The following is a 288,358-nucleotide window of genomic DNA, read 5'->3' as shown; positions in this document are numbered from 1 at the left end:
AGTGCAGAGCTGAGGGCTCAATTATCACTGCTCCTGCCTGGCAGACGTGAAGGATATAAACAGCTTGTGGTAATATTAGGGCCCTATCTAATGCTAGTAAAAGATCTCCCTCTCCGCAGACCTAGGAAATTGCCCGGGAGAATTGTGGACGGTTTTCAGTTACCTTAAAAACATCCCGTATAGGCCCTTCTTGTATGTGGACAAGCAGACTGTATGGATCATTTGTCTTTCCGTGTATGCTTATTCCCACCCTACACCACCTGTACAAGCAACCCTAGCCTCAATGTGAATATCTTCAATCATTATACCCTTTTCCTCAGTCACTTCCTTGATTTTATAGCAAGTTTTGCCCCATTTTTCCCCTTTAGATGTTCTGGGGGCTTGGATAGGAATTTGAATCAATTCTTCTGGGCTATTTTCTGAGACCTATTCTGTGTGGGGCCTTTGAGCTATGGTCGGTGTGGGAGGTGATTCTGAGGGGATGGAAGCCCCCTTGGCCCTCACACTCCCGGGTCACATAGAGGGAGGCGGTTGCGGCAGAGAGCACTGTTTTACACATATTAAGTGCCTCTGTGCGCTGAGTCCTGTAGAGAACCAGCCCTCAACTTCCGCCTGAAACAAGGGCGCACAGACTGCAGCTGGTGGGGGGTTAAGGAAGGCCGTTTATCTGGGGGGCCTAGCACCGGGGGTAGCCCTGTCTCTATGGCTCTGAGGAGACCGCCTTGAGGCTGCCAAGTGCTACCCGGCTCTCTTTAGGACAGGGTCAATGTTAGCGAGCTGGAAGTCATGCAGAAGAAAAGCAGCAGAGAAGAAGAAGGTTCAGGGGGAGCGCCATGACGGGGCAGGGCAAGAGGGGACCGGCCTCTCCTCCTTGGCTCAGTAACAACCAGTGGGGCATGCAGGCCCCTCGCCAGGATCTGCTGAGCTTCGGCTCTGAAGAGCCAGGCCTTACCCAAGAAAAGCGTTGAGCACAGGATGCAACCCACAAGAAGAAAACTTCCCAACCTTAAATGTGGCCTCGCGCATCTGTCATGAATAAACAGCCGTGGAGTCTTCAAGGAGGGGTTGGATCTCCACCTTTTGAAGAAAACCCGATGGCTCCCCATGTTAATAGTTGGTCAGTGGCTGGGACACAAGGCTTTCTGTTGCTGTTGTACATCTTGCTGTCTTCTTTTCTCTCCTCCTTAGCATTCATAGTCCCAGCAAAGATCAAGAAGGGACTAGTAACCTGCTTTTCAGGTGCTGGGAGACAGGGACAAGCCAGGTTGTTGTCATAGCTCTGTCTTCCAGGCCCAGCGGGGAGCCGGCCTACATAGTGGAAAGGATGGTCGAGCTGACCTAATAAATATTTTCCATCCCTAACCTCAGTAATTATTTTCATGTGTCACAGCTCAGCAAGGAATGATGAAAAATAACGTTTCCCTGATTAGACGAGACCCGCGGATCACTGGGAGTCGAATCTGAAACTCTTCTCCGGGTTGCCCAAGAAGTGGCTCCCCGCGTTCTTCAGGGCACCGGCATCTCCACTCCACCTCTGCTCAGTTACAGGAAGTAAGTGGATTTGTTTCTTTCCTGATTACACTTCTGTCCTTCTTTGTCATCTACCCCTGCCCCACTCAAAAATCTATAGGACTGAGATTTTGCTCTGCTCCTTTCTCCCTCCCAGATGTGAAAATGTACCTACTTCAATCTGAGAATCTCAGCTCTAATTCCGCTTGCAGCCACAATGCTTCTCTGTGGGGTGGGAAATGTGGTCGGATGAGTGGTAGGAAAATGCCTTTTGGAAAATTGTTTGATTTGCTACACTCTATTGAGTCCTAGTGGGAAGTCAGCATCCCTTTGCTATTTTGGAAAATTTCTCGGAAATGATACGCAAAAAAAAATCTCAGCAAAACATTTTCCATCCTAATAACTTTTCTAGGTTGTCTCAAGGTAAGAGAAGGGCTGGGTAAGAGATCTGATGAACCAGGCCTCTCTCCTCTCCCACGCAGGGCTTGGGGACATGCAGTTCCCAAGCAGCGATCCCAGTTTAGGAAAGCTTTTGGCCCAGTGAAGGCTATGGTTAGCATAAGAAATAAAACATCATTTAAACTATCTGCATTTGATTTCTCTTCAGACCTTCTCATTAGATTTAGTTGCCAAGGGAAGGTTGATAACCCCAGTTTACTGGGAGGTCAGATGCAGCAGGCAATCAAAACTCCAAATGTTGCCTTTGGCAGCTTCAAGAGCATGACCCCCACTCAGAACAACCTACTAAGGCCTTTAGGTTGATAGCTTCAACTCTAATTCTTGCTTTAACCCTTCTCACTTCTATTAGGATTAAGGATAAATTCTCTTTAGACAATTATTGCTTAATGAAACCCAACATTGACAGGATACAGGCTACCAGAGAAAAAATCCTTTTCTCCAGATCTATTCTACTGTAGTTTTCCATCAGACTGCCCAAGAAGCTATTTGAGGAAGAAGAAACTGTAGAAACTGGGATCTCCCGTTATCCAGTCTAGGCAAGCAACACGTTTGGTGGTAAAGGGTGCCAGTTCTAAGGTCACTCTGCTTTCATTAGGGCCAAGAGAAATCTTGGGGACCCCTCTAGTGACAGCCTCTCTCTCTTTCAAAAGATGAAAATGAAGGCAGGAGAGGAACAGTGATTTGTTCAAATGCTTTGATGGAACACAGATCTGCTGACCTTGCTTCTAATGTTCTTACTCAGAAAACTGGCAGAATTAGCAAAGCACCTCTCCAAACCATAGTCTACTTTTTTAGTCTTTGTACAAGAGACTGTTCTGTTTTGTTATATAAATTTTATTGAAATATAACGTAGAGATACACAAAAGTGCACAAATCCTAGGTGTTCACTTGATGCATTTTCACAAAGGGTGACCTCCACATAACCCATATAACCAAACACCCAGGTCATGAAACAAAATGTTACCAAGCCCTCTTCTGCCTTGTGTCCCCTTTCCAGTCATTATTACACCAAGAGAGGCCACTCTTCTGGCTTCTGATGCCATAAATTCGTTTTGCCTGGTTTTGAACTTTAAGTAAGATGTATCACACAGTCTGTGTTCTTTGGTGTCTGACTTCTTTCACTCAATGTTACATTCATGAAATTCATCTGTTGTGTTGTGTGGTATGTAGCAATACATTTTTTTTGGCATGTAGTAGTTTATTGTATGAACACCACAATTTATTCTACTGTTGACCAACATTTGAGTTTCCATTTTTATTTGTTATGCATAAAGGTAACATTTTGTTACATGTTTTTGGTGGGCATATGTGTACCTTAATGTTGGGGTAGAATTTCTGAGTCATAGCGTATGTGCAGTCTAGCTTTAGCAGAAACTGCTCAATGATTTTCCCAAGTGTACCTCTACCACAAGTAAATGAGAGTTCCAGTTGCTCTACATCCTTTTCAACAGGTGCCACTAATAATGCCTTTCTTAAGAAATGAATTTAGGGAGTTCCCTTCATGGCTCAGTGGTTAACGAACATGACTAGGATCCATGAGGTTGAGAGTTCGATCCCTGGCCTCGCTCAGTGGGTTAAGGATCCGATGTTGCTGTGAGCCATGGTATATATATAGGTTGCAGACATGGCTCGGATCCCGTGTTGCTTTGACTATGGCTCCGATTCAACCTCTAGCCTGGGAATTTCCATGTGCCACAGGTGTGGTCCTAAAAAGCAAAAAGCAAAAAAAAAAAAAAGAAAAAAGAAAGAAAGAAAAAGAAAAGAAAAATAAAAAAAAGAAATGAATTTAGTTACTTTTTTTCCATTTGTAGAAAAGATAGAGGGAGAGGAAGGAAGAGTGGTTTTGTCCCCTATTTCTTTTATATTTTTAATTGCTCCTGAGACTTCTTAGGCCCTACCTCCTACAGATTTTCCATTTGCCTCAGTGTTGCCAGCCCTAGGTAGATGACTATAGTAGCATAATTTAGGGTCCTAAGAAGGCAGTTCCTAGATGATTCCCTGACCACACACTTAACTAGAATGTTGCAGTTGGAGATGACTTCCATTGCCTGCTGAAATCTTTGGCTCTTCAGGAGGGTTCTATTGAGAAGCAAAGATTTATTGTCAGCTCACACCATAGCTGGAAGTTCTGGGATGACTTGATGGTTGAGAACTTGAGAGGATGTCAGAAGTAGGGATAAAAAACACCATCACCTCACCTGTGGGCCAACTGCCAATCTATGGCCTCAATATTTTATACCTTATTTTTTCCTTGAACATTTACTTTGCCTGTCACAGTATGGTAAGATCAGAAAGAAGGTAAACTGTTAGAGAACTTAACCTTGAAATTGGTATTTTTAAAATGGAGTGAATTTTCTTGAAATCAAAGCCTCTAACTGCCAAGGTCCAAAATTAAAGTTATACCTAAGACAGAAATGGAGTTGAAGATACAGAGAACAAACAGGTGGTTTCCAGAAGGGAAGGAAGTGAGGGGAGGAAAGGAATAGGTGAGGGAGATTAAGAGGTACAAACTTTGAATTGCAAAATAAATGAATCACGGATATAAAATGTGAGTGTGGAAAATATAGTCAAAATTCTGTAATATCTTTGTATGGTAGCATATTGTAACTAGACTTATCATGATGATCAGTTTGAAGAATATAAAATATCAAATCTCTATGTTGTCTATCAGGAATGAACATAGTAGTGTAGGTCAATCATACTTCAAAAACAAATAAACAGACTCGTAGAAAAATAGATCATATTTGTGGTTACCACAGGCAGAGAGTAGGGGACGTGGGAATTGGAAAAAGGCAGTCAAAAGGTACAGACTTCTAGTTGTAAGATAAATAAATACCAGGGATGCTCTGCACAACATGATAAATATAATTACCACTGCTGTACGTTACACATGAAAGCTGTTCAGAGTAAATTCCAAGAGGTCTCATCACAAGAACATTTTTTCTATTTGTTTAATTTCATATCTGTATGAGATAATAGATGTTCACTAAACTTACTGTGATAATTACGTCCTAAATATGTAAATCAAATCATTATCCTGTACACCTTACCTTATACCGAGCTGTGTGTCATTTATATCTCAATAAAACTGGTAGAAAAAAAATTAAGGTTATACCCCAGATAGAAACCAACATTTTAATGCTACATTAGCAGTACAATCTGGTGAGCTACATCTCTGATCCTACAAAAATCAGTAATATTGGGGCCAACACGCTATAAAAATAATTTAATTTACATCTCCAATATCTGGAATAGATATAAACTCAGTTAACTTTTATTTAACATTTTAGAATTAATTCATCGGGACCTTACACCATGTCAACATCAGGTGTAAAATAATCTCCTTATATACATTACCTATATGGTCTTGATGATATCCCCCCAGGAGAGTGGCATTGTCCCCATTTTATGCATCAGAAAATGGAAGTGTAGAGACGTTAAAGACCTTGTCCTTCTATACGTTGCAGAATAGGGATTCAAGGAAAAAATCTGTTGGACTGATATTAACCACTGCACTTGACTGGATCCTGCAATAAACTAGAGCAGCACTTCAAGTTGGAAAGACCCTGAAGTTGTAATATCGGTCCTATGTTTATCCCTGTTTCTCTCTCTCTGTCTGTACCCCATCTCCCTCTGTCTCTTTCTGTCTGTACCCCATCTCTGTCTCTGTCTCTCTCTCTCTCCGTGTGTCTCTCTGTCTCCGTGTATATGTGTCTCTCTCTCCCTCTCTCAGGACCCATCTACTTTCTTGCATGGAAGGTGTGCCTTGTGCATTTGCTTCTCCTGATGAATCTCAACAGAGAAGGCCTCACAAACACGTTTCTGTTTGAGCAGACTGCTGAGCACCATCTGCCAGCCCGATAAAGACAATCCTCCTTTAATTAGGAATGTTGAAATGTTGGAAATTCAGGCCAACTTCTAGCATTACAGAGAAAACTCAGGGCATGGAATCCTCAGAGGAGCAAACTGAGAGTTGGGCCCAGATTTTTCAGGGAAAATGCACGAGTTGCCTGATTTCAGGAGAAATGGGGCCTTGTGCCCTGTCCTCGGGAGGCCTCCCTGTGCCCTCCAAAGTCACCTCTGTGGTCACAGCGCCAGGCGCCGGATGCACGGGGAAAGCTTTTCGGTTGTGTTCATGTGTTTCTAAGCTTATTTCTTTCCTTACATAGGTGGAGGGTGTTTTTTTCATAATAAGGCCCTGGTCAAGATTAAGATTCCTCTTTTTTGATATGCAGACATTGAGCAGATACTAGATATTTCTACAGCTCTCCCACTAAACTTAAATATTCCAGAAATGCACTTTTCCCTGAAGACAGTTTTACTTCAGATATGGGATATATTCTTTCTAAAAAGTAAAAATCAAAATTGGCTAAACCTGAGAATGATCGCATGTATGGCATATAAATATTTTAAATATTTTAATTTGGTATCCATTATGGAGTTAAGACAATGTCATCTTTAATCATTAAAAGAGAGTATTTATGTGAATGCAGTATTTTTACTATAGCCAAACTGGGATTTTTTTTTCCTGTTGTGTTAAATAAATTTCAATATAAGCAGGCCTTATTGAGGAGAAAACAGTTTGGTACGTTGTTAGTATAATAGATGCACTTTATTCAGCTTTTAATATTCTTTCATGGTTAAGTATTTTTTGTTCTTGTTGCTGTTGCTCCTAAATTTTAGCCATCTTTAATTAATTTAGGGAATAATGTTATCTATTATTATAACCATTTTGTAGATGCAATGTCTATTTTTTAAGAAAAGTTTTTATAACATGATCTGATAGTAAATGTTACTCAAGTCTAAACAGATGTATGTTTTGGAATTTAAGATAAGGCAATATTCAGTATTTTAACAGTCAGAAGAGTAAATACATGCAAGTTTTACCTTAGGGAAGCTATGTAATATCTTAGAACAATTTTGCGAAAGAAAATCTGACGAGAACCTGAATGTTTCAGCATTGTTAGGGACATTATTGCTTAATGTAAGATGTGGTCATTCATGTCTCTTTAGCTAAAATCACTGAAGAGCTAGAAATAAGTGAAACAAACAAAATTAATTTTACTTTGACTATAATGGACAATGTCACAAACACACACACTCTCTCCTAGGTGGGCTCAAATATAGGCGGAATGAGGACATAGTTCTTAACAGGTATAATACAGGTAGTATTAAGTTTAACTAGTCAGAATGCTGAGATCGAATTTTTGATTTTTTTTTTTTATTCTCTGCATGCTTCAGCCACAAGTACAAATATCAGATCCTAATCTGAAAGGATTCAATATCAAACTAAAAATAAACCACAGTGAAAGAAAACCCCTTAACGGCATGTCTTCTTAAATCTAAGTCAAGGCTGACATTCTTGTTTTTATGAAAAGTGCTATATTATACGTAATGATCATCTAAGACCTTTGACCCTAATTACTTCTTCCTAATAACAGTATTCTGTTGTACTTGGTGGAACCCACACTTCCCTGATTTGTCAATGGCAGGTTTTCATGCGAAACATGTTAAGTCAAAAGGACAGTTTTAGTCAACAGCACTGTACCTCCATTACCAGTTTAATATTCTTGTTATCAAAATTAATCTAGGAGTTCCCACTGTGGCACAGTGGGTTAAGAATCCAACTCAGTGGCTCAGGTTGCTACAGAAGCCTGGGTTCAATCCCCAGCCAGCACAGTGGGTTAAAGAATCCAGCACTGCCACAGCTGTGGCACAGGTCACAGCTGCAGCTCATATTCAGTCCCTGGCCAGGGAACTTCCACATGCCACAAGTGCGGCCATAAAAAGAAAACAAAAATTAATCTAGCTTAAAAAAAAATCATTTGTAGTTCCCATCGTGGCACAGTGGTTAACGAATCCAACTAGGAACCATAGGTTGCAGGTTTGATCCCTGGCCTCGCTCAGTGGGTTAAGGATCCAGCATTGCCGTGAGCTGTGGTGTGGATTACAGACGCGGCTCGGATCCCGCGTTGCTGTGGCTCTGGCGTAGTCTGGTGGCTACAGCTCCTATTCGACCCCTAGCCTGGGAACCCCCATATGCCGCGGGAAGTGGCCCAAGAAATGGCAAAAAGACCAAAAAAAAAAAAAAACATTTCATAGGTTCAAGTGATAGCAACATGAAACATTTTTCACATAAATAAATCATAAAATCTTACTATATATGTACTTCACAGCAGAAATTTTGGGGAAAATATTATCTAATAATCCATACCATAGGAGTCAGATTTTTATATGTCTCTGGATTATTAGCCCAAGTTATAACTTGTTTGTAGGAATGACATTGGATTTTTGCATGCCCTGTCAAAAACGAAATTTATTTTAATTCTTCCATCATCCTTTTAATTTTAGTTATCACTAACCCCTGTCCATTCTACCACCTACCTTTTCTCTCTGAAATCTCTTCTATTCAGCTCCTTTATCTCTGCTTTACTTATGTTGCCTTTGCCACTGTGTCCAAACCTATCTTCTATATGTCTTCCTTATACCCTCCTCTAAGTGACTACTCCTTTTTCTAAACCACTGATCTGCTCATGCTGTACTCCTTTAATGACCCTTGTCCAAGCAGTAATGTTCACACATTCACTTTTCATTTTCTAGAAATAAACTGTTAGTACCTGATGGAAGAGTCTAGAGTGATAGCGATTACAGGTTAAATACTGAAACACTATAGACAAAACTTAGGCTCCATTTCATGGAATGAGAGCATGTCCCAGAGTGGCCGGGAGAGGGGATATGGGACTCTGTTCTTCCTTCACTTGAGAGCTTCTTCCTGCCTTTCATGGGACAGACATCTCACCACACCCAGTGGGATAACAATGTTTAAATATATGTATATCTTATACAATAGGAATTAAAAATATAAATCTTTTTTGTTTTCATGTGGTACTCAATAGGACAAACAACCTTCTCCATGAATTTATGGATTTTATGTCTAGGATGAATTTTTTGACAGATGGCCCAGGGACACCAATATGGCTCCAACATAAAAAGCTTCAAGGATAATGAAATCTGTTGAGATGGTTGCCTTGCTCTCTGGCTTTCAGCTTTAACCACTTGACTTTGAGCTAAACTGAGATTCTCTTGCAACGCTTCTGAGTTCCCTCCTCTTGCTATTCTCTCCGCAACATTCACCGTCTAGCCTTTGTGAACTATTTAGTGCCCTGCGTGCATGCTCTTTTCACATTTCTGTTTGAGTCTATCTACTTCTGGCATGAAGTAGATGTTTAATAAACACGTGACAGTGTAGAGAAAACCAATTTTAGCTCTAGTACTATGTCAGTAATTTTTATTTAGCATCATGATCATTATATGCATGTGCACTTGGAACTAAAAAATCACTCATTTGGCACCAAAGCATGACTAATATAATTTTGCAGGCAACGCCCTTAATTTCTCCAGTACCATGTGGAGGCCTTATGGGCCCAGGGTCCCTGACTGGTCTGAAGGACAGCTGTGAGCCAAAGGGAAATCTGTTATGGGGGCTTACCAGGCTCTCTTTACCAGGTACAAATGAGATTTCTCTGACTCTGTCCTTTGCAGTGAAGTGGCTTTTGCAGCGTTAAGATGAGCAGAAGCATCTCCATTTCGGAAATGCAAGGGCAAACAAACAATCTATCCGCATAGCATTCTGTTAAAGTCAGATGAGTTTATTTAAAGCATGGTAGCCCTGGGAGAGGGATGTAGACTGGCCAACCCTACCACAGAGCCTGCAGGAACCCAGTGGCCTGGCTAACTTTCCACCAAAGTTTGTGTCAAGGTTTGTTGGGGTGGGGTAGAGTTTCATACCAAATAACTCAGACAGAGGATTAAACACATTTCTATGCAACTGTGGCAGATTTGGGTTTTATTTTTACCCTACAGCCCTTAAATTACAATACCTCTTTTGATGTGGCATATGCACATTGTGTATTCTTAACTGCTTATTTAGATACATTTGAGATTTTCAGAAGCCTTTTTTTTTCCCCCTTGTTGTAGATCCCAATAAGTATGTCTTTAGGGGGAAAGAAATAAACTGTACTTTTATATTCCTGGTTTGGGGATTCTAATAAGGTTTTTAAAATTTATAACCTAATAATAAGCCATGTCTACCACTGCATCATATGTAACGATTTTTATTTTCCTTAGAAGGAATGATGCAGGATTGTTTAGTCTGAAAATGACCTCCTATAGTTTCTCATCTGGAAATTCTAACTACCTTCATTGTTGGCATTTCCCTATAATCTCTGAAAATTACAAGTATGGATAAGCTCCATTGAATGAGAGCAAAAGATTCCTGGTTAAAGTACTTTCCTTTTTCACTGTTAGTTACCTTCATCCTAACACCACTACGTATTTGTTCTTTCTGACTCTTGCAGGTACAGTATGGTATTTCCTGTTTGACATTGTAGGCATTAGTGATGTTTCAGCCATCACAATAATTCCTGAAAAGGCTCTATCATGAGTGAATAAGAAACAAGAGCCAGAAAGGATGAGGAAGCCTCCACAATGAAGCATGGTACACGTGACTTAGGACAGTGGGCTCATCCTGGATAGGAGATTAGGGAGGGATAGAGCTCAGGAGATCCTGGAATCCATTAAGCCCAAGCAATGGGGCCTGACCTCCCTGGCTTCAGATTAGGAACCCCGAGCTCTGAAAGCCTACATCTTAATCATGTCTGCATCCACAGGGACTGTAAGAGAACATAAACAAATGGATAGGGTGACTGATGCTTAATGCCAGCCAGTGACCAAGGTCCCATCAGCTTTGAAGTTCAAATTGCTGACCTTCAACTTTATTGCCTAGTGTGTCCAATTCCTTGTTCATTTGGATTCTTACTGTTGTGGAGGCCATTTAAGTTAATCGGTGACACTTTGATGACGTGGCATATTTTTAGCCTCTGGAGTTTTGTGTGTGGGGGCAGAGGAGGGAGATTGGGATTGTGGTTGGGCCTCACTGCCAAGCATAGCATTGTGTGTTACCCTGACCTTTTTCTGGAGTTCTTGAGACCCTAATTGAGTAATCCTATTAGTGGTGTCTTTTAAGAGAAAATATAGTAGAGGAAAGAATAAATACTATTCCATAATCATATAGAGTAAACTTAATATTATAATAACCTATTGTCAATCATCATGCCAAAATGATATATCTTATTGACTTGGAAGACAAATCATTTGAAAGCTTTATTCTTTTTATTTTTGCTATTTGGAATTTTTTTTTTTTACTGTGCCTGTGGCCTTGCAGAAGTTCCTGGGCCAGGGGTCAAGCCTGTGTCACAGCAGTGACAAAGCTGGATCCTTAACCCACTGTGCCACAAGGGAACTCCTAGAATTTTCTACTGAATGAATTTTAGTCATCCTTTGGATCATTTCAGAGTTGAGCTATCTTATTAAAGAAATGATTTTGTCTTTTTTTAAAAAACTGATTTTCTACGTTCTTTGAACTTTTAGAGGAAAGATAGTAGTCACAAGAAGGAGACATTTGTTCAGCTCTTACTTGATTCTGCTAATTAGTTATGAATAAGAGTTAATTTCTATTGATCATGTTAGGGAAACATTTTACCCTTTGTTCAAAACTTTCGCATTTTCAGACAAGTTATGTCTGCATCCTGGGATAAGTAGAAATTTCAGAAAAATAAAAAATAAGCAAGTATATGGATTTATGGAGACAGGAGAATGCAATTTCTTAATTAACATTTGAGTACATCAAATTCCAGAGAAGGAAGTCTACTTTGAATATTATTGTGTAGACAGAATGATCATATGTAAATTGCTTGCTATATTTCTCTGTTTATATGCATGTGTGTGTATGGAATCTGTGGGCTTTTTTGTGTGGGTGGATATGTGGTCAAATTATGTGGATGGGCTTATTTGTTGGGAAGTATGGGGTGTATACAGGAAATTAGGAATTAGAAGCCCTTATGGTTTTACTTTAACAGAGGTAAGGATGGATTGGAGTGGCTTTCATTTTTCATATGAAATCATTTAAGCTGGCATTATTCTCATAATATACATCAAACATGAATTCAAAACAGTTTTAAGAAATGAAATTCTCACAAAGAAGGTAAGCCTACAAAACTACAAAATTAGTGGGCATATTTTTTTAATTGGAACTACTCTGAGTCAGCATGTAATAGTTTGATGCCCATAAAACTGACTCCCGGGTCATTGAAGAACAACTCTTCTGCACCTTGAGCTGTTGAAAACCAGTCTGAATAATTTAGCTTATTTCAAACAAATAGTTATATAGCCATCTGCCTAGATACGCTTTAACCCTAAGCCAATGAGTGTGGTAACAGTGGAGAGCTCCAAAAAGAGTGCAGTCTGCATGTAGTGTAGAACTGAAAAAGGACACCAGCATCCACAGATGGATTTGCCTACCACATTGAAATCAACATGGCAAAGAGGAGAGGAAATGAAAAGTGTTTATTTCCTTAGGAAATCACATATATTCATTCTGATGGGAACACATCCATTCAACAAACATTTAGTGAGAGCCTACTATGTGCCAGACCCTGTTCTGTGTGCCAGAGAAGATTCCTAAGAGAGCCCCTCCGGGTCTCTAAGGCTCGCTGTGTACCTGGTACAAGTTATGACAGAGTCTGGGCGGAGCTTGATTGCACCTCCTCAGAGAAAGTGAACCTCCCCAGGGAGAGTGACATTTGGGCTGGGTCCTGAAGGATGAATAGGAGTTTCCAGGTGGAGACTGAAGAGGGCATTCCTGACAGCTGGATTAATGTTAAAGAGGGATACGAAGCTCGGGGCATGTTTGGGGAATGGCAAGACCTGCAGTGTGTGTGGAGCCCAAGGGTAGGTGGATAACAAATACTTTCTGGCTCTTACCAAAGAGGTCACAGTCTTAGCTGGCAGACTTTTTTTTTTTTTTCTTTTTGGCCCACATAGTGTTTTAAAAATATTTTGAATTAGTTGCCAAGATTTGAAAATTGGAAGATTTCTCATAAAATTCCAGATTTCTGGCTTCTCTTGAAAAAAAAAATTAGAAGATCTGGCAACACTGGGCCCACATTCCCACATGGCAACAAATGACTGGAGCCGAGTAGCAGCTCCTCTGCCGCCTCCCTCTGTGAAAGAGGCATGTGCTCGCTGGTTCACCCCCCTGCTCCCTGCTCCACCCCGCCTCTCCTCTCCTTCCTGTTATGGCCTGGCCACCTCTGAACTTGTTGGTCACTAGGGTAGCATGGTGAACAAAATGGTCATGATTCTTGTTTGCATGGAGCACAGACAATAGAAGACTTCCTGGAGAAAGTGAGAAGAAGAAAGGCTTTGTCTATCTTTCTAGTAATTAGGGTTTCATCCCATAAGCCCACAGGGAGACACTAAATATTCTTAAAACAGTGATGTGATTAAGTCTGTCCGTCAAAATTCTAATAGTAGAATGCAAGATGACATGGACAGAGAGAGTCCAGGGCAAGGAAAGAAGTAACAGGCCATCATAGCAGCCAAGAGAAATCCAAACCAGGCAATGATATCCTACTTATGATCCTAAACAAGCCATAATCAAACTTTGGACCATTAAAGCATTCTCCAAAGAGAGATCTCATAAAACTTCAAATACAGTAAAATGTCAATGGGCATATTTTAAATGTTGACATGTAAAAAGGAAAAAAAAAAAAAAAAAGACAACTTCACCCAGAGTAACATAGCAAAGAAATGCCAATCTTTGAAGCTTTGTAATGAGTAGAAAATGTAAGCCTCAGGCCTTCATATTGGCTCCACTAAACAGTTTCTAGGTAGCCCTACAGGTCTGTTTTGTTCAGTTCATAATTCACAGTATATCATGATCTAGCCCTGCATGGAGGGATTTATATGTTAGGCCAGATTGACCCAATTGCAAAGGAAAGTTTTAAAATGATAGACATCTTCCTTGCCCTTTTTCTAGGTTTCGCTCTACAAGAGAATACATACTCTTTCAATTAGCCGCTTATTTAGAGGCCAGTATTCTCTTTGCCTCAGAAACTCTTTAGGACACGACTAATTTAAATCCCTGCAAAATGTGCTCGATTTCACTCATGTTCTGTGGATGAAGATTTTGCTTCTTAGGGCTCCATCCGTTTACCTTTACCTGGAGTTTGTCATTTTCTCATTCTCTTTGTCATATCCTTTTCCTCAAGCTTCTCTGTAGTAGGAAAGGGGAAGAAGGAAGTTAGGAAGGAGCAAGAAAAGATTATGATGCCAGTGGATTTCCTGCTTTGAAAACTGTGAAGTTTTATGCAAATATACAGTTGTGTGGTTAAAAGGAAAAACAGACTACTGGAGGTCTTTCGTGTAATAACTAAAAATTCTTCACATCCCTAATGCCTGTACCCCAAGGGATTCATTGTCAAACAAAGCAGCTCATAAATGCCTAAATCCTTCATCCATTCTGCCAAGCATTTCCATCCTTTAAGCATCATGAAGCATATTTTTTGTTGTTGTTTACCATCAATATTATTCAGAGAGATAAGTTCCATGTCTCCTATACAGATACATGGATCCATCTTGAATGAGTGACGTCTCAGAATACATGAATGAGCGAGCTGCCCTGAGGAGAGGAGCAAAAATACCTTCTAAGACGTCTTGTGACATTGTCAACACTGTTCTTTTAATAAGATAGTGAAGCCTTAGAATGTTTTATTACCAAATGGGTATTAGATCAACAGTCCTTGATGTTACATCAACATGATGCCCTAACAGGATATAATGCAGATTAGTCCAGATTCTTCTTCTAAACTCTTGTGTGCAAAGGAGTTATATGAGGCTCTTCAGAGTCAAAGCCTAGAGCACCATAATATTAAATGCTTACTCTGAACCAGGCACTGACCTCAGTGATACACGTGTATCAGTTACTTAAACCTCACAACCCTATCAGGTGGGGGTGATTAATATCATGATCTCTCTTAGCAGATGAGAAAACTGACGCACAAGATGTTTTAAACAGTTTCCCCAGAGTCTCATAGCTGGGAGATCTGGGGTTTGAATCCATGCAGTTTGGCATTCAAGTTTGGGCTCTTACCACTATACTTCACTTCCATGCTATATAGATGTTCCTGTTTAAACATCTAAAGTTGTTGATGATGTACAAATGCAAACCCCACCAAGCTCCCATAACTCATCATTTTGGTTAATCTGGAGATAATTTCAAGGTCCCTAACATCTGTCATATTAAGCTAAGATGCCAAACACAGGAAATTTTCTTATAAAAATACAACCTAAAAAATATTCCTCTGGGAGTTCCCATCGTGGCTCAGCGCTAACAAACCCGGCTAGTATCCATGAGGATGTGGGTTCAATCCTTGGCTTCATTCAGTGGATTAAGGATCCATCTTGCTGTAAACTGTGGTGTAGGTCACAGACAGGTTCTGATCTAACGTTGCTGTGGCTGTGGCATAGACTGGCAGCTGCAGTTCCAATTCGACCCGTAGCCTGGGAACTTCCATGTGCTGTGGGTTTATGTGGCATTGCTGCATCTCGTACAATGGGAAATAGCTTTGCCATTAGTTTTACTTAACATAAAAGATCATGAAAGATAATCATTTCACTGTGCAAAATAAGTACCTATTAAGTATTTGCTGAATTTTATCCAGAGTCAGGAAATTCAGGAGATTACCTTAACCTAGAACAAAATTTATTGTCTCTCACAGAGAGCTCTATTATCCTACACAAAAACTCAGTGGCATTGTCACCTAATCATTTGTTTTTATTTGTCTTCCCCCACCTCCAAAACCAGCATGTATTTTCCTTATTCTATATAGTGTCTTAAAATTTATTGGAGTTCCGTCGTGGCACAGTGGTTAACGAATCCGACTAGGAACCATGAGGTTGTGGGTTCGGTCCCTGGCCTCGCTCAGTGGGTTAAAGATCCGGTGTTGCTGTGAGCTGTGCTATAGGTTGAAGATGCGGCTCGGATCCCGCGTTGTTGTGGCTGTGAGCTGTGCTATAGGTTGAAGATGCGGCTCGGATCCCGCGTTGTTGTGGCTCACGGCTACAGCTCCGATTAGACCCCTAGCCTGGGAACCTCCATATGCCATGGGAGCAGCCCTAGAAAAGACAAAAAAAAAATTATATATTCAATTTTACAATTTTATTCAGAATTAAAATACTTTCTTTTTAACTTAAGGTATTCAAATACAACTTTGGTAAATCAATTAAAATAAAACTTGACACTCAATGAGATTCCACAGTAATAAGTATTCATTAGTGAAAAGAAAAATGCTATTGAAAATAAGAACAGATGGTTGGAGTTCCTGTTGTGGCTCAGCGGGTGAAGGACCTGACACTGTCTCTGCAGGATATGAGTTTGATCACTGGCCTGACTCAATGGGTTAAAGATTCAGCATTGCATGGATGTTGTGTAGTCTGCAACTGTAGTCCCAGGAATTTCCCCTAGCCCAGGAACTTCCATACTCCACAAGTGCGGCTGTTAAAAAGAAGAAGAAGAGCACATGGTATTTAACTTTTATCTCTAATAAATGGTAATACCTTTTAATATATGAATAAATATACTTTCTTCAAAGAGAAATCTGAAATGAGATGATATAAGTGCCCAGATTATTCAATTTTGATGGGATTAAGGCTATCAGTGATTCAGATAGATGACTTTGTGGAAGCAGCAAAGTATACTGTAAAAGCAAGGGTTTAGAAATTCAGATCCATAATCAATTGCTCAGTTCTTTCATATGATAAATAGGAATAACAATGCTTACCTTATAGTCAGAGTGTGGGACTAAAGACACCGAAATGTACTAGAAAGCCACTAAGTAGGGTTTATTATTATTATTATCTTTTGATCTATCTGAGAGATGTTTCATTTTATTTCTAGTATGAAGTCACTAACTGTATTAAACTATTCACTAAAAGTGAGTGTTTTGTCTCTGGCAACCCACTGGGATCATCTAGGAAGCTTCGAAACACACTACTGCCAGTGTCCCACACTCAGAAAATCTAAATTACTTGGTCTGGCATTTTGCAGTTTTGAAATCTCCTCAGACAGTTCTCATATGCAATCAACACTGAGAACCAACACTCTAAAATAATTTAGCTCAAAATAAACATGTAGAAATCAGTTGCAGGAGTTCCCTGGTGGTCTAGTAGTTAGGACTTGATTCAAGTGTAGCCTGGATTCAATCTGTGTCTGGGACTTGAGATTCCACATCAAGCCACTATAATCCATGGCAAAAAAAAAAAAAGAGAAAAAAAAAGAAAAAAGAAAAGTTGGAATTTACAATAGTGAAGACACACAAACTAAATGTCCATCAACTGATGAATGGATAAAGAAGATGTAATGTACATATATATACACCTTATATATAGTTGAGTAGTAGTCCATCATATATATTTGTGTATGCACACTACATATGATGGACTACTACTCAACCATTAAAAAGAACAAAATAATTCCATCCGAAGCAACATGATGGACCTAGAGATTATCATACTAAGTGGAGTAATCAGAAAGAGAAAGACAAACATCATATAATATAACTAATATATGGAATCTAAAATATGATGCAGGAGTTCCTGTGGTGGCGCAGTGGTAAACGAATCCAACCAGGAACCATGAGGTTGCGGGTTTGATCCCTGGCCTTGTTCAGTGGGTTAAGGATCCGGCGTTGCAATGAGCTGTGGTGTAGGTCGAAGATGCAGTTCAGATCCCGCATTGTTGTGGCTGTGGTGTAGGCTGGTGGCTACAGCTCTGATTAGACCCCTAGCCTGGGAACCTCCATACGCTGCAGGAGTGGCCCTAGAAAAGGCAAAAAAGACAAAAAAAATGATACAGATGAACTTATTTGCAAAATAGAAACAGATGCACAGACATGGAAAACAAACTTATGGTTACCAAAGGGGAAGAGGAAGGAGAGATAAATTAGGATTTGGGGGTTAGCAGATATGAATTACTGTGTATAAAATAGATAACTAACACAATCCTACTGTATAGCATAGGGGACTATATTCAATATCCTGTAATAAGCCATAATGGAAAAGAGAATAAAAAATAGATATATAGCTGAATCACTTTGCTCTACACCAGAAACTAATACAACATTTTAAATCAATTAGACTTCAATAAAAAAAGGGAAATCAGTTGCATTTCTATACAAAAACTGAATCTCTGAAAAAGAAATAAAGAAAACAATTCTATTTACAATAATGCCGAAAACAAAATATTCAGGAATAAATTCAGATGTCCATACTACCCAAGGCCATCTATGGACTCAATGCAATCCATATCAATAGTTCATTGACATTTTTCACAGAAATAGGAAAACAATCTAAATTTGTATTGGACAAAAAAAGACCCCAAAAAGCCAAAGCAACTCTGAGAAAGAAGAACAAATCTGGAAATAGCACACATCTTGATTTCAAAATTGGAGTTCCCTATCTTGGCTAAGTGGTTAATGAACCTGACTAGTATCCATGAGGACACAGGTTTGATCTCTGACTTCATTTGGTGGGTTAAGGATCTGGCATTGCTGTGCATGCTTAGATACAGCTTGGATCTGGTGTTGCTGTGGCTGTGGAGTAGGCCAGCAGCTGCAGCTCCTACAACCCCTAGCCTGAGAACCTCCATATGCCATGCGTGCAGCCCTAAAAAGATAAAAATATTACAAAGCTATAATAATCAGAACAGTATGGCACTGTGATCAAAATAGAAACATAGACCAATGGAACAGAATCAAGAGCCCACACGTATATAATAACTAGTGTTTGACAAGGGAGCCAGGAATACTCAATGAGGAAAGGATATTCTCGTCAATAAATGGTATTGGGGAAACTGGATAACCATATGCAGAAAAATGAAGTTGAAACCCTACCTTCCACCACACACAAAAATAAACTAAAAGTGGATTAAAGACTTAAACATAAGACCTGAAGCTGTAAAACTCCTAGAAGAAAACAGAAAAAGAACTCCTTGACATTGAACTTGGCAGTGATGTCCTGCATAGGACACTAAAAATAATAGCAACAAAAGCAAAAATAAGTAAGTGGGACTACATCAAACTAAAAAGCTTCTGCACGGAAAAAGAAGTGGTCAACAAAATGAAAAGCAATCTATGGACTGGAAGAAAATATTTGTAAGTCGTTTATCTAATAAGGGGTTAATATCTAATAAGGAACTCATAGAATGCAATAGCAAAAATAGTTAAAAATTTAAAAATGGGTCAAAAAAAAAAGGGAAAAGGAGTTCCTATCGTGACGCAGTGGTTAATGAATCTGACTAGGAACCATGAGGTTTTGGGTTCGATCCCTTGCCTCGCTTGGTGGGTTAAGGATCCAGCATTTCCGTGAGCTGTGGTGTAGGTTGCAGAAGTGGCTCGGATCCCACATTGCTGTGGCTCTGGCATAGGCTGGAAGCTACAGCTCCGATTAGACCCCTAGCCTGGGAATCTCCATATGCCGTGGGTGAGGCCCTATAAAGACAAAAAGACAAAAAAAAATTAAAAGGGCAGAGGACCTGAATAGACATTTTTCTAAGAAAGACCTACAAATGGCCAACAGGTGCATGAAAAGGTGCTCAACATCACTAATCATCAGGGAAATGTAAATCAAAGATACAATGAGATATCACCCACCTCACACCTGTTAGAATGGCTGTTATCAAAAAGGCAAAAGATAGCATGTTGGGGAGGATGTGGAGAAAAGGGAAAAGTTGTGCACTGTTGGTGGGAATGTAAGTTGGTACAACTACTATGGAAAAAAGTAAAAATGTTTCTGAAAGTATTAAAAATCATATTATCCAGCAGTCCCACTTTTGGGCATATATCCAAAGAAATAAAATCAAGATCTCAAAAAGGTATATGTACCCCCTTGTTCATTGCAACATTATTCCCTGTAGCCAGGATATGCAGAAAACCTACATGTTCACACAAACACACACACACACACACACACACAAGTAATGTTATTCAGCCATGAGAAAGAAGGAAAGCCTGCCATTTGAGACAGTGTGGATGGACCTTTCTGGCACTTTACTAAGTGAAATAAATCATACAGAAAAAGACATATACTATGTGATCTCACCTTTATGTGGAATCTAAAAAAGCCAAACTCATAGAAACAGAAAGTAGAATGGTGGTTTCCCAAGGCTGAGGGGTAGGGGAAATGGAGAGATGTTTGTTAAAGGATACCCGTTGCCGGAGTTCCTGTCACAGCTCAGCTGTTAACGAATCTGACTAGCATCCATGAGGACGCAGGTTCAATCCCTGGCTTCGCTCAGTGGGTTAAGGATCTGGCATTGCTGTGAATTGGTGTGAGGTGTGGTCGCAGATGCGGCTAGGATCCTGGGTTGCTGTGGCTGTGGCGTAGGCCGGCAGCTACAGCTCCAATTGGACCCGTAGCCTGGGAACCTCCATATGCCCTGAGTGCGGCCCTAAGAAAAACAAAAAGAAAAAGAAAAAAATATACACAATTTGTTATAAGGTGAATAAGTTCTGGAGATAGAAGGTATAGCATGGTAACTATAGTGAACCATGCTGTATTACATGCTTGAAAGTTGTTATTAGAGTAGATCTTAAATGTTGTCACCACACACAAAAAATGATAATTATGTGAGGTGATGGAAGTGTTAAGTAACCCTATTGTGGTAATCACTTCATCATAATATATTATGGTAAATATATATATATATAAAATATACAATATGTATTATAGTATATATGTAATAAATCTTCATGTTAGATACCTTAAACTTACACAATGTTACATGTCAGTGTATCTCAATAAAGCTGGAAAAAATAAAATAACTCAGCAATAGACATGCTTGGAGTTCCCGTCATGGCTCAGGGGAACGAATCTGATTAGCATCCATGAGGATACAGATTTGATCCCTGGCCTCGCTCAGTGGGTTAAGGATGCAGCGTTGCTGTGAGCTGTGGTATGGGTTGCAGACGCAGCTCTGATCTGGCGTTGCTGTTACTGTGGTGTAGGCCAGTAGCTCCAGCTCCCGATTCAGCCCCTAGCCTGGGAACCTCTATATGCCATGGTTTGGCCCTAAAATAAAAGACAAAAAAAAGATATTCTTATATACCATAAACATCGTAATCAATATTCTAGTGAAATTGGGACTTCTGATTTAAGATGGTGGCAACCTAAGCAGCCTCTGGTTCACAGTCCATCAACTGTTCATCTAAAATACCTGTTACTGGATTAAGAAGATGTGGTACATATATACAATGGAATGCTAGTCAGCCATAGAAAAGAACAAAATAATGCCATTTAATATAGATGCAACTAGAGATTCTCATATAAGTGAAATAAGTCAGGAAGAGAAAGGCAGATACCATATGATATCACTTATATGTGGAATCTAAAATATAACACAAATGATTCTAACTACAAAACAGAAACAGATCACAGGTATGGAGAGCAGACTTATGGTTGCCAGGTGGGGGGGAGGGAGGAGCAAATGGGAAGGGTGGGGAGTTTAGGGTTGGTAGATACAAACTATTACATTTCGAATGGATAAGCAAAGAGGTCCTACTGTACAGCACAAGGGTAGAACATGATGGAAGATACTATGAGAAAAAGAATGTATATATGTATATGACTTGGCCACTGTGCCATACAGCAGAAATTGACACAACACTATAATTCAACAATATCCTAATAAAAAAGTTTTTCACAAATACCTGTTAGGACATCTACAATTATGAAAGCTTATGTTACAAAGAACTCAAAAGGTTACCACATGCCAGAATCTTCAAGGAATTTCCACAAATCTATGGGACAGAATTCACAAACATGGTAGACTTTCCACTCTGTCCCACTTTTGAGTTAGAATACCATGTTTGGCGAATGAAGAAGTAGAAGAATATTATTGTTAATCTCTCTTCAGTGGTACAAAATATAGTTCTTTCAGGGAAAAAAAAAAGGGCAGGAACTACTTCCCTACAACCAAAACATTTAAAAGACCAAAGCTAAGTTTTACTTCCCTCCCATGTCAGTGACCATTACATCCATTCAGAGACCTTTAGATGGTTTTTATAAAAACAGGACATGATTATGGTGCATTACTCTCTGAGAATAATGTTCCTTTAGATGACATGTACCAACAGGGTCAAGGAATGGTGTGTGCTATAAGACTACAACAGCCAATGTGGTGACCTCTAGTCACATGCGACCATTTACATTTAATTTTAATGAAAAGTATACAAAGTTAAAACTTTAGCTTCTGAGTCATACTAGGTATATTTCCAGTACCCAATGGTTGCATGTGATGGGTAGCTATTGTGCTCACAGTGCATATTCCATCATCAGAGGAAATTCTATTAGACAGTACCACTCTAAGATAAAAAATCTTCAATAAAATTTGAAATAAGGAATATTAATAATATCAATTTTATAAGATTTTTAAAGCCCACCAAGCAGGGACCACCAGGAATACATCTGAAGCCAATGTCCGTTAAGATTTGTGCATAAGGAATAAGGTACTTCAGAGGAACTCAGGGACCTTTCAACAGGGAGTAGTGAAAGAAGGGTACTTGCAGCATATGGTGGCTTGGATTAGTCAAAGAGCAGCCTTGACAGGGTAAGTTTCTGGAACAGTCTATGGGCTTCGAACACATGAGTCTGTGCAGAGACTGATAGATCACTTTGTCCATGATCTTATCTCAGAACATATGGGTTTGAATGAGCTCGTGTCAAAAACATTTGCACCTAGATACTCCGTGGTGCACATGGTGCTTTGGTGCAGTTTGTTTTGCAGTTTTAAAAGTTGTCTCAGTTCTCAGAATCTCCTTCCTCCACTCCAGCTTAGTTACCAGTAAGGGCATTTTTCACTTTCTTGAGGAAAGATCATTTTCTTTGGGGAATATGATCAATTTAGTTCTGACCTATGTTGAAAGTGTAGTCCCTAGCAGGAGTTCCCGCCATGGCTCAGTGGTTAACTAATCTGACTAGCATCCATGAGGATGCAGGTTCGATCCCCAGCCTTGCTCAGTGGGTTAAGGGTCTGGCGTTGCCATGAACTGTGGTGTAGGTCGAAGATGCAACTTTGATCCTGCTTTTCTGTGGCTGGCTGTGGTGCAGGCCAGAGGCTACGGCTCCAGTTCAACCCCTAGCCTGGGAACCATCATATGCTGCTGGTGTGGCCCTTAAAAAAAGCAAAAAAAAAAAAGTATAGTCCCTAACGAACTTTTAGTTAAAAGATGAATGAGGTTTGAGGATCTAATGTACAGCATGGTGACTCTAGTTTATAACACTGTATAGTATATTTGAAATTTGCTAAGAAAATCAACTATATTTCAAAAGAAAAAAAAGAAGGAAAGAAATTTGCTAAAAGACTAAGAGGGCAGGGAGATCTCAAGTGTTCTCACCAAGAAACAAAGACAAAAACAAAACCATGTGAGGTGGTAAGTGTGTTAATTAACTTCATTGTGGTAATCATTTCACTCTGATATATGTATATGTACAGTGGTGTATGTACATCATATCATTACATTGTACAGTTTAAAGATGCACAATTTTGTCAGTTATGTCTCAATTTTTATTTAAAAAAATTTTGTGTGTGTGTGCTTTTTTTAGGGACGTACCTGAGGCATATGAAAGTTCCCAGGCTAGGGGTCTAATCGAAGATGCAGCTGCTGGCCTATACCACAGCCACAGCTGCACAGGATCCTAGCTGCATCTGTGACCTACACCACAGCTCATGGCAACGCCAGGTCCTTAACCCACTGAAGGAGGCCAGCGGCTCATATCCACATCCTCATAGATCCTAGCTGGGATTGTTAACTGCTGAGCCACAAAGAGAACTCCTATGTCTCAATTTTTAAAAAAGATAAGTATAACAAAAAATAATTAAAATAAAATAATAAAAAAGAAAGGTTCTAAATCTATTAAAAAGAATTGAACATTTGTAATGGTAGTTGTTTTGATAACTGTAGGCATTATACCTTCTAGCTATTTATGCTGAATAATTATTTATTGAAACATTTAGTATGACAGTGACTGTGCAGCAGTGTTCAAGACTCTGGAGATTATGCACTTGGCAACCATAACAGATATGGATACAAGGATTATTATTACTGGTTGAAACATGTCCCAAATGTCCCACAAACTATTTAGGTCTTCCTTAGATGATCAAGTGTTTTTTTCTCTTTAATTTGGATGTGAGTTGTTTAGCTTTGCCAGAAACTAAAGAAGTGGTCCAGTATCTGGAAACTATCAAGGGTAAGGGTGCTGGCATGAATGAGGGAGTAGCACCAGCAAGGGAGAATGAGAGAGCTTAGAGGATAGAGAACAAACGTATAAAGAAGCATAAGACTAGTGGTTTCTGGCCCTTGGTTTGGTGGGGAGGGATGGTTTTGAACCAAATCTGTCTACTTTATGCAGCTATATGCTTATTCCAAGGATCCTGAGCTTGCTAGCTATTCCCACGAACCATCTGCTTCTGGAGATTCTTCAGCTGAATGTTTCCATTAAGTGTAGCTTAAAAAAATTTTAATGCTGGAGAATGGATGATATTTTATCTGGAAGACGTATCATTGGAATCTTACTGCTATGTTAGATGTTAATGGTACATGATAAGTTCTTTTCTAATGAGGTTTAAGTGAAATCTTTATCTGATGGTATTTCCAAAATACTAATCACCTGGTGTGATATGTTGAAGCTGATTATGTAGCTGGCAAGGAAGGCTGTCATAACTTTTGGTGATGAGAATGAATATTTCATGATAATTTATTATATTACACCACAGTATTTGAATGGAAGAGAGTAGAATTCTCTCTTGAGGTATCACAAAAAAATTAACCTATAGAGATTGTCTACTTCCAAGGAAGAGGAACATCTAAATAGTGAGGACAGTGATAAATATCAAGCGTTTTAATTTATCCAAGAATATGTACTATGAAAATCACTGATTGACATTTGATATGTAAAATGATGAAATCTCTGTGTAGGTTGCTGTTGTATCTGCATATATCTATAGATATACACATCTACATCATATCTGTATGTTTTCTATAATATGAAGAGTACACAATAATCAATACATATTGAAACATATCTTATTTATATATAATTAAAACAGAAATGCTGGGGAGTTCCCGTCGTGGCGCAGTGGTTAATGAATCCGACTAGGAACCATGAGGTTGCAGGTTCGATCCCTGGCCTTGCTCAGTGGGTAACGATCCGGCGTTGCCCTGAGCTGTGGTGTAGGTTGCAGATGCGGCTCAGATCCCGCGTTGCTGTGGCTCTGGCGTAGGCTGGTGGCTACAGCTCCAATTCGACCCCTAGCCTGGGAACTTCCATATGCCGCGGGAGCGGCCCTAGAAATGGCAAAAAGACAAAAAAAAAAAAAAGAAAGAAAGAAAGAAATGCTGGACTTCTCTGAATTTATCTGCTTAAAAGAATTTATCCTAACTTTAATAAAAACATTCTCACAATAATTTTGAGTTAATTTAATTAAAATTGGCAAACAAATGGATTCATTCCTATTACCCTTCCTTTTATAAGGTAAAGGAGAAAATCTTCATGTTACCTGTATCTATTTAGGAAATGCAAAGATATTTCAGGAGTAAAGGCTATTATAACACTATTATTATTCTAAATTTGGTGACCTCATTTAAAGATAAAATCAGAAAGAGTTGTCATAGGAGACAAGATATGCTTAAGTCAGGAAATAGTTGCAGGTAATAAGAAGTTTAAAACAGCAATTAATAAAGGTCATCATTAAGAACTTTAGCTTTTTCAAAAGTGAAGAGCTTTTCAAAATTATTTAAAATATGTGAAAAGCAAAGAAAGAATAATTTACTTTATTAAATAATTTAATTATCTAGAAACAGAATAATTTAGACATTTTTAACAGAAAGAAAATCCATCTAGTTCACGCTTTTAAAAATATCATCCATGAACAATTTGCAGATAAAGATCTGTAAGTCTTTTTCTTTTTTGAATAAACCAATCAGTTTAAACAGCTTGGTCAAAATTTTTAGCACAGTTTTTCCAACTGCTTATTTATAGATATTCTAATCCCAAGCTAATAAAGTTTACTCTTCAGGAGAGATTTTCTGCACTTTTAAAATATGCTAAAAATCTGTCTTTTATTGTTTTTTTACTCTGACATAACCAGATATTTTTTTACTTTGGAATTTTTTACTTTAAATTAGTCCTCTTTAAAAAAATTAGTAAACCAAAATATGTCCATTACTGTTGTCCTTCACCATCACATATTTTTATTTTAGAAAGAAAACATGTTAAATTGAATATATTTGTACATTTTTTTAATCTCTTAATTGAAGACTACTCTACAATGTATTAAATGATAGCAAAGATACATTAAAATTATGTGCTCAAGTATCCAAAGATTATTTCTTGGTAAACTCAAAATAGTATTATTTAAGATTTTAAACTGAGGGTCTTGACAAATCTTATGATTTATAGCTTTATATAAATTTATCTTTCATAAAGCCTCTACCTATTGTGATACAATATGCTTAAATATATAATTTTCATTTTTATAATCTTAAAGGATTAACTAGCGAAACCAATAAAGGAAATTTAGGAAATCAAATTAGGTTTTTTATGAAAAATAAAGTCTGGTATAAACTAGAATAATGGTGGTAAAATCAGGGGGAAAACATAGTTTATAAACTTGATATATTTAAATCAGCTATTTGCCTAGGGAATCATTTTGATAGGACTATTACATGAAATTTTTTAAAATATAATTTTAAAATTTGTATACTTCTAAGCCAAAAATTTAAATATTATATATCGTATTTAAAAGCATTTCATTTTCCTTCTTATCCTGTTACCCAGAAACTAAGGCCACATAATTTGAGGTTTTTTTCAAGACTTAAATATATCAATGTTGTTTTAAAAAGTCATCTGAAGGAGTTCCCATCGTGGCTCAGTGGAAACAAATCTGACTGCTATCCCTGAGGTTGCTGGTTCAATCCCTGGCCTCGCTCAGTGGGTTGAGGATCTGGTGTTGCTGTAAGCTGTGGTGTAGGTCGAAGGCAAGGCTTGGATCTGGCATTGCTGTGGCTATGGTGTAGGCTGGCAGCTACAGCTCCGATTTGACCCCTAGCCTGGGAACTTCCATAAGCCGTGGGTGCAACCCTAAAAAAAAAAAAAGTCAACTGGAGGAGTTCCCTCATAACTCAGTGGATTAAGGATCTAGCCTTGTCACTGCTATGGTTTGGCTGTGGTGTGGGTTTTGACCTCTGGCCTGAGAACTTCTGCATATTGTGGGCACAGCCAAAAAAAAAAAAAAATTACTCAACTGGAACAAGAATGTGTTCCATTAAACCTAATTTCTTTTTTTTTCCCCCTTGAGAATTTATTTCAAATACAATCCAAAATTTTGGGGGGTCACCCCTGTGGCATGTGGATTTCCCAGGTCAGGGATCAGGATTTCCCATCTTGGCGCAGCAGAAATGAATCCGACTAGGAACCGTGAGGTTGAAAGTTTGACCCCTGGCCTCACTCAGTGGATTAAGGATCCAGCATTGCCGTGAACCCTGTTGTAGGTCGCCGATGCGGCTCAGATCTGGCGTTGCTGTGGCTGTGGCTGTGGCTGGCAGCTGTAGGTCTGATTCGACCCCTAGCCTGGGAATCTCCATATGCTGTGGATGCAGCCCTAGAAAAAGACAAAAAGACAAAAAAAAAAAACAAAAAACAAAAACAAAACAAAACAAAACAAAAAAAAACAGGCCAGGGATCAAACTCTCGCCACAGCAGTGACCCAAGCAGCTGCAGTGACAAAGCCAGATCCTTAACCCACTGTGCCACAAGAGAACGCCATTAAACCAAATTTCTAACGTCTTTCCCTTTTGGTTAGCTCTATCCGAACTAAATATTCCTAGAGTGACACATAATGACAACTTTTTCAAATAATTAGTTTTTAAAGTTTCCAAGGAGATGGGACAAAATTAAATGAGAGAAAGCTGCTACAGACAAATATGGAAGAAGTCATAGTTACAGATTGGGTGAGAGAGAGAATCTGAAGGCTTTAAAACCCCAATCACTTAAGCATTCTTACAAGTCCAAGATGTAAGTGTAGACATGGTGATAGGACTTCTAGTTGAAAGTACAGTACCTGAATCTGCTATGAAGCTTTATTCTGCCCTCCTATCATTAGAGATAATTCTCCTTGCTGGTTTAAGAGATTCACTGAAAATTGAGTGGTGAAGTCTTGGTTGAAGCCCCTTCATTTTCCCACAGAAGCTTCAAGTTCCTTTTTCTTTTTGGTAAAATGCAGGGCAGCCTGAAGAATAAGCCCATGATAAGTCTAAACTTTTAAATAAACTTTCCTCTAAAATCCTGGCGATTGGCAAATCTTTTAGGGAGACAATTTTAGAATCCTAATTGCATTTGGAAATTTCCCTATGTCAATTTAAAAAATAAAGACCAGTAGATAGTTAAGATATTGTTTCCTTTTCTGTTCATATCCCAAGTTCCCCAAAGTGGCCGCTGTAATTACAAATTGTCTTTGATTAGATTATGTCATTTTGAAAGATGTACTTGAGTTAAAAGTATAATTCAAAAAATATTAAGAAATGAGATGCTGGAGTTCCCGTCATGGTGCAGCAGAAACAAATCAGACTAGGAACCATGACGTTTCAGGTTCGATCCCTGGCCTTGCTCAGTGGGTTAAGGATCCAGTGTTGCTGTGAGCTGTGGTGAAGTCACAGATGCGGCTAGAATCTGGCATTGCTGTGGCTGTGGTGTAGGCCGGCAGCTGTAGCTCCGATTAGACCCTTAGCCTGGGAACCTCCATATGCCTTGGGTGAGGCCCTAAAAAGCAAAAAAAAAAAAAAAAAAGAAAAAAGAAAAGAAAAAGAAAAAGAAAAAGAAAAGAAAAGAAATGAGATGTTTAACCCCTAAAGACCAATGACTTAGATTGAGACCACCCCATGTGCACTGCAAGAGTCAGTAAGAATAGTGTTTCTACAATCTCAGGTTTCTGAAATGTAAACACAGGCCAGCCACCAGTAGTGGTAAGACTGACAAACCCGTAACTCTGGGCAGATGAAACTGAATAAAATAGTTCTCAGGGGGCACAAAGACAAGACTGAAGAAATCTTTATAAAGGTTTTGAAGGATGACTCAAGGCAAAGTTTGTCCAAAGGATACCAATCTGATGACAGCTTGAACTCCTCAGAAGCCCTTGGAGCCATCTCAAATATGAATCCATTGGCCCTATGTCTGTCGTGGCTTCTGAGCCTTATTTGACTGATCCAATTCTAATAAATCAAAGACCTTTCTTCCTGGATAGCTAGAAAAGATCCATTCAGGAAAAAGTAGAGACAAAGATCAAATTTCTGCTCAAGCATATTGACATTGGAGATTTGCCACATAGGTTTGTGCTCTAAATGTCCAATATTTGGATTGCAGTGTGACAGAGGAGAAATCCATTTGGTCCAGGAGTAAATTATGTCCATAAGTGGATGTAAAAATCAGGGTCCCCACATTCTGCTTTCCCGTCTACCTGAATATCAGTTACTGTGTCCTCTTGTTTTGAATTTGTCTTGGGTGGTATAAGATTCACCATATTTGACATAAGTGGAGGGAAGAATTGGGTAAATCTTAGTACCTCAACCTAAATAGTTGTGGAGTAATTATTTTTAGAGTCTGAGTACTATTGAAATTTACTCTTGAAAGAGCTGTTTTCACATGCCTGTGATCTACTTGGACCCTGGGTCACATGGACTTGCCTCTGACTTACATGGGGAGTGAGGTCAGACATCTCCGGATTTTCAAGGTAAAAATGAGAAAGTAAACTACTCGCCTAACAGCATACAGATATCAGCAACTGCCTGAACCAGTTACATGTTGGATGTCTGAGCTGGCTGACTTTCAGAGCGGAGTTTTTGGCATCCTTGACCGATCCATTCCAGATGGCTCAATGGTTAACGTTACCTCTACACTGCTGCACTGAGGGTCAGACTAGGGGATTCCAGTCCTATTTCCTCTTCACTTCCTGTGACTTTGAAGTTATTAAGCCTGGGGGGAAGAATGGAGGATTTGAGAGCCAGAGCTTGTTGCGGTGATATAAAATGTTTTCTAATTATAGGAAGGCATTTTCAAGGATGAATCTATGCAACATGAAGCAAAGTAGAAAAAGGATCATTTATTTGGTCACCATAATGAGCTGCATCAGTTATTTCAAGCGCTCCTACTTGTCTACCTGATATCCTTTTTTCCTCCCTTCCTCCTTGTCAATGGAGAGTTGATTTTATTGGGGGAAGCAAAATACCGAACAAAAAGGAAGTTGATTTTTCAAGCTACCCTTTCAACTAGCAGTGGTCTATGTGAGACAGTTCTGGCCATTCAGATATAAGCAGAATTCTACTGGCAGAGCTTCTAGGGACACTATGTTTTCCTTGTTAAAAAGGGACACTCTCAGCTGGCATGCACTTCTTCTTCCAGCTAAAACCACAGATATGATGCCAAGAGATGGACCATTGCCTTGTAATCATGGAAATCAAACACCATGGAAGGTGGAGCAGAAAACTAGGAGCCTCAATCTTTGTTGATTTCTTCAATGCCTGCAGTGCTTCCTTCTGGACTTCTAATATGTTTGAGAAACAAAACTTCATTGTTTACGCCACTGTTAGTGGGTTTCCGTTAAATTTAGCCAAATGCAACTCTAATTGGATTAATTATCTTCAAAATTTTCAGTTCTATGAAAGTTAATCCATTGTCAGTGTTGAAATGCTATCAAGGACAAAGCGTAGGATCTTGACCTTGCTTTGTGTGGTGTAGACAGTAGAGTTAAGATCAGGATAGTACCGGATTGATCAATGCAATGGTTCAGGTCCTCTTACTCTTCATCAGCTCATTAGCTGCAGTTTCGAGAAGGGCATTTATTTATTATGATGGAATTTGGCCCATTAAGGAGCCTGGTTGGCTAAACACAATCCAGGATTTACATGTTTAATATAAATGGTTTCAAAAAAACTTGGGGGGAAAGTAGAAAATTTTGGTGCTCAGAATTAGTCCATTGCCCCAAGGGTGTTCCCACATCTTGCTGTTATCTATGAGTTAACCATTTCATATAAAAGAAAACATTTTTTAAAGTTTTAATTACCCATTCCTTTTTCTCTACTCAGCTTTATAAACAAATTCTATTGAAACCATGTTTATGATGAGTAATTCTTTAAAAATTTTCTCTTTAAAGCCTTTTGCCATTAATATTTCAGTTTATTAAAAATGCATTATGCTTTAATCCTTTGTTAAATGTACAACAGAATGAAACAGCATATAATATTGAAGTTGGAAGTTTTTGGAATTGGATGGTTGGGCTTACAATTGATGGTTTATTAATGTAAACCTAGTAGGGGGTAAGCCAACAAACATTTCATGTTCTGATGTTTGCAAAAGAGATCAAATTTACAAGGGCATTATTTTTTTCCTACTGAATTCCTAAACGTTACTATTAAAAGACATAGAATATGTGTAATACAAACATGTGTATCCCAAGGGACAGTTCAAAAAGATTGCTAAACATGGAAAGTTTATGGAAGAATCCAAAATCAAATTAATATCCCAGAGCTTGGATACTAACTTGGATTTTTGGAAATGTTTTCCCAGATTAAAAAGGAGTTTTGGTGTGGGGCCCCATATGGAAAACATGCATAATTTATTTAAAAGACCAAAGCAAAAGTGAATTCACAGTTTGAAATCTGGTAATTATGCTATAATTAAAGGACTAGTTTGTTTTTTGTTTTAAAATTATTGTCTTCGGAGTTTCCACCCACCCCTCTTCCCGCTATTCAGGGATTCAAAAGTTTAGGCAGAATTTTCTTCATAGAACTGAAAGTTTTTATCTCTTCAATTCAGTACAGTAAGGAAAATCTTTCTCTCCCTTCCTTCATTTTGACTCTCCACTTTATAGATTGTATTTAAATAAGGCCACAAAAATTGAAGAAACAGGTTTGGTTGGCTTCTTGAGTAAATGAATCAGTTCATTACTTGATCATTATTTGAAATCATTCATTCAGAAATATTTCCTGTACTACTTTTGTATGTTGGCTCCAAGTGTTTATGCACTGAGGATCCAATCCTTGACTCCAGGAGCTTTATAGTCGTGGGTCTATAAAGATTCCAAAATACTTCATCAATCATACAACCCATCTGAAGCAGCAAATAGATCTTCAGCAAAGACTAAACCCTCAGCTTATCTTCTCCCTCACATTTTATTAAATTACAAGCAAACAAAAATGCAGTTATGTGAAGGAGGAATAGGAAAATTTTTCCCAATATCTAAAAATTCTGTGTAATAGATTCCAATGATTAAACACATATTTTAAAATTCTTCCACAACCATAAAGAAATGGAAGCAATTATATATTCAAATGTAAAAACTAGTTTTGGGGATAAATATCCAAGACTGAAGAAAGATTAGATCATATACAGTTGTGGTAGTGACTGAATTTGGGTTTCCACCCTCCTTTTTCTCTCTCTCTTCTGTACGTGTACTCAAATCATACAGAGATTCTTTATCTATGAGAGTAGGTATTCTTTAAATGTCCACACAAGTAAATTATACCTAGTTTATATACTTTATATATTCATTCTTTTGACATAAATCCTGAAAGAATTTCTTTTCAGAAAACCAAACCAAGAATATATTTTTCTGTGGTCACTGTTCCCAAAATCTATTTGATGGAAGGCACTGTGAATGAACGTCCCCTCTAATTGTTCAAAGTTGAGTACAAAAGCACAGTGCATGAGGAAAAATTCTGATTATTAAGCATAGGATAGTACAGTTGAGCGATCAAGCAAAATATAACATATAAACAATTTTAGTCTGCTACATATTTTGCATAATCATCTTTGTACTGCATACTAGTTAGACTTAAATGTATAAACAGTTCATGTAAAGGACCAGTAGTTAGTATTTAAAAAAGCCAAACCTAGCATTTGGTGGGTTAGCTGAGACTATGGAGGAAGACCAGGACGTAGGTGATGGATTTTGGAGACTACCCTGAGGTTCCTATGGGGACCTCTAGGCTTGGTCTCCCCGTGGAGTGTACATTCCCTCTTCTTTGGCTGAGAGCTTGGAGGGAGCTGATGTTTCCATGGCTGCTAGTTGGAAGGTTCCACCAAACTGGTTACATTGGGCTGAGGGGGAGGCAACCCCATTCTCCTTCTCTTTCAAACAGAGAGAGTCTGACAACTGCTCTAGGACAGCACAGTTTTCCTGTATGGCCCCTAATGGCTCAGTTCAGAGTGAGCACTTGAAACATTTTTGCTGAAGATTTGAATGACTGCAGAATTGCTTCTTTTCATGGAGTAGCAAATTATCCTGAGCAGCCCAGTCTCAAGGTGCAGACAGGAACCTAAGGAGAAAAGGGAAATGAAGCAATTATCCATCTGGCCTCAGCCACAAGACAGAGCCTGAGTGCTAAAACTTTTATTTCTTTGTGCCCCTTCACCGTACCCATGTGGAGTTGAAAAGGTTGTCTGTCAAATTGCTTCCTCCTAGACTACCCCAAAGTCCTCTCCCTGAAGGAACAGACTACCTATCTATATCCAAACAAGGGAAAAGGATTCCTGGGGGAAGGTGGGGGTCAGGACTTGAGATGAGAGCCCAGGGTTAGGCTGGGATTGTACTGAGGATCAGGTGAGGGCTCTGCCAAAAAAAAACACTTAAGTTGAGAGGAGGCCAGAGGGGAGATAAGGGACATAGCAAACGAAGAAGGGAACAAAGGGAAGATGAAGGAGAATTTAACAGATCAAGAAAAAAAAAAGGACGTTACTGTTGTGGCTTAGCGGTAACAAACCCAACTAGTATCTACAAAGATTTGGGTTCGATACCTGACCTTGCTCAGTGGGTTGGGGATCCAGCATTCCCACGAGCTGTGGTGTAGGTGGAAGATGTAGCTCAGATCCAGTGTTGGTGTGGCTATGGTGTAGGCCAGCAGCTGCAGCTCCAATTCGACCCCTAGGCTGGGAACTTACACGTGCCACGGGTGAGGCCCTTAAAAAAAAAAAGAAAGAAAGAAGAAGAAGAAACAAGAAAACAAAAAGTGCAGCAAGAGACAAAAGCAAGGAGTGAGGGAATGGATGTGGGGAAGGCATGGACAAAGGAGATGAGAAATAGGAAAGGGAGGAAAACAGGAGATTCTGAAACAGGTCAGTCCTAGCTTATGAGTAGCAAGAGAAGGTGTCCTCAGAGTCTATGCTGTAGGTATCTGTTCGAATGAAATTATTATTGCATTTGACCTTGCCCTCTTCATATGACTACACTTTGCTCTCATTATATTACTTTAATAATATAAAAATAGGAGTTCCCATCGTGGCGCAGTGGTTAACGAATCCTACTAGGAACCATGAGGTTGCAGGTTCCATCCCTGGCCTTGCTCAGTGGGTAACGATCTGGCGTTGCCCTGAGCTGTGGTGTAGGTCGCAGACGCGGCTCGGATCCCGAGTTGCTGTGGCTTTGGCGTAGGCCGGTGGCTACAGCTCCGATTTGACCCCTAGCCTGGGAACCTCCATATGCCGTGGGAGCGGCCCAAAGAAATAGCAAAAAGACAAAAAATAATAATAATAATAATTAAAAATAATTGGAACTTAAATCATTTTTAAAGCTTTTTTTTTTTTGGTCTTTTTTGCCTTTTTCTAGGGCCACTTCTGCGGCATTTGGAGGTTCCCAGGCTAGGGATCTAATCAGAGCTGTAGCCACCAGCCTACGCCACAGCCACAGCAACGCGGGATCCGAGCCGCGTCTGCGACCTACACCACAGCTCAGGGCAACGCCGGATCGTTAACCCACTGAGCAAGGCCAGGGAGGGAACCTGCAACCTCATGGTTCCTCATCAGATTCGTTAACCACAGAGCCACGATGGGAATTCCAAAGCTGATTTTTAGCTCTCCTACATTTTCTGAATGGTGTTGCTTTCCTGTCAGTTGCAGATTAGATTTTAAAAGCTATGTAAAGCAACCGTTTAGGTCCTGCTGAAGCTTTAAAAAAAAAAAGAAACAAAAAAACTAAACTAAAATACCCTACAAAAATATTTCCCACATCTGGTGGATCCAATTACATTTCTAGGTGCAGAAATATAAATATTTTATAAGCACATGTTGACAGTCTTTGCCATTTATCAAGCGTTTTTTAAAAAACAACACTGGTGATATTGTACTATAATGTTTATATTATAAATGGGGCATTAACAAAGATTCCAAGTTGAAATTAAGAGCCCTTTCAGACAGAAACTAGAAAGGATCAAATTGTAAAAGATGAGCTGAGTCATTGATAACACAGACCCAAAAGAAGTCAGTAAATATGTGGTTAAAGAGCCTGCAAGATGTTTCTAGGTGGCTCGTCGGGTTAAGGATCCAGTGTTGTCTCTGCTGTGGCTTGGGTTGCTGCTGTGGAACAGGTTTGATCCCTTGATTCCTGGCCCCAGGAATTTCTGCATGCCAACAAAAAAGCGGAATCATCTTTCAATTTCTTTGGAGTCCCCTTGTGGCACAGTGGGTTGAGGATCTGGCATTGTCACTGCAGCAGCTTGGGTTTGATCCCTGGCCTGGGAACTTCTACATGCTGGGGTGGGGATGGCAAAAAATAATAATAATAATGATAAAAGCATGCAAAACACAATCAAAGTGACCCAAGAAGGCAGGATTAAGTGTGATTACAATCAAGAAAGCTTAAGTCAAAATAATTTCATTGTATTTCATCTGAGTATGAATAAGTTAACATGGCATATTAATGCACTGAATCTTGCAAATTTGTATGTCCTAATAAAGATGAAGTTCCTATAGAGCCCTCCCAGGAGGTTCCTCTGGTTCCTCTCAGTTCTCTCAGGCATATTCAGAAATAATTTTTGTTTGAAATATACGTTCACAGGCACCCTTTCGGTTCGAAATTTAAAAGAGTCTCAGGATGGAGATCAGGACCTAGGTTCCAGGCCTGTGGGCAAAGACAGGCTCTTTATGCATTCTGGACTTTATTTCCCCATCTGTAGAATGGACATGTGGATCTAAAATCACAAAGACACCTTCCAGAACTAATGATTCTCCCTCCTTCCTTTTTCTTTTCTGGACTTTTGGAGCTATTTCCCTTTCCTTACTGCCAACTTTTCTTTTATCCTATTATCTGCCTGTTATGAATGTATCTCATTAATTCAAAACAGAAGTGGCTGTTGAATATTAGATGAGTACTTGCAATGTGCCAAGGAGCACTTTGTCTACTCTATTTTATTTAGTCTTCCCAGTAGATCAGTTTCATTGTTTCATAGCTATAAATATTCATTTAAATCATTTCCTATACAACAATATTCCATATTCTTAAATGTCTAAATGTTGCTAATTAATCTGTTTCCACTATTATAATATTAGATGGATAAATATTGGCATTGTATGTGTGTTTATATATGTGTGTATATATAAACAATGTTGCAATAAATATATGTGTGTGTGTGTGTATACATATATATATATATATGTATTTTTTTCATTCGACAAATGTTTGTGAACTGCCCGCTCTGTGCCAGGCATTAAGGTTATGGTGATGGTAAAAAAAATCCTATTTCTTGGCTTCAAGTACCTTACAGTGTATTGGAAAATATAAGTAAGTACACAGATATCACATGACAGAGTGAATATGTAATTTGGGTACAAAAGAGGAGTGACCAGGAAACGCTACCTGGAGTGGAGCCCTGAAAGATGAGAGACTACTGATAGAGATGTGTGGCAGAAGATTCCTGGAGAGGAGAAACAAAAGGTTTTACAGAAGCTGAAAGATCTATAGTAGGGCTAATATGTTTTACCAAGGGCTATTTGCAACCCACTAGTTATAAAATCAGTTCTTTTGGTTGTGGCCAGTGTTTTGTGGTAAATGAGATAGAATAAAACAGAATGGAAAATACCAGAGTGTATCACTGTAAGAAGGCTAAATCTTGCTTTAAAACTTTTGTTTCAATACATGTATGAATCAAGTCAAAAATACTTGATAAACACTGAGCTAGAATGTTAAAAATGTGCAGGGGAGAGAGCTTAGGGAATGTCAAAGATGAGATCTGAGGTGAATCTTCCTATATTCTGAAGACAGTGGGAGCCATTAAAGAGCAATTCAGGGATACTGTGATCATATCTGTGTTTTGGAAAGCTCTCTCTAGAGAAAAGATAAAAGAAGAGCCGGGAGACTGCCCAGGTGGCTATTGCAATGAAGCACAAGAGATCAGGTTGGGCTGGACTAGGAGAGTGGCAATGGGGATGTAGAAAGAGCCTACTTAAGGTTGGCCCTCAATACACGGAGATTCCAGTCTGTACTCTTGTGTAATTTCCTCCTGCTGTAAACAGTGGGTGATATGTATGGCAGAAAAGACAGAATGATAGAACTGCACTTGCGATGTTGACCGATAAGAAGGATGAAATGATACTGGGACTTGGAACTCTTGAGAGAGAGATGGACGTGATAGACCTGACATCTAATCTCAGTTTCAAAAGAATTAAATCCGGAAGCTGACTTAAATTAAAAAATAGTGAGAACAAGATACCTAACAGAATAGCTTAAATGAAAAAGACTGGTATCGGTAAAGACTGATGAAGGTGTAGAACAAGTGAAGGTATCATAGTCTGCTGGTAGAAACAAAAGTTGGCACAATCAGTTTGCAAACTTGGTTGGCAGTATCTACTAAAGCTTATCATATGCAAATCTTTGCTATTCTTCTCCTTGATCCTCCTCTTCCCCAAAGAGAAAAGCATGTATTTGTCTTCAAGGACACGGATAAGAATTTTCAAAGCAGCCTCATTCATAATAATAAAAAAACTGAGAGCAAGTTGAAATTCATCAATAGTAGAATGAAAAAATTATATGTTTATACATTAAAATATACTACCTCTCTTCCCATTAATCGTAATTTTTCAAAGATCAACTGACCACATGGAGTTCCTGTCATGGCTCAGTGGTTAACAAATCCGACTAGGAACCATGAGGTTTTGGGTTTGATCCCTGGCCTTGCTCAGTGGGTTAAGGATCTGGCGTTGCCGTGAGCTGTGGTGAAGTCACAGACATGGCTCGAATCTGGCATTGCTGTGGCTGTGGTGTAGGCCGGCGGCTGTAGCTCCGATCAGACCCTTAGCCTGGGAACCTCCATATGCCGCAGGTGTAGTCCTGGAAAAGGCAAAAAGAAAAAAAAAAAGATCAACTGACCACAGTACAACAACCTGTGGTGCCTTTTAGCATGGAACAGCAAAGTGTTACATTTTCTTTAATATCAAGGCTACAGGATTACTCTTCCATTTCTTTTGATGAGCTAATTTTGCCATAAAAAAGTCATTTTATTGTGGTTCCTTATCAGTGTACACTTTTTGTTGGAAGAGAGCCTGCAATTCAGTGAAGCAAGGTGAGGATTAGAGGGTTGTTCACACAAGCAGAAGAAGAGGCTCCATTTAAATAGAAGAGATAGGGCTGTGCCTTTGCTGAGCCTGAAACTATGGTCCTGAGCAGAAAAGGCTTTTAAGACAAACATTTTAAATATGTATTCTCGTTGCATGCATTAAAGGCCTCAGTCAGGGTAGATGCTCTCATTGAATCAAGTAGGTTTTGAAAACAAATCTCTGGGGGAAAAAGCATGAACTTGTTCTTTGTTCTTTCTTTACTGTAAATATTAATTGGTTTCACTCTTCATCTGTAAAACAACAGAGTAATGTGGCATCTTCAACCAGATCGAGGTCACATATGTAGTCTGTGTTGAAATAAGCCTGGTTTACAGGTTACTTGTAATGTTCTCACTTTGTGCCACAAGTTCTTTGAGTCTAAAGGCAATGTCTTGTCTTTGTTTTTAATGATTTATTTATTTTTTTTTGTCTTTTGTCTTTTTAGGGCCGCACCCTCAGCATATGGAGGTTCCCAGGCTAGGGGTCTAATCGGAGCTGTAGCCACCAGCCTATGCCACAGCAACGCCAGATCCTTAACCCACTGAGCAAGGCCAGGGATCGAACCTGCAACCTCATGGTTCCTAGTTGGATTTGTTTCCGCTGCACCATGACAGGAACTCCTTTAATTTTTTATTTTTTGGGTGTACTTGCAGCATGTGGAATTTCCCAGAACAGTGATCAAACTGGTACCATAGCTGCTACCCTTGCCACTGCATTGACAACTCTGCATCCTTAACCTGCTACGCCACAAGAGGACTCTGGGGCTATGTCTTGTCTTTGTAACACCCCATGGTCTTTTACAGAATGTCTAGCATAGTTTCATTAACTGCAGGCACTAAAGCTGTCACATTAACCAATAAAGAAATACTTGCATTTTCAAGATTCCAAGGTAATTTTTTTAATTGGCTCTTATACAACTGTCTAGGTTTTAGTGACAATGTAAGAACTGTTTGTAATTGATCTGTTAGGTGTCCAAAAGCACACTGACATATCTAAGAACCTTTGGAAAGTTTCTCGACCATTTTAAACATACTCAAATAAATCCAGCTTACACAGTCAAAGAAATGTTATACTGGAGTTCCCGTCGTGGTTCGGGGGTTAACAAATCCGACTAGAAACCATGGGGTTGTGGGTTCGATTCCCTGGCCTTGCTCAGTGGGTTGAGGATCCGGCGTTGCCATGAGCTGTGGTGTAGGTCACAGACATGGCTTGGATCCCGTGTTGCTGTGGCTGTGGTGTAGGCCGGTGGCTACAGCTCTGATTGGATCCCTGGCCTGGGAACCTCCATATGCCATGGGTGTGGCCCTGGAAAAAGACAAAAAAAAAATGTTATACTGTCTCTTGCAAAAACAAGGGTTAATCTTTTTTTGTTTGTTTTTTGTTTTTTATTTTTTAATTTATTTTATGTTTTTTATTACTCAATGAATTTATTACATTTATAGTTGTACAATGATCATCACAATCCAGTTTTACAGTATTTCATTCCCACACCCCCAGCGCATCCCTCCACCCCCTAACCTCTCTTCTTAGGAAACCATAAGTTTTTCAAAGTCTGTGAGTCAGTATCCGTTCTGCAAAGAAGTTCCTTGTGCCTTTTTTGCAGATTCCACATGTAAGTGAACAAGGGTTAATCTTACAACCATAATAGAGAATGAAAGAAGCAGGCACAAAGATGATACCTTTTACAGGAAGGCCGAATGGATAAAACTAATCTGTGGTATGGGAGATCAGAATAGTGGTTACCTTTGATGGATGCCAGTAATGGGTCAAAAATGTCCTAGGAGTTGAAAATGTTCTATTTCTTGATCCAGGAGGTGATTACATGAGCGTGTTCACTGTGTGAAAAATCATTAGGCTTTAGATTTGTGATTTTGAATTGTGAAATATGTTTTACTTCAGTTTTTTTACAAAGTAGGAAGTCAACAAAGATTGATTGTTGTCATAGAATAAATTCTAGCAGAAATACAATTTCTGGTTCCATAGACAGGCACCTCAACTGCCCTGAGTTGAGTTTTTCCTACACTTCAGTGGCTTAGTATCCAGGCAAAACATCTCATATTTTATTTCATATTATTTTTATTCTCTTTATCCCTCATCTTCCCTCCCAGGTACCCATCCTAATGCATTTAATACCCTTTAAATTCACTGTCTACTCTTTTATGTAGAAATATGATCAACTGTATTTTAATAACAAAAATTTTCAAATCAAAAAATATTTGTATCTAAGAGTTCTCTGGTGGCACAGTGGGTTAAGGATCTGGTATTGTCACTGATGTGGTTTGATTCTTGACCTGGGAACTTCCACATGCCACAGGTATAGGCAAAAAAAAAAAGAAAAAAAAAAGAAATATATGTATCTCTGAAGAATTCATAGTGATGTTACATAGATGTATATGCACTTTTAAGATATACAAGTGATGCTGTGCTAAAAATCTCATTTTGTTTCTTACATGTTAGATTGAAATACTCTGAATTTGAGATAAATCATGTTATGTGAAAATATAGCTGATTTGTTATAATTCCTACATAGCACTCTACTGTATGCATGCATTTTATTCATTACCCTAATAACGGGCCTATATGTTGCCACCCACTCCTCACAACCACAGATTGCACAGGTTTCCTCATGGATCTGTGTGTGAGTTAATAAAACGCATTGTACAGGCTTTTCACCTTTATCATCAATCCCCCCCGCCCCCAGCGGGGATTCAATCACATTCCCATCAGGTTTTATAATTCTTTTTGTTTTTTTCTCCAATCTTATAAGAAATAAAATGTCATTACATCTTAATTTGTACTTAAAAATAACTAAAGGAGTTCCCTGATGGCTCATTGGGTTAAGGATTTGATGTTGTCACAACATCATCATGATGTTACCATGATGCTGTGGCTCAGGTAACTACTGTGGTTCAGATTTAATCTCTGACCTGAGAACTTCTGCATGCTGTGGGTACAGCCATAAATAAATAAAGGTTAGAAAAACAACTGATAATGAGTATTCTTCATATGTTTTTTGTTCATTTGTATTCTTCTTTGTCAGCTGCTTGTTCATGCTTTTATTTTTTTATTTTTATATCTGAACCTGCAGCAAATGGAAGTTCCTGGGTCAGGGATCAAACCAGAGCTACAGCTGCGGCCTACGCCATAGCCACTGCAACACCAGATCCAAGCTTCATTTGCAACCTAGCTGCAGCTTGCAGCAGCACCTGATCCTTAACCCGCTGAGGGAGGCCAGGAATTGAACCTGCATCCTCATAGAGACAATGTCAGATCCTTAACCCACTGAGCCACAACGGGAACTTGTAATTCATTTTCTTCTGGGATTTTGTTTGTTTCTTCTTATTAACTGTTAGGAAATAGTCATATATTAACAAAATTGACCTATGTTCATATATTGAAGATATTTTCCTCATGTTATTTTGTCTTTTAACTTATTTATTATGGTGCTGCTGGTGGTAATAGGGGAGTTTGTTTTGGTATTTTGCTTGTTGTTTGGTTTGGTTTGGTTTTGGGCTTGTAACTGCCCTTTTATGGTTTTTGGTTTGGAGGTAATAAGAAGAGCAAAAAAAATCTTCTAATTCAATTATATGTTAAGAGGTAAGGGAAATACTAGAGAGGACAACTGGGGTTAAGAGGAACATTAATCCTATCAAGGGACATCAGGGAAGAAAGTAAACAACCAAACCAAAGGGAATTGTATTTGCAAAACAAGTTTTTGATGCTAGAACCTACTTGGAATGTTTAAGATTAACCAAAATAGTGCTTGCTTCGGCAGCATCAGAACTAAAATTGGAACGATACAGAGAAGATTAGCATGGCCCCTGTTCAAAGATGATGTGCAACTTCGTGAAGTGTTCCATATTTTAGGGGGAAAAACGTTATTTGGACCACAGTATGAATTCAATAAATAGCAACAGTTGTTAAGACAAAAAAGAAGAAAAGATAAACCAAAATATACCCAAGATGTTGTTTTGATTGCGTATACCATCTACTCACCTCTTCCATGTCATGGTCTTGTTTGGCACTTTAGCCAGGGTGGGGTCCAGCTATTGTGACTTAGATCATGGGGCCTTTGTCATGTAGTGTCAAGAAAGCAGATGTGGCAGCCTGTTGGCCATTATTGACTGCCTAGCATTGGTGGGAATTTCAGACCACCAGGCTGCTAGCTTCTGCCATATGTCACATGGTAAAGAAAGCAGTGGTTCTTCTCTAGTCAGCGTAACAGCTGAAGAGGTACAGTCACTTCTTTTTCTAGACACCTTATTTAGAAATTCAAACCAAGCCTTATTCTAAAAGGGGATTCGAGATTGCTTAAATGCAACTTAAAGTGCAAGATTAAAAGAGTAGATGAAGAAATTATGGAAAAGGAAAAATTAGAGTAGGACAAATAAGATGAAACCAGCAACAGCATTATTACATAAAATGCACACTTAAAAGTTTAATACAGGTTGTGAAATAAGGCAGGAATTCAAGCTGCCTGGCATCAAAAGCAAAAAAGAGTGAAACCTTTTCATGAAAGTTGTTCATGAAAATTACGATCACTGCTGATACTGAGTTCTGAGAGAAATTTCTCCACTGAGTAACCATAAAAAAGAATAATGCCCCATAACCTAGTTTCTGAGTCCCTCAGCAACATATAAACAGTGAGCAATGTAAGCCTTCCATGTGGGCAGTTAAGGGGAGTACTTGATATTTTTATACCCTTAATTCTCATACAAAAAGAATAGAAAATGTCAACCCTTTCTTGATTGCAAATTCTATTAGATAAAAAAGAAAGATGTTATGAATGTTCATCACATCGGGTTCAAAAATCCACAAGGGGGAGTTCCCTTCGTGGCTCAGAGGAAACCCATCTGACTAGCATCCATGAGGACACAGGTTCAATCCCTGGCCTTGCTCAGTGGGTTAAGTATCCAGCGATGCTGTGAGCTGTGCTGTAGCTGTGAGCTTCGGTGTAGGTCAGAGACGTGGCTCAAATCCCAAGTTGCTGTGGCTGTGGTGTAGGCCAGCAGCTGCAGCTCTGACTCAACCCCTAGCCTGGGAACATCCATATGCTGCCAGTATGGCCATAAAAAGACAAAAAAAAAAAAAAGAGAGAGAGAGGGAAATTTTGTTTCCTTTGAATTCCTGTAGTCAATTTTTCAATGTTGCAGGGCAGGCTTGGATAGGAATTTTGTAGCAAAAAAAAAGGGACTTTCTCGCATTGAACCGTAATTTCTTGCTGGCTTTTTATTCCTAACCAATACAAACTATCCTTTTATAACTCTGCAGGGTACTTAATAAACAATATTTTATTGTAATAATGATTTGAACTACTCAGTTGATTTTTCCTCCCACATGACCGCTTTTCTCTTCCTTCTATTAAGAGTGGTTTTGTATGTGTTTTCAAATAAGATAATTGAGCATTAAGAGTGATGAAGAGGGTAGCTTAGAGGAAAAAAGTTATTAACAGGAACTAAAGGGAGGAGGCGGCACCCATTTTTATGGCATCTTATTTTTTGTGCTGGTGCTCTTATAGAGAGAAGTGAAGCAAATGCACACTTTATGGAACACAATCGGCCTGGGCAAAGACTGTCCTGTATTTGGAATGAGTCTTGGAAGCAGAACAGAGGTGTGTTTTTCATTATGCCACATTGGATTTTCGCATTCGAGAGTATAATTACCAAACCCAGCCCTCAAACCACTGCAAAAACATCACATGCTTCTTACACACATTTTTTCCCTTCAAACTAGCACTCAAGCGCCCACCAAGGGCCCTGCCCACAGTAGGGTTCGTTTAAAATTCTTTTCAAACACAGTTGTAACATGGCTCTCATCCACAAAACAAGTATTATCAGCAGTTAAATCATAGGATTATTCTTACATTACAGATAACTAGGTACATTTAATGTATAAAAATTATTACATTAAGATCTGGGGCCAGACTCTCTCTGTGTATAAAAGTGCCCTCCAGGAGTCAGGCTCTCAGCAATGCACCAGTATCTCTTTCAGGCTTATAATGAATCTGGGCTATAAACTTGAAGTTTAAAAGGTCAGTTCAGTTTGGAGTTTAACTTCAGTTTAATTTAAAGTTTAGAAGCAGTGCTAAGGAGAAACTGAAGACAGAAGGAAATAGACCTTTTTTGCTTCTTTTTTTCCCCTGAGAGCTCATTTGGGGTCAGTGAGACATTCTAAGTACCAGGCTCTCTTAGGGTCCCCCTTCCTCCTTGTACATTGTATACCCATGATTCTCCTCCTCACCCCCGCAGGCTAGGGCACAGCGTTACTGAGGTTCCTGGGAAGGAGCAGTTTCTAACTGAACTGTGTTCTAGCAGCTTGAAAATTTTAATGAGGTGTTCCTGTTGTGGCTGAGCAGGTTAAGAACCCGACATGGTGTCTGTGAGGATTCAGGTTTGCTGCCTGCCTCACTCAGTGGGTTAAAGGATCCGTTGTTGCTACAAGCTGCAATGTAGGCTGAAGGTGTGGCTCTGACCCAGTGTTGCCCTGGCTGTGGCATAGGCCTGAAGCTGCAGCTCTGATTCTATGCCTAGCCCGTATCCTTCAGGTATGACTGTGTTAAAAAAAACAAAAAACAAAAAACTTAATTCAGCTTTTTGAAAAATCTCAGTCAAGAGGAGTAGTGTGGGATTTAAAAAAAAAAAAAAGAGGAGTAGTGTGGGAAAGGGAGTAATTTATCACCTGGATTAGTGTGGCATATACACTGATATAATGCAAAATGATTTTTAGGTGATCCCTTAGCAAATATTTCTCATCTTAATAGACATTCTAAGGCACAGAAAGATCAAATGATTTGTCCCTGATTGTTTGGAAAGTTACAGGTAGAGCTTGGATCTGAACCTATATAATCTAGTTCCAGTATCTATGCAGTTAAGCCCTCTTTAGCTCTTCTCCACAAAATTGCATGGAGAAAATCAAACCCTAGAGGTCTAGGGCATCCTTTGTGTGTAATGAATCACCTTCTCACCTGTGCACCTGGAGTAGTAATAGCTGTGGACGATCCGTGAGTGCATAGTGTATAACTAGTGACTTTAGAAAAATAGTCACTCAAATAATTTTCTGCTAATTCTCTCACCTAAATCCCATTGCAAAAGGCCATTTAGTTATACTATAGAACATATACTAGAGAAATATATAATTAGGTGTATTAATTATTGCTGTGGCCTGAATGGTGCTTCCCCTTCATATATTGAAACCTAATTCCTAATGTGATAGTATTTGGAGTTGGGGCTATGGAAGGTAATTAGTTTGGGTGCGATCATGGGGATGGAGCCCTCTTAATGGTTTTGGTGCCCTTATAATGAAAGGAAGAGCCCAGAGCTCTCTCTCTTTCTCTCCATCTCTGCCATGGGAGGACCTAGCAAGAAGATGGCCATCTGTGAAAGAGGGAGTGGCCCTCACCAGATATCAAATCTGCTGGCATCTTGATCTCAGACTTCTCAGCCTCCAAACTGTGAGAAAAAAATTTGTTTTTTAAGCCACCTAGTCTATAGTATTTTTGCTATAGCCGCCCAAACGGACAAAGACAATGATCCATTATTGTGTAAAAAATTATTCCAAAACTTAGTGGCCAAAACAACAAACATTTATTATCTCATAATTTATATGGAACAGAAATGAAAACATATTCACACAGAAACTCATACACAGATGTTCCAAAAAGTGGAAATAACTGAAATGTTCTTCACCAGGTGAATAGTTAAACAAATTGTGGTAAAGCCATACCATTGAATACTACTCATCAACAAAAAGGAGCTAACTATTGATACATGCACCGACTTGGGTGGATATCAAGGGAATTATGCTAAGTAAAATACACACACACACACACACACAAAGCCCAATCTCAAATGGTTACATGACTTCACTTACATAACAGTCTCAAAATGACAAAATTACAGAAATATAGAATACATTAGTGGTTGTCAACGTTTGGGGAAGGTGGAGGAGAGTGGTGGCCATGGCTTTAGAAAGGTAGCATGAGAGGGAGTTCCTGTTGTGGTGCAGAGGCTCAGGTTGCTGCAGAGGCAAAGGTTCAATCCCAGGCCCCGTGCAATGGGTTAAATGATTGGGCATTGCCTCAGCTGTGGTGTAGGTCACAGCTGTGGCTCAGATTCAATCCCTGGCCTGGGAACATCCATATGCCATGGATATGGCCATTAAAAAAAAAAAAAGTATCATGAGAGATCTGTGATGGAACTATTCTGCTTCTGCTGCTTCTTTTTTTTTGGGGGGGGCTCACCCATGACATATGGAGGGGCCAAGGATCAAACCCATGTCCTCATGGATACTAGTCTAGCTCGTTATTTTTGAGCCACAATGGGAACTCCTATTATTATTCTCAATATGATGGTAGTCATCTACATCTATATATGTGATTAAAACTACACAGAATTAAATACACACAAAAACAGGCACATGGAAATATGGTGGATGATATCAATGTCAATTTCCTGTTTGTAATATTCTACAGTTACACAAAATATTATCATTGGGAAAAACTGAAGAAATATAGCATTTCTCTGTATCATTTCTCTTTTTTTCATTTTAAGTTTGTTTGTTCGTTTGTTGCTTTCTACAGCCGCATCTTCGACACATGGAGGTTCCCAGGCTAGGGGTCCAATGAGCTACACCACAGCCACAGCAACATCAAATCCGAGCTGTGTCTGTGACCTACACCACAGCTCACAGAAACGCCAGATCGTTAACCCACTGAGCAAGGCCAGGGATCGAACGTGCCACCTCATGGTTCCTAGTCAGATTCGTTTCCGCTGTGCCACGATGGGAACTCCTCATTTTAAGTTTTTAATGAAGTTCTATACAAGATTATTTTGTTCCTGCATATTTTCAATTGTTTCTCCCTTATATTTGCCCTTTTCTTTTCCTACTTATCAATATTTAGCTTTACATTCAAGGATCTTCTTGTGGTCTTTGTCCAGTGTTAGTCTAGCGATAACCACCTTGCTGGGGTGAATGCCCACATGGGCAGTCATGCCATTTGCCTTCTCCCACTGCACTCTTTCAGTGTAGATGACATATTTCTTCATGTAAATCTGAACTACTTTGCCAGTCTGCTGCCCTTTGTATTGTCTTTGTACAACCTGAATTTCATCATCCTTTCGGATGAGCATGGATCAAACATTGTACTTCTGTCTCAGCTCTTTGGAAAGGGGGAAAGATATAATCTTCCTGCAAATGCAGGAAGGTTCATTCAAATGCATTTTATGGTTCTTGATTCCGTCAGAAGTTACAAGGTATTGAACTTCATTTTGGCCTCTGGCGCTTCAGCAATGGCTGCAAAAGGGAAGAGCCGTATTATTTCTTAAAACTGCAGGTATGGAGTCCCTGTCGTGGCGCAGTGGTTAACGAATATGACTAGGAACCATGAGATTGTGGGTTCGATCCCTGGCCTTGCTCAGTGTGTTAAGGATTGGTTGCAGACGCGGCTTGGATCCCACATTGCTGTGGCTCTGGTGTAGGTCGGCGGCTACAGCTCCAATTAGATTCCTAGCCTGGGACCCTCCATATGCTACAGGAGTGGCCCTAGAAAAGGCAAAAAGACAAACAAAAAGATATGCTTTTATATTTTATAGACCGTGTAGGACTTAAAACAATGAAAATAATATGCATATCAATCACAACAATGTGAAGTTTTAGAACACTAGACAGAGAAAATTCTAAGTCACAAACAATGGACAGGGACTAAGAATGTTACCAGATTTGTTTAAATTTATTTATTTATTTATTCTTTTTAGGACTGTACCTGTGGCATATGAAGTTTCCCAGGCTACGGGTCGAATTGGAGCTGTAGCTGCTGGCCTATGCCACAGCCACAGCAACACTCGATCTGAGCCACGTCTTCGACCTACACCACAGCTCATGGCAATGCAGGATCCTTAACCCACTGAGCAAAGCCAGGGATTGAACCTGCGCCCTGCGTCCTCATGGATGCTAGTCAGATTCATTTCTGCTGAGCCACAATGGGAACTCCTAAATTTATTTTTTAAATTTACGCACAGTAAAGGTTGTTCCTTTTGGTGTATAGTTCAGTGAGTATTGACAAAGGCAGAGTCATGTAACTACCACCACAAATGAGATACAGTTCTATTACCTCAAAAATTTCCTTGTGCTACCCTATTTTAGTCATACCTTCTTTCACCAGTAACCTCTGACAATTGCTGATCTGTTCTCCATTATTGTAGTTTTGCCTTTTCCAGAGTGTTATATAAATGGAATCATGCAGTATGTAGCCTTTTGAGATTCAGCCATGATGTTGCATGTACCAATAGTTCATTCCTTTTTGTGGCTGAGTAGTATTCCATTATATAGATGTACCACAGTTTTCTTATCTAATTACCACATAAAGGATATTTTTTACAGTTTTGGCTAGTATGAGTAAAGTTAATAAAACATTCACATATGGGCTTTTATGAAAACATAAGTTTTAATTTCTCTTGAATGAATGTCTAGGACTGGAATTACTGGGTCCTATGAAAAGTGATTGCTTATAAAAGACTGATAAACTGTTTTCCAAAGTGGTATTATGCAGTATTATGTGGTATTTCCGCTAATGACATAAAAGAGTTCTAGTTGTTTTGTATCACCTCCATCATTTGGTTTCTCTCTTTGTTTTATTTTGTTAAATTAAGTCATTCTAATTGTTTCTCCATGTCATTTTGATTTGCATTTCCCTAATGACTATTGATGATGAGCATCTTCTTTGAGGAAATGCCTCTGCAAATGTTGCCCATTTTTTACTGAGTTGTTTGTTTTTTATGGCTGAGTGGTTTTTTTATATATATTTGTATGAGTCACATTTTTATTTTATTTTTTTAAAGGTTAAAAAACATTTTTTTTATTACTCAAATGAATTTATCACGTCTGTAGTTGTATAATGATCATTCCCAGGATTTCCATCCCATAACCCATGCACATCCCTCCACCCCCCAAACTGTCTCCTCTGGAGACCATAAGTTTTTCAATGTCTGTTGAGTCAGCATCTGTTCTGCAAAGAAGTTCAGTCTGTCCTTTTTTCAGATTCCACATGTCAGTGAAAGCATTTGATGTTGGTGTCTCGTTGTATGGTATGGCTGAGTGTTGAGTGTTTTTTACATTCTGGGCACAAATTTTTCTATCACATATATGATTTGCAAATATTTTATTCCAGTCAGGGAGTTATCTTTTCATTCTTTTCTATATTGTGTGAGATAAAGATGTGTTTGTTTTGTGTCTGGGTATTCAATGGTATCTGCTCAATATATTGAAAAGATTATCCTTTCCCCATTCCATTGTTTTGGCATGTTTGTTGAAAATCAACTGATTGTAATTATAAGCATTTATTTCTGGACCTTTTATTCCTTTTGATTGGTCTATATTGTTATCCTTATGCACTGTCTTGAATATATAGCTCTGTATATACACACATAGTATACCTTTTCCAACTTTATTCTTTTTCAAAATGGCTTTGGTTATTTTCAGCACTTTGCAATTCATGTAAATTATAGGATTAGCTTGCCAATTTCTTTTTTTAAAAAAGCCTGCTGGGATATTTTTTTTGGGGAATTGTATTGAATCACATACATCAATTTGGGAAAAATTGACGCCTTAATATTTCATGAACATGGAATATCTTTCCAATTATTTAAATCTTTTTTCATTTCTCTTATCAAAGTTTTGTAGTTTACAGTATACAGTTCTTGCATTTTGTTAATTTTATTCCTTAGCATTCTATTCTTTTTGATGCTATTGTGAATGAAACTTCCTTATTTTTACTTTCAGATTGTTTGTTGCTAGCATATAAACAATTGAATATTTATATTAATCTTGCATACGGTGACCTTATTAATCTTATTTATTATACTTATAATCTTGTTTTTTATTATTATCTTCTAATTGTTTTTGTAGATTCTCTAAGATTTTCTACACAAAAGATAGTATTTGTAAATGAAGATGGTTTTCTTTCTTTCTTTTCATCTTCATGCCTTTAGCTTTTTCTTCCCTTATTACAGTGGCTAGGACCTCTAATATGATATTTAATTGAAGCAGTGAGAATGGAAATCCCTACCTTGTTATTGCTATCAAGTGAAAGCATGGGGTCTTTCACCAGTAAATATAATGTTAAATGTAGGTTTGTCATGGATGCTTTTTATCTGGCTGAGGAAGTTTTCTTCTATTCCTTGTTTGCCTATAATTAAAAGAGGGCACACTGTTTATCTATGGGAGCTCTTCTCTCTCTCTTCTGGATTCAATAGATTTTTTTCTTCCTACTGTCGTTTACCCACAGTTATTCATGAGAATTCAACCTGAAATGCAAAATCCAAAGAGATGGTCAAGACATTTTTAGCCCCTTTACTGTGAACAACATGGGCTTCTAAAGCCTATTTTTCTTTAACAAAAACTAGCTCCTGTGCTATTAGTAATTAGGATAAAGATATCAAGGTAATGCAGAAGTTGTACTCACTTAAATGTGATTTTTCTTAGAATTTTAGCATTTTGTGCCAACAAGTAACAGCAACTGAAAGTAAAACCCTTAATACAACTGAAGACAGCAAAGCCATGGTTGTGGGTACAACCCCCCCCCCCTCCAGGTCTTACCTGATTGGCTGCTTCTCCCATCACTGTGTATTTTGTATTTTTTGCCGTAGTTCGGCAACCTCAACACTTCCTCTTAGCTATGTTTCATTTATCTTCTGTTGCATAACAATCCATGCCAAAACTTAGCACTTAAAACCATAAGTGTTTGATTTACCGTTGTTCTGGCAATTTTGGTGAAGCTTGGAAGAAACATCTCCTTTTTGCATCATAGTATCTGGGGCCTCAGTTAGGATGACTGAATTAGGGGCTGGAAGAGGCTGTTCTCTATTTTGGGGGGCTGTGTTTCTCTATTTTTCTCTTTTTCTCTCTAGCTCCCCGCTTCATATGAATAGCTCAGGTTTCCTCATAACATATGGATCTCAGGATGGTTGGACTTCCTACAGAGCAATTGACTTCTTCCAAAAGCATCATTCCCAAAGCCTATCATGGAAGCTTTTTCTTATGCTTCAACCTCGGAAGTACTAGAATATCACTTTTGCTACATTCTATTGGTCAAACAAGTCACCAGAACCAGCTCAGATTCAGAGGGAACTAAATTCTACTTAATAGCATCTTTTATCTATCTAAAGCTTCTTTCATCAAAATAACTTGACCCAGAGTTCCTGTGGTGGCGCATCCGTAACAAACCTGACTTGAGGACGTGGGTTTGATCCCTGGCCTTGCTCAGTGGGTTAAGGATCCAGTGTTGCCATGAGCTGTGCTGTAGGTCTCAGACACAGCTCAGATCCCATGTTGCCATGACTGTGGCATAGGCTGTCAGCTACAGCTCCAATTCAACCCCTAACCTGAGACCTTCCATATCCCTCAGGTATAGTACCCGCCCCCCCCAAAAAAAAACCTTGACCTTTTTTTTTGGCCACAGGCCAGAGGTAGAACTGTACCACAGCAGTGAAAATGCTGGATGCTTAACCAACCACTATGCCACTAGGGAACTCCCAATTTGACCTTTCTTAAAGTTTAAGTCCTATATATACTATAGTACTTTTTATTAGAAATTTATCGTATCTTTTAAAATTAGGCTAGTGTATTCATTTTAAATTGTGCTAGTTATTTATTTAAGTGGTACTCCAATTATCAAATTCCATAGGTTTTTTTTTTTTTTTTTTGGTCCTTTTTAGGGCCACACCTGTGGCAAATGGAGGTTCCCAGGCTAGGGGTCAAATGTGAGCTGTAGCCGCCAGTCTACACCACAGCCACAGCAACGCAGGATCTGAGCCATGTCTGTGCCCTACACCACAGCTCATGGCAACGCTGGATACTTAACCCACTGAGCGAGGCCAGGGATCAAATCCGAAACCTCATCGTTCCTAGTCAGATTCGTTTCCTCTACGCCACAGATGGGAACTCCTCAAATTCCATAGATTTTGAATGGTTCATGCCAACTATATTTTGTCCACAAACTTTGTTTTTTTGGGTTTTTTTTTTTTTTTGAGTGCAAGATTTCACAGAAGTCAACATTTTCAGGAATACATATATCATATACACCCCATTATAGCAGAAATACCTGACATGCTTAGGTCTTCAGTGGGTGATTCAGACCTGTTTAGACCCAACATTTCTCAAGAAACCCTAATTTTTTATTTTATCCTTTAATCCCAAAGTAGAAGTAAATTGTTACATCAAACAACACTCATTCTTCAAGTAGAAACTGACACAAAGAGGTGGTAATAAAACTGATCCTTTGTGATGAAGATGGAGGTTCAAGGCAAAATTGGGAAAGTGACTTTTCAGATCATTGTTGCTTCTGTTTTAGTCATTTAGCACATTGTTACACATGTGGCATGACAGAGAATCACATGCAAGTTTAGCTGAAGACGTGAAGGCATTAGGTTGGCATAATGCCCAGAGGAATTTGTGTGTGGGGTGTGTGTGTGTGTGTGTGTGTGAGAGAGAGAGAGAGAGAGAGAGAGAGACATGTGACGGGGTGAGGGGGAGAGCTGATCTGTCATTCAGAAGCCCTGATCAAATCTTTCTCTGCCTTCTTGCCTCCTCATCACCCTTTTGTTAAGTATTTTTCAAAACACAGGACCACTGTAACCATTTACAACTCAAGCTAAGGTATTGACTTTTCTTCCGGCTACATTCTCTTTAGAAATAAAACCATACCCATATGCATGCATATGTGTGCACGTGCGCACGCACCCCCCCCCACACACACACACAGCTTACTGCTCAGAACTTGATGAAGGGTGGGTCCTAGCACCAGATTTCTGACATAAAATGCCATATCAAAATAAGAGTGTTCATAAAAATTCTATATAAGGTTGACCATATTAGTAGCACTATTGAGATGAAAGTCATGACATCCTATAGTCACAGACAAAATTTCAACAAAAATTTCTTGACAACCTGCTGTATATTAAGCACCATATGAGGAGGATGTATGAAAAGAAATAAGATAATTCATTTCCTATTACTCAGTTGCTGGGGCCAAAAACCTACACTTTCCTTTGGCTTCTCTCTTTTCAAAAACCTCAGAAAATGCTGTGGAATTTACTGTTCTGAATATATCTAATCCTCATCCGGATGCTCTCCTGTGTTGCCTTCCTAGCCCAAGCCACCACCTTCTCTTCCATGGACTGCGGCGGGAGCTCCTAATTGTTCCTTCTTCCACCTCGCTCCTACCCCGTACTGTCTATTCTTCACACAACAGCCAGAATGTCCTTCTTAAACACCAAATTGGAAAGCTCTGCCCACACTCAGAATAAAATCCCAATTCCTTATCATGGCCTTTCTCCTACCTCATCTTTTATACTTTGTTCCTGGTTCATTGCAGCTCACTGTACTTTGAACACACCTAATTCATGTTCAGTTCAGGTCTTTTGCTTTAGCTATTTGTTCCACTTGGAATTCCCCACCCCCCACCCCCTGCCTCCACCCACCCCTGCTCTCTGCCTCCAGACATTCACTTGACTTGGGTCTCTCTTCAAATGTCAATTCCTCAGAGAGGCCTTCGCTGACCTAAAATTTCATAGCTAAACTAGGAGAAAAGTTCCTGCTGTGGCTCAGTGGTAATGAACCCGACTAGCATCCATGAAGATGCAGGTTGAATCCTTGGCCTCGCTCGGTGGGTTAAGGATCCAGCATTGCCGTGAGCTGTGGTGTAGGTCACAGATGTGGCTCAGATCCCAAGTTGCCATGACTGTGGCATAGGCTGGCAACTGCAGCTCTGATTCATCCCCTAGCCTGGGAACTTCCATATGTCATGGGTGTAGCCATAAAAAGACAAAGAAAAAAAATACATAAACTAGGAGACATTCCCAACTCCTCACTCTGTCCCCTTACCCTGAATTTTTTTGTCTTTCTAGCCTTTCATGTTAAATATTTATCTTTGTTTTTGTTTCTCTTCCCCACTGAAATGAAACTCCGAGAGCTTTGTTCTTCTTACCTGTTATCATCAGTGCCTAGAACGTGCCTGCCATGTAGTGGATACTTAATAAATTTTTGTTGTATGAAAGCATCCACGAATGAAAACCTATCCTGGCAGAGAGCTGACCCTCTGTTGGAAGGCAAGCTTGGAAACAGCCATGGTCATACGATGTGACTGTGCTATGACAGATCCATTTGCAAGGTGTTTGGGGAGCACAGAGGACTGAGTCACTGGCTGCTTAGAGAGGGAAAGGCCAGTGTTTTTTCACCTGGACTTTGAAGGATGAGTAAGGGTTCACCAGATGGAGAAGTCTGCAGAGGACACTCCAAGCAGAAGAAACAGTGATGCAGAGGCCTGGATGTAAAAACATAGCACGGGAGGAAGCTTGTCACTTCATTGTGCCTGGAAAGCAGGATGTGCAAACATGCCACAGAGGGAGATGAGAGATGAGTGTAGCAGAGGTGAGCCAATCAGTTCGGAGCCAGAAATGACTTTCCAAGGAACTTGAAAGAGTCATGGGATTTGAGGAAGGTAAAGTAATCTTCAGTGTTTCAGAAAGAATTTACTGCCCACTGTGTGGTGGATAGTGTGAGGCAGGAAGGCTTTGCTCTCCTCCTGGCTGGGACAGTCATTGTGGGGGGAGTGGAGAGAAAGTAATAGATGGGAGGTGCGTCTTGAGAGTGCATGGAGGGGGCTTGGTGACCTAGACATGGGGAGGGGGGCAATGGAAAGGGAGGAACAGGCCAGCAGAATTTTAAACTTGGGTGACTTGAGGACATTTATCCTGGTAAGGAACCCAGAAAGAGACCTAGGATTGGGGAACCAGAAAGAGAAATAGTTGTTGCCCACATCTGCCCAGTGTTCCTGCTCTCCAAGCCCCTGGGTAGCCGTTTGCTACTTTCCAGCCATCAGGGGGAGAGCTCACCTGCCCTTGTTCCACAGAAAAGCACACGGGACTGGACTCACACTTGCTCCTCCCTTCTACCCACTGAGCCTTGGTTATTTGGTCACATGTGTGTGCCTGCCTCTCTCTTCCCTGGGGACAAAACCTCTCCCAGGTGGCTCTTGTTGAAAATAGATTCCTAGCAACTCCTAGCAATTCCATGCCTGCTTGGACATGCTCAGACACACACAGTCCCAATGGGGGTAAGACTTAGCTCGAGCCCATACCCACCCAAATGGCATGTATAATATCACGAAACTTTTGTTATCATGTTATATGATTTTTTATATTATACAACTGGTACATGAATGCTTTTCCATTATAAAAATGGCAAATATGCAGAAGTACCCAAAGATTTGAGAGTTCCTTTCATGGTTCCCCCCTTTGGAAAATAAAAGTGTATTCCCCCTCCTAAGAGTAAGATGTGTCTCTTTTCAGGTCTTCATTACACACACACACACACACACACACACACACACACACACAGAAGAGAAACCTGTGGTTTTATACATTATCTTTGACCTCAGATTATTTTGAAAATTTTTTTATTTTCAGAATAATTATTTTCAAAATTTTTAAATGTTTGACTTTAAAGATTTCTACATCAGTAAATATAAATCTATTTCTTTCTTTTCAAACTACTGAATAGTATTTCATGGCAGAGATGTATATATTTTTCATTGAATCACTCCCCTTTTCATGGATACTTGGATTGCTTCCAAGTTTGCAAGATTATAAACAGTGCTACAGTGAATATCTTTGTACACTCTATTTTGTATACGTTTGCAAATGTTTCTCTAATGTGGGTCCCTGGAAGTAGAATTGGTAGGCAGTCCTAAAGGTATTCCATTTTCATTTTGCTAGAGGCTGCCAGTTTTTCTATTCCTTCTTAAGTGCTTCCAGATGTACTAAAACAAGAAAATTTCCTGAAATTGTAATGTCAGTTATATCTTGACTGGATCCTTACTAGGCTAACATCAGTCTAGGGACAGACCCAACACTCATGCTGATAGTTGTGCAGTATCCCAAAAAGCTAGGAATGCTGGGTCACAGACACCGTCTTTGGGCTTTCTAGCTTTTCCTGGGCCTGCTGAACAGTTTGAGATCTGAAAAAAACTTGTTTGCTTCAGAATATAAAAAGAAACATAGAACATGGAGATGAATACAGATTTATTAAGTAATTATAAAAAGTAGCTTGACTTCATTGATATTAGGTTTGGTAGTCATAAATGTTTCCTTCTTGTGCAATCTGGAATTCTCCTGAATTCTTTCCCTGATCTGCTCTACTTCCTAGGTTGAGGAACCAACACCAGTCCTCTTGGCTTGTCTTTCTCACGTTCAGGGAAAAACTCACCTAGAAAATAATATCAGGGTTTCCTTTTTCCCTTTCCTAGTTTGGGGAAATTGTTCTGTTTCTCTTTGGGAAGGAGGCAGGTTTAACTTGGGATAGAGCAGTTGAGGAGAGAGCTCCCTTTCCAGGAGGGGGCAGTATTAGGGAAGGAACAACATTTGTTTAAGTCTTAATCAGCGGAGGAGGGGTTCTTCTGTCATGGGGAGGGGAGGAGGTGAAAGGCAGTGGGTGAGGGGGGCAGGATCTCTCAGTCACAGACTCTGCTGTGGGGGTGAGGAGGCAGGTAATAGTTGGGCTCTCTCTCTGACCTCAGCTTTTATTCTCAGTATCAAGCTCTTTTTCAGTGAATTTATTTTCCTGGAGGGCTTAATTCCCAGTGTGGCAGTGACATTGCATCTTACTGTCTTTCATCATTAAAATATCATTTCAGCAGCATTGTGGGCCAAACAGTCCTTGCAGGATAAGCTGGGGACCTATTCAATTATAATGCTTCTATGGGAAGATGCTTTGGGGTTTCCCACAGAGAATTTACAGAGGAACCTCTGGAGTAAATCCATTCCTGACTGAGCAGTGTTCACGTGGACCACACGTTTCTGTTTTCCAAGGAGGTTCCAATTTGTGATTCCCTGGGAAATGTCCCAGGTTAGGGAGTGTTTTTTGTTCCAGGTTGCTCTGTAATAAGCTACATAGTTCTATGGATGTGAGATGCCTCATGGATTGACCTGGCTAAGGTTTATTGTTCTTTTAAACTGGTGGCTTTGTAGTTACAAAATGAAATTTGGCAGCTTGCAAGGATTGAATGGTCAAGATGCATTTCTAAGAGTGCAAACATTCCCTTTGGCCACTTGGACTATAAAACCCAACTGGTTTTATAGCTCAAGTGGTTGGTAGTTTTCTTTTTCTACTTTTTTCTTACTCCCTTTTCCCTGCAGCCCAGCCTGAAGCTCTGCTTGAAGTCTTTAAAGATGCAGTGAATTAACTTCTGTTGAAATCCTAGCAATTGTCTGATTACTCACCCACCCTCCCCATGCCTGCCCTTCCCCCGCCCCCAAGAAAATGACCTGATTATAAAAATCTTTTTATAGATACATTCAAGGTCTGGTGACCTCAGTTCCCTCCCTTGTTAGACACCAGAAATTGAGTTATGGTCTTCACCGTGGAATTCCCTCCCATACACACCCAAGAGAGCACCACAGACATGAAGGGTCCGCTAATGAATTTCATGTTTGAGAAAGCCTCCCAAATGTTTAGTTATCTGAAATAAAGCTGAACAGGAAAATGAAAACATCAAATGTCTTTTGCTTTTGGCTGAAATTGTGTAAACTCACCAGTTGAGACATTGACCATACGGAGATGAGGAAGAGATGGTCCTATTTTCAGAGTTTTCACTGTCTAGCAGGATACTTGGTAAGTACTCAACACATGCTTGTTGAATTAAACTGAGAGCCAAGAAACACTGGAGGTGATCACATTCACTCACTCTGTCATCCTGAATTTCCCAGAACCCTCAGTTATCCCTTGTCTTGGCTCCTGCACTCAAAAGAAGGAAGGGAGCTGCCCATACCTTTTGTTCTGAGGAGCCTTACAAGAGCCTCTCATACTCCCAGCCCATCTGCCACTATCTCTCCACAGCTTGAAATTCCCACCTTAATACCACTTTGAGGGTTAAGCTACTATTCCTATTCAAATGCCTGCACTCCTGGGAGGAGACGGAGGAACCTATGTGTGTGCGTGTGCGCGTGTGTGTGTGATGGATGGTGGGATGTCTGCTGGCTATTAAGCGAAAAGGAAGAGTAGAGAGGCTGGATGCCTCTAATTCCCTCTTAGTACCACTGAGCCACACACCGTTTCTGTCAGGTTATCTCATTAGCACTTTGGAAGCCTTGGAAATTTGGCTTTGAGGATAAAGAAAATGAAAATCGATGCTGCACTATTGTACTACACACTGCAATCCAGTAGCCACCAGCCACATGTGGCCCTTGAACCCTTGGAATTCTGGTCCAAATTGAGATGTGCTGTAAATATAAAATACCAGTTTTCAAAGACCTAGCGTGGGGAAAAAAAACCCCATAAAATAGCTCATTAGTAATTTCTTTTGGCTGCATCCTTGGCATGTGGAAGTTGTTGTGCCAGGGATCAAATCTGCACACAGTTGCAACCTGTGCCACAGGAGTGGTAATACCAGATCCTTAACCTACTGCATCACAAGGGAACTTCCCTCATTAGTCATTTTTAATATTGATTACATATTTAAATGAAAATTTGTGGCTACATTTGCCAAACAAAATTTATTATCAAAATTAATTCTACTTGTTTCTTTTTATTTTTTTAAAGTTGGCTACTAGAGGAGCTCCTGTCATGGCTCAGTGGTTAATGAACCTGACTAGTATCCATGAGGATATGGTTCAATCCCTAGCCTTGCTTAGTGGGTTAAGGATCCGGCATTGCCATGAGCTGTGGTCACAGAGGTGGCTCGGATTCTGCGTTCTGTGGCATAGGCTGGCAGCTACAACTCCAATTCAACCCCTAGCCTGGGAATCTTCATACGCTGCGGGTGTGGCCCTAAATAGACAAAATAAAATAAAATAAAGATGGCCACTAGAAAAGTTTAAATTATGGGGAGTTCCTGTTGTGGTTCATCAGGTTAAGAACCTTACATAGTGTCAATGAGGATTCGGAGTTCAACCCTGGCCTTGCTCAGTGGGTTAAGGATCTGGCATTGCCTCAAACTGTGGCATAGGTCACAGATGCAACTCAGATCTGGCATTGCTGTGGCTGTGGCATAGGCCTGCAGCTGCGGCTCTGACTTGACGGCTAGCACAGTAACTTCTATATGCTGCAGGTGCAGCCCTGAAAAGAAAAGGAAATTTTAAATTATGTATGTGGCATTCTATTGCTATTGAACAGTATCGTTCCAGTGGCTCGCAGGAAAGATCCCATCCTAGGGGGTGCTGAAATCCAGTGTGTGAAATGAGCCTGCAAAGGCAGAAATGTCACTAGGGGAAAAGGGTGGCCTGAACACAGGAGGAGTGACAAAGACTCCCCTGTGTGTCTGGTTGGCAGCCTGGTTAAACACACAGGGACTCCCACCATCCATTCCCATCCCAAGGTCTTTAAATCAGTAGGCTGATGTCCCTCGTATTGATGCCTATGACAGGGGAAGGGAGTGGGGAGGTGGGGCATACCCCAATGGTTCTAAGATTTGGTTTAAGATTAGCTTCTGGGGTGATCCTTGCACCTTCTGGTCCCAGGGTCTACATGTAGAATTATGTCATAGGTTACTGAAATATAAGTTATGAGCTCGATATCCCAGTCAGGCTTGGGAAGACCAGTAATTCTATTAATATGGCTGATTTTAAAAATTCAGATAATATTTTTTAATTGTAGGAACTTGTCTTACAATTTTCCTAAACTGATGTTGCGGATCAGTGCATAGACATTGATATCAAAGCAGGAATAACTGGATTTTTTCATAGTGGTTTACAGTTTTGAATGTCCTTTTCAGCAAATTATCACTTTTTATTGTCACAACATCTTGTTGAGGCAGGCAAGGCATGTATAGATTTTTATCCATATGTTATAGCTAAGAAACCAAAAAAAAAAAAAAAAAGGTTGCCTTGACCAGCATTTGAAAGCTGTTAAGTGACAGAATTAGGAAAGGCTCATGGATGATCTCATTGGAGACCTTGGCATCTGGTCTTTGGTGGCTTCTTCTGGATCACTGAGGTGGGCCAGGGCATGAGTTGTCAATAGCTTCCTGAATTCAAGCAATCCCACCCCCTTAAGATCAGGAAAGTAATTTTCAGGGTCTGCACGTCAAGATTTGGAAAGATGCCATTTGGGAATCCAGGGAAGAAACTTAATTGGAGCACCGCCTTCCACTCAGCAGGAATGCCTTTGAAGTCATGCCTCTGTTTAATTCCCAAAGGCGACCTCCCTCCCAGTCGCAGCAGCACTTGGAAAGGCCAGCCGGTGCCTCCGCAGTCAGGTTCTGAGCTGCAGGCAGAGCCCAGCAGAGGGTGCTGAGAGTCTACTACTTCAGGGTGAGGCGGGGGCAAAAACTGCTTTGTAGAGATGGACGCTGGAAGAGGAGGAAGCAATGGTTATAAGAGCTTTCCTATCGGGTAGAGCGGTGACAATGCTACTGATGAGGATGTTAAGATATGTGGTGGCCAGGATTCACCTGGTGGGTGTGGTGTGATTTGGAAATGTTAGAGGGTCTGGAAGCAGTACTCAGTTTCCTCCATGTGCTTAAGTTAAGCCACCTAGTTCTGAGTTAGCAGCCAGTGACCAGCAGGAGATGTGAGACAGAGAAGTTAGGGAATCAGAGGGCTGAGGGGGAATAGCAGGAATTATCTCTGAGTCAATGCTACAGGTAATGTCATTGGTCTTGACTGTACCTTTGTGATGCTTTTAGAGAGCCGTAGTCCATGTTGGTAAAATAGTTTCAGCTACTTGTCTAGACTCTCGCAAATCATTGATTGGGTAACCAAACTTAGAACCACAGTTATTCAACAGTGATGGATCAAACAGGACCCAAGTGATGTCCAGTGCTTTCATTTTATAATGAAAAAAAATGAGATCCATAGGTGGGACATAATTTGTCAAAGGTCACATAGCTGGTGGTGAACTAGAGAGAGTGATGTATCAACATCACGGTTTGGAATACAGGCTATGGAATCAGATCTGGCTTCAGATCTGGGCTCTGACAATTATTTGTTCTGTAATTGAGGCAAGTTATGTAACTTTTCTGATCTTAGTTTTCTCATCTGTACAATAAGGATTTTTTTAAAAAGTACCTCAAGGGAATTAAGTAGGGTAATAAATGTGCAGTATTTACATAGTATATGCTAAGTGCAAGCATTCAGTAAATGGTAACTGATGTTATTATTAGAATTCAGTTTTTCTGACTTCCAGGCCAGAATTCCTTCTTTATGAGGCAGCCTCCTCCAGTCATCCTCAAGTCTTTGGCATGCTTATACAGTCTGTTTATTAGTTCCACTGTGATATCTTCATGGAAGTTTGTATGAATGATATTAAGGAAGTTATATGACTTCTCAATTCCCTTACATATAAAGGAGGAGAAAACTATTTGGGCTCAAGTTAGCTGATACAACAAAAAGACTCCTGGAAAATTCTCATTGTGGCTTATCGGAAATGAACCTGACTAGTATCCATGAAGATGTGGGTTCGATCCCTGGCCCCGCTCAGTGGGTTTAGGATCTGGCATTGCTGCAAGCTGTGGTGTAGTTTGCAGATGCAGCTCAGATCTGGCATTGCTGTGGCTGTAGTGTAAGCTAGCAGCTTAATTCTCCTATTAACCAGAATAGGAGCTTGTTTCTTTTTTATTTAGCAGTGCAGAGGTAGGCAATACAGGACTGGTAGGACAACCTACCATCCTCAACACTTGAATCTTATCTTTAGCTTCCAAGTGACCTCTCCAGTTTGTGTATTTTCTCAGGCTTGATCCTTTCGAAATAAAGACCAAGGGTAGCACCCATCACTTCTCTCATTTTTTAAAATTGAAGTATGTTTTATTTACAATATTATATTAGTTTCAGGTATACAATATAGTGATTCAGTATTTTTACAGCTTCTGCTCTATTAAAAATTATTGCAAGATAATAGTTGTATTTCCCTGTGCTTATACAATGTATCTTTGTTTCTTACCTGTTTTATACACAGTGATTTGTATTTGCTAATCCCCAATCCCTACCTTGCCCCTCCCCCCTTCCCTCTCTTCCCTGGTAACCATTAATTTGTTCTCTATGTCTATGAGTCTGCTTCTGTTTTGCTTTATGCATTCATTTGTATTTTTTTTAGATTGTACATATAAGTGATATCATACAGTATTTGTCTTTCTCTGATTTATTTCACTAAACATAATATTCTCCAAGTTCATCCATGTTGCTGCAAATGACAAAATTTCATTCTTCTTTATGGCTGGGTAATATTCCATTGTATGTATATGTGTGTGTGTATATATGTGTGTATATATGTGTGTGTGTGTGTGTGTGTGTGTGTGTGTGTATACATATATGCCACATTCTTTATCCATTTGTCTGTTGGTGGACATGGGTTTCTCCCATATCTTGGCTATTGTAAATAATGCTGCTATGAACAATCGGGTGCATGTGCCTTTTTGTATTACTGTTTTCATTTTTTTTTTTTTTCAGATTTGAATTCAGGGGATGGAATTACTGGGTTGTATGGCAGTCCTATTTTTAGTTTTCTGAGGAACCTCTATACTCTTTTCCATAGTGGCTGCACCAATTTATACTCTCAACAACAGTATGCAAGGGCTTCCTTTTTTCCATATCCTACCAGCATTTCACTTCTCTCATTTAAATGCTCCAAACTTAGTCATATGGTCACACCTAGTGACAAGGGGAGCTGGGAAATGTAGAATTCAGCTAGGCAGTCATGTGACAGGAAAAAACAAATGGTATTAGATGAAAACCTGAAGTTTGTCACAGGGTCCTTTCTACTGTAGTCACGGGAATTGCTGCTAATATAAGTGCCGATGTTTCTGAGGATCTCTCCACCGCACTTTTCACAGAAGAGCCTAGAAAAGTCTCTCTTCTCAAGACCTTTTGATTCTTGGCTTGTGATTCAAAAGTGATTTAGGGGCAACGTGGTTGCTGCTGGTTATAGAAAGAGTGATAAAGGATTACTAATATAAAACAGAGCTGAAAGAGGGGTGGGAAAGCCGCGAAGCAACTGAGAAGGGTGCTTTTCTGATGGAGAGGGAGCGAACAAACAAGGAAGTGCTGCGCTGCGTTATGAAATACAGATGGTCCTTTGACCGTGTGGGGGTTTTATTCCCTTCGGGGAAGGAGATGCCTGTCCAGCATGTAGCCGACCCAGAGACCCTCTACATCTGTTCAGTCTGGAGAAGGCTTTTGGAGGCCAATTCAAGAGTCTGGATCCATGAAAATATTTCTGAAAAGCTGGAAAATAGTTTCCGGTATCTCTCTCACGCAGATAATAATTTCTTGAACTTTAGCACCCTTTTGACCTACTTTGGGGCCACCGCACCAGGATCAGACCAGTTTGCGAGATGCTTGGTGATCCAGGCTCTGCAAGAAAATGACTGGGATGGGAAAATCCAGGCAAGGATTCCAGAGGCTGTGCCCTGAGGCAGGGACTCCAGAAGGCTGGGGGACTTGCCGTGCCATTTCAGTTATCAGAAGAATGCCTGATGGTGACCTCTCCTGGAAGGTCTCCCAGATTCAGCCTTTCCTCCCCATTCCCACTGCCACTGCTCTAGGCTTGGCCCTCAGGATTCTGTGACAGGCTTGTTTTCCTGTCTAACTTGTCTCCTTGCTACTTGCCTTTTATTCCTCAAAACCAAGCCTGCATATGGTTGCCATGATAAGTCTTCCAAAATCCTTTTCATTATGAGCCTTTTTTTTAACCTCAGGATTTACCAAATGAAGTTATTAGGGTTGTTTCATATTTCTCTCTGGTTTTGTTTTCTGTTTGTTTGTTTTTGTTTTGTTTTTGGAGTTTTTCTTATGTGTACTTTTAAAAGCCTCTGCAATAAACATGTATGATTTTTGTAATAATGAAAAGACAAAGTCAGCTTAAAATGCCTCAAAAGTTGGGAGGTGGACAGTTGGGAGCTACTGTGGCTCTTGTTTCTTCTCCATCAAGTCTGTGTCCTTTGAGGCACTATTCGAGGTCTCCAAAAATTGTTCTACTCCAGCTACAAGCATACTCTCTCTTAGTTCTTCAATCCAGGCTGTTGTACTTTCCTCATGGCCCCCAGCTTCTGCTCCTGTCAAACCCTGTCTTCTTAGCACATTGAAGTTTAAGTCATCTTCCCAGAGCTAGTGCAAATTTCACCTTCCTGGGCCATTTTAATTCTAAAATTATCTATCACTTCAATGACATCTTATTTATGTCTGCACCACACCCCTTAGAAAAAAAGATGATGCCCTTTCAGCTGCTGCCAACTATTTTACCTGCATGAATCTGTCTTCTATATGAATTCCAAGTTCTTTGAGGACAAGGGTAAGCTCTTGTAAATTCCTTGCTCTCCTCACACCCTCTGGCATAGTTCTAAATACATAATAGGTAATCCATTGATAATTATATTTTAAGAACTTTATTCACCTCTTAACTAAATGATTTAACACATGTCAGACCACTTCCTACAAAATATTTGAAAGAGGATTCATAAGGATTGTGAATACAAAGGAATACAAAGGTGATGGGGGGATTTGGGGTATCAGTAACAACCTGACTGTGTGGCCTTGGAAAACATCACCTTTGCCCTGACTTGCCAGCCAGTCAGTCCCCACGTGACTCTTGTTGGCTGTTCTGACCACTGCCCCGGTGAGACCGTTTATGTCCTTCGCAGACGGTGAACTTCACTGTCTACACCAAGTTCCTGCCCCCCACCACTGTGGACAGCACTGTTCATTTCTCCAAGAGGCAGGCTCTAAATGCCATCAGTGATCACGCCCTGAAGCCCGGATTTTCAAATAGTCTACCCTTCTGCAGGTGTCACTCAAAAACAGGAACTTGTGTCATAGTATATTTGGCTCTAAAGTCTGTTGGCTCCCCCATGTGTTTGTCCATCCTCTGCAGGGTCCAGCAAGATATGGTTCTATTAGTAGTTGGTCTTAGATTGCCAGTTCTTAGAGGGTACCCATGATGTATTTTCAAACATGCCTACGGGATTTCCTAGCCTGAAAACACCCTTTCAAATAATTGATAAATGTTGCCTTTGAAAAAGGTCACCTGCATAAAAACTCATCTCTGACTTCTCAGGGTTAGTCTGATGACAGAAATAGAAAATCTAAGTAGCTCAGATCTACTCGTTAAATCCCACTCCTCATTAGCAGTGTGACCTTGTGCCAAATTATGTAAACTCTTCTTTACTCACTTTTGAAAGAAAATGCAGATGATAATAGTACCTATCTCCCAGTACTGTTTTAAGGATTAAATGAGATAATGCATGTAAAGTGCCTAGTAACATCCATAGTTATTATTTTTGTAATTGTGTCGATGATTCCTTAAGACAGAAGACAGCTGAGCAATGGAATGTACAAACCAGTAGCTTCTCAGTGTACGGTTGAACTGAAACGGTCCTGAGTCCTACATTTTAAAGTCCCCATTGTCAGCAGAGGCCTGAACCTTTGAGCCAATCCAATTTGGTGGCTATTATCCAGCTCCATCCTGTTTTGCTTCTCCTTCTCTGTTCTCCAAGACTGAAAATATAAACAATAAAGAAGCAATAAAAATAAATGGCTGTTATGCAGAAGGGGAGGGGAAGAGTGAGAGCTGCTCCCTCAGGCTCCATAGTTGGGCGTTAGTTTATAACGACCCAACCTACCCCAAAGAGCCTGAGGGTTTTCATCCTGGGACAAGGGTTCCCAGTGTGTTAGTCTTCTCTTCCTCAAGCTGCAGTAGAGAATTGATTGGTAAAAAGCAATCAATTTGTGTTTGGTTTGTGGGAGTGAACACCGTCTGGAAGGTCATTGAAATTTTATTGTATGAATGTTTCAAACTGATGTAAATATCTAAGCAGAGCTCACAAAAGACAAAATATTGAATCAAAAAGGGAACTAGACAGAATAGCGTCTTGGGTATTTCCTTTCCAAAAGTCTCTTTCTGGGCCTCACGACTCCGCGTTTTAACACCTATAACTCAAGTCAAAGGCAATGGTAGGCCAGGTGTCTAACCAGCCTGCCGCCAGCTGATCTACTGGTTTCGCGTATAGACTTTGAAAATCCTCAAGAAAAGAGACACAAAGCCGTGGGAGGAAGGGCATGGGTCTGTGGTGGTGACTCCTGCAGTCTGCTCTGCTTTCATGAAAGGCTGGAGAGGCCGCTCCTGGGAGGCGTGAAGTATGGCCTCCACTGTTTTCTACTTGAATTTCCAGGTAAGTGAAGAGAATGACTTGGCCTTGCTGCTTCTGAATGTTCTGCTTTGTGTCTGTCCTCTTCTGGGGTTGCTGGTGGTCTCCGTGTAGCTAGAAGAATGCAACCCAGAGGAAAACCTGGCCATGGTGAGAACAGCATAGGAATTCATAAACTGGATGGAGGACACTGTCTAACCCAACAAGGTAGAGCCATTTGCTTCCCTAAAAGCTGATGACCATAATGGAGAGTAAACGGGCAATATTTTATTTCCTTGTCGACATCAAACTAAGCGATACTGATCCCCGGGCAAATTTAATGTGGAAGGGTAAGAGTGTTGTTTCTCAGAGTAACCTAGGTCTTCTCACCATGTGGTATCACACCCTGGGTCCCTGTCGCAAGAACCAAAGGCATGGTCTCTTGTGTTTCTTTTTCTGTACCCTGAACCAATAAACTGTCACGTCTCTGGGACCATGTGAGGAAAAGTTCTATCTGTCTGAGCATAGTCCTCCATGGAAGGCTTTGAAATGATCTCTCGGCAGACAGTCCTGCTAATCTCTGCCCGTCTTGCCCAGCTGAGGGGCCTCTGGTGTAGGAGAGGAACGAGTGCAGAATAGCCGAGGCAAAGGTTCTAGACAGACACTTAGTGGAATTCAGAAAAACCTCACTGGCGACAAAATGATATAAGGTCCTTTGCATTATTTTTGTCTTAAAGAAGTGGATCTAAGAGAACAATGTGATTCAACTTTCAACTCTTTGTTCACTCACCTTCAGTAATTTTTCAGTATGAATTAAGAGAAAAAAGAGAGAGAAGGCTAATTGGATTAGCAGTTCCCACACCATAGTAAAATAGTGAACATTTTCAAAGTTTTCACTATGTTCCAAAACCCGTTTTAAACAACTTACATGTAGTATTTCATTTAATCCTCTCAATTGTATGTGATAGCTGTTGGTATCATGCCCATTTAACAGATATGAAAAATGAGGCTCAGGGGGGTTCCCGTCATAGCTCAGTAGTTAACGAACCTGGCTAGTATCCATGAGGACATGGATTTGATCCTTGGCTTTGCTCAGAGAGTCAGGGATCAGGCATTGCTGTGAGCTGTGGGTGTAGGTCGCAGACGCAGCTCTGTCCCGAGTTGCTGTGGCTGTGGAGTAGGCTGGCAGCGACACTTCCGATTCGACACTTGGCCTGGAACCTCCATACACCACGAGTTTGGCCCTAAAAAGACAAAAAAAAAAAAAAAAGAGCCTCAGAGAGGTAAGTTCACCTCCCTAGGTTTATACTGCTAGTTAAGTGGCAACCACAGAATTGATGTACACTGTAGGTTTAAAACACTGAAGCACAATGCTTCAATATTTACATTAATTTTAAGAATTTTTAATAGTCATTAAAGTTATCATTGCAGGAAGATGGATACTATTAAATACATTTCATCTTTTTAAAAAGAGACTTGTTTCTGGCACCAACTCCCAGCACACACTGGCATAACCTCCTTAAGAGAGGTCAGAGTTCTGCTTTCCTTTCCATCATAATCCCTACCCAGCATCTTATTCACCACCAGTCTTCCCAGTGAGGAGAGGGGTGTAGGCAGGGTTCCAGATACTTCTTCGTGGGCATCCCCATCCAATTTCTCTTGGAGAAGAGAATACCTAGAGTCCAGCCTCAAGGAGTGAGGATCAGGCATGACTGGGGTAAAATGAACCACCTGTTCTGGATGCACACCCCTCTGCTGGGGGGGGGGGGAGGAAGAAACTCTCTTCAGCATAGCCTTCTGCCCACTCCTGCAGACACAGGCGGGGGAAAGTGGCCTCGCCTGAGTGAGTAGGGATCTCTTAGATCACAGTGCTAAATCCAGAGGATTGAGCTGAATGAAGAGAAACTCTGAAAGGCAAAGAGGTTCCATTCTTCTTGGAGCAAAGGGATGGAAGAGGAAAAACAAAGTAGCTAATATGCAGTTGCATTTCGAATGCGTTATAGTAAATCTTCCCTGTTATTCAATGCAGCTAACCCATACGGAGTGCCAAGGGAGAGGAAGTCTGAGGTTTGTTTTTATTCATATATTTTCAGCTTCGCTGTAGATACTGTTGTGTGTGGTAATTCCTAGGCAGATGTTACAATGTGGAGTTTCTCCAGGCGGTTTAGTTGGCATTTTTTAACAGAACTCGGATTAAAAGTCTTTCTCCTCAAAAACCAGTTCAGTGATTGAGGCTGAAAGGAGCCTGGCTTTGAAATCCTCTCCTAGAAAACCAAAGACAATCAGAGTAGCCTTATTTTCTGTATTGCCATGAGTCTGCTGTGAACCATCACAGGTTTAGGCCACAGGAAACTCTCAGACCCCCCAGGTGGGAAGTCACTTCAGCCCACAGATCATGGAGACCCCTTGTGAGATCCACAGCAAGTGCCAATCTTCAGGGGTACAATGGAGCTTACAGGGCCCTAGAGCAGGACTAACAGGGTTGTGTGTTCGAAAGCAAACATGTTTATTCTGTTTCTTTCACAGCGAATCTCCTCTTTTTCTCTCGCTACCATTGTTGTATATAGGCTAACTGAAAACTTGGTGCTCTTTGACTTCTAAAAGGTTTAAATTGGAGAGGCAAAATAAAATAAGAGGATGGGAGAGAAGTCGGTTGATGAGTTGAGTGGCCTCAATGTCATTCTGTTATGAATTTCTGTAAGCAATGCTTCTAAATTGTCAATTTTTTCAGCCAAATATAATTCTTGTGTGTGTATGATAGAATAAGTATTGCACATCTCAGCCAACCCATGCTTTTCCTTCTTCTCCTCAATTCCCAAAGGACTTTGAAGAAGGGAAGTCAATAAATCAATTGGTACCTTGTCCAATACCCATTTCAATGACATCACAGCGCCATTTGCTAAAGATCAGACATTAGTTACGGAAAGAGACTGAGACATTTCCATCTGATAATGTATCTCTTTGCCTTTGCGAAGGAGACACAAAAAGGAACAGTGGAGTGTCCTTATAAATAATAATTTTTTTGTGCTGATCTTATAAAAAATTAATAAGAGGGTAATTATGGAAAGAATGATAAAATAGCATTGATATCTTGGTTTATTACGAAAATAGCTGGGAGTGTTTTCTCTGCTTATCTGGTAATATTTCATTCAAGAAATATCCCTACTGTGGCTAAATCAACTTTTTAGAAATTAGATTTTTTTTTTCAAATCTGATTTTAGAAATGCATATATGCTTTCCTCCTGGTCTTTAAAAATTACACCAGAATTTAACGTTTAAAAACGTATAAACAAACACTTAAATGCACTAAATTAGCTCTGATTTTTTGGAGAAAAACTATACAACTTGAAAGAATGCCTTTATAATAACAACAGCCCCACTTTTTTTTGTTCTGTTTTGTACACTCAGACATATAGTTGCACATATCCAATGTTCTTATAAAATTAGGATAAAACAACACAACTATTTTTGTTTAGTGTTTTCCCCAAATGCTTCAGTTCTAAAATTCAGCCTCCTTTTGAGCCAATACTCTTTTCACATATATCATGCAGATTTTGTTATTACAATATTATTAAAGGAGTAGGCCTTACTAAGAACCCTAACATATATGGGAACATAATAATTACAAGGATAATGACAGCAGTAAAATGCATATCTAGTGCCGTGTAGTCCAAACTGTACCGGATGGAGGGTCCAGTTGCCGCTGGGCATTCATTCGATCTTTCTCACCTAGCGTGTGATTCTTTGCCTGTATTCAGCTCAAGTTCCTCCCCAGTAAGCTGCAATGGTCAGAATAACCAAGTTTCCTTCCAAGTATGAAATACTTTGTTTTTTGTGATTCCCCGAAGAGACTTTGATGACTTGGCGTTAGGAGAGCTCTTATGAGTTGTGGGTTCCTGTGGGAAGGATGGACTTTGTGTTAAGGAGAGCCGGTAGGCTTTTATCTGTGGGAGTATTGACCAGGAAACCTCTGGCCCCTCAGCACTGGTGAGCAGCCACACTGGGCACAGTGGGGTGGTCTGTGGGTTCACAGTCCAGCCAACTGCTTTCCTCTTGACCCTGGATTAGGGTTGTACTCTAAACATTGGTCATTTCTTAAAATGAAAGCTTCCAAACCCTTACTTAAGCATATGGAGTCAGAAAGAAAATCTGTTGTGATGTTACTACAGCAAAGCCAGTGGGTCTCACTGAGTTCCTAGATTGCTGGGAGCCACATAAATCTCTTGGAAATAAAGGACTTGGAAACACAGTGAGATGGGATTAGATAACCTAAATTTTTTAAAATAAGGCTCAAAATTTGTGGAACCAAGGCGATCCTTAACCACTGGGGTTGGTGGAGGTGGTGGAATATATATGTTGAATGTATTTTCCATTGAATATGGGCAAATGTGGTGATCTGCTTACGAACGTACAGAATTCCTTAACTATATCTGAGCCTAAAGAATATACTTCGGCCTGGCCTATGTTCTTTGCTGTGCAGCAACCAGTGGGTTTAGCTTTGTGACCCCTTCTCTGCTGGCAGAGCGCACCTGGAGGGCAGGTGTGGAGGCCAGGAGCTCTCAGCGCTCCGTTTGTCGCTGGCGACAGGGCCTGCCGGAGGCCTGGACCAAAGCTGGCCTGGCGCCCGCGGCGGCTCCCCCTACCGGGAAGCAGGAGCAGCGCGGGTGGCCGGGCTCAGGGTGGCAATAGCCACCTCGCAGAGGCCGGTAACTTCGTGGCTTCGCGTGTGGGATCAGCGAGCTTTCGCCGGCAGGGTCGGTCTGCGCAGGGCGGAAGCATTCGGCCCGGGTAACGAACATTTTCCTGCCTAAGCAATTAGCTGAGAATAAACATCTGAAACGACGGCTCTGTAAATCGAGTGCCTGCCGCGCGCTTCTAACTGGTGTGTCTCCGGTGGGGCGGGGGCTGGTGGGCTGGGCGCGCGGGGGTAGGGCAGGAGTTTGGAGGGAAAGATGTGAGGCCCGGGAGGGAGGTGTGCGTGTGCGTGTGCGTGTGTTTAGGGAGGTGCCCCATCTCGCGATCTCCAAGTTCACAGGCGCTTCTTAAGTTATTAACAAAGTCAGGGCCGATCCTTGGAGAGGTAACCCACCGCCCGGTTACACCGCGCCCTTTTCTCCAGCCTGGGATCGGCGCGGACTTGCAGGTAGTCAACACAACCCACTTGAACTTCAGATGTACCCAGAGACCCGGACCCCAGGATCGAGGGCCTCCGCCGCCGCCGCCGGGGCGCAGCCACTTTGCACCCGTCGGCCCTGTTGCAAGCGATAGTTAATTGGGGCCTTCGAATATTTCAAGTCCAGGTGAGCAGAGGAGTCCCTAAGCTCGGCCCTCGCCTTCGGAACTTCTCTTCTGGGTCTTGGGTTCTAGGAGCGCCCAGAAGGCAAAGCATTTTGCAGTGAAAGAGGAGAGGGCTAATTCGTTTCAAAGTTGGATAATGCTTGCACGTGCTTGGGGACTTCAGCTCGATAAGGAGTGCACGGTGCTGGAGCTCCGGCTAGAGTGCATTTAGGGCGGACGGATGTGAGCGAGGCGCACTCCGTTGGACCAGAAGAGCCTTAAATTCCTCTCAAATGGAAGCTGCCCTGGGTATCCACGGCAAAGGTGGGTGGATAGAGAACAGAATCTCTTTTGCCAAATGTGCAAAGCCTGGCTCAATCTTTGGGGCATTTTATGTAGGATAAGCCGCTGGAATATAGTAGTCATGTGCCTATCTAAGAAAAGCTAGAAGCTTGAATAAAAAAAAATGATAGGAAATAAAAGGATGAAGGTCTGACCCACCACAGGGCGTCTTGCCCTTGCCTCCTTACCGTCAGGCAGAGGGCTGCCATGGAGGAAGCGCGAGGCGCAGTGGATGGTCACTAGTCCGCACCCACAGGGCTCAGGTCCCCACCCCTGTCCTCCCAGCCCCACAGTCAAGAACCGGCAGTCTTGGCCTCCATACCCCACCTAGGCATCCCCTGCGGAGGCGGAGCCTAATCCAAGAGCCCGGGGTGGGTGTCTGGAGCCAAGCTCCAAAGAGTCTGCAGAAAGGAAATCCAAGCTCCGGGTGTTGCTGGCCGCTCCTTGGAAAGGCATGGGCTTCGACCTGTGAGTGGAGAAGTCGCCTCCACTGTCTTATCTGCTGGGGCTTTCATGGGCAGGGGCTCCTCAGAAGACTGTAACAGCCTTCTCCAGCCGCCGGGGCTTTCTTTCCCACCTGGGGCAGAGCCAGAGCAGGGAGAGTGATGGCTTCCCCCAGCACACTCTTGGCTCTCAGCTCAGGGGGCCTAGGATGAGGGCGCTGGGAGGGAGTTGGCTGGGAGGAGGAAGAGATTCGTTTCCCGCCTGCTTCTCTTTTCTCCCTTCCTTTTCAGAATAAGCCAGTGTTTAGGCTGTTGGGCTGTTACAGAAACAGAATTTCTAAACTCCCCTCCCCTCCCAGTTTTTCTTAAAGGTGTTGCAATATCCACCACTGCCCCAAAACACACACACACACACACACACACACAGACCCCTTGCTGTAACCTGCCCCTCATTACACTTTTGCTCAAAATGTGAGTAATATGTGTGAAAGGCAGCTCCACTCAGTGTCTGCAGCAGAGCCACAAACTAAGTGCTTGGGGAGAGGGCATCACTGAAGAGTTTGGGGTTTCTTGCTAAAGTTGCTGATACACCCTTTGCAAAGGAACTCTGCTTGTTGGCAAGTAAAACTCGAGCCCCAGCTTGGTTTGGGTGGGGTGGGTGGCTGTGCACCTCTCCAGAGCAGTCTGGCCTCTGGACTCCAGTCCTTGGGCCCCTAGGCTCGGCCAGGGGCCAGGATCAGGTTCCTAAGGTAGCAGATGAATCAGACAAGTAATCTCGCTCCTTTATCCTACCCCGCCTCCCCAGCCCCACCACTTTTCTTTTTTCTTTTTGTAGACGGGCTGCGCAATAGGCAGGTAGCCTGGAGCTGCGATGTAGGAGTGGTGAGCGATCCTGGGGCTGGCATTGCCCTCCTGGATTTAGGAACCGTCTGGGGGAGGAGGAGGGTCAAAGGAACATCCGCTTCTTTTGGAGAGGACGCCTTTTACTTCCCCCTGACAGCGTGCATGGGGAAGAGCTCTCTGGGATGGCTCTCTGAGCAGGTAAATCTCCGGCGGGGTCGAGAACAGGTGACTGACACTCTGGGTGATGGCGGCCAGGCCGGGCAGCGCCCTTCCGGTTATCAAGATGATTAACCTCCGGGCCTCGCCTCTGGTGGGATCCCGGCTTCTCCCTCACAGGGATTAGGGGGCGCTCCTTTCAAAGGAGGACCCGAGGGTCGCGGCCTGGGCCCTTCATCCGCGTGGCCTCTCCTCAGAGCGGGGCTGGGAGCAGACGGGGCGGCCCGCAGGCCCGTCCTCTCTCATTGCCCACCTAGCCCAGTAGGGTTCACCCGGCAGATCTCCCGCGGTCCCCCGGGTCACCTCCCCCCGCAACCACTTGTCTGAAACTTACCAGATTCCAACCTTTAGGCAGGAAAAAAAGTGTTTCATATACAAACCGATCAGGGTATTTGCAGATAATTGCGAATGTCAAATACTCGGGCGTGATGACAAAGTGCAGAGATTGCCGGGCCGAGCTCCGCCTGGGGGGCGGGGGCTGCTGGCTGGGCTCCCGGGCCACCTCACGCCTGCTCAAAGGAGGGGAGGGGGGCAGACGGCCGCGGCTGCCCGCAGCCCATTTAACCAAGACGGCTGTTCCTTCGACCCCTCTGCTGTGGAGCTGTTTCACGAATTCATTCACGGCGTCCATACGTGAGCCCCCCGCGAGAAGGCAGTGCGAGGCTGGGTACCAAACCTGCCCAGCTCCCCCACACACCCACCCACAGGAGCGCAGAAACACCCCAGGCAGGACGCACACACGAGCAGGGCTGCTGGGCCTCAGTTGGACGCGAGGCCCAATGCCCTGCCAGGCTGCTTCCCAGAGCTATTGCCAGACTGTCACCCCCCTGCTGCCTGACACACGGAGGAGGGAGCGAGTCTCCGGCTACGTTGGGGCCAAGTGCTGCACCCTTCTAATGCCAGGACTAGTCCTCCATAGAAATAAAGACAAATTTTTAACACAACAAAAGACTCCCCCCCGCCCCAGCAGTTCGATTCTCCAACGCAATCCTCCTACGCGGGCTCCCAGAGGCAGCGAGAGGGTTGCTTCAGAGCCACAGCACATGCAGCGAATGCTGCAGCCCGACACAGCTCATCCTGTCAAGCACAGGTGGCTGCTCCCAGCAGCTTTCAGGACAAACCTCTGAGACCTCTCGCAGGCATACTCAGAATGTTTCAAGTGCCCCAAATGCTAAAATAAAAGATGTTTACCCTTGTTAAATTCCAAATCTATTGAAAACCAAGAGGATCCACTGTAAATGGTATGGTGAAGTTAGTGGTGGGTCTGCAGCTTCCCGGGGGGTCAGAACAGCAGGGAAGGTGAGGATGTGGGCGCTGGCCCTGCCGGCTGGAGGACGAGAGGAGCAGCAGCAGTGCGCACCCAGCATAAGGCATCATAAAGCGCACTTCAGGCTGAGTGGCTCTGGCCCTGGAGTTCCAGGTTCCAGGCAGGGGAGGAGGCTGAACAACCTTGATGCAACCAGTCCCTTTCCTTTCTGAGGGCTGAAGAACTGGCGGAGATTCTTCCAAGGGCCGGGTAGAGGGGAGGGAAGGGTGGGTGAGTACCTGTATGTGTGCTGCTGGGCTGCAGAGGGAGAAAAGTCCAGGAGAGCATGTTGGGACATCTGTCTTGGGGATCCCTGTCCCCAACCCTCACCTCACCATCACCCCTTCCATTGAGCGCCTGAAGTCAGAAAATCCCTGGAAGCCCTTGAAGTGTTACACTACAGTTGTCTGAGGTTTCCAGTGATGACAAATTAGAAAAAGGCTTCGGCTGCAGCCCAGCACCTCAGTCTGAGAGTTGTGGGGAAGGAACCTTACTAGATGCAGAACTGGGGAAGAGGAGAGACTTGCTTCTTCAGCTTTCTCTGCCCCTAAAACTTCAGGGTTGGGGCAAGGGAGAGCAAAGGGCTAAGGCCTGGGGCTGAGGAAGCACTTTGGTAGCCAGGAAGCCAGATCTGCAGAAGGTGGGCACCTGGCTTTTTAGCCAAGGGCTACTAGACGTGCTCTGGGTGTTCATCGTTTCACGCCCTTACCAGGAAGGCCTCGATCTGCCCCAAGACCCGACTGGAGGTCACCAGAGACAAATAGGGTGTCAAGCTTTGCGGGGGATTCATCCAGATTCAGTGAGGGTGGTGTAGACAGACAACACGTCTGTCCCCCAGCCTTGGAAGTCACTTGGGGCCCCGCGAGTGTAAGATGTGATTCTATTTGACTTTCCAAATCAAAACGCATTGATTGGGGCCCAAAGAGTTCATGGCACATAACTATCTTAATTAAACCTGCTATAAACAGACAAATCACTTCTCCTTTTGCACAGAGAGCTCTGGGAGGTTGCACGGGGTCTGGCAGAAGCAAGGCTTGGGGGATGCTCTTTAAAAGAACAACAATAACAAAAACAGAGTGTGAATGAGTCAAAGAGAAAAAGAATAAAAGTGGAGTTTCCATGGCCTCAGAAAACAACTTAACTGAAACCAAAACACAAGAGAGGGAGGTAATGGGGGGGGGGGGAATAAAAGCCCAGGGACAACTTGAGTTCACAGAACAGCTCTGTCACACTTAAGACCAGGGTGGGACCTGAGTAGAAGGGCAGGGAGGGAAGGGGAGGCCCAGGTTTTGGGGAAGGCTGAGGTACCCATTACTGAGACTCTTAGTTACCCTACTCAGCCCTGCTCTTTCCTTCCCAATCCTTCCATCTTACCTGCCCTGTTTTTTTTACTTCTTGTCCCTTGGAGAACCGCACCAAGAGGACACCTCCTTCCTTGACATGACTAGCTAGGGGGACAAGGGGCTGCCCTTGAGTGCCCTAGGCACTTGGCCACTGCAGCTGGGAGCCTGGAGTTGGCTACACTGGGGAGGATGGATGGGAACAGAGACCCCGTCCAGAGCAGATGGTAAGAAAAGTTGTCTGTAACCCTCTGGGAAAGAGGGGAAAGGGATGTGTACACCCACAGCTGAAGGTTCGCTCCCTCGCAGCCAAGCGCTGATACCCTGGCATGATCTGGGGTCAGGTGCTCCGGTGCCCTAGCCCGCAGGTGCGGAGGAGAGGTTGGGGAAGTGGTGGTTCTTAGAAGGGTCAGTCCTTCTCTGCTGGGAAGGTTCGAAGGGCTGTGTCTACCTCCAAATAACTCTGGGCCTCAAGAAGTTACCTGGCAGAAGGCAACTCTCTCAGCTGACTTTGGGTCTCACAGGCTAAGGCAAGCTGAGCTAAGGAAAGCTCATCAATCTTTAAACTGAAAGTAGGAAGGAAAATTCTCTACAGTATATAAACACGGAAGATATGAGCACACAAGTTTGGGTGTATTCTTGGGAACTTCAGGGACCGGTTTCCCCCTCCTCCCATACTGGTTTGCAAACTTGCATTCCTATCACTTTTTACTGACTAGATTCTGACCTCAACAATAATTTGCTTCAGAAATACTCTTCATTTCGTTTAGGCTGATGTTGGCAGGCACCAGCTATGTTGTATCTGGTAAGGAATTTAAGTTCAGGTAAATTTTAGCATAAAACTTTTCTTAAAAGTACTTTAAAATATTTTTTACCTCCATACAATAGAGATTAAAAAATATATTGCTAAGATTGTAGAGAAACATGCTTAGATTGCCTTTAGATTTCTGAGATTTTGTGTAGGCGCCAACAACTCTGTGGACACTAACGAATGGGCTATTTGCAGTTATTCATGAAAGGTCTTTTATATTTTTAATTTGAGGCATGGTTCCCAGGTGGAAAAATTCCTTACGACTAAGAACATGCTTTCAAAAAGATTAGAAAATGAAAACAAAATATTAGAAGGCATTGGAGTATAGAAGTCTTTACTGAAAACAACAGATATCATTACAATCTAGGAGTTGAAGTTAAAATGTAGTGAGACTTAATTAAAATGCAAACTATTAGGAAAGCATTTTAATGTCTTTGCCATATCCAAAGGGAAAAAATCTTAAGGACCCTCACCCTCCTTATATTATTCTTATATTGTAAGACTGGAATTGTTAACGTTTTCCCCCTAAGAAGTAACAACTGTTCACCTTTCAAAACTCTTCACCAACAAGCGAAAATGATTGTTCTCCAGGCAAAGGACTTTTGAAACAAACAACTTCTTTCACACACTTGCACACCCGACACAAATGCACCCACAGTTGCTTTTTTTTTTTTTTTTTTTTTAACGTTGCTTCTGAAAGAGAGAGAGGGAGAGAGAGGAAGAGAGAGAGAGGGAGAGAGAGAAAGAGACTGGGAACTCGTGCTTAGGTAACCAACAAACCCAATTACTAGGCTTTATTGATACTAAAAGGAAAAGTTCCCCTCGTAAAATTTCTCTGAGCTTATTAGTTATTTAAATCAGCCCCAGGGCTGGACGAGCGACGCCGCAGGCACCCGCTGTCGGCTCCTGGAGGAGAGCAGACAGCGTCCGCGCCCTGACCCACCGCCCCTCGCTCGGCCCTTGGCACCGGGCGCAAAAGGCAGGCGCCGCGAGCAGAGGTGAGCCACTTGGTGCCGGACATGGCCCTCTCGGAGACAGCTCCGCGTGGCCTATGGGGATTAGAATTAAGAAATCAGAATTTAGAGACAGGTCGCAGCCCATGGTAAAGCATGGATGAGCAGGCCAGGCATACGCCCAGCGCCTGAACCAGCCGGCCGGCCACGCCGCTCCCCTCCTGCACCGTTGGGCACCGGCTGGGGCATCGCGCGAGCTGGAGCAGCTGGCTGGGCGCCCTGCGAGAGTGCGGCTGCTGGCCGCCGGGCAAGCGGCCGCTCGGACGTCCAGGGCTTGCTCCTGTTTGTACTGGGGTGGGCACCAGGTGAATTCCACCTTTCTGCGTCGTTGTTCCTTTCCATAGCTGACATTCCCAAAATGTGTGTGTGTTCGTGTGTGTGCGCGCGCGCGGGGACAGGTTGAATTTGTTTCAAATAAGCCACAACCTATCCACTGAAGTCCTCTAAGCCGGACATGGTGGTTTTCTAGTCCTGACGTAGCGCCGGGGCAGCCCCAAGTGATGCCCAGTGCAGCGGCCTTGGCCGCTGGTCTCGGAGGCAAGGCACCGCGGCGTGCGGAGGAACTGAACCCCAGGACACTGAGTCAGTGCTCCCTGGGCCGTAGCCCGAGGGTCAATCCTTGACGGACTGAGAGGGTGTGCGTTGGGATTCGTGAAACCAAGAGAACAGGCGAGTCGCCAGCCCAGAAAGCCCTCCAGGTTCCAAGCCACTCTGGACCGCTTTGGACCGCCAGATAGACCGACACCCGCTTGGTCCTTGGTCCCAGTAAGTGCCTGGGACTTTGGGTCCCACAGCAAGCGGTCTTGCTTTCTCAGGCGCGGTTTGGGACTAGCATGGACCAGGAGCCTCAAAACGCTCCGGGCGCCGCTGGGGCTTGGGCCGCCTCGGATCCGGCGTCTTGATCTCGTTTGCTCCTGCTTGGGGTGGGTGCGGATTTCACGAGGCCTGTCTGGAGTTTGGGGTTTCGGGTGGGGCGCCGTGGCCTGGATTTTCCAGGTGTACTTTTCATTACAAGAGGTTGCGGCAAACTGCGGGCGCCGAAATTTTGTGTGTGGGTAGTTCGGTTTTCCCCGGGCCGGGGACTTCCCCCTCCCCCGCCGCATCCTGAACCCCAGGACCTGGGGAAATGCGGAAGGCCGGCTCTGGGACGCGGGCTGAACTAGCGCCGTTTGTTCGGGCCGCAGCCCACGCGGTGGCGCTGTCGGAAGAGGACGCCTCAGCTCCGGTCTGGGACACGGGCCGTGACCCGGGCTCGGGGGTGACGGGGCCGTGAAGACTAGTCGAGGCCGCCTGTTTCTTCGCTGCCATCTTGACCTGGGGTTTGGAGATGGGACCGACCACCTACTTCCTGGCTCGGTGTTTCCCGACAGAAAACGCAGCGGGTCCGGAACGCGACTTTGGGCTCCCATCCCAGCCGTCCCAGGATGGGGGCAGGGAAGTAGCGGCGACTCCTTTGGCGTTTCGGTTTCTTTCCCCCTTTGCCTTGTTACCCCGCGGTTGAAAGTCGATTTCTGTTTTAGAAAACTAGATTAGCAGGGCAGTCGTTCTCTCACATTGCGCGGCTGCAGGAGATCCAGCTATTAAGCTCTTGACTCTGAAAAAGAATGAAGGGATCCCGGAGCCCTGGGGGCGTTGTCCTGTGTCGCTGGAGTAGTGCTGGGTGCCCGAGGGCTCTCCACCCTCCGGGGTCTCCCAGCCTGTGGCCGTGGCGAAATCACACCCACACCTTCCACCCAACGACTCCCCTTGGCTTCAAAACCTGTTCGTTCGATTTCCTTGCTCCGGGCAGTCAGTGCCCACCCCCGACGCCCTCGCCCATCCCCTACATCTGGGACCCTGGTGCCAAAGGCTCCCGGTCTTCGCTCGAGGCAGCTCCGGGGCCGCCTTTTCGCACGTCCGCTCCCATCCTCCGCACTGTCTATTCCTCTGACTCCAGACCCTCTGGCATTTTGGGTCCTCAGTGCGGACCAGTCGCCCATCACCTTTCCCCAACCAGCGCTCTCCCTGGGACGCATCTCAGTCCAGGCCTCAGGGGCTCGTTCTTTTGAGGATAGGAGCTGGACCTCCACTGCTCCAGCCTTAGGCGGTTCGATGCTTCCTCCCCGCTCCGCCCCCGCCCAGGCCCCTGGAGCTGCTGTGGGAGCCAGGAGGAATTTATCTTTGCCTGGCGCGGGTTAGGATTTGTCCCGCTCTGATGCCAACAAGGAAGGCATGCGGATATCGAAGTAAGTGTCCCCTGCCCCTGTGCTCCGGCCAGTCCCCCGACGCCCCGGGGCAGCCTGGGAATGGACCGGAGCCCACGCCGGTCGTTCGGTCCTTTTAGGCGCTTTTACCACGGGGCGTTCTGGCCCCGGGCCCTTGTCCCCTCGGCGCATCCAGTTTTCAATCTAAGCCCCGCGCAGTTATGCGGTCCGCGAAAATGTTGGTCACCCAACTCTCCTCGGACAGTCTGAGGCGGAAATTGGTTTCAGAACCAGTGTGGGTTTCATGCGAAAAGAACGATTCCCTCCCGCCTCCTCTCGCCCCCAGCAGAGCACGCCCGGGGCGGGGGAGTGGGGGAGAGGCCGGCCCGCGTGGGTTCCTAGGAGCCGTCGAAGGCTTTTGACGCTGATAATTCCCATAGAATTTTCCCTGTGCCTGAGGGAGTGGAGGCAAAACGCGCCACCGCTTTCCCGTGTTCTTTTAGATGCAGCGCACGGCGGGAGGGGCTCTTTGCTTGGGTGACCAGACCTGAAATCCTGGGAGCCTGGTGATGGACCCTGGGCCTTCAAAGGCCACGGTGGCCCAGCCAAGAGCCAGAATCCCAAGTCCGGCACCCGGTCCCCTGCGTCGGGGCGGTCAGGCCTAGGCCGTCCCGCGCAGGCATTAGGGAAGGAAGGTTGGTCAGAATGGAGAGCTAGCATGCCACAAACCTCAGTGTCCAGAGACAGAAATCAAGAAATGTTGTCACTGAAAGTGCAGGCCATAAAGGAAAGAAGAAAGGCCTGAAGAAATAGAAGAAGGGAGAACATAGAAACAAGGAAAAAAACATGCATATTTAAGCCCAGCATATAAAGACTCGTTGATTTTTAAAATAACAAATCTCAATGTGATTATGAAAGACAGGCGACCTTTGACTAAATGGCATATGAAAAAAATTGGGAGTGGGGGAGGAAGGGGGGAAAGTCTGAGTAGATTCCCGAAAAAAACGTCAGTGAGAAGCAATATGAGGGATAAAAATGCTCCCCAATGTGAACTTATGCTTTGAACACTGGAGGAAGCTATCACGCAATGTGCAAAAATGCGTTTTGGATAAAATTATTTTTTTTAAAAAGTAATTAAAACCAATTATTTTCCTGAGTGTGATTTTGTTTTAAAACTGTTTGGAAACAAACCACTTGAGGAATATAAAACAAAACCAAACAAAATTTTTGAATCATCATAATTTATTTACTGTTTTAAAAAGTAGAATATCCTAGCAAAAGGTAAAAATATTAAGATTTCTTATTGTCAAAATTAAACATGCTGGAAATAATCGCTTACTTCAGTTGAAATAAGGTCAATTCAAAAATTGTGCAGTAAAAAGCTTATGTAATTTGAAACAGAAAAGGCCTTTATTAGGGACAAAACTCAAGGGAAAAGAAAAGAAATTCGGGCATATATCACAAAACTCCCTAGAATTCTTTTTTAAATCGAAAGAAATTTGTAAATTTCCTAAACATGAATCTACAACAATTCAAAATAAATTTCTAGTAATAACTCATAGTATTTGACATTTTCTCCTATGTTAAATGTAATTTAAATTTTTGAATTCTTTTGCCCAAAATGATTTGTTTACTATCAAAAATGGTCAAGAGTAAACTCCAATAAAGAGAAAAATCAATGAATTAAAAAGAGTGCAGAATCTGAAACAAACTGGCCACAATGTACATTTAATTGCACTTAATCGTAAACTTTATTTAAATCGCCCTTCTCAAGGGTTTAATAATTTAGAATCAATAGTTCCTTTAAAAACATAATAAAATATTTACACTTTATAAAATATTAACCGATTAACAATACGGCTATGTTGTTTGTAAGAGTGTAACTGAAGTCCAGTAATCATGCTGTTGACATAAGCCTGTGTGAGGTTAGCGAAATGATCCTTCGAAAAATGTAAATGAAGATCTTCAGACAGTTGTGTTTATAAAATAGCTCATTAATGACTTAAGATTGAATCGCTCCAACCATTCGCATCACCAGATATAATAATAGTGACGAATCAGACAGGAAAGATCCTGGCTAAACCATTTGCATTTTTTTTTTTCCAGAAGTACTGAAGTCCTAATATCACCAATTCTTCTAAGTTCCTGGGCATTGATCGGGAGTAGGATTCTGCAGTTCAACACCAAGGTAAGGAAAGAAACAGCATCATTATTATCGTTGTTAAGGTATTAATAAGAAATGCGCCTTTCCCCATTTTGAAAACGGGCTCAAACTTGGACAGTGGTAGTAAGTTGGTATTTACAACACCCCCTTCCCATTCCGAATTGATATTAGATTTTTTAAAAAAGTTTGTCGATCGAACTTACAGTTTGTTTCTCTGCAGCCCCAAACCTTTTAGCTACCACCACGAGTTGATTTACTTGAGCCACTTTGTTCTCACAGACATCGAATTGTGCGTTTTCTCTAACCCGTTCACTTGGGGAGGTGGGAAGGGATGAGGGTTGGAGGGGGGGTGGGGGTGGGGAGAAAAACGGAGAAAAGAAAACGCCGCCAAAAAACTTCCAGGGTGGCTCCCCTAAGGTTTACTATCTCTCCTTTCTCCGCTCGGCTCCGATCACCTCCCGGGTCGCCTTGGGCTCCCCTGGAACTTGGTGGGCGGCGCCTGGGTACAGGATTCTCTGGGATCTAGGCTCTGAGAGTTAGGCCGGGGGCAGGTTTCGCTTTGGGGACCCTTTCTCTTCCAGAGGCTCCCCCGCCTCCCGGTCTCCCGCTTTTGAAAGGGTGGCCACGCACACGCCTCCCGCCGGTTGGTTGAGGCGAGTGGACCGCGGCCTGGTCGGGGGTACACGAGACTGAGGCGGCTTTCTGCTGCGGGTGCAAAGGATCAGGATTTTCCATAATTGCCCCCCGAACGCGATTCTCGAAACCGAATTTAGTTTGACCCTCTGGCGCCGCCGTAGAGTCAGCGCTTCTTAAGGGGGAACCGGTGGCTCTGGGGGCGAGGTGGTGAGAAGTCCTCGGATCCTGGGGATTAGGAAGGAGAACCTAGGTGTGCGGCCGGGACAAAAGGTGCTGCCAGCTGAGGGGACTTCACTGGCGTCAAGACAGGCGGGGACGCGTCCACATTTTCCCGCCGCAGGTCGGGACCACGGGTGTTAGCCGGTGCCCCAGGCGTCTCGCAGGGGCCGCGGCCCCTGCCCACGTGCTTTCTTTAAGGAGGTCCTGTGTCCAAGTGGGATTCTAGGAACAAAAGCACGGCCAGAGCCCAGCTTGCTTGGCTAGTGCCAGCGCCACCTTAAATGAGCACCGCGGCCGGAGCCGGGCTACTGGAGGCTGCGGCCGCGGGAGTCGGCAAAAGTTTGTGGCTCAGTTACGCCTTCGCTGGACCTGCTGGGGACGCCCCCGCACGGCCTCCCCCGGGATGGGGAGGCCGGGTCCTCCTCGCACAGCTCTGCCCGTGCTCTCGGCATAGGGCTGGAGCAGCTTGCGGTCCCAGGAGTCCCAGCCCTGCAGCCAGAGGACAGGCAGCCCCACCGCCCTCGTTGCCACCGCTTCACGGCCTGCAGGCGGCCCGGGCTGCGCTGCTTGAGATGTCGCCGGCGCAGCGAGCGCTCCAGGGACGTCATCCAGGGATGCCCCCCGCCCTGCGCCCCTCCTGCAGCTCCTTTTTCTGGGCCACCCGCAATCCGGCGGGCAGTGCTGGTTCTCCTGCCATTCGGGATACCCGGGCTATTGTTCTGGACCCACGGCCGTGCCGGCTCTGAGGGAGAGGCGGCCTTCCCCGCGCGTGTGGCCGCGCGCCGGGCCCGGACGGCCGGCTCCGCTCGGAGGGGGAGCTCGCAGGCATCGGGAAAAGTTGTTCGGAGGGGCGGAGGCGGTGGATGGTGGGCGGAGGCGGTGGGTGGGGGAGGCGATAGCCCTCCTATCTCCAAAGTCGAAAGTACTCCGCGCAGTTGGCAGAACCCCGAGCCGAGGCAGCCGTGGTTGCCTCCTGCGAGTGGGTCTCTACCTTCTCGGGGAGACGAGGCAAGCAGCGCCCGCCTTGTCGCCGCCGCCTCCGCGCTGGGACTAGTGCGCCTCTGGGTTGGGCGAGGCGGCTGCCCCCAGAACCCGTCGCGAGGAGGAGGACGAGACCCCAGGCCCCAGCGCCTGGGCGCACCCACATATCAGCCGCGGCCACCGCCTCGCGCGGCACTCGGTTCCCTGCCATCCGTCCTCCGTCGCCCCGCGCGCGCAGTCCTCGGTCCTCGCCACACGGCTCTCCCACCGCCGACTCTCTCCTTCCTTCTCCCTTCTCCCTGCTTCCCACCCGCCCCTCTCCTGTCCCTCTCAGCCTTCTCTGCAGCCCCGCCGCCGTTGGGTCGCCGGGCTCACAGCGATTGATTGATTGATGTTTAATTTCCTGCCAGGCGAGGTCCCCCTCCCCCAGCAACCTCCCCAGCCCTCTTCCCCGCCCCCCACTCTCCTCCTTCAATGCGGTGGACCAGTCTGGCTCGGGTTTAGATCTTTCCCCCCCAACCCCCATCCCGAAATAACCCAGAGACTTCCCCTACCCCCACCCCAAATTATTATTTTGAAGGCGCTAGATCTGGGGACGGAAAGGGGGAGGGGGAGAAATCGGAAACCGAGGACAACCCAAAAGGACTCACTTTGCCTGATGACTCAACGCAACTAATAATCATCTCCCTCTCACTGTGTGTCTCTCTGCGGCTTGTCAGTGAGTCCGGCTCCGGCTGCTGGCGGCGGCGGCCGAGAGGGGAGAGCCTGAAGGTGACAGCTTGGGCAGCCGCTGCTTTTCCTCCCGCGTGCGGTCCCAGGTCCCTGCGCCTTCTCGACTCTCGGTGGCACCGGCCCTAAGGCTCTGGCCGCGCCTCCTCGCGAGCTAGCTGCCCTGCGAAGCCGCAGCCCCGACCCGCCTCCGCCGCCTCCCAGTTCTCAGCCCTTTCTCTCCAGAACGGGTCTCCTTCCCGAAGGTGTGAAAAGGCTTTTTCAGCCTCCTTCTCTCTTCTCCCCTCCTCCGTTGCCTCCTCCCCCGCTCGCTCGGGTGCCCCTTTGGAGGAGCCCTCCTTTCCCTCTCCTCCTCCTCCCCTTACTCCCCCCCCCCCCATCATCACCATCATAACAACCATCGCCGCACTAAGAAGACACCCTGACCCAGGACCTTAAACGTTAGGACCTGGGGAAGAGGAAAGGGAAAGGAGTAAAGAGAAAGGAAGACTAGGAGAACACTACAAGGCAAATCACCAGAAACTTTCCACCCTGGATTCTCTACTTTTGCTCCATGGACAGAGCCCCAGCCAGCCAAGTTACAGACAGACCGTGAGCAGTAAGTACTCAGGGCGAAGGCGCCTGCACCAAGCTTGGGAGTTCGGGGATGCCCCGGGTCCAGCTAAGTTCACTCCCTGTTGCTCTCCCTCTCTCGGACCGCGCAGCCGAGGGAGTGCGGGCAGAACCTTTGCCCTCAGCCCTCCCGCTCCGTCCGGCATCTATCGCATCTCTCCTCTCACCTCCGCTCTGCCACCCCCACCTTGTCTCTTTGAGCCGGGGCGACGCGGCTTCTCCCACGGCGAGAGTGCCCACGAGGATTCCTAGCGCACTTTGTTGTGCCGGGTTCCTGCTTCTCGAAGATGTCAGTGACAATGTGAGTGCCGTTTCGTCAGGTGTTTTCCCCTCCTCCAACGCCCCCCAAAAACCCAGGGCTGCCGAGATATGCGGGTTCCCTGAATAGCGCGCTGCCAGCCAAGTGACCCAGAGGAAAACTTTTTGGAGAGATTATCAAATTGGGGTTGACGCAGGCCGCTCCTGCACCTAATAATTTAAATGCTTTTTGCTTTTGCGTTTTATGCTGAAGAGTTTTTTTTTTTTAAATCACTTAGGATCGGATGAAGATAAAAACATTACAAAATAATAACGATTGTAGCCCCCGTCCTTGCGATGAAGGTTATTCTGATGAATACCTCTAACTGTTGGGGATGCTTATTCATGTGGAAATAGGGTTGATTGTGAGCAAGGTGTGTCTGTGTCCCAAGACATGCTCGGTAAAGGTACAGCGCGGGGACTCAAGGGGTCTTTTTGCCAGGCCTTTGCCTACTGCCCCGAGATTCTCAGCGCATCCATCATGTGTTGTTTAATTTGGTCTCTTATGTATTTGTGTGCACCCCCGCCCCCTCGGGAGTGGGTGAGATGTCTTTATGAGGTTCACTTTTCCGGAAACCCTGACCCCCCGACAGCGAGGGCCATCGCACCCGAGAACGGTTTGTCCCAATGAATGGACTACTGGGCGCCCCTATGCGAGGGCCGGACTTCGTAATCCAGAGCTAACTTGTGGGGAGCAGCGACTGGGACAAGTCACGGCACCCCCAAGTTCTGGGCTTCCTTTGGGCCGCCCAGGGTAAAATTGGGACCCGCTTCCCGGTTCGGGCCCCTTGGGCAGCGTGGGAGGAAGTTTGTGTGGCTTTGGTGCAGCGCTCTGCCAGTGGCCTGAACGTCTATCACGTGTGTGAGCGGTTTTCCCTCTTTTTTTCCCTCCCCCTTCCCTCCCCCCGCCCCCTCCCTAGGTCCCTGCGCGTTTTATTGCGACCTGCCGGTGGGAACTTTGTCTCCGAGTCGGAGCAGCATGGAGCGGCGGAGCGAGAGCCCGTGTCTGCGGGACAGCCCCGACCGGCGGAGCGGCAGCCCGGACGTCAAGGGGCCTCCCCCAGTGAAGGTGGCCCGGCTGGAGCAGAACGGCAGCCCCATGGGAGCCCGCGGGAGGCCCAACGGCGCTGTGGCCAAGGCCGTGGGAGGTAACAACCCGGAGCCGGGAGGCGCGCGCAGCCCGCGGCCCGGTGATAAAGGCCCGGGTGTCAGGGTTCAGGTTGATTAGGCGCTGTCGCGGTGTAGAATTACAGGAAGTGAATTCCAGGTTGCCAAATAATGCCCCCGTCGCCTCTCATCTGCAACGGGTAGCTTCATCTTGAGTTAAAACACGAAAGTGGTTTACCCGGAGGGTGGCATTTTTTGGGCACTTTGCCACTGTGTGCTGAGGTGTTGGCAGGTTTATGTCACAGCCAGCTAACTGTTTCTAGATTTTCCTAGAGAGCTTTTTAGTGCTTTAACTCGTTTGCCTTGCCACAGGGTATCTCTTGTAGGGACGAAATTTAGGTGCGCTCGCTTTTTTGTGGACTGATCTTTAAGACGCAGGCTAGTACAGAAGCAAAAATATTGGTGTGACTTTGTATTTAGGACAGTGCTTCGAGACAAATGATGAGACAAATGATTAACAGTTGGAAATATTTCCAGCCACATTTCAAGTGGGAAGTAAAGAATCACCACACATCTGTCAGGCCCTTAGAGAATTTGATGCTACCTTTTTTTTTTTTTTTAAATAAAGTTTAAAGTCATATGCATTTCTAACTTTGCTATGCATTATAGCACAACAGGTAAAAACAGCATAGTAGTGTTATTGGCTACTTGCTCTTTTCCTTTCTAGGAATTTAATATTACTTAAAGAAAATCTTTGGTAGTTTTATCACTTAAACAGTCATTTTCTTTTAAAGTGGTTAGGAAAAAAATAATTTTATAAAATAAAGACATGCAAAAGTTTAAACATTATTTAAATATTTCGAGGTTTATATGCCATTTGCTTAGTTGTCTTTTACGTATAAAATGCACAGTTCTACATGGCATGCAGTTTTTTTGTGTATTTGAGATAAATTATTAGTTTAATTTTTTTTTGCTTCTAAAGCCTTTTTCCCCCCTAATAATTTCAGTAGTAGCCTACTTAATAAGATTCTTGTATTAGCCTCTCTGAAATGAAACAGAACCCTGGCAAAAGTTAGTGATAAATTCCAATCCCATGTTCTAAATAGCCATAGTATGTATTTCCAAGTAAAGACTTAACTTGATATATCTACTTCCTTTTAAAGATATTTTACAAAAGAATAGATTTTTATTTTTACTGTTTTTTCATGGTAGATATTTAGGATGACGTGCCTTAGTTCTTATATTAATCATCTCCCTTGAGAAGCACTCATTCTCTCGATTTTTAGAGCTTTAATAAAATTATTTGGCCATAGATTGTGACTTATGTGGCTTTCATTTTAGAGACTTGAAGATAGACTTTAATGAAGCAAAAGAAAACTTGTTAGTTCTGTGACCCACTTTTTTAGAAATAGTGTCTATTAATGTGTTGTTTTGACACAGAGGTGATAACTTTTCATATCATTTTTTAGTATATGCATATAAGAAAGGAAAATGTATAGTAAATATGGTGGAACCAAATGTTAGATGATATGATAGGTACTGGTGATGTTGGACTGAAAAACTTTTGGAAATCTTTGGAAAGGATATGTTCTCAAAGTGACTTTATACATAAAGAAAAAAATGTGGACTAAAATTTCAGTTTCTTTCTAAATTCACTAAATTGAAAGGAGTCTCTAAGCATTTTAGAATGTAATAGTTAACAATTGTGCTTCCCTAAAACAAGTTTTTTGTTCATCCCCATATCATGTTGAACTATGAAAGAAACTGCCTGATTTTGTTGACCAAGGATATCCTTAGCATAAAATAGTGATTGGTTTTCATATTTTCTGAGATAGTAATTCACATTTGATCATTTAATATACCTTCGATACAGACAAATATTATTAAGTCTTGGTGAAGAATAATACATTTGTTTCAACCAGCTGGTTTAGTCACTTTTTATGAGCTTTAATTTAATTTAGTAATATCAAAGGTCTTCTTAGCTGTTTCTCAAACTGAAAATAAAGATGACATTATTTTTGTCTCAATAAGTACCATTTGTAATACTTAATGGTAGTTAAAATAATTTACATATGGTGGATTTTTAAAGATTTTTTAAAAGAAAGTTTATTCTATAGAACATAGTAGATTAGAAAGAATTTAAAACAACTTTAAAATATAACAACTTAGAACATAAAATTTTGATAGTACAAAGTTTTCTTCCTGAATGTTAATGACTATTTTGTGGGATTAAGTTTATATAGTTTGCAAATGTACATTGAGATGTTGATAATTTTATTTCTTTATAACTTTAAATTATGTATATAGATTAGAGAAAAGCAAAACCTTTTAAAAATGCACACCCTAAATTTTAAAAATGTTTAAAATATATTTATGTTTAGTAGTTCTTCTATAATTGAAAGAATTTTTTGGAACTTATAAGAATATTTCACCATTCTATCTTTTGTTTAAATTTTCTTTATGAAGCAATATAGTAAACATAGATAACTACAAAAATATTTACAGCTCTGGATCACGTGTTACCATTTTCAGATATGTCACAGTCTTATCAATGTTGTAAAGATGGCTATAATAATATATATTTCAAAAATAGAGGTCAAAATTCGAGAGGATGTATTTCTCAAGCTTTTGTGGCTCTCTTAAATGATCTCCCCCTAAAAATAAGGGAAATCATTAAGTTAATTGGTTGCCCAATAAAACGGCAGTTTATCTTACTGCTTCTGATAAATAGCCAGGTGAATAAATGTTTCTGAATGCATTGGTTACAGTAGTAAATTCTGTTGCTGTAATTCCACTTTATTAGGGAGAGAGAGTTTGCTATGATTTTTTGGTGGGAACTAAATATTCATTTTAAAAAAGAGAGAGACATTTTCGTGTCTAGATTTAACTAGTTGAGGTGGTAGGAGAACTTTCATGGTCTTCAGAGTTGTGGTTTAATAGGGGACTTAAAAGTTAGTGTATTGTTTACAATGTGGTTAGATTTAGAAGACTATTAGAAAGTAGATAACTTTTGCTTTGTATTTCCAATACTTTCTAGAATATATTTGCTCTTATCTAAGCAGTGTGTTTTAAAGCATGTATGTAATAAAATATAAGTGCTCAGACATGTATGACAGTCAGCTTTTATAGAAGGTCCGGGGGTGGGGGGCTGGGGTGGGGGAGGCTAATATCTCTTTAAAAAACATATGAAGACTGGGAGAGTTTAGAGCAAGCAAGAGCACCGTGGTGTTGACAGCTTTATATCCCTGCTGGGTAACATTCACTTACTAGAATTGGCGTCCCCTCTCAGCTAGTAATTCACTCCATAAGGATTTTGAAAAAGGATGATTAATGGTGGGGAAATTTATATTTGTGAAATTGTTGATTAAAAATTACAGATCTATTTGGAGATTTAGAAAAAGAAAAGATTATTAAGGATGATGAAAATAAGAATCAGATGATCCTTTTACCACCATTAGCATAAGTACCTAAAATGTTCTGCTGTATGTTATGCTTCAGCCACGCAACCTACAGCATAAAATGAAAGTGATGCCAATCAAGTTTCTAGAGGAAGCAAGGCATTCTGCTTTCCTCGTGGACTGCTGAAAGGCGCTGGCCAGTTGTGCCTTAATAGCAATAAATTACTATGCTTCATTCATTGTTAACACAAGCATTTTCATTTTTTAATGTTTGGCTTAAAGAGGAACCTTCAGACAGCTTTATTTAAACTGAATGAACAGCGCTTGAGTATACCAGATGGTGTATTTGCTGATAGGAGGCATTAAACATCAGAAATCTTTTTGATATTTTTCATTTTCCTATGAATTTTGATGATTTTTTTTTTTTGGTGTTAAATGTTCTAGAGTTCAGGGGAAAATGTTTAAACACTGGGAATGTCTTGTCTTTTTTGAAAAAAATTAGCTATTTTGGGGGACAATACACTGTTTAAAATAACTTAATCTTGTTGAAGAATTGCTTATTGAAGTTATGACTAGTTGACCTGGAGAAGACCTATCCTTCTTGCTACCAGGTAGCTCTTTCAGGAACATAACTGTCTTGTAAGAGGGAAAAATCATTCTGCAGTACACACTGATGCACTAAAATAGGGAAGCAAATGTGATCCTGATTGTTGGGCAAGGCCTCATCTAAAGCTGAACTTGTCTGCATGTGGAACATATCCTTTTATAATAAAAGAAATGCAGTTCAGGTCAGGTGTAGCCACCATATCAGCAGTTGCAAAGGGATGTTTTACTTTTTGAAAGGAGTGCAGACATGAAAGAGTGTAGATGTTGACCTATTGGAGTGTAGAAAATACTTAGGAATTTGAAACGTTGTCAACATGGGCAAAATGGAGAAAACTCATTAAATTCGTTTTAGCCAAGGATGTTCACCATTATGCTGATAGGGAAGACCCAAGTTATAACTCGAAGAGAGAAAAGATTGTATTTCCTATTCTATCCCACTCTTTTTCTTTTTCTTTTTTTTTTTTTAAGGATTTAAGATCTTTTAAATAGAATGAACTTAGGCTTTGGGGTCATCCAACAATCTAGTATGTCCTCTGTAGTTTTGCTGAGGTAGAAAAATAGCCCTCTCTAAAGTGTTTTCAGTCCTTGGCCTGTTATTAAAATAAAGATATACTTGGTTAAAAAAAAATATACGCATTGGAACATACACATTAAACAGAACATAGGGTATCCGCCCCTCAAAGTCCTGAGCATAATTTGATGTTTTGAGTAATTTTGGAAGCCTTATATTCCATCAGCAGAAACCCACTGACCATTATATATTCAGGATCATCTGCAGTGAATATGTGTAAGTGTGTGTGTTGGAACTACATAGATGTCCCTTAAGGCATCTGTTTTTTAACCCCTGCAGAAAATAAGTAATATCATATTTTTCCAGGAAGTTGTGACTCACAGTACCAGTCTGTACATCTTAGATATCCTGTGTTAATTCTTCTCTGCTTGTGTAAATGTGTGTACACATTTTGCCCATCTATCTCTGTAAGGAGGGAAACAGACTAATTTATAATTTATTAGATATCTAAGAATATCAATTTGTCATTTTAAGAATATAGAAATCAGTTTTATACCAGGCCAGATACGGTACTTATTTGGTATATCTGGTAAACAGTCAAGCTTGGTGGTACTACTTTGATGATTTAAAACTCTTATTTTTATAGAGAGTTTATATGATATATAAAAAAAGACAAATTGACAGGATGAATTTCAAATTGTATTATTTTCTTTGGTGGGTTTTTAGAATTTTTAGGTTTCTATTGAGATAAAAATGACAATTTCTCACCATTAAAAAAGGTTTTTTAATAACTAATAATTTCCCATTAGGTGCATAAAATAAGTACATAGTTTGTTTTATTTCAGGAAGCCAAACTTGTAAATAAATAAATAAGTAGCATGTAAATAGATTAAAAGGTTATTTATACTCTTTACTAGGTAAGCTTTTTTTTTTTTTTAACCTATGTAACTAATGTGTGGTAACATAAGTAGTTTTTACTATCTTCCTTACATGAATGCTGAGATACAATGGCATTTTGGAACATATTTAAGGATAAAGCATTTGACAAAAGTTGTATGTGTAACAGTTTGTCAGTGAAAAGTGACAAGTGGGAAATGACAAATGAAATGTTGGCATCATCACTCTTTATTTTGATAAAAATGTCTCAATTTGCAGTGATATAATACTGTTTCATATTATTTCATGAGTTGTGTGAGATGCATAAGGGGAATTTAGATTTTGTGAACGGAAAATTAGCAGCCCAAACTCTCTTTTCTGATGCTTTGGCAGCAAGTTCCCCCTCCCCCCCAACTCCCCAAGAATAAGAACAGCAGTGAAATGTTGGATCTAACCCATACATTTTAACTCACTATTTTTCGGAAAAAAAGGAAGGAAGAAAGGAAGGAAGGGAGGGAGGGAGACAAACAAAGGAAGGAAAAGAAGAAGGAAGGAAGAGGGAAGGAACTGAAAATGGTTTCAAATAGGAGATCTTTATGCTTAGCTCAAAAAACGAAGAAGAGAATTTGTCTTTTTGTTTCCATTCTTTTCTTTATGGCAATTTTAAAATGAGTAATTTCCTTTTGCTGACTTTGATTGTATCAGGCCTTTCTCACTTCCAATCACCGCTGTTCTCCAGCATTAATTTAGGGTGTCAGTGTGGAGAGCTGTGAATTCCTTTTATTTCAAAGTGCAATAGAGGTTTGGAAGTGTCCATGTGTTAAAAATGGATTTTTATATACAAAGGATTCATCATCCTACTACTTACGGGTAATGTGATAGATATTTCAAAGTCAAAGTAGACGGCCCTGAGTGGAATTGAGATATGAGTTAAAACCAGAGCCAGTTGAAGACTTACAGATTTCCAAAAAAGTACAGGTGTGCCCTCTGTAGTGTCTTAGTTTCTATATTTTCTGAAGTCGGTAATCACTCAAACATTTATTTTCTTCTTTTATGTGAAATAAGCCCCACAAGGACTTCGTATTACACAGTGTTAATGCAAAAATGTTCTGTGGTAGAGTTTTCAAAATCATGGAACTCCATCTACACATTTTTGTTTGTTTGTTTTCAATTAACAGAATTGTTTTGCTGTTTAATAGCAAGTGATTTAAAAATTGTGGTAAAATCAGTATAATTAAGAAGCAGTGAAAGACGGCATCAGACATTGTCTTCTACAGCTGTGTCTTTGCTTCTCATTTGCAAAGTTTTACTTATTCCAGATTTTTTACTAAGTAGGTAAAAATGACCTAATATGGAGTAAATTCCCTTAGATATGTAGTATATTTTTTCCATTATTAGTTGATGTGTATGCCTTTGAAATTAAAAGAAAAATAAACTAGTGAATATTATAGTTAATAGTTTGACACTGCTTCTTCGGCCCTTTGGCTAAGATCAATTGTAGTATCTGTTCTTATCAGTTTAATATAGTTACTGGTTTGACAAATGCTTGAAATGGAGAAAAAAAGCATTAATAGAAATTTTAAGAATTTGAACCCTGCAATAACCTTGCAATGTGAGCAAATTATGGCAGTATTATATTGTACTAAGAATATCCTTTATTTGTATTTATGACATATTAGGATAGTAAAACTCTCTGTGGGATGTATATTTCAGTTTTAATTGCTCCCAGTATTATTACTGTTTGCTTGTGTTGAAGTGGATTAGGTTCTGCCCTGAACTAGTTGCTTTATCATTGGAATAGAGTTCTATCTTAGCACAGTGAGCTATTAAACTGTAGTATAACATAACAAAAAAGATAAAATTTAAAGTTAAGAGGAAACACGGTAAGGTATCATTTATGAAAAGGGGCGCATTTCACACTGGAGTAACTGTTTGGTGCCTGCTGATGGTTGTACACTTACTAAAACCTGCATAGTAGCTTAGTGACTTTCTTTGTTGTGTTGAAGTCTTGCACAGATATGAACAAAATTAACAGAGACCCTAGCTAGAAAAAAAATGTTTTCCAAAGCACTAAGATCTGATGGAGGTGATTTGCATTTTTCATAGAAATAATTTGAATTTCATAACGTTAAGCACAGATATCTTTTATTTCTTTTAAAAGTATTTTTTACTTTAAAAAAATTTTTGGCTAGAAAGCAAGTGTATCTGCTGTTTTATAAGAGTTAAGATTGATTTTCAAATTTCCTGATTCCTATTAAGATTGCATGTTTTTATTGCATTTGTTCCGATTATTTATATATACATAAAAGAAGAGGGAAAATTGATAGCTTATTAGGAAAATGCATTTATATTAAAACTCTTCAAATAGCAGTGGGTTTTCAAAACATTGTTTATTTTGGTTAACAGAACAAGAACTTTCTTCAGTCATAACCCAAAGATGCTAATAGAGCAGCATGATAAATGTCTCTTTAAGTGTTGTAGTAAAAGAAAATGACTTGTCTTCTGAGGCAGTGGAGAGTTTATGTTGTTTTGGACCCATTTCCCAAGCAGTGATCGAAAACAGATTACAATAACAATTATACAGTCAGAAGATGCAATATCCATTTCTGCTTTAATTGAGTGAAAGAATAATAAAAACATCATTAAGAAAAATGAGGTGGACCTGTCACACAATGTATGAGTTTTTAGTCTTGGAGAAGATGCAGAATAACTGAAATGGTTCTCACTTACTTTGTCGTGTTTATTAGCTAAAATGTGTTTGGGGGAGAGACCGTTTGGTTCTTGCTCCTCCCTGGGAAGTTCAGAGGAGCCCTTGGGAGGTGGTTGCTCAGGAGACATGAAGAGGGCTCAGTGATTTGTCTTTATATGCAGTTAGTTTAAGAAGGAAATCACATTTTCTTATATTCTACCTGAGGTGTAACTGCCTTCTCTCTCTGTCTCTCTCTTTTTTTTTCCCCCCACTGGTGTAAATGGAAGTCGAAAGTAATGAATGTTCCTCTTGTTACAAAACCCTGCCAAGTAAGGGTTAGATGTGGTCCCGGGCCTGCTGTTCTTCCTCCTCTGGCTGAAGGGGAGGGAGAAAGTTGAAGGTGAATAATGAGCACCCTTATTTTTTCTCAGCACACGTGGGATTGTGGGGGACCCCAAGTTTCCACATGGACACATCACCTTAGGTGACATTCATATAGATGACATAGACTGTCACCTGAGATGCACAGGCTCTGGCCTCCATCTGCAGTCACTGGGGCCATTGAATCGATAATCCTTCACTGTTAAGCCTCCAGCCCTCATTCCCCAGGGTCAAGCTTTCAGCAACTTGGAGCGAGCCGGCTGGCAGGGGCTAGTGTTCTTGCAGTCTAGGCTGTATTTCTTACTCTATTCATAGAATTGTGTGCTCCTGGAAACTTGGGTGATGACAGTGGAGCTAGCCCAGACAGTGGAGTTAACTCCTGATCGTTGTGGGGTTACTAAAACCACAGATAATGTTGGCCATCAGAGCAGCTAGGGCCCAAGGTTGGATTCAGTTGACAGAGTTAGAGGAGACTATTTGGTCTATGGTTAAAAGTTTTCTTGAAGTCAATATTTAAAAACCTTTCTAAAAAAGAAAAAAATACAACCAATCAAACAAAAACACAAAACCTTTCTGAGAGTGGCAAAATGAAAGGAATACGATAGGCAGTAAACTTCCTGGTGGAGGTCTCATAATCCTGCAACTGTCCCAAGCATAATCCCTTTCAGACAGAAATTTATGTCATATGGGCTCAAAAGGCTTTAAAAAAAAAGCACCAAAACTCAGTTTAGAGAGTCAGTTAATAGTGCCTTCATTAAAATACTTTTGTCAGCAAAGGGTTTTTCAGTTTTAGCATTTACATAACCTAACATCATTGACGAATGCTATGCACTTTAAGGGTCTATTAGTGGTTCCATTTTTTTTTTTTTCTGGGCTTTATAATTTAAACCTAAACATTAATTCTGGGTGGAACTTGGCATAATGTCTTTTTGCCCTGGAGGGAATTTTTGTTGTACAAAGGTTTTTTTTTTTTTTTTCATACAGTCACCTTCCTCATGTCTCCCCTCCCCTAAGTAAATAGCAGTTAAATAGTAAAAGTTTTAAAAGGGCTTATTTAATTCAAAAAAAGAAGTGATTATTTTAGGTGAATTTAACAATTTTCCATTAGTTCACATTGTAAACTAGTGCTTTTGATATTAACAAAAAAAGATCTGTGAGACTGATAATGCAATGAAAATATTTTTCTTCTCTCTCTCATACTAAAGTCATGTGGCAATTTTTAAAAACAAAATCATATTTGAGGACCCTTGAAACTTATAAATCATTTATTTGTCTTTTTTATTAGAAGCTGAGAGACATAATAGTTTTTTATTTTATGTCACCTAAAATTGTAAGATTGACTAGAAGGAAAGAAGTTGGGATCTTGCTGTTAAGTAATAAAGGGACTAAATTCCCCAATATTAGTTATTCTGGAAAATGTACTTAAAACTAGCATTCTCAAAGTGATCTTTTCAATATATTAATACTGCGTTAGAGTTCTTAGAGTGAGAAGCTCTGTGATGATCAGTCATCATGATCTGCAAACCAGAAGATGTTCGGGACGCTATGAGGGTGCCTGCCTGAAGTCGATCAAAGAGGAAAGTGAGGCTAAGCTAGGATTCTTGCAAAGCTTTTCTGGCTTTTATCTTACCAGGCTCCATTCAGATAAGATTTTGTCCTGTAGATTTATTTGGCAGATGTGGTATTAGATGACCAAACACCCTTCATTATTGGGGGAGTATAAGAGGAGCGAATTGTTCACTGAAAGCAAGTTATTACTCCTTTAAGACCCAAGCAGAGGCACTTTACGAGGGTAAACAAGGTGATCCTGATTTTTTTTTACCCCTTCACAATGAATTTCCAGGTAACATTTAGCACAACTCAGTCTATTTACAGGCCCCTTCATATAGTAAGTTTGAGCCTTCAGCACATTTTTACAGCTAACTTAAAACCCCCCACCCCTAAAACTGGAACTTACCATGGAAAGCCTGCCAACGCTGTCACAAATGGTCATTAGTTCCTGAGAGACTTGGAGGAAAAAAAGAACTGGAGGAAAATGCCGTAAGAACATTTAGTAGGAATTTAGTTAAGAACCATTTTGTTGCACATGTTTTGTTTCCCCCCCCCCCACTACCATGGCAAAACTGTCTGGGGGCCGACCTTCTTCATATTTGGATTGATACTGCACAGTGTCCCATGGAAATGTATAGAATTCCAATTAGCCAGGGTCAGAGTATAAATGTACCTCTTTTCACACTATTCCAAGTGGTTAGTGGAAAACAAGCAGCAAAGTAATTCCCTCAGCCCCCCAATAAAAAGATTTATAGCAAAATAATTCTCAGCCCCATAATGGGACTGTTGTAGGTTTTTGTTTGATATTTATAAGACTGAAATACAGTCCATGTACCTAAACTAAGCATTTATTGTAAACAAGTTAACTGCTGAGAGCTTATATTCTGTCAAACATAATTATATTGAAGATTGATGTATAGCTTGAAAGGGAGTTTGAGAGAGACAGTTCTTTTTAACCAAGAAAAGCCTGTGAGATGCAGTTCTTTGCTTCCTTTGATATGACTCAATGAAGTCATCTTTCTCACAGCCAGCCTCTCATATGTAACAAACACAGGCTTGCTCTCTGAAATCATCTCTGTTTGTCGTCGATCCTTCTTCTGTTAGGAAAATAACGAAATGAATTTATGTTCCTGGAAACTGTTAGGTATAGTTTCTTTTATCGTCTTTATCTAGATCTGGGCAGCGAAGTTGCTAAGATAAAATAGTCCTCTCAGTATGGCAGGCAGGCAAGTCCTCCTTGGGCACCTGGAGTTCACCGAGAAGCTTAAACCTATACCTCTTAGTTAACTTCCCTAAGAACCTCTTTCTCTTTTAATACAAATTGTTGAAAAAGAGCCTTTGACTTGTCTTTGTGTTATCTTGTGTTAAGCTTGTGAGATTAGAACTATTTTGAAACTGTGGTCTCTCGGAGTACAGGGAGAAACTACCGTAATATGCTTCATTTTCTGGCTCAGAAATTATTCTAGAGTTAAGGAACTTAGGAATCCAGGGAATCTAGAGAGAATGAAATCTTTCTGAGGTTGAGATATTCCGTATCTGAGATTACCCCCAAAATGAAAAGGGTGCATCACTCTTCCAGCATTTTTTGTGCTTTAAGGAAGATAGAGGCTTATATTTTCTTTAGGATTAAGATTTATCACTTTTTTTTCAGCAGACAAATCTCTTTGGGCTTTTGTGACGCTTTTCAAAGATAGTTCAAAGTGGAATAACGTTCCTCCTTTGGATAACACCGAGAATGAGAATAAGAGTTTTGGTGGATTTACATGCAGTGACTAAAATGATCACTTGTGTTTTTTAATATCACTTTTAATTCTGTCTTTTGAGGTGATACACATTATAAAGGGGATGTCTTAGTATCACAAAGTGAAAAAAAAATTCTTGTTTTCTCTGTTGTTTTTCTTAAGTAATTGCTATAAATTATGGAGCATATATATATATGCTTAAAATACCTTGTCTGGGAAGTATTCCATCAGTGGGGACCCGAGTTTCCCCAGTCTGTGTGCTGAGTTTTATTAACTTCATCTCTGTCACAATAATAATATCCCATGTATTGCAACCCAGAGATCTGTGGCCCCTTAGGGAACTGCAGAATACACAGTATGATTTTGACTTTCTTGCCCTCTCCTCCTGTTTTTTTCTTTTTCTCCTCCCCAAAGTTAGCCATTTCAAGAACCTGGTTGCTATTACATCTCGGTGGAGGCATTTGTTGGGTACACGAATGAGAGTGGTTTTTAGTGGTTGGGAAAGGATGGTAATGGCTGCCTGTCTGTCTAAGCTCGGCTTTGTGAAATCTGCATTCATTTCACAGTCATGATCTTTATACATCTATTAAATATCCATATATGTTTTGCTGTTTGAGACATAGACAGTGGGATTTCCTCTGGTAAGGGAGAAAGCCTTTTATTTTTCACTATAAAAACTTTACCTTTTCAGGTTTTTATTTGATAAAAATCTCTCCACTCTAGTATGATTTCCTTTGGGGCTTTGCACCAGTGTTTGATCTCAATTTTTAATAATTTTGGTGAGTTAAACTCCCCAAAGAAACCGTGCTTGTGCTCTGAAATATTCCCACTAGAAATCTGGGTAGTCTTGTCTTATTGAGATCTGAGTGCTTGATTCCTTTATTAATTCCTTGCTAGAGAACCTCAGTACCATTAACCTTTCCTTAACACTGCACTGGAGAAATTAATCAAGGTCTTTTTTAAAAATTTTAATTGTTAAAATAGATAAAATAACATTTAGGCAGAACTCAAAACCTGAAATGACAAAGCAAATGTTAGTATAAAAATAATTTTTATTGACTCCTTTTTTGACTCCTGGGGCTTGAATTGCAAATAGCTTTTCCAGAGAGGATAATAAGAATGAAGGGAGCGAGCGGCTAATACGTCTCTAGTTAAATATTATTTAAAAATTTATCCTCCCAGAAACCTCCAGAATAAGATTTTGCTTAATGGAGAACAGAAATCCTGATGTTAATAAATTATGGTATAGTCATTTTCACATGCCACTGAGTCTCAAGCCTTACTAATATATGCATTTCTAACTCAGTGTGAGAACCTCAAGAATTTAGTTTTGAACCGGGGGATACTTACACAATATGCCATATGTTTGAACTCTTCTGTGATACACAAACTTGCATATTCTACTTACAAAAAATTTTTTTTTTTTTAAATTCCAAATCAGTTAACATTTTGTCTCTCTGTAGTTGCTGCATTTAGAAAAGATGCTGCAGTCCTTCAGTACAGGCTGTGGGTAGGACTGCAGATGAGATGCCCAGGACTGTAGGGTGTGTGCAGTCACAGAGCACAGTGCTGCTGGCCGCTTGAGTCCTACTCAACTCTGATGCCTTCATGGTGATGTACTAACAATTTCTGTCGATGGGTGGTCATGCAGGGCCCTGTGTCTTGTGTGCTCCACCCCCTTCCCCATCCTGAGAACGTGGGGTAGCTCCTGAATCCACTGGTGCGGATCCTTTCCTAGAAAGCTTTCCTTGTCTGCCTCTGCTGAATGCGGTGCAGTAGAGCCAATGTAATGTGGACAAGTTAGGCAGCTGGGGAGTCACCTATTCATGTCTAGGTGGAGCGAGCATTTTGTTAAAATGAACACACATGTCTTTGGGGCTTGTGGCAGGTCAGCCTGCGGGATCGGGAGAGGAAGGAGCAGTGGGAAAATGAAGACTCATCTAAGTCCAGTCCTTTTTGGAGAAGGAAGAGTCCAGCCTCTCCTTCACTCTAACTGGACATTGCTGGCACCTGGGAATTTAGTTCCTTGGGTTAGGCTTTCTGTGGCTGAGTTCCCAGGTGTAGCTCGGGGTTTTTTGTTTAGATAAGTAGCCACACTGTGCCTCCTGTGTGTCTGTGAAATCCTGTTTTGCAGACTGCCAGGCCAACACCATCCTGCTACTGCATTTCTGTAACTGAAGAGTATTGAGAGACTTGGAGTTTATCCTTCAGCCTTGAGATCTGACTTCAGGTTGAATTGTGGCCTCTCAGTTTGGGGACAGGCCTGGAGTCAGAGGTCTGGAAGACCAGAACCCATCTCCCTCCCTACTAATTTAAACCCAATTTGAGCCTTTGAGGTGATTAGTGAGAGAGGACCAAAGTTTACTGGGCCATCCCTACCCCTGACCTATTTTTGGTTCTTATCTTCTAAAGTTAAGATCTGCCCCAGGGGCTGCAAAGTGGTGTCTGGTTTTACTAGAGAGAATTCTGAAAAGAAAATATTTCTTGATCTCCTTACCCTCTCCCACCTCCTCATAGAGGGAGTGGCATCAAGCTTTACTTGGAGGTCTAATTCTGAATTCTAAACAACCGGATCATGGACGAACATGAAATAGAATGTCTGCATGTGTATGTGGCTTAGAGTTTGCCGTTAGAGTAATTATTAAGCACATTTTGCCTTCCCCTTGATTGTAGGATTAACTGGTTCTCCACCAAGAAGATCGGCCCAGAACTTTCACCTGTCCCACCTCTATCTCAGCTCCTACTTCCTCCTCCCAGAAGAGTTCACAACAAAACCCACAACAAAAACAAATGCATTAATCCTTTTGAGAATCTGTAGTTCACAGGCAAAGGAGAGAAAGGAACTTTGGGAAGTGGAGCAGTTTAGGGGAGTCTGGGGGACCTCTGGGCCACCTATGGCTCCCTTGTCCCCCGACTGGTGAAAACATGTTTTTCTTTGTTGCAGTACCTAAGATTCTTTCCAGTAGAAGTTATTGTGGGATACAATGAAAATATATCTGAAGAGATTAAGGGGCTACCAAACCATTCAAACAGCCAAGTGTAGCATCTTTTTATCTATTAATCTCTTTGGAATTTTAGCCCCTGGGGGAGTGGGAGGCTGGGTTGGAATGTGGAGCCTGGGGCTGCCAGAGCTGGGACTAGACAGCCGGGTGGGAAAGAGGAGAGTAGGGAAGACACACCTGATCCATTTTGAAATTTTACCTGGGACTCCAAGGAGGGGAGGGACACTATTCATTCTTTCTGGTTGCAATTCTTGGTGTTCAGACTTGCCTTTATTGATTTAGGGTGGGAGGAGGCATTTAGAGGTTAAGACGTGCAGGTTACTTCTCTTCTTATCTGTGACTCAGGGAGTGTGTGTGTGAATGTGAGTGTGTACCTGTGCATGTGTGTGAGAGAGACAGGAGAGAGAGGGTATGAGGCTATAGAGCAAGTAAATGGTTGTTTTTCTAACGTAAATTTGCAGTAAAAAAGATAGTTGCCACTCCTCACTGCGTTCTCTCCCAGTCCTCTGAAAGACCCTGTGTTATTCACTGTTTCCGGTAGAATTTGTTTCAGTGTTTCTAAGGTTCTACTACGATTTATCGATTGTGGTGGTCGCTGAGCATGATGCTTTACTCCAGGTTCAGTTTTATACAAAGAACAGATACATAAGAGGCTCTGCCCTAGAGCCTTTGTAATCTTCAATTAACCCAGAGACCTTCCTGGGTAATACAACGAGGTCTACTGCTGGCCCCAGGGAAGGGAGTAGGCCCTATGGCTACCTTTTTTTCTGGAAACAGTTGGTTGCAGGAACCCTTTGAAAGAGAGGAGGAGACAAGCTGGCTGGCCTCTTGCCGTTCAGGGGGGCAGGTCTAGAAATGAGGGTGGACCCAGGAGGCAGAGGGGCTGGGGATGGGGCTGGAGCCCAGCCATACTGAAGAAGGACCTGTCCTTTGAGGCGTGCTTTGTGAGTGACGGACGGCAGGGTCTGTGTTTGGTTTCTCCTCCATGCCCACTGCAGTGCCTGACCTGTTGTGGTAGGCCATCGAAAGGTGACATCACCTTTCTCACAGTCACCCAGTGGACACAGCAAGTGGTGAAGGGTCATTTTCTAAAGAGCCCAACCCTTAGGTTTCTGTGGGTGTGGGTGTTTGGAGTGTTTTTTTCCGACCCCCAAGAAAGCTGTGTGCTTGGGATTTAAAGCTGGCTAACCTGAGCTGCTCTTCTCTGGCCTCTCTTGGTTTCTTTGGACATCTCATTTTCCTATAATGAGAATTATAGGAAATGAGAATAATAATAACCCTCCCACAGAGTAAATGTGGGGAGAAAACAAAGGTGAGGATGTATGTGAGACTACATGATGCGTGAGGAGGCTCAGGGCAAACAAGAGGGTTGTGTCCCAACTTTTGCAGAAGGTGTAGCATCTTGTCATCTGGACCTCCTACCTCTGGACCTTCTTTCATCTTTCACTGTCAGGTTAGAGCCAGCATATTAAAGAGTCACATTCATGCCAGTGTTTTGTCATTTCCTAAACACTGTAATTGTTCTCTAAAATGAAAGGAAGGGGGAGAAAAAGCCTTTCTTTTATTAAAGAAGTTGGATTTATATAGTTAAGAATAAAACAATGGCCTACAATTTGCTCAGTGATGCAGGCACGATATCACAGATATTGGAGTTTAACCAAGAATACATCTGTCCTCAAGTCTCCTAAGATCTGGAACACAGAGGAGGAAGATAAGCGAGGGGCATCAAAACAATGGCACGATTGTCCTGCTTATCAGTGTGTGGCGGATTTATCCTGGTTCTGAAAAACCATTGTATATATTGGTATTTGGCAGATTGCTCAGAGCAGCTTTGTCTGATAGAAATGTAATAGCAGAAGCATTTAATTTTCTTATAGCTTCGTTTAAAAAAGGTAAAGAAACAGGTGAAATTAATTTTAATACATTTTATTTAACTCAGCATATTCAAATTATTATTTCTACATGCAGTTAATAAAAACATGTTTTTTAAAAACATTTTTGGAATTAAATCATGGAAATTAAGTGTGTATGTTACACAGCACCTCTCAGCTCAGGATTAGTCAACATTCAAGTGCTCAGTCACTCCTTGTGGCTAGTGGCTACTGTATTGGACAGGTGATTTTAGAATATGATGTACAGTGTTTTTCATCCTTTGACCCTTTTGCTGTGGAACACGTTGAACATTTTAGGTCTTTGTTATTTGCATTTTAAGTAATTAGGCCATTCAGTGATTATTAGCATAATTTTTATTCTGAAGAAATGCTTTATAGTAAGTATTGTGAGCATTGATGGTGGACCCTGAAAAAAAAATTATTGGGTCTCTTTTTTTCCTTTGTAAAATGGTATTAATACTGATTTTGAAAAAAAGGAAACCAAAGAGATGTCATTGCTTGGGGGCTGTCAGACAGTTTAAGGACATTACATTGTTTAATCCTTACAACCACTCTAGGATGTAGATATTATTATTTACGTTTTAGCTGGGAGGAATTTGAGCCTCAGAGAGGTCAAGTAAATTACCCAAGGTCACTCCCACAGGTTAGTAATAACAGTGCCAGGACTTCATCTAAGAGTTACTTGCCTCCTGACGCAGAGCTAGTCACCCCTGCTTTAACCACCTCCCCACCCATCTCTGTTCGTCTCTGTTGGAGTAGCTGTGGCGGTGAAGATCAGGTTAACTCTTTATAACTATGCACACTTCCTCAGAAATCATGTCATAATGAAAATGACAATTTGAACATCATAACTAATGACGGTTGGGAAAATGCATTTTTCTGGTAGAGAGAGTCCCGTGGCTTATTTCACCTCTGTGACAGCGGAATTAACCATTTATCCCAATTGTCAGAACAGCTCTTAATTTTTAGCAAATGCTAGGGCTGTGTGCCTGTCCTGCAGATTACCTCCCGCAATTGTAAAAGGCTTAGCGAGGCTTATAATCAAAAGGTTCAAAGTTCTCCACTTGATCATCTGGAGATGGGTCTGTGCTACAATAAAAGAAAAATAATGCCATAAGCTCTAGATATGGGGCTAGGACACAGTGTCTTTCTTTTTTCTTTTTGATTGTGTCTAAATTTTCTTATAAATCCATTTTAGTTTTACATTGCTATTCATTTATTGGAACTTATCTTTTAATTCCTCCCATCCATCCTTTATTTTTTCAAGTGCCTTCCACACACTCTCCCTGTCCTTTCATTCATTGTCACTTTTTTCTTTTTTCAGTCTTTTTTTAATCCTCTTTTGCCTGGAAAGAATGGGGAGACCAAATAGATTACTCTTTTTTTTTCTTCTTTCTTTCTTTTGGAATGTACATTTCTACTTGCCTTTTTGTGGTTCCTTTCCCCCCCTAGGGATTTGCTATTTTTAAAGGCTTTTAAAATCTACACCTTAATTTTCTCTTCCTTACACTTGACCTCAATTTTACTGTTTTACTAGTTTTCATTTCTCTTGTCATTGTCACTAGTAACTGCATCAGTTTTTCCTGCCTTTGTTTTCTTTTGTAAAAACTGCATTTCATTATAAAGATTTCATCATTGGTTTGATCGAATTTTAGTAAAAAAGATACCTTTTTCTAGTGGTTAAAAAAATCTGTTTGTGATAGTTTTTGGTATCATATATATATGTGCTTTCGGAAGAGATTCTGTTATCATACACTTATACTTAATACTAAATGACCTCAAAGTCCTTTTTCTCTTTCTTTCTTTTTTTGAAAGTAAGCGATGCTTATGAGGGCCGAGTGCTTTTTGAGTATGAGGAGTTATTGCTGTCATGTCAGATAAAACCTGCTTCCTTTAATCACTGAACTAAAATGTTTAGGAAATGCTTTGGTCATTGACATTTTCAAAACACAAATTCCAGATGCTATAGACCCTGTGCTTGTAGTATTGTATTTTATCTCTAACTCATGAACTGTTAATATTATTAAAAAAATTAACAAGGTCTTAAGTTTTTTCAGTTGACCATAGACTTGAAGAAGATTTATGGCTCCTAAGTAATGGATACATGATAGCTTATGGAGCAACTGGATTCATTTAAAGGTCTTATCTGTGATTCCCAGATGTGTGACACTCAGATGTTGACATTAGGAACCACACATGGATTTTCAGCATTGAAACTTATGTACACACAGGTATTAGTGGTGAAGTAGCTTATGGCACCACGGACTACATGGCCCCGTGTGTGTTAAATCATTAAAAATAGAAATCAGCTTGCTTCCTTGGACAAAGATCATATACCAGTATGTAAGAGTTAAAAGGTCTAAATGGAGGCTATTCCCTGCTGCTAAGGACTTTCATGAATGGGTCCTATAAAATGCCATTATGCTTGCTTAGCAAGATTTTATAACACTTTTCACCTGCATCAGGGCAGGAGCCCTGTCAGACTTGTTTTCACTTGTATCACTGGAGCCAGGGGGTTTGCCTGGCACACAGTAGGCAGGAGGTATTCAGGGACTAAACGTTGGATAAATGAATGACCACAGAGATGATTGGGAGGAAATCTAATTTGTATTGTTCATTACATGTCTTACATGCAATTGGGAATAAACTGGGCATTTTATTTATAAAATAAATAAGCTTTGGCTATGCCAGTGCTGGTCACAATTAAAAAATGTATTTTGTAAGGCACCGGTGTCTAGGCTAAATTCTCTTTGTCTAAAACAAATCAGTCTGCCCTACCCTTATTTCCCAAGTTCCATGGAGCTATACTATGGATAGTGTATGGGCAATGGACAATAATGCTGTTTTGTTGTTCTTACAAGTGAACTCTCAGATAATAGTTGTCCCAGGTATGGAATGGTGTGACTTGTTAGTCTGTAATGCAGGTTTAATAATAATTACTATGATCTTTAATGATAACAATTCTTAATGAGTATTATTATTGTTAATAATGATTGTATTTAATAATTACACCTAATACTTATTATCCTTAATAATAATAATTAGCACGTGGGAACCAGTTATACCATTGTATTATCTTTAGCACAAAAATCTAAATCTGTGACCTGGTAGTTTGCAGAGTATCTGCTCCCACTCTCTGCTTTCCGGGCAACAGGGAGAGGCTTCTAGAAAAACTCCTATGCATTCTGTGTGTCAGAGGCCATACTCATGGATGTCATTTTACACAGAGGTCTTATTTTTATCATGAAGTGCTATCACCACGACCAGCTAATCTTCCACCTTCCCTATCTCTTTGCCTGCCCACCTTTCCTTCATAACTTTTGATTTTCCTACACAAAGAGAAGACCCAGAGCAGATCCTTATTCCATAACTTACTAATTTGTGTGAATTACATATGTGTTTATTACTTGTAAAACTTTGATCTTCTTTGGCCGTGGCTATGTTTAGATTTAAATGCCTGTGTGACTTTAAGAAAAAATAAAAAACAGTTGATAGAAAAACCTTTGGCGAATTAAACATTTTTTAGCTTTTCACACGTTGATACAAAGCAGAGAAATATTTCAGTGACAACAGATTTCAGCAGATTTTCAACTGTACTAATTTGCTTTATTCTTTAGGGTAGTTTACTTCTTTTTTTCTGAAAACACAAGCAGAGATATTCCTTTCTAGTGGAAGTGGGTGTTAATACATAAAACAATTTTTAAAAAGACAAAGTTTCCTATTTGTATGTTTATCTTGACATAAATTAAAGTCATTTAAGGCTTTAGTGAGCCGGGTCTTTTCAGGTTGATTGATGGCCTATTTACCAGGATTTAGAAAAATAAAAGATACAAGAGGGGCTTCTTTTAAATTCCTATTGAATTTCTTGTACATATTCACGTAATCGCTTAGGCCCTCAAATCAAATATGCCTCCCTACCAGGTATCTTACGACATTTCTAGATGAAAACAGATCTGCTCTGAAAATAATAGTCCTGATGAATAGTTAATGATAAACCCATAGACTACAAGGATGCGTGGGTCTAGAAGGTCACCTTGATCTCCCCTCTGTGCTGGCTGTTAGCTCGAGGTCTCTCTGGACACCAATGATTGGTGCACAGCACTTTTTAGGGACTGGAATCTGAGGGCTTCTGCCACTGCTCAGGGCAATTCTGCTGCAGTCTGATAGTAATCATGGAAGGGGAAAAAAAAATCCACTGCTTTCCCATTAGGCCCATCCGACTAAGAGGCTTGTTTAATCCAAACCACTGGCAATCACAGATGAGCGACTTTTATAACTGTCTCTTCCCTTCTCCTCATGGTGACTGAGATTTGCTTTGTAATGTTTGTGTTTTGCTCTTGAATTTTGTCCCCGCAGGTTTGATGATTCCTGTCTTTTGTGTGGTGGAGCAGTTGGACGGCTCTCTCGAATATGACAACAGGGAAGAACACGCCGAATTTGTCCTGGTTCGAAAAGACGTGCTTTTCAGCCAGCTGGTGGAGACGGCGCTCCTGGCCCTGGGGTACTCCCACAGCTCCGCGGCCCAGGCACAAGGTATTTGTGCATCTCCCCTCTCCTCTCGTGCCTCCTGTGTGTCATGATGTGACGAGGAATGTGTTCCCTGAAATAATTCTCCAAACAAGGCTTGGAGGAGAACAGTCAGATTTAGCATCTTTCCCAAAAAGTGAACGGCAGAGTGTTTCTTGGAGAGTCTTGTTTTCTGGTTACTTTGGGAAGCGTTTGACCAGTACCTCTTGAGCCACCAAAATCAACTTGGCATTTCAAAGTGATCATCTAAGGTTTCTTTTGCATGGATACCTCAGTTATTTTCCTTAAGTCCCTAATTTGGTCTCAAAGTGCTGAAGCATTTGAGTCCTCACTTATCCACACTTTCGTATGTGATCTGTAAGCTTTTGGTTTTCTAAATTTTTTGCTTTGGGCCTGCAGCTTCTGCGCTTGATCATCAGCTTTTAGTTAAATAGAAAAATATGTATGCCTCTTGCATACTGTACTTTTGTATCTTTGAAAACCGCTCTGTAGTTCCGATGTGGTCCATTCATTAAAAAAACATGTTCAGTGTCTTTGTGATCAATTCATTTTACCTATTTAATTAAATACTAAAATTGCATCATTATTTCAGTGTGTATTGTACAGCACTGGGGAACCCATTGTGAGCTTGGGTTGCTACACTCTGAAGCAGGGTCCATTGTTCTTTCATGCCAAAGAATTGACAAAGCAAATAACAACAAAAATACCCCCAAACCTTGAAAAATGGAAAAATAAATTTTTGAACCAATGGAATGATCATCTTTGTTTTTCCAGCTGAAATGATTGAATTGTATAGTTTATGATAAAGGTTATAACAAAAGGACAGAGACATGTGATTTCCAGGTCTCATTCCAGTATTAATTTTCCTATATTACTGGCCTTACTTCACATTTGTGTATGTGCCATGGATTTTTGCTACTTTTAAAAATGAATTCCTCTTCATATATTTACAAAGAACTATCAGTACGTGTCTCTATGTTAATAAAGATAAGGAAATGGTGAGAGATTAAGCAGTTTATAGAAAGTTACAAATATGGTGACCAAGGTGATGGGACTTAAATTCCCAAGCTCCTGACTCTGCTTTTGAAAGCAGATTATTACTCTAAAAAATGTTTTAATTAAATACTCAAATTATATCTTAGTTCAATCAAGAAAGCAACCCAGCTGAAACCAGGGGATCAAGAATGTCTTTCCAGAGCCATGGATTATTATGAGTTGAAGTGTGCCCTGAACCCAAGCGTTTGGCCCATCCGGGTGCAGTAATACATACAGCCAAATCATAGAGTCCACTGCTTTCAAAGCAGTGTGATAAAGGATGATTCATTTCCTTTCCTTCTTGTGTGAGGGATTCAAGATTTGATCCCGAGCAAATTGCATACTGGACACCATTGCTTTTATTTCATGCTATGTGCCTAAATGAAATAAAAGAATTCTCCCTCCTTCCGCCCAATAAACTTTTCATGCCATTTTAGGGATATTTTTCTCTGAATGTAAAGGTCATTGTATCCCACTGCTTGCATCCTGGTGTGCCAGCTTCCTGTTTGACAGGGCTATCCATCTCAGTTAGCACGGCTGCTCAACGCGCCGTGAGCTCACATGTGGAGCACAGAGCACTAAGTGGCCAAGATTTGATTCTTGGCACATGCTCAGGGAAGGGGCTCTCAGGAAATTTGCACGAGGGAGCCACACTGTTCCATTCAGTGGTGTGGACTGGGAGTTCCACTCACCAAGGTAGATGCACTAGCACGAAATATGGTCTACAGTGGAGGGTTAAACAGAGACAAGTCAAAGCGAATATTTGCCCCCCCCCCATTTTTGAAAACCATGGTTAAAAATGACATTTTTAAATAGTATTACCTTTTAAAAAATTGAATCAACATTCTGAAGTGCTCTAGATCACAGATATACTTTATTTTGTAGATAAGCAAAGGTTAATCGTTAGGTCCTGCACTGGAATTTCACAGAGGGGGTAAAAATCAGTTTGTTAATTTTGCTCTAAATGAGATTGCTGATCTCTGTTTTGGGTACATAGAAAAACTAAGAATTGCTTATTTTGAAGTGTATGTATTAGATCTTTGTTGTCATTCAGATAATTACATGTGTGCAGTTTCTGCATATTCATCATAGAAAAAACAGAATGCATGATAAGACAGATGATTCCTGTGCTAGACAAACAGCAGAGTGGGAGAAAACTAGAAAAGGAGGCAGAACAAAACGTGACTGCATATTCAAAGGCCTGAGGTTGTACATGTCTAGCTTTCTGTTTTGTTTTTTTGTTTTTCTGTTTTGTTTGCTTGTTTAGGTAATTCCCCCAAGGTGGACCTAGCAGATGACTTTTCAGCAAGGAAACTGTTTCTGAACACTTTTCAGGAAAAGTTAGGCCAAACTAAACTTCAAGGAGAGCTGATTTCTTGAGCCTTTTTAAAAAATTGAGGCTCTTGTCTTTGGAATGGATTAGCAATGAGATCCTGCTGTGTAGCACTGGGAACTATGTCTGGTTACTTATGATGGAGCCTGATAATGTGAGAAAAAAGAATATATACATGTATGTGTAACTAGGTCACCAGGCTGTACGGTAGAAAATTGTCAGAACACTGTAAACCAACTATAATGAGAAAAAATAAAAATCATTATATAAAAAATATATAAATAAATAAAAATAAAAATTGAGGCTCTTGAGGAGTTCCCTTATGGGTCAGGGGGTTAAGCATCCAGCATTGTCACTGCAGTGACTGGGGTCCCTGTTGTGGCAAGGGTTCAATCCCTGGCCTAGGAATTCCACATGCCCCAGGCACAGCCAAAAAGAAGAAAAAGAAAAAAGAAAATTGAGGCTCTTAAAATGTGATTTTTTTCATTTTGACATGACCAGAAAATAGATTCAGTGACTGAATTGGAATAGTATTCAGATTGCCTCTAAAAGAGAAAATATATTAGCTCTCTCATTATTTTGGGGTAATATGTTCCAATGACAAGACAGAATCCCCGTGCTCTTATGAATGCAGGAGAGTCAGTTTCTTTTTCTGAGTGGGCGTTCCCTCCAGATGAGCTGAAGAGATTTATTAAGAAAGAATATTTGCTTATAAAGGATGATAGAAATTCCACTAAAATGGAATTCAAGGGTTTCTAATACCCCCTACCCATTTTACAGTAGCTGTCTATTTGAAGCCAGATATTGGGACCCAAGAAGGGATAAGGTCATAAAATAGTGTCATAGTAAATCATGGGCATTATGCTTCTAATTGACCCACACCCTCCATTTCTGAGAACACATACCATTAACTCTGTGATTCTCAAGGATATGAGATGCAGGATTCATCTGATCTGCTGTTTTGAATATACAAAACCCCTAAAGATGGTAGGCTCTTGGCTTTTCCCACAATAGGTAGCCGAAAGCTTAGTAAACAACAAGCAGATTTTACATTGTATGTTGAACTAAGAGTTAGTATATGTGGATCAAAAGTGGTCCTCTAGCCTTTTGAAAGAGGTTAACTAGGGAACTGCTATGCAGTAACTCTCCCCACTAAACTCATCGCTCCCTTTATTCATCTTTCTTCTTTCCTTTCATCCTTTCAGTTTTGCTCCACAAGGCTTTTGGTAATAGCCTGGGCCTCTCCACTTTGTCAAGAGAATTCTCTGTCCCACTGATTAAGTAGCTATTCGTACTTGCGAAGGTAGACGGTGGACTTTGAGAGGTGGCGGTGATGGCAACGTGATTGCTCACTGTGTACATTTGACTTTATTTGTAGGTGGATGTCTTATCTCTCTCTCCTGCTTCCTATTTCAAATTTATTTTAAATTTTGTATTAAACTTTATTTTAGATGAGAAATTATTTCATTTTATTTTAATCATTATATTTTAGGGCTGCAAGTGTAGCATATGGAAGTTCCCAGGCTAGGGGTTGAATCACAGCTATAGCCGCTGGCCTACACCACAGCCACAGCAACACCACATCTGAGCCAAGTCTGTGACCCACACTGCAGCTCATGGCATTGCCAGATCTTTAACCCACTGAGTGAGGCCAGGGATTTAATCCGCATTCTCATGGATACTAGTTGGGTTTGTTTCCTCTGAGCCACAAGGGGGACTCCAGAAAATTTTTTTAAAAAAACAAACATGCCGAACAATAAAGAAGCAAAATCCTTGTGGCTGGTTATTTTTGGGGTCATGAGTATGAAAAAATTATGAGTTTAAGAGGAAATGTATTAATCAACATTTTTTTCTTATTTGTGTTAGAATAATTAAATTTATGTAGTGGTTTAGAATATTTTTTAAAAGTGACAGAAATTTGTTTAATGCCATGTTATGGGAATCAAGCAGAGTGCCACATATAGTCACAGTTATATAAAATTTCACATATTTGCATAAAAAAGACAAAGGAAGTATATTAAAATATCATTGGGGTGGGTGGTGGTATTATTATGTGGGATTTTCTTCTTTTGCTAGTAAAAAAATAATAAGAATAATGACATTCCTGTCACAGCTCAACAGTAATGAATAGACTAGTATCCACGAGGACAAGGGTTGGCTCCATGGTCCTGCTCAGTGGGTTAAGGATCTGGTGTTTCTGTAGCTGTGGTGTAGGTCACAGACACAGCTTGAGTTTGGCGTTGCTGTGGCTGTGGTGCAGGCCAGCAGCTACAGCTCTGATTTGACTCTTACCTAGCCTGGGAATTTCCATATGCCGTGGGTGTGGCCCTAAAACGACAAAAAAAAAAAAAAAAGGATAAAATTCTACTTTCTACATTAATTCTTCACTGAAGTAATGAAAGCTGGTATTTCCACCTTATTACCTAATTTTGATAAGCAGTTAACTTTGTCCCTAATTTATCCCATAAGTGTGAAAACTTGTACATGATACAGATGCATTTTCATTTTAAGATTAAAAAAGAATCAGTAGGTCATCACTGAGCCTCTCTGATGTATATAAGCTAACGGAGTTCTTAGAGATTTTTTTTTCTTTCTCAGCCACACCTGTGGCCCCAGATATGGATGTTCCCTGGCCCCAGCCAGACATTGAACCCATGCCACCACAAAGACAGTGCTACATCCTTAACCTGCTGTGCCACATCCAGAGCTCTCAAGGGTTTTTTTTTTAATTGAAATATAGTTGATGTACAAGGATTTTTTTAAAGTTTTAATAGTGTTGGATAATATAAATTGAGCATTTACGATCTGTCAGTCACTATTCTAAGATTTACAGTACTGACTCATTTCTCTTTAACAGTTTCCCATTTCATAGATGAGGAAACTGAGGCAATTAAAGAGAGGAAGTTGCTGTGGGGGGCTAGCGGGTGGAAGAGGTAGGATCTGAAGCCTAGTTCACCACCTCCTGAGTCAGGCCCCCCAACCACAAGCTGTCCTGTGACAGACCTGATCAGTGGGAGTTTAGAGTTGAGGTAGGAGTCAATCTTTTTTTTTTTTTTTTTTGCTTTTTAGGGCCACACTTGTGGCATATGGAGGTTCCCAGGCTAGGGGTTGAATTGGAGCTGTAGCTGCTGGCCTACGCCACAGCCACAGCAACTCGGGATCCTTAACCCACTGAGAGAGGCCAGGGATCGAACCCGCATCCTCATGGATCCTAGTCAGGTTCGTTAACTGCTAAGCCGTGAAAGGAACTCCAGGAGTCAATTCTTAGTAAATGCTTGCTCTTGTGCTTTTTGACATAAGACCTAAAAGACAGGAATTTTTAGATTGGTGCTTAATAAATACATAGTGATTGTATATTCAATAATAATAAGTTATACATATTTCATTTCCATGATGAAATATATACAGTTTTTTTTTTCCAGGTGACTGAGACAGATGTCATTAAAAACAAAAGACAAGCCTCACAGAATTGTTTATTCAAGTCAAGTCCTAAAACTAAAGAGAGAGGGTGTACAGTAGGTTGAATAATCCAGATATACCTTTCTTCTTATGAAGCCAAAATAATTCCTGATAGGCAGATAAAGCATATTCCTTAGCAATTCTCATCTTCAGATTAATTACTGCAGTAGTATTAAATGCCTGCTGTGTGTCACTCACTGTTCTAGGTTATGGGGATAAAAGAACTGGAATAAAATCTTGCCTTCAGGAGTTCTGTTGTAGCTCAGCAGAAATGAACCCAACTAGTATCCATGAGGATTCAGGTTCTATCCCTGGCCTCACTCAGTGGGTTAAGGATCTGGCATTGGCATTGCTGTGGTTTAGGTCGCAGATGCTGCTCAGATCTGGCGCTGCTGTGGCCGTGGTGTAGGCCAGAAGCTGCAGCTCCGGTTTGACCCCTAGCTGGGAACTTCCACATGCCACACCTGTGGCCCTGGGGAGAAAAAAATCTTGCTTTCAATGGAGTTTACACAAGAAAAGTTTAGTATGTGGGTTACTGGTTGATTTTCACCCTCTGAGCTCAAAAATACTAAATGTTGAGGCTCAGGGGAATAGAAATACACATAAAATTTGTTTACAAATTTGGTTCTGATTTATAACTAAATGTTCATTTTGTTCCTGGAAAACACTTAAGAATTTCTCCTTCCTCTTGTTAGCTTTTGGAAATAGATGACAAAATGGGAAATATGGGTTAAATGTCTAGGAAATCCTTGCTTTGCCACATTAAAGGAAAGCTATTTATTTGCCTCTTCTGTCCATTGTTGTCACCATTTGAAAAATAGGCCTATCGTTGGCTTTGATTTTTATTGGTGAAACAAACTCTTTTGCTCTCAGAGGCCCATTTCTTCAGAAAGCAAGGTTGGCACCTGTGGTAGGAATTTAGTCGATGTTAGTCCATGAACAAATGAACTTACATGTATTTATTATACTGGAGAAATAGGCATTCAACAATTAGCAACGTATAGTCAATTTTGTTTCATTTATGCCTTGTCCACTTCTTACCTCTTTCCCACCGGATTATTTCTTTTGTCTTTTATTTTTTTTGTCTTTTTAGGGCCGCATCCGAGGCACATCGAGGTTTCCAGGCTAGGGGTCCAATCGGAGCTATATCCGCTGGCCTACACCAGAGCCACAGCAACACGGGATCCGAGCCGCATCTGCGACCTACACCACAGCTCATGGCAACAACAGATCCTTAACCCACTGAGCGAGGCCAGGGATCGAACCCAGGTCCTCATGGATGCTAGTTAACCTCATGGGTTTGTTAACTGCTGTGCCAAGACAGGAACTCCCTTAGTAGCATTATATATCCAGTCAAGGTTCAGATTTTCCTAATTTACTAAATACATGTATATAATTCAAATCAGGAGGCATACAAATTTATGTATTACACTTGATGTAGCTCATAAATCTTTGACTCTATGGGTTTCCCATTCTCTTATATTTAAAAAATTTTGAAACATGTCTGCTGCTTTAATTCAGAATTGTTTTTATCTTGCTAAACTTAATGAAAACCCTACTCCTATAAATGCCTGCAAATACTGTGATTTCAAATAAACAATCATAACCTTGGACAGTAATTCACGCTTTTTTTTTTTTTTTTCTTCTGAAGGAGGATGGTTAAAAGACATGTTGTCTAGAGCTGAAAGGTTTTTCATGCTCTGAAAGTTTGACATTCTCCCTACTGAAAATGTTTTAAATGATCTCTTCTTGCCTTGTCTTTCTTAGTTTCTTTCTTTGGTTCTTGCTCTCTCCCCCCCCCCACTTTTTCTTCTTTAATTAAACTCTCATGTTTGGGAGACTCTCAGATGTTTTTTCTTTATAAGGGCAATGTTGAAAAAGGTGCATATTTAGACATTTTAGGCCTTGGAGCAAGCTTTTAACAAACAAGCTGCTTTTTACAAAATTCTGTGGCTCTCAAAAGAGAGCTAAAAAAGCTACCCAAAATTGCTGTTAACCGTGTTCAGCCCTCATTAGAGCTGGACAGGCCAAAATGTAAAACACTGTCTGGGCCGACACAAATCTTTAACAAGCCCCCATACTCTTCTCTCCTCTTCTGTATAAAATTAAATATTCATGTATGTGTGTGTACACATATATTTCTTCACCTGCACACAGCAAAACCTGAAACAGTACTTTTTCACTAAATGGCAGGGGAAAAATAATGATCTTCTTCCTTCTTTGTCTAATATATACTTAAAATCGAATATCTAACATAGGTGTTTATAGTTCTGTATTCTTTGTATCTGTTTACGCTGTCATAAACATGTGTAATTTAAAATACATAGCTAGGTAATTATGGCTCACATGAAAATGAGCTGATAGAATTATTGTCTATATATAAATTTGTAGAGGGGGAAACCCTATCCAACTTGATTTGTTGAATGCCTAGGAATTGAGTAGAAAGTACTCTTGATTAAAAAAGGGGGAAAAAAAGTGTTAAGGGCAGTGAGTAAAAAAACAAAAATCTACTTTCACTTTACATCTGACCTTGCAATTTCTCCCAGAATGTCCAGCTGAAAAAATTATATAGGGGGAAATAATTCATTAAAAAAAACTACCTCATTATTTTCTCTATTATGAGGGAAGTGATTTACAATGCTTACAGTTATCTGTTTTGTTTGGAGCAATTGGCCTTGGTGGCCATTAGCTTTGGTGTGTTTTTTTTTTTTTTTTTTTTGCTGCCCTGTGGCACATGGACGTTCCCCAGCCAGGGATTGACTCTGAATCACAGCTGTGACCTACACCTCAGCTGTGGCAACACCAGATCCTTTAACCCACTGTGGTGGGCTAGGGGGTTGAACCTGTGCCTCCATGGCAAACCAAGCTGCAGTTGGATTCTTCAGCCACTGCCCCACAGCGCGAACTCCTGATGTATTTTTTAAACTGCTTAAAATCCTTCTAAAGGATTTCCTGTGACCTGGAGGGGACTGATATCTGAGGTCTGCATTTTGGCATTCATGTAAAACCACCCATGTTAAACAGATTGACCCACAGTGATATACAACTTTTATTTAATTATTAAAGTATGTCACATTAAAAATATATAGCTTTTGAGGAGTTATGAGTAGGAAACCTACAATCTAAAATTGGTGATACTCTGATACAATTTATATTGTGATTAATTTTTTATTCTATTCCCTTCAAAAATATAACTGTCTTTTACTAATGTATAGATTTAAAATGCAGGGTAGACTCGTTTGCTGAGGACCCACATCTTTTTGTGCTTTAAGAAGATGCAGTAGAGATTCCGTTAAAGAAACTCATTTGGTAAAAAGCATAGTCATAAATGATATAATAGACAGTGCTGTTACCTTTTGGGTAGATCCTTTATATTTAAAGCTCTGCATTGATAAAATTCTCAGTCTTGGTGCTATACCAGTCATATTCCAGTTCTGAAGAAAGTCTATTTTGACATTCGTGATGGACAGTAAAAAATTCATGGCCATAGAGAATTTTGTAATAATAAAGTGTTTTGTAAAACCTCCTTGCTTCCTTTTCCCCCTTTTGTATATGGATAAGAGCTCTGTCATCTACATCTTATTTATAATTTGTTAATTTTTTGTGAAATTGTGAAATTGTAGATGTTTTCTTTCTTATCTTAATGTATATTTTTCATTTATACTTTGAATGTCCCAATTTTCTTAGATACCATATTATTGTATTTAAACATTTTTATGGGATATCAACTCCATGATAATTCATTATTGTGTAGTATCAGAGGGCAGTTTATTTATGAACTTTATAGGCAGCTTGGCACTTGAAGCTGAGCCCTGTGGTGTCAGGAGCCTCTTCTGTCTGTGGTGTAACAGAGCTCGGCAGTATCCGTGGGAGGTGAGAGTGAAGAGCAAGCATTCAGCTGGCCATTTGGTCACTCATGGGCTCCTTGGTTTGGTTTCCAAGGTGCCAGATAGATTTTATATGATTGTGAGGAACATTTAAAACCCAGTGCTTTGAAAAGCAGTGTTTTTTTGACAGCAGCTTTGGGCACTCTAAAGAATCTTGGGTCAAGATTCTGCTTGCTCAAAGGCAATAATTAGCAAAATTATTTGTGTGTCAATGAGAGAAAACACAAAGGTTTTTCCCTATCTATCTGCCCCATTTTGGTTTGAAGAAATATTACCCAGGACAGAAGAGCAAATCTGCACTACTGTTTTACAAGCTCATTACTCAGGTTGGAAAAAATTGCTGCAGGCTATATGCAAATAGACAGTGCCCAAGGTTTCTCTCAGCTGGCAGGGAGAAATCCACCCAACATATTCTTTCTGTCAGTTTTGTAAATCAAAGAATAAGTTGCTGGAAAGCTCATAGCACAGATCTCTGTCCTCAATGATTTGGTTCTACAAGCCCTAATAATCTCCCAGGTGAAAACTGGGTCCGTCATCCTGGGAACCAAATTAAGAGGGCAGTCTGTTCTTAATCAAAAGCTCTGACCAGTTTTACCAACTTCAGATGGTGGTGCTTTTCGAGAATACATGCTCCAGAGCCAGAGTAATAAATAACAATTTAAATGTCCTGTTTTATTAATATAGTGATTCCTTAAGGGAAGGGGAAGGCTTCTTTGAAAGGGGATCTGCTTTAGACACTCTGCGAGGAAACAGATATCAGAATTATTATTATTATTATTATTGCTATTGAGGCCTGCACCTGCGGTATATGGACATTCCCAGGCTAGGGGTTGAATCAGAGCTTCAGCTGCCGGCTTATGCTACAGCCATGGCAATGCAGGATCCAAGCTGTGTCTGCAGTACACCACAGCTTATGGCAACGCCAGATCCTTAACCCACTGAGCGAGGCCAGTGATCCAGCCTGTGTCCTCATGGATACTAGTCGGGTTTGTTACCACTGAGCCACAGTGGAAACTCCAAGATGTGAGAATTATTTGGAAAGAAAGCACTTTATTAAGATCTCTAGTCCTCTAGAACATCATTGGAAGGAGTGTGGCTGAATTTTACTGTTCCCCTTTTGTTTTTCTTTTTTTCTGTTTTTTGGCTTTCTAGGGCTACACCCTTGGCATATGGAAGTTCCCAGGCTAGGTGTCTAATCAGAGCTACAGCTGCTAGCCTACACCAGAGTCACAGCAACGCAGGATCTGAGCCTCATCTGCAACCTACACCACAGCTCATGGCAACGCTGAATCCTTAACCCACTGAGCAAGGCCAGGGGTCAAACCTGCAACCTCATGGTTCCTAGGTGGATTTCTTTCTGTTGCACCACGACGGGAACTCCTTACTGTTACCTTTTTATGGAGAGGGACATTACAAAGAGTCTTTTAAAGATTGTACCTTAATTATCTGGCTCTGTCACGTTCATTCACTGAAATATTTCTTGAGTGCCTAGATGTGCCAGGTATTGTTCTAGGTGTTGGGGATGCAGCGAAGAACCAAACCAAAGAACCCTGCCCTCACAGTACATCCCAGTAGAGGAGATAGAGAATAAACTATAAATATACAATAAAGTGTTAGATAGGACCTGGCAATAAATTATGCTTATATTGACCCTATTCTTTCCATCTTGTCTAGAAGGAGGTTTTGGTACATTTGGGCATCTGGAAAGTAGCCACTTAGCCGGAATGAAGTTGAAGAGTTTGTGTGTGTGGTGGTGGTGGGGTTTGTCTTTTGTCTTTTTAGGGCCGCACCTGCGGCATATGGAGGCTCCCAGGCTAGGGGTCTAATCAGAACTGTTGCCGCCCTGGCCACCGCCACAGCAATACCAGATCCGAGCGGCTTCAGTGACCTACACCACAGCTCACGGCAACACCGGATCCTTAACCCACTGAGCAAGGCTGGCGATCAAACCTGCATCCTCATGGTTCCTAGTCAGATTTGTTTCCGCTGTGCCATGACGGGAACTCCTAAAGTTGAAGGTTTTGAATGGGGTTTGAAGATTAAAAAGAAAAGGATGTAGGTGCTTGAAAGCGTAAATTTCAGTTTTCTGAAACATTTTACCTATTGGAACTATCTCAAGTTTGGAATAGGACCACTGTAACATTGTCAGAATTAGCTTAGAATTATGCCATGGTTTAGTTTTTATGAGGGAAACTGAAATTTTTATGTAATAGACATGCTATGAATATATTTAATAAAGTTAATGTCATTAACTCATGAATAATATTAGGCACTAATTTTTATTTAATGCTTCTTATACACCAGATACTCTTCTAGGTGCTTCATGTATGTTCAATCATTCAATCCTCGTAATAACTCCCATGAAACTAAGTACATGATGTAATTGTTCACATTTTACCAATGAAGAAACTGAGATTCAAAGAGATAAATTGCTTGACCGACACCAAAAACCACTCTAGAAAATATGTACTTAGTGAGTATCCCATTCAGTGGCATTTTATTTCTAGTCTGCCAATTTGGTCTAGAATTCAAACTAAGAGTAATTATATTTTACAGGCATAAACCAAAGATTGACATTTTGGAATTAGTAAGTGAACATATATATGTTTAAATTGAGTAGAGGGCTTGTTTTGAGTTTAAATAACAAAATTGAACTTGCTATCTTGGGATGGCATTTCATGAGAACTTATTTTTTATGAGACCCCCATTTTCGTATATCCAAGCTCCTTATTAACTTATACATTTAAAAAAACCACAACTCTTTTTAGTAACAAATACTTGTTAATTATAGAAAACTAAAAAATACAGAGAAAGGAAAAATAAGACTCCTCCCACCATGGACCTACCACCTAGGAATAAATGTAGGTAATATTTTGAGGCACTCTTCTGCAGTTATAGTGCTGGGCATTCTTTTATGTAGTTGAGGTCACATATGCAATATTTTCATCTGTGGTTTTCCACTTATAATGTATAATTTACATATTCTACATTATTATTTCTAATATGACATAATAGTCAAGTTTTTGGTTTTCAAATCAAATGTGATTTTCTTTTGATGATCTAGAAGGATTTACGAGTGGTCAGTAAATTAGGAAGTGTTAGTACAGACGCTGTGCCGAGGCCAAGCTGGACAATCAGAGTGACCAACTCCAGTGTTTATGTGAGAATGTAGTTATCCTATGAAAATAAGTTTCTTCTCAGTTCATTGCAGGTAAAAGGCTGATTATTTGAAAAATAATCCTGGCATTGACCTGCTTTCTTTCTTACCTCTTGCCTCATGGTAAAGAGTTAAGTTTTTTAATGTTGGAAAAGAGTTAAAAGACATTGTGTCATTCAGGAAACTTTGGTTAATTGATTGCATATTTTGTTTTTATAATAGCCTTGTTCTTACCACATTTTGGTCTTTCTCCTCTTTAAAAAACACATACGCAGCATTGTGTGGGTTAGTTACTGAGTGCTTACTAGTTTCCCATTGACAATCCTGTGTTAAAGATGTCCCTTGGCCCAGGAATTAATAACTGATGACAGTTTGTCCATTTTTTAGCCTCTGGTTTTTGCTTCGTGCAGTAGGATAGAGATTTTCTGAAAGTCACTGGGGGAAACTTTTAGGGAAGATTTTTTTCCCTGAGTTTGAATTAATTGAGTACAGCTCACTACTGGAGGTAGGGAATTTGTCAAACAAATCATGAAAGCTCCCAGGCCTGCAGGAGACATGGGTGGTTCTCCCTTTTGGTGGTTTGTTTCTTGAGGACCTCAGATCCTGCTGGGCATGGGAAAGAGGTGAGCATCTCTCCATCTCCCTTCTGTTATATTTGTTCTAAGACTGAAACAACTTCTTTTCATTGTCTTCCCTGTAGCTTAGCAGGGGTAAGATGGTTTAGTTAGAAGTCACGCATGTGGAGTTCCCGTTGTGGTGCAGTGGTTAACGAATCCGACTAGGAACCATGAGGTTTCGGGTTCGATCCCTGGCCTTGCTCAGTGGGTTAAGGATCCGGCGTTGCCATGAGCTGTGGTGTAGCTCGCAGACGCGGCTCGGATCCTGCCTTGCTGTGGCTCTGGGGTAGGCTGGCGGCTACAGCTCCATTAGACCCCTAGCCTGGGAACCTCCATATACCGTGGGAGTGGCTCTAAAAAAGGCAAAAAGACCAAAAAAAAAAAAAAAAAGTCACACGTATTAGCCATCTACCCGGCACCCTTTCCTAGCAGTGTCATTGGCTTTCCAGTCATCCATGCCATTCTAGTCATCTCCCTTTTGTGTGCTTTTCTGGAGTCATTCAGTTCACGCTGAATTCTGTCCTCAGAGCCAGGGATCACTCTCTTCCTATGTGATGATGTTAGTGGCCCTTGTTAAAGAGAAGTATGTGCTTTCAATAAGTATTTAGGTGTGTTTTCATAATAGGCATAGGAAGGACTGGTCAGGATTTATGTAACCCAAATTATTTATTAAAATGTACTATGTGACCAAAAATATCAATTCTTATGATCTATGAGTTTTAATTATGAAACCATTGTTTTATCATGGTTTAACACATTAAGTTATAATTTGCTTCTCTGTTCCTTTTTTCACTTGTAATCCCTAGTGGACATTAAAATGCACCCATTTGCAGTTTTTTGTTTTTGTTTTTGGCTGTGGCCATTCCTGCAAAATTTGGAAGTTCCTGGGCCAGGGATCAAACCCATGCCACAGCAGCAACCAGAGCCACAGCAGTAACAACACTGGATCCTTAACCCACTGAGCCACCAGGGAACTCCCCCGTTTGCAGTTTAACACCGTTAAGATCAATAACTGCTTTTTTGTCTTATTTATTAAAGGAAAATTTCCTCTTGTGACTAATAATAGGATTATGACTTTGTCTGAGTCTTTCAGCAGATATTAATTCAGCCAGGTAAATAAAAAAGAATAGGCTCAACTCTGCTATAAATCAGGGGAATTTAAAACACATGTGGGTGTGGTGTCTTCTCTCAGGAGACTGAGACGTCATTTGGTACTTGATAGGGGGTCTTGGCTGCATTGTTTTGAAGTTTACTAAAATAACCAATTTATTAGTCCCCAAAGGACACCCCAATGGGATATTTTTCTCTTGTCCCTCACTGGAATACCTCAGTATTAGTAAGACATAATCTTGTTATGTTTTCATGTTATGGTTACTCCTTTAAAAAAAAAAAAAAGGAGTGGCATGCATATTGTTGCCAGTTATAGTGCTAGTGACCTCAGAGCTTGCTATGTGCCAGGGCATAGGGTAACTTCTTTAATACTCATGAACCATGTATGGCAAAGGTCTGATTATCCACATTTTACAGCCGAGGAAACTAAGGCACAGAGAGGTCAAGTGAATTACCCCAGGGTACTCCGCAAGTAAGTGGTGGAGCCAGGATTCAGATGTTGAAACCCAGGCATTCTGCTTCTTGAGATAGTGGCTTAGTCACTACACCCTGCCTCTGTGGGGCATGATTAGACACTGTTGTGATAGTGAATATAAATAAAGGCCTGACCTAATATAACTAGACAAACTCATTAAAATGCTACGTACCTCTTTTTCCTTTATTTATCTTGTCTTCTTAGTCAATTGAGGGACAGGAACTTCAAAGACTTTATGGGTGCCTTCTACTTAATCTGAAATATTTTGATGCTTCCGGAAAAGTGAGATGATTTAATTTCACATATAATTGCATGAGGAATTATAAATTATGTTTTCTAAAATACCTATGACACTAAACCACAAAATGAGCAGATAAAACTGATTTGTTCTCTGACAAATCAAGATATACGGCAGTGTTTTTGTTACAAGTGCCGTCGGTAGGGATGGAGCAGCTGAACAAGCTGCAATATGACAGGAGCGTTCCCAGGCGGCACTGCTTGCACAGGGCATCCTGAGATGATTTACAACCCCTACTAAAGTTTTTTGTTTGTTTGTTTTTGTTTTTGTTTTTAAAAACACACTGTCAAGCAAAGCCCAGGTTGAACTACTGAAGTCATGAAGTGCAGATAGAGCTTTCTAACTAACCTTCCTGAGCATGAACTTATTCTTCAGGAAAAAGTTGTTTTATCCTGTGGAGAGAATGGACCATTTTCAAGGCACTGGGAGGTGACATTTAGAAAATTCTCCCTCTTAAGTGCATTTAAGTTTCCTGGAAGGTATGTGTTGACTTCTTCTGGAGGGCAATTTATTTATAGTAAGACTTGAGTAAGAATTCTTTTTTATTCTCTCTGGACTAAAAACAGAGTGTGTTGTAGGTCTCTGTGGTGGTGAAAGGCCAAAAACTCAAAATTTGGATCTTGTGAGTTTAAGCACTTCTCAAAGGACCTGTGTCCCTAAGCTGCCACAGTCATTTGTTTGTCCTGAATTTAAAAAAGACTTTGAAATGTGTGAAACCAAAGTAGTTCTGTTTGTCGTACTAGGGATTCTGGGAAAATAAGAGTGTTATCTTCTGTGTGGGAGAGATTGATATGGGTTGATTGCTGGTAGTACTGGATTATTGCACTGGTTTTGTTGGATGATGATGGGTTTTTCACTGAGTCTGCCAAAATCACTCACCTGGTCCCTTTTGTGATCCTGACAGCTGATTTACGACGGGTGGGCAGGAATGGGAGGGAAGATCAGATCTTTGGGTCAAAGACAAAAGCAGAACTCCATAAGGCAGGTCATCATCTATGTTGTATCAGATTCCAGCCTGACAGGTGAATTCAGATATAAGGAGAAGGTTTTCTATGTCCCTGGGACTTGTATTAGATGCTTTATTTAATATTTTCTCTTTAGGTACATTTTCTATTATGTGTAACGGAATTGGTTGAAAGTGGTTATCTAATTTAAGCGTTAGAATTTATCAAACAAACCAAATGAAACAACACATGGTATTGTACAACCCTGTGAGGAAGTGGAAGTAAGCCAGGTTAAGTTTTGAAAGTCAATGTGACTGATAACATTTCACAGGTGTACAATAGTTTTTGTTTTTTTTTTTTTAAACAAATATCTAATTTCCAACATAATGAATGTAAATGGTTAAAAGCATATGAACTTGCTAGTTTCTTTCTTTAGGGCATTGCTGGGAATTGCTGGCGAAGAGCTGACGGTGGTGGCTTAGCGCATCTGCTCTCAGGCCAGCAGAGAGCAAGCTGTCCAGCTCATGTGGTCCAGCAGGGCCTTGGGTCTCCAGTGCTAGGTCTTCGGCAGTCCTGGTCTTGTTGAGGACAGGATGGCAGAATGTGTTGTTAGGTTTTGTGGAGTTTAACTACTGGGCTTTTAATCTTGCTTTTACTACTTCCCAGTTCTGGGACTCTCTGCCCTGCCTCCTGGTCTATAAAGTAGGGGTAATAATAATCATCTCCTTCCTAGGGTTGTTAGAAAGATTAAAAGAAACAATCCAGATAAGGTACTTTACACAGGATAAGGGCTGGGTACAGGTTTGCTGTTATTATAATTACTGTCACTGTTATTAATACTTTACAAAGCAGAAGCCAGATATTGTACATTAATTTTTTGTTTGTTTGCTTTCCATAGTCTCCATTCACATAGTCCCTCATTCTGAGATTCTGGATGTGAATTACCAATATTGTTTCCTCAATCATTTTGATTATTTTTACAGTATAGGAAGAATAGCTCCTCTGATACTCATAGTGTTTTGATCGACAGAATCCTATTTCAGGGCTCCACGTCAGCTTGGAAAAGAGTTGATTTCTTTTTTTTGTGGACAAAGTGTTCTGCACTGCATTGACTCCACTTTTTTCAAAGAATTTAGTCCATATTTCATATATGCTAACAATGTAATAAAATCCCCCCCCCCCGCAATCATCTGGTTGAGATTGTGTGATTTTAAAAAAAGAAATGGCTTTTATTCATAACAAATGAAAATATTAAATATCACTAATGGCTTTATAATCAAATGAGCTAATTTTTTAGTCGAGTGACAAACACATTGCATCTGTTCAATCTTCTCCTTCTCTTACGCTCTAAATTTCAGGTTACCTAAGTAGGAATGCCACTTGCCTATAGTGGAGTTTATCTATACACAGCTTTTCTGCAGTTGTCATAAAAAACAGGCTATTTTCCCTGTCATTCATTCCTCTTCCAAAATAATTGTTCATATCTTTTCTTCTGCTGAGGTTCCACTTGTGGAACTGCCTCAAAACAAATCTGGGGCTGTGTGGAGCAGAAGGAATGTAAATGTTTTCCCTAGGGACACATTGTCAATAGGTATTTGTGTCATGGAAAATTTGAATGTCCTGTCACCTTTGAATCATGGCTCCTTTTCATTCTCCTTCCTGGAGCATCTTATAGGAGATAGCTTCACTTTGGTCTACTTTTACACACACTAAATGATCACAGCTTAAAGAAAAAAAGGTAAACAATGATAGTTGTGTGACTAAAGAGCCCAACTAGGTAAAGGTAATAGGTCACGTTATGCTACATTCAGTTACTTTGCAACATGATGCAGTTAGCTTGTAAAAAGGGCAGTAAGAAATGAACCGGCAGTGAACTCCGAAGTAGCAGTTTTAATTTATTCTGATTTATTAACTTCTTTTCCCCTCATCTCTGTAGCCTTCTTCCATTCTATTTCTCTCCTTTCTCTTAGTATTTAAAATATTTCTGTCTCTCCTTGCCCTTTTTTTTTGAGCAATATTATTTAAAAAAAAATTTAAGGATGAATTACCTGTGGGGAAACACGGCATTTGAAGACTTTTTCCCTGCCAGCTAGTAGATGTGTGGTCCCACTGTGTTTTGGTATGGGTTTATTTTAATATTAGAATTACCAACTGAAAGCTAATAATACTCTAAGAAAAGTATAATTATGAAGGTAAATCTGTATCAAAAATTGCATGGTATACCTCAAAGTCAAATATAATTATTAGGGGATAGTCTCCTATTTGATAATTATCCATTCATAGATTTGTACATAAAGTAGTGTTTTAAAAATTGTGTATTTTTAAAATTCATTCAGTTTTTCCCACAAAGTATAATCCACTAGATTTTAGGTAAAATAACCCACTTTGGTATAATAGAACCACACCTATATCGAAATAACTGAAACACACTAAAATAGAAATATAATGTTCCTTCTGCCAAATATTATGATGTGGCTCCTGCCAAGTCCTGGTGCCCACTCCCTTCTGGATCCAGTTGTCCTATTTTTAACTTTCCCAAGTACTCACCCCTGCCGAGGCCTGTGCATATGACAGCTACCTCCTTACCCTGTGGCCATTTGCAGTGGCAGTGGGGGCAGTGGTGATGCTCCAAGCCAGCAGAGGGGGGCTGGTGGGGCTGGGAGCAGCCCTGCAGAGAAGGCCAGCTCTCAGGGAGTGGCTCAGGGCCTGGAGGCTGCCCTCAGAGGCCGCGGAGAGTAGGATGGAGCCTCGCATCAGGAAGGAGACAGGCTGGCTCAGGAGGGGCACGGTGCAGGTGCTAAGGGACTAGCTTCTAATCATAAAGGTTTACAGGGCCACCGCACACTTGTGTGGGGAGGCATTCGAGAGGTGATGGGTCACTTGGCAGTGAGCAAGCACAGTCTCACTTGGGGAGTGAGGGATGAATTCATTTAACCAAATTTCTCATGAATGAAAGAGTCACCTTCCCATCAAATCAAATCTACTGCATTTTCATGCAGTTTTGATAGTGATATGTTTCGTTAATGTTTACTCAGTTATTTTTTAGCCAGCATGCATCATTAGTATTAAATACGTGTTAAAGCAATATCATTTTAAATTATAGCATACATAGTGCTAACGAGTTAAAACAATACTGTATAGCACTGTCAGTGAGTCATATGGCTAATGATTAGCAGCTTTTCTCAGGGATTTACAGTAATATTGATGACTTCGTCTCCATTCCAATTAATTGTATATGTAACAGTTCCTTTCTTGAGCTTACTTTGAGCCCTTATTTATTTGAGACCTTGGCCATTGGGCAGATGACAGACTTAACTATTCCGTTACTGAAGATTATACTTTCTCTGGCGATTTGTCAAGCCCCGGTGAAGGGCAGCATGTTTTAATATGTAAATTTTATGGCTCTCATTTCTTATTTGAGTTATTTTGCTTTTTAGGTTGTATTCAAATTGCACAGCCTCGCATCCTGTAGATTTTTTCTCCGTCTATTACTTCCAGCTTTTTGCCATCTGAACTGAATGCTTCCTCGGCATGGCCGTGGGGTAGCCCTGACTTAACCAGAACATGCTGCTGTCCTGCCCTTGGCTGCCTCATTCTGCTCTCTACCCCTCTCTTGCTGCCAGGGATCACTTCTGGAGAGACAGGTGTGTGCTGACGGATCCTATTGAGACCCCTCTCCTGCTGGAATCATTCTGTTTTATTTGCGATCCACGAGGAGAGGAGTGACCAGCTAGAGGCTTTTCTTAAGCAGAAGCCACATGGTGTTTCGGATGGAAAGGCTTTTGCAGACTGAGGTTTCTGACAGGCAGGAGAGGCTGGCGCAGGAGTCTTGAGTGAGCGCTTTGACACACCGAGTAACAGCCCATTATCACTTGCGTTGGTGTCAAAACAATACCGCAGTTTGAACTGCAGCTCAGCTTATTCCTGCTGTCACACATGCTCCCTTGTAAGTCATTAGAGTGTTGGCGTGGACTCTTTCCGGGAGCAGTCGGAGATGCATTAGGAGAGGGAGAAGTGTTTATTAATTCACTTTAAGAAGTGCTATTAATCATCTGCTGTGTGTCAGACATCGTGCCGGGGTTGGGGGTGGGGTTTCTATGCCAGAATGACAGGGTCCTGTCCTCAAGGTGCCTCTTGACTAAGGAGAGCCCACGGGTGTAGTAGCTGTTGTAAAGAGGAACCCAGGAGGAGGCAAACAAAATTACTTTGAGAATCCAAAAGAAGGAGAAAGCTCACCAGTTTGGAGGGATCCATTTAGACTGATGAGAGAAGTGATGTGGGAGAGGGCCCTTGACAAGCCTGGAGGATTTTGATGGGCAGAGATAAGGTGAGAGAGACAGTTGGCAGGGAGTTCTGTTTAGCTGGTATGTGGGATGAATTTAGGGGTGGTGTCAGAACTCAAGAATTTATTGTAAAGGGCTTTAGGTACCAGGTTAAAGAGTTAGTGTTTTGAGAACAGGTAGTATGATATGTTAGGAATATGTCAGTGCATGGTTTTTTTTTTTTTTTTTGGTCACACCCAGTGGAAGTTCCTGGGCCAGCGGTCAAACCTACGCCACAGCTGTAACCAGAGCCACAGCAGTGACAGCTGCAAGATCCTCACCCTACTGAGCCACAAGGGAACTCCTGTGCATAGTAAAATGTTAGGTTAGGTATTAATCAGTTAAGACTGCAGAAATTCTACAGTGTTGCTTTAACCAAATAAGGGCTTTCTTTGTCTTATGTTGTGACCAGTCCAGGCTAATACAGTATTTCCTAGTGCTGCCAGGGACATAGGTTCTGGCTCTCTTCCTGTCTTCTCTTCTTTTGGTTGCAAAATGGCTGCTGTACCACCAGAGGTCCAGTGCAGATTCCAGGCAGGAAGAGGGTGGGGAAAGAAAGGTAAAAGGCCAAATGCCTCTCCTCACGAAGCTCTGTCTTTATTATTCTGGAAGGGATTTCATCCCCCAGGACTTGGTCATTTATCTCAGTTTCAGGCCTAGAGAGCCTGGGAAATCAAGTTTTTTATATGACACAGTGCTTCTCAGAAGAAAATTGGGATTCATTAAGAAGAAAGAAAGGGAGAGTAGATTTTGGGTAGATAAGTAGCAGTGCCGGCCACAGCTTGTTGATGAATCTATCGTGGGAAATCAGGGAAGACAGCGAGCAGAGGGGCAGAAAGCCAATCTTGCCAGCAAGGATTTCTGATTAGGTTCAGAGAGAATAACTTCAGAGTTCAATTTCAGTTTTAGGTTTGTTTAATAAAAGACTGTGGGACAATGAGTTAGGAAAACCAGGCTGTAAATCTGGCACCATTATTAAGCATGCATGCATGTTTTTGAAGAAGTCACTTCTCTGAACCTCAGTTTTCTTATCTGTAAAATTGAGGACTTCAAAACCTGTGAGCCAAAACCTATGATGCTAAGAAATGATTGCCTATGTGCTTCTGAATACTATTTTCAGATTAAATACTGAGTAGGTTATAAAAATAAACATATAGATTATAAGGAGATAAGAATTTTATTTAGAAATGTTTTCTCCTAATTTGAGGAACCAGAGAGCAAGCAAAAGTATTTCATGTATTAATTTAAAATATTTTCTTTTAAGACAACACTGAAATATTCCTTGGCGCTGGTGTTTTCTGTTTTCAGCTCTACTTGCATTTAGTTACTGTGAGGGAAGTAGGAGATAACAGATTCACTCTCGAGCCCCTGCTCTAACAGGATTATTTATAATGTGACAATTTATTACACGGTCTTTTCCTGATAAATAGCTCAATTACATTCTCCATGTATTTTACAGTTCCATCTGGGGTAGCTGGTACCATACAAAGCGAAGAAGCACAGTTTCTATTCTTTATCTTGTTCCTGTTGTCTCTTTTGCTCCATCCCCGATTGCCTCCTCGACTCACCAAGACAAGACACCACTTATGCCTAACTCCTGTTAAGTATGGAAGGAGCTACAAAGCAATAAAAAATCCTGGCTCCTACCCTAGAGGGACTTATTACTTAGTTGGGAAGAGAAAAGACATACAGCAAAAGAGGAGACCAGCACAAAAGATGAACTAAAGTAGTGCTGGAGGGGGTCCTGTGCCTCCATGTGCCTGGTGTGTTAGTGGAGGGCGAGGCTACATGGAGGGGTCCTCTCCGGTCTCACTCCCTTGCTGACTCTCTCACCTTTTTTGGGACGTTGCTTCATCATTTGTCCTTGGAGTTCTTGTAGCTTTGATTTCTCTCCCTTTCCATCAGTTCTTTCTGTTTGGCCTACAGACATGCTTAATTAAGACTGCCCCCAAACAGAGATTCTTAGTATTTATTCTCTGACTCAGGCCACCACCAGATGTTATTTTTTCCTTGTTAAATGTATTTGAAGTTTGCATCACTCCATTCTTATAATCTAGCCCCCATTCATCTCATGTCTGTTTTCACTCTCAGATCAACAGTACTTTTCTAGTCACCAAATTTAGGGGCCCTGCAGTCTGGCTAAACTCTTCTTCTTTTGCATCCCCTTCCACCCGCGGGGCTGTTTGCATCTTCTGCCCTCATTCAGAGCTAAATTTCTTGTTGTTCCTCAAAAGCACTGTGTTCTTTCACAAATCTCTGTCTTCATGCATTTTCTGAAATGCTTACCTGCCCTCTCTCCGGTTTACCTCGAGCACTTAAGACCCAGGTACCTCTGTAGTGATCACCCTGGGAGGGAGGGTCCATCCCTCCATCCACCAAACAGCATTAGTTCCTTTCTTCTCTCTGCTCCAAGATCACTTATCTTTGTAACACAATGGATTATGGTTTATCTGTTTACTTGTTTTTCCTCCCCAGGTCTGTGAGTTATCCTAGTCTAGAGACCACACTGTGCACACTCACTGCTTGCCATACAGTCCACGCTACGTTATAACCACTCTCATTGCTAATATACTGCTTTGGAGTCACACTGCTGAGGCTCATGGACTGAGCACCACTTGCTTGCTTTGTGACATTGAAAAAGTGTGTAAACTTCCATGAACCTCAGTTTATTTATCTGTAAATAAAAAGAGTACCTACCCTCATAATGTTATGACACCTAAGTAGTGGTCTTAGCATAGTGCCTAGAACACAGTAGGTATTCATATTAGAAGAATATTTGTTAAAAAGTATATAAATAAATAGTATTCATTTGGCGGTAATACTGTCTACCTCCTCTTTCACTTTTTGTTTGAATGTAAATATAAGCAAAGAAAATTAAAGGGGGTTGTCATGCATAAATACACTTGGTTAGCTTCTGGATGACAAACTCTCCTCAATAAGGATGAGATCTTTATCATAAGAAGAAAGAAACTACACAAGATCAGTAAATGCCAATTATTAGCAATTACTATTTGGGCTTCTTTAATTAGAAAAAAGCCTCCAGGCGACTAAGATCACTAATAGAGCTTTAGAAGTAAGAGGCACAAAGGACTTTTATGGCTTTTTGAAAAACTTTTTATTTTTGTATTTACAAAGGTGAATGTAAATGTTTTACCAGGCCCTAAGTGTATGTTTTGATCTACTTTTACACTTATTAACTGCTTAGTTATAGTAGGAAAATTCATCATAGGTTTTAACACTTGCTTTTATGATAGACTTATGATGTCATTCTTGTGTAGTACATTGCATTAAAAAATAAAGTGACCACCCTGAACAGTTGGTTAAAATAATGGAGCATTCATTCTTTTTGAACTGAAGCCTAGAATATCCCCTAGTTAAAGTTATAGCAACATGTACTGGGAGGTCAGTTTTTCAGAGTTGTAATCTCACTTCAAGATCGAAGATTGGTCCTACTGTACAGCACAGGGAACTATGTCCAATCTCTTGGAGTACAACATGTTGGAAGACGGTATGAGGAAAAGAATGTATATATCTGTATGTATGGCTGGGTTACTGTGCTATACAGCAGAAACTGACACAATGCTGTAAATCAACTATACTCTAGTAAAAAAATGTAAAAAAAAAAAAAAAGATTGGATGTTGGTAAAGATGACAATTCCCAGCATTCTTTGTCCAATTCTTTAGGAAGATGATACTGGAAAATATGGAGTTCTGATAAATGAGGCATTAATACAGCCCTGTTCTGATTGTCACATTATTTGCATTGAGGAATAGGTAGGAGTAATAGCCCTTTAACTCACATACCAATGGACTTGAGAGTATTCCGGCCAAGGAACAATAGCTCGTTTTACAGTCGTGGCTACAGAATTCAGCATGGTTGATCTTGCTGCCTCAGTATCATTAAACTAATCTCAGAGCCTGGGATTAGGTTTGGGTGACTAAGTGTCCTTTCAGGTCAGAGTTCAAGGAGTCCTGGTTAAGTTTCAGGGAGCAGGGAAGACAACCTGCTCTTGCTGTTTTTTTAAACAAAGGTTTTTTTCTACAGAGCTTTTAAAACCCCTCAAATACCTTTAATTGCTAAACTAACACAGGAAAGAGAGTTCATAGTCTCTGTAATAGTCTGTTTGTCCAGGTTATTAATGACTCTGGTGTATGGAGTGTGTACAAACGCAAAAGAAAAGTCAGTGAAAGGGTGGCAGTGATGGAGAGAGGGAGCCTTGCCCATGAACTTCCTTTCTCCCTCATTCTCTGCACTCTCGTGATTAAATCCAGACTTAACAGTGGGTGTCATCACACAGGGAGGATGAGCTAGAGACTCTTTTGAAGTTGAAGTTCGTAACATTACCCCTTGTAGTAGAAAGGGCGTTCATACTGCGACCGATCTTTAAAAACCAAACAGTGCTAAACAGCAGGTATTTTCTAAGCAAAGATTCCTTCTTTATAAAAACTTGACATTTGTTGCAGGTGGTATTATGACACCATGGTATGGAAAAATCTAGTCTTGATTTTTAAAGTAAGGTATTCAAAATATAAAGTAGGCAGAGTTGTAGGGCACCGATTGATTTAGCCGTGATAAATGTGTAATTCACCGTCTTATCCATGGAAAAAGCTTTTCCTCAGGGAAATGGTATTAACTATGCAATGTCTGATAGCTGAATATTGCTCTGTAAGGTATTTAGAGTTTACACATGATCTAAATTCAGCTTTCTACTTGTCATTTTATTCAGTGCCTTTTGTATATCAATAAATCTACTCTAAATTCCCTCCCCTTCCAGTGCAGTGTAGATCACTATTAAAATAACACAGCTGAGTAGGGTACAGGGCTGGCTGAGAAAAGAGAAAAACTGGAATGGACTATGAGGATTATAGCTGAGTCATAAAACATTAGAGATGATAATTAGAGGTCATCTCTCTCCGCCCCCTCACCATGTCCAGGAATCTCCTCCAGGCCTTCTCTGGGAGACTGTTATCTAGCCTGTGATTGGCTACTTCCAGGGAACTCACTTCTTTTTAAGGCTGTGGATATCTGCCACCAGTTGCTATAGTTTTAGCATTTCCTGAGGATTGTAAAAGAAAAAAGGAAATTGTCATCAGAGTGTACTAATACTACTTCTTTTGTTTGCAGGACGGCTCAGATATTTGGAAAGTAATCACGTCCTCACTAAGACTCCTTTTTTGTAGGCTAAGTGACCACAGATGTCTGTGTGTGCCTTTGGTCCCTTTCCTGTCCTTTCACGCTCTATGTCACCCTTGTGTTTGGTTGCTCTCTAGTTGTCCTGGGCCCTCTAACTCAGATATCGTTATCTCACATGTGATCTTGACTTTTTGTAAACGTAGTCATTATTTTTGGCAGATGTTTGCAATAGTGGCTCATATTAATGCAGTCAAGGTTTTCTTTTCTGTTTTTCGCAAGAATTTAGGTAAGAGTCAAAATTTATATTTAAAGACACTAATGTATTCATTCTTGGTAAATTTCATTTTGCTTTGTCTAGTCAAATGTTAATGGCTCATGGAGATCATTTTTAATCTAAATTATGTTATCAACTCTATTGGCTTTGTGAATTCTACACTTTGTATAAGCATCTTCATCCAAATCATCGGCACAATGTTGAATGGGCAGGGCCAGACACCAAATACTGCGCATTAACCCTGAAAACCACCTTGACAGCTGACTTGTTTACTCGTAGACTAGTTATTATTCAGCAAGTCATAGACCTGCCTGTGCTGTCTGCAGGCCCGCTCAGATATTATGCGAGATTTTCTCAAATATTTCTGCCATTGCTGTACCCCTGGTCAAAGGACATGATTTTAACTTGGCTTTGTACTTTATTGATGGACTGAACTTTTTTTACTTCTTAAATTTTGAACTTTGACTTAACAATTTGTCCTGTTTTGGAATTCCTCTATTTCTTCATGATTTTATGTATGAATATCACTTCTGCAGATTCTTCCAGTACCCTGGGATGTGAGTCCCCTGGGCCAGGAGACTTACACTCATTTATAAAAGGCCGATGTTCTTTTATGGCTTTAGTTCCTGTATTAGCATTCAGGGCCTTCTCAGTCATTGTTCTAGCGTTTCCAGTTTGAAGCTCTTTTGGCTTTAGCAGATAAAATGAAGGTAGATGGGTAATTGGGTCTCTTTGCCTGCCGTCTTTTTGTCTTTTTACATGACATCATCTCCCTTAAACAGTTGTCCTGTCTTTTCTTAGAGCATCATTTGGTCTCTGACTCCACTTAACAATTTTGTGAAGCAGGATTCATTTAGGTCTTTGGAGACTGTGACCTCTTTTGTTAAGATTCTTCTAGAGAGTCCTGCTTATTTCTCTGCTCTACTTTCCAAACTTTTTATGTAGTTTTTTTTCCCCCTTTTTTGGCTATGCCTGCAGCATGTGTAAGTTCCCAGGCCAGGGATTGAACCCATGCCACAGCAGCAATCCCAGCTGCTACAGTGCCAACACTGGATCCTTAACCTGCTCAGCCTGCTCCCTGTGTAGTCTTAAATTTTTTAAGCTCATTGGACAATTTCCTAAGCAGCCACACTGTAGGCTTTTTAGTCTGGTGTTCGGTTCCTGGCCTCATTTCTTACTAGAGCAGCTGACCATAGGAGAGTTTCCAAAAATTCTCTGTACTTCATCTCTAAAAGGGGTGCAGAGCCCTCCTTACTTTAGTTTTAAGAGTTAAGTGAGAGTATTTTAATGGCCAGTAAGTGGCATCGTATCCAATGAATGTTACTTTTATTACTATTATTTCTCATGATTATGCCCACTCATATTCTTTCCCATTTTTGTGGGTGTACAGGCATTTTTAGAGCCTTACGTCTCTTTTGCATCTTCCTCAAAACAGTGCTATCCACAGAATCACACTCGTGTTTTCTTTGATCTTTTTGATATCTGCTCACCTGAACTGTAGAATACACATCTCTGTTAAGAGTGCCATTGCTTAACTATTGTAAGTTTCAGGGGAGGGGAGTTTCTGTACCTCGGAAACTTCTATGGCTTCACATCCCTCAGGCTTATTCTTTTGGTTCAAGCCCAGCATAGTTCAGCATCCGAAAGATGTTCCGTATGCTTTCCACGGTGAGAACCATAAGCCAGATGACTTATGGGGGCAGCTACGGCTCTCACGATCCTAAAGTCTCCAAGGGCCCTGTAAGGGCCCTGTGGGAACCTCCCTTCTTCAAGGGGTAGATTGTCAGCCAAAGATGTTGATATTTCCCTGGGTTTTCTCACAAAGAACTGCACATGGTGAAAACTAAACATGTTATTAGCATATAGGGCTTGGAATTGAATGGCTTAGGGAAAGATAAGTAAGAATTGTGGAAACATAATTATGAAAATAGAGGGTTTCATTGTGTTTACATTTTAACTTCCTACCTTGTGTGTTAATTGTAAGACTGCCTGTTTTTTTATCTGATATATGCAGAGAATAAATAATAGTACTTACCATGGACCATGCAATATTCATATAATTAAGCATTCTTAAATTTTTGCAATTCCTAAGTAAGAGTGAATTTGAGAGTGTTTGGCCCTGAGAGCTCTTTTTCTTCTTTTTTCCTTTTTAAGAATATATATTTATATATAGAAATAAGCATGTGGAGTTTGATTTCTTTACCGTGAATAATTGTACTAAAATATTTCTAGGACATGTTCTAAGTTTGCAGTTGCATGTACTAAGGTTCAGAGAATACTTTTGAGGAAACTCCTTTCGTTTTCTCTGGAGGAAAAAAAAAAAGCAAAAAAAAAAACAAAACCAAAAACAGATAGTGGTGGAGTACTTAAAAAAAAAAAAAAAAAAGTGGCTCCCCCCTCCCCAGGCGTCGTCCTTTGCATTTTCCCTCTGGCTTCCCTGCACTTCCCGTGGGAGACACTCTCTGCTAGTATTCCCTGATCCCCTGAGAAGCCTGCTTGGCTGGGAGGTACTTCTCTAAGTGCAGATTCCTGGGCCCATCCCCACCTAGTGCATCCAGACCTAGGGTGGCAGGCCCCAGAATCTTCATTTTCATAGGCTCTTTTTTGGTGGGGGGAGGAGTCTCATGTCCCCAAGTTTTGAGCGCCACCTCTCCAGTCCAATTGTCGTTGGCTCCTGTAATGTTAGAGGAAACCAACATTATGCAGTGTTCCTTCCGAAGTGCTTTGTTGTTGAAGAACAGGCTGCTGGTGGGCCAGAACAGATTGTCACCATGTAAATGGGGTGTCAAGGGACATAATTTTATGGGCTCACACCTATCTCTCAGCCAAAGACATTTCAGGTTAGTCGTGTGCCTGCACTGGTAAAGGAATATAGTCTCATTTGAACTGGGACAACCCTAGTTCTGGGTACATTCTGTGGTATTATATTTGCCAACTCACATTCAGCCCATGCATTTATAATTACTCAACTGTTTCCATGCATTGAGTCATTGCAGAAAAGCCGCTTCTTTGTAGAACCTCATTAAGATTTCAGCTGCTAACAGATTTTATTTTACAGTTCCAGCTTTCATGATATTAAGATATGGAGATTTGGGCTTCTGGGTGGGGTTATTTACAAATTTAAAGCTCTTAGCTATGGGAGCATCACAGTTATTTTAAGAGCATAATCAAAAAAGGGGAAAAATGGATAGTCCAGCGTTCTACTTGTACTATCATACTTTAAAGGCAAAAATAAAGAATGCCAAATTACTTTTTAAGAAAATTACTTGTTTGGGATTTGCATGATTTTATTTAAAATGTCTTGTAATTTAAAGCAATGTTTTTTATAAATGTCATTTATTTGGGAGACCTAAAAAGACTCACATAGGATGAAAGCACTATTCATATAGTTTGCGTTTTGTAAGTGTATATACTTTATGCTGAGTATACATGGTAAATGAATATGCTCTGGCTTAAATGACATATTTTTCTTTCGTGGTATCACCCCAAATTATACTGAGCCATTTTATATCCTGTATTGCTCTTTACCATGGTATTTTAAAACTTTCTTCTAAATAATGTGCACTGTTTTAATTAAGGTAAGTAACCATTAACTGAGAATTATTGGTTATGTCAATTAGAGCTGCCAGTTATATTTTGTCTTCTATCTGTTAACATAATAATCATTCTTCAGACTGCCCACAAAGGGAAGTGAGCTGAATCAGAGCAAGCAGGTCCCTATCAGGAGCCAGGAGTAAAAGTTCTTATCTCCTTCCTTGTCTTGGTGTTACCATTGCTTTCAGTGAGTAGGCATTGGCTCTTGTCCCGTTTGGCAATCCTTTTAGTATTTTCGTGTTTGGAAGGTCTTACTATCCTGCACAACTTCTCAGCGTGGCACTCCAGGGCCGTTCTTTCCCTCGCTTTGTCTTCCCGGTGCATCTGCACAGGGATCATTCACTTGTTGATACGTCCCTGGTGTCCTTGTCCTATCTGCTCTTTCTCCAGCCAGGTGCTAAGAAGCCCCTTGACATGTTTTCTGACTTCCTGTGTCCCCCTTTGGCTTGGTATCCTGCCATCCCAGAAGGCAATGTGTAGATATTGGCTGAGTAGATGATGAAGAATAGGAGAGGAGTTAATTTCGGCTGACTGACTGGGTTGATTTCGTTTGTTGGTGTTCCTATCCAGCCACTTTGAATATCAAAGCTTTCTTGCTTAAAATCCTTTTAGGTGACATGGAACTGCTCATGTTTCTATCTAAAGGTTTCTAAACTGGAGAGCTTCTCATCTGAAAATAGTCAAGAATTTATAAAAGAACAGAGATTTCTGAATGCAAATAGCTTCCTTTCCTGTGTAGGTTGTTTTGCTTAATAATTTGCAAGGGGAAGCACAGCATTTTAACAATAACAAATTTGTTTATTGTAGAAAGTTTCAAAAATATAAAACAGTGTGAAGGATAAAGAAAAATTCTCCTTTGATATCACCTGTGGTCCAAGATATTTCTTATCTTAAAAGTTTTGCTAATAAGGATTTTTCCACATCCCTCCTACTTTCATTTTCCTTCCCTCTTGATAGGCAGCGGACTATAACTATATAACAATTTTTCACTTAATGAAGAAAGCATATTCCATGGCATTCATTTTTAATAACTTACTAATGGTCGATTGTGTGGGGTATACCATAATTTACTTAACCTCCCATTTGTTTTAGGGATTTAGGTTGTTTAGTTTTTAATTTCTGCAGATAATTCTTTGATAAGAATCTTTGCATTTGATGTCCTTCTATGTCTATGACTAATTGGGGTACTGGACAATAATTTTTTTTTTGTCTTTTTGCCTTTTTCTGGGGCTGCTCCCGCTGTATATGGAGGTTCCCAGGCTAGGGGTCTAATCAGAGCTGTAGCCACCAGCCTACGCCAGAGCCACAGCAACAGGGGATTCGAGCCGTGTCTGCAACCTACACCACAGCTCACGGCAATGCCGGATCCTTAACCCACTGAGGGAGGCCAGGGATCGAACCCGCAACCTCATGGTTCTTAGTTGGATTCGTTAACCACTGAGCCACGATGGGAATTCCCTCGACAATAATTTTTAAAATTCTCAACTACATTCCCAGGTGACAAATTCGTGATTAATTTTCCTGATATTTAAGATGTTAAATTGTTAAACTTCAGACTTCAAATTTAACAAGTTTTTTCCTTATTATAGTTAAAATGGAGTTAGAAAATACCCAGTAGAATTTGGGCTAGTAAAGGGCTTTACTGTCCTGATTGAAGGGTCAAACTGAAGAATTTATAAAGCATGCCTGAAATTACAAGACTGATGGGAGTTCCTATCGGGGCGCAGTGGAAACAAATCCTACTAGGAACCATGAGGTTGTGGGTTTGATCCCTGACCTTGCTCAGTGGGTTAAGGATCCAGCGTTGCTGAGAGCTGTGGTGTAGGTTGCAGACGCGGCATCTTGGATCTGGCATTGCTGTGGCTCTAGAGTAGGCCAGCTGCAACAGCTCCGGTTAGACCCTTAGCCTGGGAACCTCCATTGCCTTGGGTGCAGCCCTATAAAGACAAAAAAAAAAAAGACAAAACAACAACAAAAAACCCAGAAAAACCCCCCAAAAACAAAAAAACAAGACCAATGTATCTGAGTACTCTAAGCTGTAGGAGCCATTTAAAGTGCATAGCATTTATAATCCTGAAATGTTTTATTATGAAATGTGCCATGCTTACATGAGAATACGTCATGTATATGCTTAACACTAAAGAGTAAATAATCAGACCAGCACCCTTGTCCTCACCACTTTGCTTATGAAATAGAATATTTCTAGTACCTTTGAAACATCCTCATGTTCTCAACACAATTTATGTTTGTGTGTTTGCTTGTTTTTCAGTGCCAAGGAGCCCGGTGATATTGCATTGGGAAGATTTATAAATGTTTAATCTTTTCCATTTCCACTGCTTCCACCTGGTCGTCTTTCATCCCTTCTCCCCTAACCTGTTGCAGCATCTTCCACACTGGCTTCTGTGCCTTTCACTCCTGGTCTATTTCAACCCCAACCCTGCCCCTCCTCCCCATCCCAAGTGATGGTTTACATACGAAAATTGAATCATGCCCTTCATCTGCCTTCCCTGGTTTTCTGTTTAATTTAGAGTAAAATTCACCTACTTGGTGTGACCTGCATAACACTTCCTAATCTATCCTGGCCTCCATCCTTAAATCACTTATTCCCTTCATTTCTGCTCAGCCACGGGGTCTCCTTTAAGTACACCTTGGTTAAACCTTTCCTGCTTCTTGACCATCATACATTCTTTCCTCCACTTTTCCTCAGTACCCTGTTTTTGCCACTCTTTGGCGAAAACTTTTCGTTTCATCCCTCAAGCCATTTTCCCATATGATTGTTTTATCTCATAGCATCCTAATATTTTGTGCCTTACACTTATTACATTTTTAATTACATCTTTGCTTATTGGTTAGACCTACTGACTCTTAGATTTTATAAGCATAGGTACTACACCTATCTTGATCACCATCCTGTACTTCTAATACCTGGGTAAACACTCCATAAATGTTAAAATGAATGAATGAAAAAATGCAATGCTGCATTTGGAAGAGATTACTAATACTGTAAAGCTTTTTATGTTCATAAGTGATATTTGTTATTTTAGGCCCAACAAAATATAACTGAGTTCATTAAATCAGTGCCTTCATCCCTGTACCTCCTTTTGCTTGCATAAATATATTATTTTTAATTCTGACTTGTTTATTAAATGTGACCAATTTAGGTATAAATAACTCCATTAGAGATATATCTCAAGTGCTTCTCACAGGTATTTAAAATAGAAAGATTTAGATAAGATATAGTAGAAGGGATCTTGATATAATGGAAAGAATGTGGGCTTTGGAGTCATAAAAACTTGAGTTTAAATAGTAATTATGCTGTTTGTTAGCTGTGTAATCTTGGGAAACTACTTAACCTTTTTGTCTCCTGGTGTTCTCATCTGAAAAATGTGATGATAACATCTACCTTATTGGTTTGTTGTAAAGATCAAAGGAGGTAATATGTGTTAAATCCTATCGCTGGTGCTTCCAACAAAATAAGCATTTAACTCATGATATTATTATTATTGTGAGAAACTCTGTGCCTACAGTAAGTTGCTTAATATTTTTCTGCTACTATTTCTTCATCTGTAAAATGGGGATAATTCATTATGGGCATAACTTGAAGATTAAATTATGTAGTGTGTGAATGTATTGATATAGGACATCTAGAGCAATTCTACCTGGCCATTGTTGACTCTCAGTTAATGAATAAGGGTGGTTAATAATAATAGCATATAAGACTTGGCATCAAGTTATTTAGTGGGAATGTGTTTTCTTTGGATTCCATTGGTTCCTTCAGTGCATATTTATTGGATGTGGGTCTTATGCCAGGTGCTCAGCTGAGTGTTAGAGCTACAGGGATGACTAAGGCAAAACTTGACTGAGTAGCCTATAGTTTCATGGAGAAAGGGAATTTTACATGAACTGTACAGTAATTTATCTCATGGATAAATACCAGCATAGGGAGGTTAATTATCTTGGTTGGGGGGAATAGGAAAAGTGCTATTGCCTCTGGGGGGTATTGTTGGCGTCAGATCTGAAGGCTAAGCAGGAATTTTCCAGAGAATAAGAGGTGCCATAATACGGGGGGGCGGAGGGGGGTAATATAGGTAAGCTTGGTTTCCATCTCTGACATTTAACATCTTTGTGATGTTAGTCAAATTATTTGGCCTGATCTGAAATGGAACCATTTATATGTCTATTATAGGGTTTTTGTGACAATTAATACAGTGAGAAGGTATCCAGCTCATAGTAAGAACGAAGAACTTATCAATGGGGGTTCTTTTTAGTCTTCTGAAATTTTGTTCTCTATATACTGGAACAACCAAATGACCTCCACTCCCAAGAGTCCATAGTTACATGTTTTTACCTGGTCAAGTGAATTTTTTTTTCACTTGGTTAAATCTTTTTTGTATCTTTGTCTTTGAGAGGTCAAAGATTGGCTATTTATCACCACTTCAAACTCAATTTGTTAGAACGTGTACTTAGCTCTTTAGGAGTTTCACTCTCGCCCACTGTCAAAGAAAATACTGTCCTTCTTCCTCTAGGATTCTGAACAAGAAATCAGTCATTTTAAACTTTTTGTCATTGTGTTTATTCTTTATGACATCAACAGCAATGGCAGCTCACACTTGGTTAGCAGTTTAACAATTACAGAGAACCTGAGTTCAGGTTACTCATTTCATGCTCTCAACCACCCTCAAGATGGAGGCCAATGTGATCTGGGCTCCAGGGGAGGAGACAGAGAGGTGTGGAGAGGTAAGTGACTTGGTCTTCTGATTCTAATCCAGTACTTTTGACTCAATAACATACCTGCCTTTCTATTTTGCCAGTCTTCAGCTCCCATCATGCCTTCAGCATTCATCCTCTTTTTATCTCTAGACTGCAGCAGTCTTTGATGACCTAGATTCTGTAGCTCTAGGAGAGCTTGGCCTGCCTTTTGTTGACATTGATAGATTGGTATTTCTCCATCATTTCTTAATTCCCTACTGTGGCTTCTCATTGTCTATGAAGCAACTTCAAGATCCTCTTATCTTCTCCCTCAAAACCACTAGTCCTTCTTCATTTCCTTTTTTTTTTTTTTAATATTTTGCCCATATTTTTATTGGGTTTTTTTCTTTTCTCTCTTTCTCTCTTTATTTTGGCTGCTGCATGCAGTGGCTTGACGTGGGATCTCACTTCCCAGACCAGGGATTGAACCTGGGCTGCAGTGGTGAAAGCACTGAGTCCTAACAACTGGACCACCAGGAAACTCCCCAGTTTTCATTTCTCGACCTTAATTCTGCCATCTTGTTGCAATATGGAGGGTACTTAAGATGTGGCTTCTCTGAGGTGGAGCCAATTTTCTTGTAACATCCTCGGGCCCTTCAGCACCCTGCTAATAAATACCTTCTTTTTTTTAATATATATTACTCAATGAATTTATTACATTTATAGTTGTGCAGTGATCATCACAACCCAGTTTTGTAGCATTTCCATCCCAAACCCCCAGCGTATCCCCCCATCCCTCAACCTGTCTCCTTTGGAAACCATAAGTTTTTCAGTCTGTGAGTCAGTATCTGTTCTGCCAAGAAGTTCATTGTGTCCTTTTTTTCAGATTCCACTAAACACCTTCTATATGTCTTTCGAAAACAACAGAAACCAAGTTTTTCCATGATGACTCTCTCTTGGGACATCTATGTCTACAGTAATGCCATTTTAAAAAATTATCTGATACACTTACCTTTGTGAGTTTATTCTTTTTGAGGTTTTGGTGGCATTGCATTACTCCTCATGCATTATTACTGAGTTATTTTTCACATTCACCCAGGCTGGACCTGAATGACTTAGATTATAAATTCTTAGGATATAAAGAGCATTGTCACTTTAAATCATTCTGTGGGCAGCAGAAGCCAGTTTTGAGATAATAGTGATACTTAAATATAGTGTTTTTCTGTATTAGACAGATCATAGGTTTACAAATAGCTATTAGTCTTGGAATCTCTGTTAGCTGCAGCTTCTTTCCCACATCAGGGTACATTTGCATTTAGCCTGTCTTTACAAAATATAAAAACACTAAATTCAATTCAAAGTGATTTAAAATTACACTATAGAGGTTTTGAAGATCTATTACAACATATGAGGCTTTTTTTTTTTCCAGCATTTCTGATCCCTCCCCATTCCTTTTCCTAGCACCTTTTATTTTGTTATTTTCTTTTAGTAAATAGCCATTCAGGAAGATGGTTTGTACAAAAAGAATGAAAATAAAGGCATGAAGGAAAATGTATGCACTACCATTTCCTTGTCTCTCCCTCTGAGATTTTATGTATGCTCAGCTTCAAAAACCAGTTTAAAAATAAAAAAGATGAGGGCGGTTGCAATCTGCTCCATTTTATGCAGATTAGGTATGGCCCTCAGGCACCTGCCAAATTGCTAATAAGGCCTTCCAGTTGGGTCTGATTAGTGTGAACCCAGGTCTTCTTTTCCATTGAAATAGAAATGTATTTGCTGGGAATCAGTTAACAACAGAGATGATATTTTCACTAATAACCGTGGGTCAGGTTACACTTGGACAGTTTCTCAGTGTAGAAGAAGCCGACTAGCCTGGGCATTTATGATTTCCACTCTCACTTGGCTCCCTCTCCCTGAGGACTTTGGGGGTTTGCAGAGACCAATGGGTCCCTTTGTGTATTATGACTTTGAAAGGTCATTTTTTTATTCTTTTTTTTTTTTTTTTGGCAAAATACATCTGTAGGCTTTACATTTGCAAGAGCAAATACCTTAAATTGTCCAGAAGGCATGTTTGTTTAAGGATACCAACTCCGGGCAATTGAGTTTTTGGATTATTGCAACAGTTATTCTCAGTGCCTCAGGGTGAAGCATTAATTATCTCCCCAAAAGATAATAGAGACAGCAAATATGGAAACCTCAGGCATCTCTGATGACACTATTAGAGCAGATTTTAAGAAAATATTTTTGTACTAAGACTGAAGTTTTGGGGGAAAGAATTAAAGGTTTGTATGAACTAAGTAGGGGCTGAGAGTTCAGGGAAAAAAAAAAATTGGAGCCCTGTCTCCAGATTTGGGTGTGTAAAGAGTTATGGAAAATAGAATCAGCTTTGTCAATTGTCTAAATCAAGCCCATGTTGAAAATGGTTAAATATTTAATGCGAGTAGTATCTCCTGTTTGGTCATTTTGTAACATTATTTTTTACCAGTGGAAGAGCAAGAAACGTTAAACAGTTGACGTAGTCTACATCACCGTTAATTGATCATCGAGAGATGGTTTAATGGATGCATTAAAAAATTGTTTTTAGGGCTCTTGTTCTTTTTTTTTTTATATGTAAGCATTATTGCATGTACCATCCCAACCCAATATTTTGGGTAATTAAGTAATCACTATCAAGTCATTCAGTAGCAGGGACAAGAATTGCAAAGCTCTTGCTTTTAATTTCTCTATTTTACTTGGTAAAATGCAAATCAAATGCTAAAATTAGTAGTCATACAGATGTGATTGGAGGAGAAATTTGCAGTCATTTTTGGATCATGGTTCTTAGAACTTAATCATGTTTCAATATTATTATGCCAGCATTTTTTTTGAGCCGCTGCTAAGTGTCAGTCATCAGGTGAGGATGCTCAAATGAATGAGATAGTCTCTGATTGACTATGATAAGTTCTTAGATGTTTCCAAATGTGTAAAACCCACAAATTGATAAATAAATGTCCATGGGAATTTTAACTTAAGTACATGTAAGTAACTGAAAAATACGGAAACGCGTTATATTGGTACTTAAAATTTAATAACTTATTCTTTGTTCCTGGTATGAATTAATTTTAATGTGATACTGGGTAACTTGGTTAACTGCCTACTTCTAGTATTGCAACATAGTAATGCTATGGTAAACATAAAAAAAAATTCCCATTTTCTTCCTGGATCATTATAAAGTGAATATGATAATACACCATTGAACAGCTAGAAATGGGTAGAAGAGTAGGGCCTAGGAAGATACATGTTGCTCACCAGTATATAAAAGATTAAACATGAAGAAAATTAGTCTTCTTGTGGTGAATATTTTCTGTGTTCTTCCCATACATTACAGGACATATATGTTAAAACAATAAGATAAAATAACAAAAAATGAAATAAAACTGATCCTGTTTTTTTTTTTTTTCCATATTTGACTTAGTGACCTGAGTTACTATGTTTTTAAGATTTGGGACTTTCTTTTTAGAGATGGGAAGCTGATATGGTGGCTTGACCATTCAGGTTGTTTTAAGAATGATGGAATTAAAAATCCACCTATATCACAGCCCCTGGTGTCTTCCTTCCAGCCTTTTTTCTGACAGGACGGAACAGAAATTTACAGGATTAGCTCTCATATAATCCCTGTCTTCTCCTTGTCTTCCTTATCAGTTTGTTTTTTTAATGTCTTGAATAAAAATAAATCTGTCTTCATATCAATGATTCCAAGGGAGTTTCTAAGTACAATTAGATAATTTTGAGATTTCAATGTCTTGCTTTTAGTTTTCAGAATCATACTTCCTGAATGAATTAGATTTATTTACTTATGTGGATTATGCTAGGAGTTTGGTTCATATACTAGTGTATCTTTTTTTTTTTTTTTTTTAAATGGCTGCACTCATGGCATGTGGAAGTTCCCAGGCCAGAGACTGAATCTGAGCCACGCAGCACCAGATCCTTAATCCACTTCGCAGGGCTAGGGATTGAACTTCCATTTCTGCTGTGACTTGAGCTGCTGCAGTTGGGTTCTTAACTCACTGTGCCATAGCAGGGACCCCACTCCCCTTTTTTTGACCATGCCCATGGCATGAAGAAGTTCCAGGGCCAGAATTGAACCCATGCCCCAGCTGTAACTCGAGCCACAGCAGTGACAATGTTGGATTCTTAACTCTGGAACTCCACAAGTACGTCTTTAAGGAGAGGAAATTGCTAATTTGTGGAAGCATCTCAACACTTTATTTCTTTTATTTTGTGTTATGGAAATGCAAAATTGATCTGAGAGTATCTTGCTTTTCTAATAATTGTATTATTGTCCTTCTCATAAAAGAATCCCTGGGGAAAGCCACTCTTAGCTAATAATTTTAATGTAAAGAATAATGCACACAATTATATTTATTCAAGTAGTAGTCCATTAGTAGTCTGTAGGCAGCAGCTTTTGTTATTTTAGTAAGAAGTGCAGTCGGCAGAATGATATTCAGTTAAAAAAATCCTGATTGAGCCACATTCCCTTTTTTGGTTGATATGAAAGCCATTGTTGTTTTGCTCACCAACTGGCAAACCTTCAATTATCCTGAATTTAGAAGTTGTTTACTATACTTTGAAAGTTTAAAAATGAGTCCTCCCTGAGAAACAAAAAGCTGAGTGTGTGCCATTGTTGTTTTAATAGAAAAGTAGAATTATAATGAAAGAAAAATCAATCCACCAATTCGATGTTGCGTTTATTTTCATAATTTCGAAGGCTTCATGTGTTTTTTAAATGATAGTAATCAAAGCCGCATTAGTGGGCCCTCAACTATCGGGCATTGCTTTGATTTAGAATGTCAGAGTAGCCAAGGAGAGATCATCAATACGTCTGGGGGGGGTGGATTCCTTGAGAAGATTGGGTTTGGGGGTTTCAACCCCTCAGGCCTTTCTCTGTGCCTTCAGCAGTTGTCTAGAAAATCTCTTGTGCAGGTCTCCCTGGATGCACGGGGTGCTCAGAGTGTGGGAACTCAATTTTCTACCTCTTGGGGCTTAGCAGGATGCTGGGGATGGAGTCTGGGTAGAAAAGACATCAGTTGAATCTGCCAAGTGGCCTAGAGCTGCACAGGCCCTGGCTGTGGTGGCCCCCCTCCTTCCCTTCCTCTCTCCCCCTCCTTCCTTCCTTCCTCTCCTTTCTTCCCCTCCCTCCCCACCTCCCTCCTTCCTCCCTTCTCCCTGCTTCTTCCTGTCTTCCCCACTTCCTTTCCCCTCCCTCCCCTCCCTCCTTCCCCCTCCTTCCTCCCTCCCATCTCCTCTCTTCCCCTTTTCCCCACTTCCTCCCTTCCCCCTTCTTCTATTCCTCTCTTCCTCCCCCTTCCCCCCTCCTCCTCCCCCTCCTTCCTCCCTCCCCTGCCCCATTCACCTTTCTCTCTTCCTCCCTCCTCCCTCTTTCTTCCTCTCTTATCTCTGGGCCTCAACCATCTGCCATATACTACGCTGTCGTGGAGTTTACCATCAGGGAGGAATAGACACAGTAAGTATCTGCAAGTGCCGAGGATCCCTGGGCCACTTTGCAGCAGAGGGCAAGGGATGAGAGGCAGTTCCTGACATGCCTTTGATTGCAGCCACTCCTAAAGATGCTAAGATGATAAGACATTCAGGGACTCACCCCTGTCACTGAGAGAACAGTTTCCAAACCCAGGCTCTTTTGACTACATCAGGTGACTTGCCATGTTGGCCAGTGACATTTTAGAAGATTTGTGTTTTTGCTTAAGTAAAAACATTCTAACAAATGTAATGCTTACCTCTTTTATGCTAACTTACAATTCATGAATGCCAGCATATGTTTATACAGCACTTTGTAATTTTCAGTGCCATTTAGCTCATGTTATTTTATTATAATTAACATTTTGTAAGTCCGGCAGGGGAGTTTTTGTTGGTAGTGGTTTTATTCTGGTTTCGATTTTCAATTCCCATTTTATAGAAGAGAAAATAGGGGCCTGGGGTGGTGAGGTGAGTTGCCCGTAGGTACAGAGCTATAGCCAACAAGAGGCAGATCCCAGGCAGACCTGGATATCCTGATGCCCAGCCTGCTGTTTTCAAACCAAGGGGCTTTCTTCTTTCATGCCTGTTATATGCAGACTGTGTTTTAGGTGTTCTCATGCTTATGGGGCTGTAGCCTGGGTTATTTGAAGCAGTTAAACTGACGTGTCCCTTGCCTTATGGCGGCATATAGTCAAGTAAGGTAAAGAGTTTCTGGAGTTTATGCCTATACAGGAGACTGTTTTCTCCTGCTATTACCTGTTCAGCCCATGCTAAATTCTGCAAACTTAGGAACTGTAACTCCATTGCAAGGCACTCTTAGCCCTATTTTCCTTCTCATTGCTTATCCTCTTTGACAGTAGTGAGGGTGTTTGCTGGTGTTTAGAAAAAAGGAATTCTGGGAAACTCTTGGTCTTTGGTCCTTCTTTTGAGGAGGATAAGTGGATTGAGCTTCTCTGCCCTCCAGGTTCCCATTTTACCAGTCACCTGGGCAGTGCTTCCTGAACCTGGCTCTTCCTCAGCATCTCTGAAGATCTAGCCTGGAGCTTTTATCCAATAAGCCATACGTCCCAGGTGAGGCTGACAGCTGCTCTAGGGATGAACCTGATCTTGATGAATACTCTAGCCATTCACTTAATATGACCACTCTCAACAGCACAGCCTTTATTAAACTGCAAATTCTGGAGAATGGGGAGAAAAAGATTCCATTTTGACTTCCCCCTACTGTCCAGATCATCTCTAACTATTCAGCCCAGCTACTATGGGATAACTAGACATCCTGTCAGGAATAATTGCTGAGTCTATACCGTAGTTCAGTTGTCCATTGATTCATGTGGTGTTTTTCTGACATGACGGTATTTTAGGGGCTCAAGGAGATCACTGTCATTATTCATCACCATGTATGTTGTGACTGTAGATCGACTTTCTATTCAATTCAACAAACACCTACCTAATGAGAGTGCACCTCATATATATTGGGCCTTTGGCTTCTGTATTAGAGCCATTAAAATGGTAATGCCATACTTAAAATGAATTTTTAAATATGACATTTTCAAAAAATGGAAATCACCAATCCCTCTGAACTTCTTCATAAAATATCTGAAACCTGCAAACCATGTGCATTTTTAGATTTAATAGTAGGCTATATATGAAGATGTACTGAAAGTAAAAATTATTAAAGTGTTCTTAAAGGAACTGCCCCCCCCACCAGGAATTTAAGCAACCACCAAGAAACCCTCCAAACTAATAGCAGTTGCCATTTTGTAATAGTTATAGCCATATTTGCTTCCATGTCTTGTAGTTTCTTAACAAATTACTGTGAAATCAGGTTAGTTGGAACATGAAAAAATGTATAACATAAACGAGTATACTTTTTGCCTTCATATTTTATGGCAACATTTTCTTTGATAATTAACATGCCCTCATAATATTGCCCTTAAGATCAGATATTATGTAACCTTAAATTATAGGAAACAGAATACGCCTGAAGGACAATTCTGGAGTATATAATTGGGAGCATGCAGTTGATAGAATTTCCAAGGGTGCTGAGCCCAGCGACAGGGTACCTGGAAAGCTAGATCCGAAGGAAAACTTGTTGCAACATTTGAACTTCCATCTGAAAAGAATACATGTAATTAATTATGATGGGAACTATGTGCACAACTGTCTTTTTAGGTCTTTAATGGATACTTCTCCCCCCAGAGGATACAGAAACACTGGCTAAACATAAGTTATGAAGAGCATCTGCTAGAATATAGCAAAGTATGTTTAAAAGAGTATACATTTTCCCCTGTGTCTTTGATTATTGAAAATACTTTAGGGGGACAAGTGCTAGAGGAAACTCTCTTTAATGTGAACGTATTTCTGAAGAGAAAGGAGGAGAAATTTGTGTTACCTGCCAAAATTAATCATTTAATTTGTGAAACTCTCAGATAATGATTAAACTGAGAACAATAATAAGAAAATATATACCAGATGAAATAGTTTTTAACCAGTGGCAGAAGCTTAGAACTGATCCCAAATAATTTCTCATAATGCTTTTCTTTCTCATTTGTCCTATTCCCCCATGTAATAGTTTTAAATGGCACTCTTATGAAATAAATAACTAAACACTAACCATGTTTTTTTCATATCCTGACCAATATTTTGGCTGTTTTTCAGAAGAATTGGAATTTTGAAAATTAAATAAAGGTTTCTAAAATACTAACTTCAGAAAGTTTTATTTAATTTGTGGAATAATTTTGTTCTCTCTGTCTGTTTTTTTTTTTTTTTCCAATAAGGTCTTTATTAATTTAGTCTAGTTACTTAGTGCTTATATTAAATAATCTAATAAAAGTCAGAGTTATAACATAACGCTTCCCAAATGTGAAGCAGCATCTATTACATGAGACAAAATCTTTATGCTGCAAAATATAAAAACCATGTATAGAATTACAAGGCACCAAATGGTACTGTATATATATTTTTAAGTAGAACGTTTATATAGCATAAGGGAGTAGTCTGCTCAAGAAAAGATTGGCAGACAGCTATGTATCACTATAGTTTATTCAGAAAGTGCTCTAAAATTCATATTTCAGGTTTTTTTTGTTTTTTGTTTTTGTTTTTGTTTTTTGTCTTTTCTCGGGCGGCTCCCACGGCATATGGAGGTTCCCAGGCTAGGGGTTGAATCGGAGCTGTAGCCACCGGCCTACACCACAGCCACAGCAATGTGGGATCCTTAACCCACCGCGCGAGGCCAGGGATTGACCTCGCAACCTCATGGCTCTTAGTCGGATTCGTTAACCACTGAGCCATGATGGGAACTCCCATATTTCAGTTTTTTAATGCTAGTAATACTCCTGATGATAATGTCTTCTGATACAGACATGAGTTAAGGATTAGTGTTCTAAAGAGTAAAAACCTACTTTGTATTTGTCAATCATACCTGAATTGTTGCAAGTAAAGCTTTGTGTGTGTGTGTGTGTATTTTTAGATAAATTCATTTAGCAGTACAGGCTAAATATTTATTCTGACTTGTTGAAGTATTTATCTTTGTCCAGTGTTTTCTTTTGTATTATTATAAATACAGGATGAAGTGTATTGTAGGTTCCTAGATAAGTGTGCTTTGAGGTGTCATTAATTTGTGTAAGTTGTGTAATGACACTTGAATATGTCAAATGCTAGAAGAATGCTATGTAATTTACCATTTCTTTTACCTTAGTTCAAGACATTTGAAAGACAGATAGTCTTAAAAATCAAAGCTGAAGGTGTAGGAGAGTTTCAGTGAGTTCAGTACTGGGGTACTGTTAAGCTGTGTACTAAAAAGGAAAATATGTACACTTGAAAAACCATTTTTGTCTTGCCTTTTTCCTCTTTCCTCATTGAAAAGTCATTCCTACCACAGGTTTAACAATAATAACTACAATTTACGCCTTTATGCTGCTACAATTTGATGATATACCACAGTCAGGCCACAGGTTAGAAACACAAGCTGAGTTATTATATACTGCTGGGTAGTGATTTCCTGTGAACTGATTTATGGATAAATAATTCTATGTTCTTATTGTATAGGACAGACAGTTTTTAATTCCTTTAACAAAGCATAGCTGAACAGCAGAAAATTATATGCTACAGCATAGGGACACGACCACTCTGAGGAGGATAAACAGATGCAATCAATGTCATGAGTTCTCCTATTTTTAAAAGGGGCCTCATCAGCACTTGGTGTATTGTGGAAATAATACCACTAACCAGAAGCCCCAAGGCTTAGCTACTCTGATGCTGTTTTTTTTTTTTTTTTTTTTTTTTTTTTTTAGTGATACTCTTTTGTGGAGATCTCTTCCAGGGAGTTATGAAATATATAAACCCTAGCCTTTAGATATGGAAGCTAATGTCTCATTATTTTCCCCAGGCTGAGTTTTCATTTTGCTTTGGAAATTAATGTTAAAATGCACCTGGAATAAAAGAAAATTATTCATTGAGCTGTTCTATAGGAGTACTGCTGATAGCTTGCTGGGTTCCTATATCTGTCTCACAGATTGATTTGAGGACTTTGTTCTATAATATGCCTGTATACCTATTTTATCAGCATCTATCTCTATGTCACCACAAAGTGAGAATTATTCTCTTGTACTTTATAGATGATCTTTTGCAGGCCTTCCGAAATATTTCTTATATTTGAGGTACAGGGGGAAAAAGCTATCACTTTGGTTCACTTTAAGAATGATTTTACTTTGCTCAGTATTTAGCAATAGTACATACTACTCAATTGTGAGCTCCATAATTACAGGGGTGGGGTGTATTGGGTTATCTTTGCATCTTAGTGACTTATGCTGGAGACACAAAAGGAAAAGTGTTGAATAAATGAATGATTAGTGCTTGGTACAAGCCCTTTTGATGTTTTATTGGTCATATTGTGCTATCAGCACATTTTATTTTATCCTCAGAAATGATCAACTTACTAAAGACTTGAATTAAATATTGATGAACTGTAATGTGTATTATCATCACTCTTGTTTTACGTAATTAGAGGTAAATAATACTAAGGATATGAATTATACATCTACCGAGAAGAGTATTTGGTTTCTGTGAGATAGGTTATAAACTGGTAAAAATAACAAATATGTATGGACACGAGCAACTATTGATATTTCTTTTTTTGTGATATGTCCACTTTTTGGCAGAATACCGCATTGAGTGAAAAACTGGTTTCCATTATGGCCTTCTTTTAATTTTAGACAAAAATTGCCTCCATTCCCAACCTAATTTTATGTCACTAATGGGAAATTTACCTACAATTGCATTTTGTTATTTTGTCTAAAGGCATTACACGAAGAGTGGATTGGACCTCTCTATTTTAGTGAACAGATTTGTCTGGATATAAACAATTTTATTGATATTATGCTCAATTCAATCATGTTAACATTTGTATAAATAAACGCCCATAATTTGCGACTCAAAGACCTTGAAACTGAATCTGTAATAGTCCTCAGCACCAGGCATTTTGTAAATGTTTGCAGATGATAAATTCTTTGCAAATAGGAAAGATGATTTGGGAAACAATGTTTATGTCTGAAGTGGCACTGTTGTGGGAGACAGTTTTTTCCAAAGGAGTCTCAAGTGTAGCTGGCTCTTCAGGGCCTGCCACCTGTTTGCTCATTGGTCTCATATGTCCCTTTGTTTAACATTAAATGTCAAGACCCTGACCCATGCATGACCATTTGGTTGGGCATTAGCCCATGGGCAGAGCTGAGTAGAAAGGGTGTTGGTCCATTAGTAAGAAAACTTGTCAGATGAAGCCCAGGGTCTAGTCCTGGCTGTCACTGCTGACGTCCTTGAAAATTCACTCTTCTCTAAACTTCACCTCACTTTCTCTGCTCTCCTTATGAGGGTGAACCAATGGTTTGGAAAAAAAAAAAAAAAACCACTTTGTAAATTGTAAAGTAAGTTCCTTATAAGCTACACAACCACGAGTATTTATTGTGTATCTGTTCAGAGAAAGGGATTATTGCAAGCTGGGTTGATCTGGGTTGGAATTGTTCTTGTGGCAGAATCTGAAGAATGTGTACAGTTTTTAGAGGTGGATGAGTGGGATCAGTACACCAGACAGAGTGACGGTGTGTTATATATTCAGAGAAGAATTAGAAATTGCCATTTATTGAGCATGTACGGTGTGCCTGGCTGGGCTCAGGGGGTGTGTGTGTGTGTGTACATAGAGAGAGAGAGCATGCACTATCTGATTTAATCACCAGCTGTTTTCATTGAGATTTCTCCAGCACAGCGAGTGAGATCTCCCTAGAGGGCACGTAGTCTGTTCTTCAGTCTTTGTCCTCCTTCATTGTATTGTAGCATTTGTTGGGTCTGTATCCTTTCTTAGAGTTAACCAGGAAGAGGGTGTTATGGTTGTAGTTAGATAGACCCATTTGGATTATTTCAGTTTTTCTCCCCTCAGAATGCTTCCCCCTTTTAATCCACCTGAATTCCGGTACAGGGTCATCACCCCAAAGTGTTGCTTTGATGGTGTTACATCTGTACCCAAGAACTTTCAAGGACCTATTTTCTCCCATTGTTTACTGAGCCAATCATTTATTGTATGCCAGTCCCACTGCTGCATTCTCATTCTCATTTTAAGTCTCAAGAGTAGGCACTGTTATTATCCCCATTTTACAGATAATGGAAACTAAACCACTTGCCCAAAGTCTTGGCAGTTGACAAGCAGAGAATACTGGATATGAACTCACCTCTGAGTCCAGGCCTTGCTCTTGACCTCTGACCCATAGAGTGTACTACTAAGTTAGGCATTCAAGGCCTTCCAGACTTGGAACCAGGCCTTTTTCCAGTCTTCTCTTCTCATGTGCCTCACGCTTGAACCCATACGACTTGTAGGCTACTAAGAAGAGCAAGTGCATGTATTTAAAATGAATCCTGGCTCTGTTATTTCCTAGCAATGTTACTTAAGGTAACCCAACCCTGCTGACTCCATTGCCTTATGAAAAGAATTGAAAATAGATATCTAGGGGTGAAGTTCTGATGGAGAAATTAGGGGTACACTTTCAGTACATTTGATGGTGCAGAAAAATGAGACATGGAGGGGAAGAGGAGTGTTGTGATGTTTTTGTTAGTTTTAAAGTAGGGAAAATCTGAACCTACTGATGGGTAGCAGGAAAGGAGACACTGCAGAGCAAGGATATAAGACCCAAATGGAGCAGGGGCGGGGGTGGGAGAGGGGAGACAGGGGAGGGGGAACAGAAGGAGGGGCATAATTGACATACAGTCCTCTGTGACTTAAAACAATGAGGGCCTTTTATAGGCACTTGACCAAATTAAAGATTCAATGATAGTAATGTTAACCTGGAGTAAATATTTTTGAAATAAATTGCCCATGTCTTCCTTTTAAGGAGCATTAAAGAATGTCTAGATAATTACTATAAAAGATTAATTGTTGAGATTAATGATATCCAGGCTCTGTACTAAGAGCTTTATGTTTCATCTGCACAATATTCCTGTGAGGTCAGTGCTTTTATTGTTCCATTTTACAGATGAGAGGATGGAGGTGTGGAGAAATTAAGTAACTTGCTATAGTTATAGGGTTAGTGAGTGGAGGAGCCACGGTATGAACAGAGGCATTTTGACTTGGAAACTGGCCTTCTTAGTCACTGTGGTATGCTGCTTCCCAATTTGATTTCCTCAGTTAACACTTGATTCTAGCCCAAATGCTATTTTTGCCAGTTTTATATCATGGAAGGAGGACTTTATTTATGGAAGGTATTTCCAAAGAGGGCTAATACATTAGACAGAGACCATGTTTGGAGGAAAGGCTTGTTTAAAAGTGTTACTCTGGAGTTCCTGTCTTGGCTCAGTGGTTAACAAACCCAACTAGTATCCATGAGGAGGTGGATTTGAATCCTGGCCTTGCTCAGTGGGTTAAGGATCTGGCATTGCTGTGAGCTGTGGTGTAGGTCTCAGACGTGGCTTGGATCCCACATTGCTGTGGCTGTGTAGTAGGCTGGTGGCTGTAGCTCTGATTAGACCCCCTAGCCTGGGAACCTTCATATGCCATGGGTTCAGCCCTAAAAAGACAAAAAAACACCAAAACAAACAAACAAACAAACTCCCTGCCAGGCTGGAGGAGAGCCTTCTGGACATCGCTGTCCCAGCAGATCTTGCACCCACAGACCTTGTTAGATAGCTGAGCAAAGAGCATTGACTTCTAGGATCAGGCAGGTTAGTCAATATGGTACGAAAAAGAAAAAGCACACGCCAGTTCCCACTGCCTGAAAATAACGTGTGTCACAGTTCTCTTGCAAGATATAGAAACCAACCTGGAGCAGCTGCTCTAAGGCATTAAGTGTTGGGAAGACACCTGTGTGTGTCTAATTCCAGCCCAAACAAATCTCCTTCCGGCTCATCAGGGTGGGGAGAGAATTTATCTACATGGAGATTACTGTTTCCCATAGAATGAGGTGTCTTTCATTCCCGGTAGAGACTCCTCCCCCTCCACCTTTTTTAAAAATTGAGGTATAGTTTACATACAGTAAAATACATGCATATTAAGTATTCAGTTACATGGACTTTGACAACTATTACACCCCTGCAACCACCAGCCCAAACTAGAAAATCCCTTTATGTCTCTTTCTAGTCATGCCCCTGCCATGTGGAGGTAACCACATTCTGACCTCTCTTCGCATAGCTTAGTCTTACCTGTTCTTGTATTTTATTTTATTTTGTCTCTTTTTTTGTCTTTTTGCCTTTTCTAGGGCTGCTCCTACAGCATATGGAGGTTCCCAGGCTAGGAGTCGAATGGAATCTGTAGCTGCCGGCCCACGCCACAGCCACAGCAACTCGGGATCCGAGCTGCGTCTGCAACCTACACCACAGCCCACGGCAACGCCGGGTCCTTAACCCACTGAGCAAGGCCAGGGATCGAACCCACAACCTCATGGTTCCTAGTCGGGTTCGTTAACCACTGAGCCACGACGGGAACTCCATGTTCTTGTATTTTATATAAATGAAAGCATTCGAGGATATTCTGTTGTGTCTGCTGCATTGTGGGGTATTTTTACATTGACACCCTTCTCAGTGATAGAAAGGGATGAACAGTGACACACACAACAGCATGGATGAACCGCCTCTATAGCATTGTGCATTAAAGTTTATAGGATTCATTTGCTTCATGCTACCCTCGTATTCTTAGTAACCAAGATGACCCACCAAATGCTTCTACTTGCTTATGACAGTGTGCAATTGCTGACTTCATTTTTTTTTTCCTCTGATCCCTTATAATAAAATAGCATCTTTAGAGGGTGGTCAATCTATACTCTACTCATGGGTTATCATGATAGTTAGTTTTGGTATCTTTTTAGTACTTTCCAATGTCAGAAGGCACAAAGGAAGTAGGGAAGCAGACTCATCCTCTCCTGGATGGCTGTCCAGTGGGCCCTGGATGCTCATTTCATGACTGCTACATGCTGTGTGCTGTGCACTTTTCATTGTCATGAGAGAGAATGTTAGGAAAACTATCCCCACAAGAAAACAGCTTTTCTTGGCAAGTGAAATATGACTTAAGGAGCCAGAACTAGAGACATACGGTAGTATGAATGAGAGCTGTGTTACTTTATTGGATCTGAGTCCAGGCACTATTTATACTGCAGCATATTCAGCACCAGATTGTTAAATCTTAATACTGAAACAGTGCATCATTTTAATATTTTTGTTCTGTTTATTCCCTGTTTTCAAGCATTATGTCAAGCATTGCGCATTCATTGATTTCATCTTGGACAGGACGTGCCCTGACCAGAAAGTTCATTTCCTATTATTGGAATTTCACCCCATAGCTATAAATCAGCATTTTGTGAAGCTTTTAAAAGTTCACTTGGGTATTACAAGTGTTCTTTCTCTTTGATGGTAAAATATATATTTTTTGAAAGAACAGTGTAGTTGGACTCACCTGTATTGTCCAAAAATAAAAATGCTGTTTCTGTTCTATCACTAAAACATAACTGTTTTTGATGTGTGACAATTTCTGACATCATGGGGACCACTGGATTTTTCATAGCATCCAGATAAAATGTTTGCTACTCTGTGTTGTTCGTGAAATGGGTTTCTCCTTATTTTTCTTCACTGATGTTATGTGTGCCCTGTGTACTGGGTAAGATGGGTCCATCTTGTGGATAACGTAGCATATTCAGCACATGTTGCTGAAGCTGTCTCATGAATCTGCCCAAGTCTGATCAGGATTTTTATTCTCCCTCCACTGTCATGTGTATTTACCATACATCGCAGGAAACCCACAGGGAAAGAGTCCTATTGTCACTGTAAAAAGAGCTGAGGAATTAAAAAAAACAACAAAACCCTGAAGTTGAAAGCATCTCTGCTATTTCTGATCTGTGGTCAATCCCTGTGCTGTGGAAACCAGCCCCTCTGCCTGGTGGAGGAGAATCTGGAAGTGCACTCTCACGGCTTCTTCAGCTCCAAATTCTCTTCACACTGCAGATCGCACCACCATCAGGATGTGACTGTGTGTGTGCCGAGCCCACACACAGGAATTTTCTTGTACAATTCAAAACCCAATCTTATATTTACTTAAGACTTGCTTTTTTTTTTTTTTTTTTCCCTCGGTCTATGAAATCAGCAGTTCGGTATATTTAGCATCAGTCTTAAGTTAGAATGTGAAACAAGACTTTGGGGGAAGGAAGTATCCGTATGGTTTTCTAAGTAATTTAAGAAACAGGAAAACATAAAAAAAAAAACAAAAAAACCCCCTGATTGTCCATGATTAAACCTCATCCTTTCATTCTCATCTTCCTGTGTCGTTAACTCAATTGTCAGCCAGAAAGAAATAGGCTATTGCACTGGGTTGTAAAATATCTCTGAGTGGGCCTTGAATGTTGACTATTGGGTGACCTTCTTAACATTGAACAAACAATGGGAAGGTTTAATAAATAGCAGATATGTGTTTATTGTGTTTTTCTTCCCTGTGCAGGAATAATCAAGCTGGGGAGGTGGAACCCTCTCCCCCTCAGTTATGTGACAGACGCACCCGACGCGACAGTGGCCGACATGCTACAAGATGTCTATCACGTTGTGACATTGAAAATCCAATTGCAAAGGTGGGTATCTCTGCACATCTGCCCTTCCTTACTCTCAGAGCTGCTCTGTCTGATGATCATCCAGTCATTATGGAGATTGGCTCATCCTGCCTTTGTTAATTTCTCGACTTTGCATGAAATGGAAAAAAAAAAAGAAAAAAGAGGAGGGAAGGAGGGGCCCTTCCCCAGGCATCTTTATAGTCCACATTCCAACTGTTTTATGTTTTGTTTTCAGAAGCAGTGAAGTGGTAACCTAGGGGAAGCTTGATAAATCATTAAAAATCTGCAGCCCTTAAAGGGGAACTTTCCACAACCCCTAATTTAATGAGTCCTCTGGTTAAATGCTTAGCACTTAGTATTTGAAGAATAAACACCTCTGCTCTTTCAGGCTTGTGTTGTCAGGGGTGAGTTTGGTGCCTGTGTAGCGGGCATACCAGGAAGGCCCTGGCACAGGGTGTCTCCTGCTTTCTTCTCTGGTGGCCTGCAGAAGTTTGGGAATGATTTTTTTTTTTTTTCCAGATACAGTTTCCAGAACAAATTATGCCCCTAAAATATCTAGAGGTTCTCTGCAGAGTCCTATAAAGTGTCTGCAAGTTGTGTGATTTAAGGAATGTTGTCCTTTAAGATTTTGAATTTATCCCTTTGGGAGAGTTTAATTAGGAACCTACCATTCCCATCCTTGTCTAGGAAATGCTTTAATGACTTTTTTCTAGTAATTTTTTTAGTTAGGGAAGTAACATCTCTGGATTGTCCTGTGAGGGAGAAGGGTAGGCCTTCAAATCTGATGAAATATTTTTTTACTTTGACCTTAGGAATGTCCAATGATTACATTTTAATTGATTAAATTAATCACACTACCCATGGCATTTCTTTCAGCAGAGTGGAGGAATCATATTTTAAAAAACCGGCATTTCCTCAAGTTCAAACTGACAATTTTTCTCAGGCTAGTGTGATAACCAACTTAAAGAGACCCTGTTTGGCTCCATCAGGGTCCTGGAGAAGCATTTTTCTCCCCTGCCCTCATTTTGGCCCACATTTGACCCTGTTCCTTGGTGGTTCTCCTGATACCGGCTCAGGACCCCGGGGGTGACTGCTGTGCTCTGCATTGTTAGGGTTTGCATGTCATTCATCCTTGCTCTGTTTTCCAGTTGTTCGAAGTTGGAAGACTTGCCTGCGGAGCAGTGGAACCATGCCACGGTCCGCAATGCCTTAAAGGAACTGCTCAAAGAGATGAACCAGAGCACACTAGCCAAAGAATGCCCGCTCTCCCAGGTCAGTGTTTGCAGGAGGAACGAAGAAGCCACGACTGGGCTCAGACAGCTTCTTTTATTTCTAGTCACACTACATTTAAGAGGTTGTGGTGCTTTTTGTTGTAGAGTAGAACATATCATTTAGGGAGCTTAAAACATCTCACTCACAGACTTTAACATTTCACATATGTCACAGGAGATAGGTATCAGTGTGTCCAGAAAACAAGGCTCAGAGAAGCACTTTACCTGCCTAAGCTTACTCAGCTGGTTAAGTGACAGGTTGAAACCCCAGTTCAGACCTCCCTTGCCAAAGCTCAGGCTCCAAATCATCATTGTATTACTTGGTCGGTAAAATAAGTCAGCCGTGCCAAACCCATCTTAGTTTTTTTATTTTTAAATTTTTTTAAATTTTTTTGTCTTTTGTCTTTTTTTAGGGCCATACCAGTGGCATATGGAGGTTCCCAGGCTAGGGGTCTAATCGGAGCTGTAGCCGCCGGCCTACACCACAGCCACAGCAACATGGGATCTGAGCCACGTCTGCGACCTACACCACAGCTCACTGCAACGCCGGATCCTTAACCCACTGAGCAAGGCCAGGGATCAAACTCGAAACCTCATGGTTCCTAGTTGGATTCGTTAACCACTGAGCCATGACGGGAACTCCTTAGTTTATTTATTTATAGAAGCTTTTCTGGGGCCAGCAGAGAGAGATGATCTTTTGCATTGTACACATTTGTAGAGATTTTGTAGTGCATTCACCATGTGAAAATGCATTATGAGAAAAAAATGATACTCCATTTTTACTGAACTCATCATAAATTAAAACAAGACACAAAAATAAGAGATTGAAAACATCACAGGGAGGGGTAGCAGAAGAAAGGGCTTCTGTTTCCATTTGTGTTCATGGGTGAGGGCTCCACTTTTTCTAATGATAATATGTTGGTGGTGATAGGCAGAGACTCAAAACTGCTATGAAAGGAACTCAGGTTGACCTTCTTTAAAGCCATGAATAGAAATCCATTTTCTGCTGTGAGTTGCTACACTTGATTTAAGACAATAGACTGATAACATGTCTGTCAAGTCCAAGAGAAGATGACACGGACCACAGAAGCTTGATGTGTCTTCAGCTGTGTTCTAGGAAAACAGAGTCTTTGGGGGAAGCAGGAAGCCTAGTGGTGAAGAGCTTGCATTGTCGAATCAGATTTGGATGCAGATCCTGGCTTACAAGCCTCTGTGACCTCATGTTTATAAGCCTACTTTTTGTAAGCAAAACCAGTAATAGTTCTTAGTCAAGTAATGAGGGGTGAGATAGATCATGTAAATTCTTGGCCTGGTACTTGGCATACAATGATACACACATAAGCAGTTCCAGCTATTATTGTTGAGACATGATATTTTTGGTGTGAACTGAATATTTTTTATGTGTATCTTGGAGAGTATTTTTGAATTTAGAGCTTCTGAAACAAAATCTACCATTAATATTTTTGCATGAAAAAGAAGGCATGTACCTGAGTGGTAGGAAGCTAGATAGAAAGGGACGCTAGTGTTTCTTGACTAATCAGTCATGTCCCTGCTCTTGTGCTTGCAGCCTTCACACAGGCCATTTCAATACCTACCTGGAGGTACGTCTATAGGGGCTGAAGCTTGTTGCTAGAGTTTTGATTTATTCCAATGTGATTGCTTCTGAAGTTCTAAAAAGAAGTATTTTGGAATATTCCAATCATATATGGCATATGATTTACATATACTAGATAAAAACAATTTAGGGAAAAAATTTCAATCAGTTCTACGTGTTATAATTAGTCACAATTAATTTTCTCTTGAATTCACGTGGAATCAAAATGGGCTATGCCTGGAAGTGGACAAGCTCCTGACTTAATTATCACCAATTCAGAATTTTATCCAAGGCTTTGGAGGCCAATGGAAATTTGGTCAAAATGGATCAAATGATGATGATTAGGTTTAGTGATAACTATAAAATGTGACTGGAGAGATAGCATGAGCAGAAAGAACCCACGTTAGGAGCTGAGAGCCCTGAGCTCTAAGCTTAGTTCTTTTATGCCAAATGTGTGATCCTAGGCAAGCCACCCACTCTCAGAGCCTCATTTAACTAGAAACTGGGCATGATTGGATGCACATAGTTCATATAATTTGCAGGGTTGTCTTGAGGTTCAAATGAGAGCATCTTTGCCCAGGCTGTAAAAGTTCTCACTTGCTCACCTAGTTGCCCAACCCCAAAACTTAATTCCCTGTCATTGTTATATTTGATACTATGGATTCTACCAAGTCCGTATCTAAAATCTCCCTCCTTTGTGCCATTGCCTTGTTTAGACTTTCATCACCTCATATGAAATATTTTAAGTCATCCTGCGTCATAATCTTTCTCCCGCCACCTGCTTCTCCAACACTAACATCGTGCCATTTCCACGTCTGCCAGCCTCCAGCGACTCCCCCTGCTCAGCCTGTAGGAAGTGCAGATCGCATGGCCCAGCCTATGAGAATTGGCATATGCCATATCTAGCCTGATTTCCCATCAGTCACCTCCTCCTTTCGCCTCCATCGGCTCTGTGCGCCAAACACAGGGAATCAGTTGTTTTGAAACATTTAACACTGTTCAGATTTCACCAAAATATTCCTGAGGGTGGGAGTAACCTAACTAGTACCCTCAGCATATCGAGTCTAACAAAGCAACTTTTTCTGTTATTTTTAAATTTCACGCAAAGTATGTATTCCACTCCATATATGATTGTGATGTTTTAAAAAATGCCATAAAATTTGCTTTACCTGTTAAATTATTAACCTCCCCCTCTCCCCCTGAGACTAGTCTTCCAGGGAGGTGTACCACGTTAATCTCTGGCTTTGGTGGTCCCCCACACACAATGCTGGTGACCTCAGAACCCTTCAGTGTGACACTAGCTTGCTTTTGCTATGTGATTTCCCCGGCCAGCATGCACTGCTCTCTTTGCTTGATGAAATCTTCCAAATTTCAGCTAGAACGTCACTGCTGGTAAAGAACCCTGACCTTCTGGTTACAGTAGTTGCTTCTGCTCTGAGTAGCCTTTTGTACACACCCCTGTCACAGCACTTATCAGCCTGTTGTCAGTGTTATCTGCCATTCTCATCACTTAATGGACTGCCCACAATAGCAGAAGTCATCTCTCATCTCTTATCTTCATGTCCTCTGCATTCAGCACAATGTCTATCTTTTATGTAGTTGTTAGTTTGATGCACAAGTTCTAAACTTTGGCCCAGTTGACCTTTGGAGCTGGATATTCTTTGTGGTGGGGGGCTGTTCTGTGTATTACAGGATGGGTAACAACATCCTTGACCTCTACCCACTAGATGCCAATAGCGCATCATTTCCCCCCCTCCCCACTTGTGACAACCAGAAAGTCTCCAGACATTCCCAAATGTCCAATGAGGGGAGGAAAATCACTCTTGGTTGAGAGCCATTGCTCTAATATATTTAATGAATTCAATATTACAGTGCTTTAGTAAGTTTTATAAATGTAGGGTTGGGTTTTATTATTTTTATGATGCTCTTCTTAGTTCTAAAATGTTTTGAATGAGAAACAGTGAAGACAGTGTTCTGGTAGTTGATGCCCAGTGCATTTTCAATGAAACAGGGGTTCAGTTCTTGCTTAGATATGGGGGAGATCTGATTTAGGCTTCTGGTATGCTATGTGATTATGGAAAATCTCACTGGCGTCATCCTTCTCAGCCTGCATGGACATGTGCTGTGTTCACCTGCATTAATCCTATGGCTATTAGCCTGAAACCTTTTATATTATTTACTTAAATTGCATAGCTAGATTGCATTTCAGTAAGCTCACTCATTTTGTTAGTGGTTTTTATAGAACAGGTGCATTCTTTTTTTTTTTTTTTCGGAAGTTCAACCTATGTAATGTGAATGAATTTTCATTCTAAGAAGGTGAAACAGTTAATTAAAATATGTATTTTACCAGCTTTAGTGGAGTCCCAGTTAAGAGTCAGGTACTTTACAGTGGGCTGGGGATACAGTGGTGAAGAGGAGAGAGAGATTAAGCTTTCAGTTTAGGAAGAAAAGAGTGGAACACCCAGTTCTCCTTACAGAGGGGAAAGGTAGCTTATTGGGCTATTTAAAATAGACTCAGTTCATGAGTAAAAGATGCCTGGTTTTGAAATAATTCTCCCTTATCACCCCCAGGCCAAACCATATTAGGTATTTCCTCACTTAAGTTTGGCAATTGCATAAAGGAATGATTCAGTGGCTAGTATATATATATTTTAACATCCCCATGGTTTACATTTTAAAAGAGCAGCCTTGAAGGCAGAAGGAAAGAGTGGGAAAGTCCATACAAGGGCAACAATTGTAGACCGAGGCATATGTATTTAATGGGAGGGAAGTCATGGTTTTGCTGTTCTCTGTCTGGCCAGATGCTTGGAAAGTATAGGTTGTCTTTGTGTGTCTGTATTTATTTTTGATTTCACCTTTCAAAATGTGTTTAAGTACTGACAGCCTCTTCCTTTTCCTCTGATGTCCCCCTGAGTCACCACTTCCAGACTCTTCCAACAGCCACATTGTCTTGTCTCAAGCATCCTAATTTAGTATGACTTAGGCACACGGCTCCCTTATTAAATGGTCTCTAACTGTTCCAATTTGAAAACATCATGAACACATCTTTCTGCGGCTTACTTATTTATTTATTTATTTTTTACTGGAGGAAGAGTTAAAAGACAAAACCCAGGTCCTCATTAAAGTAAGAAGAGCTAACAGTACCCATGTTGACGACCTCATAGGTTATGATGATCAAATGAAACAGCAGTGTGCAAATGCCTATACCTTCCAGGGTCCCCTTGCCTCCCCTTCTGACATTATCCATGCAACTCTTAGACATGGTTTAAAATTTTTTTTTTGTGGTAAGAATACATAACATGAGGCTTATTATTTTAATAATTTTTAAGTTTAAAATTTTTACAATTTTACAATTAATTTACAATTTAATTGTAAATTTTAATTTTACTATTTGGTGGCATTAATTGCATTCACAATATTGTAGAACAATCACCCCCATCTATTTCCAAGACTTTTCATCACTCTGTAACCATTAAGCAGTGATTACCTATTCTTCTCTCCTCCTATAATCCCTGGTAACCTCTATGCTCTTTTCTGTCTCTATGGATTTGTTTATTCTAGATGTCATAGAATATTTGTCCTTTTGTGCTGGCTTATGTCACTTAGCATATAGATATGTTTTTAGAGTGGCTCTGTCTCTTGCCCCTAGTTGAAGTTTTATTGCCAAATATTCGAGGAATAAGAGGACTGATGGAAGTTACTGAACTGTGAAAATGTTATTAGATTTCCCGAATGATGGTGAAATAGTGTTTATGTGGTCTTTTAAAGACATAGACTGTAGGATAATGATTTTGTAATCTAAGAAAATCTTGCCCATTTTAGGATCATTAAAGGACCAACTTAAATGTACAATATGCCAGAATAACCAGGCAGTGAAATCAGGCAGCCAGTTGGCTCCATTGAAAAGAACATATTGATCACGTGTTCATCTACAGGCAAGTGGGTGATCAACTGCCTGGACCAGTATTGTCTTAATCAGTTGCCAACCGTCTGTTTCATTTAATCTTTAATTCATGTATATAGTGGAGATGCGTCCTATCTCGTGTCAACCAAGTGGAGCCTGTCTGTTTCAGTTATTTTCATGCAAGGTTGTTTTAGTTCACAGCCCTACCTCATGAACTCTTGTTGAAGGAGGCTCACAAGTGACAGCTTCAAAATAATTCCCATCCTGGTGATTGTGATGACTGTCTGAAATGGAAGGGAGAGAGTTGGCATTCTCTGTCCTCAGGCCTGCTGTGCAGATCACCTCTCTGAATCCTTACAACCTCCGGGGCAGGGACCAGTACTGCCCTTCCACAGACGGGGGTCCTCCCATCAGACAAGGAAGCGTCAGGCAGAGAGGCTCTCACATCCAGTCTGGTCAGACTCCACAGCCCGGAGGAAGTGATTCTTTCAACTAGAATGGCAAAAGCTTTTAGTTCTGTTAGTATGACTCAGAAATGGGATGGAGGATAGTAGAAGACGGCCAAATGACATTCATTTTTCATGATAAAGTTATTCCTCCAAATCATTTTTTTCCCTTTACTATATCCTAAATTGGAATATTACAATAGTCTCATGTTTAATATGCTATTTAGCATGTCAAAAAGCAGAATGACCAAGCTGAAAACAAGCAAAGAATGAGTATATCATTCATTGCCTGCATCAAGCTCTGATCTCCGTGTTAAGGTAGAAGGGGCGGCTTTGAGAGGCCAGGCTCTCCCCACCATCTTGCTCAGGTAGGGTAACCATTCACTTTGGTTTGAGAACATTCTTTTTTGCAGTGAGTGTATAATGGATCTGCAGCTTTGCTATTCTTGGTATAATGTTGCTGTTCAACCAGATCTCACTAAGCCAGAGAAAGCAGTGAAAGATATCCAGTTGTTTTATCTTTCTTTTTTGGGGAGGAGGAAAAGGGGATGCTCAGATCTCTGTCTTTCCAAGTATATTGTACAAATCAACGTAACCTGTTTATTGTTTATTATTTTGCTTTTCCTATTAAGCTTTAAATTGCCTTTAGGGTCCTTAACTTTCTCTGATTCTAAACTCCTTAATGAACTCATATAAGGGGGGATAACTTTGGGTTTTTTTTTTTGTCTTTTTTTAGGGCCACACTTACAGCACATGGAGGTTCCCAGGCTAAGGGTCTTACTGGAGCTATAGCTGCCAGCCTACGCTAGAGCCACAGCAATGCCAGATTGGAGCCACATCTGTAACCTACACCACAGCTCTTGGCAACGCCAGATCCTTAACCCACTGAGCGAGGCCAGGGAATTAAACCCGCAAACTGATGGTTACTAGTCAGGTTCGTTAACCACGACGGGAACTCCATTTTTTTTTTTTTTTTTTTGGTCACCTTGTTTCTTGTTTTGTCTAAAGAATTGGTTGCAGTACCCGCTTTGAGCTTGTGCTAGCTGGTGGAGATGGTGGAGAATACTTCCTTCCTTTCATCATTTTCCCTTCTCAAGAGACCTATGAAATAGTGTAGTCTGGTTGTCGTGTCTCTTTGTGGTGCTTTCCACTGCTATTTGACTTTGGACAAGATGGTTGTTCATTCCAAGTTTCCGGGACCTCGGTTTGAAAAATGGAGCCATCCTTATAACAAGAAAACAAAAAACAAAGAGAGTTTAAAATTTGTCTCAGGAAGCTAAAAGAAAATTCATTTTTCTTAGCTAAAATTTCTACCTAGCCATAATAAGTATTAATAACAGTGCTATGATATTCTCTTGCAGTGGGTTTAGAGTAAATTCAAGTTAGCTGATAAACTTTGAAGTAACTAATTCTGATATAGTCTGATTCCTCAAATAGTTTACTTTGTTAAAAAAAAACTTGCAAATATAAGTGGTAGATGTGTCAATGACTGCAAGAAAAGGAACTTAAGATTTTGATCCCCTGTATACAGTCTTCATCTTTAAAATTCATTGATTGATTACAGAGAAGTATGAAATTTTCAAAACATTTTCTGTAGTTAGGAAGACATCTTAAACCTTCCTATTTATTTCAATCCATAATATTTTTAATAACATAGCTTTGTCTACAGTCACTGTCAGTTGTGCTGTTTATGCTGTGACTAAGTGCCCAAAAGGGCTGCCTCACTGCCCATCACACACATGTCTTCCCCCTTTCTTTCTCACAACCCCACCACCATGCAAAGTGGAGCACACTTAGTAAGTACAGAGTCATTTTATTAGTCACTTAATATCCGTCTATTTAATTATAACATAGATATTAATGTTTACTGAGACATAGTCCTTTTGTTTAAGTGTTAGATATAATAATACACATATCTTTTGGGTTACTTGTGCCAGTATTATTTTATACTAACATGGATACTCAGAAATTACTTGTATTCTGGATTAAAAAACCGGATTCAGATCTTGTTCAGTTATCAAAAAGCTGTGAATGTTCTAAAAGCACAATTGTATGGTTACTCTAGAATGCCTGGAAAACATAAAAGAGCAATGAGGACTGCAAAATTATATATGTATTTTTAAAAGCAGTGAATGGAAATTAGATAGTTTTTGGCAGGGTGGTAGGTGGGAGAGATTTTTAATCATTACTCATCCCATTTTGCGGCAACTATATCTCATCAGGTCTAAGATGCTCTTGACTGGAAGATACATCCCAATTTCAGTGACATGAAAGTCCCTTGGTATCCTAGGAGATTGGCTCTAGATACCTGCATCCTCAGATTCTCAAGTCCCTTGTATAAAATAACAGAGTATTTGCATGTAACCTATGCATATCCTTCCATATACTTTAATTTAGAGTTATCTCTAAATTAAATGCCATGTTAATAGTTCCTGGGGTATGTGCGGCAAATTCAACTTTTGCTTTTTGGAGCTTTCTGGAGGTTTTTTTCCCAAATATTTTCAATCCACAGTTGTTTGAATCTCTAGATACAGAACCTCTGGATGTGGAGGGATGGCTGTATTTTTAAAATGTGACTACAGAATGGATGAAATGTGGTCAATGCAGATTCTCTGTGCCCCAGGACCTCTAGAGAACACCGTTCCTTGTAGAGTAAAGGTCAGCATGGGCTGGGTCTGTGTTAGCCCCTTTCAGTTTTGTTTATAAGAATTAAGTTTTGATGTTTTTAAAATAAATTGATGCTAACATTAATATGTCCTTGTATTCAGAGTATTCCAATTAGGCCTGGTGATTCAGACTCATGCTATGAGAATTTATCAGTCTAATGTAGGGTTAGAGAATGTTCATATTTAAAACTGGAATAAGACGTAACATGACCTTTCATATAAAATATCCTCAAGATGTACCTCTTCTGGTTTTTTGTTAATTATTATTTATTTATTTGTCTTTTTAGGGTCGCACTCACGGCACGTGAAGGTTCCCAGACTACGGGTTGAATCAGAGCTGTAGCCACTGGCCTACACCACAGCCACAGCAACACCAGATCTGAGCTGTGTCTGCAACTTACACCACAGCTGGTGGCAATGCCAGATCCTCTACCCACTGAGCAAGGCCTAGAACTGAACCTGCATCCTCATGGATGTCAATTAGATTTGTTTCCGCTGAGCCATGATGGGAACTCCACCTCTTCTGTTTTTAAAGCTCTCTCAGATTGAATTATAAAAATTTGCATCAGTATCAGTAAAGCTATTTTAAGGGTCAACTAAGTGTAAGGACCTGCAGGGAATTAATGTGAATAAAATGTGCCACAAATTTGAAGAAACCCTTCTGGTGACTAAAGTTTCTCATATTCTAGGAAACTGTCTTTACTTGCTACTCAGTTCCTTTGCTCAGTTCATAGCTTAAACCAATTTATTTTTTGTTCTGTGGTCAGTAGAATTAGAAACACATTTATAATAATATGGAGAAGAGAACAAATCGGATTGAATCTCTGGGTAGCCAACTTTTTTTCCCCCATTACCTTATTATTATTTTATGTTTCAGCAGTGCAGCATTTATTGTTCACCCATTTCACTTACTGCACCCTCAATCCTCTTCCCCTGTGGTAACCACTAATCTGAACTTGAATCTATGAGTTTGTTTTTATTTGTTTTATTGTTTTTAGAGTCCACATGAGTGAAATACAGCATTTGTGTTTCTCTGAGTTATTTCACTTAGCATAATACCTTTAAGGTCCATCCATGTTCTTGCAAATGGCAGGCTTCCATTCTGTTTTATGGCCAAGTAATATTCCAGTGTATACCATGTCTGCCAACTCCTCCTTTTTAAATGAATGTGAACCTGACTCTAGCATAAGACCATTTGGTGAAAAAGCTAATAACATCCCATTAACATGAGAGTGTTAATGAGGATGCATCTGGAGCAAAGACAAAGTAAGGGAGGCCAAGGAGTGAGGGAAATGTGGATTATCTGGGGCCAGAGTGATTTGGGTTTCTGTCCTGGTCTTATGGGCCAGGAGGAGTTGAGGGGCAGTTCCAGACAATACTTGGAACATTTTGCATTTTAATCTGCTTTGTAGACCATTTCGCACTGGAGGGTTTAGGTCTGACTCCTGCCATGGCTATGTATCTTATGCCTTTCCAGAGTGTAGCATTCATACAAACAACATAGAGAGATGACAAGTACATTTGCAGTTTTTCACATACACCAGAGTGGCCGGTGCATCTGTTATTAGGCTGCTTTCCTATTAAATTTTTCATTATTATGATATTACAGTTTGGCATTTTAAAATTTCATCTTTGTCCCTTTTCATCTGTTATGTTTTAGTGACTCAATATCCCACATCAGAACTGTGTTAGATACAAGGGAGAGGGAAAGAAATAAAGAAAGAGACATAGTCATGGTCCTCAAGGGTCTTACAGACTGGGACAAAGAGAAAAATCTCAGCCCAGGGAAGGAAGGAACTAGTCCAGCTAGCCAGGAGACTTCTTTACTCCTTTGTCAGTAACAGACAGTATGGAGGTACCTTAGAAAATTGTGCATAGAACTACCATATGACCCAGCAATTCTACTCTTGCGCATGTATCCAGCCAAAACTTTATTTAAAAAAGACACATGCACCTGCATGTTCATTACAGCACTATTCACAATAGCCAAGACATGGAATCAACCCAAATGTCCACTGATAGATGAATGAATCAGGAAGATGTGGTATATATACACAATGGAATACTACTCGGCCATAAAAAAGGACAAAATAATGCCATTTGCAGCAACAGGGATGGAACTAGAGACCCTCATTCTGAGTGAAGTATGTCAGAAAGAGAAAGACCAATACCATATGATGTCACTTATATCTGGAATCTAATTTATAGCACAAAGGAACCTTTCCACAGAAAAGAAAATCATGGACTTGGAGAATAGACTTGTGGTTGCCAAGGGGGAAGGGGAGGGGGTGGGAGGGACTGGGAGCTTGGGGTAAATAGATGCAGAACGTTGCCTTTGGGATGGATTAGCAATGGCATCTTGCTGTGTAGCACTGGGAACTCTGTCTAGTCGATTATGATGGAACACGTGAGAAAAAAGAATGTGTACGTGTATGTGTAACTGGGTCACCATGCTGTGCCGTGGGAAAAAAAAATATATATATATATATATAAAGAAATAAAAAAAAATAATAGCAGACAAAGCAGAACCCTGCCTCAGGAGCTTAGGATTCCATTGATTCTCTGAGGTAGCAGGCAAGGCTCCTAAAGTTCTGTGATACACTCAGGTGATACCAGCTCTTTGTGTTTCCAGGGCTGTGTTCAGATTCTCAGATGAAAAGAGTTCTCCTTACTCTCTCCTCTCAGAGAACAGAATTGTCATTTAGAGATCAGCGACTGCTGGGAGGCTATAGAGAAAGGACTAAAGAGGTTTCTGTGAATTGAATTAGGACCCCCTTCCTCCCATCAGTACTGCAGAGTGATTAAAAAGAGAGGGAGTCTGTGGGCTCACAGAGGGACCTGTCTTAAAATGGGAGTCTGTGCAGGACTGTCTGCTGGCATTGGAACCTTCTGGTAAATAACTTGCCAATGTCTTGATTTATTGTTATCCTCTTTATCTTAACTACTTTGTTGAAAGGCCATTAGAAGTTCTAAGATTTCGTTCAACTGCTCCATATCAGAGGATACCTTTTTTAAGAAAGATGAGATTTCAAGACAGGATGTAAAACCTTATGTAGGTCACTTGGATCTCTGGACTTATTTATGTCCATATGACAGAATTTGCAGAAATAAAATCTATATATAAAACATACACAAGTACAGGTACTATCACAGTCATTCGGGTATAAGTTAACATCTGCCACGAATCTTGGTCCAAGCATGCCATATTGACTGAAAACATATCTCTGAATGAAATTTAATTCAAGGTGCGTAGTTAGAATTTTTAATTTTTCACTCTTAGGTCAGGCTGTGCTCCCCTTCTCTTTCCTTTTAACTGCAATTACAAACGAATCAGCTAAGGGGTTGACCTGAGGAGAGAGAGGAGGATGAAGGGCAAGAAGGAATCAGGTACTTAAGGACTCAAAGTCTTCGCTTTGATTCATTTTTGGATGAAACACAGTACAAGTGTTATGTTTAGTTTCCCCAGGTCTAAAATAGCACTGTTAATTTTTTCATTTGGTGAATTTTCATAACAAGTGCTAATCACACGTTTCTATAAATTATATTAATTTAACTTATTTCCCTAAATGTTGTTCTGCACTGTGTAGCACGGATGTTCTCAGATTTTTGGCCGTGTAAGCTTGTTGCAGTTGGAAGCGGAACAGAAACATCTGAAAAGCATTATTTGGAATACAGATGCAGGAGCATCTGATCTCACCTTTTGCTCGGGTTCCTAAATCCCAAATCACAACTGTCCTTTCTCTTTGCATTCAGTTTGGATGCCTGGCCCACCCTGCACTTTTGACATTATCCCAGGGTTGGATTTTTGGAGAATGCACTATCCTCATACAAGTTAGAGGAATAGTAAATGTCAGTAATTGTCAGTAATCGAGGTCAATAGTTTAGTTTGCAGGAGTGTGACTATTTCAGATTTAAAAGACAAAGGAGATTGGTGTGTACTATAGTGTGCCTTTTTTTTTTGTCCCTAAAGAGATATACTCGTACACACATTTATGGAAGAATAACTGTTTTGTTTTGTTTTGTTTTTTCTTTACAGAGTATGATTTCATCCATTGTAAATAGCACGTATTACGCCAACGTATCAGCAACCAAGTGCCAGGAATTTGGGAGATGGTATAAGAAGTACAAAAAGATTAAAGGTAAACTGACTTTTATTTTTGAAGCCTGTTTTCTTAGGTCAATGTGTTGTTGATTCTTGGGAACTTATGCTAATTGAGATATAATTACTAATAAATTTTTTTGTAACTTTTATAAAGATAGGATTCTTTTTTTATTGAGGTATAGGTGATCTACAATATTGTGTTAGTTTTTAGGGGTACTGAAAAGTGATTCAGTTGTATATTTATTTTTCAAAAAAACACTGCAGGTTATTATAAGATAGTGAATATAGTTCCCAGTGCAGTACAGTAAATCCTTGTTGTTTATCTATTTTCTATATAGTGGTGTATATCTGTTAATTCTGTACTCCTAATTTATCCACCTCCCCTTCCTCTTTGGTAACTGTAAATTTGTTTTCTATGTCTGAGTCTGTTTTTGTTTTGTAAATAAGTTCATTTGTATTTTCTTTAGATTCCACATATAAATCATATAATATTTGTCTTCCTCTAACTTATTTCACTCAGTATAATGATCTCTAAGTCCATCCATGCTGCTGCAAATAGCAATATTTCCTCCTCTTTTGTGACTAATATTCTATTGTTCGTATATACCACATCTTCTTTCTCCATTCATCATAAGCTGATGGGCACTTAGATTGCTTCTGTGTTTTGGATGTTATAAATAGCACTGCTGTGAACATTGGGGTGCAAGGCAGGATTCTTAATATTTTCATCAAGAGATCCAAATTGGCTCCCTTTAAAACTAATATGGTTGAACTAAAGTAAAATTCTTAGCATAACGTATGAAGTTTATAGTTTTCACAAGAGATGTTTGTGAAGGCTGAGATCTTTAGGAATGTTTTGAAGTGGTGTATTTTAGTAGGCATGTCTATTTAAAAGGCTCAATCAGGAGTTCCCATTGTGGCTCAGTGGAAACTAATCTGACTAGTATCCATGAGGATGTGGGTTTGATTCCTGGCCTCGCTCCATGGGTCGGGGATCCAGTGTTGCTGTGAGCTTTGGTGTGTGTCACAGGCACGGCTCAGATCCCTGTTGCCGTGGCTGTGGCTAGGCCAGCACCATAGCTCTGATTCGACCCCTAGCCTGGGAACTTCCATATGCTAACAGGTGTGGCCCTAAAAAGCAAAAAAAGATAAAAGGCTCAATCAGTCATATGCTATCACTTATATGTGGAATATAAAAAAAGGATACAATGAACTTATTTGCAGAACAGAAACTAACTCACAGACTTTGAAAACTCATGATTACCAAAGAAGACAGAGTGGTGGGGGGAGGGATGGGCTAGGGGTTTGGGATGGAAGTGTAAAATTAGGTTGTGATGATGGTTGTACAACTATAAATATAATAAAATTCCATAAAAAAAGAAAAAAAGGCTCAATCAATAAAAGCGGTCATTCTAGTTTAAATCAGCAGTCATTGTTGAAGTACCAGTTAACAAACTGAAATGATTATGTGGTATCAGGAAATCTTTGGCCAGAAGTTAAGTTTTGATGTATTTACTTGGAGACAATTCCAGAACAGTGGTTAAAGCAAAGGGACTCAGACCACAAGACAGGCTTGTATTCAAATCTTTGTCTTCTGTTTGCTAGCTGTGTGAGCTTGAACAAGTTATTTAACTTCACCAAGACTTAATCTCCTCATCTGAAAATTGGAAGTAATAAAAGTAAGTCACTGGCTAGCAGTGAGGACTAAATATGTTAAGACCTTCACAAAGTAACCTCTTAATATACAATAGCTATAATACTGTAACAGTAATTAATAGTGATAGTTGTACTAGCAGTAGCATATTATATATGGAATTATGTCTGGTCCTGAATATACAATTCACCTCTATAATAAATGGCATACTATCTAGGCCATCCAGCCCTTTAAATATGTCGTGATATTTTGCCTTTGCAAATTTATCAATGTTGGAAAAATTCTGTTGTTCTCACTTCAGTTTAAATGCTATTCAATTCAAATGCATACCCTGAGGGGGCTTGGGGAGTTTTTAGTAACTCAACAGGTTGGTGTTTGAGGGTCTTTCTAGTCCATATTTTGCATGATTATGCCATCATCCATCATGCTTTAATATAGACGTGCAGAGCCTTGCTGAAGGTTCACTGCCCCTGTCTGAGAGGGTTAAATAAGAATGTATGGTAGGCATGTAAAAGTAAAGGATGAATTTACTTGTTTGTACTACTGCAGTTTCCTCCAGGGAGACAATGTGGAAGTAATGCCTCTTGGCTGTTGAGTATTTGGGAGTTTGTTTACAAGGTTACCTTTTGAGGAAATGAGCTTTATTTGCATCAGTGGCACATTTCTGATTACAAAGGAATGAGAGCATTTTATGCTAAGTACACAATTTGTAAGAAAAGTCAAGATGGTGAACTACCAGGAGGAATTAAGTTCACTGAAAATTGAATTAAGATCCATTCCTTTTCAGCGTATTCTGAAATTCTTAGGATCCTCTGGTTTCTGGTGTTAGCACTTACTTTAGAGTGTTATTAATATTAACTCTTGTGCAGGATAAGACGAATAACTTTCTCATTACAAGACATGATTGTGTGGTTCAGAAGTGTTTCTTTTCTGTAAGTGTTGCCTCTAAGTTTTTCTTTGAAAATCGTATTGTTCAAGTGCTTGAACAATATCCTCTTTGGCTAAAAAAATCAAAAGAATCATGCAGCGTCAAGGTCATTTGTTAGATCCCATTTACTTGCTGTTACAAGAGAAAGGAAGCGAGTGTCCTCTTTTAATAGTCAGGAGTATAATTCCAGATTCAAAAAGACTGGAAACTCTTCACTCTAGTGTTTTCAGAATTGCCACTGCAGAATCTGTGTGTGTGTGTGTGTGTGTGTGTGTGTCTGTTCACACACACATTAATACTTATGTCTACTACTTTTCTTCTTTCTTCCTTAGAGATTCAGTTCTTCAAGCTCTATTTTTTTCTTCAAGATAGTAAATGCACAGTTAAATCTTTAAGTGCCATAAAAGTAGACTGAGACCTTGATTTCAATCAGGAGGTCAAGGATCCACACCTGAAGAGGCTGCCAGACACTGTGTACACATGCTATTCAAAGAGATGAAGCTAGTCATTGCTGTTGAAAAGTGTGTGTGTGTGCATGTGTGTGTGTCAGTAGGAGGAGAAAAGGGAAGGTTAAGGTATGTGTGAAGTAAACACAAGCTGCCGTAAAACAGTTCAAGTGGTGTTGATTCATCAACCAACGGAGTGGGAGGAAAAACAAAGAATTCATGACAGGTATAATGGTGCACAGAAAATAAACACCCCAGAGAAGTGCATTTTATTAACTTTCGACCTTCAGAGAAAAGAAAGTGTTGGACCTATACGGGAACATTTCATTTGATAGAAGCTTTATGCTATGAATAGACTTCGCCATGGGAGTTCCTATCTAGTAGAAGCCATTTCTCATTAGAAAGCAGTGATTTTGTTTTGCAGAATTTCTATTTGTGTCCACCCGTTTTCAAAATGAAAAAAAAAAAAAAGAAGTAATGAGTTTCGAATCTGGAGATGAAGTAGCAAAGCCAGAACTCTCCCTTAGGGCTCTTCCTGGGCACCTGGAAGTCAGAGTTCTCTATCTTTTCTTGCCCACCGCCCCTCCCACCCCCTCACCCCCTCCCACTTTGTTTCCATTCCAGAGTTGCCAATTGACATGTCTCATTGCTGATATTCAGTCTAGAAGAAAATCTCAAGCTAACTTACTGATGTCCCAAACTAAATGCAGGCTACATTGTTAAATATGTTTCCTATTATCTGCTAATGTCTGTTTTAATAAAACAGTGGGAACTAAATGGTTGCTTCTTAATCAAAACCATGATTTCCTAAACATAAGCTATGTGATTCTGTTACAAATTGCCACATAGAGATCTCCTAGGTCAAAATTTTATTCTCTTTTCATAGAAATAAATAAACAGTAAAATAATTATATACTCTAAGAGATCAAAGTAAATATGACTAAAACCTGGCAAAAATAAAAGTCTACTGAAAGGATTAAAAAAAAAAAGATCAGATTGCAAATTCTATAGTTAATGCTTAAATAAATATGAGAAAAATGAATAATCAATAATTTGATATCATTAAAAACAGATGTAAAATCTATATACAAACGGAATTATCTAAATTTTGAAGTAAACATTTTAATGTGCCTTTTTTGAATTTGTTGTTATTATAGCTAAACTATTTACACGTATTCTTTAAAAAGTCCTACGTTGGTTTGGTTTAGCATGTTAACTTTATTTTCCCCAGTGATCACAGCAAAGCACATTCTGTTTACTTTTTTCCTTTAATTTCAAAGACAGTCATATTTGAGTTAGCATTAGTGTTAATTCAGGATGGATGGGGAGACAGTTTGTGTACTCTGGTTTTAAAGTCCAGAACCATGAACCTGCTTTCCAGGAGTTTTTGATATTGAAGGATATGAAGTGGGTAGATATGAAGTTGGTTGATTTAGATGACATTGTAAAATTGCTGTTCATCTCATGCTCTAATTGCTTCTGGCCTAGGTATTACAATGTAGAACTCAGAAGCTCCCGGGTTTAAGAAAAATGTACAATTTGTAGAAGAGCAAAAAAAAAAGACTAATATTAACAGATTATTGTGTAGGTGTTTTAATATTGGACACAAGGATAATACACAGGGATGTAGAAAGAAACTTCTGTGCTATTACAAAATTATTTTCAAGAATTTGGGGAATTATATAGGATATACCTATATCAACTTTTCTTTCACAAACTCTACACATTTTATTAAAACATTTAATTTTTTTAAGCCAAAATCTTCTTTTGTATTAAATCTGTTTAGACATAAACTTGCCCCATCATGTTTGTGAAACTGAGTGGCAATTATGGGCAATACTATTAGAAATTACACTATTATGGCAATCTGTTTTTGCAGGGGATCTTATAAGAATAGGAAAGTACCTTAACAAAGAAGGGCTCATGTATTTTAAATGTTTCCTAATTAAAAATGCGTTAAAAGAATATAATTTTATATCTGAAGTGTTTTTCATCTGGCACCAAAGTAAAATGAACTGTCGTCTTTGGTCAGGTCAGTCTCGAGTATTTAATATGTCACAAGAATTAAGGGGTCATTGAAAGTTCACACAAATCTAGTGGATATCATGAAATTATTTGTGTCATAAAATAATACCACTAGAATGAATGGCCCTAACCAAACCCCACGTTTTGGCCCCAAAGCAAAATTATCCCCATCACTTTCCTTTTCTCAATCATTGCTTGAGAACTGATTGGTAGTGGTCTTAATTTTATTTGTTTATTTGAGTTTATTTTGCAAATATTAAAAAGCTGGGAGAAATGAGGATTTTAAAAACCAGTGTTACTTCCTCAAGCCTGGTTTATTCTAGTAATCAGTATTTTATCTGACCCTGTCTGATCTAGTCTTGCAAGATCAAACGTCCAGGCCAGCAAGCAGACAGTAAACAAAGCCCATGGAGGGTTTCAGTAAACACAAAGATTAGATGTTGAATGAAAATTAAACTCCTTGAACTAGTTCTCTGTACTAAAGTGGTTAAGTGGGTTGTGATTAAAAGAAATAAGTAATTATGATCATTATAGCTGAAATGATATAATGTTACCACATTTAAAGCACCTCTTATACCCAAAAATGATTGTGTCATTTACAAAGTGGTGCCTCGAAGTTGAATAGAGAAATCAATGTCCTCTGACCTGGTTCCATAAGGCAGCTCTTGCTTAGCCATGGTGGTCAGGACAATGCCTTTAATCAACTGCCGGTACGTCAGCCACTGCCGCTGTTTAGCTCTGATGAGGTAAAAGCAACTTAACTTTTGTCTATCTAATTCTCCTGAGTCATGAAAGAAATCTACTTTCAGCTCAGGATCCACATGAGGGTATTTGACGAGGAAGTTTGTCTGCCCTCTGCTTCTGTTGTACCTTGTGTGAGGCAATGACAACATCCCATCTTTGCATTCTCTCTAAATATCATATTCATGGAAATAGAAACATAACTTCCACAAACAAGCCCTTTCCATCTTACTGGTCTCCACCGTTTGAAAGAGCTGTGGTGATCAGTGATCTGCCTTCACTGATCACCGTACCCTCCCCAGCTGTCCGACTGTCCGATTGGAAGCTTATTGGTAGTGTCATCAAGTCGAAGAGTGGTGCATGAGGAATGTCTTGGAGTTGAGCTCAGATGTGGACTCCTTTCTTACTTTAATCTTAGGGAGCTCATCCTAGCTGTACTGGTAGCTGCTTCTTTAGCCTGAATGTGTTTATTCATAAATGTTTAAAGAAGTAAAAGCATTCATTAGTCAACAGTGTGGTTTGTAGATGAAAAGAAACAAACTGGCTATCTTTTCATATTTATACTATTTATAAGCCATTTAAAATGCATGTTAAAAAAGAATGGACGGGAAAAAAAGGTCTGCTTTTATAACTTCTTCCTTTCTTCATCCATTCATCATATTTACTTATAATTTGAAAGAATTATAACACATAGTTCCTGGTTTCAAAAGCCCTTCATTCTCTATAAAATAAGGTAGCATTTGGGGGATGAGGGCTATTTCGAGAAGACGCAGCACATGAGTTATGCCTTGAGGACAAACTGAGCTTTGCAAAGAGAAAAAGGAGGAGGAACGTTTTGGGCAACTGCAAGTTCATGAATACAAACGCAGAGGTGCAAAAGAGCATGATGTTTTTAAGAAATTATGGGGAGTTTCCCATTATGTCTAGAATGGCAGTGCATTTATCATGATATTGTAATGTCACATGCCCAAAATGGCTAAGTTTTTTTTTTTTTTTTTGCTCTTTAGGACCGCACCCATGGCATATGGAAGTTCTCAGATAGGGGTCGAATTAGAGCAGCAGATGCCGGCCTACACCACAGCCACAGCAACACCAGATCTGGGCCGTGTCTGCAACCTACACCGCAACTCACGGCAACACCGGAGTCTTAACCAACTGAGCAAGGCCAGGGGTCAAACCTGCATCCTCATGGATACTAGGTTTTGTTGTCACTGAGCCAGGATGGGAACTCCCAAAATTGCTAAGATTTTTGACTGGTGAAAAGGACAAGAGAGAACATGGCTGGGTATGGGATTGATGGTGACACCAATCAATTGGTAAAAGAGCTGAAATGTTTGGGACCTGGCTATAGAGAACATTTATGTTATAGTGATGAAAACTAAGATTGAGAAGGTAGTGGCTACACCTTAGGAAACTCTGAAAGCCCAGTTGAGACATTCTGAGAATCACTGAAGGTTTTTCAGCAACAGAGTGAAATAATGAAAATGGGGGTTAAAAAAATTCTCTAGAAACCTTCTAAAACTATGTCTGGATGTGAGTATGTATGGCAGGAGGAAAGGCAAGTGGGAGGGATAAAGGGAGGTGTACACACCCTGGAGGATGCAGGCAAAATATAATTTATTTCAGTAATATGTGGAAGTGAGGCAGTGAGGGAGTGAGGCTTTGGCTTTGGTGGCGGAAGTGAGAAAGAGAGAAGTGACCAATGCAATATAATTTTAGGAAAAGAAAGGGAAATCAAAGTAGAGTCCAATGTTTTGAGCTTAAATGACTCTTGATGGTTTTGACAGAAATGGGACAATATAAACTGAGAGGAAGTTGCTGATGCTTCACTGAGAGTTGGTGAACTAGATAGAAATGTCCACTGGACCGTTTAAAGAGTAGAGCCAGCTGACCAAAAGACAGGACTAGAGAATAGATTCTGGAGCCAGATTTTTGGGATGTAATAGTTAAAATGACACCAAAGGAGGATTCTCTGAAGGAGAGAGTGAGAGCAGGAGGGGACTGGAAGTTTTGAGAGATAAACAGGCCATGTGTTAAGAAGACATGATTGGGAAGAAGGTGAGGTTTCATGGCAGCCAAGGGAAGATGAGGTACCAGTGGAGAAATGTTATCAAGGGTGACAGGAGGAGAAGGAGAGGTTATCTTAGAAGGAGAGGAGGTTCTTAGCTTTGGCAAAAAAGGGATCATAATGATATTGGCAGGAGCTATTCCCCTGTAGTGTGAGAACAAAGGGAAACTATATGCATCTGAGATGGAAGGTGGCAAGGAAATGAGGAGAGCAAATACTGACTTAGTGAGGAAGGGCTGTAAGAGCAGCAAGGTGCAGCATTGGGGTTAAATGTAACACATACTTTTACCCCCACCTCAGTGTTCAGGAGAGAGAGGATGGAGCCAGAGGAGGCCAGATGCTTGGAAGAAGGAGAAGGATGATAAGCAAGAGCTCCCAGACTAGGAAGGGATGGGGTCTGAGGCACAGATGATGCCTCACCTTTGAAAGAATGAGAAATGGCTATGTCTTCTTCAGAACCTGGAGGGAAAGAAGGGAAGGAGATGGATAAGGAGACAGGGCTTGGAGATGGAGTCAGTGGTAAAGAATGAGGCATCTCATGCCATATGGTAGGGGAAGAGGTGGGGTGAAGGAGAGAGAGTGGTTGGCATAGGGCTTGATGAGGAGCCCTGAACTAGGTTCTGGACCCACTCTGTTTGGGAAGCAGTGAGAGAGAAGCAGGGAGTTGCATTGAGATGACACAATTAGGACAGTTTAGGTCTCTTTAGTTCTTAGCTTTTCCTTACAGTATGCTTTAGATTTCTCATCGCTTCAGATTTCCATTTGTCTTGCCGAGAAACAAAATTAAAAACTCAAACATGAAGATAGATCTGATGATGCCTAATGAGGAATCTGCAGAGTTGCCAAATGAGGGGTTTTGTATGTAGACCAAGAAATGTCCAGTTCATTTAAAATCTGTTATGATTGTGGTGACATCCTCTTATTCTGGGAAACCAGTAGGTTAAATCAGAGAATTCTCTTGGTCTCTTGAGCGATTCAATAAAAATTCCTATTTGCTTTTCCTCAGATGGTTTACAAAGTTAAAAGCTGAAAAGCACTTATATCTGCAAGGCGCTCAAGTGCCATGAGAGATGCTAGGACGAACATAGACTATTCATTGTCTGTGGTAGGCAGTTAACTAGCTGTTTGCTGACTGATGATAGGCCTTCACTTTACCCTATGCAAGAATTTGAGATTATCTGACTTTGGACTTCTGAACTCCCAAGGGAATAGACATAAACCTAGAGTCATCTGGAGTATAAGTCAGGCTGTGAGTTCTAACATGGGGCCTTTTAAACTCTCAACTTCTAAGTTTCTTGTTTCATAGTAAATTTGATTCTTGAATAATTTCCCTACTAGGCCAAAAATTCCTTGAAAGAACGTCTTGGGGGACCCATCCATTTTGTGCCATTCTCTGAGCCCTGGGAACATAGGATATTGAATATGGTAGATACTTAGCAAATATTAATAGAATTGAATTTAATGTAGATGAATTTATTTGAACATATGCACTTAGAACAATTTTATTTTTGCACATATTATATTGTGAGTAATCTTATTTGTTATCAGATGTGTCAATTGAGGGAAAAAAGAAAATCTTTGCTTGTTTAATTCATATTACAAATATCCTTAGCAAACTAGTAATTGGTTAAGATCATTTTCTTTTTATGTTAATTAGTTATCGAGCTAACGATTTACCAGTTGTTACTCAGTTCCACTGAAAGAGACAGTAACACCTCTATTACGTAAAAATTAGAGACCATTTACATAGCCTAAGAAAGACATCACTTTGAGGTGTTTCTAGCGAGGTTATTAAGTATTTTCCTTAAAATAATGCCTCCAAACCTTTAAGCCCGCTGAAATCAGAGAGGATGGCCAATGAAAAAGATTCATTTTTCCTTAATAGGTTGAGTTAAAGAATTAATCCACATAGAATGCTCCTAAATGGTAATATAAAGTTTCTAAAATATGATCTTTTTATATCATGTGTGATTTCACTTGTGAAATTATAGTTTTGGATTAAAATGAAGAGTAAAAACCAAGATGTTATTAGATATAAGTAGCTTTAACCTATCAGAAAGTTATAGGGATATTTGAAATGATCAATATTGTCAAGTTATGATAAAGCATTACTTGAAACCAAAAGGGTTTCAGATGCAGTAAAGGTGGATAACGCTCACTTTTTCCACAGAACATAATGAGTCCCATGAGCTTTTATTGTCAAAAAAACAAAGATGTCCAGATGCCATCTTGCTTTATGGTAGATATATGTGTTTTTGTGGACCTTAATATAATGGAAAGAGGAAGTTGATAATAAGGGGAAAATATACCTAAGAAAACCACTTGTATGGTATTATCACAGTGCTGGCTGATACAATTCGCTTATGGGGCTGGAAGCATTTTCCTTCCAAGCCTTGTTTTATTAGGAGTTAACAAGTTGGCTCTGAATATCTTGCTCTAGGCAGAGACTTTGCAAGAAAGTTCTCAACCCAGAGACAGATTCTCTTTAACAAATTTAGAGGGGAAAAAAATCTTTAGGTTTCATAGTCCTAAAAGACTTAGCTTAGCTTTTTTTTTTTTTCTTTTGCCCTTCAGCCCTTTCAGACTCCTAATATTTTCTTTAATTATATTTAGTGAACTCTTCTGGTTTAGTTTTGTTTTTAATTTCCAGTGGTGTGGGATTTATATCTGGTATATATGGAATATTGGTTTTAGCTCTTGAAATCATGTCTATGTTTCTGTTAATAGAAAAACAGTTTTTAAGTGGCAAATTGACTTTGGACCTATAGTTATTGACTAGGAGAGAATAAATCAGAAGTATTTTCAGTGATTGGGCATGTTCAATATTGGCAGACAGGATGCTATTCAAGTTTGTCAGTGTTTACATTTTAAAAATAATTCAACTCAGTGAAAGACTTTGGGTGGGCAGTAGGATTTTTTTAGTGTTAATGTGTAGCTCAATTCAGAGAGGAGTCAAAGTAAATATCAGGTTGAATCATATGTAATTGCCATTTTTGTAGGTCAAAAGTATATGTTGCCAGTTTCATATAGTGGTTCAATCATATATGAATTTATTGTGATTACCTGAGATTCTCGAGTTATTACCATGTTATGTGAGTGTGCATCCCTCATTTCGTTTTTTTTTGTTGGTTACCTGTTTCAAACAAACAATTCATATTTACGGAGTTTATAAAGAGTACTTGCAGAAGCTCTCGGTTGTGGGATTCATGTCTTTTCATTGGTCAGGTGGGAATCCATGCTGATGACACTCATTTGGGGACAAAGCTTCTTGGCTGTAAAATAAATTAAGGAATGGGAGAACTCAGGAAAATAAATATAGTGAATGCGAATATGTATTACAGATGCCTAGAATGAACTGCTAATAAACAACAAAATAGGGATTAAAAGGAGCTATGTTTTATCATCAAATAGAAATGCATTTTAAGTCATAGGCAAATGTTTCAGGCCCATCATGTGTACCAAACAGTTAAATTGTCTGAAGCAAAGCTATGGATGGAGGTTTTTCAAGCTTGTGTTATTCAGTATTGTATCTGTAGATGCTGGCAGTATTCCTGGTACATAGTAGTTGATTAATGAATATTTATCATATAAATTAAAACAACAAACAAGCAAATGTGAATAAGCCTATTTTAGCATTTAGCTCATTCAGTTGTGAAGGATTGGTAATTTCCTTGCTGTTTAGAACTGACCAGCTTCTGCAGTCTGTCACATCAGGGAAGTTTACAGGGCATTAAGTAGAGACCTCAGGTTGAGCCCTCACCATTCAGATAATTCATGCCCTCATTGTGTCACCTGTGCATGTATGAGCCACATGTGCACGTGCACACACTCATGTAGACAGAAGGCAGGACTTATCTGTAGAAAGGTCAGTTAGTCCTGACTCGAATCCTAAAATGAGTAACAGTCACATGCCCCAAGTCAGTGGAACAAGGTCCCTTAAGACATAAGTTTGAATTCTCTTATTTTCTTTAATAGGTTTGTAAAATTGGTTTTTTCTTAGCTTCAGCTTCTTCTTCAAGGAAGGGGAGCATAATAGTATCTATGTTATACAATTGTTATGTGAGAATTACATGACGGTGATGTGTAAAGAGTTTAGCTCCAATGCCTCAGCTACTGTATAAGTGGTTGAAGGCCTGCTGTTACTTGCAATTCCAACACATTTTGAAAGACGTATGTATATTAGCAAGAAAAGTATGAAAATTTTTATACTTACACTAAAAACATTTTTCTCTAAAATACAACAGAGTACTTGTGAAACGTTTAGACACAGAGAACTTCCCTTTGAGTTAGAAAAAGAAAAAAAAAACAGTAGTTTTCACTGGCCCTGTGATTTGTTTATTATGGTTGTGAAGTTAGAGCCAGTAGCTCTAAACATTTTTATTTTTCTTAAAATATCTGTCTACATTTGGACTGCTCTTTGACCTTGAACAAATGATCTGACTTCTGTGGTATTAGATAGAATCATTATCCTTAAAATTGGGATCCAAAATTTTGGGGTTAAGGTTAGGGGAGCAAGGAACTCGGAGTAGAGGTTTGGAAATCCAAGACAATGATATCTTCAAGAATACTTTTTCCCTATGCTCAAGTTCCAAATTATTGACCTGAAAAAACAAAAATGAACAAACCAAAAATTTAGGGAGTTCCGTTGTGGTGCAGTGGAAACGAATCCAACTAGGAACCATGAGGTTGCGGGTTCGATCCCTGGCCTCACTCAGTGGGTTAAGGATCTAGCGTTGCCATGGGCTGTGATGTAAGTCGCAGACGAGGCTGGGATCCCACATTGCTGTGGCTGTGGCGTAGGCCGGCGGCTACAGCTCCAATTCGACCCCTAGCATAGGAACCTCCATATGCTGCGGGTGCGACCCTAAAAAAAAAAAAATTATTGATTTGATTGACAACTTTTCCACCAAGAGTACCACATGACCTGCCTTTGTCTTTTGTAGAATCACTTCCAGAGTACTTTTTGAGGTTGAAGAAGTCACAGAGAAATGCACCATCCTTTTTTTTTTTTTTTTTTTGGCTTATATTCTTACATCCAGGGCTTCCAGGATTTGTTCTGGGGAATACTAGAGTGTTATCTTATTAAGGAATCCATTAGTACTCATTCATGCTAATCTGTTTACATTTGCATAAGCATCTTAATGGTTTAAGGAAAAAAAATCCATAAGCCAGAAATTCCAGAAATTTCTGAATGCAAAGTCTTTTACCCAGTTCATTGCTTTCCACTCATTATAACTGTGGACGAATCCCAGGGCTTATTTCACAAAGGCAATTGTGTTAAGGTTTGCATTGAAACACTAAGTTCATAGTTCTAGAAAAAAGGATCAGTCTTTTAAGCTATATTAAAAGATAAACTTGCAAGAGCAGTACTACAACTGTTGCTATTGCACTGTATAAACTACTTTTATTCTTGTTGCAGTAGGGAGTTTCACAAAGAGAGATGTCTTAGAAAAGTCTTAAATTTTTGCCAAAGAGTCAAAAAGCAGAAGCAAATATTATGGGAAAGGGAATTGTTTTGGTAATCCTAGCAGCAGTACTCTCTAAGATGCTATTAGGTAAGTAACCTGGAAGGGTGCTTGAAAACCAATTTACAGGTGGAGTTCCCATTGCAGTTCAGCAGTAACGAACCCCACTAGTATCCATGAGGACAAAGGTTTGATCCTTGGCCCAGCTCAGTGGGTTAAGGATCTGCTGTTGCCATGAGCTGTGGTGTAGGTTGCAGTTTTGGCTCAGATCTGGTACTGCTGTGACTGTGGCATAGCTCTGATAGGACCCCTAGCCTGGGAACTTCCATATGCTACGGGTGTGGCCCTAAAAAGCAAAACATCAAGACAAAACAAAACAAAAAAACAGTTTATAGGTAATCTTCATCATTTTACAGGTAATCCTAAAATCACCCAGCTAGTTAGAATTTATTCTTTAAAAGTACCAGTGTGGGGAGTTCCATCATGGCTCAGCAGAAAGGAGTCTGACTAGCATCCATGAGGACGCAAGTTCGATCCCTGGCCTCACTCAGTGGGTTAAGGATCCAGCATTGCCATGAGCTGTGGTGTAGGTCGAGGGTGCGGCTCAGATCCCATGTTGCTGTGGCTGTGGTGTAGGCTGACAGCTACAGCTCGGATTCGACCCCTAGCCTGGGAACCCCTATATGCCTCAGATGCGGCCCTAAAAAAAAAAAAAAAAAAAAAGTCCCAGTGTGTTTTTTCCACCTATCCTACACCATCTTGCTTTGATTGGCCGACATTTCCACCAGTCAGTTTCTTCACCTTTTGCTCATAAATCCTCTTTAGAAAGTATACTTTGGGGCACTTAGTCACTAGACTATATTTGGAGTATTGGAGTTTTACTGGGATTACTTTACATAGCATCTATAGCAAATAGAGGTGATAAAAATAATGAAATATAACGAAGAAGCACTAAGCTGAAGAAGACAACCTAATTTGTGTGTGTGTTTCTTTTAGTTAGGGTACTTTTGATGCCTACTTATTCCCTGGAAAATGAAAAATAAGCCATGCCATTAAACGTTACTGTAGAATAAAAACAAGGATTTACTATATAGCACAGGGAACTGTACTCAATATCTTATAATTAACTAAAATGGAAATGAATAAAAAATATATGTGTATAACTGAATCACTTTGCTGTACACCTGAAACTAAAACAATATTGTAAATCAACTATACTTCAATTAAAAAATACTATATAACACTTTTCTTCTTTCTTTTGGCTAATATAAATGTAGCATGTATACAGTTAAACCATGTTTTATTCCTTAGGTTTTCACTTTTTATTCATAATAATTTTGAAAGTTAAAATTGTAATTGTATAACATTCCTATAAATTTAATTTCAAGAGTTGTGAGATTATGTTATTTTATTTCCTGTCTATTCTATCTCCTAATTTGAAGGTCAGCATATGAACTATTAAGCCTCATTTGGAGAAGCTGAGTCCCACATATTCCTTCATATACCATGAAGCTTATGATTCTAAACTGACAATGAATTTTTTTTAACTGTAGGATTTATTTCAAAAAGCAATATGATGCAACATGGCATGGTTACTTAAACGAAAGGAAAGGTTGCAATTCTTTAGATGACCTTTGGGAAACAGTAGACATTCGTCAGAATGTCCTAATCAGGAAATTTTGAAATGTAAAGTCTAATCTGTTAATCATAATTATACAGATATTTTCTGAAATTTACAGTGGCATGTTAACAAAGAACTTTCACATAGTTACTGATCATCTAAAATTCACTCTTAAATTCTAAGATAACAATATTTTCCCTTTGGCAAGGCTGAGATGCATAGAATCTCCAACTTGCTCTAGAAGGTCCCATAGATAGTGAGAGTTAGAATTTGGATTTGAATACAGCTTTTTAATACCAGGTCCAATCAGTGCTTCTTCAAAGTAACATAATCATCAATAAAAACTAAAGATATATCATAGAGAAAAAATATCAGACACATATATAATAAAGTGAATGTTTACTAAGATTGAATCCTTAATGTCATTAGGGATTGGAGGGAAAAAATAGACTATGGCAGTTATAAATGTCTGGTGTAATCTCAAAAGACAATAATAATGTAAAAACAAAGGTAATAAGAACAATGATTCTCAGACTTTAGCATACGTAAAAATTACCTAGCAGCTGTAAGTATCTGGTATGATCTTCAAAAGACAATAAATAAAAGCAAAAATGGGAGTGCCCTGGTGGTATAGCAGGTTAGGTATCCAGCGTTGTCACTGCTGTGGCCTAGGTTACCACTGTGGTACGGGTTCGATCCCTAGCCCAGGAACTTCCACATGCCACAGGCATGCCCTAAAAAAAATAAAGTAAAAGCAAAAATAATATAGATGTTGATTCTCCAACTTAGTGTAAATAGGAATCATTTTATTTTAGTATATGTAAGAAATTTAAGAGATCCTAAATTTGTATTTCTAACAGTCTTCTAGGCGATATGGACATTGATGGTTCAAGGAACCATATTTTGATTATATCTGACAGCACAGAGCTGAAATGAATTGTGTATATCTATCCATCTTTGTCACTACTCATGTGCGTGCACCCACACCCACACCCACACACACGGTGACTGTATAAAGGTAAACATTGCGTGGTGCCAGTTACTGTTCTAAGTGTTCACATATATTAACTCATTTAATCTGCACAATAATCCTTCATGGTAAGTGTAATTATTACCCACATTAAATATACAAGGAAACCGAGGCACAGGGAAGTTAAGGAACCTACCCTAGGTCATATAGCTACCAAGTGGGAGGGCTGAGATTTAAACCCTGGCGGTCTGGCTTAGAAGTCTCTGCCTTTAGCTATTATACTATATATATCTTTCCCAACAGCTAAAAGATATTTACCCCAAATTGCAATAAAGAAAATTACAATAAAAACTTAGGTGCCAGACCACATGAAATACACACACACACACACATATACACACATATCAGGTATTTGCAATTATTAAAATAAATATATGGCTTCCTGGATGTACTGTGAAATTGCATGAAATGAGATATTTGGAGTTCCCTTGTGGCTCACCAGGTTAAGGATCTGGCATTTTCACTGCTTTGGCTCGGGCCACTGTTGTGGTATGGTTTCAGTCCCTGGCCCAGGAACTTCTGTGTGATGCAGGCATGGCCAAAAAGAAAAAATAAGTAAAATAAAAAAATAAAATGAGAGTTTTGAACCAAATACCTTTTTGTTGTAATGCAGATAAATCCCTGGGAGGAGTGTAACTTTCCTATCTGGGAACAACCTGCCACAGCCAGCAGTCTTGGGCATTGAATAGCTAATGTTTTTGGGGTGCTCTTGGTTAGAATATCAACTCTGTGAACTTGGGAAGGCTTCAGAGCGCCTAGGATTCTAGTACAGGGCTGCAAAGGCCTCTTCTACTTTGGAGTTATAGAGAACCCCAGAATCTGAGATGGTGGTTGGATCATGGTTTTCCATTCTTTGCAATTTTCACTTAATCCCAGAAAGTTCAAAGAAATTGGTAAGATCCTGCTGGAACTGTGAGTTTCTCAGAAACCTGAGCAAACTCCAGATCTGAACTATTCACCTGCAAAGCCCCAGGACTGAGACCCTTCTCTAAAGGTTAAAATAGCCACAGAAGCTGCTCAGCTACTAGACATGAAGGACTTTAGCCCCACGTGCCTCAATAGCTTCAAGCCACACTCTGTTTTGGGGGCATCATTCCTTCCCAGGCACTTCCCACTCCACAGATTACCTCTCAACTTTGGCAACAGTGGCGTCAAATTCACTGTGAATTAAATTTCATCTGTGATGTAAAGCTCTGAAAACAGTTGTATTTTTTTTTCAGTTGTATTTTTAATATCACTTTAATAAGTAAGTATTCGGGGTTTATTGAGAATATATCTTGCTGTGAATGTGAACATTGCTTTCAGCATCAGCACAGAGCTGCCTTTAATCCTTCATGGTTTTTAGGATTTCTGATCCGTGGCTGAATATTGCAGAGATAAGATGGGCCCTCAGAGCCAGGGTGTATTACCTTTGGTCTTACTTTAGTTTAATATAGACTTAACATGATGTTTTCTTTCAGAGTGAAAAAGTGAAACAGTATCAGGCACTGCTGTTAGGTCCGCATTTCAGTCATTGTTATTATTTTCAAAAGATTTAAAAAGAAAGGAGGAGGAGTTCCTTTGTGGTACAGTGGGTTGGGGACCTGGCATTATCGCTGCAGTGGCCTGGGTCTCAGCTACGGCATGGGTTTGATCCCTGGCTGGGAACTTACACATACCATTGGTGTGAAAGAAGAAGTAAGGAAGGAAAGAAGGAAAGGAAAGGAAAGGAAAGGAAAGGAAAGGAAAGGAAAGGAAGAGGGAGGGAGGAAGGGATGAAGGGAGGAAGGGATGAAGGAAGGGAGGAAGGAAGGAAAAGAGGGGAGGAGGAAAGTAAAGAAAGAAGGAGGGGAGGAAAGAAGAAGTCAGGAAGGCAGGCAGGAGGGCCAGAGGAAAAGAAATAATGAATGCCTAAGCTGAGTTTTCAGACTGAGTCTTGTACATTGTGATACTCCTATGACTTTTTTTTAAAGCATTTGTATTTTTCCTGCTGTGACATAAGATGCTCAAATATTATTCTGATATTATTTGTGTAAGAGTGATGGCAGAAAAAAATGAACAAGTTTTTCAAATTTTGGCAAAATCTGTGCAAACCGTTCCTAAAACAATGCACTCGGTAGAGATGAAACCTGTTGACGAGCATTTGATTTTTAGGCATTCTTAAATTTAGGATGATGATTTTTTTTCTTTATTCTTAGAAGTAAAGAACTTAGGTTTTATTGTTAGAGCTGTCAGGCACTGGAAAACAATGACAAGTATTCTTTGCCTGACCAAAGTTTAGACAGGCTCTTGAACCTTCTCCTGGGCCCATCTGTGCACTTCCTTGTAAAATCCAGTTTTACAAGAACCCTGCTAAGACGGTTTAACTAGAACCCCTCAGCCTTGATATCTGATCACCTTCTATCTCATCCTCCACCATCCCCCAGGTGATGCCTCATCAGCCTGGCCTGTCTTCGGTAAGGAATCCTGTCAGGTCGGTTTAGCCAGAATCCCCCTTACTCCTGATGTTTCCTCTTAGTAATTTTCCATCCACTCACCTCCACCCTGCTCCTTGGCTCTAAATTCCCGCTTCCCCAACTGTATTTGGAGTTGGGCCCAGTCTCTCTCCCGCACTGTAAAACCCTGTTGCAGTGGTCCCTATACCTGTTGTGATGGTCCTGGATAAGGTTTGCCTTACCATCTGTAACAGGTGTTGAATATTTTTTTCTTTAACAGCACAGGGGATGTCCTTAGTCTCGTAGACACAGTTTTAACACTGGTAGCCCATGGACGGGCAGGATCCAGTTTTCAGAAATGTTTTGTTTGGCTTTTATTGTGTTTTGAAAATGGAATTTGTTGCCAACTCCTGAAGACTAGGGGCTATCATATAAAAATCCAGATTTTTCATTTTCTTGAAAAAAATCTAAAGGAGTAATAATATGAGAAAGGCAGCTGGCTCAGTCAAGGGAGTGGCTGCTTTCCTTGGACTAGGCAGGCTTTCTCTCTCTCTCTCCTCCTAGCATCTCTGTGGCTAGCTTCTCTGGCTGTTCTGCTCTACCTGGATGGGTAGGCGTTTGCATTCTCAGTTCCTTCATTATGGCTCACTAGTGAGTGAGTACTTCATGGTGTGGCCCCATATCTCTGAGGATACTTCTGCAGTCGCTGTTCTTAACCATATGAAATTACAGGGATCTGAGAACTCCTAAGAAAAGGGAGAATCATCGTGTATGGTCTTAAAGGAATATGGACTGACATTATAACGATTCTCACTGCACCAATTTCATAGATTTCATGGAGCACTGACATTGGTTTTGTATTAATGATGTGATTTAGATATATCTTAAGAAACTCACTCAAATATAATTAAGTCATTGAAAAATTAAATACTGACATTTTGGAAAATTAGCTTTTGGTTAGAGAATGTATGCTTTGAGGAGATTATTTCTATGTACAAGTAGGAAAAGAAATGGATAAAATGCCTGCTTCTTAAGTACCTGAAAACATACTTTAATATCTGAATTTGCCTTTCTTTTGGCTGAATTAGAACCCAAACAAATAACAAAAGTGAATCAAATGTCTACTAGAGGGCAAATATTTCTGTCTTTATTTTTTTAATTTAAAAAATTTTTTTTAAATTAAAAAAAATTTTTTTTTGGTCTTTTTAGGACCGCACCCGCAGCATATGGAGGTTCCCAGGCTAGGGGTTGAGTCGGAGCTGTAACTGCCCGCCTACCCTACAGCCACAGCAATGTGGTGTCTGCGACCTTACACCATAGCTCACAGCAATGCCAGATCCTTAACCCAATGAGTGAGGCCAGGGATCAAACCTGCAACCTCATGGTTCCTAGTCAGATTCATTTCTGTTGCCCCATGATGGGAACTCCCCACATATTTCTGTCTTTAAAGTTCGACTTCACTCTTGGAAGCCGACTGTGGTCTCTTTACTCCTTTCAGTAAGGAAATTATAATAGTAACTTCTGTTCCATGGAAACTGTGTTAGATTACCTTGTTCAGAGGCTCTTAATTATTTGCTTGGTTTGGTTTTAAAATATTGTACCTTAAAGTCTAATTAATATTATGACTGGAAAACATTTGCCTTTAGAGGGTAAGATTAAAATATTTGTTCACTTTAAACCTTATGAAGGAAAGGTGAATACAAACTATATGAGTTATGTTGAAATGATAAAGTGAGAAATTGAACTCTGAAAGAAGTTTGAGGTAAACTTTTGAGTTATTTAAAGGATCATATGAAAGTTAAGCAATCATTAAGTTTTTTTAAAAAGCAGGGAAAAAATACTGTATATATATCTGAATATAAGGTGAGCCCAAGTTATAGGTGTTTATCCATTTTCCCAGTGAGAAAACCTTTAGACATGTAGATAAAATGATCAGGTACCTGTCTACATTGTTAATGTATTCATTTAGTTCCATGTATGTATTTAAAAATTACACATGACATAAAATACTAATTTAGAAATAAGTAATTCCTGTTGTGGCTCAGCGGGTTAAGAACCTGACTGTTATCCATGAGGATGTAAGTTCAACCCCTGGCCTTGCTCAATGGGTTAAGGATCCAGGTGTTGCCACAAGCTGCAGCATAAATCACAGATGAGGCTCAAATCTGGTGGTGTTGTGGCTGTGGTGTAGGCCCGCAGCTGCAGCTCCAATTTGATGCCTTAGCCCTGGGAACTTCCATATGCCATAGGTGTGGCCCTAGAAAGAAAAAAAAGGAGAGAAATATTACTTTCCCTACCCTACATTTCATTGATGGACTTTATTCAAATTCTTTACATGTGATTTGTGACTTTGTCATCACTAAATCCCTTTTTTGGAGTCATCTCACCCAGTTTTCCAGCACACATAATTTCTGCCTAAATTTTTTTGAGGCTCAGTACTTTTTTTGATCAAATATGATTCTGTCACTGAAAACCATGTACTAATTTACAAGTACTGTTTGCATACTGGGAGGCAATTATTGAATTACTTTAAAAATTTATGTTATATGCCAAGACTTTTCTATTCCTCAGCATGTGACCACCCAAAGTAGTGTTCTAAATTTAAAATCATATTAGTAGACTTTTCTTTTACTTTTTTTTTTTTAAGGGCTTCATCTGTGGCATATGGAGGTTCCCAGGCTAGGGGTTGAATCGGAGCTGTAGCTGCCAAGCCTACACCACAGCCACAGCAACGCGGGATCCTTAACCCACTGAGCAAGACCAGGGATCGAACCTGCATCCTCATAGTTGCTAGTCAGAATTGTTTCTGCTGAGCCATGACGGGAACTCCAAAATTATATTAGTATACTTTTGCATAATCATATCCAACATTTGCAATTGCAAGAAAAAGTTACTAAATCAGTGTGGAGTTTTTACTTTGAAAGGCAGATTTTGTTAGTTTACATCTATAAGCATTCAAAGCTAATAAGGATAGAGGTTATTTTAGCCTAATATGTTTTCCCCAAATAAAACTTTGCTTTACATAATAATGTGATTCAGAGATTTAGGTAAGGATTTGACTGTGATGTGCCTCTTTTCATGAGAATATTCTTGAAGGGAGAAGAAAAATCTGTTTTGTTTTTTTGTTTTTTTTGTCTTTTTGTCATTTCTTGGGCCACTCCCGCGGCATATGGAGGTTCCCAGGCTAGGGGTCGAATCGGAGCTGTAGCCACCGTCCTACGCCAGAGTCACAGCAATGCGGGATCTGAGCAGCGTCTGCAACCTACACCACAGCTCACGGCAACGCCGGATCCTTAACCCACTGAGCAAAGCCAGGGACCAAACCCGCAACCTCATGGTTCCTAGTCAGATTCGTTAACCACTGCGCCACGACGGGAACTCCAGAAGAAGAAAAAATCTGTATCATGTTTGAACATATATGATACTTTCTTTTTTTTCCCTTTCAAGGTTATTCCTTAAATCTTTACTAATGTTCAATAAAAAATAATAAGGTAAATCACGTGGAGAAGGGAGGTGATCTTAATAGCAAATCAAGGTGATGTTATTAATTCTGTGGACTTTTTTCTTAACCTAGTGCGTATCACAATCATTAAAATAATTGCTTCTTAAAGAAATATTCCTATAAAAAAGACAGTAAATGAGGACATAAAAGGATACACTACATGGTAGACATTTTCTATAAATGTTTCCCTTTATAATAGTATTTACGTGAAATTTTTATTAGAAGGTAGCAGTTAATTTGGTAGGAGATGTTGTCCTTGTCATTTCCTGATAACCATGAACTACACCATTAACCACAAACTACAAGAGATGAAAACAGCTGGTGTTTTTATTACAGAGGTTGATGAGGGAGATGATAGAGCTTGGGAATATGAGAGGGATAAGAATTTGTAACGGTTAGTGGTTTCTGTCTTGGTTATTCAATAAAATGCTTACTTTTAGGAATTTAAGAAGATTGAAGTGGCAAATATTTTTACTTACATATCACCCATGGAAACATCTGTTATAGTAACATTTTGCAGTAAGGATAATTCGCTTTTGCTCTGGGGCTTCCAACTTTGTATGAAAAAGTATATGTCATGAATATATAAAAAATATAACAATGCTACACTTATCAGCAATAAATTATATCAATGATAATGATGATTTATCACTTTTATCTCTTAACAGTGGAAAGAGTGGAACGAGAGAATCTTTCAGACTATTGTGTTCTGGGCCAACGTCCAATGCATTTACCAAATATGAACCAGCTTGCATCCCTGGGGAAAACCAGCGAACAGTCTCCTCACAGCCAAATCCACCACAGTACTCCAATCCGAAACCAAGTGCCCGCGTTACAGCCCATCATGAGCCCTGGTCTTCTTTCTCCCCAGCTCAGTCCACAACTTGTCAGGCAACAAATAGCCATGGCCCATCTGATAAACCAACAGATTGCCGTTAGCCGGCTCCTGGCTCACCAGCATCCTCAGGCCATCAACCAGCAGTTCCTGAACCACCCACCCATTCCCAGAGCAGTTAAGCCGGAGCCAACCAACTCTTCTGTAGAAGTATCTCCAGATATCTACCAGCAAGTCAGAGATGAGCTGAAGAGAGCCAGTGTGTCCCAAGCTGTCTTTGCAAGAGTGGCATTCAATCGCACACAGGTACCATTAGCGTTGAGCATCATCATTGGTGGTTAAGAATAATACTAGAGGCAGATTGTGGCAAATATTAGTTTTTATCTCAAATTTTTTTATGGATCTTAGAACACATAAAATTAGATTAATTAATAATCTTTAGTTCCTGAAATACTGTCACCATTGATTCATGTTTGGCCATAACTAATTAATCAATTTCAATAATGTAATGTATGTCTATGAACCCACCACCCAACTCAGGACCTGAAAGTTATTAATGACTTGGGTCTCTTTCTCTGCTCCTTCTCTTCTCCCTTTTCCCATTTGCTTTTCCCCAGATGTAGCCTGATCATAAATTTTATGGTTATCATTCAATTTTTTTTAAACTAGCTCTAAAACATGGTTATCATTCAGTTTTTTTTAAACTAGCTCTAAAACTATTCATACCCCCAAATCTATCATTTACCTAGTCTTTGAACTTCATAAAAAGAATATTGGGAGTTCCCATCATGGCTCCGTGGTTAACGAATCTGACTAGGAACCATGGGGTTGCGGGTTTGGTCCCTGGCCTTGCTCAGTGGGTTAAAGGATCTGGTGTTGCCGTGAGCTGTGGTGTACGTTGCAGACATGGCTCGGATCCCGCGTTGCTGTGGCTGTGGCATAGGCTGGCGGCTGCAGCTCTGATTAGACCCCTAGCCTGGGAACTTCCATATGCCGCGGGTGCGGCCCTAGAAAAGACAAAAAAAAAAAGAAAAAGTATCATTATATGTCATCATTTCTATAATTTTTATTTTTTAATTTTTTTATTTTAATTTTTTAAGTTGTTATTTCCTCAGTACAATTTTTTTTTCTACTGTACAGCATGGTGACCCAGTTACATGTACATGTACACATTCTATTTTCTCACATTATCATGCTCCATCATAAGTAGATCCTTCAGAATGTACATTTGATATAAAATATTGATAAAGTGGTAGTGAATAGTTTACTCATATTTTTGGTGTTTTGAGATAATTATATGCCAGTATAATATTAAATGATAAAAAAGTTAACGGTTTATGTATGTCTTACTTTATTGAAGACTGCTTATAATTAAGAAGTTCTTTCCCACCAGTGCCAAATGTGAGTGTACATCAGAATTACATAGAAGGCTGTTAAAACACAGATTGCCTCTTCCCAGAGTTTCTGACTCATTATGTCTAGGGTGGGAGCCAGAAATTTGCATGTCTAACAGTGTTGCAGGTGATCCTAATGCTGCTGGTCTGGGGTTACACTTTGAGAACCATAATCTAGCTCTTAGATTAGCTCTTAATACTTCTGTCCCTTTGGCATCTGCAAGGGATCAGTTCCAGGGCCACCCCCCAAAAAACCAAAATTTGCAGATGCTCAAGTCCCTTACAGAAAATGCACAGTATAGTTGGCCCTGCATACCTGCAGATTTTGCATCCACAGATAAAGAGGATTAACTGTATGAGTAACAAAAAAGTAAAAGTGCCTAATCTTAAGGAGCTAACAACCTAGTAGTGAAAAAAATAATAATAAAATATACCCAGATACCTAAAGTAAAATGTGAAGTAAGGTGTATGATTAGGATAATGTGAGCCGTGACTGTAGTGGATGTTATGAGGAGTGGAGGGTCAGGAATACGTCCAGGAGAATGAGTATGGGAAGGCTTTCAGAGGACAGTGGCTTTAGGTTTACCCACCCTACGAAATGCAAGGCAGGGAGCCAAGCTCTGTGCAGATGCAAAGATGCAAAAGATCATGGGTGAATACACAGGTAAACAACTCACTTGAGTTTGAGGTTGCTGGGCAGTTAGACCCTGAAGGATAAATAAAATTTAACAGGCAAAGATGGAAAAGAAGAATATTTTAGGCTAAAAAAATTCATGGGAAAAGCGTTGAGTTAGAAAAAGACGGGATTAGTTGGTAGTTGATAGCAAAGGTAGGTAGTAATACTTAAAAGTGGAGGGAACAGATCAGAAAAGGCCTTAGGACCATGCCAAGAACTTTGAACTCTATTTAATAAGTACTGGAAATCATTGAAAGTTTAATGTAGGAATACACTATGATCCAGTGATCAGAATTGGATCTTAGGAAAACTTTCATCCCCTTAATGGGGGAAGAATGCTTTTTCCTTAGTGATAGCAGGAGAATAGGATTATCATTTATGAGGTTGCTGTAAGTGCCCAGCTGAAATGTTTGTAGAAGTTGTGAACAAGATGGGTGGCAGTGGAGTAAAGGGTACAGTCAAAAGGCATCATAAGGAGTTTTCTTGCAGTGTAGCAGGTTAAGGATCTGGTATTGTGTCTGCAGTGGCTTGGGTCACTGCTGTGGCGTAGGTTTGATCCCTGACCCAGGAATATCCACATGCTGTGGGTGCAGCCAAAAGAAACAAACAAACAAACAAGTGAGAGTAAAGTTGACAGAAAGTGCAACTATTTGGAGTAGAGATAATGCCAAGGTTTGAGCCTTGTGACTAAGAATAAATCAAAATTATTTAGAGAATCAAAGAGGGCATTAGAAGAGATGACAGGAGTAAGGTTAAAGTGATTACTTTGGATTGGGCTATTTTGACTTGAAAATGCCAGCAGATTTCTTAAGTGAAGATGTGCAGGAGTCATTGAAAAATAAAGAGTCTAGTGCTAAGAAGAGTTGTTGGGATTAGAGAGAGATTAGAAATTTATTCACAGAGCCTGGGATTTAAAGAGATAGAACAAGAAGGGAAGAAACCACTACCACTACTAACACTCAGGAAAAAATCAGAGAAATGTGTGGAGGGGTGGGATCATGTGGAGGTGCAGAAAATAGAGATACTAGTGAGGGTACAGAGGATACGAGTAGAGAATTTCCAAAAGGAGACTTGTCCATGTGTGGAAAGCTAAGAAGTCTGGGAAGGGAAGCTTAAAACCATGCCACAAGATTTGGCGATTAGTTGGGAGAGAGATCTTTGGCAAACTCTAGAGTATAATTTCATTGGAGTGGTGAAGACAAGAGCCAGAATTTTAACTGTTGAGGATACAGAAGCAGTGGCTGCAAATTCCTCTTTCCAAAATTCAGTGTCGAAAGGGAGAGCAGAAATGGGTTGACAGTTTGAAAGTGATAGGTAGTCAATTTGAGATAGAAGATTTGTGGTGTCGTTTGGGGCCTCAGCTGAAGTCAAACAGCGTGAACTAGTGATGGAACCAACCACTGTGGTTTGGTAACAGTCTTCAGCAACGCTGGCACTGCAGGAGTTAGGAGCAGGGAAGAAACACAGTGGGATTGTTTGAGGTTTGGTGCTGACAGATTAGGTATGGCAGGAGACCAAGAGGGGTGAAATCTCTTGCTCCCTTGACTCTTAGCTAATTTATGCATTCTGTTATTGACAGAGTCTGCTTACATCCTTTGAAAATGAGTTCGGAGGTTCACAGGGGTCTGCATGTGTTCCAGACATCCCTCCACCACTTTTTACTTGTGACAAAGTACTCAGGCAGCATTTGTGTGTTCCCAGTTTTCTAGACTGGGATTATGAAGAGCTCTGGTCCTTCTGAGCAAGTCTGTTGCACACAATTATAAAATATAAAGTGGGGAGTTCCCGTCGTGGCGCAGTGGTTAACGAATCCGACTAGGAACCATGAGGTTGCGGGTTCGGTCCCTGCCCTTGCTCAGTGGGTTAAGGATCTGGCGTTGCCGTGAGCTGTGGTGTAGGTTGCAGATGCGGCTCGGATCCCGCGTTGCTGTGGCTCTGGCATAGGCCGGTGGCTACGGCTCCGATTCGACCCCTAGCCTGGGAACCTCCATATGCCGCGGGAGCGGCCCAAAGAAATAGCAAAAAGACAAAAAAATATATATATAAAGTGGAAGGATACATCTTTATTCTGCATTTTCCTGTTCTGTGTGTGTGTGTGTGTGTGTGTGTGCGCGCGCGCATGTGTGCGCGTGCGTGTTCTTTCATCTCACATTCATGTGCATGAATAGGCATCTCAAGGCTAGCCAACATTTTATTGCTGGTTATTTATCCCGCTCCTTTGGATAAGGATGAAATTGAAAGCATAGTTGTATTACTTTGGGTTTTAGAATCAAGTACAGTATGCATTTTATCTAGAGAGCATGAAGCATGAGAGAAGACTCCCAGGGAGGCTAGACAGAAGGCAGGCCATGATGGTGTTAGGAAATGCTCTGCCAAGGCCTTAAACTCTTGGAGGTCTGTCCTCTGCACAGTCCTTTTTGTCTATTTTTTTGGATTAATGATTTTTCTTTGGCATCGCCATCTTTCAAGTGCCAAGTTATAAAAGGTCTAATTGAAGCATGGAACACATTTTATTATTTTCCTCCTGCCATTGTAAGATGGCTACACCCAGAAAGAAACATTCACTTTCAATCAACATGAGCTTGAGTTCATGGGCCAGCCTTGAGGATATCAAGTGGAAACTGCATAGGAATGTATGAGTATTTCCTTTTAAATTTCTGCTTTTAATTTTGGAAAGCTTTTCATCCCTCTGGGATCATAACCTGTTGTGTATAAAGCCCAGCCTAATCAAGGTAGATGGTATTGACAGAATGACATAGTTTGAACTTAAGCTGGAGGTCAACAGGCAGATCATTTCTGCCACATGTACTGTAGTCACTAACAGCAAGGTTGGACATCTGGGTTTCACCAGCAGCATTGTTAAGTGGAAAATATGGTGTATTGGAGTTCCTGTTGTGGCTCAGCAGAAACGACTCCAGCTAGTGTCCATGAGGATGTGGGTTCAATTCCCGGTCTCACTCAGTAGGTTAAGGATCTGGCATTGCTGTGACCTGTGTTGTAGGTTGCAGACACGGCTCAGTCTCTCGTTGCTGTGATAGTGGCATAGGCTGGCAGCTGTAGCTCTGATTTGACTCCTAGCCTGGGCCCTAAAAAGCAAAAAAAAAAAAAAAAGTGTGCTGTGCCCCATGAAACCAGCCATGAATTTTCCAAATGATAAGCTTTAAAGAATATGGATTTTTTTTCCTCAAAATGAACAGAATCAAAATAAATAAATTTTAAAAAATGAACAGAATAAGAACCATTCATTTTAGATGGATACCTAAGGCCAATATTAGTCTTGAACTCAGCTGCTTTACTGATATGTAGCATATCCTCAGTTTACCAAATACTTTTTAGAAATAGTTCATGATGTCTGTTATTCATTTGCTGTCAAATTTAGTAAAAAGCGATTTTATTTGTCACCCTATAGTTTGTGTGTTCTGGATTTGTTCTTGATTATTGGATTGAGAACAAATCTTGCAATTAGTTCCTCTGTGTGTATGTGTGTTTGTGTGTAGTACAAAAATTACATGCACAACATTCATAAAAGAATCAAAATTATAAAAAAAAACCAAACTATGTCAACCTAATTTTTCATGTTTAAGACTTCCAGATGAAAAACTCAAATTCATAATGAATACCATTTGAAAATAACAATTCTCCAAAGAGAAACTATTAATTTGCTTTGCATGTCTGATCCATTGCCACTATATCATTTGGTGATGTAAAGTAACATAATTAAGGGAGTGGAGCTATATTTCCAAGAACATATTTTTTAATACATTTTTATTTTAATCAATTTGTCTTTTAAAAACATAAAATACATTTGTTTGATAAAATGACCCTCTACCCATACTTCATGACAAGGTCATAAGAACTTCTGCTAGAGTCAGAGAGAGACAACTTTTGCCAATCTGATTTTATTATTTATTATTATTTTTTACATTTGTCTGTTGATTTGTTAATACTGTCTAAACTAAGACCATAAATGAAGTCACATATTCTGAACAAAGGAAATAGCACATTTGAGATCCTAGAGTGCCAAGGTATGGAATCTTCAGCATGGGCCTGAAACTAATGTAATTCTAGATGCAGGGAGTACAGAGCCCCATATCTTGTCTGTGCCATCAGCATGGGAGAAGCCTATTTTTGTCATTATGACCTTATGGAAAATATACTCTGGGGAGTTCCCTGGTGGCTCAGCTGGTTAAGGAGTCAGTGTTGTCATTGCAACAGCCTGGTCAGTGCTGTGGTGTGGGTTCCATCCCTGGCCTGGGAACTTCCACATGCCATAGGCACAGCCAAATATATATGATGGTGCTCAGAGTATATGTATATGCACTATCTTTTTTCTTTGCTAGTCTTTTGAAAGAAAAAGTTAGCCTGAAGACTTTTATGACAAGTGGGACCCTATGAGAGTAGTAAGATAAAAGTGATGTTTTCTGAGCTGGTCACTAATATTCAGGCAATCCAATGACACATTTCTAAGTATATCTGTTACCTGTGGTCACAAAGTGATGGGATTCACAAGAGGCACCTGAGGCAGATGATAACAAGGCTGCTCTCTTTTCTAGGCTTCACTCCTCCCCCAGCACCGCCTACCCCCCTCCTACCCCATGGTTTCCTTTTCAAAGCTGGTGCACTGGTTGGCTCTTCATTCAAAGGACTCTCCTCTGGCAATTGGATTTTGCTTTGCTCACACAGGCAGAGAGCTGCAAATGCTTAGCCAATGTCTGACAGGTGCAAGAGGATGAAAGCCCAGTTCCTTGCTTCCCAGTAGGGACAGTGCTCAAGTGTGACTTCTACGCCAGAGCTCTTTATAGGGTCAGGATGAGGATGGGACTCTGCCTGGCTTTTTTCCCCTCCCTGCCCTGCTTCTCCCACCCTCACTCCCCACTAGTTTCCTCAGAAGCACTTCCTGAATAAATCACTTGCACAGGAATCTTTATCTCATGATGTGCTTTTTATCCCAGATTGTAGATCAAGGTCATTGCTAGTCTAATTGACATTTGGTTATGCCATGGGGTAGTAGTTTGAATAAAACATGTCTTCTGTTTTATGCCTACCACCTTCTCAAATATAAAGCAAAATATAATTATAAGAATAATATAAAAGTTTTTATCGTACTACTTTGTTTTAAAAATATTATCAGTATTGTTCATCAATCATGAGCAAGATGTTTCTAGATAAATAGTGTGGAATTGTATAGGACTTTTGACTGTATTACTTTCTCTCAAAAATATTATTACAATTGTTATTTTAAACTGAGTCCCTTGAATTGAATGGACCAATATTGATATCAGCCAGAATTACTTATGGATATCGAATGTGGAGGGGATGGTTAGAGGGATGTGAGAGAGAGAGAGAGAGAGAATGAGATAGAAACAGCCACTGGGTTTAAGGCCCTTATAAGATCTTTCAAACTTGACTTAAAGCCATTTCTACTGAGCCCCAAAGGCAAATTATGTGATATTTGTGAGTTTCAGAGTAGCTTTGCTTCTCAGCCCTGCCCTATCTCCAGTGCTCTGTCAGTGATGCAAATGGGTTTGTTAGACTGATAATTTTGAGAAGTAATAAGACCAATGGTCTGTTGGGCCTATTTTATTTTATTTTATTTTATTTGCATATTCAATTTCCCTGTGTCTATCCTGAATTTATTTTAGTGTTGGCACAGTTCCACTTACCAGCTCTGTGGACATGAAATATGTTGCTGGGCTATTTCCTGTTCGTACATCTTTGCATTACTGTTTTCTGATATGAATCCTAACCTTAAGCTTTCTTTTGCCCCTTGACACAGTCTATAAAGACTATAAAGACTTTAAAAAATTAATTAGAGGCCATGACAGTATGAAAAGGTTTATGACAATATTTTTCAAAACTTAATATTACCAAGGAATGGTTACAGGATGGCCATTGACCTATAATAAGAATGGTTTCATGAAATATGTACAGCGAATCTTCCCTTAAAGATAAACTATTCTCTAATTTATTTAAAAATCCAATGACCTACATATTCATATGTTCAGAAATCCTCCATTTACTAACATTGTTTCTCCTTTGAGACCTTCCATCTGAGCAGATCTGTTAAATGAAGTAGAGGAAGCTTCAATCCAAACTAGACTAAATCCATTGGAAGGAATGCCCTGCCAGGTGTGAATGGGAGCATCAGAATGCCAGAAAAGGGAAATTAGGTGTGATTCTCAGCCTCTCTCTGCACCACTATCCCCTTATCTTGAAGGCGGGGCTCAGGAAACATCTTTACAGGAGAAATTGGCAATACAAACTTTATATTATTTGAAAACGAGACTTTTGCCACGTTTATTTATTTACATAGTATAGTTATGTTTCTTTTTCCTCTAGTAGATTATATCATAAATCAGAAAGTTCATGTTCATTTTGTGTCTCAGGTAGCTCTCCTGACCCAATTCTTAGAAACATGTTTTCAGTAAAAAGCCCACATGTATTTTACAAAACGTGCTAGTCTATACCAGTAAGGCCTCTAATTTGGTATCTTGCTTCTTCTTCATTTCCATGAAAAAGTCCCAAAGTTACACAATTTGCAACCTTTTGTCAAAAGGCTGTTTTTGAGAAAGCTGGTCATCTTAGTTTTATCTGATAGAGAAGAGAATTTTTAAAATCCTTTGAGTGGGCACTCATTTGGTCGGCCTGTCCTTATATGCCAACTTCTTTATGATTTATTAGACTCTGCAAAAAATCTACTGTTTACTTATCAAAGCCACAACATTTGAAGAAACTTAAGGTTGGGATCATGAATACAATTTATGAAGTCATTCAGCAATCAGAGAATGTTTTCAACAGATTGGAAGATTAAATTGAATGATGTATCAGAAGAATTGGCAGTAAGGTCAGCAGCTAAAAATGTAAATGTCTGTGTGAAATGACATGGATTTTGCTTTTATGCTTTATTCGCATTGTGTTTATAGTGGATGCTCACCGTAGTGTTAGGTTTAAAGATGTCTAAGGACCTTATATTTTGAAGTGGCACAGTTAGGAAGAGATGTGTAGCAGCAAAATGAAAATTTTAGCAACCGAAATATTCAGGAATCTGAGCTTTGGTGTGTTACCAGTTAGGCTTTTTTTTTTTTTATTGTGGGGGAGAAACTCCTCTTTTAACTTTGATGTATACATATTGTTAGCCAAAGGTAGGCATGATTTAATTACATGCACAGTTTATATTTATAGAAAACTTGACCTCCAAGATATTCAGAATTCTTTCTCAGCTGACCTCTGGTCTCAGCCATAATTTTTCAGTATCCAGTAGAGATAGGGGCATTCAGCAAGTCAGACAGGAGTAGAAAACAATGTAAAGCCAGGGGTCTTGACTCCATGGTCCAGTGAGCTGGTTATAAAATGATGAGAAAATCTGTGAGAAAAAGGAAGTCCACCCACTGAAAGATGGGCTTTAAATATGAAATGCTGCAGACCAGGCATGAACATGTTATTGGGTTTTGAAGCATATAATACACCCTCTTTTGATTTCAGCATTAAATTAATAAAGTAGGAAAAGGTGCCTCTGCTTGCCTCATAAAATAGGCATTCTTTCATTTCAGAATCACTGGCTTGAATTCATAGATTTAAAGATTATAATAATATTAATATCTCCTGGGACAGCAGTGTCTCCAAGTTATTTGACGACTTAAGGATGGTCCTCTTGATAGTGGTCTCAATTTAGTCCCTCCTGTACCTATAAAGACTATTGTTAATTAGCACCTTTGAGGCAGTTTCAGCCAAAGAGCCTGGGGGGAAGATGCTGGCTCTATTTGTGCTCTGGGTAAAGAGAGGGTAGCTATTCCCATTCCTAAATCTAATTGAAATAGAACATTTTGTGAAAAAGAAAATATGGAGACTCCCTTTTCCCCTCTCCTTCACAAAACTTGTACCAAAGGATCAGAGGACATAAATATGATAGCACACTGTTCCTTTCACTCCTGATCAGTGCACAAAGTCCTTAAGCAGTGGTTACTGAACTGTTATAGAAAATTCTGGTTTTTCCATTTTTACTAAAAGGACTGAATTTTGATGATGAGGGTGTTATAAGCTTTGGTCACTATTCTCTAACAAGAAGTGATTGACTCATTTCACAGACAAGGGATCTCCATCCTAAATAATAAGGTATTTCACCTCTAGTGGGTGTGTCTCAGTAGAGACCTGCACTTTTAGTGGGAAAGCCTAGTTTTATTATTTAACTAGTTTCTCCAAATCCTGGGTGATATTTATAATTAAAGTAGAATTTTTATAGAAGAAACATAAGGCAACACTGGCTTTAGATCCTATTATCGATACGCTTTTCACCACTGCTCAAAGTAATTTAAAAAAATACATAGAGGGTTCCTTTCATGGCCCTTGATTGAAATGATGACTGTTTGGCCTGGGGTTTAAGTGCATGTTTGTTCAAATAAAGTGAATTAAGTTTGAAGGCCAAAAATGCTGTGGGAAAAATAGAACTGGATCAATTTGAAGTCAATCGGAAATTTCAGGATTGTTTAAATCTACAGTTATTCCTAAAGACAACAGTCTTTACTTTCAGACTGCTCTGACTGCAATACCCAGTAGGAAGTAATTCTTACATCATGAGCTAGTACAAGCACACACTCACCTTTGTGCACTTATGTATGTCTATCTTGAGTTCTGTCTCATTTCCAACTGTGTCTTTATTATCTATATATTTCTTCATTTAAAAAAAACCTTTCATGAAACAATACATGTATGAAATGCTGGTAATTTCTAATTTATTACATCGTGTTATAAAAAACTAGTTATGATGTGCTATGTGCTAAATTAATTTTATTAGCCACTAATAATTATGACCCATGTTTAAAGAATGATACAGATTAAGGCTGACTTTAAGTTACTTAGGGAAGGAAAGTGGTTTTACTTTCTTGAAGTATAAATGAGTATCTGAATCTAGTGCTATCTCGAATGTCCATATAGTCATTTCATTTTATGTAACTCATTAACATTTTCTTTACATTCTCCTCTATCCCAAATAAGTTTAATTACCTCATAAAATTTATTTTTTAATCTGTCTTCTGTATGGGAACACATTTAGCGAAAGTGGAGGCACTTGAAAATTTGAAGTTGCAAATTTAAAATAAGAATTGCAGGAGTTCCCGTTGTTACTCAGCATGAGGATGCAGGTTCCATCCCTGGCATTGCTCAGTGGGTTAAGGATTCAGCATTGCTGTGAGCTGCAGTATAGGTTGCAGACATGGCTCGGATCTGGTGTTGCTACGGCCGTGGCGTAGGCCAGCAGCAGTAGCTCTGATTTGATCCCTAGCTTAGGAGCTTCCATAATGTTGCAGGTGTGGCTCTAAAAAAAAATTAAATAAATAAAATAAGAATCGTACTTTGATGTTAGTTCTGTATTTATTTATCTAATCATTTAATATTTATTAAGCATTCAGAGGCTGCGCTAGGCCTATAATGACAGCTAACATTTGTTGAACACTTAATGTGTATCGGGCTCTCTAGGGAGCCCTATGAGGGAAGTGCAATTGTTACCTCAATTTTACAGGTGAGGAAACTGTGCCATAGGTTGATTAATTAATCCTTGTCCAATTGAAGCCCAATTTTGAACCCAGCAATTCTGACTTCAGAACTCATACTCATAACCACCATATTCTCAATCATCTCTGTTATCCTAAATCAGAAGATGAAAGACACAATCCCTCCTTCAAGGAAATACAACGAGTAAACAGACTTTTTAACTGGTAATCCCTCTGTGGTATAATAAGTACTGTGATGTGCCACATGTGCTGTGTGAGAACAGATGCTTTTGACCCTGGAGGTGATTGAAGTTAATGCAGAAAAAATAATGTTTGTAATTATTTCAGGACTGAGTCAACTCATATGTTAATAGACTGCTTTTCTTCTTATATCTGAATGCATTTGATGCATTTCAGATATAAATATGCAATAAATGTATGTTTTTGTTTTGTTTTGTTTTTGAAAGTACTATTTTTGCCAATGTTTTGACAAAGTAGCCAAAGCTAGTAAATTTTTTGGGAAGTGTGCCAACAGTTGTTTCACAGAATACTCATGGAAACTAGGAATAACCAGGGCCCAGCACTTTGTGAATGCAATAGTCATGGTGCCAGGTACTTGAGGTGTTAGTAGAAACCATGTATGTGCCCAGAGCTGAGAACATCACTGGTAAATGTTTCCAAAAGGAACCTGTTCAGTTTTGTATTTGCTTTTGCTTTTGGGTGTTAATGTGTTTAGAAAATTTTGACTTAGATTGTGCACAGCCTCCCTCCCCCTTCCAGTACCTCAGACTTCCTAAAAACAAAGAGGGAAGGGATAAGGAAGAAAATGAGATGGAGCTATTTATTTAATTGCATCCATCATTGCATAGATTAGGTAGGTAAAAAATAATAATAGTTGCCAGGAACCTGGTTTCAGCAAAGTCCCTCCACTGTACATGCTCAGGTGTGGCTTGGACAAGGGGATTGCAGTTAAGAAAGTGTAGACTGCTTTGGTTTCAAGAATTTTCTATTGCACTTAATCACTTTGTGTTGTATGCTTACTGTATTCTGATGTATCAGGTGGCACAAGCAAAGTTTTATTCTATACACTGGAAAGAAAGCTGTGAGGGAAGTGTTTCATTTAATAAATTGTAGATTGGGGGTACATGGAACATTTGTTCTACAGTGAAGTTTGTATAGCCAAATTTCAGTATTTATTGTCTTACCATTTTCAGTAGGTTGAATGAGAAGATCTTGTGTTATTATGAGTTAGGCTTTTAATATGTGGTCCATCAGAGCCTGCTGCTGACTGCTTGGCAGAGATTGGACTCCAGTTTACCAGAAAAATGAAAAATGTGCATTTGGTGTTTCTCAGAACCCTATAGTCCTGTCTATCCCCAACTAACCACAGAGCACAGAGTGTACAGATTCTGCTCACAAGGAGTTTAGTATGTGACGGGAGAAAGAGGCTTTATAGTCGCACAATGTAAGCGATGTGTCATAACTACGAGACAGAACTAGTGCCATCTCCGTTCAGAGGAGGGAGAAAGTATTGCCAACTGCAGTGTATATACATACACACATATATGCATAGGCTTTTAGTACATTACAGAACACATCTCTACAGCAACAACATTTGTCTGCAAATGTTACTTTTGTATATGCATTTATATTTGCAGAGTACATTAATTCCCTTCAGATGCTCAATTCTATCCACCCCCATCCTACAAAAGTGCTGCATGCATAGGCTGTCTTTCCTAATAAAGAAATATTGTAATAAAAGAGAGGTTTTTATTAAACTAATGCGATAACAACATTTTCTTTGAGGATTTAACACATCATTTTTAATAATAAAAATCAAATTGTCATTGCTGTGCCCTGTATACCTTTTATTCAAATCAGACTAAGTACTCTGGCTTCATGGCTGTGCAGTGCTCTAGGGGGTGATGGGGGGGGGTGAGTATTTTTAGCATAACAAATGAATTTCAGCAGTCAGCTTTGTAGTGAGGTGGTAGATTATGAATATGTGACCCAGGGAAACCTGTTTATATTCCTGAGCAGGGGGGGAAATGCCTCTCAGGAGTGTCTAGAAGGAAATGAGTTTGGAGATTAGGAGAGAACTGTTAGGATTCTGTTAGGTCAGCTTTCAGTGGGTAAGATGTCAATACTCTGCTCAGCCAAGCAGCCGAGTTCACAGCTTCCACCTCTGAAATTCAAGAGTTCACTTTGTACGATTAGGCTAAGAATTTAACGTTGCTTGGTTTTCTTAAGAGGATGCCAGTTTTTGGCTCTCCTGTCAGCTGGAACCAGACATTTCAGAATTGTGTAAAAGTTAAGGCAAGCAATAAGCGTGCAAAGGGGGTGATGGAACATCATCTACCTTTGGGGGGAACTATGTGATCGACAGGTCATGCTCAGTGGCAGGATGTGAGGTTAGCCCATATGGGTGCAAAGGCCCCTTCTGCCTCTGACCCTCTACAATTCTAATCTGCAAAATGGGGGTATATGTGCCTTTTAACCTTGCTGAGTGGTTATGACATCATTTGTTTAAAGCAAAATATAATTATGAACGAAAATGTATTTTCAGACTCACTACCACAAAGTAAATACGTTTTGACTCATAACACCCTCAAAGAGATGTAACTTGGTTTCTGAAGAGAACCTTCATTTTAAAAGCTTACATACTTTATTCATACATCCAGCAATTAATAGTTAAAATACATTTTAAGGGGAGAGGGCTTGTTTTCTCTAAAATAAAAGTGGAAAGCATATGTTTTTACTCTTGGCATAGTAATCAGTAGTACATATAAGCTATCTTTGGGATTTATATGACATTCTACCATCTACCTTTGTTCAGGTTGGGACCTCAAACTCTCAAATTATGATATGCTCTATAGATGATATCTGCATTATATGATAAATGAGTATTTGGGGGGTTGAGTTACTTCAAAAGTTTATGTTATAATAAATATGTGAACAGAAATATAATTTACAGAAATGAAAAACAGTTTCCACCTAGTATGAGGCTTTTTCCAAAGAGAAGCACTGGGGTTTGGCTGGACCAGTTTTTTCAGTACACACCTGGTATATATCACTTTAAAAAATAAATTATGCCTCATTAAATTACAATTAAATGGAATCATGATCATTTGTTTTTCTGGAAGGAAGATGTTTTGCATATTGAAAGCCTAATTTGTTGCAGGTGACAAAAAGGCTGAACAGATTATCTAATATCACTTCATTTGGGGGGTAATGTTTGCTGGTTAGTTTGTGTATACTCCAGTAGTTCAGAATTATATTAGTGTGGACTATATTATTTTTACTTCAGAAATCTTCTACCATTTTGTCAGTTTTTGTACTCTTTTTTTCTTAAGCTTTTAAAGAAACAGAAACTTGGTATTCTGGATTAGTCCTGCTCTTTTTTTTTTCCTTCAAATGTTCTAATACTGTTCACTCCCTCATTCACCCTCCCCCTTTGCCTGATCTCACCACTATTTCTGTATCTGTGCACTTCTTCTAAAACATTTTCCTTGAGACCTGTGGTTGACATTACTGTCACCGTCTTTTGATCTGAGGTGACACTAGTTCTATCTGAAATTATGACCCTTGTCATCTTTTATATTGTGCCTCTGTAAACTATCATATAGTAAACTCTCTGGCAGCAGAATCTATGTCTTATTAATCTTCCCATTCCTTTCTGAACTTTGTACCAAGTTGTAAATAAAAAAAAATGAATTAATAAGGCTAATTGTTGTATAAATGTCATTGCTTCCCAAATCGAATTAAAGGGATGTGGACTTAAAAAAAAAATGAATTAATAGACTGCTCTGTCATTCTTTGGCAATAGGTATATTGAACTTGAGGGGTTCTCTAGATAATCAATGGGAGATACAGTGTAATCCTAGAAAATTAGAATGTAATGGATGTCTGTTAAAATCTAGATAGTAATGACCGACCTTAAGTGTTGCTCTCAGCCCTGGAGTGGCCTGGAATGCTCAGGCTTATCATTCCTAAAACCTGGCCCAGGCTTGAGTTCTCTTTGTGCTCTCCTAAAGCATTAAGGGCACATCGAAGGCAGTTTCTCACCTCTCCCAGGTCTCAAGGGCTAGTGCAGAAAGGAAACTTGGAAGTAGATTTTATAGAGTCAGTCGTGGTAATGCTTCCCAAACACTTCTGAGCATCAGCGTGCGTTTTGCACACTAATGATTTGGAATAAACCAGATAAATTGTTGAAGAAATACAAAAATCATAATAATGTAAGAAAACTTATCAACAGAAATTGCAGATCCAGAAACTCTAAGATCATTTAATTTGTTACAAATAGATATTAAAAACTACAAATAAGAAGTATATCCATTTTTTATTTTTATTATTATTTCTTGGGAGGCTACACGCGCAGCATATGGAGGTGCGCAGGCTAGGGATCGAATCAGAGCTTCAGCTGCCGGCCACAGCCACAGCCACAGCCACAGCCACAGCCACAGTCACAGCAACATCAGATCCGAGCCGCATCTGCAACCCACACCACAGATCAAGGCAATGCCAGATCCTTCACTCACTGAGCGAGGCCAGGGATTGAACCTGCGTCCTCATGGATGCCAGTCAGATTTGTTTCCACTGAGCCACAACAGGAACTCCAAGTATATCCATTTTTTATTTTAAGAATTATCCCCAGTTCTTTGTTTTGTCTGTAGAGCTAGCCTGCATTAGCAACCAAGCTAGATGGCATTATATTATCTCATGAGTTGTGCTTCGAATTATTTTGTTTTTATTGAATTTTTTGCCAACCTCATGTAATATTGCTAGTGCTGGAAATAATATAGAGCTTACAAAATCCTCCATTAAAAGACTAGGGAGAAGGCCAGTTTGAGGCTCTTTTTGCCCAACTCCATTCTTTTGTCAATGACCTATAACCCTAGAGCTCTCATGGAAGATGTCTTCCTACCCTATGCAGGTGTTTGTCTTTCTGGTCAACCTGGTCTTTTCAGTGTATCTCGGTCTTACATAATCCCAGCTAACACCATGAAGAGAATTGTTTGTAATCTCTCCCTTGAGAAGGCTCTGTTGCCTATGATGAGGAAAATATTTAATGACCACCTTACTCAATACTTGCAATATATTTTAATAAGATTACTCATATGAAATTTTAATAAGCAATATCCTGGTTAATTTATTAATTTCCTTCCATTTTCACATTCTCAATATTCATGACCTTTCTGTTCATAAAAGTACATCTTTTTTTAAAATTTTTTTCAGTGCCCAGGTGCCAGACTACTTTCTGTATATCTCAGGCTGCATAACAGGAATGTCCAAGTGACACCTCCTGCCTGGCTGGTTGATAATTAAAATGCCAGACAACATAGTGCCAAGGGCTTTAGAAATATTTATGTAAGGTAAATTATTAATTTATGTTCTATTCAAGACAGTTTCAATATGATAAACATTTACTTATCTTGATAATTAGATGGGGTGATTTGTGGTATATTTAAGTTATGCCATGCATTTTCTTCTGATTTTTTTCCCCATGATGATTATAAACTAACTAAATAAACGTGCTTTACATGCATGAGCTTGCAGAATTTTGACTACATTTTAAAAAATCCCACTGTAAATAGTTAAAAGCATATATATACCCAGAATGAAAAAGGCTCAACAAAACAACTAAAACTCTTCTTGTGCCCAGCAGTTAGCCACTTGTTATTGAAAATGTCTGAGGTATGAGGTAAAAGAAGCAGCTTTGGGACCATGGCTACACAGATGAGACTTTAAGTAAATAATTTAGAACAGTGTTTTCATTCTCAGGGGCAATACATGGAGGCAGCACTGGCCACATTGTTGGTCTGAGACTTTATCTTCAATTACGTGAATGACACAGAAGCAATAGTATATTCCACCAGCCCCTTAAGATACAAATATTGTGTCTCATTCACTTCACAAATGAAGTTGATGGGCAGTCATTCTCAAGGATGCTTTGTCTTGATTTTTCCTAAAGATGGATTCATTTCCCTGTAAGGTTGCCAACATGTTAAAAAAACAAAACAAACAAACAAAACAAAAAAACAAAACAGGGGAAGGAACTCCACAATTTCAATGTGGGGGGAAAAAAGGTAAGCCAAGCCAAACAAAAAAACAAAACAAAACGAAAACATTCTCCTTTGGAGTGATTTTTTAAAAAATCAATTTAGGAATAAACTAACTTACAATTTTGAACCTTGTCCATTAAAACAATACTTTTGGTTGTTTCACTGTTTCATATGCAAGATCTTTGCCATACTGTCCTCCAAAATTTGTGAAAATAATTTTGTGGAAGAAGTTTATACATTTTGGCTTTGAGAGATCTTAAGTATAATCACAATAACCAGGACAAAGAATATATCCATGTAGACCCTAAAGCTTTTCCAAATTTGGTAGTCTGAAATTTATTAAAATGCTAAATTACTTATGAGAGGGAGAGAGAGAAGGGGAGCAGGTACCAATTCTTCTTTCATGTGCAGAATTGATCATTAAAGAAAGCTCAGAAAATATCAGTCTTAGTGTCTTATTAGTATTGGAAATTGGTATCAATTTTTTCATTTTAATTTTTAACTTTAATTTCATATTTTTAATTGAAATACAATTAATTTACAATGTTGTGTTAGTTTCTGATGTACAGCAAAGTGATTCAGTTTTATTTATACATACACACATATATATTCTTTTTCGCATTCTTTTCTGTTATGGTTTATTACAAAATTTTTATTTATTTATTTATTTTTTTGTCTTTTTGCCATTTCTTGGGCTGCTCCCACGGTGTATGAAGGTTCCCAGGCTAGGGGTCGAATCAGAGCTGTAGCTGCCAGCCTACGCCAGAGCCACAGCAATGCAGGATCCGAGCCGCATCTGCAACCTACACCACAGCTCACAGCAACGCCAGACCAAACCCGCAACCTCATGGTTCCTAGTCGGATTTGTTAACCACTGCGCCACGACGGGAACTCCTATTATAAGATATTGAATACAGTTCCATGTACTATACGGTAGGTTCTTGTTGTTTATCTACGTTATACATAGTAATGTGTTTCTGTTAATCCCACACTCCTAATTTATCCCTCCCTCCCCTTTCCTCTTTGGTAACCATAAGTTTGTTCTCTATGTCTGTGAGTCTGTTTTTGTTTTGTAAATAAATTTATTTGTATCAGATTTTAGATTCTACATGTAAGTGATATCATATGGTATTTGTCTTTTTCTGTCTGACTTCACTTAGTATGATTATCTCTAGGTCCATCCATGTTGCTGCAAATGGCTTTATTTCATTCTTTTTTAAATCTGGGTAATATTCCATAGTATATATAGGGAATTGCTATTGATTTTTAAATGCACATCCCTCTTGCTTCTCCACATATTAATTTGGAGATCTTTTTATCTTAGAAACAAATTTATTATTAATATTTCAGGTTACTTAGTGCAAGTGGAAAGTAAGATAACTTAAGTTCGACTGACTTTTAATTTCAGGAAGAGAATCAGTACCCAGCTTCTATAACATTTTCTGGAAGACAAGTATCTGACTTGTTGCTTCTAAAAGCATAATAAGAAATCAGAATTTTCTTAGAATCATTTCACCAGTAGGATATTTTCATATACACACCCTACCTTGGCCTTTCCCTGGAGATGCACACACAGAGACACATACTTGTTAATACTCTTTTCTAACTTCATTGTATGGCATATTGTATTCTCATTTGTAAAGACTTCCCTATCAAAGTAATGATACCCAAATTGGCAGAATTATCAGGCGGCTTACCTCTTGTAAGGTCCTTATAGTAAAATTGTCTTACATGATATTTTGAGTGGTTATTAGCTACTGGAGTGCAAATAACTGTACGATGCACATTCCTATAAGTGACATATGTATTACTTTATTTTTAAAAGTTGCCTACTCTAGGAGTTCCCGTCGTGGCGCAGTGGTTAACGAATCCGACTAGGAACCATGAGGTTGCGGGTTCGGTCCCTGCCCTTGCTTAGTGGGTTAACGATCCGGCGTTGCTGTGAGCTGCGGTGTAGGTTGCAGACGCAGCTCGGATCCCGCGTTGCTGTGACTCTGGCGTAGGCCGGTGGCTACGGCTCCGATTCGACCCCTAGCCTGGGAACCTCCATATGCCGCGGGAGCGGCCCAAGAAATGGCAAAAAGACAAAAAAATAAATAAATAAATAAATAATAAATAAATAAATAAAAATTGCCTACTTTACTTGAAAGATGTTTGGCCAACTAGAGATCATGTGTTTCCCTTGTAACCAATGCCTTTTTGGCCTGTTGGCCAATATGGCCTATTTAGCCCTATATTACAAGTCAGATAATGTTTCTTCGCCTTAATATTTCTGCTAAATGTCTTTGGCATCTTTTTTTTTTTTTTTTATGATTTGGGGTTGTCCCCATCTGTTCTCAAATCCAGAGGGTACCATCTTAGCTTTTTCTGGATGATAATCCTAGGCCCTGATCTCATCTTGCCTGCGAAAAGAGATGTTAGCTGGGAATGTAAAGTGATGCCTTGGTGTGATAATCTAACAAGTGTGCAGAATGGAAATGGATCTGCCTTTGCCCCAAGTACTGCAGTGTTCCAACTCAGGTCTCTAGCCTTTTTCTTGAGTCCCTACTACTTTTGTCTAGACTCGTCAACCTTTTTCTTTTCTTTGTGGGTTCTCTGTCAGCAGAGCACATGAAAACACTAATTTCCTATTTTAAAGCATTCTATTTGGATGGGTCACACCTTCAGAAAGAATCTGAGCCTAGCATGACATTCTCTGAGGTATGCTGAGGCCCCTCACCGGATATGACTCCATTTCCATGACTGCTTTAATGGTGGGATTGGAGCATCTCCATGAGGGTGTGTCATAAAAAAGTCTGGGTGTCTTCTGGTACATATGCAAAGAAATCTATTATGTGTGTGGATTGAGAAACTGTCAGAAGGTTAATATGAGTTATAGCCATTTGCTTTGTGCGATTTTTCTTTTCTTTTTCTTTTTTTTTTTTTTTTGGCCATAAGAAACATCTATATTGAAAACAGTGGCCGGTCACACAGAAATTCAGCCAAACTATTTTTTTTCAAGTTGATGTAAATCTCCCATGCTGCTTAAATGTCGGAACTAAATTTACCAAACTTGGCAGATTTGTAAAGCTGAGCAGGACTGCCAAGTGTTCCCAGTTTCAAGCAGAGAGAGTTCTAACAGTTCCTGAAATACTTGTAGGAGGCACCTGGTGGTAATTGCAGTTTCACAATTCTTCCCGCGCGCCTACCTTGCTAGCTGGCATCTCTGTGCACTGATGATTATTGCAGTGATGATAAAGTGTCAGAATAGAAAGGTCCAAAATAAGGCACAGCCCCCAGAAGGCAAGCACATTCCCACAAAATCTTCCTCCTGGAGAACCCTCAGAAATCAGACTGAGGTTCTTGACATCACAGCCAGCTGCTTCCACCAAACAAATAAAGGGGGAGAGGGACGCAAGACGGAAACCACACATACCTGCAGATATAACTTGGCCTACTTTTTCTTTTTTTTCCCATTTAATCAGGGATTGTTGTCTGAGATTCTGCGTAAGGAAGAAGACCCTCGGACGGCATCTCAGTCTCTTTTAGTCAACCTGAGGGCCATGCAGAATTTCCTCAATCTGCCAGAAGTGGAGCGGGATCGCATATACCAGGATGAGAGAGAGCGGAGCATGAACCCCAATGTGAGCATGGTCTCCTCAGCCTCCAGCAGTCCCAGCTCCTCCCGAACCCCTCAGGTGAGATATTCACTCCGCTGACTTTTCACTCTGCCTTGGAGATAGCTGGCCTTCCCTGATGCTGTGTTTTCCCTCAAAAACACAATTCACGGATTACCTCTGAACATGGTGGCCAGAGGATATGACCCTCTGAGCATATACTAGTGGTTTTCCTATATCTTAAGCCATTTCTGTCCCTTTAAGAAAGTACCATTCTTCCACATGTGGCAGGAGGGCAGGAGTGGGTGGAAAGGTAAGCTCTGGATGGCTGCATACAACTGCTTGGTCGTCACAGAAGGGGCTGGGGATTTGAAGCTGAGTTTGCATAGCAAGCACACTGCTTTTCCTTCAATCATGTATTTATTTGGATGTGAATGGGTCCAAGTTCTGCTTGATGCAGTCTGACAAAGACAGAATCAGCGAGGAGCCTGTGTGTGATGGAGGCATGCATCTGCAGCAGCTAGATCAGGATGACTGGCAGATCGTTCAGAGATCCCTTTGAAAATGGCAGTGGAAAGATAGACCTTAATTGTTTTCCTTCCTAGGGTGATGTCCCCACAGGACAATGACTCAGCCTTCCATCCTTCCTTTCTCCACACTTTAAAAGCATTCTGCTCTCGGGTCCTCCTGCAAATGCATACATCTAGTCCTGTGGAATGCTTTAAAGAGCCTAACTGAAGGGTCAAGGTCTCAAGTCAGCCAAGAGCCATTTCTGACTCAGATCTGAGCCCACTCATTTTTAGCCCACTCCCTTCTTCCCCTAAACTTTTCCTGATCAGTGGATTTATGGTAAAGCTAACTCATTCACTGTTGAAATCTCACTCATGATTAAAAATTCCTTCTTGGCTGATGGTTTTCAAAACAAATATTTAACAGGTACATGTTTGTACAAATCAGAAAAATGGGTACTTTGAAACTAAAGGTTTGGGATTTTTTGGTTTGTTTGTTTAAATACTAGTTTTGGATTTAGGAGTTTGTTTTCTTGTAAGGTCTAAGGAACTGATTAAGCAGAATTTTATTCTAATAGTAATATTTGAGCTTTTTCTATCATGCACTGCCAAATTGTGATACTTAGACTTTAGTCTTTAGTGAATTATGAATTTTAGTTTCTGTTAAAACAAAATTAAGTCTCTCAATGGCTCACTTTGGACCAGCGTAACCAAGCTTTTTAATTTTTCTTTCTTTCTTTCTTTCTTTCTTTTTTTTTTAATTTGGGGGCATACGCGTTGAGCTAATGTGTTGGGCGAGTTGTTAATTTGAACTAATATTTACTTCTATTAAATTCCCCAACATTTTTGTCACTTTTGAATCCCATTAAACTATTAGAGGAGAATCCAGCCATGCTTCATGGCTGTTTAACCAGGCAACTCTTCTCAGAAAGTCACTCCTACTTGTAAGGAAATCACGCAGGTTTGTGTGTTTTGTTTTCCGCCCCTTCATAATGTTTTTCTAATAAGATTATATCTTAGGCATCTTTTCAAAGACCTGGTAGCTTTCAGAGCCTGACCAACTTATAAGGCCACACAGCTATGGTCAGTATTTCACTTTTTTGAACAGGAGAAAATCTCATCTAGAAAATTCCTAGATAAAATACACTTTAGGGACAAGTATAACAGGGAAATTGATCATTTAATTTCACAGTTTTGAGATTTCCAAAAATAAATATAAAATATTTTTCTCAAAATATTTTGAGAATACAGTCATGGCACTGACAGTTTTAGACTGTCTGGAACATTCTTCTTTTTGTGTTAATTAAACATTGAAAAAGTTCTTAAAGACTTTAAAATGTTTCATGATTACCTGCTTACTCAAAATTCTTTACAGACCTATCTCAGTAGTAAATATCCATAGTCAGTAAGGCTTTCCTTGTGAAAACAAATGTTAGAAGGGTACCCACTGACTCAGCCTTTGAGTTGGAGCCAGCAATCCAGGGTGTACACCGAGCCTTGCATAGGTGCATGGAGATTATTTTCCAGACCCTATCAGCACTTTATCAGTGTTTTAAAACAAACTGAAGAAGCTTCAGATTTAAATTTTTTGTTTGTTTGCTTTGTTTTTTGTTTTTTTGTCTTTTCTAGGGCTGCACCCACAGCATATAGAGGTTCCCAGGCTAGGGGTCGAATCAGAGCTGTAGCCGCCAGCCTACGCCAGAGCCAGAGCAATGCCAGATCCAAGCCGCGTCTGCAACCTACACCACAGCTCAGGGCAACACCAGATCCTTAACCCATTGAGCGCAAGGCCAGGGATCCAACCCAAAACCTCATAGTTCCTAGTCGGATTCGTTAACCATTGAGCCACGACGGGAACTAAACCTCCAGAGTCTCTTTACATAATCTTCCAATTGGCCGGTATTCCTCAATATACTTAATAGTAACAAAACAACAATATAAGGATAAGAAGGATCGCTTATTGAGCACTCATTATTTCAAGTATTGTGAGCATTTTGCATCGTTCCCATTTTACAGATATGGAAACAAATTAAATACCTTGTATAAGGTCACATGCCTGAGTGGCAGAGCTAGGGTTTGAACTCGGATTATTCTGATTCCAAGGCCTGGGCTTCTAACCATGTATTTGAGTGCCTCAAGGGCTTTTGCTAAAAGCCCTCAGTGTTCTAGAGAAGGTTAACCAGTTGGGTGAGATGTGACCGTCAGTGAGGCTAATAAGAAACCAGAGTTGAGAAAGATGGAGATGGTATGCTAAAACATGCACTTAACAGGAAAAGCACTGTGGGTTAACTAGAAATTTCAGAAGAAAGAGGGTTTCAAAAAAGATGAGAGCAGATTGGATTATTTCAGGAAGACCCCCAACTTGAGGGCAAGAAGAAACAGGTAAAAAGAGCACTGGTATAAAGGAGTTTGGGGGGGCAGAGCGGCCCAGTGGTTCCTGAGCCTATGCTTTGGAGCCTGAGACTTGAGTTCAGATCATGGTAATTCTACTTGATGCTGCATGTCCTTCCAGCTATATCCTCTTTTATTTTCCATTGTCTTCATCCATAAAGTGAAAATAATAATGTCTAACTCACTATGTTCTTAAAAAAATTAAATGTGATAAAAGTAAAACACTTTCTAGGATACCTGGCACACAAAAAGGGCTGCATTAACCATTCTTATTACTTTGCAGTAATTAGAACATAGTATGAGACAGGGAGGTCTGAGGAGAATGGCAGCAGTCACTGAGCACTCCTAAGAATCAAAGCCTCCTTGAAAACTTAGGACATGAACTCCAGCTTCAAGACACCATTGAGAATGACCCCACAGTGTCCACACTGCAAGCTGTGTCTTTCTCCAAACCTGTACACCGTCGATGAGTGTGGGAGCAGCTCAGAACCTCCCCAGAGGGAAAGTGGTAGTTTAGTATTCTAGGGTGGGTGGAGATAAAAAGAAAAGAAAAAAGAAAAAAATCCCGTTTAGACCAAATCAGCTGGCTGGGCTCAGGAATCCAAGGGTTGGGGCAGACTTTTCCCTGAGTCCCGTGGCCCTGGGTTCTGAGAAGGCTGCCCAGCCCCTCTCCTTACACAGAGCAAATGCTCTGGCAGTCTTTCGGATCAAGGAGATGCAAACGTTTTAGGGTTATCCTAACCCCAAGAAGTACAGACACCTTCTATATTGTCCTTCACTTGTCTCCGAAGCTGATGGGAAATCATTCAATTAAAACGAGCACAGCAGAATACATAAAACCACAATATGAGTTTAAGAAAATGAAAACGGCACTTCAAAGGCATTCTGAAGCCTAGTTTTATGAAATGAAATTTTGTTTCATTTCCACTGATTTCCTAGGTGAAATTAGGTGACTGTCTGGGTAGCATAATGATCATCATGATGGGGAACCATACATACTCGAATGACATACGTAAAGCTTTAATAAAGAATGAGACAGACTCAGGGGAGTGCATTAAATTGAGTAATAATTTATTATTTAGAGACCTCTACCCATTTACTCATTTCTTCTGGAAGAATTGGCTCTTTCTCCAAGGTGTGCCATTTTCAGAAAGAAAAAGGTAACTGTCTGTATGTTCTGCATGCTTGTTTTGCAGTGAGGGGATTGCTTGAGTTTGAGGCCCAGAGTAGCCATCTTTCTTGTGAACTGTCTAGGCTACTGTGAAAGAAAGGACAGGGTTGACAGGACTCTGCATGTCCTATAGGAATGCACTGCAATTATTTCCAATCACAATTAACCTGATTAGAATAATGGACAGGAAGTGTCCCTCTGTAGCTAATGCAGTTTGGCATCAGCTGACTGAAATCCTTTGATAATTTCTGCACAGATGGCTGGGCTGAATGCAGCACTTTTTAAATTATTATTTTCATGGTCTCTCGGTAGGCCAAAACCTCGACACCGACAACAGACCTCCCCATTAAGGTGGACGGCGCCAACGTCAACATCACAGCTGCCATTTATGACGAGATCCAACAGGAGATGAAAAGGGCCAAGGTGTCTCAAGCCCTGTTTGCCAAAGTGGCTGCAAATAAAAGTCAGGTGAGTGGTTTTTAAAAGAGCAAAAGCAAGGGCTGGAGCTAGACCGTTCTCTCCTCCCACCAATAAAAATACATCTGTTCTTATAATAATAATAACAATAATAATCCCTAGGGAACCTGTCACCTTCTGCCTTTTGCTCTAAGGTTTGCTTTTATTCCCATTAGAGTTCAAAATGGAGACTAAGTCAAAACCCAGATTTTTTTTCTTTTAAAGATTTTTTTTCCCAAAAAGAATCAGTTTTGAATGATTTCTCTCCTCTTTCCGAATACTGCTATGTATCCTTTTTTCTTTCTTTCTTCATGGTATTCGAGCAAAACTTAGTATGTACAAAACAGCATCTTTCTGAGACCAAGTTTTAGCCAGGTCTCATCACCTCTCTTATCCCCACGGGGGAAATGGATGACTTTGTTATAATAACTGCTTTTCTCCAGCCCCAGAGACACCGTGCAATGTCAGGTGTTTCTTTTATGTATAGAATACAGTTGTTTTTCCAGGAGAAAACACACATCGGGGCGTGCAGAGTGAGTGCTAAACTCTTTAACAGAAAAACACAGAAGCTTATCCAGTACAATTTTTCAGAGTGCTGGGGTTGTGGGGAATGGAATGCTCCAGGGAAAAGGGTAGACAGATGCTTAGGTTTTTTTCATTTCTGAAAGCAGCAACAGTTGATGGGATCTACTATCTGTTTCAGGTTGTTTAAAGGGACAACTACTGCCCTATCCTCGGATGGGTTAGGTTGAGGTGCCTACTTATTTATCCCTAGGTTGAACAATTACCTGATGCAGTGTCGAGAAACAAAAGTTAGTTGAAGCTTAATTTTGAGAGTCCTTTGATTCCAAGCTTGATTTCCTCTGTGGCCTTGCATGACAAATGTTTTTATCCCTATATATGTAAACGGTAAAATGGTCCATCGTCTCCCTAACAGATCTTCTGTTGTGTGCTGTAAAGAAAGGAAGTTACTAAAGATTGCACTAAGCAATATGGTTTTTAATGAAAATGAAGGTTTTATTCCTTAAAATGATAGGTAGATAAATGCTATATTTAAACTAATTATATGCGTTTGGGAATAGCCTTTTTTACCTGTAGGTTGGCAGTATCCTCATTTAAGTTATTTCTCAGCTGTTAATGAAGTCAGATGAGTAGAATATCCAGCAATTTCAGAGAGGATTGAAGTTTTTTTTCTCACTTTCAGTGTAGTCATTTTTCCAGATTATTCTTTCTCTCCTCAATGAAATTATTGACATACAGTTTGCTGAGATATGATGACCAATCATAGTATGAAATACATGAAAAAAAAATACCATAGAGCCTTCTTAAACTGTTAAATGCATAAAATCCCCTGTACCACATGGCAAAATATAATGAGAGTTGGAGCTGTTAAACGAATAAAGCTGTTAAATGCATAATGCCACTTGGCAAAACTACTGTGCATTTAATGGTTTTCCACTGTGTAATAAAGGACATATGTGGTAAATGTGCAGTAAGTATAAAGCTACACAATTGATTTTGCAAACCTGCCCCTTAGTCGTGACTTGACGTAAATATCAAAGTTTCACTTGGTCCTCCTTTCATAAGCAGCTTTCAAGAAAAGACTGAAGGCCACAGTCTGAGAACTTGATTCAAAATGTTTGTAGTCTTCTTGTTGACTTGGCACTATTGCTTCTGGAAATAGTGATGCCTCCAGCCTCCCCAAGTAATTCAGGTGGCTGACTGAAAACTGTGTTTGCTCGTTGGCACAAACTTAGCTCTCCAAATTTTTGTTGCCTCCTGAAGAACTTAGTAGCCTGTTTTTATAGGATCTGGAGGAAAACAGGTCTGGGAATTAATATGCTAGAAGGATGAGATGGAGCCTCCATGGGGATGATGCATTGAAGTTTTTCTTTTTCCCTTTGGGACAGTGATTTCATTCTCATTTTTGAATAGGAACCTTATTTGTAAATAGCTGACTAGATTTGCAAATCAGGTGTTAAGCTTTTTAAAGATGGTACTGCCAAGCAAAATGAATTTAACTGATAGTTTCAAAGGCAAGTTAACATAAGATATCCACTCTCCTTGCATTTGCTTGATAAAAAGGATATTTAATGAAATCAATTGCATGGCGTGGTACCTTGCAGTTGTTTTTGGTGCACACCCATAAGGGGTGTGTGTGTGTGTGTGTGTGTGTGTGTGTGTGTGTGTGTAGTGACTGAGGAGGCAGATGAATAGCAGGGGACACTCCACTCTCTTGGAGGTGAAATTAGGAGAACCTTTAATAGGAACTCTTGTAAACTGGAGTGGGTTTGGAGCCTGGAAGGCCTAGTTCAAACATGCATAGTAACCCCTCCTCTTCTGTTTTAAATTTCTTTTAAAATAGAAAGGAACCATCCATTAAGTCTCATTCACTCCCTGGTGTGAATTGCTGTTACCATATTAAGAATAATACTTAACGCTGCCTGTGTGCTAGGCAAAAGAGAGTAGGAAAAAGAGGAAAATTTTAGAGATTAAGGGTGGCAGGCCAAGGTGGTCCTTGAGGCTGTTAAGTGTTTTAGGGAACAGGCACAGTTGGAGGAGGGGTTCAGAAAAGGAATGGATGAGTGACAAACCTTTGCAGTTTTGCTTGTGGTCCTGTTGGTGAAAATGTTACTGGAAAGTGTATGTTTCACGTCAGGGTGCATTTGTAGTGTCGCAGACTACCTGTCCTTTTAACTGGGCTATATCTCCTTTGTTATGGCCAGGCCAGTCCCTCATCCGATTCCACTTAGTGCCTCTTACCTGACCCTTGCCCCTTTGTTCTTGGGAGAGGAGTCAAGGAAAGAAAAGTAGAGGGGAAAAAATAAGAGGAAAAAGTATGCTTATGTACACTGACCTTTTGCTTCCTTTTCAGCTTGGTATCAGTTTTAGGTGTGTGTGTATGTGTGTGTGTGTGTGTGTGTGTGTGTGTGTAAGTTCTGAAGACTATCTTCCTTTTCTTTTTCCAGAATATTCTGATTATTGATCTTCGTGGGATAGGATGTACATGGTCCATGGTTGTTCTCTGTGGAAGCCCTAGTATAAAGGCATATGACATTTTCATTTCGTACCTTCAGTATGGCCCCTACAGACAAGGGGCCACCAGGGAATGAACCTCCCAGCATGCAATCTGAGTGGACACAGGAACTCCTTGTCCCTTAATAGCTTCTTAGACTCTCCCTATCCCTCTTACTCAGATCTGTGGGCTTACTTTTCCCCTTCCTTCTCCACTGCAGGAAAAGGAAATGGAAATCCAAGGGGGAGCGAAAACACAGTGACCTGTGGGCACCCCCACTGCAGTCCTCCAGGACCGGCTATGTGCTTTGTAACGGCATCATCAGCCATGTTTCTTTCCTTGACATCAGTTGCCCCTTTCCTCAGACATTAATTCACAGTTTCTCTTGTATCCTGTCTCTTTTTTCTGTTGCTTACAGTATTTAGCACATGGAATGCTGAGGATGATCTGAGGTTGATTTTCTTTGGAAAGAAGAGTGAATCTTTCTTTATTGTTTGTATAACTAAAGACCCAAGTCTACAAACATAACTTTTTTCCTACTAGGTTTGGGTGAAAATAGAGTAAGTAAAGGAATGGGAAGGGGTGTATTTTCATCCCTGTTCTACCTTGCCCCCATGGAAAAACTAAAATCAAATGAACAAAATTGTTAGAAGGACGCTAGGTTTACTTTCCTTCCTTTCCTTTTTCTTGGCAAGGTGGAGGGTCTTGCTTTCTATATTAGGAAGGTAGAGAGAGGCGAGACACTGCAAAAGGAGAAATAGACAACCTGGTTGTAAACTGCAGATGGTGATGATAAGAGGGCCTAGAGTCTGCTGGGATAAAAGGAAGGGAATGATCTGGGAATGCATGAACCTAGAGAGGTCTCTGATGGGATGACATTGGTAGGATGTCCTCACCTACACCAAGATTTGAAGACTTCTGCAGATCCTTGACTTCCCCACCTGCCTCACACACCTTCCCAGACCCTCAAGCTAAAAAATTTCCCACTAAGCTCGGGAATAGGAAAGTCCTCCCTCCTACTGCAGGAGAGAGGGAAACATAAGCTTGATGCCACCTCAGTTGAAGAAGATGAGTGTCTGGCCTCCATACATAATTCTGAAATCATTTCCTCCATAGAAGCTCTGTTCTTCATGGTGATCAGGTTTCAGTATGTTCTATGCTTTATGTCCATCAGGATCAAGTAGATTTTGGGTACTGACTGGCCTTTATTCATTATCATTATTTCATCAGAAAAAAAGAAAAAGTATTCCATGTTCTCGTCTACTGACTTAAGTTGTATTCCTAAGCAGAAGGCTGCTTAAGCTTTGCATATTGAGTACACATTGAGATTCTTCTTTATTGTAAAGTATCTTCTTACAGATGATCCAATTTGCTTAACAGGCTAAGTGATTTAAAATATATAGGTCTCAACTAATATATACACTGTAGGTCAACTACTCCAATAAAATTAGAGAAAAAAAAATGTGCAGGTCTCCATGGCAGACCCATTGAAAACCAAAAAATGAAGACAGACAACTTTATATAAAGAAAAAATTAATCATTTTATTACTTTGTTTCCTTCCTCTCATTGCTTTTTTGCTATTGGAGTTTATATCACATTCAGTGTATGTGTTAACACATGTTCTTCATTCAGTCATGAGTTACCATGTTAATCTTTGCCAATTAATCTGTACCTCTACTTAAAAATGTCCTAGGTACAAGTTAGCTGTATATATTTCCTTTTTAGAGGAATAATTTCTGTTTTATGATTACTTAAGTAATAACATCCTCATTTTAGAAAATGAAGAAAATGAAGATGCCTGTGTCAAGTTGAACCTTCACTTTTTTCTTTTTCTCTCAGCATAATTCAAAAGATTAGATTGTTTCAAGAGATGATCAACAGTAATTCCCTCAAAATCTCAGTTTTTACATCAACTTTATAGTGAATAATTGGGTTCTTTTGACCATGTGCACAGTTAGTTGTGTTAATTTTTCGTGCCTCCAAAGTAGCCTTAATGGGAACCCTTAATTAGATATCAATGAAGGTTAATTACAGAGTTCATATGCTGTTTGTAAAATATCTTTATCCATTGCTAAAGTTTCTATACTGGTTTTAAGCATATCTTTGTCTACTACAGAAACCCTTGTGTTGCATTATTTTGCCTGTTCATGACATGGCACCCTTAGAAACTTGCATATGGCTTGGAAGCAAATCAGGCTGACATAGTAAAAGCACTGAGATTCTGCTCTGTAGCACAGGGAACTATATCTGATCACTTGTGGTGGAACATGATGGAGGATGGTGTGAAAAAAAGAACATACATGGATGTATAGGTAGGTCACTTTGCTGCGCAACAGAAATTGGCAGAACATTGTAAATCAACTATAATAAAAAATAAAAAGGATAAAAAAAGCCGTCTTTCTGAACTCAACCAGCCCTTTTGCAAAAATGACATTGAGTTAAACCAACTTTCTCTTAAAGTTGGAGAACATTGGTGCCTGTGAATAGTTTCTACTATTTGATTGCAGAGACCGTTTAATCATCTTGCTTTCACGGGGCTGGGAGCAGGGTTAGTCAAGCTGTGTCTTAGGGTGCAAAATTCAAAGAGGCACACACTTTGAGAGTTATATTCCTAAATTTTGCACAGTAGTTGCTTTCTTGCCTTGCTCTAGTCCCAGCCCTGATCTTTCAAACAAGTCTTATTCCTGGTTTTCTGCCGTAAATGTCTGTTTTTTTTCCTCTACACTTAAAGTTGTCGAGGCAGTGTATAATATATAGCCTTGTGTTGTAGGTATGCTGGAATTTGGACCTGATGTCAGGAACTAGAAGTATTTTGGTTGTTTTTTTCCTTGATATTTTATCCTAGTACATTTTAATGTTAATATCTTTCTAATATTTAAGTGAAGATTCCAGATTCATTCTTCTTTTTGACAAATCTGGATTTTTTTTTAGGAGCACATTCCTATGTATGTATGAATATATTTAGATAAAGTCATACCAAATCTCTATACTATTATAGTTATGTATATCCCATAATTTCTATAAAAGGAGGGCCACAAGATTTTCTGAAATCTCCTCTTGACTTGTACCCATTAGAAGAGAGGTTAAGGAGTTGTTCAGAAATAAAATTTTCATTATTCTCAATTACAGATTCAGTCCTTACAAACATATCCATAGAAATGTGAGATACATGCCCAGAGACAGTTGAAAATTAGCCCCATGAAAATACAGTTTAGAACTTAGTGTACAATTTTTAAAAATAAAAAAGAACCAGATCATTTTTAGTTACTACATTCAAGGTAAAAAATAATTAACCTTGAACTGTAACCAAATGTTCAGCACAAATCTTTTTTCAGGTTAGATGACCTCCTCGTCAGGGATTCATTGAAGCCCTTGACAAGTCTCCCTTGTAGTTTAGCCTTTTATCTATTTCAGTTTTCTTGATTAGGTTATCTTGAGTCATTAGGGGGGTTATTTATTTTAATAGACACTTATTGGATTCATGAAAAGAGAATTCGGTGACTAAGAAACAAGAGCTGAATATTATCTGGCTCATTTCACACTCCAGAAGAGTCTCAACCAGCTGAAGAGAAATTCTTTCACAGTTACAAAAGTTTGTTTGGGGACTATATGTGCTTCCATTTAGAAAGCGAACTGTCTGTGGTTAATAATATGAATTTTCTTTTGAGACACTCAGAAAACATTTCCTTTTGGTTACATATGCTGACATTTTCTGTATTGAAGATGTGGGTGAGTAAATGGCCTTTTACATTTCTGTTGCAAGAAGCCTTGAGTCATTCTCCCGAAGAACTGTTCATTTGCTGACTTATTCATTCATTGGAGTTCCTAGAGGGGCAAAGCGGGTGGGGGCTTCCTACTATTTGTAGATTGAATTCACTTGTCAGCTCAGTGTTAGGCACATCAGGGGGAACCCTAAAGACTATGACAAAGCCTTGCCTTCAAGGACAGTATGACCTTACTTAACAAGAACAAAGTTATTTACTCTGTCTTGTTGGAGATCAGAGCAGGCTGTGAACTTGCATTTGTTTTTTTAGCAGGTCCTGGTTTGTATTTGTTCTGAAATATTATAAAAACTAGAAAATTTATCACCAACACAGAACTTGACTTTTTTTTTTTCTTAAGGAAAAAATATGGGAACAAGGAGAAGTTGGAGTTATTACCTTGTCCTGGGGTAGGAAAAAAACTAGCTTAGTACACAAGGATGTTTCAGTACCACGGACAGGAACTCTGTGCTTCCCCTCCCCTCCCCCATCCCCCATCACTTAAACACAGGGCTTGGAGCTGGGATTCAAAGCCCTATCTAATGCACTCCAAATTCAAACCCTGGGCCATATTATTGTTTTCTGAAAGACTTCTCTGGTCATTTGAATATTCTCAGCTTTCGGTATGTAGTTTGGAGAATATGTCACTCGTTATCTACTTGAAATTTTTAAACCTTTCAAGTTTTTAGTAAGTGAAATAGATATTGCCCCTCCTCATTAATTCTTAGTCTGGGAGAGCGTCAAAAATTCTCATTTTGGAGTTCCCATCGTGGCTCAGCAGTTAGCAAGCCTGACTAGCATCCATGAAGACACAGGTTCGATCCCTGGCCTCTCTCAGTGGGTCGAGGATCCCATGTTGCTGTGGCTGTGGCTTAGGCCAGCAGCTACAGCTCCAATTCAACCCCTAGCCTGGGAACCTCCATATGCCATGGGTGCGGCCCTAAAAAGACAAAAAGACCAAAAAAAAAAATTTCTCATTTGAACAACCACAACAGCACACACACACACACACACACACACACACACACACACACACACACACAGGAAAATGGTTTAAATTAATGAGAACAGATTTTTTTTTTTAATGATTGATTAAGGTTGGTGCTTATACATCATTTTTTTAAAGAATGAAAACTCCTACAGGATGAAGCTTATGAAGTACGTACTTTGCCACAGGCTATCATGGGCCCTGATTAGTACCCAGCCACATGATTTTACTACGAAAAAAAGGTATCTTGGCCAGGCAAAGTAATGACTTTTCTCCAAGGACTTCTTTTTGAAAAAAAAAAAAAAAAAAAAGGAGGGAAAGAAGGAAGGGAAAGGAAAGAAAATAATTCTTTATCATATAAGTTAAAAAGCTTTCAGTGACTCCAGTGGCCCATGGAACTAAGATGACATTTCTTGGCATGGTGTTCCTTGTAATCTGACCCCCATCTCCATTTCTAGATTGTGCTTTAGCCCCACAAAGTTGCTTCTGGTTCCTTGAGTGTGATAATTTTATAAGTCCCTGCAATTCTTATTATGTTATCTCTGCTTGGAATGGGATTCCAGCCACTTCCTCTCCCCACCTGGTGAAATCCACCTTTATCTTTCAAGGTCCACCTTATAAGTCCTGTTTTCTATGATGACATTTTCCCTGAGCTTCACAGTTACAATTATTTCCTTATTGGTGATCTTACCTAAACTTTCAAGTAAAAAATAATAATGAAAATTAAATGATATATGTAATGTGCCAGCACTTTTTTTTTTTTTTGGTCTTTTTGCCTTTTCTAGGACTGCTCCCCGTGGCATATGGAGGTTCCCAGGCTAGGGGTCTATTCGGAGCTACAGCCACTGGCCTACACCACAGCCACAGCAACTTGGGATCCGAGCCGAGTCTGCAGCCTACACCACAGCTCACAGCAATGCGGGATCCTTAACCCATTGAGCAAGGCCAGGGCTCGAACCCACAACCTCATGGTTCCTAGTCAGATTCGTTAACCACTGAGCCATGACGGGAACTCCCTGTAATATGCCAGTACTTTGTATGGCACACAGCAGATGGGTGTTCAGTACAAGGTTATAAATAAACTAAATATGTTCAGAGAGACCTCTGCCATTGTTTGCATTTATATAATTAAATTTAATCACCCCATTTTCTTTGTCATATTCATACATTAGAGGTATGGGGGGGAAAGAGACTGTTAGAACATTGATGGGGCTACTTCTAAAAACTAGTGCTCCTCTCCAACAATAACTCTTTGAATTGAGGCTGTAAAACATTCCTCTGAGCTAATTTCTGAAATGCCCTCTAATAATTTCAGTTTAATCTGTTGAACATCTATTATGTGTAAGGAACTACACCTTGCTCTGAAAATGCTAAAGTGAGTAAGAAATCAACCCTTTCCCTCCACCCCCATTAAGAAGCTGACTATTCTGGTAGGGATGCAGGCATGCTCACCGGTAGCAATAATCATCATCAAATTGTGAAAGAGTAATGCTTTGGAATCATGTAGACATGAGCAACCAGTTCTTCTAAGAGATCAGGTGAGACCATGTCAGCTGAGCCTTGAAGCGTAACTTTTTGTGGGGATGAGGAGGGTTGATTGAGTATGAGATTTTTCTAGCCAAGAGAGTAACACGCTTGAAGATAGAAATATACCAAGCCTCTTCAGGAATTGTGAATAATTCACAGTGGTTAGAGAACAAGCGCCAAAGAGGAATTGATGGGACATGAGACCATGAAGGAAGAACAGGACCGAATGGTGGTTCTTATTGGTGCCTCTTCTAAGGCTCTTGAATTGTGAACTAGAGTTGTCCCATTTAGTAAGTCCTCAATAAAACTATCACTGTACTAAAAGATAAACTATGGGTTTATCATTCATCTTTCAAAAAGAAATAATGGTATGTTTCTTCAGGTAGTAAGGATTCCTAATACATTTGCATTATTTGCTTTGTAAATTTAGATTGACATGCAACTTTTAAGGAAGATATGGATTGTAAACAAACTATATCTTGTTTAGTATGAGTGTCACTCACCTGCATAGTTGGGAAAGGGTGGTCAGGGTTGTTTTTTCTGCTGAGGGAAATATATTTGTTTAAGAGGCTAAAATGAGATGTTAGTATTTGCTTATGCCCTGAATGCTTGGGAAATTTAACCATTCATTGCAAGGATGCAGACTTTGAACTTAACAATCCTTTTCTGGGTTCAGATTTTGAAGTTAAAAGCATTTTAATCATAAATTCCTTGGCATAATTATACTTAGGTTCTGTGTACATTTTCCTTTATAAGTTCTAGGTATTCTCTGTATTTTTTTAAACTTTTTATTTTGAACATGACTTAGACTCACAGAGATGTTGCAAAATGGTATAGTTATATATTTCTTTCTTTTTTTTTTTTGTCTTTTTGCCATTTTTTGGGCCCCTCCCGAGGCATGTGGAGGTTCCCAGGCTAGGGGTCTAATCGGAGCTGTAGCCACCAGCCTACGCCAGAGCCACAGCAACGCGGGATCCGAGCCGCGTCTGCAACCTACACCACAGTCACAGCAACGCTGGATCGTCAACCCACTGAGCAAGGGCAGGGACCGAACCCGCAACCTCATGGTTCCTAGTCGGATTCATTAACCACTGTGCCACGATGGGAACTCCAGTTTCCGTATATTTCTTAACTTGCTTCCTCTAATGTTAACACCCACATCACTCTGGTGCAATGATCAAAACCAGGAAATTAGCATTGTTTTAATACTTTTAGCTAAACTAAAAACTTTATTCTAACTTCACTAATATTTATTTATTAATATTATACTAAATGTTAATAGTCTTTCCACTAATGTCCCTTTTTCTGGTGCCAGGATCCCAAACAGGAATCACATTGCATTTAGATATTTATCCTTAGTTTTCTGCAGTCTATACCCATTCCTCAGTGTTTTGTTTTAATTTTTAAATGACTTTGCCACTTTTAAAGGATACTGATTGATTATTTTGCTGAAAATCTCTCAATTAGGGTTTGTCATGCTTGGACTGAGGTTATGCATTTTTAGCAAGACTGCCTCTGATGCTAGTGTTGTGTCCTTTGCAGTGAATGATGTCACAGAGGTCATGGTTGTAAATATGTCATCACTGGTGATATTGACCTTGATCACTCGGCCAAGGTGGTTTTTCCTTTGTACTTTGACCCTGATGACTAATCATTATCTGTTGTTTCAGACAAATAACAAGGTAACAAACAGATCACGGAATGTGAATGTAAAGACCATCTTTTGTAAACCCCTTCTTTTATTGTTAGGCTTCCAGAAGATCCAAGAGGGTAACCATTCATCCAAAGGTCACCCAATAATATAATGTCAGAGCAGGAACTTAGCAGTTGGGTCTCAGGGCCCCAGTGAATATTCTGTGCTTCCTAACTGTGCTCAGGCACACGTAATTCACTTAGCCTCAGTTTTCCCATTCTAAAACTAACCTGCTGATATGAACATTCAGCCACACTTTGGTCAATGCTTACAACCAGACTAAAAGAGAAATCATAGATAGGTATATACTCCACAGTTCCTGGCTGGCCAAGGCTGGAGATCAGATGAACTTCTGTGTCAGCATCTCTGAAATGAAAATAATTCTCCTGGAATGCTCCACATAACACATAGGGAACAACAACAAAAAACCTACTTGAAATTTTTAACAGAAAAAGGAGATTTGTTTATTAATAATTCATGAGTTCCCATTGAACATGCACGGCAGAAACAGTGCTATTCAATAGAGAATACTGTCATCTGTCACTGTTTTATTTGACATTTACACTTTTTTTTTTTTTTTGCCTGATACTGCAAAACTTTCTTGGATGGCGTGCAAAAATTATATAAATGAAAAAAATCCCAACGTGGGGACTCTTTATCTCTTCTGTGATGGGTTAACTCACAGTTACCAACGTGTGTGTTCATGCAACAGCATGGCACTTTCTGGCACATTCATTAGCCACCAAACAAGCTAATAAGAGACCCTTTTGAGAAAACAGAGATAAGCATCCCACAGGGGCTGGTGGAAGGATCATGTGAATAAAAAGATGGAGGGCAAGATGGGAAGTGAGGTGGAAGAATAGATTTCCGGAAGATAAGCATGCAGATACTAGGAGTGAGCAAGTGAGTCAGAGTGAGGGGAAAGCGAATCATGGCTGCCGTGAAGAAAACTGACAAAAATACATTGCCGTTTCGGATGCAAAATAAATATTTATAGATGGCATCACAGGAGCACCACTATTAGGGAATATTGGCGGTTAGTGGAGGAGCAAGTTAGCGTTTGGAGCACCTTGCAGTTTTGAGCTACTGTAAGGCTCTTGACAATGTTTCTGCTCTGTAGGTTAGTTATTATTTATAAAAATCACAGAACCAGCTGATACATTCATAAGCTAATTATTGAAGCAGCTGGGTACACATGGTGCAATATGTCCAAGGCTGTGAAGTATCACAGATTTCTTGGGGCCTGCTGTGGAGGGGGTGCGCCGTTGAAGGCTCCATCCCTTAATCTGATCAGCCAAGCAAACACTTTGTGGGGAAGCTAGATTAATAACCCTCTAAATACCATGAATGTGCTTCATCTTCAAGACTGGGTTCCCTTAAACGTGCTGTTCACTCAGCTCCATCAGGGATTTTGAGGAAGTTCTCCGGTGCCTTAAGAGCAGGGTCTTGTTGGCTACCTCCCTGTGCCAGAAATTAATTTGGTTTGCTTATGTCTGCACACATGATCACACTTGTGTCTAATCCTCTCCCTAATAGCTTCAAGGTCAGGACCTCGCATGTCAGTGGGCAAATTGAGCACTACACTTCTTAAAGACTGATGGCAGACAGCACACCGTCCATAACGAGGCCTGTAGTTTGTTCTAAGTGATTGTAATGAGCGCAGATTATAACAGCGCATATAAATCAAATGCGGCAATGAATGTTGTGCGAGACATTCCAAGGATCATAAGTGGAGATACCACTCAGCTGTCACCTGTCTCCTTTCAAGCTGTGGCTTCCCACAATGCAGTTCACTCGTCATGCAGAACAGCAGGTGCTGTCCTCCTTAAGGTCTGGGTATCTCAGAACTTCATCTTTTAACAGATGTAGGTTTTTGTTTTTATTTTCTGTTAAATGATTGGTCTCCATGCTGTAGCCTCCCCTGGGAGATGTTAAACATACCTGTTTGAAACATTTGAAAGAGTTCAGTTGGAGACTTATTCAGATCTGTGAAAAGACAGAGAAATCAGAGCTTATTTTTTCCACAGATGGTTTATTTTCCATTTCAAGAATTCTTTGCTTTGTGCAAAGAAACCCTCGAGAAAACACTCTGGGACTAGGAGGTTTTTTTTAAAATATAATTCATTTTCTGATTGGGATACAAAATTTAATCGTCTTCAATTTTCATATATGTTGCACCTTGAAAATCAACCTGTCTCTCAATCGAGTTAAAAAAAAAAACAAACCTATGAGAATACTTGGAAAAAAAATTTCCAAGCAAATGATTAGATATCTTGTTTTCATTCTTCCTAACCCTCTAACTCTCCCCAGCTCCCAGTTTATTGCAAGAAAAGATCAGGTCTGCACAAATGTGGCCTCTCACTTGTAAAAACAAGGCAGTGTTGTGTTACAGATTAGTTTATAAATCCCCAGTGGCTTCACAGTTCAGTGCCTACAGCTGCTGCAGATGGGCCTGGGTTTTTGTCTCTTCGCGGTGCTGCAGCCGGCAGTTGAAGGAGAAAATGGAATGATCAGGTTATTAACATGGAGGCCGTGAGGAAGAGGCTGCACAATGAGAACAGCTGGTGTTGCTGTCTTGGCTGATGCAGCGGAGATAATCAAATCTTGCCTTTTTTTGGGTAAAGGCAGAAGACACAGTGGAGAGTTAGACAAACAACGGCTTGTGATATTATAAGGGGTTTTTATAATGCATGTCAGGAACTTTCATTGGCTTACAAGTTATGATACAGAATTTGTTGAGATTTGGGATTTATTTTTCACAAAGTCATTTGTGATTGCTTACGCACCTTTTTAGAAAAATTCTTACTCTTTTGCAGGAGGCATGTTGTGGGACAGTACTGGTTTTTAAAATTAGCAACATAGCTTAGAAATGATGGGTTAGAAAGCTACTGGGTAAAATATTTTGACATGAGTCAGTGAGCGATGTTGACAGCATCCTCTGTATTATTTTCATATAATCCATCATTATTTGCATTACATTTTCTTTCTCGTGCAGTTGCGAGCGAGAGAACATCCGGATGCCAGAGTTGGAAGGCAGACATTTGCAGGTGTGACCCGTCCAACTGCCTACCTTCCTGCAGGTGTGGCTGTGGCGGGAAGGTGATGGTTAAGAGGGCCTGGATCCTGAGGCCTTCAGAGGTTGAGCAGATATACAGTTTTTTTCATCCTAGCTAAGGTTGTTACAGAGGAGTTATTGATAATTGTGAGACTATTTCCTCCCTAGAGAAATCAGTGCTATTTATACTTAGGTATTTTTTCTTCTTTTAAACTTGCCATTTTATAATACATATTTGTTCATCTTCACATTTTTTTTTTTTTTTGGAATGGAGAACTATTTGGGTAATTTTTGAAAATCATAGTTGGCCAACCTGAATGACTCTTTCTGAGAGTTGGATGGCTACAATCGTCCTTGAGTAGCTTTTATAAAGGAACCATAAATTTATTGAGAAAATATTCAGTAGGAAAAATGATAATTACCAAGACTGAAGATTCTCAGGTATTGGTATAACTGTAGGTGAGGTCTTTTGGTTGGTTTTCAGAGTTGTCAGGCTGTTTCAGTTATCTCCCCTAGGTTGGTGGGAACAGTTTTGACATTGAAATATGATAACGTGGCATGAAACCTGACTGCACTCAAGCACCCCTCTGCTGCTCTGCATTTAGAGGTTAATGCAAGTGACCTTCTCTGTTTCTAGGGCTGGCTGTGTGAATTGCTCCGCTGGAAGGAGAACCCCAGCCCGGAAAACCGCACCCTGTGGGAGAACCTCTGTACCATCCGTCGCTTCCTGAACCTTCCCCAGCACGAGAGGGATGTGATTTATGAGGAGGAATCAAGACATCATCACAGCGAGCGCATGCAACACGTGGTCCAGCTTCCCCCTGAGCCAGTGCAGGTGAGCCACCCCTTCTCCCCCAAACCTGAGCAGGGCTGTTGGTGCCAGCAACTGTCCAGGGTCAAAAGGGCACATCACCTCCCCTAGGAAGGTGTCTCATGCCATGTCCCCAAGGACAGAGGGCTCCGTTTTCACAGTCGGCATAGTGTGTGTGTGTGTGTGTGTGTGTGTATGTGTGTGTGTGTGTGTGTGTCTGTCTACACAGGTGCACACACATGCACTCTGTTTGTTTCTCTCTCTCTCTCTCTCTCTCACACACACACACACACACACACACTCACGACTGAGAAGCTGCTTTCCTGAGAACATTTTTCTTGTGGAATTGTGAAGCCAGAACACTCATGAATTAAATCTCCCAATTAGAAAACAGTTCACCGTTTCCATCAGTTCATTTTCTAAAGAAAAAAACTGTGAAGTATCCAATGAATTGATTCAGAATTCCTCAAGGAATGTTTCATTAGGCTGAGGAAAAGAAATATCCACATGAGCTAGGAAGTGCCACTGCACTCAGGTGAACCTTTGAGAGCAATTGTAATTGGTTCTTAGAATTTGAAGATGAGTTCCGGCCATCTTTGATTCCTTCTCTTTTAGAAGTCTGCCTTCATTTGGGTTGCATGTTTTGTTTGCTTAGATTTTGCTGTCATTGAAAGAAATAACATACTTCATTCTGAGAATAATTGACTTTAACTACTGACTCTTGCTATAGTCTAAAGTCAGCTACTTTCAGGAAGAATTATTAAGGAGGGTTTCTACGGCTCCACCCCTTCAAGTTGTGCCATAAATGGTTTTGGTAGGTTATAAGATTTGTCCTCCGGCCCAGGGCCACCAATCCCAGCTGCCACCAAATAAGATCCTCTAAGGCCCTGCTTCTCCTTTTGTGTAGCAAGAAGAGAATGGTTGAGGCAGCAGTGCATGCATGTGTGCATGTGTGTGTGATGAATGGAAGATGAGAATGAAGGAAGGGTGAGGCGTGGCTTCTTATTTATTTATTTATTTTGCTTTTTTAGGGCCACCCCCCCCATGGCATATGGAAGTCCCCAGGTTAGGGGTCAAATCAAAGCTACAGCTCCTGGTCTACACCACAGCCACAGCACCTAGGGATCTGAGCTGCTTCTGTGACCCACATCACAGCTCACAGCAGTGCTGGGTCCTTAACCCACTGAGTGAAGCCAGGGATCGAATCCGCATCCTCATGGATCCTAGTTGGGTTCGTTAAGCACTGAGCCACAAAGGAGAGTCCCAAGGCGTGGCTTCTTGATCAGACCTTGTGGGAGAGGTGGTGAAGGTCAAGATGAAATTCCCTGTTTGAGGTTTCCTGTCTCCTTTCCTCTCGCTCCACCCTCACATGCCTGGAGTTCAAGAAGCCAGAAGTCAGTGGGTCCATTATATCACTTTTCATTCAAATGTTGACATCTCACTCAGTGCTCTCATGCTTTCATCAGTCACTTTCATCTGGATGAGTCACCCAGATCATTAGACTCATGAATTCATAGAACTATTAGCACCTACAGGAGTCTCTCATAATATCTTCAGTGAACCCAGAGTCCGGTGCCGGCAAGGGGTACTTGGTTAATAAGTAGGAGAACCCACTCTCCTGGCTCTAGGCTAGTGCTTGGCTGATGCATTCCTTAGACCTGAGCCCAAGTTTTCCCCTTTAGGACCAGCCTCTTCTTGCCCCCTCTTGTCTTTTCCTGGCTGGGGCTTCATCCAAACATCAGGGCACCTCCCTAGGGACACTTACTAGACCAACATGCTGAGTCACGTGGAGCAGTAGTTTTTAGATTTTGAAATTTAGAAGAAATTAAAATTAAAGAGAGGCCCATTATAGGTTCACCAACCTTTTAGAAAATAAATTTATTCAAAAAATTCAAGGGAGGCTCTCATTTATTAGTCATATATTCCATGCAATAAAATACTTTTTAACAACAAATTAATGAAAAGGATAGCTTCCTAGAAAAGATCTTACAAACATATAAATTTAGCCATGTGAGAAACTCACCATTACCCTTGTTTTTCTAATTTTGTTGTGAATTGGTCCAAACTTCTATGTTGAACCAATGTAGGGCTGACTGGCTTCAGGGAATTTCTGAGTTTGTGTGGACTTTTCATTCAGGGCCCATCTTAGTCAATCCAGGCAAAGTAGAAACAGAATAGGAGTGAAAAATTGATTTATTATAGATATTAATAGCATTTCTTTTTTTATCATAGCAGGATGACAAAGTTGAAAATTTAGCAAACTGAGATAAGACTAATACCTATTCTCCATGAAAACGAGCACCTCCCTTCATGTGGATGATGGCTCCTGTATATTCCTGTCTCCACTCTTTGTCCAGAAATTCTCACCTCATGAGGTCCCCGTGTTTTGTTTTTAAACTGACCAGTCTGAGTAAAGCAAATCTTAGAGGCAGACAGCCAGTTGATTTATGAGTTTTATTATCTTTTATGTTAGTATGTCAGATCTAGAGTGTGCTCACAATATTTAATGGCTAAGAAAGAGTCAGTCTGTAATTTTCCTTTTCAGGTTTAAGCACTTTGTGGCTATTACCATTAACTTCTGATATCACCAAGAGAATCCACTTATTTTATAAAAGGTTATTCCTATCACTCAGCTCTTAGCTAAAGAGTTTACAAATAAGGTAATTTTCTCTACATTGACTTTGTCTTAGCCATTGACCTTGATCCCATAACCGTGAAACTCCTCAGTACATCACTTTATTTATTTATTTATTTATTTATTTATTTATTTTACATTGTGCCTGTCTCTAAGTGGTACTGCTTTGAATGATGCATTTATGTTTCTCAGCAAAATACAAATCTTTGGATTAATTATTCCAGTCGGGATATGAAAAATGAAGAGAACTTGAACCAGCCAACAGAACTCCTGAGACTGGAGAATAGAGTTGGCACAGCCTCTGTGACTTGAGGAGAACTATATTAAGAAAGATCCCAGACTACTAAAAATATGTCCCTAATTGTCCAAAAGCTAAGCCATTGGATTCAAGAGTTGGGCGCTTGTGCCCTTGTTATCAATTAAAATTTTAGGAAGATAAAATTGCTTACATGATTTAGGGATTTAAAAATTCATATGTTGGCAGTATTGTAGTGACATTACCTTTTGTCTAAGTAGTCAGAAAAATGCATCATTATTAAATTGTTTAGAATAGGCAAAGTGAGTGATGACTAAGTATCTGATATATGCAGCATATTACAATGTACACAGAAGCGCATCCCGCTAGTGGTCATGGAAGAGTGCCATTTAAATTTAAGTGGTTAGGGTACACTGTTACCCAGTTTTTCTTAAATTATAAAGATATGAAGCAATGACCTTTGGGCATATACCCACCAGATCACGCTGTCGAATTAGGGCTTAACAGATGTGCTGGATAAAAGAAGGAGCTTAGAATCACCCCCTCCCTGTTCAGTGCTTTCTGTGATGTCAGGAAGCCCCTTTAGAGTCAGAGCCTCTCCCTCTCAGAGGGAGGGAATTTTTCTTGCCCTTTGTTTGCAAATAGTTTACTAATTGGTAATCTTATATTGCATGCAGATGTTTCTTTTTTAAGTCCGTGAAAGATTTTAAAAATTTAAGCCTACATTTAGAAATAAGGAGATTTTACTTAAACTCCAGATTTCACCTAACAATCCAGAAAATTAGAAGATCTGACTCACTGAGCCATAGGCTGGAACTTATAGTCTCTGTTCAGGGCACACACTTGCCATCCTGCTGCAAGAGCCCTGTCGCTCACATGCTCTTTCCACATGCACATGTCCCATCCCATCTACTTCCTTCATTTAGGCCCCTCCTGTCCCATCACTTTCTCCCAGTGAGGCCAGGCTGCCCCTGTGTCTCCTGCATCTGAAGCTCCCACACCAAAGCCATGCATGCCTTTGCCCATGGTCTGACATCTTCTGTGGTAACCATTGTGTGCCATTCATTTTTACAATTCTAACACCTAATGAAGTCCTTTGCCTGCTTACTGAGAAATGCATATTTGGTGGAATTTCCCTTTGGGGCGAAGCTAGGTTATAGTGGGGCTTGGGGCCACTGAGGGGTATTGTCAGCCCAGAGGCTTGGGGGTCCTGGAAGAATGAGGTGTTATTTTCCTTAGGAATTCTGATCTCTCCAGATGATGGAGATTTGATGTCATATTGAGTTATCCCATTTTTCTAGTTTTCCTTCTGGTATTCTAAGTCTCTTCGGAAAACTGCTATCTAGAAGGAGACTTTCCAGGCTTGAAACACTCTTTATAAACTAGATTCACCTACACTATCTATCTACACCGTGGATCCTCAGCAGGGGCAATATTGTCCCCAGGAATAAAAATTGATTCTTGGGAAATGTAAAAATCTCCAGTTTAAATTGTTTATTGCTCTCCAAATGGACATAGTGCATAGAGATATTCTGTATATTGGGGAATGTAAAAATCTCCAGTTTAAATTGTTTATGGTCCTCCAAATGGACATAGTACATAGAGTTATTCTGTATATCTGGTAGTTGAATTTCATGACATGGGGAGAAATGAGTAACAAGAAATGCCTAAAAAGACTCCTTTAGGGAGTTCCCGTTATGGCTCAGCAGAAACGAATCTGACTAGTATCCATGAGGATGTGGGTTCAATCCCTGGCCTCGCTCATGGGTTAGGGATCCAGCGTTGGTGTGAGCTGTGGTGTAGGTCTCAGACAAGGCTCCTATCCCATGTTGCTGTGGCTGTGGTGTAGAGGCTGGCAGCTATAGCTCCAATTCAACCCCTAGCCTGGGAATTTCCATATGCCATGAATGTGGCCCTAAAAAGCAAAAACAAACAAACAAAAAAACACCACCACCGCCACCATAAAACTCCCTTAGAGAATAATAATGAAAAAAAGTTGCAAAATACTAATACATGTATAGATAGCACAAAGAAGGCCAACATGGGTGAGATGAGCTGGTATGGCCAACTAAAACATTCCATGAAAAAGATGAAATAAATTCCATTTTTTTCACACCAAAAGGTTGGAGACAAAATTATTTCTTGTGGCTGTAGTGATTTTCCCCCTAGTGCTTATTACAACCCGAGGCCCTGTAGTGAATGGATATCCTCAACTTAGAATCAAAAACTAGTTAGGTCAGGGTATTCATTATTACCAACTCCATTTTACAATTGGAAAAACTGGAGCAGAGACGAAGCACTTTGCCTGAAGCCAGACTCGCCGGCTGAATGAAAACACAGGCGTTTTTGGCATCCAGTCTTTCTCCTGACCACACTTCTCTCTTAATGCAGTAGAGAAGAAAGGACATTGCTCATGCTATGACTAGGTCACTGAGTGGGGTTGATTAGGGAGCATTTGCCAAATTGTTCATGTCTGTGTAGTTTGTGCTTTATTGCTTTATTATATTTCCACCACAGTGTTTCCATGGGTTATTTTGTAAGTTCAGGAATTCTGAGCTTGCTGCTGTGTGGTTTTCTGACAAGTACTTGTTTTAAAATTCCATGCCGTACACTGAATAAGAATGTGAGACCTGGTGGATGACAGCTGACACCACACTGTACCTCAGCTCAGCTCGTCTGAATTGCTGCCCACTGGGGGTTCTCAGCTACCTAATCCCTGTGCTGATGTCAACCAGTGGTTCTCAACCAGGGGTTACTTTGCCGCCATAAGATATCAGGCAGTATTTGGAGACATTTTTGGTTATTGTAACTTGGGGATGCTACTAGTATCTACTGGGTGGAGGCCAAGGATGCTGTCAAATGTCCCATAATGCACACAACACCCCCCCCCCTCCCCGCCCCCCGTCCCAAGGACTTGTCTGTTCTCCATGTCTGTAGTGCTGGGGCAGAGAGACCTGGGTAGACATACGATTAGTTTTGCCTGACAGTAAAAGAGGAAACAGTCATAAGTATCTCCGAGACTGATTCCGAGCCTTTCCTATACCAAATCCAGTAATAAGAGTGATGCTGTGATGGTTCTGCTTCTTTCCTGGAAACTGCTGGCCTTCTAAGGAGCTAGGCTTTCAAAATGTGAGATTTTCATGTCATCTTCAAACCTTGTGAAAAACCAAAAAAGAGGATGGTGATTTTTATCTGCTTTCCTCTGTGAGAAATGGAAGCTTAGAGAAGTTAAGTTAACCTGCTCAAAGTGGGACCTTAAATCCATATTTATGTGCCTTGAGGGGCTGTCTTTTTCTCTGTGATGGAAAGAACTACTAACCGTGCAGCAGCCAGCCTTCCCTGAATACTTGCTGATAGCGGTCTTTTACTAGGCAAACCTGTTTATGTACGTTATTTAACTTTTAATCATTCTACTGAATGGATCTGGCTTTGTTAGCTTCTATTTTACAGGAGAGTCAATACAGTGAAATCTGTAACTCACTGGTGTGATGTTAAAGAAGTGGTACGACTGAAATGTTTACTTTTTTTTTTTGTCTTTGTTGTTGTTGTTGTTATTGTTGTTGTTGTTGTTGCTATTTCTTGGGCTGCTCTCTCGGCATATGGAGGTTCCCAGGCTAGGGGTTGAATCAGAGCTGTAGCCACCGGCCTACGCCAGAGCCACAGCAACGTAGGATCCGAGCCGCGTCTGCAACCTACACCACAGCTCACGGCAACGCCGGATCGTTAACCCACTGAGCAAGGGCAGGGACCAAACCCGCAACCTCATGGTTCCTAGTCGGATTTGTTAACCACTGTGCCACGACGGGAACTCCTGAAATGTTTACTTTTCACCAGGTTGCTCTGGCCTTTTTTGAGATCGCTTTGGAATGTGACTCTCATTGCTCATGTTTAAGGGTATTTGAAATCTATGATTAAGCACTGAGAATTTGATCATGCCTTTCTGCTTCAGCTGTAGGTATGTTTTGATTTGTGAATTTGCTTTCAAGAGGACATGGTTTAAGAAACTAAATAAGCTAATTAATTAATCAATTAAGGATGTTTGCAAATTCTTTAACCAGGTTACTAGAATTTCTCCCACCTTGGATTCATTCCAAGCTCCCATTCAAAGCCTGCTGTCTGAATGTGGCTTTAGAGTTTTGAAACCCTTTGTGAGGAGTTGTGCAGATGGACACTTGCCATTTGAAATGAAATATTACAGCAGTTGGGTATAAGTAGGTCCTCACTTGGGAAAACTCTGGAAGTCCCTGACCATTGGTCAAGGAGCCACAGTAGTCTTTTTCATATTAATATTATTTATCCTGTGTACATTTATTCAACTTGAAAAGCATTCTTCATTTCTTTGTTACCAGTTAGCTTTTCAGCACATCTAAACTTTTTAATTTGTCACCAGGAATATAGAAAGACTTGGAGGTCATTTACAACTAACTCTTTTTATGCTAAAATATGGACATTTTCCTCTCCCGCTTCTTCCAAAGTGTAGTGAACAGGTTTCCCTCGATGACGATGTCAGAAACTCGTGGCATTCCCATTGTGGCTCCTTGGGTTAAGAACCTAACATAGTATCCATGAGGATGTGGGTTTGATCCCTGGCCTCCCTCAGTGGGTTAAGGATCTGGCATTGCTTTGAGCTGCGGCGTAGGTCGCAGTTGCAGCCAGATCCCGCGTTGCGGTGGCTGTGGCATAGGCCAGCAGCTGCAGCTCTGATTCGACCCCTAGCCTGGGAACTTCCATATGCTACAAGTGCGACTATAAACAGAAAAAAAAAGAAAGTCAAAGAACGTCCTTAGAGTGGGTAGCAGGTAGATTGGACATTAATTATAGCTTTGTTTTCTCTAGAGATTTAGGCAAGTTGCTTGCCTACTTTTTAAATTTAAATTTTCTTAAAGTCTTTGTTTTCTTTTACAAGACAGAAATTCCAGCATAATTACTGGAGATATCATAAAATAAATTAAGAGTGATAGACTTCATGAAAATACAGGTGTAGGACTGTGAATATGGGTAGGTTTCTCTAAACCTTGTACTTGGAATTCAGCAGCTGCAGTTCATGGATTCATCCTTTTACTTTTCTAGCCTGGATATAACATACCTCCTCCCCATCCTGTTATCAAGCTTTTCTTTCTGCCGTCATCAATTTACGCTTTACTGTCTATTTTGTCTGCCATATAACTCCTACTTGCTACTCATGGTTCCTCTGAATTATAACTCTACCTTCTCAAAACCTTGGCCTGCCCAAGACCTCTGTTCCATCTACCTCATGACTTTTCTTATGCCTTTATCAAATCTAGCTTCTGTTACCCACTCTTTATTTATGACTTTAAATTCTTATAAGAGAGATTAACTAGTCCACCTTATCCCCATGAAGGCAAACGTTCCTGACATTTATTCTAACCAGTAATACGAATGCTTAGCTTGGAAAGCACTGCATTTTAGAGAAAAGGCTTTGTTGGCACAAGGTTAAAATAATCTCAAGGAGAATGGGAAGTAGAAAGCTAGTTGGGTGCAGACCACCTGCAAGGTCCCATGAATGACCTGTCCTTGGGCTGGAAAGTTGGGGCCGTTGAGTAGCCCTGCATTTATCAAGGTATATGGTAGCAGGTATGATTAACAAGGCTAATATAAAATTCTCCTATCAAGGGAGATTTATGTGACTTTTTAAATGTCCAGTGCTGTGTACATGTAAACAGTAGGAAACCAACACCTAAGAATAATTTTAAATATGTGTGTATCCAAAGTGTTATGTCTTTTTATTTCATTGCAGTTTTTCTAACCTGTGTCAGGTACATCCATGCTATCAGCCACTGTGCTGTAGATCCTAATCTTTACTGATATACCCCTTGTTTTTCAGATCCTAAAACTGACTAGAAGGCACTTTGCCCAGTGCTACTCTGCTCAGAAACCACTAGCATCACTCATTTAAATTATGTTTCTTTATGTGTGTGTTTAAAGGTTTGGGGACAGCAGGGTATTCCTCATTTATATGGTCATATTCTTTTCCTTCTGGTGAAATTAAATGAAAGTAGGTATATTGTAAAACCTTTAGCACCTTGGCCTTTCTTGATGTTCTGGTAGGAAAAATGAGACTAAACATACCACTTTTGAACATAAAGCATGGTTGTCTTTTAAAAGTATATATAGGAGTTCCCATTGTGGCTCCGTGGTTAACGAATCTGACTAGGAACCATGAGGCTGCAGGTTTGATCCCTGGCCTTGCTCAGTGGGTTAAGGATCTGGTGTTGCCGTGAGCTGTGGGAAGGTCACAGACACGGCTCAGATCTGGCATTGCTGTGGCTGTGGTGTAGGCCTGCGGCTACAGCTCCTATTAGACCCCCAGCCTGGGAACCTCCATATGCCGCAGGAGCGGCCCTAGAAAAGGCAAAAAGATAAATAAATAAATAAATAAATAAATAAATAAATAAATAAAAGTATATATATATTGCTATGGACTTGTTAGGGGCTGTTGTGGCTCTTGTTCTGTTGGCCAACTCAATGTGGCTTTTTTATCCTTCCCTGTGTATTTCCCTCCAGCCTTCCTTCCATCCTCTTTTCTTTATTTTTAATAATCTGAAACCCTTTGAAAAAAAAACAAAAGAACTTAGGGTAATGGCTGATACATTTTGTGAAGGCGCAAACTGTTTAAATCTGAGCAATGTGGAGCAAATAGAGAAAGAGGAGAGGCAAAAAAGACTAAGTCAGTGCATTGAAATACATCCTGCCTTCTCCCCCACCCACAAAAAAGACAGTAAACTGAAGGTGCTTGTGGATATTGATGTGTCATTACTCTAATGAAGAACCTTTTCATATTTCATCTGTGAGAAGGAGCATACCTTCCTTTATACTTTTAAAAATATCTTGGAGTTCCCGTTGTGGTGCAGTGGTTAACGAATCCGACTAGGAACCATGAGGTTGCGGGTTCGGTCCCTGCCCTTGCTCAGTGGGTTAACGATCCGGCATTGCCGTGAGCTGTGGTGTAGGTTGCAGACGCGGCTCGGATCCCGCATTGCTGTGGCTCTGGCATAGGCCGGTGGCTACAGCTCTGATTCGACCCCTAGCCTGGGAACCTCCATATGCCTCGGGAGCGGCCCAAGAAATAGCAACAACAACAACAACAAAAAAGACAAAAGACAAAAAAAAATATCTAGCAAGGTCTGCTTTGGGTAAAGACGATTGAGGTTGGTTGAAAAAACTTTTTTAGGCCCCACATCACAGATGTGATTGAGAGGTTGCCCTTCTTATTCTAATATTTCCACTTACTTATTTAACAAATACTGGTTGGGCTCCTTCAGTGTGCCACCACGCACCATTATAAAATGGTAAAGAAAACAATTTCACATGTATATTAAGCAGCTTTCCCCTTTACTCACATAGATTGCTTTTTAAATCAGACTTCGTTTCCATGTGGTTTCCGTGCCTTAATCTAGAATTCAGGAGCTCCCCCTCTTGGCTCAGTGGAAACAAATCCAACTAGGAACCATGAGGTAGTGGGTTCGATCCCCAGCCTCGCTCACTGTGTTAAGGATCTGGCATTGCTGTGAGCTGTGGTATAGATCACAGACTCAGCTTGGATCCTGCATTGCTGAGGCAGAGGCCAGCAGCTGCAGCTCCGATTCAACCCCTAGCCTGGGAACCTCCATATGCCTTGGGTGTGGCTCTAAAAAGCAAAAAAAAAAAAAAAAAAAAAAAAAATCTAGAATTCAGGCCATAATTTAATGGAATCCATACGTTGTATTCCTTTCTCTGATCCTGATCTTGAGAACCATCTCTTCTCTTCCATTTTTTTAGCTGTTTTCAGAATGTACCAGGGAATATCTTTAAAACACATTGAGCCTCTCAGAGATGATATTACCTGGCTGTTGGAAGGTACCAAAGCTGACAGCTCTTCTCAGTCTCTTCTCTAGAGTCCAAAGTGGTTAACAGAGTTCTACAAAGAACTGCATGTGTAGATTAGAAACCCTGCGTGGCATTTTTGAAGACGGTTTTGATGGAAAACAGATGGATAATAAGTACGTCCACTTCACCTCTAATTTCATCCCGACCACACAGACAGACACTTCTTTTTTTCTGTCCTGGTCATGTTCTTTCTCTGCACCCTTGATCACTCTTGGGGTGATATCTCCAAGTGGCACCTTCTTACAGGGCACTGGGGTATGGGCTAATTCATTGTTCATACTTGAACTGGCCACCGGGCTCATTGGACATGTGTTGATAAAGCTGGGGCCTTTGGAAGGTCAGGCATGTGAACCAGTCCCTCTTAATAATGCAGTTATGGCAGAAAAAAACATGTGTTATTCTAGGACTGTGGGATTCTGCTTGTCACCATTGCTTTAAAATTTCTTTTTCTTTTTTTACTTTTTAGGGCCGCACCTGCGGCATATGGAAGTTTCCAGGGTAGGGGTCAAATAGGAACTATAGCTGCTGGCCTACACCACAGCCACAGCAACGTGGGATTTAAGCCTTGTCTGCGACCTACACCACAGCAGCACCGGATCTTTAACCCATAGAGTGAGGCCAGGGATCGAACCTAAATCCTCATGGGTACTAGTCGATTCGTTTCTGCTATGCCACAATGGCAACTCCCTAAAATTTCTATTGGAATGCTTCTTATTCATAGATGATTGTTGATGTGAAAGATATTCGTCATCTTTGCAGAAGCAACAAAAGTGACATCTGGAGAGAAGGGCTTCCCCATGTGAGTGACCTTCCTGCCATTCAACAGTTTAGTCAGAGCAGGGCTGCTGATTTTATATACTTTGATTCAGGCCTCATTGCTCAGTCAAGTTCATAAATCTGGGAGGTGATTACAGCTGAAAAAGACTATTAGGGTAGCTTGGGAAGCTAAGTCCTAGATGCCTTCTGAGACCTAGAAGAGAAAAATGTTTTTATTTTATTTTATAATTTTTTCCCATTATAGTTGATTTACAGTGTTCTGTCAATTTCTACTGTACAGTAAGGTGACCCAATCATACATACACACACACACACACACACACGCACACACTCACACACACACACATTCTTTTTCTCGTGCTTCCCACAGAGCTATTGTTTGGTCTACTTGGATAAGCTCTTTGATAATACATATCAGTTACATTTAAAAAGGAAAGAAGGCAGCCACAACTCATGGACTGGAAGAACAGACTTGCGGTTGCCTTCTTTCCTTTTTGAATGTAACTGATACGCATTGTCAAAGAGCTTATCCAAGTAGCCCAGAGGATAGCTCTGTGGGAAACATGAGAAGAGCATGAATAAAGAAGAGAAGGTACTGGGCCTTCAGAAGACTTGGGTGTGAATTCCAGGGCCACCACTGGAATTGGCACTCTCTGGTCTTGCAGGTGCCACTTAAATTTTTTTTGAAAATAATGATAATCCCAAATCTATAGGGTTATTTGAGGCTCACATAAGAAAGTGACTCTGTGAAAGGCACCTGAGAAATGATAGTAGTATCTGAGCATTATTAGTATTAATATTAAGGGTAAAGTGAACAATTTTATGTAAGGGTCTACAGTTCAATAGGGATGGGACTAGCATACAGTTTTTACAATTAGCAAGACCTGAATGTGCCTTGCCTCTGTGTATGTGTTGTTCAGTTGTTTTGAGATTGAGAAATTCAGAGCTGTCTGGTTTTATCTGATCTTTCTACATTTCCAAGCTCTTTTAAAAGTCATTATAAGTTATTTAAAAGTAGGCAAGAACTTTTCTTCTCCTCTCTTAATAAAATCCCTGTAGGGTATAATACAAGGCCATTGGATATGACAAAACTAAGTTACTACATTTTTTTTTTAATGGTTTTAGCCTCAGAAAAGCAGAAAGACCACTCCATTTCTGGATGATCTCTAGGATTTCTGCAATACTTTATAATCTACAAAGTTGTGAAGACCCATACAGTGATGATGTTTTAGTCTCTTTGGTCCAGTATTAAATAAGCATCTAACCACATCAGCAGCTCTGTGCTGGCCTCTGATGGACTCAAACAAGGGAAATGAAATTTTCTCTGGTCTTGAGTAGCTTGAAATGAATACAGCCTTTTGCACAGTAGGCTAGCTATTGGTAAGTTGAGCAGAGATGGAGGATCACTAAAATCTTAGGATAGTCTTCAATGGGTCCCACATACTGAGAATACTAATGGGTGGTTTTCATGTACATGACTCAATTCCTGGCATTACGAACTGAAATTCTGCCTCTTTCCCTCCTAAATAAGCAAGTGAATAGGAGAAGTATGTATGAATAGTATCATTGTAGATGGAATAGAATCAATTCTAATTCACCAAAAATAAAATAAAGATTAAAAAGTAAAACATTTGCAAATTTTGTTGTTGGTGGTAAAAAATTATTTAAAGTTCAGTTCACAACAAATGTGTAAAACTTGGCTCCATGGTTGAACAACCACCACCTGATGATAAATATAACCATTTGATTTTAATTTCAGAAAATTGTGATGTCTTACATAAAGATAGAAACAAACATAAGTGCTTCTTTTGAAGACAGGACCTTCCGATTATCATTTTTTAAAGCACATTTTAAGTAATGACTGGGATTTGCTTAAATCTGAGTGTAGTTAAAAAGCTGAAAAATTCTCAGATGCTAAAAAATTCTTCTGTATTTGTTAACCCCTACGTCTTTCTAGTCATTGTTTCAGAAACTTGAGCATCTTGTAAAGAAAGAAACTACTTTCTATTTGCAAGACTCTTTGACCCAAAGGGGGAAAAGATGATAGGGTAAAGAAAAGGCCCTGTAAGGGATGGAGACTCTAATCACAGGGCTAGGCATGTGACCTCGGACAAGGGGTTATATCCCTTAGAATTTCCTTCTCCTGTTGGTAAACTGTTAAAATGTGGATTAGGTGATATCAGAGGCTCCATCTGAAGCACTCATTCTGTGAGCTGATTCACCTATTTCTGAGCATTTTAAGGAAAATGGAAAAAAAACAAAAAACAAAACAAAAACATATTGCCCTGGGAGGTTTAAATGCAATATGTTTTCACAAAACAAATTAGTAACAGAATAACAAATTATGAACACCTTATATGGGTTCAGAGAAATCCAGTGGATTTTCTTATGATTGATAGTTATGACAATTACGAGAGAAAGCCAGCCACTGAGTTTTAAACTATCGTAGCCAAACCTACCTACTGTGGCTTCTCAGCTGTTTCTGTTTAGTGTGGAAATCTAATGTGGCTGAAAACTACTGCTGATTTTTATTAAGTTGAAGCCTGGAACTTCCCCTTATAATGATAGACAAGCACACTTTCAATTAAAGGAAAACTGCCAAAGTTCTGAAATTCATTTATTTTATTATTACTCGGTTTAACCCTAGAAATGGGAGATCAAGCAAACTAGATAGATTTGACAGTTCCAAGGTCACAAGTTCAATTTCCTCACAAGTTGTTCCTAGATCTAATTCACTGCAAATCATATAACCCTTCACCTTTTGATACGGAATCTCTTAAGGAATTGTGTGTCACGCCAGGGTCGTCCTAATCCTAATCACTTTGGGGCTAGGAAGATGACAGGTAAGTTGGGCTGGGCAAAGGAATTCCAGTGACCAAGTCTGGAAAGCTTGGAGGAGGGACGGATGGGATGGGTATCATTTTCTATAGCATATCAGGGTGTGCATGAGGTAAGCTTACACAAGCTAGCAGGAACTGATGGTTAAGTTTTCAGGAATTTTGGAAGGCAGTTGTTACATGTTAGTAGAATGGAACTGGCCATGGTGGATTTATTCACACTACAAGAATTGGCAAATGACTCAACTGGGGCTTTCTTCTCTAGAGAGCCTGTTGTTAAACATTTACCAGCAAAACACTGGCTCAACTCCACTTAACTTTTTTCTAAGCTCTATGGGTATCCATGTATTTATTTTTCATAAGTAAGACATGCCAAAAACAATTGTATGAAAGAAAGGTTAGGTATTTCCAGAACTGAGTGGCTGATTGGTATTACAGCTCACTTGATCACTCAGGTATCAAAAACAGTTATATATTTACTTATTTATTTTTGTTCCTCAATGAATTTTATTACATTTATAGTTGCACAACAATCATCACAACCCAGTTTTGTAGCATTTCCATCCCAACCCCCCGGTGCATCTTCCTACCCCCAACCTGTCTCATTTGGAAACTGTAAGTTTTTCAAAGTCTGTGAGTCAGTATCTGCTCTGCAGAGAAGTTCATTGTGTCCTTTTTTTCAGATTCCACATGTAAGTGATAGCATTTGATGCTGGTGTCTCATTGTCTGACTGACTTCACTTAGTATGATCATTTCTAGGTATATCCATGGAAAATAGTTATATATTTAAACAGTAGTTGTTTCTATTCTTTCCCCTTCATGCTTTCCTTTAGTTTAAATGTATTTCTTCATATTCATGGCATTTGTCTTTGTATTTCTTTCTTTATGCAGTACACAAGGCTAAATTGAGTATCTGGTTAGATTCATTTTGCAGAATCAGAACGATGTAGCATAATAAGTCCATAGTCTGTGATTTCCTAGTGCCAGTAGTGCCAAACACCCAACAGATTTGGATATAAAACAGGGGAAGTTATTTTAACAGAGTTACTTTCTTAGATATGATAAAATGAACCCAGACAGTGCACTTAAAAATGAGAAGTCAATTATTTTTTAAAAGATGCTCTAAACCTCCAGAGCTAAAAGCTATGATGTGAATGCTCAAAGACAAATATATGTGGATACGGAAAGGTCTTCCTATTTCTATTATGATCTAAATGAACAGAATGTGCTAAAGTGTGCATTTACTGTTTAAGTGCAATATACACATGCAAATGATTTTTTAAATATAGTTTTCCTCATTTCAGTTTTTTGACAATTCCTATCAACAGTGTACTCAAAAGTGTGGTACTAGAAGAGCAAAATGGGAGTTCTGGTCGACGCATATCAAATATTTCCATGTAGGTGTAATTTAGGAGTATACTTTGGAGAGAAATCCTTATTTGAATTTGTGCTTCATGTGAAATGAAAATCTCCCAAAGAGATAGAGCTAAAATAGTCAATAGTGTGTGCAGTAAGTTAATACAGTCATTCCCTTAGTAATGAAAGGAGAGAAGCAAATTGACGGATTCTTTTGCTTGTAAAACATAATCTGGATCAAATGCATCAGTATGTTCTATCAGTTGACGATTCTTTGATACATCTTCATTTCAGAACTACTCATGTACCAGGGGAGAGGAAGTTTTCTTGTCACTTTATTTGCAAGAAATCAGCCAATTTATTTTTCTAGAATAGACATGCTAGAGATGGCATGATGTATTTTGATAATTGCTCCATATTTGCATATGTGCAGCAGAGTCATACAGTACACTCTACGAACATGTAATGTCATCTGTGTTCTGTGTGGCCATTACTCACATACAGAGTGTGTATGTAATCAGTTCCTAGTTTATGTCACATTCATCTGCATTTGCAGCCTTTCAAAGACTAGTCTAAAATGTCTTGGCACAGATGGGGAAAGCAGAGTTGCTTATAAGTTCCCGAACTACAAAGACACAGTTCAAACATATGATATACATAAATAGCTTGGATGGGGGGAGGGGAGAGTTCAAAATTAAGTTATTTATTGAGAAGGTTGAAAATCTCCATTTGTGATTGTTACTCTGTTCTTGAAAGGAAATAGGTGCTGGATTTTGTGTTTTGGTTTTATTCTCTCATCCTCACATTCCCCTCCTTCCCCTTCCTCATGTTTTGAATTAAAATCTAAAGACAGACCTAAAGAGTGTATATATAACTGCAAAAAGGATGTGGTAAATCATGGCAGAGTTTTGTGATCTCACAGACATGGTGGTGTCAGGAACTGAAGACCAAAGGCGAATCCTTAGCTTCTAGTGGATTTACTTGAAATCCCTCACCCTTGTAGCCGATCATGGATAATAGCATATCATGGATAATTACATTTTTTACAAACAGTAGAGAAAATCATTTTGACACACACAAAGTATTTTCCAGCCAGACCAGCTTTTCAATCTTTTACAGCTTTCATGCATTAAGGTTCATATTTTCTTTGTTTATTTTTAAAATATTATCATTAATAATAGGTTTGTTCTGTGGTCAACCTCGGAGTAGAAGATAGTGAGGAAGACCCGTTTTTTCCCTTTTTGCCCCAAGTCAAACATTTGATACCTTTTCCTTTATACAAGTGTGTGCTACTCATGTTTTTCATTTAAAAAGTTATGGCAACCAAATTTTCATGGAGATTTTTAGGAGCTTTGGTCATTTTTCAGCTTATTGCTATGTGAAATAGAATGAATTATGCTTAGTGGCAAATCACTGGGAAAAAAAAAAAAAACAGAAGACGTCATAGAAGAAATACTGTCATCGATTTCTTTGCCACTACTATGCGATGATGTGAATTCTGACTGGGTGAACTTAGAAAAGGTCATTCCCATCAGCCACTCAGCTGCATCAAAATTCCAGGGCCTGGAAAAAAGTGGGGGACAGTATTCACTTTTCTTAACCCTTTCTGATCAGACATGATATTTCATTTTGAAAATGAAATTAATTCCCCTGGGGCTTTTGAAACTTTAATAATACACAATAAATAAAATCGTATCTAATAACTCAACCGTTTCCTTTGGCACCATCATCATCTTCTAGATGTACGGCAACTGCGGAAACATAAATACTTGCAGGCTTCAAAAGCCCAGTTTCTATTTGCTAAATAAACTTGGCTTGCTTTAAATTCCTCTGTGTACAGTCATTAATACAATCCACTTTGACAGCATTTAATTAAAGTGCTTTTCTCTATTAAATTCATTAAAATTCCCCCCCACCCCACCCCACCCCGCCACACACACACACCCAACGTGTTTAACTGCTTTCCAGATGCTGAGTGGCAGGGACCAGTGAGGCTCACTTTAAATAACTTCTCATTTCTCTTTGTGAAGTGTTTATTACATTCAATTTAAAGACTGTTAAATATGACTTAGAAAGAAAGTCAGACGCCAGGACATGTCCCCCATCCCTTTAGCGTTTTCTTTTTTAAAAAAAAAAGTTAGTTTAAGTCATCTGGATAAGCATTTGTCAGCGTATTTTTCTTATACCATGTCAACACTTCTAGGCACATCAGCTGGGAGGTAATAAAAGATATGATTTCCATATCAGGGTTGATGAATTTGCATTCGTTCTAAGCAGATGCTTGGCCTGAATACCTTTGCCTGCAGATTCAGGGAGAGTGTGCCGAATAGTCCGGTATTAATAGATTATTGACAGTTTAATGTCCTGGCACCTACTTAGCCCATGAAGTGTAATAACCAGGAAGCTGTCTGATATGAAAGCAGTCAATAACATTTTCAATCAAAACCTTTCAGTTAATTGCTGGTTGACCTTAGAGATTTCTTTAGGCAGTGCTGTCTTTAGTTTAGACCAAAAGCACCATATTGATTTGTTGAGTTTTTTCAGAGATAATTATTTAATATCTATTGCTTCAGTGTATGTGGTAAAATTTGCCTTTTCTGTGTCTACCAAATGAATTGTCTTTTTGGCAGTGCTTTTCACAAATATTCTCTTTACCAGCTCTACTTTGGAAATATCTCTTTAAATCTGTTCTCTTCTCAGAAATAGAAAGTTGGGAATCTTGAGGGAACACATGATCAAGTGTTTTAATATGATAATAGAGTTTTGATAGAATTCTTTCCTCAGTCTGGAATTATAATTCCAACAGAGAATCTGACAAAGCTAAAAACTATACTCTCAGTAAGGGTAATTATATAGTACCTTAAAAGCACTGCACCTTAAAACAAAAATTTTCTTTAATTCCAGTGTTTTTTGGTCTCCACGACTATAAATGAGATGGCTTATATTTACTTTCTAGCTTTTTTTCATGGATTTCCCCCCCCCCCATGCTTTATTTAGTTTTAGTTGAATGTTTCTAAAAACAAATTTAATAAAATTTAAATAAGCTGCAAAGGTCTCCAGGAAGCAGCAAAGGCAGTTTCTGGCCCTAACTTTAAACCATTTGCCTTACTCTGGATTGTGCGGTGTTGAAACTATAGTGGTTGAATCAAAGTGGAGGCAAAAGTACATACTTAGAATTAATTTTGTTGCTTCTCTTTCTTTGTTGGTTCTTCACACGTGAGTTAATGTCATTCTTTCTACTCTGAGGATAATTGTTTTGGCATCCAATATTTGTTTTGGAAAAGTTCTCCAGTGCTCTTCATAGCATTGTGTAGATAGGCAATATTCTTCCACATTTTTCTCTTTGTTGAGGGCTCTTACTGTCTTGGCTTTTATTGTGATCATGTGATCCATTTTTAAGCAAATACATCTAGTTTTTGTAATTTTTTAACGGTTCCTTTCCTCTGTGCTATATAGATTCTCTCATTGTTATTTGTTGTTTTACTGTTTTGCTTCCAGCAGCAATTTTATTTTATTGTATTGTATTGTATTGTATTGTATTGTATTTATTTATTTTATTTATTTATTTTTGTCGTAGGAACTCTCTGCTGTGGGCCTTTTGAATTCTTTTAATGGTAGAAATATTTCTGGAGGTTGGGGAGGGGGAAACTGATGAATATGTCAGTTTTTATCCCTGAGAACAGTGACACCCTAAACGTATGTCTCTGAATGTCAATAATTTTCAACCAGATAATTTTAGGGAGAATTAAAGAACCACATGAGCCACTGTATGGTATTGTTAGCCTGTGCAAAGTGTGTGTGTGTGTGTGTGTGTGTGTGTCTGTGAACCTAATACATTATTATGAACAATAATAGTGTAATTTAGCCCTTTTCAGTACTCAGTATATTTTTTAATGGGTATGTCTGTGAACTTGCCACTCTCCCCGTTATAGCTATTAGGCACATTCTAGTTTTTAAGAAGACTTTTTGTCTATGTAATATGGCTATTACCAACACAGACGTATTCTACAGATTTGGGGATAAATTTGAAGTTTTAACTCTTCACTTTAACTCTGACCCTGTGCTAAATGCTGAGTGGGTGGATATGAATGTCACTCAGAATCTACCCCTAAGGAGCTCACAGATTCATGGGGAGACAGGTATGTAGACAGATGACTATAATACAGCATGTAAGTAAGTACAAAGAAGGAAAAGCCCAAAAGAAGGGCATGTATGCCCCAAACCTAGAGGGCTGGGGACCCGGAAGGCTTCCAGGAAATAGTGCCACTCAGGGTCCCTTACACAGTTCCTCAATTTGAGCAGCTTTCTAGGTAGAGGGGACAGGGGGGGCAAAAGCACTGGGATCAGGATCAGGACTACAGCTCTAGAGCCATCGGAGCACAGCCAAAGGGCAGAGTTGAGGAGCAAGGATGAGGCAGGGGCACATACGGCATCAGGTCACAGAGTTCTCTGGGACGTGCTGGAGGCCCTGACCCATCTCAAGACCACAGCAGGCCTTTGGCAAGATGCTCTGTCGGCCGTGGCAGGGAGGCCTGTTGGGAAGTAAACTAATTCAGGCAAGAGATTATGATGATATAAACAATAGCAACAGGAGTAGAATGGAGAAGGGGAAATTAATCCAAGAACTGTTTAAAAAGGATAATCAGCAGCACGTGGGATTGGCTAGATGTGGAGGTTCAGATGAGGGGAAGGAGATCGGAAAACTCTCAGATCCTCACCGGGGCAATTTGGGGGGTCTTGGAACCCCAATCAAGAGCATTAATGATTAATTCTCTGCTAATGTCATGTGTAAGTATGTTTGTTTTGTACTGAGTTTTCAGCTATTAAATTAAATCCACCCCTAAGCAAATTCACATTTGGAAGTATAATGACTTGACAATTCTAGTTTCTGAGGACGACCTACACAGGATAAGCAAATATGCTTAGAAAAGCCAAGGCAACGTGGCACAGAGACAAAATTGGACTTGCTTTGTGAATCTGAGGAGATAAGGATGCTTGCATGATGGCCTCATGGGAGCAGAATGGTTCATTTGCAGCTTGGAGACTGAAATCTTTCTTGTGGGAAAATGAATGGCCAATCCAGTTCCTCTGCCCTGGGGAATTAGGAATTGAGATTTCTCTTCCCAGTGACCATTCCTGAGTAAACCACAGTCTGAATAAGAGTGCCCTAGCCCTGTCTGCTTTCCTTCTCTCACCTGCTGTACTTACCACAAAGTAGAAGCAAAATTTCCTCCATACCTGGTTACAGTTCGGATGATCATTTATGTGGGTAATGTAAAACACGTATCCTCATAATGCATTAAATGTGTTTTCAAATTTAAAAGAATATTCTAGAATCAACTTTTTGGAAGTTTTACCTCACATGATCTAATTCTTGCATTTTTTTTTTTTTCGTGAAAGAAAATAGTACCCAGGAAGCCAATCCCTGATGAAATTAAGTGATGTTGAAAACTAAAGGCTGTGTTTGATAAGCTCTCATTTGACACCTTTTCATTGCTAAGCCACAAGGACTCTTTGCTGACACTCCCTAGAGATCCGTGGCCTTTACCTCACAGTCTGAGGAGAAAACCCTTCTTTGATCATTTGACTTTGTTTACCCAGTTTGGACCTTAGGGTATAATAAACCATAATATGTCCATGGTGTGGTAATGCTGGATATTTTGTCTTTTACCAGAGTGGTTGATTATAATGCACCGCTTAAGATTTGCTTTCTATAAAAGGAATATTTGTACTTTTATGTGTTTGATTCACACAGTGCAGTTTTCTCAAGTCCTATTATTAAGTGGTTACATCCAGAAAGCAAAAAATATGCTGAGGTAGTATTTTATTGGTGAACATCTAATATTTTCACTAACCATAACTGTCAGATTGTTCTGACTTCTGAGTGCCCCAACTGTAAAAATTATACAGAAAATGTGGCCTATCATGAGATTCTAAATAGCCCCATGTGAGACCTCAAACACATGGATTGCCTTCTTTCTTCTGTGCCTGCTCTCTCCCCCCCACCACCCAAGAAAAGAATCTAATCCATACACCCTTTCTCCTTAAATAATGTAAACCCTCTTCTTTAAGAAGCTGGAATGCGGCATAACTACAGTTTCTCTTATACCATTACAGTTATGGGGATTTTTCATCTTAAACTGAGTCTTGGCTGAGTTTTGTCAGGAAAAAGCTCTTTTTTGTATGCTTGCAAATTTTGACAAAATGGGGTATATAATTTTTTTAAATGGTCTCCAAAGACAGAAAAAGTAAAAATCCCTTTATAGCCCACTCAGAATTAACATTTGGGAGAGGAACTTCTCCATAATGTACTATAATTTTTCCTTACGTGTTTGTCTTCACTTTTAACCATAAACGTGAAACATTGAATAGTACCCTCTGTCATTTTTAGTGTTATTTTTATATTTTAATTGGAAGATGTTTATTCACACTGAAATGAAATTTTGTTCGGAACTTTAAAACAGAAGAATTTTTGTATTTTTCTCCATTTTCCAGCTAAATGGCAATAAGGACATATTTGTTATGTGTTTGAGTCAGGAGATTGTGATTTGGGGATCAGAGTTCAATTTTGTGCATGCATTTTCTCATTGAAGAATAAATACAACAGAACCCATTGCCATTGTGAGATGAGTTTGTTAATGTTTTTAAGAAGTTGGAAGTCCAAAGGAGAGCGAACCACTTTGACTATATACTAGTTACAGGATATGAATATTTAAAATTTAGCATATGACCCCCAAGTCCCATCATGTAATCTGTGTGTAAATCAGGAAGAATGAAGCTTCAGTGAAGCTTACATAATGTATTGAGATCCTGTGACTTCAACTGTACGTATTCTTTTCCCCCACAGCATCTGTGTTTCTAAGTCCTTTACCAAACAGGTGTTTTCAAGTTATTATTTTTATCACTAGATTTCTAAATAGTGAGGCATTAGCAACTGGTTTGAATTTTGACTCTAGTGCTTTCCCTTAGAAATCATGATTTAAGTATTCATTGATGCAATTCTTGGCTGGCTATAGGATGTCTGTTCTTGTAAAATGTTATCTATTCTCTACCCCCTTTTACTTAACATGTTTCCACTTAAAAGGAATTGAAACTCTGCTCTGATTAAACTTGTTGGATGAAATTTATTTATCTGAAGCAGTTTCTGTATTAGTATAACCCAGAGATATTGTGAGTTCGGTTCCAGGCCACCACAATAAAGCGAATATCTCAATAAAGCTAGTCACACAAATTTTTGGTTTCCCAGTGCATATGAAAATTACGTTAGCACTGGGAACTGTGTCTGGTCACTTGTGGTGGAGCATGATAACGTGAGAAAAAAGAACATATACATGTATGTGTGACTGGGTCACCTTGCTGTGCAGCAGAAAATTGACAGAACCCTGTAAGTCAGCTATAGTGGAAAAAATAAAAATCATTATAAAAAAAGAAAAAAAAGAAAATTATGTTTACACTGTACTATAGTCTATTAAGTGTGCAGGAGCACTAAATCAAAAAAAATTAATGTACATATTATAATTTAAGAGTACTGCTAAATATTGCTACGTGTCATCTGACAATACAGGGTTGTCACACACTGTCAATCTATTAAAAAAATGCCATGTCTGAGAAGTGAAGCTCAATAAAACGAGGTATGCCTGCATTCTGTTCTTTTAAGCTTACCATGAATCTGTTTTCAGAAGTCCAATTCCAGAGTTCACTGGGTCCTGCATCACTGGAATTTGATGAAATTGTTTTCATTCCGTTACATTTTATTTCACTTGAGAATTATTTAGCCAACTGGAGAAACCATTTACGAATTCAGCTGGGTCATTATTATTCTTAATTGCTGCACATCTTTCTCTAATTCTCATTTGCCGTTGATGAAGTGTCATGAATTTCCAGGTTCGTTCTTCTAACACCATCATGAATTCCGGGTACTCAGATCATCCTAACCTTTTATTCTCTTCATTATCTTTAACTTAACTTTGACTTCTTTTATCCATGCTGGTGCAAAAGCCACTCTTTCCTTGACTCTACCAATGAAACAAGTCACACAGTTATTTAGAATTCAGGATCCCGGTGGTAACTGTCAGCTTTAGTCATGTCCGTGTTACTCTTTACTCATTTCACCTCCAATATAAGGTCTTTAAAGACACTTTAATATTTCCTGCATCTTGAATCTGACCTTTGAAAGATAGGCCTTCTCTATGAATTTGTAGGTGAAGCTTTGTGTTTTGAGAAGACTTTGTGAAGGGAAAGTCTATGGGAACAGCAAGGTAATGAATGCTCCTGGGTGTCAGGCAAATGGGCTGGGGTGGGTGAGCTGGGAGATGTTTCTCTTAGGCAAAAGGACACTTGGGTGTGGCCTGGACCTTCTAAAGAGTCAGCTCTTCCTGGATCTTCTCGTGGTTCTCTCTGTTACATTTGTGGAATGATTTTGGTCCTGTTAAGTCTTAAGTGATCAAATAAACCTATGTATCATATGATGCTGATGAAGGGAAAGGTAAATTGCCATTAGGTTCAACATATGTCTATGTTTTATCTCTCCTACCTTCTAACAGGAGAGGGAATTGTTTTTTATGTGTCGTGGAGTCTATTTGATTGAAGTATAGTTACTCATCTTGACCCTGCTTAATTTACCATCAGCTCATCTCCTTATATCGGAAAAGCAGCTCACTCAGCTATCTCTTTGGGGTTTGAATATTCTGGCTACTCCCCAATAGTCAGATTAATGACTACAACACTTTTTTATTTTTTTTAAATCCAAACCATACCAAAGTTGTCGGTAAAGTTTGTTACCAAAGAGGAAACGATATAAGCCAAAGTCTTTTTAAGAACTGTTCTTCCTCCAAACCCCCAAGTTTATTTTAACGGATTATTGTGTCACAGTGTTTTTATACTTTTATCTTTGACCAAAGTGTTTATTTTGAGAAACAATTATTAAACTGCATTAAAAACATACACGATGTTCCAATACCATCTTGGTTACAATATTAAAGGAAACTTAGACTAAGGCTGGATGAAATTGAACACATATTTCCGTGTCAGACTTCCTACCATTTTGCTTGTTTGTATTGATTTCTCTTGACATGGTCTTCTTTTATTGAACACTACTCTTTTTTTTTTGTTGATGTTGTTCTTATTCTCCCTCTTCCCCCCTCCTCTTTTAAATCCCTGTCCCATAGCTGTATGTGCTAAGAGCAATTGTAAAAGGAGACCAACTTATATTAAACCTGCCTGAAGTCAAAATGTAATCTAACACCTGTAGTCTGCAATTTGTCATCACCTCATGGATACTTTTTTTTTTTTAATAACAGATTTCCTGAGTTTTGACCTTAGGATACTGTGTACTCCAAAAAAAAAAAAAAAAAGCCAACAAAACTAAACCATGGTTTTTAATAAGTCTTATAATGTTAGGATGTGTAATTACAACCATCAGAGCCAACTCAAGTAACATCATTTGAAGTTAGAAATAGTGCTGCTTTGTTGTGTATCTCAGTGGATGTGTTTTGCCTGTGAAAAATGTCTCTGAGTGACAGAGTCAAGAGGCAGATCGTAATGTGTGTGTACTTTCTCCAACACTCATTCTGCAAGACCTTCCTAGGTGACTGGGCTCACGTAAGGATGTTTTTAACTGTAAGATCTATTTTGAATTTTAAAGTAAAGTGCATGGTTTTCTTTAGGGGAAAGACCAGGGCTACATAGTCAAAGTAATTCGTGTGGTGACACAAACTTTTGGTGTCAAGACCTCCTTTAATTCTTACTATTAAGGGCTCTAGTAATGTATATATCTATCAATAGTTACCATATTAGAAATCAATTCTGAGAAAATTTTAGTTTGAAAATAATTATAAGTAATATATATGCTTATGTGTAAATGATATATACTTATTTCCAAAGGGAAAAAATGAGAATAGTATCATTGTTTTATATATATTTTTACAAATATTTTAAATGTCTGGCTTAGTGGAGGCAACTGGGTTCCCATAATTGCTTCTGCATTCATTCTGATACAGAGTGTTTGGGTTGAAGTTAATGAAGAAGATCAAGCTTTACACAGGCATATAATTAGAAAAGGAAGGAATATTTTAGTAGCCTTTCCAGGAAATTATGATATTCTTCTTTGATACAAAACTCTACAGTGGTAGTTTCTTAAAACTTAGTGGCAAAGTGGAATCTCAAATCATATTAACGAACTTTTCATACTTTTTACATTATAATTCATTTGTATACCTTGCACTTTGAATGGATATTTTACCTATTCATAATTTTATAATATCATACATTGTTCATTTGGAAAATATTGGTGTATTGAGTTATGTAGATCTAAATGTTGACATATTTCATTATGTGCTATATTTTTAAAAATTTCTTTTCTTTTTTTTGTCTTTTTGTCATTTCTTGGGTCGCTCCGGCAGCATATGGAGGTTTCCAGGCTAGGAGTCGAATCGGAGCTGTAGCCACCGTCCTACGCCAGAGCCACAGCAACGCGGGATCTGAGGAGGGATCCGAGCCACGTCTGTGACCTGAACCACAGCTCACGGCAATGCCAGATCCTTAACTCACTGAGAAGGCCAGGGATCAAACCTGCAACCTCATGGTTTCTAGTCGGATTCGTTAACCACTGACCCATGACGGGAATTCCTTAAAATTTTCTTAAATCACTACCAGTATCATTAGGAGAGTCTTTAAGTATTGAGGAGCTATTAAGCTTTTAGTGGGAGCTACAAGTTTTCCAAAATTCTAATTTTTATTTGAAAGGTAAATTTTAATCATTGACAACAAATACTACTAGATTTTTGTTTTTAATTGTTAGGCTTACTTCATTTTTAAGAAACTGTCTGCCACATACCCAAGTCTGAATAACCATAGTTTGTTCTGTTGGTTGTTCTTTCAAGTAAAAATGATATTTATTCCATGACAAAGGTGCCCAGCTCAGCTCTCAACTCAATTACGCAAATACGCTTTCCATGAGAGCCGTCTTACTTTGATATGCCGCAAAGGCGCATCATATGTACTCCCCACCCCTCTCACAGAATATTAAAAAGAGGGATACTCAAGGGTAGGTATTTAATAGAACTAATGCTACTTTACTGCTTCATCAAGGACATTCTTAAAGGGAAGTGGCATTTTTACTCTGTGTATGTGGCAGTGAAGAGTGTAACTGTTAGTGAAGTTTGGTGTCAGCAGTTTCCCCACCATTGCTTTTGTACCATCAGTACACATTTGAGCCCAGTCCAAAAGAGCAGCTAATGCCTTAGTTTTGCTATGAAAATAGTTTTGATTCATGAACCTCTTTACGAGCCTGTCAGGATTCCTCCGGGGGTCCATGGACCTCATTTCCAGAACCACTAATAAAGGGTGTCATCCTAAGAGAATCTCAGGCTGTGTATATGGAAGGTGTCACCTTGAATGGGATTATGACCATGAGGTATAACCCCATGTGACAGATGCTTTAGAAGCAACTTCCATGTGCTAGGTGCTGTGTTAAAAAACAAAGACGTGTGTAGTATATGAATGAAAGAAATAAGCATCTTATTGGTGGACTTGCTCCTTTGTAGATCTATGGCTTTGGGGAGTGAAAAAGATAGATCTCTGGACTTGTTGCTAATTTTTATAATGAGTAGAGTTGATAGAGAACTACATGAGGTATTATACTACTGATTCTTAGATCTTCTCATTTTTAATAATAGAATCTACTTATGAAAACCTTACTTATGATAAGAACTCTGCTAGACACTTAGCATCCATTATCTCACTTAATCCTCATAAAACTACAAGGGAGATTTTACAGATTAACAAACACTGTGGCTCTGAGGAAGTAACTTGCTCAGAGTTGCAAGGCTAGTAAGCAGATGTGCTTTGGGAAACAAGGACTGAATTCAGAACAAGAAATTTGTGACCTCACAACTCCTGCTAACAATTTTTATGTAAAAGTTATCTTAAGGGTTATGAAATGCGCTGGAATTTTTTTTTTTTTTTTAACACAAGAAATGGTGTTTTTTTTGGCCACGTCCAGTGGAGCATAGAAGCTCCCAGGCCAGGGACTAAATCCATACCACAGTAGCGACTCAAGCCACAGCAATGACAATGCTGGATCCTTAACCCACTGTGTCACGAGAGAACTCCTAAATATATATATATATTTGTTCTCAGATACCTATAAGGTCCTAAGTGAGTGACAGTTTATTTTTAAAACGTAGTTTTGCTAAGATTGAATAATATCAAGGAAAAGAAGAAGTTGCATAGAATAAAGATAGTCTGCAATCAAAGGAAAAGACGGAGTTCCCTTCGTGGCACAGTGGTTACCGAATCCGCCTAGGAACCATGAGGTTGTGGGTTCAATCCCTGGCCTTGCTCAGTGGGTTAAGGATCCGGCGTTGCCGTGAGCTGTGGTGTAGGTTGCAGACGCGGCTCCGATCCCACGTTGCTGTGGCCCTGGCATAGGCCGGCAGCTACAGCTCCGATTTGACCCCTAGCCTGGGAACCTCCATATGCCGCGGGAGCGGCCCAAAGAAATAGCAAAAAGACAAAAAAAAAAAAAAGGAAAAGAGAATATGGAATCAATCCAGTGCAGCAGAACAAAGATGTCCTGAGCCCTTACTGTGTGCCAGTGTGTAGCTCACAGCCCATTCGATCAGATAGTTAAAGTTACATTAATATTTATATTACTTATTAATTACTAACGCTAAATTCTCCCCACTGAGGTTTTGGGCCAAAATTAAGTCTTAAATGCTGATTTTGAAAAATAGGAACTATTAGGGGGTAGAGCTAGGTTGTTGAAACTTAAGACAAATATCTCAGTTACATGATGCTTTCTATATAGTATATTTTACACATAGGAACACTTATTCGTTTAACAAACTCTGAGTTATGCCCAAGGACTTTCCAGTTGTTCTAACCAATTGTTCTTATTGCCTGTTAAATATATTTTCTCAGGATTTATAGTGGAAGAATGCTTTCCTTCTTTGGATCAATTATTTCATTTTCTGTTGTCATAGAGGAGGTAAAATTAAACAAGTACAAACAACTCACGTATTAACTCAAAATAAATGCAGACAGAAGTCATCTCCTATTGCTGTGCTTCACCACGTAGGACCTGAGGCAATGGGGCCGCCCACTCCTCTGGGCGAGGCTTGTTAAGGACAGGGGGATGCGGCCACCTGGGAGATGATTTTAACCTACTACCTATTACTCCTCTGGATCAGCCACCCACTAGTCACCTCCTTAATAATTTCTCATTTTCTCTATATAAAAAAGACCACAAAGTCTTGGCATATTATAAGTAATCCAGTTCACCCCATAATGATACAGTGAATTATATACTTTCCTAAACTTAATCATTTAGGATCTCACTTCCTTCCCTGCAGGCAAAAGCCATTATATTTTACACATGGCTCCCAGCTGGTTTTCATTGAGGCCTTCAAAATCTATTTGAACACTGAGTGGTTTAAGAAGAGCTGCTTTATCTTTCTCAGTCGACTTTTGTCATGGTACCATTTTGTCCTCATGTTTTCAAAATTTTCAGTTTCGAAGGCAGAAGACAACATGTATCCATATTATGATTATGCTTTGTCACTGGGCAAAGAGGTGTTGGGTTTTATTTTGAAGTTAATGTCTCTTTCGAATATATTTACAATCTTTCTTTCTTCATCGCCATCTTCATGTTCATTTATACACATGGATGTCCTATTTCAGACCAAAGAGATTTCAGCAAATATGTAAGAAGACACTTAATAAACTTTTACGTTTCTGTTCGATTTTGTCCTACTCATAACTTAATCATTAACACCTAACTCTTGGCGACAGGACTCCTTATTAGAAAGCTTTGTGAATTAATAGTTCCAGTTACTATAGACACTTCATAAATGTTTTATAAATGGAATTTTCTTGGTTACTCTTTTCACCCAAGGTCAAAGGTTTTAAACATGATTTCTTTTAGACATGATAAGCACTTCTGATGAAGAAGGCAGCCATCAGTTAAATGTAAATTAACCTTTCTCTTGAGGACAGAAGTGCCAGATGCATCCTTCTGGTTGTTTTTATGATGGTGTGGCTATTTGTGACACTGCATTGAAAGTTCAGTAATATATTACAAGCTGAGTTTTTTCTTAGTATGTGATGCATTTCTATTTCACTTCTCTCTAGTGATAGTGGCAGTTTCAAGCCCTACTGTGTTTTGGGCTGGATTAGATTGTATGATTGCAGGTCACAGTAGGGGTTTCCCTCACCCTGATGGTAGAATTGCCAAGGCCCTGCTGCTCTGGCCCCGGCCACCCTCCCGTTGTCATCTCTCTCTAGCAAAGGGCTGTCTGCCAGTCCTTCCTGCAGTGATCGTGGGGATGGACAGAGCCGTATCTGTGCTGTCCAATATGACATCGCACAGTCTCACTCTCCAGCACTGGAAATGTGGCTCATGTGACTGAGGGAATTGAGTGTTTTCTTTTTTTGAGATTTAATGAATTTAAATGTAAGGAGCCGTATATGTGGCCAGTAGCTGCTGTATTGGGTGACACGCTCTAACACGCTGCCTTCCTCGATAGTCTTCGAGTCTACCGTGTGTACTCCCGCCTCCTGGCCTTTTTGCTTGCTGTTTGCCTTTATCTCGGTCGCTCTTCTTCATGGCTTGGTCCTCACTTTCCTCAGGCCTCTGCTCAAAGGCTTCCTCCCTAGGGAGCCTTCCTTGGATCACTGAATCTAAAATAACTCCTCTCTCCCCCACCAATTCTCCTCCTTAGGCTTTGCTCTATTTTTGCTTAAAGTATTTATTACTACCTGATATCTTATTTGTAGTCTGTCTCCTCTGCTCTAGAGCTTTTCACTTTTCTTGTGTGGTCTTATTTGTGGAAGACAGGAGAACGTATTTAAGGGCATGGGATTTAAAATCTGACCAATGTGTTTTAGAGTCCCAGTCCTGCTCATTAGAACCCTCAAACAAATTATGCTTTCTGAACCCACCCTGTTTTCTCATCATAAATGGGGTAAAAATACCTACTCCAGGATTACTATGAAAATTAAATGAAATACATTCATAGCACCTAGGTCAGTGCTAGGCTCAATAAACTTTACATGAATGCCACTACCCATTATTAATAGTGATAGTATTGTTACTATTATTATTATTGAAGCTGCCTAGATATTTCAGTGCTGTGAACCCTAATTGTTATATTGAAAAATCAGCAATAGAATACCTTTTAAAGATTTTGGAATACAGAAATCTTAAAAAAAAAAAAAAACCTTTTCAAACTCTCTTTGTAGAAATTATCAGAAATAAATTGCTGACCAGATAAATTTAAGTTCAACTGTGATGGAGAAAAATCCAAACCCAAAGAGAGCTAGGATGAATTGTCAGGCTTCAGTGTGCAAAGGTCAAGAAGAAAGGGATGGATAGCTATCTTTTCAGAATGATATATTCTGTTATTCGGGAAAATCATGTGAAGAGAGATGATGGACTTAGGAATAGAAAGGTCAAATGCCGGGCCTCTTTTGAGAAGGGGAGAGAGGATATGGCTGGAAAGCGGGCAGACTTGGGCAGATGTACCTAAATATTTGGGTGGCTGCTCTGTGGACACTTATCTTTTTAAAAATGCCAGAAAAGAATTGTCTGGGTGTGGGAAGAACTTGTTAGAAAAGAGCCTATCTGTTCAGTTGGCAGGGCATTCTCCGTCTCGGTTGAAGTCATTGTAAATTTTGTGGTTTCAAAAAAATCAATCAGCCAGAAATATATGCCCGCACTGTCAGATGTGCTGAGCAACAGGGCGACGTAGCCCGTCCAGGGAGAATCAATGACACAGCCTCATGCTGGAGTTACTCAGGGCGTTTGCTGGGGACTGGGGCCAAACTTGAGTCATCCTGCTTTTACTAACAGAGAATTTCATACATCTCTGAGATGCTCAGACAGAAAAATTAACATTCGGTTACGCGGGAGTTCAGAAACCTGTCCTGTGAAGAAGAGACTAAAACAGCTGACATTTTATTTCGTTAGGATGTGCAAAAGCACCGAAACGGTGACTGGATGGGGGATTTTAGGAGAGGGTTTGGATGGATGTCCCTGCTGCAGGAATATCATCTTGTAAGCAGTAGGCTCGACTCTGCTCTTGTTCACAGTACCCATCTCACTCCTTGGGTCAGGGAGAAGCAAGGCCTGATTGTCATCATAATAAGCTCCTGCAGTTGGCTAGTGATGAGATGTGTATGCAATTCCTTTTGCGAAAAATTGTCAAGAGACAGTAAACAGTTCAATGTCTGGAGTAATCAGAACATTTCAGGGGAATACATACAGTTGGGACAGATGACTTGGGGACTGTCTTCGTCTCGGATATTATGCACATTGTGGTTGAAAGGGAGTTACAGCCAAAGAAAAGTGGTCATCTAGCCGAGAAACCTTGGGCAGGAGTTAATGTGGGAGACCGTTTTACTTCAGAGCTGCTCCTTTTGTCATTCTCCATTTCGACTGCTCTTTCCTGTCTGCTCAAAGAAGCTAGAAATATCCTTTCACCTTCTTCATACAAATATCGCCATGCCTCCCAACTCACTATAGAACATTGTCTGAGCGGAGACAGGGCGTTTTGGCCTGTTGATCATTTCTATTGCTGTTATTTTTCTGAGAAACCTCTTCCTCTCCTGTGATGGCAGTGACACTGTCATTGTTCCTTGGAAACCTTCTTTCTTACACGGACAGCTCCCTGGGTTTATAATGTCCAGTTTCGAGGGTGCTCCTGAGATGCTCCGTGTTTTGTGATTGGTCTTGATCGAAAGAGTACCTTCACCAGGAACTGTGGGGATTAAATGAGTTAATCCGCATGAAGGTCTTAAAACTGCCTGGCACAGAGTAAGCATTCAGTATATGGGAACTACTGCGATTGCCGCTTCTCTGTTTCGTGTGTGGCTTCTCCGTGTTAATGTGTTACTACTGCCAGGTTCTAAGTAAGAAGGGGAGGTGAAGCGGGCCAGTGGGTGGGACCTCAGGAGAAGAACAGACCCTATCATGCAGAAAGATTATAGTAACTTCAAAGTAGAGTTTTGGAAAATCTCTTTAAATCTAACCAATGCACAATGGAAAACCCCTAGAGAACCAATCTCATTATTTAATTAAATGGAACCGTTATGCTGACTTTTACTACAGAAGGCAGGCATAATTTAGAAAATGGGGCATTTTAATTCTCTTTTGTTTTCCAATTAACACAATTGCTCTAAAAGGGGGTCCTCATGCTTGAGCATACACATTCCATGAGTACATATTCCCTATATAGTTTCAGTCTCTCTCTTCCCCTTCGCCCCCAAAATCCTCACCTGTTGACACAGAGGTTCATTTATGACAATGTCAGACAGTCCAGATTACAGCCTCAGAGCAAGTATCTTTCTGCCATCAAAGCTGCCGTGAGCAGTGCAGGCCCACCGTGCAGCTCCCCTTTTCTCCGCCGGCTATAATTAGGCTGTTGAAGTAATGGAGCTCTCACTTTTTTGCTGATGCCAGCTTACCACAGCAGACCGCATGAGTTTACTCTTAGTTGAAAGTGGTAAAGAAAATGCCAAGAACATTCATTTTAATTGGTCAACATTATATGGACCTTTAGTGCCACTGTTTTATGGTCCTCTGTTTTAGATTTCTTTCTGCCACCAGCCATCAGCTTATTATGATGGAGATTCTTATTTGGATTTGATTATCTTTTTATTGCTATTTTGGTTGTTAATTGATTATGAATTATTATTTTAAAGTTTTGCCTTCTTCCGTTACCTCACCTGAGTGACAATCTTATCTGTCCTAACATTTTAAATATTCTACACCAAAGACTGACATTTTCACATCGGTAAGAAATTAGTTTTTCATCAGCTAGTCCCTGAGAGGAGGATGGCAGAGATTTTTTTCTTAAGTGCTTGCTTTGATGCTGATGTTTTGTAGTTTAAAAATAAATGGGTCATATGGGAAGTGTGTGGTGTGGTGGTAGTGGTGGTACCAGTGATTCTTTAGTGTAACTGGACGTGTTTTCTTCTGCATTGATTGGACAGATTTCCCCCAAACTCTGGAAAATGTTTAATTTGTTACTGTGACATGGAAAAGACCACATATAATAGGAGAGAATGGTAAAAGAGAAATGTGTGTTTTTAAAAAAGTGAACTCACTATTCTTGTTTGTTCCCATTCTTTTATTTTTTATTTATTTTTAGATATTTATTTTTTCCATCATAGTTGATTTACAGGGTTCTGTCAGTTTCTACTGTACAGCACAGTGACCCAGCCATATATATACATATACTTTTTCTCACATTCTCCTCCATCATGTTCCATCACAAGTGACTAGGTATAGCTCCCTGTGTTATACAGCAGGATCTCATTGCTTATCCACTCCAAAGGCACTAGTTTGCATCTCTTAACCCAAACTCCCAGTCTATCCCACTCCCTCCCCCTTGGCAACCACAAGGCTGTTCTCCAAGTCCATGAGTTTCTTTTCTGTGAACTCACTGTTCTTAAAGGTCTCAGGCGGATCCAGGAAGTTAGACACTGATCCGAATGTAGGAAATGAGGTCTTTGCCTTCGGAGTTGACATAATGCTTTTTAGTGGGGACCTTCACAGTAGCCTTTTAATGATGCAGCGGAGTTGCTGATGTAAAGCGTGAGCAGCGGCTGAGTTCCTCTCCGGGGTCCCGCTCCCGCTCCCCTCTGCACCAAGCCTGCTCACGTAGACCTCTGAGGGGGACAGGGTGAGTCGTTCTGACAGTCTTCTCTGTATTGCTTTCCTTCTTTAGTCAGTTCATAAATAAATATTAAAATGGGAAACATCATCCAGAGATGATGATGAGGTATTAGTTGTGAAGATCAAGAATAAACTTGTCTAACTAGTGTCAAATGACAGAACAAAAAGTAGTCATGAGTTTGATGTCGTTTATTCAAAGGAAACCATTCATGGGGGGTGGGGTACAGTTCTCCTAAGCAGTGGTGCATTCTTCTGGAGGGATTTGAGACAAGTTTTGTAGAGCATTAGAAGTGGCAACACAGAAATCAGAGCATGATTGGCTGGGATTACATATCCGACCTTACTTAGGAAGATCAAAGAGAAAGGAAATAAGTATAGAGCCCAGAGGTGGCTTTGCACTTAGGGATTGGCTGACTGGATCTGAGTTTCTGGTCAAGCAGAGCATTTACAGCAACACAGAAGTTCAGTCTGCTGATGTGGCACCCAGGCCAGTATGGCTCCATCTTAGGTCTACAAATGTATCTAAATACTAGAGGTTTTGTCTCTGTCTGTCTTCCTTCCTTCCTTCCTTCCTTCCTTCCTTCCTCCTTCCTTTCTTTCTTTCTTTCTCTCTCTTTTTATGAATAGGGAATAGGTAGAAATCAAAGATTTAAATTAATTACAACTAGAAATACTTGATATGAAGGATAACAAGAAAAAATCGGAAGTGTGTTGCAAAACAGAGGATTAATAGTTTACGGTGATATTGCGGAGGTCCACTATAAATTAGCCATTTAAAGTCCATAATTTAATAAAAAATTATATCTTTAAATTTGGAAGTTTTCATATTTTTAAAGAACATTATTGTTTGAGGATTAAGATCAGGGCTAAAAGAAACAAAAGTCGTTCCCAATTTTATGGAAAATTGATTTTCGAACTCATGTATTGACTCTTCCTCTGTTACATTCTAAGTTATTATGAGGCTGATATAATAATAAATATAAATAGTATACTCATTGATTGGATGTTTGCCCTAAGCCAATGCTGAACAAATGGAGGCCCACAGACCAAATCCAGTCTGCTGCCTGTTTGCGTAAATAAAGTTTATGGGCAGAGTCATGCCGGTTTGTTAATGTTCACACTATAAAGATAGAGCTGACATTGCAGCAGAGACGGTGTGGCCCTGCTAAAGACTAAAATATTTCCCATCTGGCCCTTTGCTGAAAAAAAATGTGTCAACATCTGATTTAAGTAAGTACTCTTCTTTACGTGCATTATGTCATTTAATCCTTACAACGTCTCTAGGAAGTCAGTGGCTTATCCTTCTTCTTAGATGGTGAAGTTGAGGTTGAAAGTTGTTCAGTGTCTTGCACAAGGACACCCAGCTAAGGAGGAGTCTGGACACGGACCGTGAGAACTCAGTTGTAGAGCCTGTGCTTCCTTTCCTGGTCCAGTCCCTTTGTCGTTGGACTTCAGCGAGGTGGCACATCCTGCTGTTACCAGCAAGGCAGGCCCTGGAGCCAGTTCCTTTGAATTCAAATGACCTTGGACAACACAGGACTTCACTTCTTTGTGCCTCAGAATGGAAACATACTATTATTAACCTCTTGTTTTGTAGATGAGATTCTGAATCTTCAGATAGTCCTTAAGTTTTCAGAAGGCCTCACCTTACAGTGACTACAGCATCATTCCCACGCTAAATAGGCAACTCCTACTTCAGAGGGATGATGGCTCTTGAAGGGTGAAATCATGAATTAACTGTTAATTTTTTTAAATTTTAATTATCAGGTCCTTCACAGACAGCAGTCTCAGCCAGCCAAGGAGAGTTCCCCTCCCAGAGAAGAAGCGCCTCCCCCACCTCCTCCAACTGAAGACAGTTGTGCCAAAAAGCCTCGGTCTCGCACCAAGATCTCCTTGGAAGCCCTGGGGATCCTCCAAAGCTTCATTCACGATGTGGGCCTGTACCCAGATCAGGAGGCCATCCACACTCTTTCTGCTCAGCTGGATCTTCCCAAACACACCATCATCAAGTTCTTCCAGAACCAGCGGTACCATGTGAAGCATCACGGGAAGCTCAAGGAACACCTGGGCTCGGCGGTGGACGTGGCCGAGTATAAGGACGAGGAGCTGCTGACAGAGTCGGAGGAGAATGACAGCGAAGAAGGCTCGGAGGAGATGTACAAAGTGGAGGCGGAGGAGGAGAATGCAGAGAAGAGCAAGGCGGCACCTGCTGAAATCGACCAGAGATAATGTGAACTCCTACCAGGCCAAGCAATACATGGGTCCAAGGATTTTCTGTTTGAGTTTCTTTAAAAACATTTTTTTTTGCTTTATTTTATTTTTGTCTTTTGGGGGGGTCTGTTTTGTTTCTCTTACCTTTTTTTGACATTTCTTTGTTGCACAGGATACACCTGTAGACTGAATAAGTTCAGTATTTCCGAATCAGACATCGCCTTGGCAAAGACACTAAAGTGTTACGCTTTTACAATGGACTGGATCATAGTCATTATAATCACAGGAGACTCTGCCTTCATTATCCTTGCACTTATGGAGGAGACACCAGGCAAGTCCCAGGATGAAAAGACCTACGAAATAAATGAAGGAAGCTACAAGTGTGTGTGTATATGTATATGTATATATCTCTATATTTACATATATATATTAAATTGCATGGGACAGAGAACTTTACAATCCTGAAAGAATAGACTGTGAAATGAGTTCTTAAAGAAGAGACTTGTTTATGTATTAAAAAAAAAAAACCACTTCACAGTGAGTCGCTTTGGCTTTTTGATAAACTGCGGCCTGCTCTCAGGGTGGGGTGACTATTTTTGAATTCCTATTTATTTTCTGTGTTTGTCCCTGATTTTTTTTTTTTTTTTAATTCTATAGCTTCCTATCTGGCAGCTTGATGGGTAATTTTTGAGGTATGTATTTAACAAAATAAATCAACACTGCCAAAAAAAGAAAAAGAAAAAAAAGAAAGAAAGAAAGAAGAAGAAAAAGCAAAGGGAAAAAAAAAATCAGGGCACCTTAAAATGATACTGGTCAAATTAATCTTAAAGACACAATGCACATTTAAAATGACTTGATGCGTTCCGTTATTCAACTTGTCGTTACTGTAGTGAACAGATGCATTTCTGTGGAATTCCAAATGAGTAAACCTGAAATTCAGTACGGAGAAGACTTGTCCATTAGTGCAGTCTCGATAAAATGACATTTTGACGTCAGACATATGGAATTCATAGTATGAGCCACATCTTATTGTGAAATTTATTTACCTGCTCGTGGCTTCAGATCTTAAAATTAATAAGCCTGCTCATTTAAAACTTGTTTATTGTTGCTGTTTTCTTTTTCTTTTCTTTCCTTTTTTTTTTTTAAATAGAAAGTAGTTCCGTGTAATGTTAAGTTAGAGAAGAAGTTGCTGCCCAGTTAAAGGGGCTCCCTCTCAAACACACCTCCGTCCCTCCGTCTCCCAAAAGACATTTCTCATTTCCGTCTCGCTTTGGACTCCTTCTTCGTACACATTCCGTGTCCACCTAAGCAGACGTTTTCTCGTCCCCGCTCTCACGAGCCTCCTCCCTTCCCTGCTGTGGGGGCAGCCTAACAAGAACCTGTTTTTGAATCATTGTGCAGCTCCAGGCAATAGAGTAAGCGAAGCAATGTCAGTGGAATCACCTACTCGGCACAAACGGAAACATTTTCCCAGTTCCCTACATAGCAGTTACCTTACGTAAAGCAGAACTAATGCCGACTGGCTGTTTAGTGGAATGAGCATTAAAGCTGCAATCTACTATAGTCCTCCCCACCGCCTCTAGCTTCCCTCCAGAAACACCAGTAGCATTGCTTTCCACTTCTACTTCTAGTCATTGCAAGAGGAGACCTCACCTTCAGGACTGGCCGAGTGCACCTAATCCATGCTTCGAGGTGCCACCACACAGTCCTACATGGTTGGATTTTTTTTGAGTTGTGCTGTCATGCAACCTTGTCAAAGACCTCATGCAATATCACTTTGAAAGTTATTTTCTGTTTACTACACAAACATTGTAATATAACTGTTAATACTATTTATATATTTGAAAGGTATAAAAGGTCGGAGTTAAAAAAAAAAAACCTCTATTGTGTAGATATTAACTCAGAACTTAACAATATACAGGGAGAAGACATGTTGCAATACAAGCTAATTCTAGCTGCTCAGTAACCTCTGGAGTTTTTAAAGGGACATTTTCCTGTACTTTTTCAAATAACGATGTTTAAAAAAAATTCTCTGAGCGTCATATACCTTTGCAAAAGGATGGTGGTTTGCAGTTAAGCCCTGGGCCCATCCTTCCTATTTCTGTAGTATGCTGCAGCTTTAATCAGAAAGTCCATGGTTGCTGCTTCCTGATCTCCGAGTTACTCTTTTCCAAATTGTCTTCTTACACTGTTGCTGAAGGTCACTCTGTACATGTAATGGAAACTGATTTTGCCAAGCTCTTACGAGGTGGTTCATCTATCGATGGCATCCGCATTTGGTATCTTTTACACTTTCAACCAAAAATTTATTAGGTATTTTTCAATGCTAAGTCTTGCCTTTTATTTTTTAATTTCACTGCCAAGTTTGCAGTGGTTCTAAGTGAATCTGTGGGCATTTTAGCCTGTGGTCTTGCCAGATCTTTGCGAATTACAATGCATATATGTCTATTTATTCAATATCTGTCATATAATATCTATTTGGAAGAAGAAACTTTCTCTTGTAGTGCCTCTTGACAAAGCACAATTTCCCGCCTTTTTTTTTTTTTTTTGTGAAATGAAAAACAAATTGTGTTTTATTGCGGTATCAACAATGTGAATAAGGATTAACATATTGTAAATGTTCTTTTTTCCATGTAAATCAACTATCTTTGTTATCACTAAGTGATAATTAATTTTTAACTTATGTGCATTGTTAGGCTGTTAGAATTTTTTGGTTGTTAAAATAAAACGCATTAAAAAAATATGACTTTGTCAAGTATTTCACTGGGCATTGCCTTCTTTCCTGCTCAGTTTTTCACGTGGAATGAGACCTGGTGAGTGGAAGGAAAGTCCATTCCCTTATTTACAAAATGAGACAGCAGTACCTGCAATTATAGATGTTTCAGTCCTGTCCAAAGCAAGGACGTAATTGTACATGTGGATATATGTGAGTCTCTGTGTGTTTATAAACCTCTGCCTGCTCACATCCTGGGCCTGGCAACTGCGGTAGTCATTTGCCCAAACGCTCTCTTGTATACAAACAAAACTCAGTGTAAAAAGATATATTTATGGGCTTGCTTCTTTATTTTTCTAGTGAATATTTTCTGTTTATAATTAAAAAACCACAAATGACTGCATGTCAGGAAACTTTTGGAGCACATATGTCCATGGTTAATGGACATAATAAAAGTCTTTTATATTTAGAGCTGGGTACCATAATGTGAGCATAGAGGAATGCCGGAAGGATTGATGTATCTGAAAAATGTGTGAAAATGATTTTTTAGAAAGTGCTTACAATGGAAAAAATTGCTCAAAAGACTAAAGTTAATAAGAAAGGAGCAAGTGCTTTAGCTTCAGAACTGGCAGAGAGAAAGTCAGTTAAAAAGCGATTCTTTTGCTATTGTAAATTATCCTGGCTTTTTTTTTCTTTTTTTCATTTTTATGCATTTGGGTGACTTACAGATGTAATTTTTCTTTCCGTTCGTCCTCCATTTCATTTGCCTTCCCCTCCCCCCATGATAGTTAACAGCCCACGTATCCTGTAGATATGTTTTAAGGACAGTTTGTGGAAACTGGTGTTTGCAGAAAGGCAGACAGCCCCAAAGCACAGCGTGCTGAAGGATGTTAAGGAAAAATTAGAGATTCAATAGAGGGTGAAACCTATTGCTTACGCAAATGTAAATGAAGTCTGCGTTTGGGATAAAGATATGGAAAGTAAAGGATGTGTGAGAGAACCTGACTTGTAACAAGTACTTTCCACCTGCCGGAGGCTGCGTTTTGGGGGTCGTATGTCTTCAGATAAACTCAAAACCAGGAGGCTCTGCCCATGGATGGATTGCCTTTTGCCTAGAAGGTGGTCTCTATGCTAGCAACTTTTATTTCCAAGAAAGCAAAGTAAGCGATTTCTTGACTGTGTATTAAGTCATAGCATCTCAGAGCCATCATTTTATCAGTTGCGTTTTTGTCTTTTTTTTCTTCCTTAGAGGAGAGATTTTCCTTTATACTGTTAGTTCTTTTTCTGGAAAGTATTAAACTAAGATTTAAATGTCCCCACATATTTTCTAAAGGGCAATCATGGCATGACAGGACGGTACAGGTTTATTATACATGTACTCTATGCTCGAAAATTTGCTTAGAACCGAGGTGACAAGGAAAAATATATGACTTGATGCTTTTCCCTCAAGGAGCTTATAACTTATTGGAAATGTATAGTATAAACCCAGGAAAAGTGAAACGGCCATACAACATTTGTCTCCAGATGGATATTTATTTGCTTAGTGAGTGATATAAACATGTGCTCTAATTTAGAGAAGGAAATTATTAACATTTGTGAGCTAGAATGGTCTTGAAATGTACGTCACTTAGGATTGACTGCATAAAATTTAAAATACAATGAAATAACGGCCCAGACAAGGGAATCGTTTTCCTGTTTTTTACACAAAAGAAATTGCTGAGATAATAATCTGGCTTCACCAAATTGGTCAGGGAACCCAAACTCCTTCTGTCTCCCGACATCACTTCTCCCGTGTTCTCTCTTCCTCGTGGTCCGAGATGATTGCTAGAGCTCTCACCATTACACCCGCTTTCCAGACACCAGGAAGGAAGAAGGAGTAAATAATGGCATGGTCCCTTTCTTTCGTGGAGACGTCTGCAAGTCCTACATCTCAATGCAAGGGAGACTGGTAAATGTTTCTAGCTGTTCCATTAACTCCAGAGAGAAGGGGAACATAGATATTTGGCAAGCCACTCACAGCCTCTGCCAGAGAAATTACCAAGAAGGATGCTGAAGATAATAGATAAGACGAGGACAAGTGAAAATGTACATTTGCCCACTGCTACTCCTCGTACCGAGTACCTCTTCCTCCTCCCCATCCTGAATCCTTTTCCTGGCTAACTTTAAGAATCAGTCTGAGCATCACTTCTTCCAGGAAGACCTTCTGATCTGTCCTGCCAATGTAGTTACAGATCCTCCTATGCCCATATAGCATCCAGAGTATTCCACCATCACAGGGCCGCCCCTGTTCTTGCAGCATGTTATGGATGCTGTGCCCCGTGAGAAGGTGTGAAGTCTTTCCTTGCATTTACTCATGCAGAGAACAGGGGTGGGCAGGTGGAGGTGGCACGGACCACATGGAGATGGTGTGACAGTGTTTCCTCCGGATGAGCATGTCCAGGACTGGCACACTGAGTCAGAGACAGAAACGAAGAATGAAAAGTGTAGCGAGGGCCAGGTGATTGAGAACCCTGCCAACTCAGGGTTGCAGGGACACAGTAGAGATAGGCTCCAAAGCCAAGCCTGCATGTTTCCATTGCTTACATTTTCCCTCCAGGATCACGCTGCCCCTCCTTTTATGTCCTAGAAGCTCCTAAAAAAGCTGTATGAACTGAACATCAATTTATTGGCCAACGTATTTTATAGGAGATGACCTTTGGGCGTCTCTTCACACACTTTTTCATCATCTTGTCTGAGTATGACATTTCTGATGGAGTTTTGTTTTGAAGGAAAAACCTGTTTTTAAAAAAACGACGTGCTCTGCTAGTAACACTGTCCCAGAAGGATCTAAAAGTGGCTTCTTTGGTGGCATTTTAAGAGGTTTAAAGTGTTACCTTCACATATGGAGAAATAATGACAAAAATATTCCATTAGCACTGTAATGAATAGTGCAGAGCAATGATTAATTAAGGAGAGAACTGTAATTTATTCACTCTCCATTATCAAGTATAATCTGATTTTAACACAAAGCAGCACAGACCAAGGGGGTCCTGGGAGGTTCTGTGGCAACTTTGGGCTGTGCAATCCTAGGAACCCTTGCCCACCTTAAGAAAAAGGAGGAGAAAATTCTAGTTTTAATCTTTCTCAAGTTGACTATGAGAAGGCAGCAAGCTCTCCTAGTATCTATTACTTACCCGTTGTGCAGCTTATGTTATTTCCCAGATCCTCAGTTTCTTCATCCATAAAGGGGGGCTAATAACTTGTGGATCTCAGAACTGTTATGATTAAGTCAAATAACTAGTTAGAAGCGTCTAGAACAAATCCTTCCTTTCTTCCTTCTTCCAAGAGAGAAAAAGAAACAGGATATTATAAAATGTTATAAATGACTTAAAACACTTCAGATAAGTTTTAGAGTAGGATTAAATCTGATGTTTCTAAAGGTTGTTTGTTTACACGAGTTAAAGCATTTGTGTTTGGAAGGGTTGCTGTGCTGTGTATTTCAGCTTTTTTTCTGTCCCTCTCTTTCTTCCCCTCTCTCATTACAGTCTCTTTCTGCCCCTCCCTCCTTTCCCCTTTCCTTCCTCCTGTCAAGAGCTATAATATGGTTTTCTTTCTAAATTAGAGAGAAAATGTAAGAGGCAGTTTAGCAGCCTTCTGAAGCCTTCACAATTAGATGTTTGAACACCAGTGGCACCCCACGGTCTTGTTTTTCTCCTGCTTCACTGCTGCTCATTTCTGGTATGTTTCGTGGATTTCTTCTTTTCCCTCCAGTGTCTGCGTGCTCAGCTGCTGCAGGCAGGGGTCGTCTCTGGTCCTCCTCTTCCCGATCGGCACTCCTTCCTCATCCGCTATGGAGATGCTACAGGTACCCAGGTGCCCACAGCCTCCAATTCCTACCCGCAGCCTAGACCTTTTTTGGGCTCTCCACACTGTTCAGTTCTACTGCTTACTCACCACCTCCGTTGAACATGGCCTTGTCGTCTTTCCCAACTTTGCCCATCCAACTGATGGCAGTTGCTTGGACCTAAAACCATGGGTTTATCCTTTATTCTTTTTCTTTCAGAAAAGTTCTTTCGATTCTGCCTTCAAGGTATATTCATGATCTGACAATCTCTCACCTTCCATCTTGCTACCAGCTTGGTAAGAGGCACCATCATCTCTTACCTGATCTGACCCTCTCTGACCTTCTTGCCTTCCGATTTCCCCCTTCTTCCTGGCTACAGAGCGTTGTCCCTGGAATACACGAGAGCTCGCTCTTCCCTAGCTTCTACTTCTTCACTCTGCCAGGAAAGCTCTTCCCCCAGATGACCACAGGCTCACACCTCAACTGTCTGCTCAGATGTCACCTCCTCAAGGACAGCTGCTCTGATCACCTTATTTAAAGTTGCAAACAGACCCCAATGCCACCCTCTGGATCCCTTTGATCCTACCCTACTTTATTATTACTTTTTTTATAGCTTCTGACATAATCTAGAATTTAATTATTTTTTTCGTGGTTTTGTTTATCTGTCCAATCCTTTACCCCAATGAAAACACCGGGGCGGGGGGGGGGGGGGGGGCAAAAAACCTGTTTTTTTTAAACCAGTGGGCTATACTTCATAGCAGTTTCCAGCTTGTTGGATGTTTCAATTTTCCCAGCATCGGTCTGGATTAAGGATTTAAATCACTTTCTAGAGATGAACTCTGTCTGAGTAGTTCTTTAGTGCATAACCAAGGTACCTGAGGTCTCAGGAACTTCCAGGGCTGACATCTGTAAGCCCACATTTGGATAATTTATAGTCCGTGATTCTACACTGTCTTGGAAGATGGAATCACTGAACCATGGATTTCGTTGTCTAGCACATCCTCTTATTCAAAGCAGAAATCCAGTTTCAGATTGGAGGACTCCTTGGCTACAGGCCAAGTAGTCTTTGTCCCTCTGCAACGAGGCGCTTATGCCTTGGAACCCAGCCCATTCCCCTTTGGGTCAGCTCTGCTGTCTCTGAACTGTTACTGATGCCACCTAAGACTGTGTGGGCTCTTCTAACAATCACCTCACATGTTTGAATTCACATTGGATTTTGACCACTGAATCCCTTAAATTCTTAGATTTTTTTAAAATTAACCACGTGATATAGCTGCAAAGAGAGCTTATGTCATTCAGACTGCCTGAAGAGAGAAATACTGCTTGCATCAAGGGCAGTGATCATCCTATTCTCTTCAAACCAATCAGGCCACATTACAGCATTATTTTCAGTTCTGATGACAGGTTTTGGTAAAGTATCAGTAAACATTTCCATTCAGAAGACACAGGGTGATCAAGATGGTGAAAAGACTTGAAAGCTTCTTTTCTTTCTTTCTTTCTTTCTTTCTTTCTTTCTTTCTTTCTTTCTTTCTTTCTTTCTTTCTTTCTTTCTTTCTTTCCTTCCTTCCTTCCTTCCTTCCTTCCTTCCTTCTTTCCCTCTCTCTCTCTCTCTTTCTCTTTCTTTCTTTCTTTAAGGCTGCAAGCACAGCATATGGACGTTCCCAGGCTGGGGGTCAAATCAGAGCTGTAGCCACTGGCCTGCGCCAAAGCCACAGCAACACCACATCTGAGCCATGTCTGTGACCTATACCATAGATCACAGCAACACTGTATCCTTAACCTACAGATAAAGGCCAGGGATTTCCACTGAGCCACAACGGGCTCCCTTGAACGTTTATTTTCTATTCAATTATCAATTCAATCATTGTCTAAGTCATCAATGAACAAATGAAATTCATGAAATGTCTATCTTACTGAAAACACTGTAAGGGAAACTAAGTTAGGATCTTTAGTTGACAACAACAGAACTAACTATAGCTGGTTAAGCAGAAAAAGGCATTTCCTAAAAGACGTGAGGGTACTCAGAGTCACGTTGAGAGGTGAGGGTCGAGGTCTAAGACTGTTCTGGTAGAGACCTTACTGCTGTCCCATGAGGCACAAGCTTCAGAACTTGACCCCTGGTCCTGGGCATGGATGCCACCCGTAGAACTTTGACCCCTGCTGTCTCTGAAGGCTGGGGGCTCTGCTACTGCCCTGAGCAGAATGGAAATCCACGTGGCATATTTCTCTTCATTCCACTTCCTTCCAAGTCAATGTCTTATGCAGGGGCGAATAAATGAAGTAGTCTGTAATGTGCAAGGAAGATTGGGAAAGTGAATTTCTGTCTTCCGTCTTGGGGAAATATGGATTCACAGGTGGGAAATTCTCTGAACATAAGATAAATAGAGGTACTCAGGGCCCCAAAGGATGCCAAATAATGGGGGTGGGGTGGAGAGAGAGGCACATTGGGAGTGTGGGATTGGCAGATACAAACTACTATACATAAAATAGATAAGCAGCAAGGATTTGCTGTGTAGCACAGAGAAATGTATTCAATATCTTGTAATAACCTATAATGGAAAATAATCTGAAAAAAATGTATATAGCTAAGTCACTTTGCCATAACCTGAAATAACATGATATTGTAAACCAACTACGATTCATTTTTTAAAACCAACTAAATGCCAATAGCAATGGGATTATGTGATTGTGAGCTCTTCAAGGAAAAATATTGTGTCTTATTCAAAAAACATGGTGCTTGGTTTGAAATCAGAAAGATCTAGTATGAACCCTGACTACTCTACTGAGCTTTCTGTGACTTTGGTCTGTTGTTTAATTTGGCTCTCAGTTTCCACATCTGTAAAAAAGAGGAAACTACTTACCTTGCAGTATTTTTGTGTTTGAGAATTAGAGTTAAAGCATGTAGAGCACAATGCCTGCTTATAATAGATAATTTTCCCTTGGTATCTTTGTCCCCATTATCAAAGATGGTGACTGGTACACAGTTCAATTTTTTTTTTTTTATTTAAAAAAATTTTTTTTGTCTTTTTCTAGGGCCACATCTGCTGCATATGGAGGTTCCCAGGCTAGGGATCTAATCAGAGCTGTAACCACTGGCATACGCCAGAGCCACAGCAACGTCAGATCCGAGCTGTGTCTGCAACCTACACCAGAGCAATGCCAGATCCTTAACCCACTGAGCAAAGCCAGGGATCGAACCCGCAACTTCATGGTTCCTAGGCAGGTTCGTTAAGCACTGAGCCATGATGCGAACTCCACGTTCAATTTTTTAAAATGTGAGAATGTTTGTAGTAGTCATGGTATTTGGCTTCAAGTAAAATGTGCCAATGAGGAGGTAACACATGATCCCCAAAATATGAAAACTCAAGGGGCACAACTTAAATCCACTGTGGTTGGGAAGGTCAGTGTCCTCCCAGGTACCGATGCCTGCTTTTATGAGCAGAAACTAGAAGTGGCCTCAAGTCACACTTAGTCCTGCTATCTTATTCCTGGAAATGTGACTCAGTGTGCACTTGTCAAAGGTGAAATTACCTCCATAAATCATTCTTCTTTACTCTTCTGTATTCAACTGGATCTACCAAATATTTCCAGTGGTGAGCTAACTCATTTGGATACCTGGGAAGACATTTTGTACCTAATTTCATAGTGGGCAAGCATCAAGTTGGTGCTTCACATGAGAAGGATGGTCACAAGATCAGAGAAGCTTTTCTACATCAATGGTGGGTCACGGATGACACATTTTTGAAAACCTCCGGACTCTATCGTGGAGCAGTGGGGTTTCAATCAGTTGTGTGTCAGAATGTCTGCACATATCCAGTGTTGCTTCCTCCAGGTGGTCTTGGGGCCCAGCTGTGGTGTCAGTGAGGAGGTCTAGCGCTGAGAGTAGTGGGGAGATTTGGCAATCTTCAGCATCAGCGTTGAACAGGTGCACTTATGCCAAGCCCGCATCAGTGGATATGACTCTCAAATATTTTGCTATTTTGGGAAAGCTTATGTTGGGAAGACAGTCCATGGTCATCACTGCCAGACACTGGGACTTCATGGAACAGTAATAACCACCCCTTTAGACCTGGTGGCCAATAAAGTTGTCAAGTTCATATTGGCAAATAAAGACATTCAACAAACAATACAACACATAAAGCTCCCACCTGCTCTACCATGATCACATCAGAGATCCCTCCGAAAAGTTGGGAGGGCATACTCTTAGAATGAAGTATGGTCCTACCAAGTAAGGAAAATGAGCCAGTTTGCAACGAAATCTGTATGTCTGCTCCTCTTTTTCTCCTTTTTCTGGGCAACAGTGGAAACTGCCACTGCCCAGAAGTTAACTGCAGATGGACATTTGGGAACCACTGGTCTGAGAATTAGGCTGGCTACTCTATCAAAAGTTCTATCTTTTGATTAAATCAGGCACCAAAAGATCCACACTTCAGCCAACACTAGCTCAGGCTTCTCAGAATTGGCTCAACTGTGCTCTGCCAGCATCAAGGTTTGTTACAAGAAACCACTCATATGGAACTTTCTTCTGAGTTCGTTGTTACATTTTTGATGCAGCTGTTGCCTGTAATGGAATAGGCACTTGAGAAATTTCACTTGAGAAATTTCCTCTCCAGTTGAAATTTTAAAAAGATCATTGTCTCTCCAGGGGTATGCTATTTGCTGTTTCTTATAATGAGAAAAATTGAATTTCTTGAGTTGCCTTTTTGCCCTGGCCACAAGGAAGCTCAGCATTAATTCTAATGTGTACTCACAGTTGCTGAATTACCCTGTACTTCTGAATGGGAAAGAGGTGACATCTCAAATCACTCAGAAAGCTGAGTTTGGAGAGTACAGGGTTTTTAGTAGAAAGACACTAAAAAATTAAACCTAATAACATTTCTTCATGCAGACAAATCCTTTGGAAGAAATCAAAGAGCACTCCCAAGTTCATCCTTGGGGATATCTCCTATGATGATGCAGTTCTTCAGAGCACAGGTGTGCAGGGTCAAGGGGAGGCTGGTCAAGCCATGTGCTCTGGTATGGGGTCGGCTTCTGACCAAAGAAAAGGGCCCTTCTTCTACTTAAGCCCACGAAGCAGGATGGGCAGTTGTGGCTCTGCCCACACTCATGCACAATCCATTTGCAGGTATGGTGCCCACTTGAGCATTTGCTCCTCTGAGGTCAAGGTGTCTCATAGAAGAATCTCACATTCTGTGAACAGGGAGGGAGCTCTCCTGGGCTGTCTTGGGCTGCAGGCAGCTTGAGGCCGAGCTCCATCTCTGCCTCAGTGGACTTTGGGCAAACAACAGAGCTTTGCCAGAGTGCAATCTCCAACTTTTATTTTTTCCCATCTAGGCTTTGGTAGAGAGGCCAAGACAAGAAACAAGAGAGCTACCAAAAGCAATGAAAATTGTTAGTCAGAACTTTTGACTGATCGGTGCCTCCAATTTCCCCCAACATGCCAGATGTACAGCTTCTTACTGTATGTAGTTACATATGTGTCCTTTGCATAAAGCCTCTCTGGCTAAACCTCAATCCCTGACTATTATATATTCTGAATAAAAGCGAAACATCTCAGCATTTGCAAAAATTCAAGATTTATCAACATATTGAGCTTTTACTAAGTCATGAATTCTTGATTTGTATTCACAGTGCTTTTGCATATTCATAGCCCTCTTTAGCCAAAGATCTTCAATATTCATTTACTATGGAGTGGTAAGTATATATTATTCAACTCCATTTACCAGTGGGTAAACTGATGCCCAACGAAAGGCCTGATCAGGGAAGCCGAATAAAGAGCAAGATGCTCTTAGCCCCTCAGAGAGCGCTCGCCCCAGCTGTCTCCCTCCAGAAATAAAGGCCCACGTCCTGCTTGTGATTCTCACTTCTCAAGCATCAGGGGAATCAGGATTTTTCCTTCTGGATTAGTTGGAATGTCTTGGATAGAGTTTTCTCTTAAAGTATCTGGGACAAAAGGACAGCCCAGGGAAATGCAAAATAGCCTTCTTCCAAATTGCTGCAAATCCATGATGCCAAAGGTTAATTGACCAGATTAGTTCCTCCTAAACCTGGAGGAGAACAGGTAAAGAGAATCATTCATTTGCTCCAATAACCAATTAATGGCATTGATTGGGCTGTAAGGATCCTGTCTATTCTACTTTTATTAGAGAAACGGAGGTCAATTTTCTTAATACCTTCCTTTAATACAATCTATTCCTTTATTTTCTAAGTAATTTATTGAGGATTATAACTACAGATATACCGGGTGCTGATTGAAGAGGGGTTTATAATGTGAAAAAAAAAATTCTGGTCAAATTGAGAACTTTATTATAAGGGAAGAAATTAAAATGAGCCCATGAAAGTAACCAGCTTCCAGAACACATGACAAAGGCATGTCAAGAATTATTATTTTTGAAACTGTACAGGTATGGATTAAATATTTCTGTATGGAGATTGCATTTTGAAATAAAAGGTTGTTTTTTTTTTAAATGTCTCATTTGATAGTGAAAGAAAAACTCTCTCAAAGGGTTCATTATTGTGAAAAGTGACTAGCCAGCTCCCGACAGTGTTAACTCGAAAGCTGGTGTCAGAAGTCTCACTGTCTATTTCCTCTCAGAAACGAATAAAATAATTATTCAGGATTTCCACTACACACGTCTGTTTTTATCCAAATGCGTTGCCCTTTAGATAGTAAGAGCATGATGAGTAGCGTTATTGTCGGCTTTTATTACTGAGAAGCACATAATGTAAACTGAGCTTGTAATAATCTAGAACAAAGCTCGGCAGGAGAATTTTCTGCGATCATGGAAATGTTCTCCATCTGCGTTCTCTAATAGCCCCTCACACATGTGTGGAGCTGCCAGATTTAGCAAAAACAACAAAAAAAAAAGCCCTGAAATTTAAAGAAGCAGGACACCTAGTTAAATTCAAATGTCGGATAAACAACAGACAATTTTTAGCATACGTATGCCCCATTTGGCTCCATCAATGTCAGCTATTGTTACTGTTATTGAAACTCATTACTAACTCACTCACGTGCATTTTCTCAGAAAGGAGTCTATAGCTGTAAAATGCAAAAGGCCATGCCCTCAGGTTCTTTGAGGTGATGACAAAACCTGGGAAATCAAAGCCCGACCCAACTTGGAATAGAATGGATCTTATTTTCTTCTGGACTCTGTCAGCTTTCACCATTTAGTTGCCAAAACCATGGCTCTAGACCAAGATGCATCTTTAAGCATTTCTTCAGCATCAAACTACAGTCTGTATTTCTAGGATACTTCAATTTATGCAACCTGTGTATCCCCTAGAAAATTGCTTTAAATCAAATTTACCTGAATCAAGTACTTCAGGACTTACTGTCTTGTTTAAAGGAATATTGTGGGGGTGAAAATATGTATATATCTGTCTATCTGCATGTCTGTCTGACAAGTTACCCCATATAATAAACAATCAACCCCATCATTGAAAACATTTTTGATGTCATAGTCGATTTTTTTTGAAGTGTGGTGTTTCCAGGAATGTCTGGGCAGGGAACCGAAGGCAGGTGCAAAGTATTTAATCAAAATGAGGTTAATGAAGGGCCTGTTTAGAGAGGCGTGGCCAGTATTAAAGGAAGCAAGAAGGGTTGTTGAGCCCCTACGGGATTAGTAAGAGTGGCTGCCATTGCTACACGTAGGTCTGAAGGAGCCAGGAGGTAGGCAGGTGAGAAGACAGCATGGCAGGATCTGTGGCCTCAGAATACTGAAGTCCTCTGAACCTCGGTCAGGTAGGGGCAAACAAACCATCTCTTCTCTCAACACTCCAATCTCCTGTCAATTCTTCCCATTGACCCAAAACAATTTGAAGCCAGGGGGCAGAGGGACCTGGGTAAGGAGAACAACTGGAATTCAGCCTCCCGGACACAGAGCGGGGAGGAGGGGGAGGCCTAGATTCCAGGGCCGTGAAGAGAAAACCCAGCACACTCAGTACACCTCATCTTTCTCCTTTTTTTGGCTGTGCCTGTGGCAGGCATGTGGAAGTTTCCAGGCCAGGTATCGAATCCACACCACAGCAGTGCCCCAGCTGCTGCAGTGACAATGCCAGTCCCTTAACCCTCTGAGCCACAAGAGAACTCTCTTTAAAACTCCAGGAGTTTCTGTTGTGGCCCAGTGGAAATGAATCTGACTAGCATCCATGAGATGTGGGTTCAATCCCTGGCCTTCCTCAGTGGGTTAAGGCTCTGGGGTTGCCATGAGCTGTGGTGTAGATTGCAGACACGGCTCAGATCTGGCGTGGCTGTGGCGTAGGCCAGAGGCTACAGCTCTGATTTGACCCCTAGCCTGGGAACCTCCATATGCCATGGGTGTGGCCCTAAAAAGACAAAAATAAAAAATAAAAAAATAAAACTCCAGTCACATATCCCCAAACATTAGGGAAAAAGACTAACTCCCTTTCCTACTTGTGTGTATGAGTTTTCATTGCTGAGTTAGTTTGGAAAACTTTATGCAAAATTAAGTCAATCTTAGAATGTCTAGTCAGTTTTGTACATATAAGGAGAGCTGAATGTTGAGTCAAATTATTTATATGGAACAGAGACAAGAATTTTGCCCTTAAGTTGTATTGTGTGTGATATGAGCATTAACCACACTAAAAGCAATTATTTTCACATGTTGCCATATATCAAGATAACAGTTCTCTAGCTTGATCTCGGGCTCACGTGTATACACTCTCTCTATTCAGAAGAACCAGATGGTTAAAATGAAGATAATTCTCACAGTAATTGGTGGTTTCTTATAAGATTTTATTGGGGGGTAAGGGGATATCTAATTTGTTTATGGAAGTTTGCATTAGCAAATTCTACCATCTCTCTCATCGTATAGTAAGGGAGTTTTTTTTTTTTTTTAAGATTAATGAAGAACCTTCCCTTTGTCAGGAGATAACTCTAGA

General features: G+C 40.1%; 1 protein-coding gene, 1 non-coding gene and 2 pseudogenes across 3 annotated transcripts; 3 read left to right on the top strand and 1 right to left on the bottom strand.

Annotated features, from left to right (window-relative positions):
- The first annotated feature begins 42,036 nt into the window (after positions 1–42,036).
- Positions 42,037–42,143, top strand: LOC125123865 (U6 spliceosomal RNA). The gene has a single exon (XR_007134234.1). It is a non-coding gene; the product is annotated as a U6 spliceosomal RNA (small nuclear RNA).
- A 4,947-nt stretch (positions 42,144–47,090) lies between these two features.
- On the bottom strand, positions 47,091–61,489 carry LOC125121976 (60S ribosomal protein L26-like; annotated as a pseudogene).
- Positions 61,490–82,260: 20,771 nt separating this feature from the next.
- SATB2 (SATB homeobox 2) lies at positions 82,261–274,024 on the top strand. 2 transcript variants are annotated; one of them, XM_047773161.1, is made up of 11 exons: positions 82,261–82,341; positions 86,712–86,939; positions 107,903–108,079; positions 158,873–158,999; positions 160,127–160,250; positions 172,896–172,998; positions 195,524–195,996; positions 216,772–216,984; positions 221,287–221,442; positions 236,109–236,306; positions 272,475–274,024. In XM_047773161.1, the coding sequence occupies exons 2-11, from the start codon at positions 86,771–86,773 to the stop codon at positions 272,934–272,936; spliced, it is 2,202 nt and encodes a 733-aa protein (XP_047629117.1). In that variant the 5' UTR covers positions 82,261–82,341; positions 86,712–86,770; the 3' UTR covers positions 272,937–274,024. The 2 variants fall into 2 exon arrangements, with proteins under 2 accessions (XP_047629117.1, XP_047629116.1); XM_047773160.1 differs by lacking the exon at positions 82,261–82,341 and adding an exon at positions 84,214–85,480.
- Positions 93,754–93,887, top strand: LOC125123831 (uncharacterized; annotated as a pseudogene).
- Positions 274,025–288,358: the final 14,334 nt, after the last annotated feature.

Source organism: Phacochoerus africanus, chromosome 3 (genome assembly GCF_016906955.1).
Source record: "Phacochoerus africanus isolate WHEZ1 chromosome 3, ROS_Pafr_v1, whole genome shotgun sequence".
NCBI lineage: Eukaryota > Metazoa > Chordata > Mammalia > Artiodactyla > Suidae > Phacochoerus > Phacochoerus africanus.
The sequence above is the reverse complement of the archived record's forward strand: the minus strand, read 5'-3'. Positions and strand labels throughout refer to the sequence as shown.

Excerpts from the sequence above, each read along its gene's own strand:
- SATB2 (XM_047773161.1), top strand. The coding sequence starts at position 86,771 with ATGGAGCGGCGGAGCGAGAGCCCGTGTCTGCGGGACAGCCCCGACCGG. Across the intron at positions 221,443-236,108 it reads TGGCTGCAAATAAAAGTCAG|GGCTGGCTGTGTGAATTGCT; the intron begins GTGAGTGGTTTT and ends CTCTGTTTCTAG. Across the intron at positions 236,307-272,474 it reads TTCCCCCTGAGCCAGTGCAG|GTCCTTCACAGACAGCAGTC; the intron begins GTGAGCCACCCC and ends TTTAATTATCAG.